Source organism: Polypterus senegalus, chromosome 9 (genome assembly GCF_016835505.1).
Source record: "Polypterus senegalus isolate Bchr_013 chromosome 9, ASM1683550v1, whole genome shotgun sequence".
Lineage (NCBI taxonomy): Eukaryota > Metazoa > Chordata > Cladistia > Polypteriformes > Polypteridae > Polypterus > Polypterus senegalus.
The window spans coordinates 174,873,854-175,126,315 of NC_053162.1; the positions used below are offsets into that span (position 1 = coordinate 174,873,854).

Sequence of the window (252,462 nt, forward strand, 5' to 3'; positions counted from 1 at the left end):
AATTTCAGTTTTCTCTTTATTTAACTTGAGAAAATTACTATTCATCCATTCTGAGATACTAGTCAGACATTGTGTTAGTGAATCAATAGAATCAGGGTCATCAGGTGCTATTGATAAGTACAGCTGTGTGTCATCAGCATAGCTGTGGTAGCTCACGTTGTGCCCTGAGATAATCTGACCTAACGGAAGCATGTAGATTGAGAATAACAGCGGACCCAGGATAGAGCCTTGTGGAACACCATATTGGATATCATGTGTCTTCGAGTTGTAATTCCCACAACTAACAAAATATTTTCTCCCTGTCAGGTAGGATTCAAACCAATTTAAGACACTGCCAGAGAGGCCCACCCATTGACTAAGGCGATTTCTAAGAATGTTGTGATCAATGGTGTCAAATGCAGCACTCAGATCTAAGAGGATGAGAACAGATAAATGGCCTCTGTCTGCATTTACCCGCAAGTCATTTACTACTTTAACGAGTGCAGTTTCTGTGCTGTGATTTGTTCTAAAACCTGACTGAAATTTATCAAGAATAGCATGTTTATTTAGGTGGTCATTTAACTGCATAATGACTGCCTTCTCTAGAACTTTACTTAAGAAGGGCAAGTTAGAGATGGGTCTAAAATTTTCAAGAGCTGAGGGTCAAGATTATGTTTCTTAAGTAGGGGTTTAACTACAGCAGTCTTAAGACAGTCTGGGAAGACCCCAGTATCTAGTGACGAATTTACTATGTCAAGAACATTATCAATTAGCACGCCTGATACTTCTTTGAAAAACCTTGTTGGTATCGGGTCAAGGACGCAGGTGGAGGGTTTTAATTGAGATATTATTTTTGTAAATCAGGTAAATCTATCCTAGTGAAAGAGTTTAATTTGTTTATAACAGGGTGTTGGGGTTTAGGGGGATCCTTAGTGTTGGAGGGATATACTATGTTATTTCTAATATCATTAATTTTTTGATTGAAGAATACAGCGACAGCCTCACAGGTTTCACTGGAAGCACTTAGGAGGCATTCCTTTGAGCTACCTGGGTTTAGTAGGTGATCAATTGTTGAAAATAAGACTCTAGGATTACTAGCATTGTTATTTATAATATTAGAGAAATAGCAGCGTCTCTCAAGACGGACAGTGTTATTGTATTCTGTTATTTTGACTTTTAATATTTCGTGGTGGATAGTAAGTTTACTCTTCCTCCATTGACGCTCAGCTCTGAAGAACTGAAGAAGGGGCCTTAGCTGCCTCGAGAACTTGCATATTGTAATCTGTTCAGTTAGCCAATAAACTGTGTTGTTTTGGTTGACTTCTCATTACAGGCACAGTAATATTGCACATACTTCTTCGCTCTCTTTGCGTGGGATTTGTAGCCTAGACTTTAGGTAAGGGCTAACCAATGTGGCTGTGGCACTGCAGACCGAGATAACTGCCGTATTTCCAAAAGACCAAGTTATTGGTTTCACCAATTGCTTTTACAGTATGTACAGTGGATTCAGAAAGTCTAAAGACCCCTTCACTTTCTTCACACCTTATTGCATTGCAGATTTTATTTGAAATGGAAACGTTTGCCATGTTTGCCCATTAGCATACACTCAACCCATCATGACAAACTGAAAACAAATTGTTCAGAAAGTTTTGAAATTTTTATTAAAAATCAAAAACTGAAATCTCATTCCTAGAAATATGTAGACCCTTGCCTGTGACCCTCCTGTATCCTGTTTGCTTTAATTCTCCTTGAGATGTGTCCAGAACTTGACTGGAGTCCACCTATGTATAGAAGGTCCAACATTTCACGCTGCATGTCAGTCCAAAAACCAAACCGTGACGTTGAAGGAACTTTCTATAGAACTCCATGATCAAATTGTGGTGAGAACGCCGATCAGGGAAAGGAGACACAACCACTTGTAAAGCCTTGAGTGTTCTGTGGCGCACAGTGGCCACAATCATCATGAAATAGAAGATGTTTGGAGCCACTAAGACACTTCCTAGAGTAGGCTGTCTGACCAAACTGAGTCACAGGACAAGGAGTGCCTTGTTCAGGGAAGTGACCATTGACAGTCTCAGCGGCACTTCCATCAATCAGGTATTTATGGTAGAGGGATCAAACTGAAAACACTCCTGAGTAAACTGCATATGAAAGCGCTTAAAGCCCTCTGAGAGCATGAGGAGAACGATTCAGCGGGCAGATGAGAAAGAAATTGAACTCTTAAGGAAAAACTCCAAGCAGTATGTCATGTGAAGATCAGGAGCTGCTCGTCACCTGCCTAATGCCATCTCAGTGGTGGCAGCCATGGTAGGTGTTTCTCAGCGACAAGGGGAGGATGGATGCAGCCAAACCCAGAAAGGTCCTTGATGAAAGCCTGCTCCAGAGTGCAGGTCACCTCCGACTGGGATGACCCAAAGCATGCAGACCAAACACCAATGGAGTTGCTTCATGACAAGTCTCAACTGTTCTTGAGTTACACAGGTGGAACCCACACTTAAAGCCCCATTAAATGTCAGTTTACAGGCGTTTCCAGTACAATCTAACAGAGCCTGAGAGGAGCTGCCACAAAGAATGAGAAAAACTGCCAAAATTCAGGTGTGCAAAGCTTATACAGACGTCCCAATAGACTCAAGGTTGAAATTGCTGCCAAAGCAGCTACCATAAAAAAACTGAATTAAGGGTCTGAATGCTTCTAGAAATGACAGATTTCAGTTTTTGATTTTTAATAAACTTACAAACCTTTCTGAACACGTTTCCACTGTTGGGTGTAGACTGATGGGTAAAAATGTTAATTTAATTCCATTTAAAATTAAATCTACAAGAAAGTGTGCCGAAAGTGAAGGTGTCTGAATTCTTTCTGAATCCGCTCTATATTGGTGTTTTTGTGTGTATTGTATTATTAGTGCTATTAGCAGCATAAACTGTAGTGTCATACTTTGAAAGATGTTTTTGAATCTGAGTGCATCAGAAAGCCACTGAGCTCTGGTGTACTTTGCTGACATTCCTTTAAGTGTCACAACTGTCCTGAGCGATTAAAAGTGCTTAAACATTTAACCTTGAAACGATGATCCCTATTAAAGGCGCAATATAAAAGGCTGATTGAAGTATTGTTCACCATCTAAGACAACATTTATAGGATCATATGTGTTTAGTTGTTTCCACTTTCATCAATAGCTGAACCCCATGAAGATGACAAAGCAAGTCGATGTTGAAAGCTTGTTCTGATTTCCCTCTGAAGTAGCCAAGCCTTGAGTGCATGAAGATGGCTGTACACACTTGGGTGAGTAGTTGACTCCCCGCTTCACTCCCGGTACACCTCTTGACAGCCGCGTGTTTGGCTTGGTAGCCGAGGTAACCAGGACGCTTTGCCCCTCTACCTTTAAACTTCGTCAGTTGCCACCAGCAACCAGAGCCCAGTGTATCCCAAGTCGCCAACGCGCCGAACCAACCAGCGAACAGCGGAAGTCTGACACCAATTTGAATGCTCCAATGAGGAGTGGGCAGGCAGCGTGCCGGAAGTGAGCGCCGCTATCGCAGCGGAGTCGAGCGTTCAGGAGAAGCGATCGCAAAGCGCTGCAGCTGCGTTCGTATTTCGCAGGTTTGGTACTATTTTTCTTATTTATATATCGGTGCATGCAGTTACTTTTAAAGTTAGTCTCTTTTAAGCGAGGAAGAAATCATTTGTAACGACGTTCTTCGCTGTGACCGTGGAATGAAAAACAAACGGCTGCAATGGCGAGGCGTCGTCTTGTGCTGGAGGTGGAGCAGGAGCAGGAGCAGCAGGGATTACTGGAGCTCTTTAATGCTGGGTTTTCTGCAGCCTTGGGGACCGTCTAGACGCGCTCACTGGAGAGCTCATTGGGGGTCAAGTTTTTGCTTTTAAACCATAAATGACAGTCGAGTGAACGCGTCTCCTTCATTCCCTTAGGAATGAAATGTTTAATCCTGACCGTGGAGTGCCGCAACCTGCAGTGTTAGTTTGTTTTGTTTAAACGCATTTTATGACATTAATGGAACGTGCCGTTTGACGTTTGTCTCAGTGTGACAACTTTGCAGTGCTCGGACGTTTCTCCTAATGTATGGTTTTTTTTTTTTTATTTGAAAACTTTTTTGACACTGCCCTTTTTGTTTCTGAAATAATTGATTAATGAGGAATGCACACAGGAAAAATGGCAGCTATATTCATCTTGTTCGTTGCCTGTTGCTTCAGGGGGAATCAATATAAAAATATAATTAGCGAGCAAGTCAATTTAAAAGTAAAGCATCAATAGACTCCGGTGAACTAAACCCTATAGTAGCTATAAGGCACTTTGTGGGCTTCAGAAAGAAGAACCTCCGATTGTCTCTTGCAGTGCACTGAGGTAACAATGTCGTCCAAATAGAACATATTGAAGACAAAAATCGCCAGGCGCGTGTACGTTTGCTCAATGTATGTTTCAATAGGTATTGATTTCTCTATATTAAGTACAGTGCTGGCAGAGGAGAAGAACAAAAATGTGTGACAGTTTGTATAGACTCAACTAAAGCAACTGTTCAACCAACCATCCATCCATTGTCCTAACCCTCTCGTCCAGGGCAGAGTTGTTGGGTAGCTGGGCCAATCCCAGCATTCACAGGGCAACATGAGCCAATTTAGCATCTCCAGGCCAACTAACCTGCCATGTCATTGGACTGTGGGAGGAAAACGGGAAACACCTGGGATAACGTGAATACTGGTCTCCATACTGCTAGCACTTTGCCAGGCTGTCTTTAAATCTTAATATTAAATAAAATTAGTGTAGTGGTAGAAAACATACTGCAAAATGTAAATGGTGGCCCACTTGTGTTTTGTAGAAAAATGCTATTTTGTCTTCATACATTTTATTTCATAATGCATTGCACTGGAACACCTTTATTTTTTGTCAATTTTTTTGGGATACCCTTGAAAACGGGATAAGATGCAGGGCAAGGATCGCCCCAGGGCCTTTCTGGATGTACACACTTAGGTATGCACCTAATTCTGTAGCTTCTGCTAACATCCTTCTTCATCAACATGGAGATAGATACTCTTGTAGTTGGTGTTCAAGAGGATTGTGTCCTCTTTTTGACTTTTGAGTACATAGCTTAACAATTTTTGAGTCCAGTTACACCTCTGATGACGTCGTCAGCTGCCTTGTGTGTCTGCATCTTTTCGTTCATACAGCAGAAATACAGATGCTGCTGATGCTGCTCTCTTTTGTACCTTCATGGTGTCTTAAGGCCATTAAGAAGGTGACAACTCAATTCACCATACATTCCAGTGTATTTGGTGCGGCCATGGAGAACAGAAGTTTTGATTTGGACTGTTTTAAGTTACTTGCATGAGTTTACATCTTTTTTTATATTCATGTTTGCCTGTGTAGTCAGAACTTTTAGAAGTTAAAAAATTAAAATCGGGAGTAGTCTTCTTTAGACTTTCTTGTATACTCGGATATGGGGCTGGATATTTGAAGAAAACAAAGCAAGTATTTTTTATATTATGTACAAAAAAGAACCATCAACAACAAATCAAATTAATAATATATTGAACAATTATTATACAAGTTGAGTAAATCGCACTCTGTAGCTGCATAAAAGGTAAAGTACTAATATCGGTTAGTGGAAATAGCTGAAAAGTTGATAGAAATCAGCGTTTTGTACCTAATACTTGTATGCAAAATTTGTTTGACCTAAATGAAAGCGTGCTCAACTTATCATGTTTATATATATATATACACACACACACACACACACACACACACACAGACAGAATTCCAAAAATGTTATTTTTGGACTCTGGGATGTCCTAAAACATCGAGATTCATCAAAATCTCTTTTTGTTTTTACATTTTATTAATTTTATTGTAATCAATTTTTACAAAAAATAGGATTGAAAACAAGTCGACCCCTACCCCTGAGAGAGAAAGAGAGAGCATGGCCACGGGGTAAAACTTAAGGCTTGTAAACGTACCTAAATTGATGAGATTAATAGGCCAATAGAGATGAATGGAGAAGAAAAAGAAATGCAGAGATAATTGCTTCCTCTGTGCTTGAAGAGCTTATTCTAAAATATTATTGATTAGATCCTGCCAGGTTTTGAAAAAATTCTGTACAGATCCTCTAATTGAGTATTTGATTTTTTTCCAATTTCAAATAGTATAAAACATCGGTTTCCCACTGACTTAAAAGAGGAGAGTTAGGATTCTTCCACTTTAACAAAATTAGTCTGCGTGCCAAAAGTGTAGTGAATGCGATCACAGTTTGTTTGTCCTTCTCCACTTTAAACCCATCTGGGAGAACACCAAACACAGCTGTTAATGGGTTAGGAGGGTAGTTTCATCAAAGTCTCGGTGGAATTTTTGGAGGATTCCAATACTTTCTCTATTCTTTGTATACAAGAATGTAAAACAGAAACTTGGTCTGCCAAGGTAGTTTGGTTAGTTAATCCCTAAGTTCTTCCAGTGTCTCATCCGGCCTGGTTTCCCTCTTAAAAGCACTTCCCCTTCTTTTCCACCTACGTCCTCATGTACGTGATTTACTATTTAACAAAGTATTCTACAGAATTAACTTGACTGATGACTTGGAGAGTTTTATAGACCTGGATTAGAGTAGCAGTCTGAGTTGAAGACGCTTTTCAGTGCTGGGGCGCACCTTGGTTGCTGTCTTTTGCACAGCTTCAAGTGCTGCCATGTCTGTCTTGTAGTGTGGCGACCATATAGTATACAGTGTAGTCTGAGCGTAGAAACCCCTTGATTTATATTCGGCAGTTTCTGCCATCTACCCTAACTTTTTATTTGCCATTTTCATTTATTCCAGTTTGTAAAAGGTAGTAGATTTATTCTTTTGAAGTTGTAGGGATGGATGTAAATGCATGAAAAATAAACGGCTGCAATGGCGAGGCGTCGCCAGCTTTGCTACGTGTCCGGTTTACATGCTGGGAGCAGGTGGACACAACTTGCAGACTGAGGTACAATCCATGTGGCATTTGCATGTCTTCATTGGTTTGTCAAGAGAGTCCATTGGGTTATTTGTCACAATTGAGAAGTGCCGAATATGCATCATAGTGGGTGGACATGGACATGTGTGCTGCATTTGCTTGGCTTTGTTTTCCTGACTTTGTTTTTTACATTTTCTGTTTGAGCTTCCAGCTCTTTGTGTGCCTTTTCTAGACAAGGTGGTTTATTACTGTAAATGTTTAGATGTTAAAGGTTTCTGGGTAGTTTTGTTTGTGTAATTTAATCACCCTACTGCTGTTTTAAAATTCCTGGCCCTTTTAAAAAAAAAAAAAAAAAAACATGGTGAGATTTCATGAAGTGGTTTTGCCTCATTAAAAAAAGGAAACAAAACTGCACCGCATCCAACAGCTTTGAATAAGTGGAACTCCATGATGATAAAATGTGGAAATGCTACTGAAGACAGAAGTGCGGCCTTTAGCAGATTGAACGGATGCAGAATATACAGTAATGTAGTATTTAGGTTGTATTTATGTTCTTGGCCTCCACATCGGTGATGTTTTATTAGCCCACAGCCATACCAGCTGCACATCAAAAGAGGTCAGTCACCTGAAGCTGAGTATGTACAGGCCTGGCCAGTACTTGGATGAGAGACCATATATAATCTGTGTGTGTGTAATATACAGTATACTTTTCTACTATAAAAGCACTGTTTTCCTTTACCAGCAAATCTTTACTATCATTCAACAGATCTTGCATTCAGATATTTTAAATGTTTTTTTTTGCTAAGGGCTATGAGGTCTCCATGTGATGTGTACCATGTGTTGCTCCATAAACGCTAGTTTTACGTTACCCCTTCCTTGACGGTATGTTGTCTCCAAACAGGCCTCTAAACAGTGAGATTTTCACAGTAAGGAAACGCCCCGATTAGCATTTCAGGCACACAGCAACAACAGACTGCGTTTGAGTTTCAATTTGCATGATCTCCCAGTTTTTGGATGAATTAGGGATGGATTACTTCTTGTCTGAAGTAAGCCATTCTGCTAACTGAAGTTATACATCACAGCATAAATGTTGCTGCACTGTCATTGTGTCACTGATGAGAAATTGCTCTCTTATCTCTTCTTATTCGCCCTCACATATAGAAGGCGAGACCCTGAGTAATTCCTCACTGGAATAAATTGTGAACTTTTTCATGATGACCCTGGGAAGGGCTGTAAGGCTAAGGGAGATCCAGACTCTGTGTAATGAATATCCTCTCAGCTGCAGTTCTGAAGTAATAAGCCCGCTTGTTCAGCTGAGTTCTAACTGCTGTGGCCTTCCAAGGCCAAATATCCCCAATCTTCATTAAGCCAGAGTGCTTATTGTTAAAATTTGGGTTCATTTTTTTTTTCAATAGGACATTTACAACTAGGTTGATTCAAACTGGAACAGTCCAATTGAATCCTTTTTGAACTGGTTGATATGAGTGGTGGAAACAACACTGATGGTATTTTCTCCTCTGCCTTGCTTTGAGGTTTGCCAGTTTTCTGTTATTTATTTTTTGTAATGTCTCTTTTTTTTAAGTTTGAATGCTCCTGATCCTGAATAAGAGTGATGAAGACGCGTTGTGTATCTCCGCCTCTTCACGTCCACGTAGATGAGCAGACGCCTGTGCATGTCCATGTCAAGAAGAGCCAGAGATCCAAGACTGCTCAGGTCAGTGAGGATGGCCAGCCTGAGGTTATAGAGTGTCAAAGATTGTTTAGCGAGACTGTTGAAATACAGGAGTGGGCAAAAGTAGATTTACAGTTGTGAGAACACAAAACACGGAGTTTACTCTTGTAATATTTATTTATTAATTATTGTATTATTTATTTGTATAGTACTTGTCTTTTTCTTATTGTTATTAGCAAATAGACTACAAGAATGTGTAAATGAAGGCCGGCAACTTCAGCACTTAGAAGATTGTGCACTGTGCCATTATGACATTCTTTTGAGTTAATATTGTAAATAAAGCTATTGAGGTGATAAAGCTGTTGTAATAACCATAACCTGCATGTCTTTTTCCATACATACAACTGTAAACCTCCTTTTGCCCAACCCTGCATTGTGCAGTTTTTGTTAAATGGGAACAGTTATGTTTTTCTATCTTCTAATAGCAAAAAGTTCTTGCATTTGGAAGTCTGAAAAAATCAGAACATAAAACAAAGAAGCTGTTTACATATACGCAGAAAAGAGCAGATCGTTGATGTCATTCAGTTGTTGAATTTTGTCCTGTCGTACTGTTCATGCAGGGGGTCCAACTCCAGTCTTGGAGGGCTGTAGTGGCTGCTGGTTTCTCTTCCTGTTCATTAGGGACCAATTTCTGCTGTTAAACTACTACTTTTCCCTTTGTTTTAATTGCTATGTTTTTAAAAAGTCCATCCTTTAAGTTGATTTTTTTTTCCTTAAATGGCAGCCAAATAAAAATGAGATGTGAAGTGAGACAAGAGATGACCAGCAAATTTCAACCATTTTCTCAATTAGAAAATATTCTTATTGTTAATTAAACCCATCATCTACATTCATGTCTTGTTGGTGCTCTCATTCTGCCACAGCAGACATTTCCAAAACATTTGATTTTCCTTTTTTCTAAGAGAACCATCAAAATGTTTTATGGACATGAGCATCTTCATCTTTCTTTGTTTTCAGATGTTGTATAATGGACACAGTTTAGCTGGTCATGTGTTGGCTCACTTTATGTCTCATTATTGTTTGACTGCTAATTAGAGAAGAAAGAAACACATGGTCTCCATCTTGAATAGCAAGCCCACTACAAATAAGGCAAAAGAATTTAATTAGCAAACAGAAACTGGTCACTAATTAAGACATTGGTTAGAATGAAAGCATGCAGCCACTGCAGACCTCTGGGATTGGAGTTGGACACCCCTGGTTTATAGCGATGATGGATGTGCTCTCATTTTCTGTCTTTACTGAATTTAATATTTGAAGTGAATCATATGCTCTTTATATCCAAGTTATCTTAAAATCGCTAATTTTATCTTCCTTTATTAATACCTGTGAATGTTTCACCTGTAATCTGAAGTTATTTGTTTTCAAAGTATGTGTTTCAATATAATATGCACCTTTTGGATGTATCTTTGGTCTAAGGCAAACTTAAGCAGTATTCGTGAAAATGATAGTTGCCTAAAAAAGTTGCTTTCCCTGAGTAGTACCCTTTTTTTTTTGTTTCAGAAAATACAGGAGGCAAAGTTAAAAGGAGAGAGAGGAAATCTGCGAGCAACTGCTCAAGTGAAAACAAGAGTGCCATGGATCCCACCCGGAAAGGCATCGGTCAGAGAAACTGGCTACAAGTGGGAGGTGAGTCTCAAGTAAATGTAATAGTTCACTTCTTTTTAGATTATACATTTTGTATTGGGTTTGATGCCAGACTAACTATGACCTCTTCCTAAATCAGTGTTTCTCAACCACTGGGTCACGAGTTGCTATCGTTTATAAGTGGAAGTGGGCCGTGGCGTGTTGCCTTTCCAACAATTGGACTTAATTCACCAAGGGGAAACTGCAGTGAAGATCCCCCTTGGTTTTGATCCACCTGTCTTTGTGTTGGAGTCACCAAGGGGGAAACCAAGCTCTGACGATCACGATCAAATTACCAAGGGGGATGTGCTCCACCCCATATTCCCCTGGTAGGTTACAAAGTCAGTTGCATAGGAAGAAGTAAGTCATAACACCAAAAAAGTTGAGCAACGTTTTCTAAAATGATCCAGAATCCACTTCCTGTATCCAGTAAAAGTAGGGACATCTTAAGAAAGAAAACACATCAGGGTTAGACATTGACTTCAGTCTTTGGACCTGTGATAGATTGGATGTAGTTGTGATACCACCTGTCACAAACGTTGCCTGCAGGTAAATTCTAATATGTGTTGTGTAATCAAAATTTATAGTTTTTAAACCTCCCACAGGGCCCTACACATCGTTTAGAGATCACTCCCAATGAAGCAGACCGAACAGCATCCATCCTTCACATGGCTGACCTGTCCACAGATGAAGAAGAGGGCCTCCATGGACGAATTAACCAGTATGAAAAGAAGATAGACAGCCTTCTGAGTGAAGTGGGAACCCTCAAAAACGAGGTACTTTACATTTTGAGCACTGTGTAAAAAAAAAAAAAAAAAAAAAAAAAAAAAAATGTATAAATTACTAAATAGGAGAAATATTGCACATATTAAAATTTTGCACCATACGCCTAATTTGTTGTTCAAATTATTAACATCAATTGTGGCCTTAATAAAATGAGGAAAAATACCCTTTATTTAAGACATATTTTAGTAACATAGTCCATTACTGGGATTGGAGCAGCAGGCTCCACTGGTCATTTCTTAAATTCCCCCAAATGTCAGTAATATAATTCAGGTTCAGTATATTCAGTTCACATTCACTGAAGTTTGTTGTTCTCGGAGATATGGCCATATTGGTTAGGGCATAGGTATTTTTGTTTCCATACATGGTTACTGGTGGAAGGCAATAGGGAGTGGATAAAAATGTTTGGGTTGATTGGTATATGTATGGTTTTATATCTATATTGTGTGTGTGTGTGTGTGTGTGTGTGCGTGCATGTGCCATTTTTGCTAATTTAGTGTAAACAAAATTGTAGTATGGAATTTAGGCATGGTTTTACACACGAGGACCCTGGACTGTAAATCATAAGGTGGTGGTTGTTTTAGCTCTGCCTTGACTAAGTATGTGACACTGAGCAAGTCACATAAGTAGATAGATACTTTTATTAATCCCCAAGGGGAAATTCACATGTAGAAAGCAAACTTGGTATAAATTTTAAACATTTGTGCCATTGCTGTGAAGAGTAATTTTTTCTGTTAGTAAAATGTAATTATCACATCATCACAACCTAATGTTTTCATACACATTTTTCTCCTAGGTTGAACTACGGAAAAAAGAGCACCTTCTTGAGAGGCGAGTAGAAGAGTTAACTGCCTCAAAGAGGGTGATTGAGGAGCAGGAAGAGGAGCTTGCTGAAGTGACCAAGGAACTTGCTGTAACGGAGCGAGAGAATAGCTTATTGAGGCAGAGCATTGAAAAAATGAAGGAAGAAACTGACCATTCAAGGTAAAGGGTCTGCCTTTTCTGTGTTATAGGACTTCTGTTGGTAAAAGTGGTCTAAGTGAAAAACACCCATTTCGTAAACCCAATGGGTTGATTGCACTCGAGTTTCACCTTGGCTTTCTTTACAGTTTAAGACCTACACTTTTAAGGGCTGTAACTGTCTGTCTGTTTTTCTAGCAATTTTTTCCTCACCATTATGATAGCAATATACAGTGCAATACAATGCAAATAAAGCTTTAGAGGGTGTCGCAGCATAGTTTATTCCAACACTGCTTTTGTACAGACAGAGAGTTTGTATGAAACCAGCAAATCTTCAGGAACCTATAAGAACTGTTTGCATCAACTTTTAAGGCTTAATGAACTTCGATTTCTCCTGTTTCCCATTTGTACAGCTCAGTTCCAGCACAGCACAAAACACAAAGCAAACTTCTCTCTTTTCCTCCACTCCTCCTGGCAAGCTTCATCTTCTCCCATCTGACTCTGGCTCCCAGAGTAGTGGCTGCTGGCTCCTTCTGTAAGGCACTTGGAAGTGCGCCAGGTGCTTGTTGGTCTATTTCTGGCAGCACTTCCGAGTGTGGCGGAAGTGCTGCAATCAAGGGCTCAGCAGCAGCTGTGGTACCCACATAACCCCAGAGGGCTGCATCCAACTACTGCTCCCATGGAGCCCTGTGGGAAACTGAGGCACCGCTGCGACCCATGGGAGATGCCACATTACATTCATTACATCTTGCCTGAAGAAGGGGCCTGAGTTGCCTCAAAAGCTTGCATATTATAATCTTTTTAGTTAGCCAATAAATTGTGTCATTTTGACTGACTTCTCACTACATTCAATGGCTAATGCAGTAAAACACCATGGTTATGTATGTGTAAAATAGTTTGAGAGAAGAGGCTGAATATTAAGTGAAGAAATCTTTAACCAAGGTGCTTGTAAACAATTCCTTATTTATGTTTTTTTTTTAAGAAATCTCAGTATCCTGGTTTCCATGTTTTTATGGTAATTTAATAAGCTGTCATCTTTCTTAAACGCTTATTGGAATTTGCATGGTAATATTAGTACTTTAAAAAGTCACCAGGTCCGAATGTGCTTTGCTTATTTACAGAGTAGAGAAAGAGCACCTCTTGTTTGAGAAGGACACCCTGCTTAAGAAGCTTGTAGAAGCAGAGATGGATGGAGCAGCAGCAGCCAGACAAGTTTCTGCCCTTCGAGAGACAATTGGCAAATTGAGAAATGTGAGCAAGAATAATGAGGGGTACATTGCGGCTGGTTTCCGATAATCTTGTGACGATCTTGTATAGTATTGTATATCATACACAACCTGCAGTGACACTATTGAGATTTTATTAGTGTGTACATATTTTTATGTAAACATGACAGTCCATAAAGAAGCCATAGTAAGAATAGAGTTTGGCTATGTAGATGGAAAGCTTGTGACTGTTGATGAATGATCTATAATACAATTTAAGATATTTAAATACAAATCCAGATATCTCCAGAATAGGTTCCTGTCTATTTTGAGATATCTAAATTGCATCTCAAAATAATTTCCTGCTTATTTCAAGATATCTCAAATACATTTCAAGAGATCTTAAAATAGATGGGAAGTCCCACTGGAAACTATAGGAAATTTTAGAGGAAGTGACTTTGAGAAATATGTATTTCAGATATCTTGAAACAGACATGCAGTTATTTTGGGATATCTGACATGTTTTTGAGATATCTTGAAATACATCTGCAATATCTCAAAATATTTGCAGATATCTCAAGATATGTACCTTTAAATTTGAATTACTATAACACAAGTTTCAGATATCTTAAAGGGTAAACTGCAATTTTAAGAAATCTGAAACTGATTTTGAGGTAACTCTAAATGTTAAATCAGCCTGCCTTACCGTGTTTGTTCAGGATAGGATATACATTTATTTACTAGTAAACATGTACTATTTTTACTGTAGTGCATCCATTTACTTGCTTTATACTGCTTATCTGTGGCCTCCCTGAAACCTGCAGATTTGTTTGCTCATAAAAGACAAACATTTAAACAAGGCACACTCACTTGCCCTGATAGCACTTTAAATGAAGGTAGTAGCTATAAAATGTAAAGAGGATCCCTGTCTTCTTCTTCTCAACTGTGACTGGACACTGCGTTTTTAGTATTTACTGTTTAATTTTCAGCGTCACATCAGTATTTGATGTTTATTTATAATGTGTAGGATGCACATTGAAATACTATTTTTAAGCAAAGTTTATTTTATGTTTACATAAAGTAAAAGCAAAGATATTTTAAGTGAATTAAGCAGATAGGCCTGGCGAGCTTTGTTGAGCCGAATAGCCTGTTCTCGTCTAGATTGTTCTAATGCACCAAATGTCTTTAGATTGCCAGGTATATATACATTTATTTTTTTAACCTGACTTTGAATAGAAATATGGAAAACTGTTTCTCTTTTTTGGGGCGCAGGAGAAGCGAATTTCTGGATCTGATGTGAATCTACTGTCTAGACAGAAAGATTTGCTGTTACAGAAGCTGGATACTTTTGAAACAACAAATCGAACTCTGAGAAACCTGCTGAGGGAGCAGCACAGTCTGGAGGTAGGTGATGCTGTTAAATACAAGGCATTAAATATCAGGATTTAGTACATGGATAATAGAAAATGGTAATCAAGCTTAAACATGGAGCCTGTTAGAAACATTTTGTTGCATGGCTGTGGAATTTTAGCCACATTCCTTGTGGGCTAAGTGAAAAACAATAAGTGCTTGTTTGTTGAAAAGTCCTGCAGAGTTACATTTGCTCCATTATACCATAGGAGCATGAAATAATATTTATGAAAATATAATATCTACTGTTTGTGACAGCCTGTTTTAAGTTGTTTCTTGTCTTGATTTACAGACTGATGCAATGAGGTTGACTGAGCAGAAGGAAGTCCTTTTGCAGAAGTTGACTGAGTCAGAAGCCGAGAATGCGGTGAGTGAAGTACATAGCCCTCATTTAAACAAAGCGATAACTCCTCAGTACAATAGAACAAGTATGGCAGGCAGTGTGGTGTAGTGGTTAAGGCTGTGGGCTTAGGACTTCAGACTCTGAGGTTGTTGCCAGCAGCAGGATTTGAACGCACATGTGACCATGAGCAAGTCATTTCACCTGCCTGTGAAACTGTAAAAACAAAAGTAATGGAACCAATCGTATCTTAGATCTTGTAAGATGCTTTGGAAAAAGGTGTCAGCCAAATAAGTAAATAACTAAAATGAGGATTCCACCTGCCATAATCTTGCAATAGGAAGTGTAGGAATTAACAAGTTACTGAAACAGTATAGTGCGGCAAAAACTGACAAAACCTATGAGGCCCACAGTTAGTACTGTTTGAAATTAATTGTCTTGTTTCCTATAATGTCAAAGTAACATACAATTTTTGACTTGTGTTGTCAGAACCAGTCCTTTATCAGACAATAAAACTATGCCAAAGCATTTGGCCCCATCTGCTTTTCACACTGCTGTCTCACTTTTTAAGTCATTTGAGTGCTTGTTTCTTTTTCTGTTCTAACTTTCTAGCGACTATTGGGAAAATTACAAGAGCGAGAAATGGAGGTTGGACAGCTTCTCCTACAAGTTGAGACTGAAAAGGTGAATTTTAAAAGAGGGTTTATTTATTTATATTCATGTATGTATGTATGTATGTACCATAGTGGATGTTAAAAAAAAATGTGAAATTTGTTTTAGCACAGAGTTGTAATATTTTTTAGTTTTAGTTTTGACACTCATTTTTTTTCTTTTTACAATCTCTTCTAACCTTTGTAGCTATGTGGATGAATAACATTGCAGGTGTCTTAAGTATTAATTTGCTTGTCTTTATATATCCATATGTTTAATTTGATATCTGTCTTTAGACGCAGCTTTGTATTTTGGTATGAACAGTTCATATTTTCCTCTTCACGTTTGCTCCTTTCTCCTCAATAACTAATAAAGCTGTACTTGTATTGTTAATCTAGTGAAGACACCAACATCAAATAAATAAGTCCTAGTGTTTCTGTTGATATTGTAATCCAGATACTGTATATTTTGCATCATTTGTCAGATATAGAAAAATGTAACCAGTATGGAATGGCTCTGTGTCATTCAAAGGTTTCAGTTACAGCATTGCATGCCTCTTTTCTATAGGACAATGCAAGAACAACAGCTGAGCTTTCCAAAGCCCTTGAGACCACAAGAGCTCACTTGCAGGGACAGCTACGTAGTAAGGAAGCTGAAGGAAACCGTCTGACTGTCCAGATCAGGGTAACTCTTCTTTCTGTGTTTAGCTATCGGAACCTTTGGTTAATAAAAATTTCCATGATGGTGTCATCTGATTGAAGCACCAGCTCAGCTAATTAGTCACATTTAAACGGTGACCTATAGAAGAATTTGACAATAACTGGGGGTTTGGGAATACCCCATGTTGGTACAGAGTGAGAAATCTTTACTTCACACCAGGAACCCATTGCTTATTCATTTACTACTCTTTAACTCTTTAAGGGCTAAAGTCGACTTTTGTCAAAATTTAGGAGTAGAGGACGGTAATCAGCTGTAAACTGCAAAAAACTGACCCTTACGTTTTAATTCGACTCTCTTTGCTAGAAGGAAAGTGGCATAGCTTTGTTGATTTAACCTTGATTCCCTATGCATGCATGAGTAGCGAAGAGCAAACAATCTCTAAAATAGCACCGACATTTGGCAAGACACCAACGCGAATGTGCAAAGCAAAATAATCCATATTCCATATTCCGTTTTACGTAATTTCGTTGAATAGGACTCTGACTTGTCGGAATCCGAGTTTGATGCAAGTGATCTGGAGATGGATATCAAAAACAAAAATGAGGTGCCAGCATCATCTGATCAGTCCCCAGCTGATCATAGTGCTGAACATTTTTGTGAAGCTGATGCGCCTACACAAATGTTTGCCTGGTAGAACCACCTCTTATGATGTCAAGAAGTACAAATCATATTGCATCACATTGCAACCACCGCCACCCACCTGCTGTGCTAAGACAGGCAAGCAGCGGGCCCACTGTGCATTCCTGCTGACAGTTGAGGTGCCCCCACACAGCCAATGCCGCCAAAGAGATGCTGAACATGCACCAACAGAAGCCACAGCACATAGCAACAGACATTTTATGTTGACGCCTGCTTGAAACCATTGCTTTGTGTGCTTGTGATTTTTCTCTGGAAAAAAAATGTTAAGAAATTGGTGAATGTATAAATTGATATAAAAGAGCATCAAGCAATTCTAGCACCCATTGTTTATTTTCTATGTTACATTATTTGTTATTGCATAGAACCTAGAGCGGACCATGGCCCAGCAACAAGGGGAGATGGATCATCTCTTGGAACAACTGAAGGAATTGAAAAGACAATGTGATACAGATAAAGAAGCACTGAAGAGGGCTACACGGGCACAGAAGCAGCGGGCTGAGCGTTGTGAAGACACAGTCGAACAGCTTAACACGCAGCTCATTGACAAGGTGATATTTTAGGTGGTAACCGCTACCAGTTTGAAAAATTCGAGGATTGAATCAGATTTCTAGTTTTGATTAAATGCAGACATAAGTTAGCATCTTTATTTATGTAAAAGAGAAAATGTAACATGACAAGTGATGTGTTAATCCAGCTGGATTTGGAAAAGCCATCTGGAGACCAGGCTAGCCAGGAGTTTACTCAATTTTGTGTTGAGAGAGGCCAGTTTAGAAAGGCAGGCCAGCATTGGGTCTTGATGGAAGAAGTTGGTGAGCCCACATTCTTGGGCAGCCAGGAATGGTTTGGCCAATTTCCTGATTAGCGCTCTGGGGTATGTAATTAGCACCTACATCTGCTTAAATGGAGCCTAAGCAGGATAGATAGGCAGCTGAGGGAGAGTAAGTCAGTGCAACGGAGAGGAGGCATTTCAGTCTGAGACCCCGTGAGAGACTGAATAATGGTGCTCAGAGGGTTGTCCCAGCTGAGCAGTCTATAAGTGGAGGGGAGGTTGGTAAAGCCTCCCAGGGATTCTATTGACACAAAGGGAGCATAAGAGAAGAGAGCGGACTGGGTCTATGCATCCTGGCAGGTGACAGCAACTCAGTTATCTGAAAAAGACCAGTTGGTGTGAGCTGGGGAGAGAGGGGAAGAGAGGAGCGTTGGACTGGTATGAGATTGTAACCCTATGCCCAGATGGTTTTACATTTTTACATGACCACTGGTTTTTAAGGAACATTTTTATTTGTTGAAGACTGCAGTTTATTTTTGATACACTGCTAATAACAGCACTATTGCACTATGCAGTGTACTCTTGCTGTGTAGGGGTCCTGATTGCCCAGCTTATCTTGGTCATGACTGCCGACAGTCCTGGGTTCAAAGACTTGATGGCAGCTGCACCCAACTTGGAACGTTGCAAATCTCCTTAACATATGAATTAGCTTTTCATATTTTATTTTTGCAGAAGAATTGTTTTAATTGCTTACATACATCATCTTTTATTCATATGCAGGAGTCGCAACTGGCAGACGCCTTAGCAGCAGCTGAGACCTGGAGGAGTCGGCACAGCCAGACAGTGAAGGAGAATAACCAGTTGGAGATGGAGATCACAGTCTTGAACAAGTCAGAGCAGAATTTATTCTGGTGATTTGTTGAGAGAGGCACATATTTTGTGTGGATGTCTTGTGGCCCTGCCTCATTATGGTCACAGATCAGGATCAATGTGAAAGTCCAAAAATATTCAACTTAAAATAATTTGTGCAGTTTTCAACACATCATATTTACAAACTTTCAATACTTGCCAAAACAGCTACAATATTGTGATTTCATTATTTTTTCATACTTTATTAAATCCATTTAAACTGCGCATATATATATATATATATATATATATATATAAATGCATGTATATATATATATATATATATATATATATATATATATATATATATATATATATATATATATATATATATATATATAAATGCATGTATAAATGTAGTATTTTTTTATATATATATATATATTACTACAACTCTTTTCAGTCATGCATAAAAATATTCAGAACTAACTTCCACATTTGAAATGGTCCCAATCAAAATATTTTCAACAGCAAAGCTAAATAGTTGAATTAGGGAGCACTTGCTTAAGTAAATTTACATGTATGCATTGCACTCCAGTACTATCTGAAAATGAACATAAGCACCAATGATTTTCAAAGGCACGTCATAATAGGGTGTTGTACTTGCTAAAGGGACAAACCGGAGTACGTAATGGGTATGGCAACAGATACCTGATTTTTGTTGCTTTCTTATGCAGAAAAAGGTATGTTGCCTCTTGATAAACCATAATGTAAGCATTTAAAGTACTTTTTTTTTTTTTCTGGTTCCCCTAGTAAATCCTCTCTTACTGTTGTCTGCTGCCCCATCAATATCATAACTGCATGAAATTACCTAATATTCACAGGATGGATGCAGAAACTCAATTTGGCAATGTAACTAATTTGAGCTTAAAATGAAATTGACCAACTGTTCTGATTTTAAGGAGCCACTTTTTACAAGTCCTGCTTGTAAAGTTCAAATCCCAACCTTAGAACTGTTTTTCTAGTGTCAACATGACCCTGTACCTTTCTGAGTGGATTTTTTCCGGTCACAGTATTATTTGAATTCTAAATTGGCCCGAATTGAATGATTGCAAGTCTGTGTTTTTAAGTGTGCACTGCAGTGGGCTGGCACATCATCCCGTGATGGTTCCCAACTTGTGCTTTGTGTAGTTGGAATAGAAAGTGGCTTCAAATAACCCCATTTTGAATAAATAAGTTAGGGTTAGGAACATGGATGGATGGATTTTATGTCAGTTTACAAAGAATAGGTTTGGGATTTTTGCATATCTACGTTACATTTTACCGTACATTACAATTGCAGCTCTTTCTTGGTTCTTTCTAGCCGGGTTGCCGATTTGACAGATCAGCTACACAATTTAGAGGACAAGGGGCGAGCAGAGAGGGAAGGTTTGCTGGATAGGCTGCACCGACTGACCTCCGAGAGCACCTCCTGCAAGTTGGAAAATGAACGGCTCAAGGTAACTTTTTTTAATTCAAATAGATTAACCTTGTAACTAGTGAATGGAACAGAAATTTCTTTGTGCACTTCATAGTGGTGAGATGCTAATTATGACAGATGGTTGTGGTTCTACATATGTAAAAATAAAGGTTATCCAAAACATAGCTAATTAAAACAAAATAACTGAACATGAAATATTTTGTTCTGTGATGCCAGGCTGACACTCGCCATCCTCTATTCACATGTACATTTAACTATGAATATGATTGTGTTTGATGCTACAGCCCCATTGGTGCCGTCCATCTACAGATGCCCTACTAAAGTTAACTTGTGTTTTAGCTGTCAATTCCTTAAAGAAGGAAATTGATGAGAATGAAAACCTGCCACCACAGGGTGTCTCCATACTGAACTTATGGAGCACTGGTGTATGTGTTAAAATGATATTGTATGTTGTGCTAATTAAGTCCTCTTGATGTAGGAAGAGATGTCATTTTCACAACGGCTGTGTTAATACACATTAAGTAAATTACACCGAGAGATAATGTTTTGAAATGAATGTGTCTGTTTATTTTTAGGTTTATTCTTGACTAGTCAAAGTATAAATAAATGGGGGAAAAGCTTTCTGTTGGAAATTTAACATGGATAAACACAACCCACGATGAGACATACACTTAGACAAAAGCAGCAAGACAATTAAATTTAATTTAAAATTAATACATATCCTGTGGACTTTAAGACTGCACCTTGGCCAGGAGAAAAACTCTGTTGTGCTAATCACAATGCCTTCTTATAGCTCTAGCGTACTCCTGTTGCCTGTAGTCCTGGCACTGGTTTTTGGGTTGCCCCAACTATTCTGACCCCTCTCTTTAATATGGCGCACTGTATATCCTGTATATGAAGTTGGACCAGTGGCAAAGCACATGCAAATTGTGAAAATTGATTCACCCATATTTGCATGACTTGCGAACAGACATCTGAACAGCTTATTTATTTTGATTGAAATTTGCTATTTATTATCAAATTGCTCAGCTGAAATTAAAACTATAAAAATAACAAAACATTTCTATTCAAATTTTGTGTATTTTAGTAACTATAAAAGATGGAAAAAGTCATTTTCTTGTGTATATACAGTCCAGTCATATCTTTGTTTTGTAGATTTTGCATAGTTTCTTATTTTAGATGTGTTAATTTGAATTGACCTAATCTGAGTGGAATGTGAGTTGTGCCAATGCTGGCTACTATGGAGGCCCTGACCTGGATTAAGAGAGTTCAGTAATGTAACCAGTCTCAAGTTCTGTACAATCGACTTGAAACTTTACCATGACAGTTCACTAATCTTTATGCATTTTTGATTCATAGTTGTGAGGTTTGCGGTTTGTTACAGGCTAAAACTGTTTTTATAGTCACACACATGCTGTTGAGTCCTCAGTTTTACTAAACACAGTCATGTTTTCTAAGACTTCCCCGCCTTCATTTCCAGATATTTTTATTTATTATTTTTGTAGGCCAGTATATCTGCAAATGAGGAGAAAATAAATATTTCCCAGACGGAGGTTCAGCAACTGAAGGCTTCAATCAAACAATATGAGAATCTGGTAGATAACTACAAATCACAGGTTTGTTACCATAAAAATAAAAACAAATGGAGGGAAAATATTTTCAAGTAATCATTTTTGGCTTATAATAGCCACGTTACTCCAAACTAAAACACTTGCAAGAACTATTTTACATTTGGTCAAGAAAGTTGTTGGAAGAATTGCTCTAATGAAGCAGCATTTTCAGGAATGTTGCTTTTCTGAGATTGTCCTAGTGTACCTCAGTTGGCCATTGGTTTTGATTTTTAAAGGTCTTGTTCCTCATAGATACTGAAGACTCGCACGGAGGCAGATGAGTACTGCCTGAAATTGGAAATGGCTGAACGAGAAAGTCAAAAGTTGCATGAGGAAGTGAACAAGGAAGTTGAGCTGGTCCGGAGGCAACTTCAAGGCCGTTTGACTGACCTCGAGCCCCTTCCAGAGCTCCTCAAGGCCACTGAGCTCAAGCTACAGGACTGTCAGGAGCAGGTGCAGAGTTACGAAAAGAAGACAGTTGAACAATCCACTATCCTCACCGAACTGCGGGTCAAGGTGAGGGCTTCCCGAGGCAAACTGGTCAGCAGACATGTGCCCAGCCTAGCACACAAGTGTTTTAAGTGGCTGATGCAGTGGAGATTTGAGTCAGGCAGCTGGTAGTGTTAGAACAGGGTGATGACATTCTTTGCCACAGGTATATCCAGAATCTTTACCAATGTGATATTTTTCTGATTGACTGGGTTAAGTAAGACATTGGACAAAAATAGCCATTCTTTTACACCACCTTTAACTTGGTTCTTCATACAAAATGAACTTAGCTATTGAACCTGTGATGTTTAGGGGGGTTCAAGAACCATTTATATCTGCCAGGCTGCATTTCAGCACCTGGCAGATGGAGAGCCTATTACCTTTTCTGTTAGTCCAATGCAACCTTTATTTTACCAATTGTTAGCTTTTGTCTTTTAGACAGTTTTATACATGACATGTAAGGTAGAGTACAGTTTATTTATAACAGCAAGATGACAGGAACCATGTGCATATACAGGATAAGTCAATATGTTGTGACCAACTTTAGCACTTTATTACAGATTAACAACAGTTGTGAAGGGGGCCTGAGTTGCCTCGAGAGCTTGCTTACTGTAATCTTATTAGTCAGTCAATAAAAGGTGCCATTTTTCTTGACTTCTCACTACATTCATAATGGCTAACATGATACAACACACTAGTACTTAAGTAGTTGTATTAAATACTGGGGGGAGTACACAGAGGATTACAAAAAGTAATCTGATTTGTTCTTTCTTTTACCTTGCACCCCCAACGGACCCCAAGTTTTAGCTGAATATCATATTAATTCTGGAAAGGTTCAGTATCAGAATTCATTTATTGCAGCTGGCCTTAGCTATTCTCTTTCTGCAGGTAGAACAGCAGGGCAGCCAAGTAGAGAGTGTTCGAGAGAAGAATGTCACACTTGTGGAGGAGAACAAACTTCTGCATCAAAAAATAGATATTCTGGAGAGGTAAGTGGTACAGCTGTACTTCTAGTGCAGTCCCAACATCATAGACGTTTTGCTGCAGGGCCACTAACTTCATCATTCTGGTAAGGTAAGATGGCTCAGTCATTAAATAATAAAGAGCCATCTGTTTGAGCCCTTGTATAACCTTACAACCATCAAATGCCTCTGTGCCAAATATATTTATGTTTGCAGTTTTTTAAGGTACTATTGAGGAGATTATTTTGTCTAATTTTTAGGCAAGCATCTTAACGATATGAAAAGCAAGCATGTTGATTTCAATGCAAAATACAAGGCAGAGGAATGGAAGACGGTATAGGTTAACATTGGTGTTCATAAAGAACATTCGTATTTTGTCAGTGTGGGGTGTAATGGCTATAATTGTCCAACCGAGAATCGTACTTTTATTTTTACAAAAAAGCTTTAGGTATATATCATTTTAACAATGCATACAATTTTATTAGGAGCATAGTCAGGGGTTGGCTTTGAACCCGCAGACCTAAAGCCTCTTTTTTTTTTTTTTCTTCTTTTTTTCTTCCACTAATTTCCTCTGATTTAACATTTTTAGTAACGTTTATTGTGCCATATGTTTTGTTGAGGGATGAGTGGAACTCGCCAAGTTAGTCACTAGGCTGGTCTACTCTTCCACACAAAAAGACGCACATGCACCGACCCTATTCACACAGGTACATGAGTGATGCCTTCAATGCCTATCGCTCCTCAGCATTCTGTCCAGGGACTCGATATCTTCTGTGTGAATGACATACTGGTGTCCACGGATATAGCACAGACCTAAATGCTACTTTGGTTCCGAAGGATATCCTAGACACATGAAGGCTGATACACCCATTGGTTATACAGTAATCCTTCCTCGATCGCGGGGGTTGCGTTCCAGAACCCCCCGCGATAGGTGAAAATCCGCGAAGTAGAAACCATATGTTTGTATGGTTATTTTTATATAGATAGATATTTTAAGCCCTTAGAAACTCTCCCACACTGTTTAAACTGTGCTCCATGACAAGACAGAGATGATAGTTCTTTATCACAATTAAAAGAATGCAAACATATCTTCCTCTTCAAAGGAGTGCCGTCAGGAGCAGAGAATGTGAGAGAGAGAAAAGCAAACAATCAACAATCAATACGAGCTGTTAGAGCTTTGAAGTGTGCTAAGCACCACACGGGAAGCATATCGTATGTCATTGAGGAGTTTTATTTAATACGTAATCCGTGTTCTGATTGGGTAGCTTCTCAGCCATCCGCCAATAGCGTCACTTGTATGAAATCAACTGGGCAAACAAACTGAGGAAGCATGTACCATAAATTAAAAGACCCATTGTCCGCAGAAATCCGCGAACCAGCGAAAAATCCGTGATATATATATATTTAGATATGCTTACATTTAAAATCCGCAATGGAGTGACCCCGCGAAAGTTGAAGCGCGATATAGCGAGGGATCACTGTAAGCCATTTATCAGTCAACCATGTTTTATTTCTACCACACTGTTCTTCACGTTAGCAGGTCAGCCTGCCAACCCTCTAATAAAAGAAAGTAGCAGTCTTCCCTACACCAGGTGTCCTGTATTTACCTTATTACTTGAGCCGCTCTAGATATAATTGCAAAGTATGGAAATTTAAAAGCACTGTGCTACTTAATAAAATAATACCAGCTGAAGGGAAAACAATACAAAATATGAATAGCAAAGTCTGGATGTATATAGACTTAGAAAGCTTATTGATATTGAGTAACAATGTCAAAAAAGGGTGTTGTCCTGGGCGGCTCTTAGATTTAATATTCGGGCTGATGCATGAGTTGCAATCTCTTTAAATCCTGACGAAATGGTGTTTCTTTCTTTGATGTATTGTGTGTCTCTGACATCGCTCTCAGACAGGACGTTATTTATATCTGAAATTCATATGATGTTCTGAACCTTGTGATATTGCACATTGGATTATTGGCTAGCTAGCCTGGTGATTTAAATTGCCCTGCTTAAAATTTTCTATCCTTGTACTTTTATTTGTGTGATCTTGTGCTGTATCCAGTTCTTTTATTATTAATTTACAAGTTCTTTGATTAGCTTAAACAAAGAGTACAATATGAACAAAGAATGTACTTATGTAGTTTAATTAACAAGAACGAAAGAATACACAAATGTATTTGGGATTTAAATTGCCTTTTAAAGGCCCCTTAAAGTTAATTAAGGTCCGTTTGAACAAGAATTTGCTACAACAGCAGATTGCAGCTTTTTGTTATAGATTTAATATAGTATCTGTAGTTCAAAAATTGATTTTACCTTTACAGCACACCGTGCCTTTTTAGCCCTTAATTTTGTTCCTCAGTATAAAACGTTAACACACTTGTGTTTTACTGTTCAATTGTTTTGTTTTTGTTTTGTTTTTTTCTCCATAGTCCTCCCCTGCTCTTTGTGTGAGTAGTAGTGTTTTCCTTTTAGTGTGCATATATCGTGTTTTTTCTCAAATGCATCATAGATTTAGATTATAAATTAAATCAAAAGCAGTGTGTGAAAACCCTGCAGTCAGCTGGATTCAGCTTTCTTTATAATGTTGGAAAAAATATGCTCTGTCTCCATTCAGTATAGGAAAAGTATACTCCGATAATGGATGGATGGACAGACATGCATATTCAGTACTTACATGTTTCAGTCATTGTTAATCTTAATATTTAGAGTATTAAATCCCAGCTCTCGCTATATTATTGGTAACTACAAGAGCGTATATGCTGCTTCATTTACATTTAGTTATTTGGCTGAAGCCTTTATCCAAGGCAACTTACAACATTTATGATACAATTGGTTACATTTCCTTTTTTGATTTTCCCAATTGGAGCACAGGCAGGTCAGGTGACTTGCTCATGGTCACACTGTGTCAGTAGCGGGATTTGAACCCACAGCCTTAGGGTGGTTTGAGCAGTTTGTCAGTATTGATTTCCACTGTTATACCTGACAGGCATGGAATGAAAAAGAATGGCACATTATAGCAGAAAGCTGTCTACCAGTTTTCACAATTACACAGGCACTCTCTATCACACAGTGCCTTTCACATCTATTTATTTATCTATCTATTATATAGTCAGTCAGTTAGTCAGTCATTATCTAACCAGCTATAACCTAAAACAGGGTGACCGGGGGTCTGCTGGAGCCAATCCCAGCCAGCACAGGGTGCAAGGCAGGAACAAATCCTGGGCAGGGTGCCAGCCCGCCGCAGGGCACACACACCCACACACACTAGGGACAATTTAGAATCGCCAGTGCACCTAACCTACATGTTTTTGGACTGTGCAGACACGGGGAGAACATGCAAACTCCACGCAGGGAGAACCCAGGAAGCGAACCCACGCCTTCTTACTGTGAGGCAGCATTGCTACCACTGCGCCACCGTGCTGCTTCTATTATATAGTCCCATTCACTTTTCATCCATCCACACACCCACACCCATCTTCATACTTGCCCTTTTGAATGTTGACATCTCCAGCCTTTTTTCATACAATTAACAAAGGAAATTCGGCATTGTGTGTTTTTTCTTCAGTGGATTCTCCATGATTGACAGGAGCCTGCTCAGCGCCCGTCACTCTGCCACAGATATCAAACTGTCCAGCTCCGTGCCTACAATAGAGCCTGCCTTCCTCACCAGTTTGTCCAGGCATGAGATGTCCCTCTTCTTTATGCTACCTCCCCAGCACACCACCACGTAGAAGAGGGCGCTTGCCACAACTGTCTGATAGAACTCGGTCAGATGTTGGACACCAGCCTTTTAAGGAAGTATTGTCAGCTCAGTCCTCTCTTGCACAGAGCATCAGTATTGGCAGTCCAGTCCAGTTTATCATAAAGCTGCACTCCCAGGTATTTATAGATCTGCACCCACTGAACACCGTCACCTCTGATGATCACGGGGTCCATGAGGGGCCTGGTCGTCCTAAAATCCTAAGCTCCTTGGTTTTGCTGGTGTTCAGTTTTAGGTGGTTTGAGTCGCACCATTTAACAAAGTTCTTGATTAGGTTTCTGTACTCCTCCTCCTGCCCACTCCTGATGCAGCCCACGATAGCAGTGTCGTCACCGAACTTTTGCACGTGGCAGGACTCCAAGTTGTATTGGAAGTCCGATGTATATAGGCTGAACAGGACCAGAGAAAGCACAGTCCCCTGCAGTGCTCCTGTGTTGCTGACCACAATGTCAGACCTGAAGTCCCTGAGACACACATACTGAGGTCTGTCTGTACGATAGTCCACGATTCCATGCCACCAGGTATGAATCTACTCCCATCTCTGTCAGCTTGTCCCTAAGGAGCAGAGGTTGGATGGTATTGAAAGCAGAAGTCCAGAAACATAATTCTTACAGCACCACTGCCTCTGTCCAAGTGGGAGAGGGATCGGTGTAACATATAGATGATGGCATCCTCCTCTCCCACCTTCTCCTGGTATGCGAACTGCAAAGGTTCGAGGGCGTGGTGGACCTGTGGCCTCAGGTGGTGAAGCAGCAGCCGCTCCATGGTCTTCATCACATGTGACATCAGGGCGCGACAGGCCTGAAGTCATTCGGCTCACCAGGATGTAATACCTTTGGGACTGGGGTGATGCAAGATGTTTTCCAAAGCCTCGGGACTCTCCCCTGTTCCAGGCTCAGATTGAAGATGCGCTGTAGAGGACTCCCCGGTTCTTGCACACAGGTCTTCAATAGTCGTGGCAGTACTCCATCTGGACCCACTGCTTTGCTGGCACAGAGTCTCCTCAGCTCTCTGATTACCTGGGCTGTTGTAATTGTGGGTGGAGGGAAACTGTCTCCTATGCTGGTATCAGCAGAGGGATGGGTGGAGGATGCAGTACTCTGAGGTGAGAGTGGGTTAGGGTGGTCAAACCTGTTAAAGTTGTTCATCAGGTTTGCTTTCTCCATATCTCTCTCGATGGAGGCACCCCGCTTTGAGCTGCAGCCAGTGATGATCTTCATCCCATCCCACACTTCCTTCATGCTTTTATTCTGCAATTTTTGCACCAGTTTTCACCTGTACTACTCCTTCACTGCCCTGAACTGGGCTCAGAGTTCCTTCTGCACGCTCTTGAGCTCATGCTGATCACCGCATTTAAAAGCTTTTTTCTTCTGGTTCAAAAGGCCCTTGATGTCACTTGTAATCCATGGCTTGTGGTTAGCATAGCAGCGTACTGTTCTTACTCGAACTACAATGTCCATACAGAAGTTGATGTAGTCAGTAGTGCAATCAACAACCTCCTCAATGTTCTCACTATGTGGCCCCTGCAGGATATTCTAGTCTGTAGTTTCAAAGCAGTCTCTCAGATCCTGCTCTGCCTCAGGGGACCACTTCCTGAATAAGCATTTGGTTGTAGGTAGCTCCCTCACTCTTGGTTTGTAGTGAGGCTGAAGCAGACACAGGTTATGATCTGCTTTCCCAAGCGCAGGCAGCAAGGTGGCGCTGTATGCATCCTTCACGTTTGCATACAGTAGGTCAATAATCCTATTGCCCCGGGTGTTACAATCCACATACTGGGAGAAGGCATGAATAATATAAGTGAATGGAGAGGAAATCTTTAACTGAAAAGTTTGATGTGAGTGGAGGATGGATGGAAGGCAACGCGGCAGATGGACTTTGAGACTAACGCACTGACTGACTCAAACAGAAACATTATTTAGGAGAGCAGGTAGGCAATATCATCCAGAATTCCATCCATCCATTATCCAAACCGCTATATCCTAACTACAGGGTCACGGGGGGTCTGCTGGAGCCAATCCCAGCCAACACAGGGCGCAAGGCAGGAAACAAACCCCGGGCAGGGCGCCAGCCCACCGCAGTCATCCAGAATTCAACTGGTGTAAATGGTATCCCATTACCAAAAGGAATTGTGTAATTCTGTAATTGGAATTTATTTTCAGTTACTGAGGAGTGAAAGTATGGAAAAAGGCAACAGTGCATCTCTGAAGAACAGCTAACTAACTCTGAGCTTGAAGGAGCCAAAGGCAGTAATGTTGTATTCACATGCTCTTTGACTATTCGGAGCACTGAGCTGTGATTTTTCAACTTTTCACATCGCTGCATTCATGTGGTTTTCGGGTTGGACTTTTCAGAAAACGCAATGTCACAGGTGATTTGTTACTTGGGCTGCAAAAATAAAAAGTTTGTAGTGCGTTCACGTAGAATTTCCAATTTGGATTTCCCGTCTGTCCAAGAGAGCACGTGAATGCAGAGTAAGACTGCTGCTCATTTCTCTCTGTGAGTAGCTGATTTTCAGTAGGTTGTCATCTCCCTGGCAGAGAATGTTTGTTTACAGTCATTCTTTTTTGCCATGTATTGCTTTGTATGTATGGTATAACCTTGTGTTACTTGTGTGGTACTTTTCTGAATTTGTTTATTTGTTGTGTTTGCTTGATGTTGGAGTGCATTTTGCTATCTTGGCTCTAAAGCTGGGCCTGCCATTGACCTTTATTCTGGATGTCCCTTTATAATGAATTGTAGCCATTTATGGGAAGGTTATGTGAATTTGCACAGTGCCTGACTGAAGGAGTGTTACACCTTAACTAACAAATACCTCCACCCAAGGAAAAGGTATATCCACTTAAAGGCAAGGCCCGGTTAGCATGATACATTGGCCAGTGGGGTTATGAGTGAACTGTTCAATAACTTAAAGCTCTCGGGTTCTCAGACTCGGTCCCGGAGACCCACTGTGGCTTCAGGTTTTTGTTTCAACCAGATTCATAATCAGTAACAGCTGATAACGCTGATCTCATTTAATTAGCTAATATTTTCTGTTCTCTTATTCTACATTCAGAAAAGCACAGCAACATGATTTTTACATTTTTTTACATTTATAAGACATTTAGAAATATTTCTATTTTGCGATAATTTTGAATGCTTAACTCTCTTTTGTGATTTCATTATATTTTGCCCTTTCTCAGTGCAGTTTGCCCCCTTCGTTGTATCTTAATAATGACAATTAAAAACGAACAGCGCAGACACCCAGGCACACAATATCATGAAAGGCTACAAGTACTTTAGCATCAGATCCACAAATTAGTAAATAAAGGATTAATTAAACAATTAGAACACCTTGAAAAGTAGAATGAAAATCAAGATGAAAAAAGTTAAAAAGAAAAGAAATACATTATTCCCATATAACTACTTAGTATATTTCAATATTTTTTTAACCAAACATAGTTTTTCTTTGTTGTTTCCAAAACAGGGAATCTGGGAAATAACAGTTCACTTAATTAGCCCAGGAATCCAATTAAAAACAAAAGCTGGTTGGAACAAAAACCTGCAGCCACAGGGGTCCTCAGGACCGAGTTTGAGAACCACTGACTTCACCCCTGCCTAGACATTCTTTCTACCCTCACACGTGTAAAATTAATACAGTATTTAGATTTTGTCTTGCAGAAACATTAATGAAGCTCATCACTGGACTTCAAATTACCTGCTAACCCCCATCAGTCGGCTGTAAACTTGTTGCATACAATAAAAATGTAACAGGTGAATTTTCATGAATGGTCTTGTCCTGTCTTGTGCTCAGTCACTGTTACTATTTTTTTCTTGCAGGAAGCTCGATGATGCAAATGAGCAAAATAGAGAGCTGGTTCAGGTGATAGCAAAGAGAGAGGAAACCATTCATAACAACCAGCTGCGATTAGAAGAGAAGTCCCGGGAGTGCAGCCTTCTAACGCGGCAAACGGATAATGCCATTGAAGATGCCCGGCGTCAGGTACATGTTCATTCTAACAGGGACCAGAAGATAAATGCTGTTGACACAGACAGGTCCTGAGCAGCTTCTTCATATTACACCCTCAGTTATGTACAGATGACTCCTAATGTCTAGACTGAAATTCTTTATAAATTGATTGATTGATTCTGTGATTTAAATGTGAGGTTATTTTCTTTGTAGCTGTTCACTTCCTAACACAACATCCATCCATCCATTTTCCAACCCGCTGAATCCAAACACAGGGTCACGGGGGTCTGCTGGAGCCAATCCCAGCCAACAGAGGGCACAAGGCAGGAACCAATCCAGGGCAGGGTGCCAACCCACTGCAAGACACACACAAACACACCCACACACAAAGGCCAATTTAGAATCACCAGTCCACCAAACCTGCATGTCTTTGGACTGTGGAAGAAACAGGAGCGCCAGGAGGAAACCCACACAGACACTGGGAGAACATGCAAACTAAACTCCACGCAGGGAGGACCCGGGAAGCGAACCTGGGTCTCCTAACTGCGAGGCAGCAGCGCTATCACTGCGCCACCATTCCGCCCCTAACACAACATCTTGGAATAAATTTTAAATTAGTTAAAACATCCTAAATTTCAATTATTCAGGATGAATCTTTGTGCTTTACTTAAACTGCTCATTAATTTGAGAAAATGTAAAAAACCCAGTTAAACATTCCATAATTCCTTACTGCTTCCTAGCACTTTTTACCTTTTGTCATGTCCTTCGGGTCAATTTTTTAATCAGCATTAACTTTCCTGGATTATCTGATGAATTTTCAATAGTTTGTTCATAACTCACATAAACCTCCTAACTGCCATCTGTTTAGCCTGGAATTGTTTTTAATAAACTGCCCCAACTTGACAAAAAGCAACACAATTTGAAAACAGCCATGTCTATGAGGTCAGTTTTGACCCCCCACATTTCTAGATTTTTATGAGATTATGTAAAAGCTACAGTGCAGGCCCCTCTTCAGAGCAAGTGAATTTATGTCAATTTCACCTTGGGGATTAATAAAGTATCCTTTTACTTTTACATCAATGTTTCTGTCTATCTGCGTGTTGTTGAGTGTGTTCACATCTGTCAATTTCCTCTTTGTGTAGATCTACATAGATTTTACTCTCCAAATAAAATCTTTTAAATACTGTAATTGTTTAATTTGAGCAAATAATAAAATTGTATACCTGAGCTCATATCTCCATTTTATAACCTACTTATCCTGTTGAATGTCACAGGGGATTTTGCTGCCTTTCCCAGTAGCATTGGGTGCAAGGTAGGAATCAACAGTAGATATGGTGCCAGTCTAAACGATTTTAAATTTGACTTTGTCAATATATAAAGGGGAAAAGAACAGTTTTTAAAAACAAATAATGTCAGTCTGTGATAGCTGTTGTGAAGTGTTTGTTCTCTTACTCTTTCCTTAGATGGATCAAACAAGAGAGCGAGCTTTATCAAAGGAACATTCAACACAAGCCAAGATTCTGGACCTAGAAGCCCAGCTGAGCCGCACCAAAACAGAGATCAATCAACTGCGACGATCCAAAGAAGATGTAAGAGGATCTATGTGGCTGTTTTAGTTTTTTTAGACACCATGTGTTCGATGTATACAATCTCTATTTCCTCAGCCGTCTTCCGTCAATGTATTTATGCATTTATGTATTTTTTCTCATATTTGTCACTTCCCTCTTCTCTACACTCACCTTGTAGGCCGAGCGTCGCTTCCAAAGCAAATTGCAAGATCTGAGAGATCGTCTGGAGCAGACGGACAGCACCAACCGTAGTCTACAGAACTATGTGCACTTCCTCAAGGCGTCCTACGCGAATGTTTTTGGAGATTGTCCCCTCACTAGCTCTACACTGCGTCCTCCTTCCCCCATCTGAGTAATATGCCATGCAAGTCTTCCTCCCCCCTCGTTTTTTTCTCTCCTAAGAACTCCCGGTCTTGGTGCAGTGACTCTTATTCACAAGCGGTTGACATTTTGTTTCTGTTCATTTATCCGGTTTACTCCAACCGAACTTGCCTGTCTTCTGTCATCATAACCCCCAGATCTCTAAATTTTAGAGTTGAATGGCTGCTGGGATGCCAAATGGCTTTTTCTGTTGGTTGTCTTGCTGTCACTACTTTTGTGATGAAATTGGGTCGGTCTGACTCGACAAATATTTAAATTCCTTGGTATCTGCTAATCAGTGACACCAATATTTTTTTTTTTTTAACACTTCACTCAAGTCATCCTGGGAATTTATCATGTTCCTTCTGTCTAATCTTTTCTCTTCTATACCTTATTGATTTTGTAAAGGTTTGTAAAATGTAATCAGGTTAATGTGGTGTTCATAGAGTGCTCTTCCCAAGATGGAGGCGAGAAAGTGCTGTGTTGTTCATGTAAGGCCGATTCCTACCGTTGTGTTAATTGTCCTCCCAATTAATTTTGAGCATGCAGTTTCATGATTCCTTGCTGAAACGGTTTCTGTGTCCTGTCCCATAAATCATAGTGCAATCGGAAAAGGCAGTCAGCTCATTGTGCTGGCTTCTTGAGTATTTTATGGTATTGTGTTTTATAAGCATTTGAAATATATATATTTATATACATATTTTTTATAAGTATAATGGTTTGTATTGTATATAAATTATTTGTGAGGGAAATATAATGCTTTTCACAAGTTACAGGCTAATAAAGTCTACCCTTTCAAAAGCTGCCCTCTCTGACACTAGCCGTTAATCTGATGGGGTGGATTTTGTTTGCCTCGCTTCTCACCATTACTAGTTGCTAATTTTTAGCACTCTAATAACAAGTATTTAATTTCATTCAATTCATTTTATTTTTGTATAGTGCTTTTCACTTTTGCAGGAATAGAGAGCTGTAACAAGATCACAGCTAGATATAGATACAAACTTTATAGATGAGGGGCTCTGCTGCCTTGTAGTAAGGAGACCAGGGTTCACGTATCGGGTTCTCCGTGTCCGTGTGGGTTTCCTGTGGGTGCTCCAAGGCAGCAGACCAGGGTTCACGTATCGGGTTCTCCGTGTCCGTGTGGGTTTCCTGTGGGTGCTCCAGATTCTTCGCACAATCTAAAGACCTGCAGGTTGGATAAACTGGCAACACTAAATGTGTTTGTGTTTGCCCGGCAATAGACTGGCGTCCTGTTCGGGGTTTGTTCCTGCTTTTGCCCCTCTGTGCTACCTGGGGTAGGTCCTGGCACACACGACCCTGGTCTGCATTGCGGGTTACAAAATGACATGACTGATGACTAATTACAGTTAAAGAATCACCTCCATTGAAAATATTCATGTTTTATTTACTTGATGCATTTCATGACATCCAAGTGAAAGATAACAGCAACAGTGCAGAAAAATAATCACTGAGAATGATGAAGAATCACCTCCTTCTAAACCCAGTCCGGTGTTGACTACTCATCTTCTCATTGCACACCAAGCTAATTGGCTTCCACCAGTGGTCAGCTGTAATCATTCTGAGTCATTCTGCTATTCCGGGAGCATCCCAGTACTTGGAAGTGCAACTCAAAGCAAACCATCAACTATGGTGGCCAAGCACCGTCAAAAGTTCTCCAGGATAAAGTTGTAGAGAGGCACAAGTGAGGAGATGGATACAAAGAAAATCTCAAAGGCTTTATCAATCGCTAGGGACACACAGTAAAGTCCACAATCAAGAAGTGGAAAGTGTTTGGTACTACTAGGACCCTCTCCAGATCAGGCCGTCCCTTCAAACTGGATGGAAGAGCAGGGAGGAAACTGGTCAGGGAGGCTACTAAGAGGCCAATGGCAACTTTGAAGGAGTTACAGGAATAAAAGAGTGGTCACTGTGTGTGTGTGACAACAATGTTGCTTGTATTGGAGGGCTGCATAAAAAACCCACTGCTTAAGAAAGGTCACATTAAGTCTCACTTGAGCTTTGCCAAAATGCACCTTGATGATCCTGAGGCCAAATGGAAAATGTTATGTTTAGATGAGACCAAAATCAAACTGTTTGGCCCCAGGCCCGACATCGCCCAACTCTGGCTAGGACTAAAGCCAGTATCACCAGTACACAACTGGGGATGTCAGACTCAATGACTGCGATTGCAGATCTCATAGCCTAAAGATGTCCAAACGTTTAAATGACAAGAAATGGCTGGGGATGTCAAATTACCCAAATGTGTGATGACCTTGTAGCAGCAACCACAAGTGTCCCCATTTTTGTGATAGCCAATAATGTGCTGCCTCATGGAGCAGGTGCTGCACAAAGGGTTTATGGGTATGGAGGGTTCAGCTGCAATCTCCCACCTCTTTTTTCCATTCTCTCTCTCTCATGATAAATAAACCACGAGACATCAGTAAGATGAACTTCTCTTCTGCTTGTGTGTTCCTTGTTCCTCATCGTTGCGCTCTGTGCCCTCTACTTCCAGATGAGCATTCATGGCCTGTCAGCTGCCACACACACAGTGGTGCCCCCACAGCACTAAAGACCCGGTCAAACCTGTTTAAGGGGCGAATTGCTGGCCATGTCCGACTAGATGACGGGGGGGCCGCCAACTTGCTAAGATTTTGTAAATGAAGGCTTTGAAAAATCCCTGGAAACGTCTGATGGGACATGGCTTTTACTTTTAATGTCAGACTGACTCAAGGATTTTGAGGTGACGGACATACCATCTGGTTGAGAATACCTGTTTGAGGTAAAAGAAAAAAAAATTGGGCTCAATCAGATGCCTCCCTGATGGTACCGTGTGTTGGACAAAATTGGGCCCCTATGTCTCAAAAGTGAGGGGGCCATCAATTGTTATCAAATCATCACCAGCTCCCAATGTGGAAATGAAGCCCCTTCTGCAGAGAATCTCCACTGTTGCCTGCAGACATTCGTCCACATGCCGCTGTCGGGCCCTTCTCCGGACAAACCGTCCTTTAGCTGGTGCACAAATTGCAGATGTTGACTCCTGAGCCCGGAGCACCTGCACCCCGGTGCTTGTGTTTTCTGGCTACACTGTTTGGCTTTACTGCCACCTCAGTAAGTGAATGGCTTTTTTGGCACAACTGTTTCCCCAAAGACCACTTCTGATAAGACTTCTTCGTACAGTAGACGAGGGTAGCAGGGTCCCAGTTTTGTTCCGCCAGTTCTGGACCGATAGCGGGTGCTGGTGTGTTGAAACACCAGAAACACCCAGCTCAAAGATGGCACTCGGCGACCTCAGGATGTGCAGGCCAAATCGAGCTTGACTGTGTGATATACACATGGCCTCGATTCAAATGAAATGAGTGCCCAGCGATTGAGCTGTCTTTACTTTTATTTACAGTTCTTATCGAGAGTTCACCCCTTTCTGACTCCCAGCTTCCCGTCACTTTCATCCTGCCACTAATTAGTTCCACCAATACTTCCCAGCCTTAAAGCCTAATGGGCGCTGCACCCTATCTCACCCATCATGGCCACTTGACAGGCCCTCTCTCCACCTTGAACCCGTCCAATTCCTGCCACCATTATCTTTGGTCGCCAGCTCAGGGGGCACTGGGCAGTGGGGGTTCTGCCCGTCGGCCTCTCTTTACATACCTGACCTTCACTCATGAAATATTTTTGATTTCCAGCTTACTAAGAAAAAAGAAAAAAAAACAATCTTTTTTGAGATTTAACCCTTTCTATACCAACATGCACTAAGCTATAATGCCTTTTTTCATATATGCTCATGATTCCCTTTGAGTATCATCAACTTTAAGAATATACTTTTCTATACCGGGCAGTAAGCTTAATGTATTTCTTGTTTGCTGCACTTGGTTTCTACTGCTGTGTTTCATGCCCTCATTCTTACATTTATTTTATTCAAAGTGACTTACAAATGAGGTCAACATAATCAGGTAACTTCAGTCTAGGGACTGTTTTTGAACAAGAATAGAGCCCACTTTATTGTGCTTCTGCAGAAGAGTTTAGATAAAGAGCGGAGAGGTGGCTCTCAGGCTAAGAAGTAGTGCTGGTATCTGGAAGGTGGCTGGTTCAAATCCCGTTACTGCCAAAAGAGATCCTACTCTGCTAGGACCTTAACCTGTAATTGCTCCAAGGATGCTGTACAATGGCTGACCACAAGGGCTATACGAAAACTAACAAAGAAATGATATAAAGAGAAATAACCAAAAAAGAAGCACACTGGGAAACAGTTGTCTGCTTGAGATAGACTTTGAGGGTGAGGATGAGGAGGAAAACAACCTCGATTCTGTTTGCTGTACTCCCTGTTGCCATGGTGTGAGATTTGCAGGTTCAATTCGAGCAGACTTTAGGGCCCTTAACCTGAAAACTGCTGCCGGGGGGCTGTAAAATGGCCGACCCTACACTCTGACCCCTAAAAGGTCATGCAAATAAAACAATGTCCCCTTGGGAATTAATCAATTACATCAAAAAAATAAAATGCATTGCAGTCATCATTCCAAAAGATGGCGTATCACAAACATTAACACTGCTTTGAAAAATTCCATACTAAGTGGAATATTAAATAGTGACACATGCAATGCATTTGTTATTCCAACAGATGGTGTATCACAAATTCAGTGTATTTTATTTGTACAAATGTTTCTGTTGGAATGACACACAATGCATTTTATTACTACATGCATTGTTCTGCCCGTGTCTGTGTGGGTTTCCTCCCACAGTCCAAAGACATGCAGGTTAGGTGAACTGGCAATTCTAAATTGTCCATAGTGTGTGCTCGGTGTGTGTGTGTGTGTGTGCGCCCTGCCCGGGGATTGTTTCCTGCCTTGCGCCCTTTGTTGACTGGGATTGGCTCCAGCAGACCCCCGTGACCCTGTAGTTAGGATATAGCGGGTTGGACAATGGATGGATACTACATGCATTACAAAATACATTCCAATAGATGGTGTACTGTAATCGTTCACACAAACATTTCAACCCATCTGAGACAGGTAGCACAGCTAGTGTATTGATTTTAATTTGAATGCCAAAATTACAATAAGACATACATTGTATCCTGCCTCCATATAGTGAACTCTGTCTCCATCTGGGCCTTACAGACTCAGAGCTATGCTACAATTGCCTACCAGTGTATTTTTACAAGTGAAGGGCCTGCTCAGGGTCACGCCATGTGTCAGAGGTGTCAACTGAACCCTCATGACAGAATGTCATCCCAAGACAGAAATTCACAAAGCCCAAAGCCTTCCGATTCCAAATCACACCTTATTATTATTGTGCTCTGTCCGCAGAGAAAGATGTTACTCCTGGGCACGGAGACTTCTTTGTACAAAACTTGACATTGATAAGATATTTAAACACTCCTGCTTATGCCAATGATAACACCTTAATGGTATTTTGCCATTTTTATCCCCATCTTGCTCATCCATGCCCACTGTATACCTTACACTCCTTATGCCTTTTGGCAGCTTGCCTCCTTTGTGTTCCGTCCCTTTAAATCATGATGCCCCCTTATTGCTAATCCTCCACTCAGTCCTATGGGATAATATTTCAGGATGGTAACTCTAGCGCTACCAGTTTCTAAGGGCTTTACTATATCTGTGGCTAAATCCAGTAGGTTCCCTTTTTAAAAATACAGCAGGTGTTCAAGAGAGTAAAATTAAGTGCTCAAAAGGTACATCAAAAGTATTCTATAAAATTATACATATAAGTATAAAAATACACGCAAGTCCATATAATCATGTAATTAGGTTTCACCTATCTCCAGTGTCATTTTCCAGTCTGAATCATTACTTCCAGTGCTCATCTTAAACGTATATAGTCAAATAGATGCTTAGCTTATTCTTCCATACCGTCTGCCTTGTTGTTTCAAATCTCGGACATGAATCGTTTGGCCAAACTCGCTGCTGACAGTTGCTGACGATGCTGCTGCTTATCCCAACATGAGGCTAAGGAGAAGATAATAAATTTCAGTAATGAAAAACCTGAAATAAAAAAACAAAACACTTACAGCAAAAGCAAAAGAAAAGCAATTATGTATTCTTTCAAAGGGTCTAGTTAAGATTTTTTTATTCAGACTATCCGTTATTTTCCCCATTCAAACATTTTTAATCATAACTTATGTCATGTAAAGGCCAGCATACAGTGAGGCACGAAGGAGCCCGAGGAGGCGGCCAGTCCATCACTATTTGTCCACTTTCCTATATAAACATTAATATAATTTATGATATGCGAAACTAGACGTAACGTAACGTTACATACATTCATACATCCATTATTACACTTAATCGAATTCAGGGCGCCGGAGCCTATTCTGGTAAATTCGAAGCCAAGGGCAGGGGCCACTGGGGGATAAGTTTACAGAGGGACAATTTGGCATCGCCAGCTATTCAAACCCGCACATTTTAAAATACGATTAATAACAACCGCATCCCATTTAAAGATGCCCATTACTCCACTGCCTCCGGTCCCAAGTGCCGCTTCAGAATGTTTAAACAAGGAATGGGAGGGACTTTATAATCTGTGGGTTTTGATTGGCGCGACGCCCCAGGCATAGCATACAGTGATTGGATGGAACTGTTGTGACCTGTGACCGCGGAAATTCATCACTTCGAGACTTTCGCCCCTCATTTGCCGGTGGTTGTTGCTGTTCCTGTCTCGTTAGTTTTTTTTTATTTTATTTCGAAGCTTTAGGAAGTTCTGCACGATCATGCCTTATGATAATCGCTGCATGGAGACGCTAGACGCTCTCCGTAACTCCAGTAAAGGGAAGCTGACTTACAATCCGGAGGGTCCTTGGTTTATCGAGGTAAGGCGGGGCTGCCGGTTTTAGGGCTTGCGATTGTGCGTGAGGACACTTAGCTACAGTCGGCATACTGTACGTACAGGTCTCCAGGCAGCTTTGAACGGGACCACATTTGTAAATAGATGGGTAAATGCCTGGCTGGTACTGCAAAGAATCTTTCAAAGTCTGCCGGCTGACATGATAAAGGAATCAGAACTCCATGTTACGGCTGCGGTCCTGTACGTGAAAAACATTAGCAAAAGAGTCAGAGAGTACAGAAGGCTCTTTTTAAAATGACTGTTAGTTTAAGAAATGCGTCAATGCAAATATACAGACCCACACTGAGCAGTTAATTGGGTGGAGAGAAAATGAAACCAAAATGCGGGAGTGTGTTCACGTCAAGTCCCTGAGTGGCTCAGCCAAATCCCAGACTTAATGAAATCCATGACCGGAAAATGGCAGTTTAAGGGCGCTTTCGATCCATTCCAACAGAACTTGTGAGGATCTGCCGGGACGAAGGGGGTAAACTGCCAAAATCCAGGTGCGCAAAGTTCGTAGAGACTTACCAAGAAGACTCGTGGTTGGAACTGCTGGCAACGGGGGCTTCTACTAAGTACTGAATGAAGGTTCTGCATACTCGTGGGAATGAGGGACTTCAGTTTCTGAGTCTGAATACTTTGCAAATATTTCCCAAAACATGTTTTCAATTTGTCATTATGGAATACTAAGTGTAGGTAGAGGGGGAGGGGCGGGGGAAGCAATTTTATCCATTTAAAATAAAATCTACAACACAGCGAGGTGTGCAGAAAGTGAATGAATTGACAGTGCATCCGGAAAGTATTCACAATGCATCACTTTTTCCACATTTTGTTATGTTACAGCCTTATTCCAAAATGGATTAAATTCATTTTTTTCCTCAGAATTCTACACACAACACCCCATAATGACAACGTGAAAAACGTTTACTTGAGGTTTTTGCAAATTTATTAAAAATAAAAAAACTGAGAAATCCCATGTACATAAGTATTCACAGCCTTTGTTCAATACTTTGTCAGTGCACCTTTGGCAGCAATTACAGCCTCAAGCCTTTTTGAATATGATGCCACAAGCTTGGCACACCTATCCTTGGCCAGTTTCACCCATTCCTCTTTGCAGCACCTCTCAAGCTCCATCAGTTTGGATGGGAAGCGTCGGTGCACAGCCATTTTAAGATCTCTCCAGAGAAGTTCAATCGGATTCAAGTCTGGCTCTGCTCTGGCTGGGCCACTCAAGGACATTCACAGAGTTGTCCTGAAGCCACTTCTTTGATATCTTGGCTGTGTGCTTAGGGTCGTTGTCCTGCTGAAAGATGAACCGTCGCCTCAGTCTGAGGTCAAGAGCTCTGGAGCAGGTTTTCATCCAGGATGTCTCTGTACATTGCTGCAGTCATCTTTCCCTTTATCCTGACTAGTCTCCCAGTTCCTGCCGCTGAAAAACATCCCCACAGCATGATGCTGCCACCACAATGCTTCACTGTAGAGATGGTATTGGCCTGGTGATGAGCGGTGCTTGGTTTCCTTCAAACATGACACCTGGCATTCACACCAAAGAGTTCAATCTGTCTCATCAGACCAGAGAATTTTGTTTCTCATGGTCTGAGAGTCCTTCAGGTGCCTTTTGGCAAACTCCAGGCGGGCTGCCATGTGCCTTTTACTAAGGAGTGGCTTCCGTCTGGCCACTCTACCATACAGGCCTGATTGGTGGATTGCTGCAGAGATGGTTGTCCTTCTGGAAGGTTCTCCTCTCTCCACAGAGGACCTCTGGAGCTCTGACAGAGTGACCATCGGGTTCTTAGTCTCCATCCCTGACTAAGGCCCTTCTCCCCTGATCGCTCCGTTTAGATGGCCGGCCAGCTCTAGGAAGAGTCCTGGTGGTTTCGAACTTCTTCCACTTACGGATGATGGAGGCCACTGTGCTCATTGGGACCTTCAAAGCAGCAGAAAGTTTTCTGTAACCTTCCCCAGATTTGTGCCTCGAGACAATCCTGCCTCGGAGGTCTACAGACAATTCCTTTGACTTCATGCTTGGTTTGTGCTCTGACATGAACTGTCAACTGTGGGACCTTCTATAGACAGGTGTGTGCCTTTCCAAATCACGTCCAATCAACTGAATTTACCACAGGTGGACTCCAGTTAAACTGCAGAAACATCTCAAGGATGATCAGGGAAAACGGGATGCACCTGACCTCAATTTTGAGTTTCATGGCAAAGGCTGTGAATACTTCTATACATGTGCTTTCTCAATTTTTTAGTAAACTTTTTTCACGTTGTCATTATGGGGTGTTGTGTGTAGAATTCTGAGGAAAAAAAAAGAATTTAATCCATTTTGGAATAAGGCTGTAACATAACAAAATGTGGAAAAATTGATGCGCTGTGAATACTTTCTGGATGCACTGTATCTACCTGCCTCCCTCCCTGTCTGTCTGTCTCACAGAGCCATTCCTATCTTTCTTTCTGCCTGTCTTTTATACAGTGGCCTTCTTGTCTGTCTATTATACTAGCCATGTGCACCCAACTACGTTGCGCATGTTAAAGTTGTCTGTGAAAGGCTCCCTGTTTAAACGTGGCTGCCAGTGAACTGGGCCCTTCGTCGCACAGCATTATGATTTTTTATAAGGGAAACAAAATTACAAAAGAAAACCCTTGGACATTGATTCAATAGGAATGGCCTACTCAGAATCACTGTCCGAATCGTAATTATGTGGTGGTGGAGGAGCATTTCTGCTTCTGTCCGTTCACAGTCCGTCTCGTTTTCACGATGCTGTCGTTTCCTCTCACGATGTCTTCTCAACCTTTCTCCAATCTCGCAGGTTGCTTTGTGGCAATCCAAAGAGTAAGGCAATATACACGGAGCAATGGTTATAAAAGGGGGACACATAGGTAACCAGGCTCTTTAAAGCATAAATAGGGATCACGTCACTGACATGTGAGCAAGCCACGGTACAACTGTGAGACGTGCAGCACTCGCCGGCTACAACGTAACAATAATAATTTCCGGAACGTGCTGTCACGTTGTCATTCATTTTACCCCACTGTCTTTCTTTCACTCATATGTTACGTAGGCACGTACCTTTTATCTTCGGCAATCTCATTCTCTAACCAGGCCTCAGGAGCTAACCAGCGTAACACTGTCCACCACCCCTTTCGTTATTCCGGCACATTGTTGACATCCGTGAGTAGCAACAACGTACTAAACTGGAAGGTGGTCTACGCATGCGTGGAATTCGCGGACAAAGATCAAGATCTAAATGAAGATCTCTTTAGTTAATTTAAAGCACAACAATTTGTTTAGTTTGAATGTCTGTGTTTTGAGGTGTGACTGGCGTACTACAGTCTTCAGTAGTATAAGCCTGGAGGAGATTCTTAATGCAATGCCTATGTTTTAGCTGTCTCTCTACTGCCATCTAGTGCTTCTTCTTCTAATTCATTCGCGGACAAACAAAGATCAAGATCCAAATGAAGATTATATATAGAGATAGTGCCTTTCATATCTATCTATTTATCTATCTATCATACAGTGCGTTCGCTGTCTATCCGTATCTCTATCTTTCTATCTCTTTATCTAAGTGCATCTTATTTATGTACCTTATACTGTATACCACCTTTTTTATCTATTTATTTATTCCTCCTTCCATCCAATTAAGCAATGAGAAATACAAACGTGCCTGTTTTGAACCTCACAAATAAAACAGACGCTTCCCTTCCTGAAGTGTTGTGTTTTAAGAAATTAAACAGAATGGGGGGAGTGGGGGGACAAAAGAAGGGTTGACACTGTGGCTGATTCACCACGGCTATTAATCATTCAAGCAGCGGCAGCTCCAGCAGGCAGCATGTTATTGGCTGTCAGTTAAAGAGGCGAGCACGGCTGTGCTGGAGGATCAGTACCCAGTTGGTGTGACATGAGGTGTGATTTTTGAGATATGTAAACTGAGACGGTGCAGCAACAAGATTAGCAACTGCGGTCAACACAATTGAGTGAAATTTGTGTAATGTGATAATCGGCTTAAGGGGAATGACAGTGTGAGATTGACTGAGGTGGTATCAAAGGCCTAAGCATGATATTTAGCCGCATGTCGTTGGCACGCATGAGAAGAAACGGCAAAATGTGTGTTATAGCTGAACCACAATCAAACAATACAAAGTATGATTTTTTTTTTTTTTTTTTTTTTTGTTATAACGCATATGGAGTTGCTCCAAGAAGATGGTAGAAAGCGAACAACTGAGTGTATTGCATTTGAGAGAGTAAAAGTAATTAGTAACTTGCAGTTTCCCATTTTTAGACCTTCATTGAAATCCATTTGATGATGAGGCAGGTCTAATTTATTATTAGTATGAGTATAATGCCAAGGCGGCAACATGATTTGAGGCAATTGTAAAAGAACTTGGAACAAATCACCTTTGAATCAGCATAACCACCACTGCCCTGCTGATCTGCAACAATCCATGAGACAACAAGACTACTGACCCCCGAGCTAAAACACCCATGCACCATTAAACCAACACGCCCAACGCCCAGAGTAGATGCTTTCTGCAGTACTTGGGCACAGCAGATAATTATTCGTACTCCACAAAAATCACTCCACCCAAGGCCCATCTCGAGGTGAGGCTTTCAATTGACAATGTGAACTTTTAAGATCTCACACAGCTCCAGCAACAACATTATGTGCCACCTGAATTGATACGGGGAGATTCGAAGAGGTGTGTTTTGTCTTGGCCTGTGTCAATCTTGCCACTTGTGAGACACACACACACACACACACGGAGCAACATCAGTAAGCGGGTAACGTTTTGTTTTGTGTCCTCTCCCACCATAACCTCCCATCTATGGGGGAGGAGCGAAAGCTTTAGATTCATCAAAAATTTCAGTCTTGACATTTTAGGGTCCCCGATACCAAAAAAATCAATATCTCGATGATGGGTGAGTCCGTGTGTGTGTCACAGTTTCTCGGTGACGGTTTAGAGCTCAAACTACTAGACGGAAAAATACCAAACTCGAAACTTAAGCCTGTTATGGGATGACGATGTGCTGATTAGTTTTTGAGCCAAATCGTGCAAGAGAAAGAGGCGCTCGAGAGGAACCCTCAAAAACCATTATTCTGCAATTCATTCTGAATTCGTCTCGTCAATTGTTGTCATAGTGATCTATTTTATGATCAGAAAGATCCTCATCAGAACGGTAAAGAATTGCTGAATTGTTTTAGAATAGTTTGGGTAACTTGGTTCCTCGGACACAAAGCCTACTGACGTTAACGTCCATATTTTTTTTTTTCTCATGTGTAGGACATTCATGATAACTCTGACTTCATCCTTGGCCTTTCTCCTCAACCTGACTGGGTTTACGAGCGCCTTAATCATGAAAAAGACGCCTCATTCCGTGTGATCCATGGTCTCTCGGGCAGTCCTTGTGTTTCTCCTTCACCTTCCCCATCACCAGGTCAGGAGGTTAAGAAAGAAGAACAGCAGCTGGAGGAGGAAGAGGAGGAGGAGGAGGAGTCGAAGATGGAAGTGCAGGTGAGGAATAAAGTTGAAAAAAGTCTCTGTACAATTATATGGGTTGATGTTTTTTCTCTCTTTTTCTCTAATTAAAAGCATAATTAATTGAATGTTAGGTGAGCAGTGTAGCCTCGCAGATGGGTCACTGGGTATTCCTCAACCTGTGGGCTGGTTGACTTTGCCTCACACTGTGATGGAATGGTGAGAAGATCACCTAACATGTTGGTGCTGTAGAAGAAACCCCCCGAGGAAGACAGGAATAGTTCAATCAATTAGTTTTTTATTCACTCACAGATGTGTACAGTCAACACCCAAAATTCTCGGGGGTTACGTTCCTAGAGCACCCGCAAATTTTGAAAAACCACAAATTTTGGATGTGGTCAGAAAATGCCTATTTTTATAGTTTAAACCCCAACTATGTCCCCAAAACACTTTTAATTTCATTTCAAACTCGGGTTAATACATTACCCTAAAAAAAAAAAATGTAAAGGTAAACCCGTATACTGTACAGTACTGTACTGCTACATCTCCTGCAGTGCTAGAATTTAAAATACAGATGTTACCCCAATATGCACTGGAATTCATGCAAGCGTGTCTTCTTTGGTATGCGCTGTCGTTTTCTTTGGTATAAGAAGGGTAATAAACGTAACAATTTAATAAAAATACAGTAAAATGTATGGGTACTCGCCAGTAATGAATGATATTGATTGAAGATGATAATGAATTAGCTGTGCAGTACGATGAAGGTATGTAATGAAGATAATGACTGCACAGCAAAGCAGAGGATTTACAGCTCCTCAGGTGGCGCCTCTTTTTCAGGAGGAGTCATATCTTCTGACGGGTCTTCTTCTGGTGGGGTTTCATGCTGGTGTTTTTTGATCGGTTTGAGGGACATTGTGATGGGAAGTTGCTGTCGCTGTTTCTTCATGATGAGGAGGAGGGTTTTATATGTCTGAATGGTTTTAGACTCAATCGCTCTGCTCAAGATGCACTGTAATAAGGGAAGACCTGCTCCCTAGCTAAATTAAACTATGCGATTGCTGCGCCGCGGCTGTCAAACTGTGGAACAGCGTTGGAAAAAAGATGGACTGATTGTTTCAAAACAGATTTTTAGGACTTCTCTATTCAACTTCCAGGTTGTAGTTAAGAAAGCTAAACATGATTTCTTCGCTGATTTAGTACCTAAGAATCCTAGGGTCTTATTTAATTCAATTAATGCAGCCACTCGCCCTCATTCTGTGACGGGATTAAATAGTACTGTTCTTTCATGTGAGCAGTTTCTTTCATTCTTTGTCAATAAAATTGATACAATTCGCTGTGGTATTGTTCCAACTGGCTATGAACTTCCTACTGTTAATCATTGCATTGTCTTAGAATTTTTTGATCTTGTCTCACTTTCACAGTTAAAAAGTACCATTGACACCCTTAAACCAGCTCTCAGTCCTCTTGATATTGTACCATCACGCCTCTCAGTGGAAGCCTTTGATGTTTTGGGTCTACCTTTACTAGCCGGTTCTATTAGTGAGGGGGTTGTGCCCTCATTTTTTAAACCTACTGCGGTGCGTCCCTGTCTAAAAGGCAGAATTAGATCCTGGAGTTTTAGCCAGTTTTTGCCTGATTTCCCAACTGCCATTTCTGGGTAAAATATTAGAAAGAATTATTTATAATCAATTGGTTGATCACCTTAACTCCAATAATTTATTAGAGATCTACCAGTCTGGCTTTAGGCGTTATCATGGTGTTGAGATGGCCCTCCTGACAGTTTTCAGTGACATCTCTATTAATCCTGACTCAGGCGGCACTGCAGTCCTTGTCCTCCTTGACCTGTCCGCTACCTTTGACACTATTGACCACGAGATGTTGCTGTTGTGGCTCAAACATCTTGTTGGGCTTAAAGGGGCTGCTCTTTACTGGCTCAGGTCCTATCTAACTGGTAGACACTTTTCAGTGACTTTAAATTCCTCTTTTTCGTCCAATGCTCCTCTTAAATGTGGTGTTCCTCAGGGATCCATTTTGGGTCCTATGTTATTCTCTATATACCTTCACCCTATTGGAGCTATTTTTAGGAAATTTAACATTTCTTTTCACTGCTATGCTGATGATACTCATGTTTATATTCCTGTCTGCAACTCTGCAATGAATCAACTGCACAAATGTCTTTCTGAACTAAGATCCTGGATGGCTAATAAGTTTCTTGATCTGAATCAAAATAAAACGAAGGTGCTTATAGTGGGTTGATTAGCTAAAGCCCAAATTGGTCTTGGACTTCTCCGCTCTGTCTCTGTCTTTTGCAAACCTCAAGTCCGCAATCTTGGTGTTATCTTTGACAGTAACCTCTCTTTTGAGAAACAGGTTAATTCTGTAGTCAAGAGTTGCTTTTTCCAGCTTCATCTTTTAGGTAAGATCAAGCCTTTTTTTTCTTCTAGGGATCTTAAGAAAGCTACTCCTGCTTTTATGTTTTCTCTCCTTGATTACTGCAACACGCTGTATTCTGGGATTAGCAAATCCCTGATACGCAGGATACATTTGGTCCAGAATGCTGCCATTCGCTTTCTGGTTGGGGCAAGAAAGTCTGATTCTGATTCTCCAATATTAGCTTCTTTACACGGGCTGTCTGTCAGTTTTCAAATTGATTTAAAAATCATATTGCTAGTTTTTAAATCTTTACATGGGCTCGCTCCTGCCTATTTATCTGAATTGTGTGCTTTACACTTGCCATCTAGAGTGCTTAGATCAGCTTCTGGTCAGTTGTCTCTTGTTGTCCCTCGTACCAAGTGTAAAACTAAGGGGGGCAGACGGGGCATTTACAGCTCCTGCTCCTCATTTATGGAACTCTTTACCTCATTACATAAAAGAGTCGTCTTCAATTCAAAACAAGATTCAAGACTCATTTCTATTTACTTGCTTTCCGTGACCTTCAGTAATACTGACTGTTTCCCCATTGTGATTATGTAATCTGACTTCTATTTATTATTTATTTTATTTCTGTTCATTTATTTTATTTCTATTTATGTTATGTTAATTGTATGTTTTTACTTCTTTATTTATAAAGCACTTTGGCCACAGCATTCTTATACTTTAAGAAGATCAAAACGAAAAACACGAGAACACTCAGCAAAATACTCAAGATAGCTACACACGGTAAACTATTATGATGCGGGAATGCTGGGCTGCATCTGTCGGAGATGCGTCACAGTGCAGAAGCCAATCAGCAGCAAGGATAAATGAGTAATGCTCTTGGATTGGCTATTTTCAAACCTCCCGCCTCAGAGTACAGGGGTACAGTATTTCACCATCCAAAGCTGCGTTTTCCTCTACGGTTGCTTTGTGTTCTCTTTACAGTATTAAATGATTTATATAGTATTATATTTTATATGGAAATTTAGCTGAAATTACGCTATTTATATTGCAAAATTAGTAAATTATATTGTTCTTAATAATTTAATGTTAAAACGCATAAAACATTATATATTGCCACGAAAAAAGCCATAAAAAATTGCAGAGGATATTTTTGCAGTTTCCGCAAACAATTATTAGTTAGGTTCTAAGGAAAAATCCGCGAACAACTGAGGCCGCAAACTCTGAACCACGACTTTGCGGGGGTCGACTGTACTTGGATTCTACGTTGCAAGGCAGAACAGCAAAGTTTCCTTTTTCAGTCAGCTTTTTTATATTTCCTTCCTCCCCCTTCCCCTTACTTAATCATAAAGCATAAAACCGTTTACTTAAGCATTTTATTTTATTACGTTAATGGGCCATCTTTTCTTACTTTTTTTTTTTTTTTTAACTTGTCAGATAGACCCTAAAGAAGGAATGTCAAATAGACACGTTCCTAAAGAAACTGGAAATTGCTCTTGGTCAGCTAACTGCACCCTGTCTTATGACTGATGCCTGTATGAAGAACCTGCCGTTAGGGAAAAACAGCTTTGTCAGCTTTTAACCCTGAGTGACAGGGTGCAGTATCGTTGTATTTCCCTCTACTTACCCTTTACCTGTTTTCTTCAAGGTTAAGTTAACTTGTCAAGTTCGTTATCGGGTTGGTCTACTGTGGCACTTTAAGATTAACAGACACATACATAGCTATACGCATACACACAGAAACTCAACAGTGCCCTATAAATGACACACACACAGTCTTAGCACTTCAAGATACTTATTATCGGCACGAACAACATACAATGTTTTAAAGATATCTCAGACCTAAATATTGCTTTTGGTCTCCAAGAATACATTTAAACATACAAAGGCTCAGTACTCTTGACTATAGGCCATTTATCAGGTAAGAATGCCTTACTTTATGTCCTGCTCCCTACTATTGAGTGGAGCTTACACCCTCAGCCTTAATAGACCTTGCAGCACAGAGTGTATGGCAAACCTCTGGCTGTACCAGGTGCTCAAAGAAATCTACCTTATTACTTCAATCACTCTAGACATTAAGGTAAAGCATAGAAGGTTAAAAGCAGCATGGTATTTATTACAGGAATAATAATAAAACAAGTGGAACAAAGAATAATAGAAAATAGGACTGACAGTAAAGTCTGGATATATATAGTCTTTAGAAAAGGCTTACAAAAAGTTAAAGATGACGAGGATGAATGTTGCAGGCAGCTTGTTATCTAGCACTCGTAGTTATTCATTAGATGCTTTTCTGACGATCAGATGGAAATGGCTGCATGTTGACGTTGCTCTGTTCTCTTCGTCACTTCTTCTTCCTCCCTCCTGTATTGCTCTTCAGACGAGACATAATTATTCTAAAATTCTACCAGGGGGTTTTGCAAGATGTGATTGTTAGATATTCTGATTGGCTGGCTGTCAATATGATGAATGAATTCACTGCCAGTTTTCCCCAACAATAAAACTTTTTTGATGTTCTCTGTGGTATCAGCAAGTCTTCCTTTCCCAGGCTGTAAAATAATTAGATGTCCATCCTTTCTCAGGTTATCAAGTAATTGATAGCCTGAGCCACAAGCATGTCTTCCTTTCTTTGTTGGAACAGCTGTTTTAAAATTAAGGTAGAACTGGGAAGCCATGGTTTCTTTGTCCTGAATGTAGTTCATCTGTTGTCTTGTCTTGAACAAAATATTATGGAAATATAAACCAAAATGATTTTGTACCCCACTACACAGGGACAACACATTTAGTTACACCAGCAGTGCGTTTTTATACCTAGTACAGCTATGTGTGTGTGGAAGGCCTACAAACAGGGTGGCCAGAAAGTACAGAATGAGATGTTGCTTCGGTGACATTTGATGCTCAGGCTGCTTAACCTGAAACCCAACCACTTGTGCCTGCCATGTGAAAAAAGAATTTAATAAGACAGTAGGGGGCTGGGCGACGGTTAAGAAGCCTACAGATGACATTCTGTGATTCCAGGTCAGAAGAAGAGGGACTGGGATACCCTTTTAGCTGTTGAGGTGACGAGGGGACCATTCTGGGCACCTTAAGGCAACTGTTCAGATTTCATGACCACTGAAGTTGCTGTGGGCAGACTCCAGTCTGGGGTGTCTGTTGCTAAAGTAGCAATGTACTTGCTGTTCCTGGCGCTGGATATGATGGTAAGATGAGCCTGACGTTTAAAGGAATTCTTCACCCAAAAATGATTTTTTTTAATCTGTTAGTTAACCTATGTTGTTTTTGTAGTGATGGATCAAGAACTCTGTTATGTTCCCCCTGGCATTAAACATGGTCTCAGCCGTCATTAAAACCAATATAGGAGAAGTCACAGATACATTTTTTGGGGTAGTGTATTTATTTCAATGCGGTACTGGGGTCTCCTCTGGCCTCATCTATAATTACATCCAGTATCAAGAGCAGCACTGCTTTAGCAACAGGGACACCAGACTGGGTTGGCCTTGTTTGTCGTTTTTCCTTTAAAACCACCTCAGGCCCACAGACTGGTTGAGCTTTGAGTCACTTGGTGGGTTAAGCAGAAGAAAAAGAGGCAAATATTAAAGCGAGAGATGAGAGGGGAGACTTGGGAGTACCTTGGAACTTTTGTGTGTTGATGAATCGTCTCACCAGACAGACTGGGATGAGTATCTGATTAGCTCAGTCCTATGAGGCTCTCTAATTTATTGTAGTCTATTCTGTTTATTTGGTACACTTGTGTTCACATACCCTTTATTCCTGCTTAGCTGATACTATTTTTCTTTTATTGTTTTCTTTTTTATATATTATATATATATATATATATATATATATATATATATATATATATATATATATATATATATATATATATATATATATATATATATATATATCTATATCTCTGAGTAGTCTTGGCATTATTCTTATTAGGATGCAGTCATTACAAGAGCATCCATCTCTGTTGTCCATGTTTAAAGCACTTCTATCCTTCTCTTGTGTACTGCTGTTTATTGATGTCCGATTAATCAAATAAATAACACATTTGCACAATCTGATCTGACTCTCTGTGATTTAGATGGATTAAATAAGCTGGGTCCTCCTTAAATAACACTTTATTTTTGTATTCTATGGAAGACAGCAGATGAGGAGAAGCCACAGGATGACCCCAGCGCACAAACTACCCTGTTGTCTCCACATGATACACAAGTTCAGGGCTGTATCTGCCTTTTTGAAGAGATTCACAGGGGAAAAGCAAAGGTAAGGAGAGAAAGCTTCTAGTTTGTCAAAGGTGTTTTAGTGTGAGTGTGTATACTGGAAAAGGGGCTTCGGCAGAGACTGTAAATACTTCATTATATTTAACAGGACCCTCTCGATAGGAGACACTCTGACTCAATATTCTCTGTGCCGCTTCAGAGGTAGTGACTCCTAGAGCAGCAGTGTAGTCTGGGGGATGATGGGTAACATACCTACAGTTGTCTTTGTTCTTAGGTGGCACTAATATGTGTCTCTGCTCCTGTAATATGGCTAACCTACCTATTACATTTATTCAGGCATATGGCCTTCCCAAACCTGGTGCTACCACCCTAACAGCACAACACTGACTACAACGGAGTAGCAGAACATTTTCAGCAGATTGTTAAACAAATTAATGGACCAGAGTCTCCTCTGAAAGAAGACCCTGCAATGGTCCTTTTTTGTGCAACAGGCACGGCCACTCCAGTCTACTGCTGAGGAAGAATCATGTTCAGTACCTGAAGAGCCCGGAGAAGTTGTCTACAGCGTTGCAGTTTTTATTTATATGTTCCATAAGTCCATATTTTTCATAAGGTGTATGTGTATTATTAAACTTTTATTAGGCTTACTTTATAACAGTGGTGCAAAATGAACATAAAAAGACAAGTAAATCGTTAATCCCAATTATTTGTCAGACTAAAAATGTACACCTTGCCACAATATCTCTGTAAATTTTGTTTAATGATTAAATCCTTCAATCCTGGGATGCGCCCATTCCAGCTAGCATTGGGCACGAGGCAGAAACAATCCGTGGATGGGGTATCAGCTCATCGCAAGGTGAATACAAGCACACATACACACACTGGTGTCACTTTAGCATCACCAGATCCCCAAGCCTTCATGTCTGTGGAAGGAAACTGGAGTCCACTGTGGAAACCCACCAGGAAAACATGCAAACTCCAGGCAGGGAACACCAGGGACGTGACTCCGTACTGTGAGGCAGCAGCGATACCGTGCCGCCCCAACTTGTATAATCATTAATACTATTCATTATTTAAATTAAGTTAATTAATTTAAATAACTTAAGACTTAGCTTACATGCTTTAATGCATTTCATCATGAAAGTGATATCAAGTATACATTTTCTCAAATACGCTGCTGTACATTCTAATGCTGTTTTGAAGGTGCAAAAAAAAGACGGCACAGAAGACGTGTATGTGAGACTTTTAAAACGTATCGTGTCATTACGTTGGGGAATATGCGACGCTTGAATATAAAAGCACCACAAATGCATTTGTATGTCGGCATTTTGCTTCACCGTGTTGAGTCATTCATCAAACATCGAAGCGGGCACATCGATCCTGGAGGCTTTCTGTCACATGTAGATAGTAAACGGAGACTCTGATGTTACATGCCGACTTTATCACACTGCGCCCCCCACGCGACTTTTTGGTGTTACTGCAACTCGCGCACGCATCGCGTTAATTTCTGAGGACCTGCTCAGAGGATGCGTCAAATGAATTCTGGGAAGGCGTGGCAGCCATTATGAGCGTGAAGTATAAACGGGCCCTGAGGCTTTTCTGGCTAAAGCCACCTGAATGTATAATAGCCAGATGAGGCCTTGTCTCCTTAATGTAGGCCCTTGGAGAAAACCGAGGCCTTTCCATAAACAAAGATACACAAGTGGAAAAAATCCTTAGTTTAACAAAAAGATTACAAGGAAGGAGAGGAAACTGTCAAAAACGTTTGGTTCCCAAGCAAACAGTTTCTGAAAATGAGAGAGATTTATTTGCAAAACATTCATAACTGGAAAAAGGAACAAAAGCTATGTCCAAAGGCAACCTACGATAAACAGTGCCAGTCGCAATTCTTAAGTCTTTAGTCAAGAAAGAGAACCACAATAATAAAAACAGAAAATCCAGTTTTTACAGAGATGTTTGCAATAAGAGCAGTAAAGACAAGTTGAAGCACTCCTCTCCCTGCTGGCCTTATATAGGTGGGGGTGGTGCTTCAGATGATAACTTACTGGTGGCCCCGCCTCCTGTGGTACCACCCATAAGAGACACAGGGTTGGTGTTCAAATACATTAATACAAATATAATAGAATTTACTGAAACAGTTATAGAACAAGACATAACATATAAAAAGATCTAAAACATAATTTGAGTCCAGGGGGTTCACAGACAAGGTCAGTGTTTTCTTGGGAAATGCCACGTTCAACCTGTGTGTGTATGCACTTCTACAGGAGCAGCTGATGCAGCGGCAGGAGACTCAGGCGCTGGTAATGGAGGACATTGCCAACCAAGAACTGGAACAAATGAAACGCTTTGATGAACTGAAGGCACTGAAGCAGCGTCAGGAGCTGCAGAGGCTTCGAGATCTGGAAGAGCAGAGGTAAGACCATAGACGTGTCGTGTTAGTATCCAAAGGGAAAAATCAGTTGTTCTCCTCTTATTAGATATTTAAAGTATAAAGCTCTTATGAATGCCAGGCAAAGAAGTGTGTCCATTATTGTTATACTGAGGCCAAAAAGGATGACGAACTAAAGGTGGGAAAAGGAAAATGGGTCGGGGAAACAGTAAAAAGCAATACAAGACTGGTGTGACAATAACAGACCACAGACATCAAAAAGGTTTGGGGCAGCCACCTATATATTATGCCTTGGCTGCAAGTGGGTACTTTTGGTTGAGTTGTTCTCAAGTTGGAGTCCAAAACAGAACTGATTTAAGAGTGCAAATATGGCAGATTTAAAGGCCACTTCAAAGGTGCTGGTAACTAGAAGTGATGTCCTCAAAGGCGCCAGGACCTAGCAGATGGCCTGCAGAGGATTGAGAGAGAAAGTCGGAACAGCTCGCCACCCCCTGGTCTGGCATGGTACTACTACTCTTATTCAGGCCCTTTTGCTACCTCCCAATTGCATGTGTGTGACACTGGTCATCAAAGACCAAAACACAAGTTGAAATTAATTAAATAAGAGCCCTCCAGTAAACGTTTGTCTGTCTTATTTTTTCATTGTGTTTTTTAGTATTTATTCAGTACTCGGATAATAATTCTTCATGCCACCATTTTAGATAGGGTGACGCAATGACTTTAGATCACATGCCTAGCGCTGCTCCATCACTATAAACAATATGGTCACAACCATCGGAAAGCATCACAGAATGGTGGTAGCCAGGATGATAGCTAATCCAAGATGGCACCACTGCGATGTCGCTGTCATAAAGCTTGGGTAGGATCCAAAATAAAGACTCGCAGCCAAAGCTCTAGTGATCTGTGGATGAACAAAGAATCAAATGTGTGCCCTTGAGAGAGGGAGACCCAATCATATTATTGTAATTGTTTGATGTGTGCTGCTCTTAGGGTCGCAAGTGTCCGAGCCTGTAGGCCGATGACCCGCATCACCAGCCTGTGTGATGTTACATGAGAGGCTCTCTGCCACTTGATGGGCCTTTTTCATAAATTGGCATAGAAGCATTTTATCTTGTGAGAATGTAAGGGTTGTCATTTTTTTAACTTGAGGTTTGTCTTCTGCATTCTGTTTGGATTGACCAGAATTTATTCATTTTTGAACAGTAAGTCAGTTCATTAAATCTTTGACTACTTGCAGTTCTTTACGGTGCATGCCACAGTATGGCAACTGTCTTAACAATATTGTTGTTTGTGTGAATTTCAGCTCCCAGGAAGCTTTGGGGCGTCAAGAGAAGATCCGAGAAAAGATGAGAGAAGAATATCGTACTAGAGCAAAGGTACAGTACTAAGGGAGTAACTATGGAAATCTTTATTTGGTCTTTTCAGGCTTTTTCTGAAAAGACTCACGGTTAAGATTTCCCGTCAGTTGTGCCACTTTCAGTAGTTATTCAAGGATGTACAACTGTATGGATGAATCCCACTGTATTGTGTTTTATTCAGTGATAACAATGCAATATACACTAGAATGCACCTGTAACAATTTTGAAGCTACTATATACTAGTCTGTTTAGTTGCCACTGTCATTCCTTACTTGAGTCACAGTTGGCACTTTCCCACTGCAGGCACACTTTTCAGGAACCGAGGACATTTTAGGAACTCTGAAACTTTTCTTGCATTCCCACTGCAGGAACTTGGGACATTTCATTTGTAGTGCCCTTAAAAAAAAAGATCCTACCCCATGGTATTTACTTTTCATTTAACTAGAAATTATCACATGGGAAAGGCTCGAGCAATGAATTGTACTGATATGTTGACCACAAACCCTGGCACCATCTTACAAATCTGCTAGTAGTTTGGACTTACTGGTGAAGATGATGCGCCACACTTAACGCCACATACCCCCCTCTCCCGGCCATACACTGTGACGCAGTAATCTCCCTATGTGAGCCCCCAGTCACACCACACAGTCACTGCAGCACTCTTCATAGCTCACCCCCGTGGTGCGTCGTGCTTATGCATCGATGCAATAAGTGCAGGGGTGTGTAGGTCCCCCGTGAACTCCTGAAGGCGCCTCACTTCACACTGCATCACTCTTCTTTGCATGTTACATATTCTGTAAAAGGTTTACATGGTGCAGGGCCTAAATAGTACAGAAACTTACTGGGACCTGAAACAAAGTTCCTGCCATGGAAATGTGCCTGATAGGGTAGTATTGCTGTTTCTTTGTTTTAATGTTGTGAAATATTAAGTATCAGGATTCAGCTATGCTAAATATTGCAGAATTTACACAACTGGGTGAGCCCTTTTGTCTTTACCAAGGCTGTCAGCCAAGTATTTAGATAGAATATTTCATATTGTATTTTTTGAATACGTGCAAACTTGTATTCCATAATTGTATGAACTACATCAGGAAATATTGCCATAAGGTACTTGTAGATTATGGAGGAATATTTCGGACAAAATTAAATAAATAAATAAATGCGTAAATAAATAAAAGTACTGTGAAATGTGAGCATAAATAAATAAATGTATCATGAAATGAAGCCTTAATAAATAAATGTATCATGAAATGAGAGCATAAATAAATAAATGTGCCACGAAATATGTTTTTCGTTGCTTATTTATTTATTTCATTTTGTCCGTAACATTCCTGCAAACCGTCATGAAATACGGCGTGAAATAAAACTGTCACTTTCACTCGTCAAAGTTGAGAGGGTGGGCTCTAACACGCCCTCTAGTTACTGATTGGTGAATCGATAGCACAAGAATTAATTAGAAAAATGCTTACTACTGCCGATGAAATGGATTCTGCCGAAGATATTGCGTATTTCAGAGAGAGAATTGGGATTTATCGGAAGAAATTACAATGTTGGCGGCCCTTTTAGACTCCAATATAGATGAAACTATTTTTGAGATTATCGAAGAACAAGTGGAACGGACTCGACGACACTCCAGTTCAAGTGACGCAGTTCCCTGCTCTGGACGTCCATCCTTTGACATTCCAGCTGAGTCAATAGAACACCTTCTGTTATGCGGTTTAAAAGTACGACAGATTGCAGATCTATATGGTGTATCGGAGAAGACGATCACAAGGCGAATGAGCCAGTTTGATATACGGTGAGCTGCAACGGCTGTATTAATTTTGGTAGCATACTTTGACATGGAATACCCAAGCAGCTCCAACTAATATTTTGAACTGAACAACTTTACCACTGATCAGAGCTGTACAGTTGTTTGAAAAAGTAGCTGCGAATATGCACCTGACTTTATACTCGTAAAACAAGGGTCAAATACTCGGTTCAAAATATTAGTTGGCGCTGCTTTGGGCATTCCATGTCAAAGTACCTAAACTAATACAGCCGTTGCAGCTTACCGTATATCAAACTGCCTCATTCGCCTTGTGATCGTCTTCTCCGATACACCATATAGATCTGTAATCTGTCATACTTTTAAACCGCATAACAGAAGGTGTTCTATTGACTCAGCTGGAATGTCAAAGGATGGACGTCCAGAGCAGGGAACTGCGTCACTTGAACTGGAGTGTAGTAGAGTCCGTTCCACTTGTTCTTCGATAATTTCAAAAATAGTTTCATCTATATCGGAGTCTAAAAGGGCCGCTCAACATTGTAATTTCTTCCGATAAATCTTCAATTCTCTCTCTGAAGTACGTAATATCTTCGGCAGAATCCATTTCATCGGCAGTAGTAAGCATTTTTCTAATTAATTCTTGTGCTATCGATTCACCAATCAGTAACTAGAGGGCGTGTTAGAGCCCACCCTCTCAACTTTGACAAGTGAAAGTGACAGTTTTATTTCACGCCGTATTTCATGACGGTTTGCAGGAATGTTACGGACAAAATGAAATAAATAAATAAGCAACGAAAAACATATTTCGTGACACATTTATTTATTTATGCTCTCATTTCATGATACATTCATTTATTTATGCTCACATTTCACAGTACTTTTATTTACGCATTTATTTATTTAATGTGCTGTTTTCACAGTAAGTTATTAGATTTTGATGCACAAGCAAAGCATGTAATGATAATTAACTTTGGGGGGAAAAAATTAACATCCTGTGATGTTTTGCATTCACATTTTTTACATTTTGTTTTCTTTTGCTTACTGAGCCTATTTGCAGTTTAGGTCATAATGAAGAGAGCATTTGGCACAGGTAACTCCTCCAAAGTGTAGTATGCACAGTACACCATTTAAGGCCACAGATAGCACATACCATAATCTTAACAGGTTTTTAAGGTCCTTACTGTTGCCCGTCTTGTATGCATGTGCTGATCAGTATGCAACACGTAGGCACTGTCAGGCGCCATGATCAGTGAGTATTACTCGTTACCTTCAAAACTCCTGTCTTCTTTACCTGAACAATTTTGGAACAAATTTATCATAACCTAGCAGAGTAGTAAATTATATACAGTGGAACCCTGATTATCTGAGGTAATGTGGACCGATTCTACATCGGATAACTAAAACACTCGGATAAGATGCATGGTCTCAGACATTTCGGGTGAAAAACTAAGAACCTAGGAGTTTGCCAATTTACAGTATATGGTACAGTATCACTTGTAAGCCTCTTGTAATACCTTAGTGAATTTAATGTTCCTCGTTTCTTTGCCACAATGTTCCTCAATTACCTCAACATCAAAATGTTAGCAGGTGTTGTGTCTTCCTGCTGTTCAATAAATACAAGTGCTGTTTTGATGGTTTTAAGGACAGCCTGTAAGAGAAATTTTGTGTGGCTATTCTGTGCAGTCCTCGTCAACGTATAAACACAAAATTCCTGCATGAACGAAACAGTAGAGCACGTGTATACGGTCAACTCTGGGGACACACTGACAGTAGCCGAGGGGTGCGTTTGTGCAGGTGTGAGCGAGTCGCACCCCCCCATTCCCATAGTCACCAGCTCCTCAACTGCTCACTTAGTTTAGTCAAGAATAAAAGTGTAGTATTTACTCGCTCAGTACAATACTCGGAGCAAAGCTTGTAGCTACTGTATAAGAAAAGTATTGTTTGACACTTACAGCGTTGACTCGGATGGTGCTGAACCTCAGATAATCGGGGTGTGGATAATCACAACCAGCTGTATAACTGGGAGGCTTTGCCCCCTGCTTGCCAACCCCAATTCCAGTGCTACGTGCTCGCCACTTTGCTTTTCCGCCAATAACGTATGTGGATTCAGATATACAATTTAAACAGACTGCAATTTTCATGGGAATTGTTACATATGCATAATAGAACTAACTATTTTACATTAGAGACAGTAATTAACCATATTAAAAAATAGTAAAATGTAATAATTTGAAAGTAAATTTTGTTACATGCTGCATTATACAATTTTGTTCTACTTGGTTTTAAAATTAACACGCAAATATTTCTTAAACTTTCACTTTTACTGTAAAACTTCAGTAAAAACTAATTTTTTAATTAAATTTTCATCAATATCACATTGAATTTTGATTCCGTGTTTGGACTTTCATCGTGACAACGCAACGTATAACTAGCCATGAGAGAGTTTCATTTCTTTCTCTGTAATAAATAAACTGACTTTTTCTAATGTTTGTCTCTATGATTTGTTAATTGTCTTTGCAAAAGCTATTCTAACAGGAGACGATTAACGTTTTAATACGAATAGCATATCAAGATCTCCTTTGGTGTCTAATGTTATCCGGGGAAAATGTACTACATTACCTTTCTTGGATACATCCTTCTTTCAACAGTAATTCATGCGGTGGAAGACCGGACGGTGTTAATGGTTGTAGATATTCTAAGTGATACTGTAGGTTGATGTTTTCGTCTTCCGCACTATCAATACCAACTGTTTCAGCACAGTCTATTGATACACATTTAACCAATTTGCTGTGTAACCAATCGACAATTTTCACATTAATTCATTTGACTTCATCGTTTCTCGGTGATAAGATTGCCTGTGTACTCATTTCATCTGTTGATAAACCTTCGGGATGAAATTCTTCAATAAGATTTGGACATAATACGTCTTCTTTAATTGGGAACTTAAAAGTGAGGAAAACGTAAAAATGTATAAGAGCTGAGAGAGCAGGAACTGTATCTGTCGAAAGCTTTCACATGAATGAGAGGTGAGTGGGTCGTGTGCGTGTTTGAATATTGAGAGGAGGACGGGACATGAAACAATCTCATGTCAAAAGTCTCGTTTCGCAGGACTTGAAAAAATCTTCAAAACACTCTTGTCTCATCACAGGATTTTTTTATATAATAGAGAGGTTATACAGTGATCCCTCGCTATATCGCGCTTCGACTTTCGCGGCTTCACTCTATCGCGGATTTTAAATGTAAGCCTATTTAAATATATATCACGGATTTTTCGCTGGTTTGCGGATTTTTACGGACAATGGGTCTTTTAATTTATGGTACATGCTTCCTCAGTTTGTTTGCCCAGTTGATTTCATACAAGGGACGCTATTGGCGGATGGCTGAGAAGCTACCCAATCAGAGCACGTATTACGTATTAAATAAAACTCCTCAATGATATACAAGATGCTTCCCGCGTGGTGCTTCACACACTTCAAAGCTCTAACAGCCCATATTGATTTTTGATTGTTTGCTTTTCTCTGTCTCTCTCACTCTCTCTGACATTCTCTGCTCCTGACGGAGGGGGTGTGAGCAGAGGGGCTGTTTGCACAGTGGCTGTTTGCTTAGAAGATACGGACGTGCCTCTAAAAAATGCTGAAAGACTACCTTCACATTGATGCCTTCATTGCGGCCGCTTTAGCGCGGTGCTTCGCATATATAAAAGACCAACAGCCCTATTGATTTTTGATTGTTTACTTTTCTCTCTCTCTCTCTCTCTGACATTCTCTGCTCCTGACGCGCACTCCTTTGAAGAGGAAGATATGTTTGCATTCTTTTAATTGTGAGAAAGAACTGTCATCTCTGTCTTATCATGGAGCACAGTTTAAACTTTTGACTAAAGGGTGTTATTTCATGTCTAGAGGGCTCTAATAATGTTAAAAAACGTATTTAGAAAATATTAGATTTATAAATAAAGAATCCTACTTCGTGGAAATTCATTTATCTGTCTGGAGCAGATTAACCGCGATAAACAAGGGTTTACTGTAGAACTGTGTGGAGAATATTTATAAACAGTGTGGGAGTTTCTAAGGGCTTAAAATATATAAAGTAACCATACAAACATATGGTTTCTACTTTGCGGATTTTCATCTATCGCGGGGAGGTTCTGGAACACAACCCCCGTGATCGAGGAGGGATTACTGTACTCTAACACAAAACAACCAATCATAAATTTAAGGTGTTAGTAGTATTAATAAATTTCAACCAACCTTTTTGCAGTAAAAAGACTACTGCAAATAGATAACTAGATTGAAGTGTTAACAATATTGTATTTAATTTCATGTAATATTTAATGTATATTTTGGAGTTTTTTTTATGTCTGATTAGTCAATATCATGCCCATTCATCCTCAAGCCCACTTAAGTGAGTAGATGGCCATTGAGAGCTAGGAATCTACAGTATCTTTGCAGCTTTCAGCAAAAGGCGTGATCCCACCCCGGCTAAGGTGCAAGTGCATCATGGGGCATGCTTTGTCATACTGAGTCATCAGTTAAATACTTGCTTTTGATGGATCTATTTGTTTGAAGCCTGTGAGGGTCCCATTGTGCTGATTAGTTCGGCAAAGAAAAAAAAAAAAAAAAGATCTTGAATTACCTGTGCCAAGATGGAATGACTTTTGACATTTTTCTGAAGGGTTGATAGAATAAGTTAAATGTTTGTTGCTATATAATTTGATTTATTTTTTCATTGTAACTGCAAAAGAGATCATTTTTGGGTTTTTTGTCCACCCAATTTTTTTTTTCCAGATGCGGGAAGCTCGGGAAGCAGAGGTCCAGCGACAGAGGGAAGCAGAACTCCTGCGTCAACGGCAAATGGAGGGGCGAGAGCGCCTGCGAAGGTTGAACTCAATCCAGGAGGAGGTGTTGCAGTTACAGCTGCTTATCGACCCTGCAGTTTCTCAAACTGGCAGTGACCTGCCGGAGTACAGGATTCGTGGCAACCAGTTATGTGGCTTAATTTCTGAGGTCATACAGGCAAGCTCACAGGTAACATCGACTCTCCTGTTTTGCTCTGTTGTCTTGTCATGGCACTTCACTCATAAGTACACAAGCGCAAACAGATACGCACAATAAACACAAATTTTAGCATTCTTAAATCATCTATGGCTTATAGGGGGCGCCTCTGGTGGTGCAATTGTGTCTGTGGTTTTGGGGCTCAAAGTCCCAGTTTAACTAAAGTGTTTATAATTTAAACAACACCTTCATGCAGGCTTCTTAGGTTCAATGCAGCACAACTCTTTTTCTTTATTTTTCTTTTTCTACACCCCGTCTCTCATCCACACCTGAATTCAACTCTTCCTGAGTTGATTGGTGGGCTCCCTTTTAACTCCAGACCCTGTCTGTCTGTATGTCTTTTCACGAGAGAACTACCTAACGCAGCGATTCCCAAACTGTGGTACGCAGAGCCTTTTCAGGTGGTGCGCATCGCGGTCCCTGAAATTGAATTTATCTGTGCAAAACCCTTTATGACAAGCCTGTTGTGAGCAAAAACCAATGAAACTCTTTAAATACAATAATACGTGGATTCCCAAATTTAGTGTGGTGTGAAATTTCGTCATCTGAATAAATAAAACCTATTATTCGAATCAGTATTTAGTTCATTTAACACTGCTATAATTCAGTTTCGTGGAAGTCAACTTCTACGTCTTCACTGTTTGAGCTTTTGGTCACTAGATGAAAGCACAACGCCGACAATATTTAGTCTTCGGTAACTCTGCCTCACAGAAACCGCTCGCGTTTGTTGTTATACGCGCACTGCCGCTGTATCGCATCGTAGTCACTAGATCTAAGCACAAAGCCGATACCATTTCATCTTCGGTAACTGCGTCACCTACAGGCTGAAGGCAGGATTTAGTTTCGGGGCAGAATTTATCAATTTATGTACATGCACAAATTTTTTCATTAATTTTATGCATAATTTCTTCCAATTCTTTAACTTTTATTCAGATTTCGGGGCGGTTTAGACCTGAACTCCCCCCCCCCCTTACAGCTCTCCCTCCCTTTCAACAAGGTGCGGGTGGTACGCAACACAACTCACTTAACCTCAGGTGGTACTTGACGTCCAAAAATTTGGGAACCCCTGAATTAACGGATTTAGAGCAAGTTTTTTTCAATAATTTGCTTGAACATTCTGATTGATTTTGCGACTCCTCTCATTGTGCTTAGTATCATAGTTCGCTTGCATTAACAATTTATTTTCACGATTCCGAGAGACAGGCTGGGGACCAAGGGGAGGGTGGCGGGGTCCTACTCATTCACACACCAGCATCCGTTCAAGTCGCTCTACCTCTCGCCACATGTTGGAGCGTACCTTGCCTCCACTGTGTTACCTGTTTGTTCAGCAGACATTATCATCTAGAGATTGTTAAAAGAGTAACGTTTAATGTTTTTGAGAGAGAGTGCTATGTGCTGATTGCCAGAGATGTCATGGCCACGTGCTTTTCTTCCCACGTGGGGGTTGCTCTCCCATCAGAACTGAACACGATCAGATACAATGGCAGCATTTAACGATGGAGCGTATCTACCTTCCACTTGGCTAAAATTACATTAAAAAAAAATTTTATTATATTATTACATTTCATTATTTAGTCTCTACTTGATGGCAGAGTCTGTCAAAAACCACTTGAAACATGGAGTGCTGGTTACTAACAGGCTTGGTTGGGAGATCCACATTAACATCCTGATGCTAAATCACTGTTTTTCTTCAGACACAGTTTCCAACCCCTGAAGACGTGTCTAACAGTGAAAGGGCTCTACAGGACATGAGGGGAATGATTTCCTCCATGCAGCAAGAAGTTAGTCAAGCTTTACAGTTGAAGAAGAGGAAAGAAGAGGAGGAACTAGCAAGACAACAGCAGACTGTGCAGCAGAAAGCAAAGGAGCCTGTGCAGCCGACTCCAGCTCCCAGCTCTGGACAGAAAGTGAAAGTGAAAAAAGAAGGTGAGGAGCAACTAGTGGAGTAAAGTGGGAGTCGGGGATGTAATGTTGAGAGAACGTAAAGTGTGGTTGGAGGGGAAAATGAATGGGGAGTGTGGTGGGTAGCAGGTGAGAGATCACACAATTAAAAATGGAGCAAAATAGTGGGCTGAGCGTGGCGGTGGCTGCTGCTCTCACTAGAGAGATGACCTGAAGTCTGCAAAGCATTTCATACATCCTGTCACATGAGACGATTTCTCAAGATGAAAAAGCAGTCCTGTTCTTATCTTTGTGTTCTCAGGGCTGCAGACGAAAGCCGAGCCCACCACTCTAGAGAGGTACCGGCAGCTGCAAGACCTGTGCACTCAGTGTGCCCAGTCGTTTGAGGATCTGAACAGCAGCAGAGACTCTCAGGTAACTTTGTGGAAACGGCAAGCAGGATGCTTCAAAGGCCCTTTGTACAATCAGCCAGAAGCTCTGTACGACATTTCAGATTTTGTGCACAGTTTTTGGGTTTTATGTACTTGTAGAACATCAAGGTAGAAATAATACTAAAAAAAATCTACTCAAGTAGATGTATTATCTCTATATATAATCTTCATTTGGATCTTGATCTTTGTTTGTCCGCGAATGAATTAGAAGAAGAAGCACTAGATGGCAGTAGAGAGACAGCTAAAACAGGCATTGCATTAAGAATCTCCTCCAGGCTTATACTACTGAAGACTGTAGTACGCCAGTCACGCCTCAAAACACAGACATTCAAACTAAACAAATTGTTGTGCTTTGAATTAACTAAAGAGATCTTCATTTAGATCTTGATCTTTGTTTGTCCACGAATTCCACGCATGTGTAGACCGCCTTCCAGTTTAGTACGTTGTTGTTACTCGCGGATGTCAACAATGTGCTGGAATAACGAAAGGGGTGGTGGACAGTGTTACGCTGGTTAGCTCCTGAGGCCTGGTTAGAGAATGAGACTGCCGAAGATAAAAGGTACATGCCTACGTAACATATGAATGAAAGAAAGACAGTGGGTAAAATGAATGACAACATAACAACACGTTCCGGAAATTATTATTGTTACGTTGTAGCCGGCGAGTGCTGCGCGTCTCACAGTTGTACCGTGGCTTGCTCACATGTCAGTGAAGTGATCCCTATTTATGCTTTAAAGAGCCTGGTTACCTATGTGTCCCCCTTTTATAACCATTGCTCCGTGTATATTGCCTTACTCTTTGGATTGCCACAAAGCAACCTCCGAGATTGGAGAAAGGTTGAGAAGACATCGTGAGAGGAAACGATAGCATTGTGAAAATGAGATGGACTGTGAACGGACAGAAGCAGAAATGCTCCTCCACCACCACATAATTAATATTCGGACAGTGATTACAAGTAGGTTGTTCCTATAGAATCAATGTCCAAGGGTTTTCTTTTGTAATTTTGTTTCCCTTATAAAAAAATCATAATGCTGTGCGACGAAGGGCCCAGTTCACGACTGGCAGCCACGTTTAAACAGGGAGCCTTTCACAGACAACTTTAACACGCGCAACGTAGTTGGGCGCACATGGCTAGTTATAAAGACAAATGTTTCCTTAAGTAAAGGTTTCTTATATTGAAAGTACTGAAGTAAAGTTAAAGTAAGCTCAGAAAGCAATTATTCAAGTAAATGTACCTTTCACGGTTATCTATCAAGTTATTTGTTATAGTGCCTTTCACGTCTGTCTATCTAGCTATCTATTACATAGTGCCTTTCACGTTGTGATGTGAAGAGACAAGAGACATGGCAAGGTTTGAGGCAGCCACCCATATAATTCTGTATCCTGGCTGCAAAAAGTAAATGTTTTAAGATTGAGTCAAGTTTACAAGACAGTCCAAAACAGAACTGAATTCCAGGGAAAAGGAGTTAGGCTTAAGTGATGTCGTCCTCTGGCCCGGGCCCGAAAGTGGGGTGTCCTGAGTCGAGGCGGTGGCTCCTGGTGGGATTTCCCGGGAAAGGTTTGCAGGGAACTTAGATAGATAGATACTTTATTAATCCCAAGGGGAAATTCACTTAAAAAAAGCGTTAGTGCACCCCGCCACCCCCTGGGCAGATGTATTACCATTCATATTCAAGCCCTTCAGCTGCCTCCTATTCACACGTGTGTGACAACATCTATATATCAAGTTATTTGTTATAGTGCATTTCACATCTGTCTAGCTATCTATTGTATAGTTCCTTTCACATCTTTCTATTTAGCTATTATATAGCACCTTTCATGTCTGTCTGTCTGTCTGTCTATCTATCTATCTATCTATCTATCTACCTATCTATCTAGTAAACAGTACTTTATATGAGAAGTAAATTTCAATAAGCTTAGCCTTTACATGCCTATGAAATACAAAAAATATTTTAAGAAACTCTAAACAAATCTCACAGCAGCCTTATTGGTTTCAGCTTCTAATTCTTCTTGTATACATCTAGCAAAATGGTCATCTCATCAGTTGTAAAGCACTTGTACTCCCCTCCAATGGAAAGCAATTTAAAGGGCACAGGCCATGCATTTTAACTGATAGCAGTACACAGCAGTAAATAAAATATGAATTTGAGAAGACTGTTGTATTCTTTATTTAGATTTTGTTGTTGTGTTTTTCTTTAAGTTTTCATGTGCATAAATGTACAAAAATGCAGTAGAAAACCTCACATACAAAACTACACCTGTCAATTCTTCTATTACATAACTAGCATTGACTGATTAAATGTTTAAATTCCAAACATAGAAGAGATATGTCATCACTTTATTTTGTGACTTTCTATTGGATTTCAGCCTACGGCAACATCTTCATTTACAAAAAAACAACTGAGTACCTGTGTGTGTTTTTTTAAGTGATGTTTCTTAATCTTTTGCAGACTAAGAAACTGAAAATGGAATTGCAGAAAGCAGCATCTATACCAGTCAGTCAGATCTCTTCCATCTCAGGTATGTACACTTAATAATTGCAGTTTGAATGGACTTTACCTCCCCTCTCATGTAACTGTCAGTCAGGAAGTCATTACGCAACCCTCTACATCCTAACACAGGGCCACAGGGGGTCATCTGCAGCCAATCCCAGCCAACACAGGGCGCATGGCAGGAACAAACCCCGGGCAGGGTGCCACACCACCGCAGGGCACACGTACACACACACCAAGCACACACTAGGTACAATTTTACCTGCATGTCTTTGGACTGTGGGAGGAAACCCACGCGGACACGGGGAGAACATGCAGACTCCACACAGGGAGGACCTGGGAAGCGAAGCCAGGTCTCATTACTGAGAGGCAGCAGGGCTACCACTACGCCACCATGTCGCTTATGTAATTGTGTTATACAATATTTATATAAAGAGCAAAAAGCCCTGGTGTTCCAAATCCAATACAGTGTACAAGGTCATTCCCATGGTAATACTTACGGTATGTCTCAAGAAAATTGGACTTCTTACTAGCAGTATAGAGAGCTTCTGTTTCTGAGGTCCAAACCCCCTCATTTCCTTGTGGCTGCGTTTCATGCAGTTGTATGTCGGGGTGAACACGCATTGGTTGTCCACTCACACGTACACATAAACCCGCCCCCTATGACTTAAAACCTGATTCCATCAGGTTGAGGAAAGTCATTCATTGGTTGGACTGAGTCGCTGGGATGTGAAACTACACGAGTGGAGCTCAGGGGAGTCACAGTGGCTGTACTTGACTCACTAAGATTATGCAAATGAAGATTGCGACTGAAAATCCCTGTAAATGTTTGTAATGTGACGTGGCCTTAACATTGTGTTATCCGATCTAACTGGTGGAGATGCCTTTCATTATGGGGCACTTTGGCACCAATTGTAAGTTACTATGATACACAACTGTAAATTTAAAAAAATTAAAAGAATTAACTGGTTCTAAAAGCAATGTGATTGCAGCCTAAAAACTGAAATAATTATAATACCATATCATGCCAATTTCTAAGCCAGCTGTATCCTGAGCAGGGGCGCTGTAGTCTACCTAAGCAAGCATAGGATACAAGGCAAGAAAAATCTCAGGAAACACACACTAGCGCCAGTTTAGCAACACCACTTTATCTAACCTGCATGGCTTTGGACTGTGGGAGGACAGCAGTGTAGACACAGGGAAGACCTGAAGCATGAATCTTGTCCTCCTTATTGAGTGGCTGCAACGTAACCACTGTCCTGTCCAAAATTAAAATACTAATCATAGAAATTTATATCACTCTGTTATGATAAAAAAAAAATCTTGGGATGTGACTTTTTGAAGAGACATTTGGGAAGGAAGTCCCACGAGACGGAGACTTTTAACATGAGATTTTTTTCAAGTCACGCCCTACTTACAATCTTTTAAAGCAAGTCCCGCGAGACGGTGACTTTCGGAATTAGATTTTTTCAAGTCACGTCATTCTTAACCATTTTCAAACAAGACCACGGTCATCTAACTTCTCAGTCGTGTGAAAGCTTTTGTCAGACACAGTTCCTGCGCTCTCAGCTCTTATAAAGTTTATCAGGTCAATAACTTTATACGTTCTAGATGACACGTCAGCAACAAAGCGAAGAAGAAAGAGCAGCATGTCGAAAAGAGGCCCAAAAGTGTTGGAGAGAAAAGAATGTAAAAAAGAACAATAATAATCTAAGTGCAAATTCTGAAAATGAGGAAAGTAATAATCAGCCCAGACCAAGTGGACATTGAAAACTGTGCAGGTTCAATCGGGGTCAGAAATAAAAGACAAAGTAGAACTTCATTTTAACAGGCGACAAGAAAGGTAATGTATATATTCCGCGAATAATATTAGGCACAAAAGGAGATCTTGATATGGCATTCGTATTGAAACGTTTACAGTTTCCCGTTAGAATAGCTTTTGCTATGACAATTAACAAATCACAGGGACAAACATTCGAAAAAGTCGGTTTATTTATTAGAGAAAGAAACAAAATTCACTCACGGGCAGTTATACGTTGTGTTGTCACGATATAAGTCCAAGCACGGAATCAAAACTCAAAGCGATCTTGAAGAAAAGTTAATTCCAAATATTGTTTTTACTGAAGTTTTAAAGTAAAAGTGAAAATAATGAATTTGTCACAATTCTCATGAAAATAACAACCTCTTTAAATTGTATATCCAGTCAACAAAACGTGGGGACTGGCGAGTGAAGTGAGCAGAGGGCAGAGCCCCCTAGTTTAACAAAAAAAAAAAGCTAAAATACTCCGAAAACAGGAGCTGGAACTGGACATAAATTCTCTTTTCTGCAGGTTCAAAGCTAAGAGAGGTCTTCGACAAGATCAGCATGCTGCTGTCAGGGCGACTGGTACAGTCTGGTGGAAAGTCCATTTCTGTCACTCAGCACCCACAAGGACTGGACTTTGTGTGTTTCAAGCTGGCAGAGAAATTTGTGGTAAGTCTACTTGAGAATAACAACCACAACATTTATTTATATAGCACATTGTCGTACAAACAATGTAGTTCAAAGTGCTTTACATGATGAAGAAGGAGAAAAAAGACAAAATAAATAATTAAAAATGTAATTATTTAATAAACAAATGGCCATTATTTTACATAGCACCTTTCTATTTTAAACAGCATCCCAAAAAACCCTGCAGTTATAGTTACAGAGTACAACTGTTTCCACATTCTTGTTTGCATTCGGAGGACTGGCAGGTTAAGTTACTTGCTCAGGGTCACAAAGGGGGGGGATATGTAGCAATAAAAATAATAATAAATTCATAGAATGCAACTTAAAGTTCTGTGCAAGAATTGCAACACAGTTAAATTTAAATATACAATATAGATTTATAAAGATACCAGTAACGGCGCACTGCACGATAACGTGCAGTGAATCCACTTGACTTGAGCATTCCTAGTCTTTATCCTCTTTCTCTGTACGTTTATCATTCGTTTGCTCAGAGGTTGATGCGCTTGCTGCTTCCTGAGCAGCTCTTCTTTTTCTCCACCCTAGTGACCCGCTTCTTCTCTTCTTCCGTCGGCATCTTTTTGCTTTAAAACTGATTAAGTCAGTGTTTGTGTTGCAATTGCTTAGTATGTTTTCCTTAATTTTTCACTTCAGCTGGCACTTAAATCATTTTTGAGGCAGAATGAAGACACAAGATATGAAAAGGTAGGGGAAATGATTGCGAAGGTGGTAGGGAATAAGAACTGCGCCCGTACACATGTGCCGCATAGCCACCCTCCTGCCTGTTGCAGAGAGTTGATTCTACAATAAAATAAAAAAGTAATAATTCCAAAACTCTTCGCTTTTAATATATATAAATAAAATATAATAAATATATATAATGACCATTTACATTGGTAGATTCTCACTGAAGGCATCAAAACTATGAATGAACACATGTGGAGTTATGTACTTAATAAAAAAAAGGTGAAATAACTGAAAACATGTTTTATATTCTAGTTTCTTCAAAATAGCCACCCTTTGCTCTGATTACTGCTTTGCACACTCTTGGCATTCTCTCGATGAGCTTCAACAGGTAGTCACCTGAAATGGTTTTCCAACAGTCTTGAAGGAGTTCCCAGAGGTGTTTAGCACTTGTTGGCCCCTTTGCCTTCACTCTGCGGTCCAGCTCACCCCAAACCATCTCAAATGGGTTCAGGTCCGGTAACTGTGGAGGCCAGGTCATCTGCCGCAGCACTCCATCACTCTCCTTCTTGGTCAAATAGCCCTTACACAGCCTGGAGGTGTGTTTGGGGTCATTGTCCTGTTGAAAAATAAATGATCATTCAACTAACCTGACTTCTGCACAACACAACTGCTGGTCCCAACCCCATTGATAAAGCAAGAAATTCCACTAAACAACCCTGATAAGGCACATCTGTGAAGTGAAAACCATTTCAGGTGACTACCTGTTGAAGCTCATCGAGAGAATGCCAAGAGTGTGCAAAGCAGTAATCAGAGTAAAGGGTGGCTATTTTGAAGAAACTAGAATATAAAACGTGTTTTCAGTTATTTCACCTTTTTTTATTCAGTACATAACTCCACATGTGTTCATTCATAGTTTTGATGCCTTCAGTGAGAATCTACCAATGGTCATGAAAATAAAGAAAACACATTGAATGAAGCGGTGTGTCCAAACTTTTGGCCTGTACTGTATATTAAAAAAATATAAAGCTGTAGTGCAAAGTTTCAGCGTAGTATATGTGTACCAAATTTCAGGCTACAGGTTATTTGATTTTTGACCTTGACCTTTGACCTTGGAGGTCATTCATCACCCCAAAATCGGATAGAAGAAGTCATGTAGTATATGTGTTAGCAATTTCAGGTCAACAGGTCAAACGGTTTGCAAGCTACAGTTGTTATAAAGTCCTGGACAGACAAACAGACAGCCACGGTAGTTTATTATATAAGAAGATAAAAGAAAATTTGGTAAAATGTTCTACTGAAACTTTTATTATTATTAATAATAATAATAATTCTATTACATTGATTTTTTGCATATCCATCCATCCAATTCAGGGTCGTGGGGAGACGGATCTTATCAGATTAAAATCCATCACAAGTCAGGAAAGAGTCCTGGACTGTGTGCAAGTTCAATCCGGGGTCTAATCATGGAGCCACTTTACATGGTGATATTTATTATTGTTATTATTTCTTAAAGTTTCTTTTTTCTTAAGTATGCAGAGTAATTTTACAGTTAATAAAACCATTACCTGCTTATCCTATGACAGCTGATGAAATGGAGTCATTAGCTTATTTAAACAGAGCCAGATGTGAATAGAGGAGAAGAAAGCAGAGCCTAGGAAATGAGATCCGACAGAAAAACCCTTGACTGCCTACAGCTGTTCGTATTTTAATAAATACTTGCTGGCTTGGGTCAGATGACTACCCAGCTCTTCCTAAGCGTTCTGTAAGGCACTTCTCCATTGGTTATTGGTCTTTGGCATGCTGGAGAGACACAAAAGATGCTGATTCCACATGTTGACTGCCACTGTGGAAATACATTAATTTGTTCCTGACGGCAATGTAAAATTAGGGCGTTATTTTAATATTCAGTCAATTTCAAATATTGAAATATCCCACAGAAACTGCCAAAACATTGATCCTATGGGAGAAATGGGGGTTTGGGTCCAGTGAACGCTGTTCACCTTACACTTTTGCTATCCTTTGCCATAAGCACGTAATTTTGTGCACCAGAAATCAACAAAGCTCATCATTACACGTTTGCACTTGGGACCATTTGGCAAGACACTTTGATTAGCACAGCCATTCACTGCCATTGTTGAAATGTAATGCGTTTATCTTTAAAACGGTGTAAAACACTGAGAACATGTTGAATATTATCAAAACATGGAGACTTGTTAACACCACAGAAACCGTGAAAACAAGACTGCAGCTTTCCTTGGTGAAGCTTGTGCCACGGCTGCACAATAAGCCCCTCAGAATTTTTCTAATGCGCATGGTCCTAAATACGTGCGAGTACACCACAGGCATGGCAAAATGGGTCATACTTTTACAGAAGCAAATATAAACAAATCCGCAGATCCGGATTTACAGTACTGATGAAATGTATTTTGTTATTCAGCAGAACTCACAATAAATCAAGTATTTTCTCTTAAAGAAAGCTATTTGCATTACCACATGGTGCAAGGAGCAGAATATTCTTTGTGCACGGCAGTTGCATGATAATAGAGACTTTCAATCAAATTCACTAACTTGGCTTAGTCCAGTGCTTCTCAATTATTTTCTGTCATGCCCCCCCTAGGAAGAAGAAAACATCTCGACATCGCGCGACTATAAATAGTATCATTTGTCTATAAAATTGTTATAAGTACACTTCTGCATAACACTGTATCCTTATTAACGTATAAGAGAATAAAAAAAGAAAGAAATATGGACCAATTTACAACAAAGAATAGCTTTATTAAATGTAACAGAAAAGATTTAAAGTGCATTCTAAATTAAAAAAAAAATTTTAAAGAAAAATAAAAAAGCATGTTTCCCGAGGTCAAAGGGGGGCGCGCCCCACTATTTGAGAAAAACTGGCTTAGTCTAACAAATTAGATCTTGTAGAGTTCATTCCAGTTGAATGCCACGTTTTCCATTTGAACTTCATGGTGGTGAGATGCTAATCTTTGAAATTTCAGGTTTTTGTAGTGCTACATATGCAAAATATTTACTGTAATCTGATAAGAAAAAGCTGACCGAAAGTCAAATACTTTGTTCTGTGATGCCTTCCTTTTTCATTTTATATCAGACTAGCAAAATATGCGCGCTTCACAGCGGAGAAGTACTGTATTAAAGAAGTAATGAAAAAGAAAAGGAAACATTTTAACAATAACGTAACATGATTGACAATGTAATTGTTTTGTCATTGTCATGAGTGTTGTTGGCATATATATATATATATATATATATATATATATATATATATATGTCTACATATATAGACACACACATATACATATATATATCTCTATCTATATGTATCTCTCTCTCTCTCTCTCTATCTATCTATCTATCTATCTATCTATCTATATATATATATATATATATATATATATATATATATATATATATATATATCTATATATATATATATATATCCACACACACACACACACACACACAGTGGTGTGAAAAACTATTTGCCCCTTCCTGATTTCTTATTCTTTTGCATGTTTGTCACACAAAATGTTTCTGATCATCAAACACATTTAACCATTAGTCAAATATAACACAAGTAAACACAAAATTCAGTTTTTAAATGATGGTTTTTATTATTTACAGAGAAAAAAAAATCCAAACCTACATGACCCTGTGTGAAAAAGTAATTGCCCCCTGAACCTAATAACTGGTTGGGCCACCCTTAGCAGCAATAACTGCAATCAAGCGTTTGCGATAACTTGCAATGAGTCTTTACACAGCTCTGGAGGAATTTTGGCCCACTCATCTTTGCAGAATTGTTGTAATTCAGCTTTATTTGAGGGTTTTCTAGCATGAACCGCCTTTTAAGGTCATGCCATAGCATCTCAATTGGATTCAGGTCAGGACTTTGACTAGGCCACTCCAAAGTCTTCATTTTGTTTTTCTTCAGCCATTCAGAGGTGGATTTGCTGGTGTGTTTTGGGTCATTGTCCTGTTGCAGCTCCCAAGATCGCTTCAGCTTGAGTTGATGAACAGATGGCTGGACATTCTCCTTCAGGATTTTTTGGTAGACAGTAGAATTCATGGTTCCATCTATCACAGCAAGCCTTCCAGGTCCTGAAGCAGCAAAGCAACCCCAGACCACCACACTACCACCACCATATTTTACTGTTGGTATGATGTTATTTTTCTGAAATGCTGTGTTCCTTTTACGCCAGATGTAACGGGACCATTTGCTTTCCAAAAAGTTCAACTTTTGTCTCATCAGTCCACAAGGTATTTTCCCAAAAGTCTTGGCAATCATTGAGATGTTTCTTAGCAAAGTTGAGACGAGCCGTAATGTTCTTTTTGCTTAACAGTGGTTTGCGTCTTGGAAATCTGCCATGCAGGCCGTTTGTGCCCAGTCTCTTTCTTATGGTGGAGTCGTGAACCCTGACCTTAATTGAGGCAAGTGAGGCCTGCAGTTCTTTAGACGTTGTCCTGGGGTCTTTTGTGACCTCTCGGATGAGTCGTCTCTGCGCTCTTGGGGTAATTTTGGTCGGCCGGCCACTCCTGGGAAGGTTCACCACTGTTCCATGTTTTTGCCATTTGTGGATAATGGCTCTCACTGTGGTTCGCTGGAGTCCCAAAGCTTTAGAAATGGCTTTTTAACCTTTACCAGACTGATAGATCTCAATTACTTCTGTTCTCATTTGTTCCTGAATTTCTTTGGATCTTGGCATGATGTCTAGCTTTTGAGGTGCTTTTGGTCTACTTTTCTGTGTCAGGCAGCTCCTATTTAAGTGACTTCTTGATTGAAACAGGTGTGGCAGTAATCAGGTCTGGGGGTACATATACATATACTTTGGGGTGCGAGCAGCTGTTGCTGGGGGTGCCAGAATCCATCGAGGAAGAAAAATTAAAAACATTATTTGTACAAAATGTTAATTTATCTATCCATTCCTAAATAATTAAATGGGCAGGCTATTTTGTATCAGTGCAATACGCTGCTTGTTAAAACGGATGACTCCTGCTCTTACGTGCACTTAGTGCTGCATGGGTATTATGAACTATCGTACCTGTTCAAGTTCTATTTAAATTTTAAATATAAGTAATTTTTATTTAGTCGACAGAAATATGTTTAGTAGGAATGTAAGTTAAATTTAGTCATCATTGCATGAATTTTTCTTCACCATAGAAATTTAAAGACTAAATTCAACTTCCATTCCTACCAAAGATATTTCTGGCGACTAAATAGAACCTATTTATATCCAAATTCGAGCTATTGAGCTGTCGCCTGCCTGCCTGAATAAGTCACCTCCTCGCTCTTACTTTTTTACCATTCATTTAATCATGGCTAGTGGCGTAAAAATTATAAAATGGAAGGAGGATTACACTGAGTATGGCTTTACCAAAACAATTATTGATGGCGAATAAAGTATTCATCTATACTAATAAAAGGCAAAGCCCTCACTCACTCACTCACTCATCACTAATTCTCCAACTTCCCGTGTAGGTAGAAGGCTGAAATTTGGCAGGCTCATTCCTTACAGCTTACTTACAAAAGTTGGGCAGGTTTCATTTCAAAATTCTACGCCTAATGGTCATAACTGGAAGGTATTTTCTCCATTAACTGTAATGGAGTTGAGCTGGAATGGGGGGCGGAGTTTCGTGTGACATCATCACGCCTCCCACGTAATCACATGAACTGACTGTCAACGCAGTGCGTAGAAAACCAGGAAGACCTCCAAAAAGCGCTTAAGAAAACATGCATTATATAATTGAGAAGGCAGCGAAACAATAAGAAAGCGAAAGTGACATATACTACCATATTCATGAGTGCTGCTACCTCGAAAGAAAGCAAGGTGTAAACCTAAACTTTAAATTAAGTTCATAGACAGGCTACCACTGGCGTTTCACATGCCCACAGGTAATGCGGGATACAAGTTTAATGAGAGGACGAGGATATAAACGAGTTTTGATCACTTTGTAACTAAGTTAAAATTGTAGGTGAAGGGGTGTGCTTATGCAAATTCCGAGACTGTGTTTGTGGGGATTGACAGTTAAAGGCGGGTGGGGAGTCACGTCATCATCTCCCTCCCATTCATCTCATTTCGCTCTGAGCTGAGCATGCTAACGCCGTCTTCGAAGCAACTTCACACTGCCACCAAATACTCACAGAAAAATCCACAAGTTAATACACACGCTGTCTCTAGAGTTTCTCCACACTGAATCCTCCAGGCACTACTTACAAAAGGTTACATTGACAATCGTGTTACGTTATTTTTAAAATCTTTCCTTTTCTTAGCACAAGCACAGCTGAGAAGCTTGATGCATGTGCTCCATAACGTTAAAAATAATGCATTTAATCACACTTTGCATTACAAGCAAAGGGAGCTTTTGTCAATGCATGATTTCCTGGTACACCGATTACATTGATCAGCGCATCCCGATTCATTTTACCCTCGCACCACCTTAGTTTGAGAAGAAGTATGAAAAATATGAGGTTAACATAGAAAAACAGATCACCAATTCAAGCTTTATGAATAATCGATTAAGCCATCAATAATTGTTTTGGTAAAGCCATCCTCCTTCCATTTTATAATTTTTCCGCCATAGCCATGATTAAATGAACGGTAAATAAAGTAAGAGCAAAGCGAGGGTGACTTATTTAGGCAGGCATATATATGACAGCAACACTCATGACAATGTCAATCATGTTACGCTATTATTAAAATGTTTCCTTTTCTTTTTCATTACTTCTTTAACACACTACTTCTCCGCTGCGAGGCGCGGTATTTTGCTATATATATAATATATGAATGACCTCCAAAAGCGCTGAGACTTTTGATATCATGAGCGTGTCTGCAAAACTGGGGTCTCCTGCCCAGCAAAAGTCGAGCAGCCAGCGCGTGCATAGCTGTGCCGGCCTTTGAGACGCTGACTGCGCTTCTGCCTTAAGTCAAAGTGAGCACTTTTAATTTTTTCATCCTCCCCTGCGCTATAGCCCAGACAAGTGCAAACACGGGACCCCTTTTCTACACCACGGCAAAATAATATTAAGGCGATTCACACTTTCTTTTGCACGATATCCGATTATGAGGTCCTCAGCTCGGATTATGAAGACACGCACAGAGTGGAGGACTGACAGTGCCATCACAGCCGATTAATGGCGGGGACGTCTCACCAGTCTACACAAGACCCACCGCGACTGTCCCCAAAAGGCGATCATAACGTCAGCGAACACATCTCTATATACTATATAAAAGAAAAAGGCAACTTTCCTTTCTTTACACCTTTTTCCTTTTATCCCAAACCAAAGCCTTTCTCTCTTAACACTGCAGAGGACACAAAACTAATTTTCTTTAAATGCCGGTAAGGCACATTACCAGAGGCACAAATTTGAACGTTCACATAGAAAATGTAATTTCTATACCACAGCCGTCGTGTAGCGCCTTTCAAAAGGGATCTACTACCGAGAGATGATCCATATACATTTTAGCTGCTGTTAGTTACTTACCTGTTGTGTTACACAGTCTTTAAAATGTAGTTTACCCGCAACCACTCCAGTAGTGCTCAATGTACCTGTACTTCTTAAAACGTTAATGTTTTACTGTTTAATAACTTATAGACTATATTTTATTATTTTTCCCTTGCACTCAGTGACCAAAGCTATACACACATATAGACACATATACATATACTACATTTATATATATATATATATATATATATATATATATATATACACACACACATATATATAATACATTACATGTGTACACACACACATATATATATATATGTGTGTATATGCATATGTATGTATATAGATATGTAGATATGAAGATATGTATGTGTGTAAATATATATATATATATGTGTGTGTGTGTGTGTGTGTGTGTGTGTGTGTGTGTGTGTATATATATATATATATATGACAGCAGCAATCAAGCTGTGAGAAAACAGTAAAAGGAGGCGTGTCAGGCGTCGTGGTACATTTTCTGATGCAGCTAGACGAAAAAAACTTTGTGACGCTGCTGCCAAATACATAAAACAATTACTTTGACAATCATGTTACATTATTTTCAAAATGTTTCCTTTTCTTTTCATAACTTCTTTAACACATGACATCGCTGAAGCTGGTATATATATATATATATATATATATATCACAGCGATACTCATAACAGTGACAAAACAATTACATTGACAATCATGTTACATTATTTTCAAAATGTTTCCTTTTCTTTCTCTTCCTTTAACACACTACTTCTCGCTGCCAAGCGGGTATATATATATATATATAGATATAGATATAGATATAGATATAGATATAGAGATATATATATATATAGATATAGATATAGAGATATATATATATATATATATATATATATAGATATATAGATATAGATATATAGATATATATAGATATATAGATATGAGAACAACACTCATATCAATGACAAAACAATTACATTAACAATTATGTTACGTTATTTTAAAAAATTTTCCTTTTCTTTTTCGTACCTTCTTTAACACACTACTTCTCCGCTGCGAAGCGCGAGTATTCTGCTAGTTATTCGTAAAGCTTCAATTGATGATCTGTTTTTCTGCGTTAACCTCATATTTTTTCATACTTCTTCTCAAACCAAGGTGGTGGGAGGGTAAAATGAATCGGGATGCGCTGATCAATGTAATCGGTGTACCAGGAAATCATGCATTGACAGAAGTTTCCCTTTGCTTGTAATGCAAAGTGTGATTAAATGCATTATTTTTTAACACGTTATGGAGCACATGCATCGAACCTTCTCAGCTGTGCTTGTGCTAAGAAAAGGAAACATTTTAAAAATAACGTAACACGATTGTCAATGTAACCTTTTGTAAGTAGTGCCTGGAGGATTCAGAGTGTGGAGAAACTCTAGAGACAGCGTGTGTATTAACTTGTGGATTTTTCTGTGAGTATTTGGTGGCAGTGTGACAAAGTTGGTTCTGCAAGACCGCGTTAGCTGCGGAGCTCAGCTCAGAGCGAAATGAGGTGAATGGGAGGGGAGATGATGATGTGACTCCTCCATCCGCGAACTGTCAATCCCCCCCACAAACACAGTCTCTTATATATTTTGCATAAGCACAGACCTGCACCAGCAATTTTAACTTAGTTACAAAGTGATCAAAACTCTCATTTATACACTGCGTCCTCGCGTTAAACTTGTATCCTGCATTACCCGTGGGCATGACAAACGCCAGCGGCAGCCTGTCTATGAACTTAATTTAAACTTTAGGTTTACACCGTGCTTTGTTTCTGAAGTAGCTGCAGTCATGAATATGCTTGTATGCGTCACTGTGCATGACAAATGGCAGTGGGAGCGTGTCTATAAACTTAATTTAAACTTACTGTTTACACTGTGCTTTGTTTACGCAGTAGCTGCATTTATGAATATGCTTGTATGTGTCACTCGCTCGCTTCTTATTGTTTCGCTGCCTTCTCAATTGTATAATGCATGTTTTCTTCAGCGCTTTTTGGAGCTCTTCCTTGTTTTCTACATACTGCGGTCACAGTCCGTTCACGTGATTACGTGGGAGGCGTGATGATGTCACACGCAGCTCTGCCCCCCCCTTGGCCATCGAGCTAACGTCCATTACAGTATATGGAGAAAAATAGGTTTCAGTTATGACCATTGCGCGTAGAATTTCGAAATGAAACCTGCCCGGCTTTTGTAAGTAAACTGTAAGGAATGAGCCTGCCAAATTTCAGCCATCTACTTATACAGGAAGTTGGAGAATTAGTGATGAGTGAGTGAGTGAGTCAGTGAGGGCTTTGCCTTTTATTAGTATAGATGCCCACTCTCCTCCTTATACTGTACATGTGTATTCGCTTCAAATACGCCCATTTTTGAGCGTTCCAGCCCCAAGGACAGTTTGCAAAATAACTTATAGGTTGCACCCATCTACAGATCTTCTACGAGTTAACTTGTGTATGGTAGTCTATTTATTAAAGGATATTGAAGTAGAGTTTGACTGGAAATGTCGACCATTATAGACTTTCATTTTTGACAGGTGCCAGTGCACTCCTTTGTTCCACTCCGGTTCTCTCCTGCCTGCCTGTTACTTGGAGCTGCTTTTCCAAACTCTTTCTTGTATATGAGTCATGCAAGTGCTCGTAAAGTCGATGAGCCACAGATGCTAGGTTCAGTACACGGTGTAATCTGAACTACACTCAAATTGTCACTACTTAATTGCTTTCATCCATTTTATTAACTAGGGTGCTCTGCCCCCTGCTTGCTTCGCTTGCCAACCCCCGGGCAGGCACTAAGTGCTAGCCACTTCATGGATCTGCGGCTCGTGTATGGGGAAGCGGATGTACAATTTAAACAGATTATTTTCATGGGAATTGTTACATATGCATAATAGACCTAACTATTTTACATTACAACGTGTAATTAATCATAGTAAAATATAGTAAAATGTAATAAATTGAAAGAAAATTATGTTTCATGTTGCGTTAGAGGTATTCGTTGCATTATACGTTTTCGTTCTGTTTGGCTTTGAAATTAAAACGTAAATACTTTTTAAACTTACACTCTTACTATACAACTTCAGTAAAAACAATATTTGGAATTAACTTTTTGTCAATATCGCATTGAATTTTGATTCCATGTTTGGAGTTACACCGTGACAACGCAACATATAGCTGCCCATGAGTGAATATAGTTTCTTTCTCTCTAATAACTTTTTTGAATGTGTCTCTGTGATTTAATTGTCATAGCTAAAGCTATTCTAATGGAAAACTGTAAACATTTTAATACGAATGGCATATCAAGATCTCCTTTGGTGTCTGTTATCCCCTGAAGATGTACTACATTACCTTTCTTGTCGCCTGTTAAAGTTTTACATGTCAGAATTGTTTGACCAATTTTGAATACAACTAATCTTGCCCTATTACATAGCCCATCACTCAGACAGAAATTACGCAATAACATTACGATACGTCCTTCTTTCAACAGTAATTTGGCCGGTGGAAGACCGTATGGTGTTAACGATTGTAGATGTTCTTCAGGATGTTGTAAGTTGATGTTTTCATCTTCCGTACCATCACCACCAACTGTTTCAGCATAATTTATAGATACGCATTTAAGCAATTTTCTGTGTAACCGAGCGACAATTTTCTCGTTAATTCGTTTGACTTCATTGTTTCTTGGTGTTAGGTTTTTCCCGTGTACTAATTTCTTCTGTTGATAACCCTTCGTGATTGAAATTCTTCAATAAGATTTGGACATAATACGTTTTCTTTTATCGGGAACTTAAAGTGAGGAAAATATAACAAATATATAAGAGCTAAGAGAACAGGAATTGTGTCTGACAAAACCATTCACACGAATGAGAGGTGAGAGGACCGTGGGGTTAGTTGAAAATGGTTGAGAGGAGGACAGGATTTGATAAAATCTCTTGGCAAAAGTCCCATCTCAAGATTTTCTTTTAAAATAGAGAGATATACCTTTTTTTCATTTGAGGGTATCCTATCAGTGATGTCGTCAAGACAGGAAACGACCGTGGACTTAATAGTATATTGAAACATACACCCATACTTGCTCAAGGTGAACAAGTTTAGAAATTTCATTTAATGTGACACACACATCTTTGGGACATGGGAAGGAACCTAGAGCACCAAGATGAAATGCACACAGACATAGAGGGAACTGCACACATATGGTTACGTGGCTAGGCTTCAAATTTGGGCTCCAGAAACTCATTATGCAGTACTTTTTGTTAACACTAGAATTACCAGAGCCTACGAAAAAACTCGTAATTCCGTCCCACCTTAAACTGCTTCTTAAATCCCTTCACACCTCTCCGCCAGCGTCCTTTGTTCTCTAAATGTGCTGATAAAGAGAAGCTAGGAGCAGCCGGCTATTCCATCCCCCACCAATTTAGAACGTGCACGAACTTCTCTCAGCTCATGCCTTGATTGAGTATCTGGGAGTGAAGTGGAGTTTTAGAGTGAAATAATAGATCGTTGTTTGGAACACACGCATTTCATGTCTGTTCCGTTTCTACAGTAATCTGTGTCAACACATTGTTAAAACAGAAACTTTTTATATTCTAGTAGTAGATGACAAAATGTAGGCATAAACTATATAATGTATGAAGCCTGAAGTCCAAATAGCAAAGAAACATTTTCACAAGAATAACACAATTGCACTCTTATTCAAACATATAACTGCAGAAGAGAAAGCCGCCTTAACATGCGACATTGACACCAGTTTACTATAACTGACTCCGTGGTTCAATAGATACAGCCCCGCTTGGAATCAAGGGTCACGGGTTCGATCCTGCCCCTCCCTTTTGAGAAGTAAACTGTTCTTAGTCTTACTGTTTTAGAATAAAACATACATTTGATTTCAGTCTGTAACAGCCGGTGCAATTTATGATCTTTGTAAAGGTTAGCTTTTTTTTTTATTCACTTTTCACTCTCTCAGTCGCGTTCAGAATCAATCCATACAACCCCATCTGACACGGCTGTTTTCACTAAAGACGCTATAGCTCTGCAGTGTACCACGATGCATACTAACACCCCCGGTTCTGACACACAAACGCTGGCGAAGCTGCCTTCTTCGTATCTCACCGTCACTTGCTTTTCTTTTTATTCAGTTTTATTGAGTGTTCCTGCCAGTCCCGCATGTTGCTGTATGCTTTTTCTTTTGCACCCAGGACATGCAGAAGAAAGAATGGTAAAGACCAACCGGGCTATATGCAATCATCAGACACTCCCCATCTGCCCGTGTCGTTCAAACACAGGAACATATATTGGTGTAAAAGTATAACAAAAGTGCACTTTTATTCAAGTGCACTTTTTCCATCGCCTTTTCCTGTAAGAAGCAGTGTACACACTTCTCTCTATGCTGTGGTTTCTATTACACACCTGAAAGAAAGACAATATATGTGAAAATATAATCGCACTAATGCAATATTATTTGAAAGCGAACAGCGTCAGATCGGTGTGAATTTATGCAGGAACTGGAAATTCTCTGATGCGGGACCTGCCCCCAGGGAAGAAAGTACAGTGTCAGGTGCTCATTCAGTGTAATAGAAACCATAGCACAGAGAGGTGTGTACACGGCAACAAGTACGTGTCGTAAATGTAGGAAGGACGGTCCTTGGGTGTGTGGAACTGTTAATATTTGAATGTGATGATTTTATATAGCACGGAATGAAAATCTTCACTTCTTAGCATTGCACCATGCAAGATGTCGTATCAATCGCCTACTGTATCTTGCTTTCTTTTTCTTCGGTTATACAGGTAGTTTTGAATAAAAGTGCACTTGTTTTGTTTTGAAATGAAGTGTCTGCGTGCACTTTTCGTGGCATTACACGTGTATTTTTGAGCATGCCCGTTTGAGCAGTATAAAAGTATTGAAAAGTATAACAAAACAACGGGCAGATGGAGAGTGTCTGATGATTGCATATAGCGCCGAACTTACTGCTCTTTACTATTCTCTCCTCTGCGTGCCCTGGAGTACAAAGAAACAGAATACAGGCGCTATAGCTCTGCGTTGTACCACGATGCATACTAACGCCCCACCGGTTCTGACACACAGACGCTGGCGAAGCTGTCTTCTTCGTATCTCACCGTCACTTGATTTTCTTTTTATTCAGTTTTATTGAGTGTTCCTGCCAGTCCCCGCATGTTGCTGTATGCTGGATATGTTCATATGTATTGTCTCTTTCTTTCAGGTGTGTAATAGAAACCACAGCATAGAGAGAAGTGTGTACACTGCTTCTTACAGGAAAAGGCGATGGAAAAAGTGCACTTGAATAAAAGTGCACTTTTGTTATACTTTTACACCAATATATGTTCCTGTGTTTGAACGACACGGGCAGATGGGGAGTGTCTGATGATTGCATATAGCGCCGAAGTTGGTCTTTACCATTCTTTCTTCTGCATGTCCTGGGGGTCGTTAGTATGCATCGTGGTACACTGCAGAGCTATAGCGCGTCTTTAGTGAAAACAGCCGTGTCAGATGGGGTTGTATGGATTGATTCTGAACGCGACTGAGAGAGTGAAAAGTGAATAAAAAAAAGCTAACCTTTACAAAGATCATAAATTGCACCGGCTATTACAGACTGAAATCAAATGTATGTTTTTCTTCTAAAACAGCAAGACTAAGAACAGTTTACTTCTCAAAAGGGAGGCGCAGGATCGAATCCGTGACCCTTGATTCTAAGCGGGGCTGTACCTATTGAACCACGGAGTCAGTTATAGTAAACTGGTGTCAATGTCGCATGTTAAGGCGGCTTTTTCATTCTGCAGTTATATGTTTGAATAAAAGTGCAATTGTGTTATTCTTGTGAAAATGTTTCTTTGCTATTTGGACTTCAGGCTTCATAGATTATATAGTTTATGCCTACATTTTGTCATCTACTACTAGAATATAAAAAAGTTTCTGTTTTAACAATGTGTTGACACAGATTACTGTAGAAACGGAACAGACATGAAATGCGTGTGTTCCAAACAACGATCTATTATTTCACTCTAAAACTCCACTTCACTCCCAGATACTCAATCAAGGCATGAGCTGAGAGAAGTTCGTGCACGTTCTAAATTGGTGGGGGGATGGAATAGCCGGCTGCTCCTAGCTTCTCTTTATCAGCACATTTAGAGAACAAAGGACGCTGGCGGAGAGGTGTGAAGGGATTTAAGAAGCAGTTTAAGGTGGGACGAATTACGAGTTTTTCAGTAGGCTCTGGTAATTCTAGTGTTAATTCTCTTGCTCAACAGAAACAAGGCGAAGAAGAGGTGGCATCGCATCATGAGGCAGCTTTCCCCATTGCCATCGTGGCCTCTGGAATTTCTGAGCTGTATCCCAAAGTGGGCGACCTCATACTTGCACATTTGCACAAGAAGTGCCCATATGCAGTTCCCTTTTATCCCCCAATGAAGGATGGCATGTCTTTCGAGGATTACCAGAGGTAAATACTTGGTTGGTGTGTGCTGTATGTATTTGTTAGTTTATTAGTTTTATAATTGCTTAATTATTCTGTATTAGTGATCACTAATGAAGATTTCTGCCTCCCTTTGTCCAAAGAACTGTAGTGTTTCTTGACTGCATTGGCCACTTTCTGCAGTCACTTTTGCCAGCCTCAGGAACAGAAGTAGGGATATTGCACTACAATGCATTTGACTGGCCAAGCAGAATAGGGAGCTTTGCTAGCCAGGTTAACACTTATTTGGATCTTGATGTGCAAGTCACATTTCACTCAAGCTTGCAATTGCAAAACATCCAAAGGGCCCCTATGTTGAGGACCTCCCAAACTACAAAATAAAAATTACTCAAGTCATGGATGCTGTAGTGACGTGAAGTGTACTGTGGCATATCTTACTAAGGGCACCAGATTGATGGATGGTTGCACTGATACTGGACTACATCTGCACTGTGTTAGTTTCGTCAGCTGACTCTGGCATCTCAAAGATAAGGTTTGTCTTTCTGCAGGGTTTTGGGTTACCGCGTGGAAGGCTCTACGGCGGAATCTCAGGACAGCTTCATGAAGAGGATGTCTGGAATGATCCGGCTGTATGCTGCTATGATACAACTGCGATGGCCCTACGGCAACAAGCAAGCGGTATGGAATGAACTTAACTTCAGTAGTCTTAACAAAATCTTTTTTGTGCATTGGGAGTAATTTGTGACAGATGGGTACCAGTAAGAGTGAAAGGGAAGGTCTACAGGATGGTAGCGAGACCAGCCATGTTATATGGGCTGGAGGCGGTGGCACAGGAGACAGAGCTGGTGGTGGCTGAGTTAAAGATGCTAAGATTTGCATTGGGTGTGACAAGGATGGACCGGATTAGAAATGAGGACATTAAAGGGTCTGCTCAGGTGGGACGGTTTGGAGACAAAGTCAGAGAGGTGAGATTGTGTTGGTTTGCAGAGGAGAGATGCTGAGTTATATTGGAAAAAGGGTGCTAAGGATAGAGCTGCCAGGTAAGATGAAAAGAGGAAGAGAAGGTTTATGGATGTGGTGAGAGAGGACATGCAGGTGATGGGGGTAACAGAGCAAGATGGCGAGGACAGGAAGATATGGAAGAAGATGATTTGCTTTGGAATAAGAGCAGCCGAAAGAAGAAGTTGGCTTCAGAATTCTCTGAGCCTCTCCCTTGTTTATGCAGTTCAGAACACCAAGTTTGCCTTATTTTAAGGAGCCGGTCATTGCTCTTCCCTGTTCTTTTTTTTTTTTTACCTTGTAGATTTGTGTGGTGTGTTTGCTGTTAGTAGACGTCATGTGACTTATACTCCTAGCTGAGCACTTATTGATTGTCAACTCTCACACACATGGGAGCTGACACTATGTTTTGTGACAAAGTAAAACCTGTTTAACTTAAGTCGTGACTACTTGCAGCTCTCTATGACTGGGTTGCTGGGAGTTTCATACTTCATGGCCGACAGTCCCCGGCACATGCCACAACTGTCCAGGTCATGTAGTGTGATGGGTGCTTAAGTAATGCAGAAAGTTGTGTGTTTTTTATGTCAGATCCCAAAAAAGTGAAGCCAGTCAATTTCATATGCAGGAAACTGTAAAGTGCTGTTCTCTCTGCCACATCTTCTTTCTGTAGCCATGCTCTTTTGGACTGAACTTGGGCTGGTGTTGGCTCGCACAAATCCTGGACATGGAGCCCCTGGCGGATGTTACTGCCACGCTGCTGTTTGATTTCTTGGAGGTAATTGCATACATTCCTGCATTACTAGGGGTTGGTTTATATGGGGTGTTACATTAGCTGACCTAAAATTGAAAGTTTTCTCTCAAGTATGCTCACCAGATTCTGAAACCTTTCAGATGTTTCTAGTTTCAGATGATTGTTGAAATATGAAGGGTGAATTAGAATTCTTCCTGCTGACTAAGATAAGTTGACATGAGAGCAATACAGTGCAGGATATCACAATCTGTGTTGTGCAGCCTAATGAAAATTCCATGAGGTGTTCCTCAGAATAATGCTATTAAATAACTGGAGGTAATTGCAAGATTACAAATACAAGCGGCTGAAATGAGTTTCATCTGCATGGTGTCTGGGCTTTCCCTTAAAGATAGGGTGAGAAGCTCGGTCATCCGGGAGGAACTCGGAGTAGAGCCACTGCTCCTCCGCATCGAGAGGAGTCAGATGAGGTGGCTCCGGCATCTGATCAGGATGCCTCCTGGCCGCCTCCCTGGTGAGGTGTTCCGGGCATGTCTAACCGGGAGGAGGCCCTAGGGAAAACCCAGAACACACTGGAGGGACTATGTCTCTTGGCTGGCCTGGGAACAACTTGGGATTGATGGAAGTGGCCGGGGAGAGATAAGTCTGAGCATCTGTGCTCAGGCTGCAGCCCCCGCGACTCGATCTTAGATAAGCGGAAGAGGATGGATGGTTGGTTGAATAATTAAAAATTCAGCTCTGTCTGACAGGCAGGTAAATATATGAGTTTGTGCACATTTTACTGAAAAACAAAAAGATAGATGATCCGGTTGTGAGTCAGACAACTTAGATACGAGGCAAGACACAAATATAACTGGACTGGGCTTGGGGCTTTCCTGGAGAACCGTCTGGAGGTCGGCCAAACGTGAATAATAGAACTATATCCACTCCTACACGCCCCATCAAACCCCCGACTGGCTGGGTTTCCTGTGAATAGCCCAGTCAGTATTTGCACAACAATCACTACACGAGTTGCCACGATAATGTCGGGTGAAAAAAATCGAATACCGAATCAACATCAAATTTCTCGCGAATTTGCTCTTTTTCCGTAAAGCAGTTTTTCACTGACAAAAACATTCCTGTCCTCGATCATCATCCCTATTCACCCGATTTAGCCCCTGTGATTTTTTTACTTGTTCCCGAAAATCAAGAGAGACCTGAAGGGAACACATTTTTCTTCAATGGATGAAGTGAAGACAGAAACGGCAAACCTGTTAAAGAGCCTCAAGCAAGAAAACTTTCAGCACTGTTTCAATCAATAGAAGATGCGTATGGAGCGGCGGTCTAGGGGGAGTATATAGAAGGTGATAATGTTTAGAATGCTGCAATTCAGCAATAAATATATATATATAACTTATTTATTTTATTTATTTATTTTTTTACCAATCTGGTTATTTTTGTGTCTCACCTCGTATATGAATGGAAGGGAGAGGTGGTGATTTGGAGTGTTTTCTTTGGGGGTTTTTTGCAGCATAAACTGCATGGCAATATTTGCACCCTTAAGCAGACATAGAAGACTGTATTTCAAATGGTCCAAATCCTCCTCTCTTCTTTTTCAAGCTATAAAAATCATGGCAGAGTCAGCCTTAGGGGAGACGGCTGCCATCACTTGAGCTCCCGATGCTCACCCCTGACATTTGCTTGTCTCCCTGCAGGTCTGTGGCAATGCTCTCGTGAATCAGTATCAAGGGCAATTCTGGAAGTTAATCCTACTTATTAAAGAAGAGTATTTTAAAAGGTAAGTGGAAGCTGCTCTTCTGCACACTTGCATCTTGGTCTGCCATTCTTTGTATTCCTATAACCAAACAAGTTGTAATGGGGAACTAATGTATCACACGTAAAAGGCATACTAGATAAATAGACAGATACTTTATTAATCCCAAGGGGAAATTCACATACTCCAGCAGCAGCATACTAATTAAAAACAATATTAAATTAAAGAGTGATAAAAATACAGGTATATCAGACAATAACTTTGTATAATGTTAACGTTTATCCCCCCTGAGTTGAATTGAAGAGTCGCATAGTGTGAGGTCTCCTCAGTCTGTCAGTGGAGCAGGACGGTGACAGCAGTCTGTCTCTGAAGCTGTTCCTCTGTCTGGAGATGATCCTGTTCAGTGGATGCAGTGGATTCTCCATTATGGACAGGAGCCTGCTCAGCGCCCGTCGCTCTGCCACGGATATCAAACTATCTAGCTCCGTGCCTACAATAGAGCCTGCCTTCCTCACCAGTTTGTCCAGGCGTGAGGCGTCCTTCTTCTTTATGCTGCCTCCCCAGCACACCACCGCGTAGAAGAGGGCGCTCGCCACAACCGTCTGATAGCACATCTGCAGCATCTTATTGCAGATGTTGAAGGACGCCAGCCTTCTAAGGAAGTATAGTCGGCTCTGTCCTTTCTTGCACAGAGCATCAGTATTGGCAGTCCAGTCCAATTTATCATCCAGCTGCACTCCCAGGTATTTATAAGTCTGTACCCTCTGCACAGTCACCCCTGATGATCATGGGGTCCATGAGGGGCCTTGGTCTCCTAAAATACACCACCAGCTCCTTGGTTTTGCTGGTGTTCAGTTGTAAGTGGTTTGGGTCGCACCATTTAACAGAGTCCTTCAAACAGGTTTGATTTTTTCTCTTTGGTCGGACGGGCGGGCTGTTTACATGTGAGAGCTGAGAACCAATGAGTGTTCAGCTGGAAGCACAATGCATAGGAATAAGGAACGTGGGTTTTGAGCCTTACAAATAGAAGAGCAGCTTGTCTGGTTGATGTCTCGTGTTTTATGTACTAAACCAAAATGGAAAAAAGAACTAAAAATGGGCAGAGACTGCAGCTGAATTCACCACAGCAATTAAGCCTTCACACAGTGCCAGCTTCGGCAGGTAGCATGGGGGCTATAGAGAAGAGAAAGTCAGCTGTTTGAGCTGTTTGGTGTCTCATACTTTACATACCATAACAGAATGAGGATAAAAAAGAAATAAAGGGCAAAGATTGCTTAAACCAGTGCAGCTGTTAAAATTTTGAACATCGCCAGCTCTGTCAGGAGGCACGCTACAACAACAACAACAACAACATTTATTTATATAGCACATTTTCATACAAACAGTAGCTCAAAGTGCTTTACATATTAAAGAATAGAAAAATGAAAGACACAATTATAAAACAAAATAAATCAACATTAACATCGAATAAGAGTAAGGTTCAATGGCCAGGGGGGACAGAAAAAACAAAAAAAACTCCAGACGGCTGAAGAAAAAAATAAAATCTGTAGGGATTCCAGACCATGAGACCGCCCAGTCCCCTCTGGGCATTCTACCTAATATAAATGAAACAGTCCTCTTTGGATTTATGATTCTCACGGAAGGGCTTGACGATGATGATGGTCACGTAGACTTCTGCCTATTTATTGGCTGTCAGAAAGAGGGGGCAAGCACGACTGTGCTGGAAGATTGGTGCTCATTTGGCAAACGTGACATGGGCTGTGATTTTTATGTTGTGTAATTGGAAATGGTACAGCAATGAGATCAGTGACTGCGATCAGCAAATGTGATGTGCCCCACGGCAAAAACTTGCATAATGTGACATCGGCTTTACACAGGAAATTTTAAAATAGTTTGCTTCTCTTTAATCACTTCATTGCACCACATGCCACATTAATGACATAAAATTATGTAAGAGCTCATCCCGGGGTTTAGCAAGCAGCAAACGAAGTCAGGTGTTAAGCCAGCAAGAAGTACCTGTGCACATCACTGATAGTCCTGCTTTCTATTTTGAGTGCATCCAGGAGGGAAGATGTGCCATTTTTACTGAAACTGTGTATTTTGATTGTGGTGCTGCATCTTTCACGCTAACCTACACACAATGCACAATGGGAGGTCGGAAAATCGAGAGTCCACCTTATGAGAAGGATTTAGGAGTCATAGTGGACTCTAAGCTATCAACTTCCCAACAGTGTTCAGAAGCCATTAAGAAGGCTAACAGAATGTCAGGTTATATAGCACCTTGATGTGTGGAGTACAAGTCACAGGAGGTTCTGCTCAACCTTTATAACACACTGGTGAGGCCTCATCTTGAGTCCTGTGTGCAGTTTTGGTCTCCAGGCTACAAAAAGGACGTAGCAGCACTAGAAAAGGTCCAGAGAAGAGCGACGAGGCTGATTCCAGGGCTACAGGGGATGAATTATGAGGAAAGATTAAAAGAGCTGAGCCTTTACAGTTTAAGCAAAAGAAGATTAAGAGGTGACATGATTGAAGTGTTTAAAATTATGAAGGAATTAGTCCAGCAGATCGAGAAATGAGTTCATCAAGAACACTGGGACACAGTTGGAAACTTGTTAGGGGTAAATTTTGCACAAAGATTAGGAAGTTTTTCTTTACACAAAGAACGATAGACACTTGGAATAAGTGACCAAGTAGTGTGGTAGACAGTAAGACGTTAGGGACTTTCAAAACTCAACTTGACGTTTTCTTGGAGGAAACAAGTGGATAGGACTGGCGAGCTTTGTTGGGCTGAATGGCCTGTTCTCGTCTGGAGTGTTCTAATGTTCTAACCTGTGAGGGATTTGTGGAATAATACTGCAAGTGCTTCTGTGAAACACAATTTAGCAACTTGTGGATGTTGTGCTATGTTGCACATTACACATCATTCTGCATAAACTATACCTTTACGTAGTATAGCCACTGTCTACACATGGGCACTGTTGCCTCACAGTATGGGGACCAGGCCTTGCGTCCGAGGTCTCCCTTGCATGAAGTTTGCATGCTGTCCCCGTGTCTGTTTGGGTTTCCTCCCATTGTCTAAAGCCATGCAGTGTTAGGTGAATTGGTGACTTGGCCCTAATGTGTGCGGGTGTTCACCCTGGGATAGACTAACGCCCTGTCCAGGGTTACTTCCTGCCTTGCCCCTTTCACTAGTTGAGTTAGGCTCCAGCCAAAAACCCCAAACCTCCATTGTAACCCAATGATTGACAGTGATCTACTGTACTTTATTTTATCGACATTCAATTTTGTGTGCATAAACAATCATAATTATGACTTGTTATATTAGAGCATCAATATACATAAAAAGCACAGCCTCCTGTCCCACTTTTTACATCAACCTTATTTTATTTTTTTTAAACACGCTTATTGAGCTCAGTTTATGGAGTACTGCTGCCAATCAGAGTATCATTAGGCTTATGATGTGAACCAAACTTGGACAGGATTCTAGTCTGTCACAGGGCATACACACCTACAAACTCACTCATACTGGAGAAACCAGTTAACGTTGGAGACTCCTCTTTGGGGTGTTGAAAGAAAACTGAATTACCTGGAAGAAAACACACACAAACCACATATGACTATGCCCTTGGCACCGTAAAATAACTACCGTATATGCTCCAATAGAGGCCTCCGGCGTTTATTTGCAAAACCAGCCTCAGCTTCCGCCGCTTAATAGAGACCGGCTGCTATTTGAGACCGGCCATTATTAACAAAATCCTTCAGAACGCAATATTTTTTCCGCGCATGTCGGTACAGGTAGGTACACAAAAATATCGGCTAATATTACAAAAAGCTACTTTATTTGAATTTCACATGCTGCATAAGACTGTTAAGGATAAATAGCAATGTCTTTCTGTACCTTTCGCTGCTATTCGTCGTCTGAATTCGCAATGATGGCTTCGTTGTTGTCCAGTTCACTATTGTCTTCCTCTTCTTCCAGGTTTGTCACAACGCTTTGAATTCTTGCAGCTGACAATTTCTCTCTTCCTTCAAAACACGGCTGATTTTCTTTGAGGCAATGAATTAATGAATCCTCACTGCCGTCAGTAGAATTGGTGATGCCACAATTTTTGAAAGATTCCCGCATCATTTCATTTGAGATTTCATCCCATGCAGACATGATCCATGTCACCATCAGACGTTGCCTCGTGGTCAACCCGGCACGAAAATGAAACAGTTTTAGAAACCGGTATATCCATATTCCTTATACTATATATGCAATGTGCTGACATGCACATGTATTACACACGTCTATAAAGATACAGACGCTTACAATGTACGCTAGTAGGCAAATATCAAAGACGCGGCTGCTGTTAGAGACCGGATACTATTTGGCCGCGTCCCCTTTAGAGACCGGCGACAATAAGAGACTCGGCGTTTATTGGAGCATATATGGTATTCATATAATTTACCTTACGCTTTCATACAAAGCAACATACGGTACACGTCACAGGTTAATGTCACTATGCTTAATTTATCTTCTGTAGTGTTAGACTAATGGCTTAAGGATCTTTCAAGGAGTCACGCTGGGAATCGGTGCTGGAGATGGAACTGACAACCTTGTGCTTTCCAGTCCGGTACCTTCACTTGGGTGTCACATTTTCAGTTTTGCATTTCACTTTTCAGGATTGAAGCTGTAACTAGCACGGGACAGATGGGCTCCTTAATGAGACTCAAACAGTTTCTGGAGGTAAGTATCCTGTTGTTTAATTATGACAAAATCGTAAACTGCTAAATGTTATAGAAAAAGCAAGTTGGCAGTGCAGGCGTTTTTATAAACACATTGGTAATGCAGTGGACCTACTAAAACATACACCTTTTATAATAACATCACTTCCTTAGTTGTCACATACCTGATAAAATGGTAATTATTTTACAGTATGTTGACGTCAGTCCACGCTTTTAATGTATGATTTGTAGATATCAGCTACTGCTGAACTCTGCTCTGTACTTGTAATATTTCTATTGCATTATTATATTATATTGAGGATCACTTGTGTTTTTGTTCTGTGTATTGGATTGTATTGACCCCCTTTCTTTGGACACCCACTGCATGCCTAACCTGCCTGGACAGGGGTCTCTCTGGCTTTCCCAAGGTTTCTTCCATTTTTTCCCTACTAGGGTTTTTTTATTTTGGGGAGTTTCTTCTTGTCTTTTTAGAGAGTCAAGGCTGGCAAGAGGCAGAGCCTGTTAAAGCCCATTGTAGCATTTCTTGTGATTTTGGGTTATATAAAAATAAATAGTATTGTATAAATTGTAGATATGTGTTTCTATACTGTGTGTATGTGTGTTTTTGAATATGTATGTATAAAATATACATCCATCCATTTTCTAACCCGCTGAATCCGAATAGGGTCACGGGGGTCTGCTGGAGCCAATCCCAGCCAACACAGGGCACAAGGCAGGAACCAATCCTGGGCAGGGTGCCATCCCACCGCAGGACGGACACACACAAACACACCCACACACCAAGCACACAATAGGGACAATTCAGAATCGCCAATCCACCTAACCTGTATGTCTTTGGATTGTGGAGGAAACCGGAGCCGGAGGAAACCCACGCAGACACGGGAGAACATGCAGACTCCACGCAGGGAGGACCCGGGAAGCGAACCCGGGTCCCCTAACTGCGAGGCAGCAGCGCTACCACTGCGCCACCGTGCCACCCTAAAATATACATATACACACTTATTTATCAGTATATACAGTGCCCCCCATAAAGTTTGGGACAAAGACCCATTTTTTTCCTTGATTTTCCCCTTTACTCCACAGTTTAAAATTACAAATCAAACAGTTCAGACATGAATAAAGTGCACATTGCAGACAATTCAAGTGAGATTTGCATACATGGTAGTCAACACTTTTTCTACTTGGTCCCCCATTTCAGGGCACCATAATGTTTGGGACAGTCAGTTTCAGTTGTTGGTGATTCCACAGGTGGGTTTCATGGCTTCATAAGATAACTTTGCTGGCTTCTACCCTTTGGAGTCTGTAGTTGGCCATTTTTCAACATGAGGTGTGCCAGTCAAAGAAGCCATTATGAGTCTGAACAACAAGAATCAAACCATTCAAGACATCAGTAACACCTTAGGATGAGTAAAGTCAACTGTCTGGAATATCATGAAGAAGGAAGAACATACTGGTGGGCTCAGTAATCACAAAGGGACTGGTAGGCTAAGGACAACCTGCATTGTTGATGACAGAAGAGTCCTCACTATGATAAAGAAAAAGCCACAAACGCCTGTGCGACAGATCAGAAACAGACTTCAGGAGGCCAATGTGGACTCATCAGAGACGGCTATCTGCAGACGACTTCATGAGGAGAAACACAGAGGCCACACTACAAGATGCGCACCACAAGTTAGCCACAAAACAGGATGTCCAGATTACAGTTTGTGAAAATGGACTTAAAAAGAGCCAGCAGAATTCTAGAAAAGGGTCTTGTGGACAGACAAGAGAAAGATGAACCTGATCAGAGTGATGGCGAGAGCAAAGTGTGGAGACGAAAAGGAACTGCCTGAGATCAAAATTGTTAAAAACATGGCGGTGCTGGGGGGTGTTATGTCTTGGGCTTGTATGGCTGCCACAGGTCCTGGCACACTTCTCTTCATGATAGTGGAACTGCTGACAGCAGCAGCACAATGAAGTCTGAGGTGTGTAGAAACATCTGATCTGTTCGAGTTTCAGTAAAGGCCTCCAAACTCACTGATGGCGCTTCATCCTACAACAAGATAATGAGCCAAACCTGCTGCTGATGCAACACAGGAGTTTATCAAAGATAAAAAAAATAGAAAATTCTTGAATGTCCAAGCGAGTCACTCAGTTTAAATCCAACTGAGCGGGCCTTCCCTGTGCTGAAGAGGAGAACAAGTCCCCAAAACAAGCAGGAGCTGAAGATGGCTGCATTAGAGGCTTGGCAGAGCATCACCGGAGAAGACCCTCAGCACCTGGTGATGTCTGTGAATTGGTGACTTCAATCAGCCATTGCATGTGTGGGACTAAATATGGCAACAGTTTTAAGAGACCTGCCATTGCTGTGTGCAAAAACATATGGGGTTTTGTGTAGAAAAAGTGTGGTGTCTGCATGGCCCCTTAAGCGAAAGACTGCAATGTGCACTTTAATCACATGTCTGAATGGTTTGATTTATTATTGTAAACTGAGGAGCAGAGGGGGGAAATCAAAGAAAAATGCGTCTCTGTCCCAAACATCATGGAGAGCTCTGTAATAAAGGAAAACTCCACAGCATTGGCCTCCGCTGAGTTTTGTTACGTTGTAATAATCTTTGTCTCTATTCTGCATGGACAAATAAGGTTAAGATATTTCTTGGCATTCACTATAAAGTACGTGGTGTAAGTAAGGTAGGCTACAGAAAAATATTGTTTTTTGGGTGGTGTAGGGGTTTTGGGAAATCCATATAATAGCTGCTTGTACAGTACATGCATGTGTCGTAAAGTTGCTTGTTAATCACTACGAGTCATCATTTGTTGGGAAACATACTCCAGAGGAACGTTTGTTTTTCCTTGTTATTTGAAACTCTGTAATGAAAACGAGCAAAATTTTCAATTCTTATCAGGCAGAGTAAGATTTCCATTTCACAAACGTTAGGGCAGCAGTGAAAGTCTTTCTGAATTTCAAGGAGGAAACTTGGACGTTTATTCATTTTTAGGACCGCAGTCTAAGCTAACTCTAGCCGCTCGATTTAAATGAAGAATTCAATTAGCATTTCACTAAGAAGTTGATTTGGGGGTTTGGGAATGCAGCCCTCACAGTGATCTTTATGTTTTATTCAAATTTCAGAAATGCATCGGTCGCCGGGAGATTCCTGTGCCAAAAGGACTGATGAGTTCATCATTCTGGAGGTCCTGAGAGGGACGCTGGAGATTGTTGTTGTCGGGATGTCTGTTTTCATAACTTTTTTGGAAAAATACACCAGTAATTCAAGATGGTCACATGAATTGCTGCCAAAGTCTGACATCTTATTTGGAGTTGAAAATGGCCTGAGAACTTGCTGCAGCTGTGCAGCTTATGTGATGAAGAGGAGGTTCATTTTATCAGGATTATTTAATTGTCCAGCCTCATCAGCTCTGGATTCACGTAAGCAGGGATTTTTAATTAACGGGTTGTGTCTAATCAAGAATTAATAAGACTGAGTTTACTGTCCCTCCATTTTATTCATTTTGCTTTTAAGATGTTGCATGAACAATAAATTTACGGACCCCTATTTTATTTATTTATTTTTTTTTGAGACGTGTCCTGAACAAAGCATTTAGCATGACAGGCCACGCAGCCTTTAATGTGAGACTGTGTGTTCTTAAAATTGAGGGCAGTATGATTTGTTTGTTTCAAACGTTTAATTTTTTGCCGGATGGAGGAGGATGCTGAGCTGCAAGACGCAGTTAGATGAGCGTGGCCGGACAGCTTTCTTTTTATTTTCTTGAACTCTCTCCAAGTTCTTTAATGGCTTCTTATTCAGCAGATTTAGTGCACTGCCACTACAAGGAACTGCAGCTTTTATCCTCGACGCAGTAACCATTAGGAGGCACAGAGAAGATAAGGAGACGTCACCCCAGTGCCACAAGTGCTGGCAGGGTGACCGGAAGCATGCAACATGGAATGCTTTTTAAATGAATTTCCAAAGTCTTTAGTGTTGTGAGAAGGAGCTTTTTCAAAGCTTGGCTCTCAAAAGTCACAGCAGGACTTTGGCATATCCAGCATTGGCATAGTCGGCGGAAGGTGAATTCAGTGGCTCTGCACAAATACGACACTCCATCTCAATGGAAGAGGAATTACTGCTCAGGAATTAAGGAGACACTCACTTTTGTCCCTTTTATTTGTCTTTTTTTTTTTTTTTTTTTTTAATGCTGATGCTTGTGTTTCTCCAGATCTGTCATAATACATCAATTACTACATGCATACAATCGTACAGTCACTGAACAGTTTAACGTGTAAATATTTGTAAGTATGCAAGATAAAATCCTATAATATGTACTTTGCTTACAAGGGAAACATTCAAGAGCGTGCTCTTAGTAGTAGAGTGCATGTGGCTCACTATGGAAGGAATTACGTGAAATTCTTCATCATGATTATCTGTTACTCCATTATTATACTTTTAATAAAAAGGGCTGGAGGGAAATGAGGGGAAAAAAATTCAGACAATCATCGCCTCGTTTAGCACATCTTCAAACGTAACGTAACCTAATTCAGGTTTACAAGAGCCGGAGCCTATCCTGGCAGAAGCCGCTCACACCGACCCACTTTAAAGAATCGCTAATTAACCCGATGCCTGTATTTGGGAATAGAGGAGGAAAATGCATGCGGACTCGTGCAGAACATTTAAATGGTGAATGGTGTAGGATCCTGGAGGTGTGAGGTGGCAGCAGCAGCACTGTTTTGTCATGTTGGGGCCCAAGGGTCACTCTAGTCTGCCCTTTACAGTATATTCTTTATTATGTAGTCTTAAAAAAGTCTCTAAATCCTTGCTACTGCACTAATATGTTACAGTACCTTTTATATCTATGAACTCGGGCAACAAGACAAGAGTACCAGAACAGGTAGGAGAAAAAAAAATTGTAAGGCATTTATTTATATAGTAAATTCTCTCTATATATAATTCTATAGCTATTCTATACATCTAAGACAGGTTGAAATCAAAGTTAACAACATAGACCTCAACATATTCAGTGTTCATGTTTGCAGTGCACCATCTGTTGAAATGTATTTTGTAATGCATTATATTTGTATTTCAACAGATGGTGCATTACACACAATTGTTATAATGAAATGCATTACTACTAAATGTTTGTGATGCACCATCTGTTGGAATGACAAACTACAATGCATAGGTCTCTGCTATTTTGTATAGGATTCATTACAGCAGTGTTAATGTTTGTGACACGCCATCTGTTGGAATGACAAATTCAGCATTAACAACTGCAGTGCACCACCTGTTGGAATGTATTTTCTAATGCATGTAGTAATAAAAATGCATTGCATCTGCTGTTTTAACTGTTGGTGCATCACAGACATTTCTTGCAATAAAATGCATTACTACGAATGTTGGAATGATAAAATGCAATGCATATGTCTCTGCTATGTGCTATTTGGTATAGGATTTGTTAAAGCAATGTTAATGTTTGTGATGCACCATCTGTTGGAATGACACATTCAGCATTAACAGCTGCAGTACACCATCTATTGTTATGTATTTTCTAATGCATGTAGTAATAAAAATGCATTGCATCTGTTGTTATAACAGATAGTACATCACAAACATTTGTTGTAATAAAATGCATTACTATGAATGTTTGTAATGCACCGTCTGTTGGAGTGACAAACTACAATGCATATGTCTCTGCTATGTGCTATTTGATATAGGATTTGTTAAGGCAGTGTTAATGTTTGTGACACGCCATCTGTTGGAATGATAAATGCAGTGTTTTTTTGTTTGTTTTTTTTACTACAAATATTTGTCATGGACTGACAGAGATTATATCAATCGGACAGACGCACACATACACAGACAACTTACTCTTTTATTAAGGTGAATTATAGTTAATATGCCCAAAATAATAAACAAGAAAAAAACAAGTGTGACAAAAATACCACTAAAACCAAAGTAGCAGGTCACCTTGCGTACATATGTCTACTACCAGGTGGCTCTGTAGAATGAAAACCTGCAGCCCTCCAGGACCAGAGGAGTTTGACATCCCTGCTGTATGTGATATGAACCTTTTGATTGAAAAGCTTTATAAACTGTATTACTACGGGATATTTTTATTGCGCTCTTCATTGGTTCCTTAGTCAGCTGTATTATTTTTTTTGGCTGGTGGCAAGTTCTTAATTATCACCGGACCATATGAGCCGTCCACACCAAGTGTACTGCCAGTAATGCAGAATTCTGTCAACAAGTGTGGTGCCAGTAAGTGTAGTAAACACACTGAGAGGCTAATCACTTTGTCACTTGATTTTTTTTTTTATATTGAGTGGGCTGGCAGTGGCTCATTTCTGTAGAACATACAACATTTTACGAATGAGAGGAGTCAGTTCAGTCTCTCAAGTTCAGTTAGGTAGAAAGTGGCTAAGTTCTCATCTAGCTATCTTAAAGAGCTGTCAGGGTCCTGGTTTAACTTCGGGGTGTACTTGATTGGCACAACAAAGGAACCATCTCTGTCATCATATTTACACTAGCTTTGCCCGCGTAGCAGTGAAACAGGACAGTGAGGAGGGCCCTATATATATTCTGAATCTGAGTATAGCATCAAGTCAGTAAAACTTCTGGACTATTGATCTGGTCAGTTAAGTAGCAGAGGGGAAGTTAATCAGTTTCAGCTGCTGATGTGCACTAGAGGGTCAACAATGAGACAACCCCCAAAACAGGAATGGTTTAACTGGTGGAGGCCACTGACATTTTTTCCACCTCATCTGTTTTTTCACTAGGTTTGCATTTGGCTACGGACAGTGTCACAACTGGTAGCATGAGGCCATACCTGGACCCTACAGAGGTGGCACAGGTAGTCCAACTTCTCCAGAATGGCACATCAATACGTGCCATTGCCAGAAGGTTTGCTGCATCTCCCAGCACAGTCTCAAGAGTATGAAGGAAATTCTAGGAGAGCTGGACAGGGCCATAGAAGGTCCTTAATCCATCAGCAGAACTGACCGGTATCTGCTCCTTTGGGCAAGAAGGAACAGGATGAGCACTGCCAGAGCCTACAAAATGACCTCCAGCAGGCAGGCCACTGGTGTAAATGTGTCTGACCAAACAATCAGAAACAGACTTCCTGAGGGCCGATATCCTCTAGTGGGCCCTGTGCTCACTGCCTGCCTGGCACCATGCAGCTCAATTGGCATTTGCCATAGAATACCAGAATTGGCAGGTACACCACTTGTGCCCTGTGCTGTTCACATATGAGAGCAGGTGTGTGTGTGTGTATATAGAGAGATTGAGCAATCTCTGATTACTGTTCAAACCCTGTGTTTCCATGTCTGTGGGTGTGTGAGGGGTGAAAGTCAGGCCAAGACTGGGTGCGTTCCTGGGGCCGCCCCCACTGAAAAAAAAAAAAAATCACAGTGAATCTTAGCGGAATTGCACCTGCTACAACCTGCAGCCACAGTAGCACTCCAGCAGTAGAGTGGAAGACCCCTGACAAATTATACAATGGCCATGAAAATATAAATGTGGCGTGATGTTTGTTATATCACCTACCACCTGTACCCAACGGCTCCGCCCGCACAGTAATGAAACAGGACAAACTTTAAAAATCAATAATTACATTTTTAAAAATGTAATAATTTGTATTGAGAAGAATTTATATTGATAGCTTTTGTATCTGAGGGCCTTTTGATATATAATATTTTTGGTTTTGGTATCAGGGGCAAGAATGTAGCTATGATCTCTGCCAAAAAAAAGTTAGCAAGGTATCTCTGGCCAAGTGGAAGGAAGGTGAGCTCCAAAGTCAAACGTTGGCACCATATCTGACCGTGTTCAGCTCTGACGGGAGGGCATATCCCCCCCGTGGGCAGAAGAGCACATGGCCGTGATATCTCTGCCAATGAGCAGGTACCTCTAAAACACATGTAGCTCTGATCTCGCTCTCAAACACATCAAACGTTATTCTTTAACAATGTATTGATGATAATATCTACTGAACAAACAGGCATTGCTAGCTAAGTGGAGGCAAAACGTGGCGAGAGGTAGAGCGACTCGAACGGAGGCTGGCACGTGAGTGAAGAGGGTCCCGCCTCCCCCTCCCTTCGGCTAGCAGCCTGTCTCTCTCGGATTTGCGTGAATAAATCGCTGCTGCAACCGAACTACGATACTTAGTGTGATGAGAGAAGTCACAAAATCAACCAGAATGTTCAAGAAAATTACAGAAAAAAAAAACTTAATCTAAATCCATTAAGTAGTTCTCTCATTCGCTAGCTAAGTGGAGGTAAGATATACGCCCGAGGCTGTCGAGTGAGTGAGGAGGGCCCCTCCCCTCAGTCGGATTCGCACAAATAAATCGGTTCCGCAAGCGAACTATGATACTTAGTGCGATGAGAGAAGTGGCAAACTCAACCGAAATGTTCAAGCAAATTATATAAAAAAAAAACAGATCTAAATCCGTTAAGTAGTTCTCTTGTGAAAAGCGGACAGACATACAGACGTTGGATATTATATATATATATATATATATATATATATATATATATATATAATAAACTGCTCAAAAAAATTAAAGGAACACTTTGAAAACACATCAGATCTCAATGGGAAAAAGAAATCCTCCTGGATATCTATACTGATATAGACTGGGTAATGTGTTAGGAACGAAAGGATGCCACATCGTTTGATGGAAATGAAAATGATCAACCTACAGAGCCCTGAATTCAAAGATGCCCCAAAAATCAGAGTGAAAAAATGATGTGGCAGGCTAGTCCATTTTGCCAAAATTTAATTGCAGCAACTCCAAATTGTACGCAGCACTTTGTATGGCCCCTGTGTTCTTGTATACATGCCTGACAACATCGGTGCATGCTTCTAATGAGATGACAGATGGTGTTGTGGGGATCTCCTCCCAGATCTGGACCAGGGCATCACTGAGCTCCGGGACAATCTGAGGTGCAACCTGGTGGCATTGGATGGACCAAAACATAATGTCCCAGAGGTGTTCCATTGGATTTAGGTCAAGAAAGTGTGGTGGCCAGTCAATGGTATCAATTTCTTCATCCTCCAGGAACTGCCTGCATACTCTCACCACATGAGGCCAGGAATTGTCGTGCACCAGGAGCCACTGTACCAGCATAGGGTCTGACAGTGGGTCCAAGGATTTCATCCTGATACCTTATGGCAGCCAAGGTGCCTTTTTCAAGCCTGTAGCGGTCTGTGTGACCCTCCATGGATATGCCTCCCCAGACAATCATTAACCCACCACCAAACTGCTCATGCTGAATGATGTTACAGGCAGCATAATGTTCTCCATGGCTTCTCCAGACCCTTTCACTTCTGTCACGTGCTCAGGGTGAACCTGCTCTCATCTGTAAAAAGCACAGGGCACCAGTGGTGCATCTGCCAATTCTGGTATTCTATGGCGAATGCCAATCGAGCTGCATGCTGCTGGGCAGTGAGCTCAGGGCCCATTAGAGGACATGGGGCCCTTGGGTCACCCTCATGAAGTCTTTCTGGTTGTTTGGTCAGAGACATTCACACCAGTGGCCTGCTGGAGGTCATTTTGTAGGGCTCTGGCAGTGCTCATCCTGTTCCTCCTTGCCCAAAGGAGCAGATACTGGTCCTGCTGATGGGTTATGGACCTTCTATGGCCCTCTCCAGCTCTCCTAGAGTAACTGCTTGTCTCCTAGAATTTCCTCCATGCCCTTGAGACTGTGCAGGGAGACACAGCAAACCTTCTGGCAATGACACGTATTGATGTGCCATCCTGGAGAAGTTGGACTACCTGTGCAACCTCTGTAGGGTCCAGGTATCGCCTCATGCTACCTGTAGTGACACTGACTGTAGCCAAATGCAAAACTAGTGAAGAAACAGTCAGAAAAGATGAGGAGGGAAAAATGTCAGTGGCCTCCACCTGTTAAACCATTCCTGTTTTGGGGGTCATCTCATTGTTGCCCCTCTAGTGCATCTGTTGTTAATTTCATTAACACCACAGCAGCTGAAACTGATTAACAACCCCCTCTGCTACTTAACTGACCAGATTAATATCCCAGAAGTTTCATTGACTTTATGCTATACTCTGATTAAAAAGTGTTCCTTTAATTCTTTTGAGCAGTATATATAGATAGAGAGTGAGACCTATTGATGTTTAAATAAAGATCAAATTTTATATATTCAGAAACACAATATAAATCAATGCAAATATCTAATCAGCCAATCACGTGGTACCAGCACAAATGCATAGAATCTGGCAAATCAAAGACCATTATAGAGCATGTGATCTTGGTGATTTTGATCGTGGCATTATGGTTGGTACCAACAACAACAACATTTATTTATATAGCACATATTCATACAAAAAATGTAGCTCAAAGTGCTTTACAAAATGAATAGAAAAATAGAAGACACAAAAAATAAACATAAGTCAACATTAATTAACATAGAATAAGTAAGGTCCGATGGCCAGGGTGGACAGAAAAAACAAAAAAAATAAAATCAGTAGGGATTCCAGACCAAGAGACCACCCAGTCCCCTCTGGGCAATCTACCTAACATAAGTGAAACAGTCCTCTTTGTATTTAGTGTTCTCATGGAAGGACCTGATGATGATGGTCACGTAGACTTCTTGCTTTCAGTCCATCAATGTTGGAGCATCATGATGGTTTGAGTAGGTGGTGGTGACGCAGGCCGCCACCACAAAGAAACCGGAAAAAGAAACAGAAGAGAGAGTTGGGGTCAGTACGGATTTTAGAGCCACCATGAATAGTTATTGTGATGAATTGAACATACAGAGTATCAGGATTAAGTTAAAGTGAAGTTATGAGAAGGCCATGTTAAAGTAATGTGTTTTCAGCAGTGTTTTAAAGTGCTCTACTGTATCAGCCTGGCGAATTCCTATTGGCAGGCTATTCCAGATTTTAGGTGCATAACAGCAGAAGGCCACCCGCCTCACCACTTCTTTTAAGTTTAGCTTTTGGAATTATAAGGAGACACTCATTTGAAGACCTAAGGTTACGATTTGGAATATAACCAGATGGACTGGTTTGAGGATCTCTGCAACTGCTAGGCAGAGTTACAGTTGTGGTTGAAATTTAACATCTTATTAAAGAAAGAAGCATCCTCTTAACAGGACAGTTCCGTAATCAGGCAGGAGAAAAGCTGTTCATGGCATCTTTTTAATTTTATTTTTGAGACGTGTCATGAACAAAGCATTTAGCATGACCGGCCGCGCAGCCTTTATCTTAAAATTGAGGGCAGTATGATTTGTTTGTTTCAAACGTTTAATTTTTTGCCGGATGGAGGAGGATTCATGCTGAGCTGCGAGACGCAGTTAGATGAGCGCGGCTGGACAGCTTTCTTTTTATTTTTGTGAACTCACTCCAAGTACTTTAATGGCTTCCTATTCAGCAGATTTAGTGCACTGAAGTGAAGGGAGCGTTCATCAAAAACAGTCTGTTACAGCCTGGACAGAATGGTCAGAGAAAACAAAGAATCAACGTTCATTTTATAAACTACTGAATTTACATACAGTGTCAATCAATGCATATGTTTTACTCTGGTTGGTTCATTGGTTTACACCCAAATGATTTCTATAAAATAAAAGTATGTTATTTTATATTCTGGTGGTTCTTATACCTTTGAGTTGCGCCACCACCCTATAACAACTGTCCATTCTCGTTTATAGGACATCTGCTTAGTCATCCTTCAGTACATTTTGTATATTACATCAGCCTTTCTTCTAGTACATTCTTTATTTACTTGTCCACCATAGCATTTTTCCTAAACCAATTCTTCTATTTCTATGTACATTTTGTTGTTCACTTCACCTTTATCTGGTTTCCTGGTGTGCCTGAACAGGTTTCTGACATTTATTATTGCTCTTTCTTTAAGATGATTGCTATGTTACCCTAAAATTATTCTTCCACGCAGTTCGGTGCCAACAGCACGAGTCCATGTACCCAACCTGCTTTGTATCAACAGTCCAGGCTGGTGGCAGTAGTGCTATAATGGTGTGAGGAGTGTTTACTTGGCCCACTTTGGGCCGGTTAATACCAATTAACCACCAACTGAGTGCCACGGCCTATTTTATTATTGTTGCTGACCGTGTGCATCCCATCACGGCCACAATTCACCAATCATCTAGTGGCTACTTCCAGTATGACAGTGCACCATTGTGACGAAGCAAACTGGTTTCATGACCTTGACATTGAGTTCAGTGTTCTCCAGTTACATTGCTAGACACCAACCTGACAGGAGACCACTGGGAGGTGGTATGACAGGGGGGATTCACAGCAGCAATGTGCAGCTGACAGATCTGCGGATATTGCATGATGCAGTCAAATCAAGGTGGGCCAAAATCTCAAAGGAACGTTTCCAAGATCTTGCGGCATCCATGCCATGAAGACTTGAAACTGTTTTAAGAAGAGAGAAGGGAGGGTCTACCCAGTATTAATATAGTGGTCTTAAAAATTTGCCAAATGAGAATATGCTAAAAAGGGAAAAAAAATGAATGGGGTAAACTTACTACATGTATTGTAAAAGAAAACCCAGGTAAGGGAAAAAGGTTTGGGGCACCAGCTGGTGATTCTGGTATATTTGTTGGCTAAACTGCAAAAGATCTGAAAACATGCAAAAGAGTAAGACGTGTTCTTAGACCAGGGGTGGACCTACCATCGGGTACACACCCAGGAGCCTGTAACGGTCTTTTCATAAATGACTCCCCCCACACGCACATATACTTGTGCAAACGATCTAGTAGTCACACATCAAAATGATCAATGGAGACCCCACCCCGCTAATTAAAACAATTTCATATCCATGAGTCGAAATGACTAAGGGGGACCACCAGAGGGGGAAGGTTGGATGGGGAGAATGATCAAGTCAAACGATGAAATCAAAAGTGAGAACTATTGTGCTGCATTATTAAAGTATGATCAACTAAGAGCTAAGTATCCCCGAGGGACTGTGGGGGTCTTGATTCAGCCTCATCTCAGACACAAGGCCATATATTGACTTACCCCATGTTGCAACGTTGGGCTTTATAAGGCTTCTGGACCAGATAGGGTGGGCTTAAGAGGAGGAAACCAAAATGATGTCATGGGCTGCAGGTGAAGGAGAACAAGCTGGAAACAACAGCGCCCCCTCTCGACTGGGGGTGCAATTACAGTCCATACACAAGGCCTCCGAGTGTCCCACATTCACACCTAAGTTTATCATTGTATTTCCAAACACCCTGTCTAAAATATAAAGCTTAATGTGTGTGCATATATGTGTTTGTGCTTTATACAGTCTCGCACTCTTGGTCCAGTCTCAACAAAATTTTACATACATTTCCCACTTTGTTAGGAAAATACACTAGACTACTTTAGAGCCTAAACATTTTGTCCCTACCTTTTTTTTTTTTGGCAGTATAAAAGGACATTTCCTTTTCCCTGATTTTTAGCACCTTTTTTGTCTCTAGGAGGTGCACTTTAAGAAACGCCATTTATACACACGTGGACAAAATTGTAGGTACCCTTCAGTCAATGAAAGAAAAACTCACAATGGTCACAGAAATAACTTTAATCTGACAAAAGTAATAATAAATAAAAATTCTATGAAATTTAACCAATGAAAGTCAGATATTGATTTTTCAACCATGCTTCAACAGAATTATTTAAAAAAATAAACTCATGAAACAGGCCTGGACAAAAATGATGGTACCCCTAACTTAATATTTTGTTGCACAACCTTTTGAGGCAATCACTGCAATCAAACGATTCCTGTAACTGTCAATGAGACTTCTGCACTTCTCAGCAGGTATTTGGCCCACTCCTCATGAGCAAACTGCTCCAGTTGTCTCAGGTTTGAAGGGTGTCTTTTCCAGACGGCAGGTTTCAGCTCCTTCCAAAGATGCTCAATAGGATTGAGGTCAGGGCTCATAGAAGACCACTTTAGAATAGTCCAATGTTTTCCTCTTAGCCATTCTTGGGTGTTTTTAGCTGTGTGTTTTGGGTCATTGTCCTGTTGCAAGACCCATGACCTGCGACTGAGACCAAGCTTTCTGACACTGGCCAGCACATTTCTCTCTAGAATCCCTTGATAGTCTTGAGATTTCATTGTACCCTGCACAGATTCAAGACACCCTGTGCCAGATGCAGCAAAGCAGCCCCAGAACATAACAGAGCCTCCTCCATGTTTCACAGAAGGGACAGTGTTCTTTTCTTGATAAGCTTCATTTTTCTGTCTGTGAACATAGAGCTGATGTGCCTTGGCAAAAAGTTCAATTTTTGTCTCATCTGTCCATAGGACATTCTCCCAGAATCTTTGTGGCTTGTCCACATGTAGTTTGGCAAATTCCAGTCTGGCTTTTTTATGATTTGTTTTCAACAATGGTGTCCTCCTTGGTCGTCTCCCATGAAGTCCACTTTGGCTCAAACAACGACGGATGGTGCGATCTGACACTGATGTTCCTTGAGCTTGAAGTTCACCTTGGATCTCTTTAGAAGTTTTTCTGGGCTCTTTTTTACCATTCGTATTATCCGTCTCTTTGATTTGTCATCAATTTTCCTCCTGCGGCCACGTCCAGGGAGGTTGGCTACAGTCCCATGGATCTTAAATTTCTGAATAATATGTGCAACTGTAGTCACAGGAACATCAAGCTGCTTCGAGATGGTCTTATAGCCTTTACCTTTGACATGCTTGTCTATAATTTTCTTTCTAATCTCCTGAGACAACTCTTTCCTTCGCTTCCTCTGGTCCATGTTGAGTGTGGTACACACCATGTCACCAAACAACATAGTGACTACCTGGAGCCCTATATATACTGTAGGTCCACTGACTGATTACAAGATTGTAGACACCTGTGATGCTAATTAGTGGACACACCTTGGATTAACATGTCCCTTTGGTCACATTATTTTCAGTCTTTTCTAGGGGTACCATCATTTTTGTCCAGGCCTGTTTCATGAGTTTATTTTTTTAAATAATTCTGTTGAAGCATGGCTGAAAATCAATGTCTGACTTTCATTGGTTAAATTTCATAGAATTTTTATTTATTATTACTTTTGTCAGATTAAAGTTATTTCTGTGACCATTTTGAGTTTTTCTTTCATTGACTGAAGGGTACCAACAATTTTGTCCACATGTGTAGATATTAGATAGCTCTGCCTTAAAATTACTTTCCTGAACAATGCCAGATGCTGCTGCTAGTACATTATATGGAGTTGTGCAACTTTACATACTACAAAAATTAACACCCACCCATTAATTTTCTGAAGTTGTCCATTTATTTAAGGACTGCCGTGTTTGAGTCAAACCACCTGTACTTCAGAACAGGTCATCCACCTGAAGCTAAGCGTGTCTGGGCCCACCTGGCACTTGGATGGAAGACTATCTAGTAGTGCTGGGAGGTATACTGGTTCATACCGAAAACTGTTCTTATTTTTTTTATGATATGGATTTTTTCCTTTACCACAAAACCAGTTTAAATAGCCTAAACAATGTTCGGAACGTGGCGCAGTGGGAAACTGTTTAAGGAGGGACCTTTTTCACTGCTACGCCGCTAAACATGCATGCAATGGAGTACATGTGTTAGTGGAGGTATTGAGTGGTGAAAATGGACAGAGGACATTCTGAAACTGAAGCTGCAGCAAATGATAAAATTGAACACAATGACACAGAAGAAGTTTTGCCGAAAAAAGGAGCCATGTCTGTTGTCTGGAGATACTTTGGTTTTAAAAGGTCAGATGTGGACCAAACAACTATTTACCACAAATTGTGTTGGGCTATAGTTGTCGCCGGATGCGGCGACACGAGCAATTTGCTGCACCACCTTAGCCGCACACATGCTTTGGAGTACAATGAATGTATGGAACTAAGATTGGCACCCTCCACGTCCTCAGGTAAAACTGAAAAAGCTGGAGGACACTCAAGTCACACGTCGCTTGTAGACACGTTTGCTAGAAGTACTGCCTACGACAAAAAGAGCAAGTGGTGGATCGAGACAACCAACGCCATTACAATCCATACAGCTAACGTGTCGGTGGACAGAGATTGTTAACATTAACAGAAAGTGCAGTTGGTTTGCAAAAAATATTTACTCCTTTTCTAAGACGTGTTCAGTGCAATACAACTTTTGACGAGTACCTCTGGATATTTTGATAAGTCTAAATGCCTCTTAGGATGGTTGAAAATAATTGTCAAAATTATAGTTTAAGTTGTTTGCAAAATGTGTCCAATAAAAAGGATCTATATTTTGACTGCACCTGCCAAGAAATGTGATTCCTTCTCTTCATTAGTGCCATCCCCTTGAAAACGATCACTTTATGGGGCCATGCAAGCCTGTATTAATACTTGTGTGCACATTAAGATGTTTTTTGTACAATGTACAATTCTCATGACAGTGGAACAGGTTATTCTTATGGCGCTTTTCCACTGCATAGTACGGCACGACACGGTTCAGTTCAGCTCACTTTTGGGGGGTTTTCCACTGGGAACAGTACCTGGTACCTGGTCCTTTTTTTAGTACCACCTCAGCCGAGGTTCCAAGCGCGCCGAACCGTTACCAAAACGTGACGTGTAAACTCTGCTGGTCACTGACTGGCCAGAGAAAATCGTCATTACTGCGTCACTGAACTTGCAACACGAGACACAACAGACCCGCTAGATTTTTAGCGAAGGTTCGGACGCACCATTTTGTTTTAACCAAAAATGGCTGTTTCGTGGTCTATTGAGGAAGTACAGACGTTCCTCTCGTTGGTAGCCGAGGAGCGGATCCAGCGAGAGCTGGATGGGGCGACGCGGAATGAAAAAGTTTTCCGTCGATATGCTCCATTGTTGTGTGTTTGTTTGTGGCGCGTTTACGATGACGTCAGGGCAGTAGAGGCGGCGCAACTATAACGACACGTGAATAATCCCGCCCACTCTAAAGCGGTACTAAACTGCAGTCGAAACGCAAACCAAGCCGAACTGAGCCGAACCAAGGTGAGCTGTACTGAACCGTGCTGTGCCGTACCATGCAGTGGAAAAGCGCCATTAGCCAGTCTGCTACTGTAGTAATTGCAGTGGAAAATGTGGTTAACATCCACTCATGCATGGGAAACAAAAAAAACGTTAAAACCGGTATAATTTTGAAAAATACCGTGATGTAGAATTTTGGTCATACCGACCAGAACTACTATCTAGGAAAAGCTTGGGTTGCTGCTGGAACAAGTGTTAGTGGGGCTAGCAGGGGGCGTTTACTCTGTGGTCTGTGTGTGCATCCCTGACGTCCCAGTACAACGATTGGGACACCATGGTAGAAAAAAAATGGTACCATCTTTCAGATGAGACATCAAACTTAAGTCTTGAGTCTGTGTGGTCATAAAAGATTCCTGGGCATCTTTCGAACAGAGTAGGGTGCACCCTGATGTCCTGGCTGAACTGTCCACCGTGACCTTGTCCTTTCTGGCCCCTCTAAATATCCCCTGTCCCTTACTGGCTAACTGTCTCCCTCAATCATTCAAAACGTAATAGCTAATGTGTGGTGAGCATACTGATGCAAAAACGGCTGCTGTCACATCATCCTGATGGATGCTGCACATCGATGGTGGTTGAAGTGGCGCCCCACTGTCTTTATAAAGCATGTTGAGTTGGTTAGAAGGGTGCTATATAAATGTAATTATTATTATCTTCATCACATGAGTAGAAGGTAGGCACAAGCCTTATACCGAGGGTAGACACAGCCACACTCATTCCCACTGAATGCACAATGTGGTAGGCTGTAGGCCTTTAGGGACTTCCAAAACTACACTTGATGTTACTTTGGAAGAATTAGCTGGATATAACGGGCGAGCTTTGTTGGGCTGAACGGCCTGTACTCGTCTAAACTATTGTAATGTTCAAACCTGAGAACGCAGAGACCACACAGGTACGGCGACTGGGCCAGATACTGGTGTCATCGTGCAGGGGGTCTGAACCCCGTTACTGGTGTCATCGTGTCTCATCCCGAGTCCCATCCTACTTCATTCACTTCAGTTCGGTTAGAGTAGCCATGGGTTTACTCACCATTCTCTGCACACACATGGACACAAACACGAACAGAAAACAACTGAGCAATTGTAAAAATGAATGGAGGAGAAAATGAATACACCGCTAATAGATGGCACTCATATCACTCCGCCATGGAAGAAGTCCCGGATCCTGCGTGAACGTGCGTGCGTGCCTCTCGACCCCGCGCGCTTCTTGTGCTGGAACGACGGCGCCTGCAGCAGCTGCGTGTGACGTCATTGGGCGGGCGGGGTCGCGTTTATTCGGGCGGAGACGAGTTGCAGCGTACGCGCGAGCAAGAGCAGGCAGGCGAATCTACACCATAGACAATTTGTGTGAAAAGGTAAGGTTAATGGAATTGGACGACGAGAAGAAATTATCGTGTGCGTTATTTGCAGGGTTGATTTTAACCTTAATGTTTTGGATATATTTTTTTTTAGCTGCAGAGCAAATGTCCCATGTTTTCTATCGCTATCGGAGTGGCGTTAGCCCTAGCGCTGCTGATTTCTGTCTCCTTGAGATAAGCCTATGAAAGCGGTGGGGGGCGGGGGGAGTAAATAGTCGTTATTAAATGAGCATATTTTGCTCTATTTTATATATTTTGATGCCGGTGTTTATGTGTAGTGAGTAATCCGTTTTGTATTCTTTTGCTTCATTAGTGTTTCTGAGCAACCCGTTCATATAAAGGACACTGCACTGACAGGCTTGTGCCTGATCTGAATTACGGCTGCCGTTGCGACGGATTGGCACTGTTCTGCGTGCGCCGTTATGGCTTTCTGGTGAAATAACAATGCAGTAACCTCTGTATCACTGCGACCCTTTTAAGACGGTTGCAATTTACATTTTCTTCGCTTGTTTCATTGTGATACAATCGCCTCCTTTGCACAAGGCAGACATGTTGTTTTTTGAAGCCGGCGGAGGACGGACCCGCCCAGCTTCTGCCTCTGCTTACTGCTGCTGGAATGTCTGTCATTGAAATGCCGATCATTCGTAACATTTCTGCGTTGGTGATCGGTGGCGACTTGAAAACGAGTGTAGTTTGTGTGTTCTGCCCTCGTCCAGTACATATATGTCGGCACGTTTGTCCGAAATGGTAGCCTTGGCGATTCATATAGCTGCTGTGCTGACCACCCAGTAAAGACGGGGGTTGGGTACTCACCTTTGTCCATCCAGCTCTGTATTGATAGGGAGTGCCGTTTAACTACAGTAAAGTCCAGTAAACACTTTAGGGGGGGTGGCCAGGCTTGTTCGGCCAGTTCTGTATTCATAAGGACTGCCCTTCAAGGACTACAGTACGGCTGGGACTCAAAACTCGATCCTAGGAGTCTGCTGCTCTAATTTGAAATCTCTATTGGAAAAGTCTGGTCAAAAAATAGCAACCCCATGGGAATAGATACGGGGGCAGAAGACGAAGAAAAACAGTACTAAAGGGATGTGATAGAACTTCACTCCTTCAATGCCTTTACTGAAAGTTACAGTATGAATTTGGGGTTTCTTAGCAGTTGCAGACATTTTAATTTTTACATTAAAAGCTCGGTTTTGGTCAGATCATGAGTTTACTGCAAGACAAGGTGTAGCTGTCATTCATACTTGGTGACTGCTAATCATATTTTTTTTTCTATGTAGAATTATGTCAGCCACAAGATAAGATAAAAAGGAATCCATTTAAGTGAAGTGTTCTTACAAGTAGAATGTTAGATTCCGTTCATAGGATAGGTTCAGTAAAAATGTCCTGCCACTGTGGCCGTTTAGAACTGAGCTTGCCAAAATGTCTAGTCATTGCTAGAATAACAAAAAACTGTCATTGCAAGTAGACACGCTTAAAGGAGGTGACATCAGAAACAGAGTTCCATTGAAATCATCAGAAGTACAGTTTCATTGAAAGGTTTGATCACCTCTGGTCAGATGAACTATTATGTTGCCATTTGAAGTCAAAATAAATAAATACAAGTTTGTCAGCAAACACTCTAAAACAATGACATTTTATGAAAATGTTAATGTGCAGATCATGACAGTCACCTGGAAAAGTGGTTTTGGGAGGTGAGATGTTAATAGTATGGTTATTTTTGATGAGCTGAAAAAAATGTGTGCAAGAGTAATTTAGTAAATTTCTTTCTTCAAATGTCAACAAAATGTATAATTTAGCCAAGGGTGTCCAGACCTCTTCATGGAATTGTGAGGATGAAATCTTGAAAGCAGAGAGTGCAGCTGAAATGAGAGAGACCTCTAGTACATTGGCACGTGTTTCATGGGTAACAGAAGATACTTCATGTTGGACATAGACAACTTGAATGTGAAAAAGTAGGCTAAATGAATGATGACAGTAAATTGGCCTGTTGTGTGTGATGCCCCTCTAGGGCTGTTTAAATGGACAGCTTGGTGAATGACAGACAGACACACAGTCTAGAAAACTAAAGTTTGACTTTGCAGGTGACCTAAATTGAAACCGTTTCCTTTCAAAGTGAGTACAGGACTGACTTTTCTTGTTTTACAAAGTGTTGTTTTTGTTTTGGTATCTTATTACTGTTACAGACGTAAATGATGCATACACAAAAGTATAATAGTGCCTGTTTGACTGAATCTAATATGCTTTCTGTGTGTAGTTTGCTTACTCATCCTTATTTGTCTTCTGTTTCCTCCCCTGTTCCAAATGCCAGTTGATGAGTTGACCCACCATTCCTAAAATGCCATGATATGAATACCCATGTGGCTGTTAGAATGTGCCAGCCTGGGTTAATATCCCATTAATTAGTTTTTTACTTGTACCTTTTGCTGTTCAGAGTCTGTGAATTTGGAGGGTCAAATGGAAAATTGCAGTGTAAAATTATCACACATGATCTGTGGTAGTAGTACTTTCAGTTGTCTCATCTTTTCCATCATCGTGTCAGAGTGACCTAATAAACGTATAACATTTAAACTCATAATGAATATTCCTAATATAACCATCTGTCAGTCTCTGTTTTATGTAGCACCATTAACACCACCTACTGTCAGTAGAAGGAACATCAACGACAGTGGTCAGTATGATCTACTATGTGTTAGCCTATTGTATCCATGGAGTGCCCAACAGTTTGGGGGTTTTAGGTTCTGAAGAAATGGAAGAAAAACTGTCTTTGCTTCTTGCATCTGTTTCAAGGGTGATTAGATAGATAGATACTTTATTAATCCCAAGGGGAAATTCACAAGTAGTAAAAAGTGTCCAGGGAACGAGTTCACATAAGAGAAAATGGTAGGAGTGATCAGTGAAATATAGAAAAATAGAGAAAAAGGTAGAAAGATAAAGTCATACACGGAGCTGCTGGAAAGGCTGCGACACGTGGCGCCACCTGAGTCATAAAGAGGGTTAATGATTGTAAAGATTATAATGGTACGGGAGAAGATGCAGCCAGTCATTAATACTGAACTGCATTTCAGCCCTGTATGGGTTTGTTGAAATTGACTAGACAAGAGAGGATATGACATGAACAAGTATTCACTGACACATCATAAGCAATCCCCTGCCATCATCATCATCATCATCATCATCATGGTCACTGGACTCGCATAAGGTATAGATAGTTTAAAATTTCTGTAGGGGCTCCATATACTAAATATAAGTGGTGAGGAGAAAGGACATGTCACAGGTAATGTTAATGTACTAAAGAATTACTCCATAGCCACCATAGATTTATGTGGATAGACCTGATGTCCCATGGTCCATATGAAATATAAGTATATGAAACATGCTATAGTATTTTGTCTTTTGAAAGCATGCATTGCTCTAGAATCTCTACAAGTGGGTTTAAATGGTGTCCTATATTGTGATTAAAGGAAAGCAGTTTTAACTTTCCATTCACATGAAGCTGCTTCTAATAATGTGCTGTCCTTGACGGGCCCGGTGGTATGCATCTGCATTGGGGTACGGTTATGTTTCTTGATGAGGAGAAAAGCTGCCGGCAGCATTTTACCCTGCATGCTCTAGAATTAGACAATGGGCACGATGCCAGCTTATGAATTCAAACCATGGCAACATCTCACTAAGTGTGGTCTGCCTTGATCTGATGTGGCATTCTGGTGATTTGAATGTCAAAGGACAAAAGTTGTAAGCTACACATACATTATAGTTAAAATATCTGTTGCTTTCACTGAAAGTATGGGCACCTGGTGTCAGCAGCTGGGTCCTAATATGCGTCATGAGAAGTGCATTAGCTGGCCTTACCACCCAGGGGAAGTTGCCTAAAGAGGAGTATCTGTACTACTATTGAAGCCAGAGCTCTGTGTCTTGCTGTGGGGCTCCTAAGACACCACATGGCTACACCCTTTGGCATTAGTACAGTCGCCTTATCACAGCCCAACCCCCTTCAACATATGTCGTCGGCTGCAACTGGTGTGGAATGAGGCAGTCCATACATAACCGGCATTCCCGGGAAGCTGCAAACAATGCAGTAAAACTGCAGCTGCCCCTCAGTAGGTGTGGTCTAGGAAATCTATTGGCAGACAAATGCAGAAAGAGACGCATGCTGCAGCCACAGCTATGGGAACAACGGGAAATGCAAATTTCCCAAAAGGAAATTGCAAATGTTTGCCAATCGGAGTAGTAGCTCCCTTTGGGACAATTCCGTTCTCGAGTTAGCCAAGTTGTGACGAAATAATAATAATTCATTACGTTTATATAGCGCTTTTCTCAGTACTCAAAGCGCTATCCACACAGGGAGGAACCGGGAAGCAAACCCATAATCTTCCACAGTCTCCTTACTGCAAAGCAGCAGCATTACCACTGCGCCACCTGTGAGAATAAATACTAACCTCTCACCTTGTTTAATGATTAAAACAAAATGAAACCCAGTTTGTTGGGCCATTTTATACTAACCTCTCACCTTATTTAATAATTAAAAAGTAAAGCCTAGCTTTTCAGGGTGTTTTTGTGGTTGTATTGTGATGTCTACCTAGTGTGTTTAGCTTGCCTTTTGTTTTCATGAAAAGAAAAAAAAAATAGAAGGTAATCTTTAGTTGCTCGTTGTGTGGATCGAGCCGGATGTCAACAGTGACATCACATTTTCCCTAAAATGCCAACCAGAAACTCATAAATGCAACTAAGAGGTTAGGGGAGAAATTTTAAGTGGTATCTCTGAAAATTCCTACAGCCCCCTGCCACTGAGCCCTCGCATACAATGAATTCTCTTCTCATCCAAAGTTATCAGTGAATGACAATTACATGATGTCAGTGGAAGTGATAGCTTATCTGAACCTCTGGAGGGTGTCTTGGAAATTTCCATACAGTAAGGTAGTGAAAAGTGACGCCTTTTATTGGCTAACTAAACAGATTACAATATGCAAGCTTTCGTGGCAACTGGGACCCCTTCTTCAGGCAAGATCATCTTGCTTGACTTTTCACTACATTCATAATGGCTAACACGGTACAACACCCTAGTACTACATACAGTAAGGTAAAATGGCTAAGCAGACCTTCCCGTTACTTATTTTTACAGAGTGTGTGTTCAGTCTGCATCTGGTGTTGACAGACACAACCTGTACATAGAAAGCTGCAACCGACAAATAATGGATATAAACTGGATTTTTGTATCTCATGTACAAGTCAAGTTATGTACACAGGCTTCTCACCCCTACTGTTGGGGGGTGATGGTTTGAGTGGGAAAGACACATAGAATAGACCGGAAGACCTCACAGAGCTGTTATTTCCTTGGAAGCTCATGAAGTAAAGTGAAATCTGTAGCATACTGGATCCTTGCAGACCTTGTCTCCCTGAGGAAAGGAAAAGGATTCTGTAACAGGAAACCCAATGTGAAAAACGCCCTGAGCTGAAATGGGTTAGCTATTTGCCATTGTGTGGTTGAGTTTGGGAGTTAGTTATAATTTTAATGTACAGCACCTGCATAGTATTGCACAGCCAAGGTGTCACCTTTGGTAGATCTTTAACTTAAATCTGTAAAGTTGCTGAACATCTGGAGACTGTTGTAGAGTTGGTTGTTCAGTTTAAATTCCATTGGTTTCCTCACACAAGTCAAATAAACCACTTTGGTGAGGCCGGCAGGGAATATGTGCCTTCTAATGGGAAATTTCACATGAGTGCCCTTTTGTGTGGTAGATGCCAGCGGGATAATTAAGACATACCTTAATTACCCAAATTAGACAAATTCAGACCTTTCACTTCTATACATATAAAGGAGAGTTGGGGTCCGAGAGACTGTGTTTGTGGAGGGATGGAGAGTTAAGGCGGGTGCGGGAGTCATGTGATCATCTCCCCTCCCATTCGCGTCATTTCATTCACTTCATTTCGCTCCAAGCTGACGCAGTCTTGCCATTCTTTTTACTTAGTGTTTAGTCCTCTCTCCTTTACTGATTTATATAAAGGAGAGTTGCGATCCGAGAGACTGTGTTTGTGTGTTTATGAAGGGATTAAGAGTTAAGGCGGGTGGGGGAGTCACGTGATCATCTCCCCTCCCATTCACCACATTTCTTTCACTTCATTTCGCTCCGAGCTGGCGCGGTCTTGCCATTCTTTTTCCTTAGTGTTTAGTCCTCTCTCCTTTACTGATTTACTGTTTACTAGACGCAGTACTTACTGAATAGTATTTTTTCCTTTAGTGTTTCTTAGTGTTTAGGACAAACCAAAATGTTGTATATAAAGAAGCTCTATAAGTTGCATGTAGATACATAATTATTCCAACTACAGCGACTGCAGCGAAGCGCACGTGGTCTGCTAGTCTTTTTATAAAATAAAATATTTCTAGATAAGTCAAAAATTCTATGTTTTGGTTACATTGTTGTTGGAGTAATGCAGTGCATACTTACTATTTTTGGCTGGTTTTTATTTCAGAAAAAAACAGAAATAAACTTTAATTGCCTTTGAGCAGTGGCCCACATTTCTCAATAAACTAAAACCAGAAATTCACCTGCACTGAACAGAGCAGAAATGTGGGTGGCACAAAGTTCATGTTGCATGTGAATGTAGCAAAAGACACGGCAGGTGATCAGTCATATGAAAAAATGTAGCTCAAAGTGCTTTACAAAATGAAGAATAGAAAAATAGAAGACACAATAAAAAATAAACATAAGTCAACATTAATTAACATAGAATAAGTAAGGTCCGATGGCCAGGGTGGACAGGAAAAAAAACCTCCAAAAGCTGGAGAAAAAAAAATTAAAATCTGTAGGGATTCCAGACCACGAGACCGCCCAGTCCCCTCTGGGCAAAGTTATGACAGCAACTCCACTCTTTGGTGGACTGACATCCCATTTGGGATCTGGTGACCTTGTAATGGTAAATTGGGATTAAGAATTGGGTGATTAATTTTATTTTTTAGCAGCCTTTGTCATTTAGGTTGTTGTTTTTACATAAATATATCTTTAGGTGGTTGGATGAATGAGAGTGAAGAAAATATTTGACAATTATTGTCTCTCATTTTCATTCAGGGGGTTAATGTGAGTGATTTGTTTGGACCACCAAAATTGTTTTCAAGTCTCGGCTGTTTTAAAGTGTTAAAGGCAGCGACACATTAAGACATAGAAAGCACATAAGTGATGGACCGAGATTACACAGCTTGCTACTACAGTTGCATAGTTCAATTTATGAAGCAAAATTAACCCCACAATAAGTGTGATACCTCTTACACAATATGAAAAAGGGATTAGCATGCAATAACTTGTGGTTTGCCTTACTCCTAAAATTAATATCTGTGTGAATTAAGCCCTAGTTTGTTTTGTTTTATTTAAGGTTAATTACATTCTTCACAGCATTAAAAGTTATGATAAAAACCTAACAGAGAGACGAGTAGCTAACGCAAAACTTGGAGAAATGTATTGGCTTGTGTAAGTGAGGTTTTAATATTGTTAATTTATAATACTTAATGATTAAAGTAGACAATTAGTGTGCTTGCAGAAAGTAATGGCATTTGATCTTTTTTTGTACTTTTTGGTTGACACCATTGTGAAAAAATGCAGTGACCTAATGTAAAGTGTAAAAATGCTGGTGGGGCTTGCGATTTGTGCTGATCTCTGTACTCGCTTTGTGCAGATGGCTGTCTCAGCAGCATGACTGTCCAACAGTCTGATTAATTATTTACAAACTGCATTCCTGGTATCTCTTTACTCTTGATAGTGAGGCTTGAACTGAATGAGAAAACCTAGATAAATATTTTAACCCTTTCATTTAGAGATTGTATTACAGCTTTTTATCTTACCTGTCGGAGGTGTCTCTTGAGTTATTTTTCCAATAGGGGGGCATTTAAAGATCACTCGAATAGTAGAACACTGCCACTGCTCTTTCAATTTGTGTTGCTCATTATGTGGGGTTAATACGCTGGTTTGTCTGGACAGCTTGAATGCATGCCAATATTGTTTTCAGTTTCAAAACATTTTGAAAATGAGTGGGGTTCTACAATGACTTAATGTAGCAGTTCACCTAAATATTCTTACTTCTGTGTTCCATAGCTGGTCCAGTCACCTTTTTGCAATGCAGTCTGCTTTTCGTAAGCCCAAACTAAAGGTATTGGGTTTGTGTGTGGGTTTTTTTTTTAATATAATATTGGCATGTGAACTTTTATTTGAGTTTACATTTTATACTCGAGTGGACTTTTCTAATGCAGGGTTGTCAAACTCTTTTCCTTAAAGGGCTATATAGCATTGTGTATCCTGAACAAACCATCCGCTGATTCACAATAATCTGTTTGTTTAACCATCCCTCAAGCAAGGCCATGGAGTCAGTCAGAAACAATTTTGGTTTACTGGAGTCTGAGTTGGGAAAACATGATCTGACTAAATGTAAATTGTAATGCAGCACATTCAAATTTCATATATAAAACTATTTTTGTGATAGAAATGTAGCTTTTTTTCTATTTTTTGTAAGTTAGGTTTAATGTTGCTCATTGTTTGTAAGGCACAACAACATTACTACAGCCTTTAAACCCAAAGTTTAATGGGTCTGAGTGCTAAAAAGTAGCCTGATCATTCACACCGGCAGTTATAAAATGCCTATTATCTTGTATAGTATATTGCCCGCTTTCAGTCGACAAAGTAAATCTCTTAGTCTAATTACAAATTGGAGAGTTAGAGTTGGTGGTACTAGATTTTGAAGAGTCAGAGTTAGAGTTGAAAGATCTACATACCAACTACGCAGCCCTGCTCGCGAGTACATTTAGTCCCAGACGTATTGGCGCTGTTGCCTTCCCCACAAAGATTGCATTGATTCTCTTTTACATTCACTAGGCATAGCTAGCGTCTTTAGCAATTCGAAAGTAGGTGACTGCGAGTGAACTTATCTGTGAGTGTGTTTGAGTACACCTACACTTTAAGGTATCCTACAATAGACTGGCATCTCATTTAAATCAATCAATCAATCAATCAACATTTATTTATATAGCACATATTCATACAAAAAAAATGTAGCTCAAAGTGCTTTACAAAATGAATAGAAAAATAGAAGACACAATAAAAAAATAAACATAAGTCAACATTAATTAACATAGAATAAGAGTAAGGTCCGATGGCCAGGGTGGACAGAAAAAACAAAAAAAAAACTCCAAAGACTGGAGAAAAAAATAAAATCTGTAGGGGTTCCAGACCAAGAGACCGCCCAGTCCCCTCTGGGCAATCTACCTAACATAAATCAAACAGTCCTCTTTGTATTTAGGGTTTTCATGGAAGGATCTGATGATGATTAAATGTGATTCTTAGATAGATACTTTATTAATCCCAAGGGGAAATTCACAAATTCTTGTCCATTGTTGCTGGGTAGAGCCGAGCTCACTTTGACCATATGCTCAAGTCTGTAGGGAAAAAAAAAATCTATTTTAAGTTGATTTGCAAAAAATGTCATATCCTCATGTAGTCAGTAAAGTAGGTATAAATATGAGCAGCACTTAGCTCAGCACATGTACATTTTTTGGAATGTATATTGGGGGGCTGTGTCCCCTAGAGGGTTTGCAGAGATAACCTTGTCTGGTGTTTGATAATTTATCTTTTTGCCATTTTGATTTTTTCCCCCTATATATTCTTATTAAGCAATTAACAATATGCTAGTGAAACCTAATTATTTTTTCAAGTTGGTTTAATTATTTTATTAAATGATGTGCCTAGGACATAAAGCCCTGGAGAGGATGTGAGTTTGCCAATCCCTGCTTTGCCTTTTAAACTCTAAATGTGTCTAATTTTTCTGGTTGCATGAGTTGGGGTGTGACTTGGCTGCCAGCAACACTGCGCTAATGTTGCAGAGGTTCTGCGTCTGCCTTTGAAGCAGGATGCTTTATTCGTTTCGGATGGATGCTATGTAAGACACTTTTTTCTGGAATCCCTTGAATACTTCATCTTCAAATGAATGCATCTGTGGACGAACATTTAAAAGCCCTCATTTTTAAATGTAAGAATTCCTTTTAAATGTTTAAAATCAAATAAAGCTTGCAGGTAGGTAGTCATTCATAAATTATAACTGCCTAATTATGGCTGTTTATTTTGCTTTTTAAATTTTTTGCTTTGTGTTTTTGCTTACTTACGTTCATCCTGATTTTATTCCTCTTAACACAACTTTGGAACCAGGATGTAGTTTCCAGAAAATTCTGACTGTAGTGGCTTTAGTGTTTTAACTTGCATGATGGTAGACATGAATGATGGGAGAGAAGGCTTCTGTTTAGAGAGCATTTTATTTTTTATTCCCTGTATCTCTTCTATGTATATGGGAGTGCCTCTGTGTATTGATGTAGTTTATCATGCAATGTTTTAGTTATTTTCTTATACAAATTATTGGTGGAAATTTCTATATTTAACTGTAATGTCAGATGAACTTTAAACTTTCCTGGTCTGAAGTTCAAATCCTTAATATCTCAATGTTAATTCTGTTAAATTTATGTTCATTTCCCATTGAGCCTGTGTCTTGTGTGTCTGTTTGCATGCATCTGATTTTTTTTTAAGTTATTTTACAAATGGGTACTTTTATAGAGGACACAGATGGTGATGTAGACATTGTAATGCAGTATTAAATTTGCTTACAACATTTTGACTAGCCCTGTATATTCAAATACATAAGAGTCTACACAGTGTGGTTTTAATGTTTTTTAATATTTCTGATCTGTGGCTTTCTTTATATTAAATGAGTATCTAATTGCAATTTGTGCATGTACACTTCTGATTGTTTTTATGATTTTAAAAATGGGTAGTATTTGTTAGCGGCAAGGATATGAAATTGCCAAAAAAGCCACCATGAAACACTGTTTGAGAAGAAATAGTATCTAATATAGCTAGCATTAATGATTTCTGTGTACTCAATTATCTTAATTTATAGTTGTATTTGAATTAGTCTTTGGTTCCCCAATCTTTGAAGTAAAAATTATGCACCTGTATGTGTATATTTTCATTTTTATATTGTTTTAGGCTTTCCATTTGCATTTGGTTTTTCATGATATAAAGTTTCTCATTTGAAACATGATGATGATTTTGTGATAGACATACGGGTCTCTATAGAGAAATGTATATCCAGTAGTGTATTTAAGCACCTTTCCATCATGCCATAGGTAAGAGTTTCCTTTGAGGTTTTGCAGCAAATTGCTCTACAGTTTTAACAGGTTGTTCTGCAAATGTGGGAACAGTTTAGAACCAAGTGTTGCATGCACAGATCCTCCTATTTATGTTTAAAGGGTTCTTGTTATTCATATGTGATGCCTGCACCCTTCTTTTCTATATATGGTTAAGCAACACCGATGAGCATAAGTGTTTAGAAACAGAAGAACAAATTTAGAGTCAGATAATAGGTTGTCTTCTAATGAGAGATTAGTTTGTTCACCAGTGCTGAACAACTGTTGTAACAATAGATTTGGGGTGGAGTAGCTTTCAACAGGAACAGGAATTGCAGTCTCGTGAATTCTGCACTAAAGCTGTTCTTCATGTGCTCTTGGACAGACCGTAAGTTTGAGTTTCCACGTCGGAAATTTCATGCGAGTGCCCTATGAACTCAGAGGTATGAGTCAGGACAATTCACAGAACACAAAGCTACCTGAATCCTCCAAGCTGTGGATATAACATTGACCTTTCATCTTACTTAATTGTAGAAGATAAAAAATGTAATCTGGTTAGCCGGAAATGCAATTTTTGTGGTTCCTTTTCATTGGGAGTGAAGTGATGCACATTTATTCTTTAGTTTGCTAATGTTAAAAATCCTGTGAATGTACTTAACTGGGAAGGTGAAACATGTAACTTGGAGGTCTGAATACTCCAGTAGTACATGAGTTTGTGCATTGGAGTGAAACTTGCATAACTAGTTGTCTTTCAGCCAATTGAAGATGAATTAATTCTTTGTTTTTGGTCTTACAAGTAACCAAAAACTGATGACATGAGTAACCATGTGAAATGGTAGTCCATTCATGTCAGTGGCAGGGTTATTCTAGAGTGGTTAAGTTGGACCTTGCTGGTTCTGTGCTTTTGGAAACATTCTGTCATCGCTTGACTTCATATTATTGACATTTTAAAAAATTTAATATTAACTTGATTTGAGTATGCCAGGTTGAATATTTAATGTTATATAAACAAAAAAGGAGTTAATTGAGCATATAGCAAGCTTGACTACAGGTATATCAATGTGGAAATTCTGCATTAATACAGCTAACCTGTCTTTACTGTGTTATATCTGCCTGTTATGATGCAAATAGTTATAATGTTTTTAGGTTAAGTGCACATTTTAACCTAGTTTATGTAAAAATTTATTATTTTCATGAGAGAAATATATTACCATTCTCAAACCTGTTTAATTCAGTTCAAAGTCCTAGGGTGCTGAAACTTATTGTGGCAGCACTGGGTGAAAGGTAGGAGACAGTCAAGGAGTGGCACCAGTATTATAAGGCCTGTATATACGCACACACGTTCACTCACTCATATAATATGGAACCATCAGTCATCTTAACCTGAATGTTTTGATGATGTGGGAGGAAACCTGGAGTGTCAAAGGAAGCTGTGTAGTCTCCAGTTAGACATCAGCTTGGCTGTCAGATTCAACTCCAAATATTGGATACCTGAGGTGGCAGTGGTGTCTATTATGACATCTTGCTGCTTCTTAAATCTCGATTTTAAATATTTTTGACCTTTGCCAGTTAGTGTAGTTTAAGGAAGCATTCAAATGAAAAATGTATGCTAACTCTTAACTTTTTTTGCTTTTTTGTTAATTGTTTTGGGTGGAGATGTGTTGTAATACAGCAATAAATAAGGAGTTATTTGAGTGAATAAAAAATAATACATTCAAATTACAGCTTAGCTGACAGAGGTGCAGTAGGCTGTTCAGTATAAATATTGCTTTTGCCATCATATTGGGGTAGCATACCAAAAATATTCTAGATATTAGATCATTTATTTTATTGACCTATACCAATATGATGTCCTATGATTTTGGGGTGAAAAGTGATTGTTTTCATTTACTTATAGTATGTATTAAAGGTAATGCTGTTTTCACCTCTGGTTCCTGCATTGTTATCATCTTTTAGACAGTAAGAAGAGCTTTGTTCCTCTTACTAAATTTTCAACTCTCCAATATATAGTAATTGCGTTCTTACAACTTTTTTGGGCAGTCTTAACGAGTTACTGTAATTTGTTTCATGTATTGGCAGAAGTAAATAGCACTATCTATGTGATCCTGTTCTTTCTATCAGTACTCTTCAGAAATGATGCCTAGAAATACTTTAACATCTTTGCAATGTGTAAAATGCTTCTGGAGCTGACATGTGAAGAAGTATAAAAGCCAACTTGGCATGTGGAACATTTATTAAAGTTGATGTTTATCAGTCAGTTCGAACATTTACTAGGCTAAAGTTGAATAAATGTAGTCTACATTAAATTATTTAGCTGCCCTTCTCTGATTACTTTTGGGTTCATTACCAGTCCCCTTTCCTTTCTCACAGTTTTTGTAAACATTATGTTGTCACCAGTGTTTTGCCTAAAAAAAAAAACACATGAGAGATGCTGTTTATCTCACAGGGTGGGATTTTACTCTGTATCAGAGACTTGGGCTCCCACCAGCGTTATCGCTAATGACCAGACTGTAAGAACTGTCACTGTCTCTGTGGCCGAGTTCATGAATCTGGTAGTTCTCTGTTTCAAAAGTTTTGTTTTTTTATTTGCTACAGTCTAGTGAAGGAGCACCAAATTTCATTGTTGCAGGGCAGGAATCAAAGATGGAGGAAACCATAGTGAAGAATGTTGACAGTGTGTGTGATCGATTAATTTGGTTAGTTGAATCCATTTCTCATGATTTGTTAAATATGACCGTGTATTTTGGTGACTCCAGAAATGAAGCATTGCTACAGTCAGAATACCAAGAATCATCTCTAGCTTGTGAATTTGGACCGGGAGAAATTTAAAAAGTATTTCATAACTGAGGATGAAACTTGGATTCATCATTATAACCCGGAGTCCATGCAACAATTAAAACAGTGGAAGCAGTCCATATGGGTTGCATGCCTTAAAAGATATACATAATCAATAATTATTATTACATTGATTTGGTGAGGAAAACTTGTTGGCCATCCCTTTTCACACCAATGCATCCATTCTCACTGCGTGTGTGGATTCAAAGAAAAGACCTTCAGTCTTGGCCCAGTGTGCCTGCCATGGCCTATTTCTCAGTCCGAACCTGACTCTTTCGAAATCTGTAAAGCTTACCTCTGTTGTAAGCACTCTGCCAGTGATGAAGACTCGAACTCGGCTGCAGAAGAGTGAGTGGCTGCCCAAGCAAGACAAAGCATTTTATTGCAGGGCTGAAGAAATGTGTTAAGAACTTTAAAACAAGTGTTTTAGTGATTATACACTGCATAAATATTTAACACTACAGCCTATCATTAGAAATTATCATGCAGTTATGTTTCTGGTGAATCTGACAATTACTGGTAGCACATTGAATGAAGACCTGACAAGTGTGTTTACAATAGTTATCAAGGTTTGAAAATAATGAAAAATTATCATGAATGCATTCTACCAGCTTTGAATTTTTTATAGCTACGTTTTTTCTTAACACAATCATGAGCATCAACCTACATTGTAAGACGGTAGTTTGAAATGAAACACAGAATGCCTTTTTAAAGTTGTAACGAAATGTGAGTTACAAATAGGAGCTGACTACGTGTTTGTGTGTGTCTTTGTTTTATAATAAATGTCTAAGGGAAGACTAGGATATGACAAAGACCCATTTATCTTCTCTGTCAGCTGTGGTGTGCCCCATGTTTGCCTAGACATAATTTGAGGAATATTTGAGTGCTACAGGGTGTGGGAACTTGTTCAGTTGAACATCTGTAAGATACCATGCAGAAGGATATTTGAGCAGTGTATAGAGTGCCACCAGAAAGTAATTTGCATGGGCCAGTGCCCTTATGTTACATTTACAATGCCTTTCTGAGTCCATGCCAGAACTGATACAAGCGATTGATTGGGTAAATGGGGACTTTCTTACTATTTGGTAGGTTCAGTGTCACTTGGGGGTTTGTGTCTCTTACGATTCTCTTACATCTGCTATTTTTGAAAATTCCGGTAGATTTGGCTAAAAAATATTGTGTCTGCTATTGAAGTGTTGTAAAAACAGCATTGTGACACATGCAGGAAGCATACATTACAATGCATTTTTAAAATGAAATGGATGAAAGAGTAACCCCCCAACCTAGTCCTCTGAGGAAAGGTCAATCAGTGGTAAAGGGGAGAATAAGGAAAGTGCCAGGTCAGGCATGAGAGAAAGAAGCAACTCTTTTGTTCTTGCCTGGGCAGCTGAGCAAATGGGGAAAGGCCCGTGGAGTTGGGAGAGCTCTATGTCACTCACTGAATTTACATGCACATAAGGTGAGTAACCCAGTTAAGGCATTAAAAACCTCCATTTACATGTGCGTATCCACTTATTGAGCTCTCCTTTGGCAAAACACTCCAATGTCAAAACAAAAAAGATTAAACATCATCATATCATCGACTGCTGTGAACCTCTAGACAAGCATGGAGCCAATGTCTCTCAAGCACTATCGGAAACATTATTTTTAAAAGTTACTTCATTACATTACTCATTATTTACCAAAAAAGTAACTAAATATGTTTTATATAGTGACTTATAATCTTCTTATATAATACGCTACCGTGGCTGTTCGTTTGTCTGTCCAGGATTTTAAATCACCTGTAGCTCGCAAACGTTTCACCTATTGACTTGAAATTTGGTACACATATACTACGTGACATGCACTATCCGCTTTCGGAGTGATGATTTGTATTACTTTTTTTTTTTTTTTTTTTTTAAATTTTATTTTATTTTATTGTAGAATCAACTCTCGGCAGCGTGCAGCCATGCGGTGCATGCGTATTGGCGCAGTTCTCATTCCCTACCACCTTTGCTAATCATTCTTAAGGCAGATTGAAGACTTAAGTGCTAAATTAAGTGAAAAATTAAAGAAAACATACTAAGTAATTACAATACAAAAACTAACTTAATCAGTTTTAATGCGAAGATGAAAGAAGAGAAACAGCGGGCTGTAGAAAAGAAGAGCTGCTCAGGAAGCAGCAAGCGCATCAACCTCTGAGCAAACGAATGCCAAACAGAGACAGAGGAGGAAAACTAGGAATGCTCAACTAAAGTGTATTCACTGCACGTAGTTTACCAGTACGCCATTACTGGTAAAATATAATGCGTTACAAACAGTGCTTTACTTTTGCATTACTTTTTCTTCTTTTGTTTATAAAAAAAAAAAAAAAGAAAAGAAACACTACACATTTGACTGGCCAGCATTTGTTAATAAATCCTAAACCCATATATGAGTCTGACCAGAAAAACATCCAAACATAATAATTTTCTTGTGTTTTATAAACATGTAATCCTTCATGCAGTGTGCAATAAGTAACATCAGTCCCCTTTTAACATCCTTAACTTGAGTCACCAAAGATTTGCAATATGAACACTGGCCACTGTGTCACCCAATCACACTGTTTCAACATATCTATAGCAAATAGCTGGACTAAAACTAAGACAATAGTGATAATATTAATATTATAATAATATTTTTCTGTAACTGAATTGCATATCCTAGAAAGGAGCTGCATACCTGTGTACTACTTGTCATACACCAAGTGCTGCTGGGGATAATAATGCAGATATTTTTATTTCAATAAAGTAGATTACTCATTACTTTAAAAACTATTAAACAAACTACGTAACACACGTTACTTAAACATTTTAACCCCCAACCCTGCTGCAGAGATTGTGCTCCTGAGCTTTGCAGCTCAGTTCATCAACATAAATTTAACAATTTCAAAAAATACTGATACTGACAAATTATTTGGAAGTTTACCTTTGTGGACACTTCCACCATGTTCTACCCATAGCTTGGGAAAGTGTGTGCACGTGTGTAGACTATAAAATTCTGAAATGTAGCGTGGTTAAGGGTTTACATGGTCACATAACCGAGTTGCTTGTGGAGAAATCTATGTCTGTTAACCAGGTTTTTCTAAACTGAATAATAGTTCAGGTTGCATTTTTGAAACCATTTTTCTGCAAATAAAAGTGCATGTAAACACATTGACTGACTATCGGTTACTAACCCCCAGACCAGAAGCACAGGAGAGGGTCAACCTCTAATGTTGAAACTTGATCCTTGGAGACCTGTTAATTCTCAAAGCAGAGAGTTCAGGAAGAAGAAGAAGAAGACTTCTACAAATCATAAGCAAAGGCATCAAGCGATTTCTTTTGCAAAGTTAGTACCAAATTGGCAGCAATGCTGAGAAGAGCTTCCACTGTAAAGAAGTGAGAGGGAAAGCAAAAAGGTCCAGGAAGCTACTAAAAGCCAATTGTTTGTTGCTGCATGTGGTGTATCATAGGATAGGTTAAAAAGATTAAGCTCAGTTTCACACACACAGCCTCGGAGTGCAGCAACAGGGTAAGTGCAGAATGAACATACAGTGCTTTTCGTAGCTATGAGTGCGAGCTGCATTGGCACCTGGTGCCTGTACATGTGTGGACTTGAGTTATGTTGGCATGGATGGGGTTCACTGCTCCACTCTGCTGAAGAAGTCATAGCCAGCAGATTATTAAGGGTGCATATCTGTGTTGAAATCATTTGCAACAAAATCAATTCTCGGATATATAATCAGTGATGAAACACAAAAAATCAATATTGAAAGAATAATTCTATTTATAAAATATGTATTCTTGATTAGCATTTTTTTTTAATTCCTAAACTGGTTACTGCCTAGTTTGCTTTTCAAGGTCTCGCTGAAGATCTTAAATACTTTAAGTTGATGTGAATGCTTCAGAAAAAGGATTGGTATATGAGGAAAACCGGCACTTTTGCTAAAAAAAAATTTTCTGGATAGTCACCTAGTAACAGTTTTGAACAAAAGGCGTGCAATCAAAGTTTAGGTGGGGTTGTGTTGACCTTGTTTAATTTCTTATTGTGGTTTATGTTCTAGAAAATGGACACTAGTGGAGTGAAAGTGCTGGAGACTGCAGATGATATTCAGGAGAGGCGACAGCAGGTCCTTGACCGTTATAAGCGGTTCAAGCAGCTGTCCACCTTGAGGCGGCAGAAGTTGGAGGACTCCTATCGCTTTCAGTTCTTCCGCCGTGATGCTGATGAACTGGAGAAATGGATTCAAGAAAAGTTGCAGATTGCTTCTGATGAAAACTACAAGGATCCCACAAATTTGCAGGTGAACACATATAGTTCTCTCTTCTTAGTAGAGAAGTCTTTAACACCTGATTTATGTGAGTTTTCCTAATCTATATATGTATGTTCCAGCATAGCTTCCGAATGGCTGGAGCAATTTTCATGAAACTTGGTACACGTTTCTCATTGGTCGACTAAAAATACTGTAGGGTGAAATCCACCCTAACCCACCCCATTTTGGGTGGGGTGAAGGGTGATCTTGCGGTCTTGTATGCATGTTTTCATCTAGTTGACACTCGGAACGACCACCAGAGGGCAAACTGGAGGTGACCAGAGTTGGCCGGTTCCGAGCGTCAACTGGATAACACACATACAAGACTGTAAGAAAAGCACATTAGTGAGTCGTCTTTGTTTTTATAATTTATTTTTAAAGTTGTTTATTTTTAATTATATTTTTCTCAATTTAAAAAAAAAAAAAAAAACCAACTTTATTTTCCTCCCAGGCAACGCCGGGTATTTCAGCTATGTTAGTTAGTAGTTAATAAAATGTTCACTGTAAGCTACAGTAGATTACCCTGTAATTTCTGGTGAAAGTCCTCAGCCATATTTTAAAAAGGTGTAGCGTTACAGAATATTTTTTGTTGTATGTTTCTCATCCCAGGCCATATGTAATTAATTTAAGAGTTCCCATTTGATTGTTATGAATAACTAATATAAACATGAGCTAGCTGGAGAAATGTTTTTGGAATATTTATGACACAATGTAATGGGTGGTGCTGGTTAGCTAATACTTACGTACATTTTGGCACATATTTAATCTCCAGGGGAAACTACAAAAACACCAAGCATTTGAAGCTGAAGTGCAAGCCAATTCTAGTGCTATCATCAAGCTGGATGAAACTGGGAACCTAATGATTTCTGAGAACCACTTTGCTTCTGAAATCATTCGAGTAAGTACAATATGATGGTTGACAAATTTCTTCCAGAGTGGGATGAAGTGTTCCTGAAATATCACTAGTTTTAAAAAAAAAGAACATCATCAGTCTGACACATTAATCATTACTTGGGTGGCCATAAACTATTCGCATACTCTTACTGGTCATGTTGCACAATAAGATTACCTTTGCTTTTGCAGACCAAAGTCAGTATGTGATATGCAAATATAGTATTCATAGAAGAATATTTCTAAACACTTTCCCCATATCCCACTTTCAAAAATTTCAATCCTTTCCTTAGATATATGGTTCTCACAATGCCATGCTTCTTATATCTCACCATAATTTTGGCTAATTTGGTAAGGTTGCTAACTAATAATTTAACAATGAATAATGTGTTTGAACAGGTCACACCTTTCATACTGTCTAGCAACATATTCTAGACTTGCAACATGGCAGTAAAAAATGCTGTTACTGTAGTATAGAGACAAATGGTAGAATTGAAATTTAATACCCCGTTTTTCACAGAAATAAAATAAATTTGTGGCTCCTTTTAATTGTCAGTTCACAATCGGCTCTCAGAATGTTTGAGATGCTCAAATGTTGGTGTGTGTTTTGAAGTGGACAGCACTAAAATGCACTTTTCTCCACTTTGCACCACTCTTCGTAACAGTGTGTTTGGTATTGCTCATTGAAGTTTTCTGGTTATTCTCACTCATTCTGGTTCTTGATAGTGTAATGCATTTTTAAAAATGTTCAGGTTCCACATTGCCCCTTAAATTTAGGAGAAGCAGAGTATCACAGTATCTTTTTTTTAGTTTGTGTAATACAATAAGTCATGTTATGCAGCATGTTACCTTATAAAAAAAGGTACAGTATTTATTTAGCAGAATAAAGTTGTATATTATTTTATTTTATAAATGGGATTTTGAGAAGCTTTATATTTTATGTGGTGGATTTATGAACAAGATGTTTAGTTAATAAACATAAAAAATATATACTGTGCTACCTGTCCTCAATACAAAATGTTTGCTTTATCTTATCATTTGTATATATTGAAAAATTCAGGGCTGACTTTCATTTTTAAAATCTTCACTTTCGTCTGGTCTAGTCTTTTACGCCATACCGGACAGCACAACGACCCATAGTAAAATCCATCAATATTAATAATTACTTGCAAGTAGGTACCTGTTTGTTGTGGAAAGTGTATTCCTGTGCTTCTTTCTTTCATACTTTTTGATAACTTTTTAATGAAAGGTCTGAGAAGATCAAAACATCGCTATCCATGCATGAAAAGGGGATCATTTAATTAAATATAAATCTTTTTATTGCAGATGAATGCTTCTTTCTTATTCTTTGCATTTCTTGGGTCCTGTCCCATGTGTGTGTTTTGTATTTGATACTGGTTGTTGAATTTTTCTTTACATTACTCTTTGTTTTTGAGAAAAATAATTCCTATTCTACAAATGTAAGCTAGATGAAATAGTTTACTGTTATCTTCTCAGACTGATGTTCAGAATTTTTCACTTGTTTTAAATGAGAGAGAAAACCAATAGAAAATGTTATGGACAGAAGAACATGCTCACTTTTAAATATTTACAGATCATATAGGAAGGTTCACTCTTTGAAACATGATTATGAATAAGTGTTTCTAATTGAATGATTTTATATGAGTTTGGTGTGGTTGTCTTTGAACATGGATTGACGGGATTGCTACAGCTATCTGCCTGGGTTGGTTTATGTTTTTACTTTGCAGCTTTCTTATCAGAAAAGTTAGTTCCATGGACTAAGTTAACATTATTTTCTTATAGCATCCTGTGTATTACAGTTATTAGAGATTAGTTTATCCTATACAGTGCTTAAGAGTCTGATATCTTTTTGTTTGTTTGTGCATCAGATCAAATAGGTTTCTGTGAGTTATATTGAGAAAGGTACAGTTTTTTTAAAGATGTTTTTTTGCTGTCTAGACTCGCCTAGAAGAGCTTCACCGCCTCTGGGAACTATTGCTTCAGAAAACTAAAGAGAAGGGTGAGCGACTGCTGCAGGCACAGAAGTTAGTGCAGTACCTGCGAGAATGTGAAGACACCATGGACTGGATCACTGACAAGGTGCTTTTAAATGGGTTGTTTTTGAAATTTCAGTCAAGTTGCACATCTTGCTGTCCACAAGTAGTTCTGTCATGCCTAGAACACATGATATTGCAATATATTTGGTATCCATTATCAGTCATTTTAGCTTAAGCATGGTATAGTATCTTAAATCTTTCAAGACATTAAAACAGTGAAAAGTGGGTTTGCACTACTGAATGTTATTAAAGATCGATAATAATCTCTTGCTCAGTATTTCACCATCTTTAAACAGGGCTATAAAACATGGATTTGGTAAAAAGACATCCAGTGTAGTGTCAAGATCAAGGCATTGAACTTAAAACTAAAAGGTTATTTGTTCACTTCCCTCTTCCACCTTTCTTCCATCAGTATCCATCATTGTTCCTGTTCTCTGTAGGATACTGAAATTCTTGTAATAATTTTAAATATATTCTAGTTATAAAAGTTATGCATTGTAATACTCTCCTTGATGTGCTTGGGTGCCTCAGTTTTTGGAGGGTGTGGCCTGGCTACATAGACTTACTTTAACTGCACTTTGGGATAGATGTATGTGTATTGCCTGAGAGACTTCAGATTACCAATATGTGCCACTCGGTAAACAAAATTATGTTTTTAAACCTCGCAGTACTATTCTAAGCATTACACCATGTGGCAGGTTACATAACAATTGTACACAGGTGATTTATTTATTTAGTTATGTATGCATGTATTTATCCATCACTAATAGATTTTTTTTTTTTTCTTCAACCTTTCATAGGAAGCAATTGTAACTTCTGAGGAGTTGGGACAAGACTTGGAGCATGTGGAAGTGCTGCAGAAAAAATTTGAGGAGTTTCAGACTGACTTGGCAGCTCATGAGGAACGCGTCAATGAAGTGAACCAGCTTGCTGGAAAGCTATCTCAAGTGAGTTACTAGTCTTTTTGTATGTTAATGTCAACTATGGGATGCCCATAGCCGTAAAGTATTCAATACAAGCAGTAGTAATACTATATTTATTCAGTATATACATTTTACACAAAAACATTATTCTGTGTTTATTATAAAGGAACAATTTAGGGTTTCAGAGGTCATGCTTGCTGTATGATACATTCAGATATATTTGGTTGAAGGATTCTGTCATTACTTTGATAGGTGAATTGTTTTGTGCACTTTGTAAATGATTTCTGTTCATGTTCAGGAATTGTGCTAAGAATTGTTTCCTTTCAGGTGCAAATCTTTAAGGTTTATATTTCTGTCTTATTTTGTACTCTACAGGAGAACCACCCAGAGCTAGAGCTTATTGTCCGTAAGCAGGATGAGGTTAATGCAGCCTGGCAGCGACTTAAAGGCCTTGCCCAGCAGAGGCAAGGAAAGCTGTTTGGAGCTGCTGAAGTGCAGCGCTTCAATAGGTATGAACTGGTACTTTAGCTGGTGTTTTTTCCTTGACTGATGCCGGAGATACAATGTTGATTTCTTTTTTTCTAATGCTCTTCTTTAGGGATGTGGATGAAACTATTAGCTGGATCAAGGAGAAGGAACAACTGATGGCTTCAGATGATTTCGGAAGAGATTTGGCAAGCGTACAGGCTCTGCTTCGAAAGCATGAAGGCCTTGAAAGGGACCTGGCTGCACTAGGAGATAAGGTCTTCATTTATGCTGCAAATATATTTTTTATAAACATTTTGGCATCTATTTTAAATGTGTGGTTTTATATTCTGCCTTAGTTTTATTTTTTAATATATTATTGTGCATGCTATTGTTAGACTTTTTACTTTGTTAACATGGCTGCTGTACTGTGTTCACTGAAATATTTGGCTTTGTTTGCTGTTGAATTACAGCTTTCTTTTGCAACATTTATATTGCACTCAACTGGTACAGCATAGCTGTTAAGAGCCTGGAGTACATTGTATGTGGCACAAAAAAGTTAAAAAAATATTGTAAAAAATTTTGAAAAAGTAGAGACATTCATGTGAGGTTAATTGGCACTGCTAAAATGGCACAGTGCGAGTGCCAGGATTGGTAGTCTTACTTGTGTTAAAGGTAAACAGCCCTGAGACACTTGTTTGGATTAAGTCGTTTTGATAATAATATGTAAAATTGTTAAGACATTAGAATATTGCATTAAGCAGACAGGTTCCTTTGCACCCCACACATCTGCTGCATGGGATATCCTTACAATTCATTTTAAAGTAATTTTGTTTATACTTAGTGTAACACTGTAGAATAAAAATCACATCAGTTAAATACATTCAGAATAATCGTATGTCAGCTCATGTGAGTTTATGGACTGAATGGAGTCTAGGTTATGTGCAGTACCACACATCCTCCATACCCAAACTGCCTCCACTACAAATCTTTTGTTTTTCACCTACAAAGAGAAACTGTTTCTCTTAAAGCATTGACCTGTTTTAATATGCTCATATTTTACTCCAAATGAAGCGAAGTTAATAAAAACTCCTGAATTATCTATTAAGAAGATATCAGAATATTAGCCTTTGTAAAATCTGCTCATTAGTTCTGACCAATGCACTTGATCTATTAACTGAAATAGAATAAGAACAGATATTTATTGTGAAAAAAGTGTTAGATGTGCAATCCCTTACCCTTTTGAGGCTCATTCTAAAGCACAGAAATTGCTCAATGGATTTTTAGAAATTTTACATTTGCAAAAACTAATGAAATGTTGATTTTTTTTTTTTATCTGTTAGCATCTCTTCTACCTGCACTTCTGTTTTCTTCATTGTAGAGTGCAGACTTTAGTGGTTTAGTCGCTCTTGTCTAGTGCTCTGATTTTACTCTTATTTTAGTCTTTCTAGATCATGAATTCAAAACTGTAACATGGATCTTTCTGTCTGCTTTGTCTGCCGTATACATTGCTCCATTGTTGTTACAGGTTAACAACCTTGGCACCGAAGCAGACCGGCTTCAGCAGACCCATCCTCAAAATGCATCCCAGATCCATCTGAAACGGGATGAACTGATTACAAACTGGGAGCAAATCCGTAGTCTTGCTGCAGAGAGGCATACTCACCTCAATGATTCCTACAGGTAAGTTGTTTTTGCATATATGTTAAGTTGATTTTTAGCATTTTTTTAAGACGACCTAAAAATAAACATGTTATTAAGACTATCTGTTACTATAAAAAGACAGGTTAACCTATTTAATTCATGTGTATTCCTTTCTTTAGATTTAGTTTAAGTCATTTGAAAAGTGTAAGAATTATGCCATTTAGCCCAGTAGAGTTTGTTTTTGCCTATTTGCTTAACATTTATGAAATATAAGAGCCTGGATTTGAAGGTCTCCATGAAACCACTTTCAACTAAACTATCTGAAAACTTGTTTCATATACCTGTAGTCTTGTGCAAGGATGTTTATCCTTGCATCAGTAGAAAATCTATTTTGTTGAAGAGTAACTTGTAGTGTACTTGCTGGCATTTACACCCTTAACTCTGTAACTGGTGTGATGTTGTTGAAGTCTACAAAACACAGTCATAGAATTCAGTCTTTTTTCATAGCTCATACCCCACAGTCCTGGAGTAATCCATCCATCAGTTGTCTCCTGAATGGACCCATCCTGAATGTCTGCTGACTTGCTTATAAATAGATGGTTAGATGTTGGTTTTGTATGTTGCCTTTTGTAATTATTTCTATTAAATTATGTACATTAACTAACTGACCAATGGTTACCTTATTTAGCCTGATCACCTGTTTTTACAATGTTTTTTACAAGATAGAATGAATACAATTAATAAATACAGCATGCAATTACTTATTTTTCTCAAAGACCTCCTTTAAAGTATGTCTCATGGTTAGATTGTATCCTTATATAACAAAGCTCCATAGACTTGTAAGTTAAGTCTGGTTTGAACTGATTTAATATGCTGTTTATTTTGTTTTAGGCTGCAGCGTTTTCTGGCTGACTTCCGTGACCTCACCAGCTGGGTTACTGAAATGAAGGCACTGATTAATGCTGATGAACTTGCAAATGATGTAGCTGGAGCAGAGGCTTTATTGGATAGACATCAGGAGCATAAGGCAAAGAACAATCTAAGATCCCATTTTGTTGGCTACTTCTCCTATAAAAGTTTCATTGTAGTTTCTTGTAGTAGAAACCTGTTATAAATTGCTGTAGGAGGAATTATATTTCTTAGCTTGATCAAAGCAACATTTTAAAATAGTCAGTTCTTCATTAACTTGTCATTTTTAATTAAACACTTTCCTGTGTTTTTAGTTTATTCATTTGTTTGCTTGTTTGTCTATCCCCAGGGTGAGATTGATGCCCATGAGGATAGTTTCAAATCTACAGATGAAGCTGGCCATGCTTTGCTTTCCACATCACACTATGCATCTGAGGAGGTCCGAGAGAAGGTGATTAGTTTTATTTTCTTTATCTGTTTTCATGCAGTTGAACCTTTCAATAGGTGGAATTTAACAAGAAATCAATATGTAACAGGATGCAGTTTACCTACAACACAAATGGTTTTACAACACAAAAGTGAAATTTGCATAACTAATCTGCTGCCCAAATGAGAATTTTGCATCCGTTAATTAAAGAGCTGGTTTTCAATCACATTAGTACACTTTATCTTTACCGCATTTCCAATTTAAAATATTTAATGCCAGGGTAAGTCAAAGTTTATATCTACATTTCTTTCCATGTTTCTAACTAAGTATTCAAACTGGCAGTTTTTGTAGGAAATATTGATCCTATTGTTATTATGTGTTTCACAGAAATTACATTTTCCAGAAGCTGTTTGTTCATTAAATTACATTCCCTCACCCCCACCAAGAAGTGTAATTCATTATTTTGGGAGTAAGCTTCACTGTCTTTAATCAATAGGTATACCTGGTTTCATGTTTGGTGTATGATTGTTTTTTTTTTTTTTTGGTTTTTTTTTCTCTTTTCTAGCTAAATATATTAACAGAGGAAAAGGATACTCTCCTGGAGTTGTGGGAGCTCCGTAGGCAACAATATGAGCAGTGCATGGACCTACAGCTTTTCTACCGAGACACTGAGCAGGTGGACAACTGGATGAGCAAACAAGAGGTGCTGTTCGCTTTAATTTTACTTTACAGAAATGATACATAAACTTCAGGAATATATTGTACTAACTGTTTATGTATTTCAGGCATTTCTCTTAAATGAAGACTTGGGAGATTCATTGGACAGTGTGGAGGCTCTGCTTAAGAAGCATGAAGATTTTGAGAAATCACTCAGTGCCCAGGAAGAAAAAATTACTGTAAGATACTTCTGTTTAAGATTTAATGGTGTGAATTCTGTTGTTTGATGTTCTAGTTCACATGGTGCTTACATTGGTAGAGTTCTTTTTTTCAAAAATATTGTATACCTTATAAGGCATGAATTTTGTATCTTCAGCTGCTTTCCCCACCAAAACCTCCTTGGCCATTTTGGTACTCTGATATACAGTACCTGTAAACGACAAAAACAAAAAAGCCCTTTTTTATGTCCCAGTGAAACCTGAAACAAGTGGCAATTGTGTAACACAGCCACAAAGGTAATACAAACATTCCCCGTGACTTGCGCAGATTTTATTTACAGAAATTTGAAAAAGTATTTGGACTTCAATTTTTTTTTTCCCATTACTTCGGGTCTCAGATTTGGAGCTTGAAATAAAGTAGTCTTCCCTTAACTAATATATAAATAATGGTTTGTGCACCATGTTAGATCTAAGGCAATACAGTACAGTAACAAAAGAAATTTGTCAGTCCAATAAAGTTTGTTTTAAAAAAGTTTAATGAAACATCAAAGCAAAACAGTTCACACAAAAATAGAAAAAAAGGTTTTTGCACACACAGGATAAAAGACATAAAAAAGGAAGAAATGTTTCTTTTACAAACTTAACTTTTTCTTATTGAACTTCAGTTCAGTTATCTATACTTAAAGTTTGTGTTATTTCTTTATGGCAAACTTTTATATGCTTACTTCTATACATACCGCACATTCAATATGGTCAATGCGATATGTTACATGAAATGATTGAAAACTGTTTGCTCTCCATGCCTTACCAACTGCAAAGCAGATCATAAACTGGGACTAATCTGTAGTCAGATAGATGAGAAATAATTAGAATATTCCATTTCAGTTTAGCTTTTGGGGGATATAATAAAATCTCCCATAGACTAAAGATGAATATATATATAAACATTTTAACATAACTAAGAAAATACTTCTATCAATTTAAAATACTTATATGAGACTTTGAAAATAAAGTTAAAGCAAAAGAGTAACATTTAGCATGCCAGAGATTGTTTTTAGAAGCCAATGTTTGCTAGGTCAGTGCATAAATGTTTGAGTATTTTGTCGGTGCTTACAGTCTGTATACATAAGGTCTTCTAAGCAGTAGTAAAATTTCATGATGATGTTACTGAGATGGACATTACTAAGGCTCACCATTTTTCCCAAATCACATTTAAGCTACAAGTAAGCTGCTTATCATCTGTGTTTGTCAAAGATTTTTGTGGACAAAGTATAATAGGCTGATTTCTTTTACCTTTAGGCTTTGGATGAATTTGCTACAAAACTGATTCAGAATAACCACTATGCCAAGGAAGATGTTGCTACCCGCAGGGATGCTGTAAGTGTATTTTTACCATTTAAAGCTAAATGTTTAAGAAAAGAGAAGTGTTTATATTTTAATAGTGAAAGTTAAAGTGTGCAGATGAATAGCAACTAGGTGTTTTTATACCGTAGGGTGTGCAAGAACATGAGGACAACCATTAAGAAAGTATATTTGGGATGCTAAAAGGCAGTTAGAGATAAATATTGGATTAAAGCTGAAAGATGATGGAAAGAGATTCTTTATTTATTTATTTTTTTAGTAAATTACAGCCAAGGTAAAGAGTATCAAGCGTAAAGATGATCTATAATTTGAATAAATAGAGTAAAATGTCAAATGCTCTGTATTGTGTACCTTGTGGCAAAATTAGCCAAAATGGCAAAAGCAAAAAGAAGTTGAATGTTTTCAGTATAAGCAGGTGGAGATTAAGAAGTGACATGCTTAAGTTTTTAAAAGTATGAAAGTAATTAGTACAGTAGGTCCAGGTGTTACTTTTAAAATAAGTTCAACAGGGACACAGCGGAAACTTAAGAATAAGTTTCACATGAACATTAGAATGTTTTTCTTAAAACAGAGAACCACAAACACATTAAATAAATTACTAATTTAGTGTGGTAGAGAGTAGGACTTTATAGTCATTTAAAACTCAATTTGGTGTGGTTTTGGAGAAATTAGGTGAATAGGATTGGCAAGCTATGTTGGGCTGAATGGCCAGTTTTCCTCAAATTTTCTGAATGACTTCATTTTATGTAAATTATAAAAAACCTAGGTGTGTTTAAATCTATGGAAGATTAATTATATTATATATATATATATTTTTTTTTTAACATTATCTGTCTTTTATGCACAATTAGCTTCTTAGTCGACGCAATGCTCTACATGAACGTGCCCAGTATCGTCGCACTGCCCTAGAAGACTCCTTTCACCTGCAGCAGTTTTTCCGGGATTCGGATGAACTGAAGAGCTGGATAAATGAAAAGATGAAAACTGCAACCGATGAGGCTTACAAGGTAATACACATTCTGATTCTTTGTACTTTTTAAAATTACAATGTATATAACAGTAAGCTCCACTTTCTGTCTTCATTTTTTGACCTAGAAGTCTGATGACTGACTGTGCTTTTTTTTTGTAGGACCCTTCCAATTTACAAGGAAAAGTACAAAAACATCAAGCTTTTGAAGCCGAGTTATCAGCAAATCAAAGTAGGATTGATGCTTTGCAGAAGGCTGGACAGGAGCTTATTAATGCTAACCATTATGCATCTGATGAGGTTTCTGGACGAATGGATGAAGTCAGCTCTATGTGGAAAAGGTTGCTTGAAGCCACAGAGCTCAAAGGTAAGGGTCATTTAAGACTGTTGTGCAATTGCGCAATAAATCTAAAAACCTAATATTTTTCCCCAGTGACACATTTTTGGATTACCATTAAAGGGTATGTAAGGTTTTATCACTTGTCGGTTTTCAAGAGACATCAGTAAGTTTAATGCACATTTCCCTCCTCAAAAGTATCCTATGTATAAACATCAAAAACCAATTTATAGTATATCTTTATATAAAGGTGCAGTAGTCCTTGTAAATCAAATTAAGGCTCAAGCTATCTCAGATTTTAAGTACAATTCTAAAAACGATAATATTTCAGACCTAACTTGAACCTGTTGAATTTAATTGGACTCTATCTTCTTACTTCTTATCTTGTAGACTAGTAAAAGTCTCTTACTTATCCTTTCAATCAGTTTTCAATAATGAAGTTGAAATGACACACTGGGTTTTTCTTAAAGTTGATGATTACAAAACACGGGAAGTATTATTTTAGTTCAGTACAAAGAGTCTGTACATAAATTGGTATTTTTTAGGGCATCCTAAAAATGTATACTTGGGTATAATGTTAATAATGTCAATAATTTAAACATTCAAGCAACTGACATTGACATTACAATGAGCCTATTAACTTCCTCTTTAAAGAAAGGCATCTATTATTCTTTTTTTTTTTTTTTTTCTCAAAATAATTAGGATGTTTTATCTCTCTGTCTGACAGGCATTAAACTTCGTGAAGCTAATCAACAGCAGCAATTTAACCGCAATGTTGAAGATATTGAACTTTGGTTGTATGAGGTCGAGGGTCATTTGTCTTCAGATGATTATGGCAAAGATTTAACCAGTGTTCAGAATCTACAAAAGAAACACGCTCTGCTAGAAGCTGATGTTGCTGCCCACCAAGTAAGCGCCTGAAAATGTTCATGCAAAAATGTCCAAATCCGCCGAAGTTAATTAACTGTTTCTTCAAGCACTCATTTTTGCCAAATATTTAACACAAGCATCCGGATAATTTCCATAATATTTCTTTTCTGCCGCCTTTGGATGTTTGTATACAAGCTGGTTTTTGTTCTTTTTGACATAGAAGTTATTTAAAACTGAAATGAAATAAACACAAGATTGTGCATCCTCGTAATTTTATGCTGTATTGTATGATTTTTCAGTTGTATCATTTCTTTAAACTCACTTTTATTAACTATAATGCAAGTTCAATAGACACAAAAACATAACATTGTTAAACCCATTTAATCCCTTTTGAGGTCACAGGATACTGTCCCTACTGCACTAAGCACAAGGCAGGGCATCATCTCCTCATTCTTCCTCATGCTATATGGCTTTAAAATTGCAAACTATTTTTACTTCCATGTGTTTGGGAGGAAAACCATAGTGCCCCAAGAAAAGCCCTCACAAACTTTTGCAGACTACTCACGTGCAGCAAACCGATCAGATGCAGGGTTTAAGCCCTTTATAAGGGCAAAATGTATGAATTGCATCTGTGTTTGTCACCATATTATTAAACTTTTTTAGTGAAGTTCCTAATAATGTAAGTTTTTTTCTGTTTAATTTGCTGGATGTTAAATTGACATGTTTCATTCTGTTTTGAGGATCGTATTGATGGCATTACCATTCAAGCCCGTCAGTTCCAGGAGGCTGGCCACTTTGATGCTGATAACATCAAAAAGAAGCAGGAGGCCCTGGTGGCGCGCTATGAGGCTCTGAAAGATCCTATGGTAGCACGTAAGCAAAAACTGTCTGATTCGCTCCGCCTACAGCAGTTGTTCAGAGATGTTGAAGATGAAGAGACTTGGATAAGAGAGAAAGAGCCAATTGCTGCTTCAACCAACAGAGGTTAGTCTTACAATATTTATTCTTCTCTGGGTAATGCTTTTACTTTTAACCTTAGCTTTGCAAGATCTATCCTTTATTTGGAATGTTTGTAAGGATGTTGGAGTGTTTTTTTTTTTTTTAATGTTGCTTTCTTGGGAATAGTAGGGGGGCTTGTGCCATTTTATCAAAATCACCCCAAGCAAATTGCTATTAGCTTCTTCATTTACTAACATCTACATATTTTCTGTCACACACTTTTTAATTGAAAACAAACTGGATTATTTTTTATAGGAAAAGACCTTATTGGAGTTCAGAACTTACTTAAGAAACACCAGGCTTTGCAAGCTGAAATTGCTGGCCATGAGCCACGAATTAAAGCAGTAACACAAAAGGGACAAGCCATGGTTGAAGAAGGCAAGTGTTTTTAAGCAGATTGTCAAGTTTTGAAATTAATTTTGCAAACACACCTAACAGTTTATTCTTTTACAGATGACAGCCAAATATTACCTAAATCTCCTTAATATAGTAGATGCTTTTTCACTGAAGTAGTAATAGCCTGGATTTCTTTTTGCTAGGGCACTTTGCTGGAGATGATGTAAAAGCAAAGCTTGGTGAACTCAACGGTCGCTGGGAAACACTGAAAGGGAAAGCCTCCCAGAGAAGACAAGATCTTGAGGATTCTTTGCAGGCCCAACAATATTTTGCTGATGCCAATGAAGCAGAATCTTGGATGAGAGAGAAGGAGCCCATTGTTGGAAGTACTGACTATGGCAAGGATGAGGACTCTGCTGAAGTAAGTAAAGGCTCAGGGAGAAATACTTAGCTCAGTAGAAAATCTATAGTACCATTCAGAGCTGTAGACAACGTGGGTTTTAAGAAACTGATGCACACTTTACATGCATGATATGATCTTCCAAGTTGCAAATATTTTTCTGATATGGCCATTCCGAATATGTATAGCGACTAACGACAGAGGATTCCAAAACAATTAAAGAACAGCAAATTTTTTTGCAACGACAAATGACGAGGGCTAGTAATTTTTTTAAAGACTGTTCATGTTTGAAATTGTCAGAATTTGAAAATTGCCCTTGTTTACATTTTATTATTTCTAGAATTATTTTTGTATGTGATCTATTCACAATTGAATTCAGCTTTGTTTGATATTTAAAATAAAGTGTAACTTAGCTCTTAATGAGTTTGTCCGGATATTCTCTTAAGTGTATGCCACATTGAAAAGAGAGATCGCAATTCAGATCGTGGGTCGTGCTTTTGTGCTAAAAGGATTGTGATATAATTTTTTTGGAAAGATCATCCACCCCTACGGTATACAATGTTTTGTTTAGGGGTTGTCATTCTGCTTGTATTCAGATGAAAGAAGCAAGACATTTATTATGAAACTGGAAGTCTGTGAGTGTGCTTAGTGCATCCCGTAAATATTATGATTTATGTTTTATAGAGCTATGTTTCAAAAATGCAATTGTTTGAGTGTGAGCATTTTGACTTGCTTATTGTTCTGCTTGGTTCTTTTAAATTGCTGCTAGTTTGGTATGTGTTTGCACAATACATTCATGTAAGCAGGTGACTTGGATCATTTTTCATTTGTTCATCTATCTATGGCACTAAATGGTACCAGTCTTTTTAGAGAGCCGTAAAGAATGATCTTTATTAATTTGTGTAGATATTAAAAATGTTAATTTTTCAGTTTTTAATAACTTTTTTGTTTTTGTTCAGGCATTACTGAAAAAGCATGAGGCACTCATGTCTGACCTCAGCGCCTATGGAAGCAGCATTCAGGCTCTGAAAGAACAAGCGCAGGCTTGCAGGGTAAGCAATTTGTGTCCTGTGCAAATAACGATTTTTCATTTTACCCCCCATTTTACAAGTTTCTAATAATGCGGTCTTTTAAACAGCAACAAGTGGCGCCCACAGATGACGAGACTGGGAAAGAGCTTGTACTTGCTTTATATGATTACCAGGAGAAGAGTCCACGTGAAGTTACTATGAAAAAGGGAGACATTCTCACTTTACTAAATAGCACAAATAAGGTGCGTTACTCAGCTGCATGGGCATTTTCTCAAGAGACTGCTTTGAAAAATGGTGTGTGCTTGTTTTATAACATTTGAGCTGAAAGGTGAGGATATATTTTTTTATTTTCCTCATTTCTTCTGCAGGACTGGTGGAAGGTAGAAGTGAATGACAGACAAGGTTTTGTCCCTGCTGCTTATGTGAAGAAACTGGACCCTACCCAATCCACATCTCGGGAAAATCTGTTAGATGAGCAAGGCAGCATCTCTCTGCGTCAGGAACAGATTGACAACCAGTAAGAGCCTACTTCTTTAAGAAAGAAACCTACGTTTGCAGCATTGCGTTTGATCCATCCTTCATTTTAGTATAACCTCTGAATAAAAAAAAAAGTTCACAATTTGTAATGTATCTAATTATTTGTTTATTGTTGCAGTAATCATAGTTTTGTATTTGCTAATTCAAGTGTTGCCTGCAGAATGAAATTTGTGATCTCTCAAATGCTTTCTTTGGAATTTCAGTGCAATTCTTATTCCTTCTGTGTGACTAAACTAACTGACTTCCATCTCTTAACCTGCAGCTCAGATGCGAGGCGATTCTTGCCACTAACGCTTGTTTTCTAACCACTAACTGTTGCATGCCTTTTGCTGTGCTTTCCTTTCTGTCTATACAGGAGTATCGTTACTAAAGAAGCCAGCAGTGTTTCTCTGCGCATGAAACAGGTGGAGGAACTGTGAGTAGGACCACCTCGTTTCTCACACTGCACCACGTTGTCTTTGACAGAGGCATCTTTACTCATTCTTGTTCTGCTTTCCTGTGTTGTCATTCAGACCTCTCTCCTGCTCCCATTAGTACCTGGATAGAAGCTTTTTTTCCTCCAGCATCATTTGTTCGTAATTTGTTTTGTCATTAGGACCTGTCTTCTGCTTCTATTTAGACTTGGATAGAAGCTTTTTTTCAAGCATCATTTGGTCATCATTTGTGTGATAGTGTGTTAAGATTGTTTGCTTGCAGTGTCTAATATTTGTGCTTCCTGATGTGGTATTTTCTTAAATTTATGGTCACAAGTTAACACAAATATTAGTTTTCACAAAAAAACATAAACCTTCTCATATATTTTTTTGTTTGTGAATATACCAGTCTATTAAACATAAATATTTTTGTTCTGATATTTCCATTGCATTAATATTAGGTGAATTTCATAAATAAATAAGTGGCAACTTTAAATTTAAGGCGTAGTGTGTGTATGTATATATAGGAAATATCTAGAAAAGATAGCTATGTGACTGACTAAATCTGTCCTCGTGCCGTGTGTTGGATTGGGGCTTCATCTTGGACTGGTGTCTGCCTTGCGCTTGTTACTTATTGTATAGACTCCATCTCCCTGTTACTCTGTAATGGAAAATTCTGAGTTGAAAAATATTTTTGATGAATGGATGTTGTTAGTATTTGCCATCTGCCCTCCCATGAATTTATTAATCCTCTTTTGTGCATATAAACATGCACAAGTTTGTATATTGTTGTGTTCTGTAGTGATTTTATTTTGACTTTTGTTAGAAGTTCCCTATTTTAGTTAGTTTTAGAGGATGAGACAATAGGTTTTTGCGCAATTCAAGTGTCAGTAACTAAAAATTTTGTATTAACTCTACTTTTAATGGCAGAGTTAATTGCAAATGGCCTTAGTCCATTTTCATATTGTGGTTGAGCGCATTGTCATGCTCATTGTGAATATGCTGCCACATACTTGGAGATTTAGTTAAATACTTCCACTTATTAATTGCCTCTGATTTATTATTTCATACTCATTCTCAATTTGTCAGTTTCAAGGGTCTTTATTAAGAGCATATTCCAGAGTTTTCCAATTATAATCCAATTTTGCACAAACCTTAATTAAAAGTCAAAGTGTAAATTGTGTTTTCTAGCTGTTCCATTTTCTAACCTATTTAAATAATTTCAGGACCAAGAGTCTGTCATGCTCATATCAAGCACAAGAAGGGATTTGTTCAAAATTCTCAATGGTTGTCACGTTTGCATAGAATGCATTGTTTCATTTCACTGATGTTCACTGAATTCCATGCATGCATCAGTTCATTATTTGAAACTGTCTTCGTCCAAACATTGTCTGTCTGTGTGTTCCCATTCTACTGAAATCCACCAGTAGCCAATAATTCTAAATTATTGCCATCAGTAAATAAGTGATATGTGACGCAACTGTGGACAAAAGTAAACAATGTTAAATGGTCCACTAGTTGCAAATGTGGCATTTTACTTAAGGATGGTCATCTGCACACCCCTAATTAATAGTCAAATAAAGGTTTTGGTTTCCTCTCAATCCATTTTCTAAACCACTTTGTCCATATTTCAAACCGTATTTCTGTATACATTCAAATTGAGTTTTCAAATGTTTCCTAAATAACTGAAAATAAAAACTAAAGATATTGGAGTCTGTGATATATAACTAAATATGGAGTCTGCAAAAATGTCTTCAAATAAGCAAGATATGAAAGCCAACAAAAGTTTCCGTTAAATTTCTGTTTTAGTGTTGTGTAAATACAAATTTCTAAATTACGTGTCATATGTTTTAGATGTATTTGTCACCAGGTGGGTGGTAAACTCGTACTTCTTATCTGTAGATGTGTATCAGCTATAAGTGAAGAGAAGCCAGCCTTGATATTGTTAATCACTGTGCCATTTGTTGCTTATTTACTCCACATTCCCAAGCAAAAACACACTCCACCTTAATTCCCATGTTAGAAAAATGCTACAAAGCCTTCAGCACTCGCTTGTTTAATGACATGCAAGTTGTTTGAAAGTCACAAGGAGTTGTCTGATTTACTAACACTCATTAGGCTGCTTTTGCTTAGTGTAAGATGTAAACACAGTAAAGAGAGACCAGCATCCTTTTAGGATGTGTGAGGAAAAAAGCACTGAAAGATAATCGATTCCTGAAGTCCTCCGCTCTGTGAAAGGTATAACAAACCAAATCCAAGCAGTAGATGTTTGTACATACGTTTTATTGCTTAATGGGAAAAAAAAAATTAGGAAAATCTTGACACTTTTGCAGACAATTGACAATCAATAACAAAGACTTGATTAGAGCACCGTTCATTTTTAATAAAATTATTTTAGTATTAGTAGTGATAAATAGTTTTTCGTTAACTAGAATTCTAGAGTGAATTAATCAATATCTTAATCGAAATTAATTGCAGAAAGTAAAAGTCGGTTTACCTTGAAAATATGCTATCTTCTAAGAAAATGCCACACTTGATACTGCATCACATACTAAAATTGAGTCAGAAATTTCAATCCATGTTGCCTTGACCTACTGAGACTAATCAAATGCTGGCCTTCCTGTTCAGGTATGGATCTCTGATAGAGCTGGGTGAAAAACGCAAGAATATGCTTGAAAAAAGTTGCAAGAAATTCATGTTGTTCCGTGAGGCCAATGAGCTCCAGCAGTGGATCAATGAGAAAGAAGGAGCACTCACCAACGAGGAGGTTGGCTCGGACTTGGAACAAGTTGAAGTATTGCAGAAGAAGTTTGACGACTTCCAGAAGGTATGTTGATCTTTATTGCAAGATTATGAAATTGCCCAATTCTGCACTAATTTTTGTATTTGTCAAATTAAAAAAGTGTTGAGCACTGCCTGGAAAAAGCATCATTGTGTGTGATAGAGCTTTTGAGGAAAAATTGATTCCTGAGACTTTCCCTTTTATTTTTGTATTAATTACATTTTCTTAACTCCTTTTAGTTTTATTGTATACTTCCTAACTGTGGGTTTATTTTTGTTTCACAAAAGGATTTGAAAGCCAATGAATCACGCCTCCGTGACATTAATAAAGTGGCTTCAGAACTGGAGACTGAGGGTCTGATGGCGGAGGAGGTACCACTTGTGGCTCAAACTCAGGTACAGTATTATGATTAATATAGGCCACAATATTAAGGTAGAATATAACTTCAGTAAAATGTAAAATAGAATAACATTGATTACTCTCTCAAAATTAGTTGGTCTCTTTTTTTTTTTTTTTTTTTAAAAGGTCAACACAATTGGCATATTATTTTCACCAGGAAAAATAATATACCCTGTACAGGGTTAATACCCTACAATATGACATTCTCATTTGTGCTTGTGCACCTGAATGAGGTGAAAAAAATGAAACTGCAAATGTAAGAATTCAAGGGCACTGGAACAGTGCCACCTTAAGCACATAACATACTTCAGTTCTGTGTGCTGCCACTAAAATTAAGTTCTGCTTCAGAGAGTATTAAGTTAGAATCAGTGGGTTTACAGTTTACAAAGCCTAGTAATAATGTCTGATGGACAGGGGTTATATTCTTTGTAGCATGGTATTTAATTTTAAATCTGCTTCTGTGGGATTTCTTTGAGGATTCATGCTTCTTAACCTGAGTCAATTAATGAACATAACATTATTGCTGATTTTGCTCTTGAACTAGGACAGAAATAGGGTTATGTTTTTTAGTATCAAGAGTGTAGCGGGGTCTTAAACTTGAAGACCCAGGATGCCATGTTCACTGCTTTAATAGCTTCTTATAGTTGAAGTGCCTGAATTATTTACAAGGTTTGTTTTTTTTTTATATTGATTTTAACCTGGAAACTGATTTTTTTTTTTTCTGTCAATGGCAAATTATATTTTTTATCCACAAATTGCAGTATATTTTCATACAGCTAGTAATTTACTATTCACAATGTATGTTTCATTCCATAGAGTTTACAACTAATCTTCCAACACCGCATAGGTATCAAATGTATCTGCTACTTTTTTATTAATAAATATATCAAGTAACTATAGTTTAAAAGTTATTAATTATGCAATTGTTATTCTTTAGCAAGAAGTTATGGGTGCTGCCCCTGGAGGCCCAAGGGTAAGAATGTTATGTATTGTGTATATTCCTTTGTCTTCTTAAAGTACAGTTTGAACTTTATTTAAATTAAATAAGCACTACATAACCCTTTTTTTGTTGTTAAAAATATCTTACAGGATGAGACAGATTCCAAAACTGCATCTCCATGGAAGGTAAAATTCTTTTTGATCATATCCTGTAGTCTGCCTAGGCTGTAATAACCTAAAGTATTTACATTATTTGGGCTTATTCATTCTGGTAATAATATCCAATGAAAACCGTGAAAATTCTGAAAAAATGGTCATCTGTTCACTCTTACTTTGCCGGTTCTTTGTCTTATTTTAGAGTTGATGTTTACTATTATTAATCATTAGTGTAATTGTTTATCCTTTTTGGTTTCATTTTTAGTTACATATTGAATACATCAAAACAGAACCTGCAGGGATATTAAATTTGAATTGTTTTAAATCTGATTTCTCCATAATTTTGTCTTGAAACAGTTCATTTTTTTATTTGCTTGTAAAAGGATGCTTAATTGTACACAAACATTTTGTTATTCTTTTGTAATAGTGGGTAATACATGAACAAAAAAAAAAAAAAAGTATACAGATTTAATTATATATAATCTGTATGTGCTGGGGCGGTATGGTGGCACAGTGGTAGCCCTGCTGCCTCTCTGTAAGGAGACCAGTGTGCGCATCCTGGGTCCTTCTTGTGTGGAATTTGCATGTTCTCTCCATGTCTGTGTGGTTTCCTCCCACAGTCTAAAGACATGCAAGTTAGATTGATTGGCGATACTAAGTTGACCCTAGTGTGTCGTTTGGGTGTATGTGTTTTCCCTGTGATGGACCCGGCGCCATGTGCAGGATTTGTTCCTGTCTTGTGCCCAGTGCTAGCTGGGATCCGCTCCAGCACCTTTCATGGCCCCGTTCAAGACAAAGCAATTTAGAAAATGACTGACTGACATTCTGGGTTGTTATTTATTTATTTTGGTAATGGAAGTTACACATTCACAATGGAATTAGTTTGTCTTTATTTTATGTTATTTTAAAAATTCAGTCAGGAAGATTAATGTTTTATTATTTTTGATTATTCCCTACCTTTTCTCCCCTCCCATATTTATTTATCATTTACCTCAACAGTCCGTGCGATTGGCAGTACAAACAGTGGCTAACTTTAATAGCATTAAGGTAAGCTTAGTGCATGTGCTTGTTTGTCTTATTATTAAAGATTACCAGTTATCAGCATTACTTCTTATTTTAACTGGTTTATGTATTACTGGCTTAAAAGTCTTTTTAGTTATTTCAGTTATCTTTTGCATGTATAAAATGTGTGTTAGTAGAATTTCTAAATATTGTGACCATCACTGTTTTGTATGGGCTGATGGCATAATCAAAAAAAAATTTACAGCCCATTTTTAATGTGAAGTTTTGAGACTTAAGAATAAATACCGGTACTAGTTAAATTGGGTCTTCCTTGTATATAATCAGATCTTGCAAATCTTCTAATTTCTGGATTTATCCCAAAGACGATTATTTAACTTTCCATATCTTCAGATGTTTGAAAGACTGTTCTTTTGTAATCTGCATGTTACTATTATAGTTGATTAATTGGAATTAATTATGCAGTTAAATAAGAATGGAATAGTCATTATGATGTTTACATCCTTTCAGGAGCTCAATGAACGCTGGAAGTCCTTGCAGCAGCTTGCAGAAGAGAGGAGTAATCTGTTGGGCAGTGCTCATGAAGTGCAGAGATTCCACAGGTAAAACTGCTGAAGAGTAGTATTGCCCTTTTTCATCATTCGGGAAAAATGTAACTTTGCTTTCCCAATTGTTTAGAGATGCTGATGAAACCAAAGAGTGGATAGAGGAGAAGAACCAGGCTTTAAATACAGATAACTATGGTCATGACTTGGCAAGTGTTCAGGCCCTGCAACGAAAACATGAAGGTTTTGAGAGGGACCTAGCTGCATTGGGAGATAAGGTGAGGAAATCTTTCAGGGAATGTGAACAGTGGTGCAGTATTCCGAAAAGCTTTTTAAGGAGCGTTCAGATACTAAATCTGTGAAGACCACTACCTAAAAAGACTAATAATATCATCATTGTTACATTTTGTATGTTACCAGACTCTTAAGTTTACGGTAACAATTTTTTCATGCGTGTTTTTTTTTTTTCTCTCATTCTTTCTTTTCTCTTCTTAAAGGTAAATTCTCTAGGAGAAACCGCTGATCGTTTAATCCAGTCCCATCCTGAGGCAGTGGATGATATCCAGGAAAAATGCACAGAACTAAATCAGGCTTGGAACAGTCTAGTAGGGCGAGCCAACCAGCGCAAGGAGAAGCTGGGAGATTCTCATGACCTGCAACGCTTCCTTAGTGACTTCAGGTATCCAAACATTTATTAACTAAATTCTATGTATTTCAAGAAGAATTAATATTGTATAACATTCACTCGTTGCTTGTGATTTTTGGGAGTGGAAATCTTTCATTTTGAACATTTAGTTAATTAAAAAGATTCAGATTGTGCTTTTTGTTTTGAGGTGGTCTCTGGTACATTTTTGTTCATTAACATAAAGAGCATATTTCTTTTTCTACATGTAAATAATTATATGATAAAATGATGTGATAATCCAGTTGTTGAATTTTTGCTGCTTTATTTCTTACTAGGGATCTAATGTCCTGGATTAACGGAATTCGTGGCCTTGTCTCGTCAGAAGAGATGGCAAAGGATGTTACTGGTGCTGAAGCTCTATTAGAAAGACACCAGGTAATGGAATTTTCCTGTCAATAATTACATAAATGTGCTGGTTTTGAAAATATTTACCTCTGCCCCATGTATTTTGTTGTGCATGCATGGGAAGGAAACATTTTTATGTTGTCTTTGTTGTACTTAAAGAAGTCAGCTTAGTTTAATGATATAGTTGTATCCTTGAACTGCCGAGTACACTATTGTGTTATTTCCTGATGTATTAGGAACATCGTACAGAGATAGATGCCAGAGCAGGAACTTTCCAAGCCTTCGAGCAGTTTGGGCAGCAGCTGTTAGCTCGAGGACATTATGCAAGCCCAGAGATCAAGGAGAAACTAGAGCTTTTGGACCAAGAGCGGGCAGACCTGGAGAAAGCCTGGGTACAGCGCCGAATGATGCTGGATCAGTGTCTCGAATTACAGGTATGGAGAATACTGCATTGATTGTAACAGTGTGTTATCTGAAATTATTTCAAGCACCTTAAGACTTTAAGTTGGAGATGAAGAGTAACATACTTTTGTTGGATTTATTGTGTAACTTTTAATTTAGTCAAGTGTCAAAAGTGCTAATATTGAAATTGCATAAAAACAAAGCATTCAGAAGTTCATAGATTATCTATTTTCTGACTTTCTAAAATGCAAAATTCTGATTTTCTTCCACTTTTTCAGCTTTTCAACCGAGACTGTGAGCAGGCTGAAAACTGGATGGCTGCTCGTGAAGCATTCCTTGCTAGTGATGATAAGGGAGACTCGCTTGACAGTGTGGAAGCTCTGATTAAGAAGCATGAAGACTTTGACAAAGCTATTAATGTGCAGGTATGCATCAACCTGGTATTAATTCTAATGAGGTCCACAACAATGCTGTTTTACTAAACCATGCTGTACTTACTTGTACAGGAAGAAAAAATTGCATCCTTGCAGGCATTTGCAGATCAACTAATTACTGCAGATCATTATGCTAAAGATGATATCTCCAGTCGTCGCAATGAAGTTCTAGATAGGTGAGAAGCCAGTATGATGTTACTTTGCTTTTAGCTTTTATTTCTGAGTGTGAAATAGGTGATGTCTGAAATAAAAAAATGTTTTATCAATGACTGTTGGAAATGTAGTTTCTAAAGATTCTTTCAAGTTGATAAAATCAGATACTCAATGTCTGAACTGTTCACTCATTTGTAATCCTTATTTCATTGTAAAAAAATGCCTTCAGTTGTCTGTCTTTCGCATAGTGCTGCTTCTAGAGTTAAGCTGGTGTTTTTGACATTTATGCATAGTGAATTTTAATGAAATTCCTGGTGGCTCTACTTGCATGAATTTCTTCAAGAATTTATGCATTGTAAGGTTTCTATACAGTTGCTTAGGTTCAATAGAGTTTGCAGTGAATGTCATATTTACCCTGTAATATTATGTAAGATATAATCAAGTATGTTCTTTATTTTATTCTGTGCTGCTTGACTGACTAAGGCTTGTTTTAGATGTGTGTGTAGTGCATCATGTAACATCATTCCATTCTTTGAATGTAAGGTGGCGTCGACTAAAGGCTCAAATGATTGAAAAGAGGTCCAAGCTGGGAGAGTCTCAGACCCTCCAACAGTTTAGTAGAGATGTAGATGAGATTGAAGCTTGGATCAGTGAGAAACTTCAAACTGCCACTGATGAGTCGTATAAAGATCCAACAAATATTCAAGTAAGTGCACAGTTCCAAATCCTGCTTCTATCTTTGCAAAAATGTGTGTAATTTACAGACCTGTCTTTACAGTTTACTTTTGTATTAATGTCTTTTGTGTCAGAAAGCATAAGCATCCATTTAAATTGGTCAATATGCACTCTAGATCAAGTCCTAGCAAGGAGGCGTAAATATATATATATAGAAAGATTCTTTCACACAAATGGTATTACTCAGGGTTAATTTTATTGTTGAAACAATTCAAAATGTTATTTTACATCAGATCTGAAAGCTTAAAACAGGAAAATTGAGTTTTGTCTTTTTTTCAGGGGAAAATATAAAGATGTTGAATTATTAGGCAACTAAATTGCAAATAATATTGACCACTTTATCCCCCTTCTTTTCAATACCTGCCATGAGCCTACCATCCATAGAGTCTGTCAGTTTCTTGATCTGTTCACAATGAGCTATTGCTAAAGCAGCAACCACAGCCTCCCAAATGCCATTCAAAGAAGTGTATTGTCTTCTGTGACTGTAAATATCACATTTGAAAAGAGGCACACTACTTCTCAATATGATTTGCGTTAGCTGAGGAATAGGGCTAGGCTATTATTTGGTCATTTGCTGGCTATCTAAGCATTGGAGTACCTGCATGCTTATGATGGAGCATTGTTCATAAAGGGCATGGCCTTTTTGAATGCTGCAGATTTCTGCCTGTACCACTACTTCAAGAAAGTGTCTTCCAGAAACTGGCAGGTTTGGGAGACGATTTTCAGTCCATTTTCAACCCTAAAATGTCCAAATAGCTCACCCTTAATGATAGCAGCTCATAGCAGTACCTGTTCCCCATCTTGCTGGCTCCTGACTTGTACTGGTGCCATGTGTTCACGTGTTATCCAGCCATGAGGCCACCTGTCTTGTCCATTAATAGTCATTCTTATTTTATCAGTCCATAATACCTTTGAAAAATAAGTCTTCAGGTATTTCTTGGCCCAGTCTTCACACTTTAACATGTGAAGCTTATTCAGCCTTCTTTACCTCAGCCATATTTCTAAGCATGTGGCACTCTGTACTTCTGAACACACCAGGGTAAGTTGTAGTTCTGGGATATGGTGGCATTAGACATTAATGAGTTCTCAGTAGTTTAATGTTTAGAAGAATTAGTCTTTTGCGGTTAATTTACATCATTTCTTCTACACACCTTTTTTTGCAACCCTGATGATTATTTGCAACAAAACATTTGATCATCCTGTGGTCATGCCACAGTAGTGTAGCAGTTTCCAGAATGCTTTACCTGTCTGAAAGTATTTTTACAATATTTCACTTTTCAGTATCAGTTAAATCTCTTTTGTAGCCCATTTTACTTGAGGTATTGAAGGTGCCTAATAATTATGCACACCTTAACTTAAGATGTTAATCACTTTAAGCCACACACTCAATTAACAATTCTATATCCCCTGGAAATGAGTTCATCCAGAAAGCATTCAGGTTTATAAGCATTGAAAAAAATATCAAAATAGACAGACTTGCCTAATAATTGTCCACACAGTAAAGTGCTGTCATTGAGCTAAATGACTTTATTGGTGCCTTGTAGTAAACTTATCTAAAGTAAAGCACACACAAACTATATTGATCCACCCGAGTTTCTAATATATGAAAAAGAAAGAATACTAAAAATTGCTCATTTATCATAACTTGTTCCTTTAGGAAATGTATTTAGATTCCCAAAATAACAGAACATAAAGTTGCTATGGAAATTTGAGACCAGTGGTGATTTTGTTTATTTAAAATTTTTGCATACTTCATCCCTTCATTATCTTGTACCATATTTACTTATCCAAAAGTACTTAATACATTCTTTTCTGTATCTGTTTTTAGCTTTCCAAACTGCTGGTAAGTTATTAGTGTATACTAACTCAAGGGATTTACATATTGTCTTTGTCTGTCACAGTTGTGCCTACAGCGATGTTAGAATTATTTTGTTTGTTTCCTTAGTAAATTAGGCCCTCTATTCTGTTACCAGTTGCTTGCTTTCCATGTACATTTGAAACTTTTTTTTTTCCTAACACAATGCATTTTTAAATAACTTCTCGTTTTTTTAAGTTGCAATTGCAATTAAAGCTGCTGGGTTGTAGCTTTCATTTATTTGTTTTGTTTGTAATAGTTGCCAGTTTTTGTTGCTATCAGCAGTATTTTTCAGCAAAGTCTTTCCACACTCTGCAATCCTCTCCTATGTATTATGCATCTGCACACATGTCCTGTTGAGCAGAATGCCAAACATTGTTTGTACTCGGTCACATTATCTGCTTATTTTTCATTGCTACCACACTGTATACCACCCCTTTTTCCCTTGGTATGAGTTTCCCATGTGTCAAATGTTGTGGATTCAGAAATGCTTTGAAGTAGGGGTTTGGGTTTTTTTTTTGTTTTTTGTTTTTTTTACACAAAGATATAAAGAGATAGTTGTTATAATAGTTCTCAAAAGGCTTTGCCAGCCAGATTGTCCAATATCTGTTATTTACAGTTAAACAGTTAATAACAAGCAATATTCAGCAGGTCATTATTATCAAGCACATTCACCTTTTTCATCTTAGTTGGTAGCTTTTCAAGAACTGCTTAAGACTAAAAGTCACACAGTTGAGAATTAAAATGAAATTCTAAGTTAGTGTAGTGTGCAGACATTTTAGGAAGCATTCTGACACTAAATGTGTTTGAAACGGTCTAATCTTATTTGGCAATTTTTAAGATATTGTACTTCGAGCAGGTAAATCAGAAGCTGAATTAGTATCCTTCAGTTTTAACTGAAAGTCATTGGACTCGGGTTTTAATCACTCAGGCTACTGAGAATAAAGAATAATTTTAGCTACATATTTTAATATTTTGGCCAGTTATTCCAATATTTTTGATTTGTTTAAAGATTTTCTTTCTTGTAACTGCCAGTTGGACATTGCTTTGGGCAGGTGTTGCACAAATGTTTTATTACATGTGAAATTTGGTTCCATAAGAGTGTCATTGCCATTACACAGAGTTACAGTTGTCTTATTCAGAATTTTTCAGAGAATGACATTATGGTTTTAGCTATTGCAGCACTTTATTTTTTTTAATAATATTTTCAAGAGCATTAACTACTGCAATAGCATCATTTATATCATTAGATAATGTGTATTTGGTGACCTTCTCTTGAAAAACACTTGAGAGATTACATGACAAACCATTGCAGATCTTTCACGGTGCTCAGTGTCTGGCATTTTGCAAATTTTTTTAATGTTTTCCCCTTATTTCACACAGTTGAGTAGTGCACCATTACTTTAAATATTACTTGAAAGAGTCACTAATCGTTTTAAATTCTATTTTATTTGAAGACTAAGATAAGTAGTAACCCAGTTCCTAGTTGTTATGTAAGAAAAAATTCACAAAAACAAATTTATATCTAAAGTCTAAATGTTTGTCATTAATTTTTCAGTATCTTAAGATGCTACATACATATATGTTTCTATATTTATTTTTCCTCTTCTCTCCCCCAGCTTTTTCAATAAATAATAATAGTCAATGTTTTGGTGTTTTGTTTCTTAAACATATTCCTCTTAAGTATTTTTTTAATAAAATGAGATTGCAGTTTTATTTAATATTATGATATATATTACATATGAAAAAGTCTGGGAACCCCTTTCAGCCTGCATAATAATTTACTCTACTTTCAACAAAAAAAAAGATAATAGTGGTATGTCTTTCATTTCCTAGCAACATCTGAGTACTGGGGTGTTCTCCAAAGAAAGGTTTTCAGTGAAGCAGTATTTAGTTGTGTAGTATATATATACTCAGCAAAAAAAGAAACGTCCTCTGACTTTCAACTGTTTTTACTTTCAGTAAACTTAATGTGTAAATATTTGTATGAACACTAAAAGAGTCAACACCATAAGACATAAACTAAAAATGTTTCACAATGTGTCCCTGAATGAAGGGAGGCTCAAAATCAAAAGTACCAGTCAGTCTCTGGTGTGGCCACCAGCTGCTTGAAGTACTGCAGTGCATCTCCTCCTCATGGACTGGACCAGATTTGTCAGTTCTTGCTGTGAGATGTTACCCAACTCTTCCACCAAGGCACCTGCAAGTTCCTGGACATTTCTGGGGGGAATGGCCCTAGCCCTCACCCTGCGATCCAACAGGTCCCAGACATGCTCAATGGGATTGAGATCCGGGCTCTTCCACTGCGAGGATGATCAGCTGTCCTTCCTGTCTCCCTGTAGCGCTGTCTTAGGCGTCTCACAGTGCGGACATGGCAATTTATTGCCCTAGCCACATCAGCAGTCCTCATGCCTCCCTGCAGCATGCCTAATGCACGTTCACGCAGATGAGCAGGGACCCTGGGCATCTTTCACAGTCGGTAGACAAGTCTCTTTAGTGTCCTGCGTTTTTAGAACTGTGACCTTAAATGCCTACTTTCTGTAAGCTGTTAAGGTCTTAACGACCATTTCACAGGTGCATGTTAATTAATTGATTAGGGTTAATTGAACATGCATGGAAAACATTGTTTAAACCCTTTACAATGAAGATCTGTCAAGTTATTTGGATTTTTAAAACATTATTGTTGAAATAGACAGTCCTGGAAAAGGGACGTTTCTTTTTTTGCTGAGTATATACTGTATACACACACACGCGCAATTTAATAAATAGGAGAGACTGGCCTAATTATCATAAAATATTTGTGCCAAACACATTGGGAACACTTGAAATGTGTCTGACTTGAAGCTGTAAGTCTAAGTCCGTAGTTTGTCATGTGCTTCAGAAGAAAGAGCTGATAGTTTGTCCAGTGAAGAATTTAGAACCTTCAGGCCACTATAAATACACAAACCATAGAACAGTCTGTTGGGTTTCAGTTACCATATGAAATATGTGCACTTTTTTGCTTTGTGGTGTGCTTTTAAATTGCAAGTGTGGAATGGCTTAATATGCTTCTGCAGTTTGTATTTTTTTGTAGTGCTTATTTTAAACTATGCCATTTTGTCAGGCATTTTATCAATTGTATGTTTAGAAGGGTTTTTTAAATCATATGTTATAAAATATAGTATTTAGAAATAAGGGAAATCAACAGATTAAAGCATATGCTTATGGATACATGGTTTTGATATTTGTAGAGCTTCATTTTTATCAGAGGTATACAAATCAAATGTGGCAGTTAAAGTAAATAAATTAGTTTAAGGTTAGCAACATCAGAGTTAAGACAGTTTATGTTGACAGAGACAATTGCTACAGTGGGGTATGTAAACAGGATTTGGAGCAAGAATAAATAAGAGAAAGAACTTGCAGGTAATACCATTTTTGTTTTGTGTTAATAAATAATATTGCTGCTATTCTAATAGAAAAAGGTGAGGTGAAGTTCAGTAGTAGTCCAGTCCTAAGTAGTGGTTCATAGGTTTATTATACAGTGTTATCTAGCTTTCAGAAATTACTTTTGAAAGACAGTGCTACGTTTTAGTGTCTCTAAATATATGTATTTTTATTTTTTCCCCCATACAGAGCAAACATCAAAAGCATCAAGCATTTGAAGCTGAACTTCATGCAAACGCAGACCGAATCCGAGGCGTTATTGACACTGGCAATGCATTAATACAACGTGGTGCCTGCGCAGGGAGTGAGGATGCAGTGAAGGTACGAGAAAATTTACACAACGGTTTTATTCAGTAAATATGCATCATTTAGACTTGGCTTGCTGATTTAAACTATAGAAAAGGATAAGATTCCTTCTACTTATATTAGATACTAAGATGTAAATTTTTATTAAAGATAATTTAAAATAGTAAAATAACCTTAGTAATTTCTCTTCATTGCTTCAGGTTTAAAAACAGGTTACAGTTTACAGTCTCTTATTTAACTTATCCTTTGCATGAATAAGCAAGAAGTAAATCTTTTTATATAGTAGTAATTGACTTTTGCTAATTTGTGTGGAGATACCTAAAGCCACAGTAATTCATGTCAAGAAATATTTCTTTTTCTCATGATGTGACTTTCTTGCATATTCTTCAGATTCGTTTGGACTCTCTGAATGATCAGTGGCAAATACTGGTCCAGAAATCGGCAGAAAAAAGTCAGAAGCTAAAAGAAGCCAACAAGCAGCAGAATTTCAACACAGGGATCAAGGACTTTGACTTCTGGCTTTCTGAGGTGCTTTACTGCAAGAAAGTACTTTTTATATGTCTTTAACTCCTGCTTTGCAAGTAGCCTAAAATACTGTACATATATTTTCTTTAGGTTGAGGCTCTTCTTGCTTCTGAAGATTATGGAAAAGACTTGGCTTCTGTTAACAATCTTCTCAAAAAGCATCAGCTTTTAGAGGCTGACATTTCAGCTCATGAGGTATTTGGTCAATTGAAAGTATAGACTTTAAATAATCTTTAACTTGTGCAGTGACAGAGGAGAACTAACCCTTACAATCCTCTCACATTTGGGAACCCACTGTAATAAATTATAATTTAATTGAAAATGTAATTGACTATTGTTGAAATATATTCCATTTAAAACATTTTAGGTTTTTCTAAATGGCTGTTTTTTAGTTGCTGTCATTTGGAAAAAAAAAAAATTGTAAAGTTGGTCCTGTCTTGACTGTTCTCATAATGGTTTTATTTGCAGGATCGTCTGAAAGATCTGAATGGTCAGGCTGACAGTCTGATGGCCAGCAATGCCTTTGACACATCTCAGGTGAAAGACAAACGCGATGCAGTCAATGGCCGCTTCACCAAAATCAAAAGCATGGCTGCAGGCCGACGTGCAAAGCTGAATGAATCCCACCGTCTCCACCAATTCTTCAGAGATTTGGATGATGAAGAGTCTTGGATTAAGTAAGTTTTCACCATTTTCTGAAAATGAGGAGAGTACTATTAACATTTTTCTGTTTCTGTTGTAATCTTTAGAGCTGCATCTTTATATTAAATCAGAAATCACACAGATTTAAAAAAAATATAAACCATTGTTTTGACACAATATATACGGTATATAGTTTGATAATGCAATGAAAAATATTTTAAGATTAGTTTAAAATTATATAGCTTTAAATATTTTATTAATGGTCAAGACAATGCTGCTCTTCTGCAACCTCAATAGAGAGAAGAAGCTCTTGGTGAGTTCCGAAGATTATGGAAGAGATCTAACTGGTGTTCAGAACCTCCGTAAGAAGCACAAACGACTTGAAGCAGAATTGGCAGCTCATGAACCAGCTATTCAGGTAAAGGGTGTTAGTTATACTGTATGTTAGCATTTAATCAGCTATATATATAATATATCTAGGAAGAGCAGGTCTGTGATACGGTTTGCATATTTGCAGCTGGAGATCCACAAAGGGAGAAAATGAATCATATCATAAAGTAGTTTTTTTAATTCCTGAGCTTTCAGCCCCTGCCAGGAACATTCATCAGAGGATAATGCTTAGACTTACAAGAATCAAAGGCAATATATAGAAAAAATTACATTATTGGTTGTAAAGTTTTATTTATTATGAACATGGTCTTCTTAAGTTTGTATTTGCTGGGTTTAGAGGTCTGGCTGAATCTTGGCTATCAAATGAGAATACCATCAACAGACACTTGGACATAAATCCAGCATATGCAAACTTAAGAAGAACATGTTCTTATAAATGTATATAATTATTATGATTATAAATATAATAATATTATATTTATATTACATTTCTAATAATAAATTATAAATTTATATATAAATTGACTCCGCCTTTCTAATCATTAACCATCCTTGAGTGAGCTCTAAAGGAGACTTCACCAGAACAAGTTGGTGTTATTGCAGAAAAGCCAAAAATACCCTTGTAATATTGGATTTGGTCCCTGTGACCTTGATTTAGATTTTGAGAATGTTTCACTAACCTAGCGATGCCAATGTATGTGCACTGATGCATAGTCTTGTCTGCATACTTAAGGATATGATGGATATATTCTTTAGAAGTTGTTTTTTTCATACACAACAGGATGCATACAGTTCCTTATACATATTTGTTGGTTAACCCAGGAGTTGCCTGGAGTTCCCAAAGTCACACATATCAACATAACCCAGCAGTTTTCTTGGGTCAAAAGTTTTTACAAAAGAAACTGGTTTCAAGTATAAAGAGGATTCTGCAAAATGGGTAAATATCTGCCATCGCAGGGTTTTTTTTCCAGACCTTTGAGTTTGGTTGGATTAGGGCAACCAACAGTGGGCACTGGCAGCATTTTTTATTCATGCATATTTTGTGCCTTCTTCAAGAATCCTCATTTTGAGATATAAAACCATGAATGTACATCTTGCCCAACTGTTGCATCACTGCTGCTGCTCATATCATTTGTGGAAAATAGTAGTTATGATGGCGGGACTGCACAATTTGTCTAATGGTACAAATCTGTGCGGTTTACTGGCCATCCAAAGTGCCACTCTTGGAAGATGACTATATTTCAATGAGGTGGTTGAAGCCTGATGTTTAAACTTCTTATGATAGATTTACATTCATAAACTTACTTCTTATGATAGATTTACATTCATAAACTTCAGTACACCTACTTGAGTGTGTTGTGGCATTTGCATGATTTGAATTGGCTATTTCATACATTTATTTATTAAACTACAAAAATCCCAAAATTATTGGCAAATTGCTGCATTAACATTTTTTTTTTCAGTAAGTATGTTTTCAATGAGGCTATTCACATGAAATTCTCACCAGATATTGGTATTAACTGAAGAAATTCACAAATATAAAGAATTCACAACATTATAAGCCATAAATAAAGGTATGTGTAGTAATGCTGACATTTTAAATACTTATCCCCCTCCCCACTGTAAGTAGAAACATTATACATACATAAACACACATGCACCAACATCCAAGCATACATAACTTCTACAAACTCTTTGTACAACTCTACAAACTTGCTGTATTCTGCATCAGCTGCAGACGAGACAGTGTCGCACGGGATAGCCCAACATACTGGGCATTGCAATAATCCAGATGAGATGTGACAAAAGCGGGAATGAGTTTTTGTAGGTCATTAAACGACAAAAACTGCTTGACTTTGTTAATCATCCTAAGATAGAAAAAGCTATTTTTTTTTTACCACAGCATTGATCAGTTTGTCAAATTTAAAGATTTTTAGTACACGGCTTTAAGTACCGGACAGATGCACCCAAAGTGTAAACCCACAGTAAACTTAGTACTAAAACCTTTACTTGTATTTTTTTCCCCCCATACGCAAGTTATTTGAATTGACGGAGCACACCTGTGTGTTGTATGTCACTTTTTATAAAAACAATAAAATGTTTGTAATATCAAATTATTTTTGAACTGAAGCCAAACTTCCAGCTCTTGCTTAAGAAGTACACGTTTCTTTAGAAAACCACTTACTATATAATGCCAGTCTCTCTTTTTGCAGACTGTTCTAGACACTGGGAGAAAGCTGTCAGATGACAACACTATTGGGCAGGAGGAAATCCAGCAGCGGCTAGCACAGTTTGTGGAACACTGGAAGGAGCTGAAGGATCTTGCGGCTGCACGGTAACATTTCTCAGTGGATTTTTTTTCTTTCTGAGCATAGAGGAAACATAGTGCACTGTGAGAAGGCCTATTAGCTTCACTTCACTATAATTATGATATTAATGTTAACCTCGAATATACTGTAATTTGCAAAACTGACGTTGTGTATTTTACATAAGAGTAATTTGTCTTTAAATCTTAGTCTGAGATTAAAAGAGCAGAATGGCGTTATGAGCTTTTCCTATTTGCTGTATTCTCCACCCTTACCACAGATACATACATACATATTATTCAATTGACAGCTGTTAACTGGTCCTGAATGAGTGAATGTGGCAGTTCAATGTAGTATTGTACACAGTCCTGTTGTAATACGTTTCTTTTCCCTGCTACTCCATTCTGTGTACAGAAAATGCATGAAATCGGGATGACACAGAGTTATAGTACTTGAACTTCTTTTGGGGACTTAAAGCCTTTTTAAAACTTTTGCACTATAAGTGACATGAGATGTTGACTATTTTCTATACATGCAACATCTAATAATCAAAATGTATTTGATTTAAAACCTAGCTTTTGTCATTCGGATTATTGATGGTAAACATGTATATTGGAAAGCAACCCAATTCTTAGTAAATGCTACAATATTCCAAATTACTTTAAAAGAGTAAAATGAAATTTTACATCAGTCCTGAAATGTACTGAGTAGATTTAAGAATGTTGAGTACTGTATGATAAATACACACAAAGTGCATTTACAGAAACCAGGTGTCTGTCTTAACTGGGTTATGTGTGTGCATAAAAGTATCTCATAGACTGTAAAAAAAAAATAAAATAAAATAAAAATGTCACTCACACACTTAGGAGTGGTTATTCATTTATTGGTCCATGATAAATGCACAAAGCCTGGAAAAATGTTTTTAGAAAACTAAATTATGAAGCAAATCATTAAATTCCTTAGCAGCCAATTTGAAAACAATGTTATGTATTCATTAAAACAGTGGAGAAAGGGACATTACTATTTTTTCATCTCTTTTTGCCTTCTATTGCAGTGGTCAGAGGTTAGAGGAGTCCCTGGAATACCAGCAGTTTGTGGCAAATGTGGAAGAGGAGGAAGCCTGGATCAACGAGAAACTCAACCTTGTTGGTAGTGAAGATTATGGAGATACTCTGGCAGCAGTGCAGGTAATGCATGAAGGAGGTCTCCTAAATCAGAAGCCACCGCTAGTTAATCTTCCCATTGTGAACGCTGGCCCCGGCACAGACAGACGGACAACATTTTTGCACCCAACACACTTTTATTTACACTATTTACAAGTTCGATAGTCACGTGCACTCACACAAACCCCAGTGCCTTCAGCACCGATTCCCCCAAGTCCAGGTCACACAGTCCTGTGCCTCCTTTCTCCTGGCCGCCTCCAGTCCTTCCTCAAGCTCAGTCCTTCTGCCTCCCGACTTCCACCACCGACTGGAGGGAGGCGGCCCCTTAAATAACGCTCCCGGATGAGCCCCAGGTGTTCCCGGCATTCCCTCCTTAGCCACGCCCCAGCGTGGCGGAAGTGTCGGCTGTCTTCCTAGCAGCTCTCCGGGCGCCACATAAAGTCTTCCCCCCGGAATAATTAGGCACTGGGGTGCCGCCTGGCGGTAGCCACGGGTCCCTACAGGACTGGGCTTCCAAGCCCTGTACCCGAGGCCCCCTGCATAACCAGGAAGGACGCCCCCACTCGGTCTGGAGGAGGCACTCGCCCTCCTCTGGTCCTCCAAGGCGTCCCGGCCGGGCCCCAGCCGAGGACCATACGGGATAAACCGGCATCGGGGCGCAGCCTGGCGGTGACCACGGGCCCCAACAGGGCTGGGCTTCCAAGCCCTCCACCCGTGGTCCCCAACAGAACCAGGACGGACGCCCCCTCGCGGTCTGGAGGAGGCACAAGCCCTCCTCTCGTCCTCCTGGGCGTCCCGGCCGGGACCACACCATACAAGTTTTTCCTGATAAAAATGTATTTTATTTAACAAGTAAACTGTAACTACAGTACTTCACATATACAGTGCATCCGGAAAGTATTCACAGCGCATCACTTTTTCCACATTTTTTTATGTTACAGCCTTATTCCAAAATGGATTAAATTCATTTTTTTCCTCAGAATTCTACACACAACACCCCATAATGACAACGTGAAAAAAGTTTACTTGAGGTTTTTTGCAAATTTATTAAAAAAAAAAAAACTGAGAAATCCCATGTACATAAGTATTCACAGCCTTTGCTCAACACTTTGTCGATGCACCTTTGGCAGCAATTACAGCCTCAAGTCTTTTTGAATATGATGATACTCTCTACCTATGTACACCTGAGTCATGCTACTTCTCTTCCAGACTACTTGGAGATAAGTTGTATAGTAAGGTGTTAAAAAAATATTAACAAGCAAATATTTTGTCTAGTCAATTTTATCTTTATCATACTTCATCATAAACTGTTATTGTCCTGCTTGCACGATTTTGTGGTGAAAGTATATTGACTGATTTATCATAGGATTAAATTATCAAAGGGAAGGATATTGGCAAGGGTTTGCTTTGTGCATATTATATAAAAAAGATGATCTGGGACATCAACAGATCTGAATAAACTATGTTCAGTGGTATTTCAGTTAGTTCTGGGTAAATGTTGTTCTGTTTCTTTTTTCCTGTTTTAATATCAGGGGCTACTGAAGAAGCATGAGGCATTTGAAACGGATTTCACAGTTCACCGGGAAAGAGTAAATGATGTATGTTCAAATGGAGAAGAATTGATAAAGAAGGTATTCATTCAGATTTTTTTTTTTTGTACTATATATAGCACATTGTGCGAAGAATGCCTTAGCAATCTCCTGTACATATCCTCATTATCCTGTACGTAATAGCAACAGTCATCCACTTTAGTTTATTCCTTAATTCAGATCTCTCCTATTTGTTAAATGTCTATCTTGTAGAATAATCACCATGTAGAAAACATCAGTGCAAAGATGAAGGGTCTGAGAGGGAAGGTGTCAGAACTGGAGAAAGCAGCTTCCCAGAGAAAAGCTAAATTGGATGAGAATTCTGCATTCCTGCAGTTTAACTGGAAAGCGGATGTCGTGGAATCGTGGATTGGTATGTTTCTCAATAGATTTGCTTGTGGAGTGTCTATTTCTAGTAAGATTTAATGTTTATGAGACACAGAAAATTTCATTTTACATAATATTGTGTGTGTGAGTGTGTTTCAGGCATCCATGAACATTGGAGTAGAGAAGGATGTAGTCAGACGCATTATTTCATAAATAAATCGCTGAATGAAACTTGCCAAGTTATTAGTATTGTAAATTATTTCAAGAGATTTACATTAATAATATTCTTAGTTTGATTTTTTTTTAATGCACCAGCTACAGCATAGTTGTGGTGGGGTAGAGCATTTAGTCTGCAGTATTTTGTATGTTAAAAATCACACATTTATCTAGATAAAGTCATGTGCTGAACAATTCTCTTTTGATGACCATAATCCTGTCATGTTCAGCTTGAAAATATAGAAAAGTAAGAGAGGCAAGTGTAGGAATAAAAATATATTTTAAATGTTGTTGTCAGGTGAGAAAGAGAATAGTTTGAAGACAGATGACTATGGTCGGGATCTCTCCTCTGTTCAAACTCTACTTACAAAACAGGTAAGAGTTACAAACTTGGCTTAATATACAGTATACTGTGGGACCTTCTGTATTTTTGCTTTTATTACTGATGTCCTTTTCAGTAATGCTGTACGACTGATAGGTATGATTTTCTTCTACTGTAGTAGAGATTCTAACAGTCCAGTATAGAAGGGTACAGTTGATGATGGATGTGTGATTGAAACACCCTGTGAACAGCTTTCTGAAAGCACTGTGAAGTTTTATCCTACCCAGTTCCTAATGTGGTGTGGAGGTTTGATGTGACTCCCTCAATCAGTATGTATTCACACATACAGGCCGGGCACATGACAGCACATACATCCAGACAGAAACCGTAATCCAAGGTGGTCAAGTTGTAAAAAATGTAAATGTACAAAATGTGTATGAGGTGTATTCACAAACGGACAGATTATGCCAGTACCCTCAGTGTCCTTTTGGTTCTTTTTTAAAGGATTTGCCTGCTCCGTCATCTTCCAAGCAGCACTTGTGCATCCCTAAGCTGTCTAATAGTGTCATGCTGCTGGGGCCACTGGGAGAGATGTAGGAAATTTTAAGTAGATAGATACTTTAATAATCCCAAGGGGAAATTCACATAATCCAGCAGGAGCATACTAATTAAAAACAATATTAAAGAGTAATGAAAATGCAGGTATAACAGACAGTAACGTTGTATAATGTTAACGTTTACCTCCCAACGGGGTGGAATTTATGAGTCGCATAGTGTGGGGTATCCTTAGTCTGTCAGTAGAGCAGGATGGTGACAGCACTCTGTCGCTGAAGCTGTTCCTCTGTCTGGAGATGATCCTGTTCAGTGGATGCAGTGGATTCTCCATGATTGACAGGAGTCTGCTCAGCGCCCGTCGCTCTGCCAGAAATGTCAAACTGTCCAGCTCTAAGTCTACAATAGAGCCTGCCTTCCTCACCAGTTTGTCCAGGTATGAGGCTTCCTTCTTCTTTATGCTGCCTCCCCAGCACACCACCACGTAGAAGAGGGCGCTCACCACAACCGTCTGGTAGAACATCTGCAGCATCTTATTGTAGATGTTGAAGGACGCCAACGTTATAAGGAAGTATAGTCGGCTCTGACCTTTCTTACACAGAGCATCAGTATTGGCAGTCCAGTCCAATTTATCATCCAGCTGCACTCCCAGGTATCCACTCCCAGTGCTGCTACAAGCTTATAAACAGTGTAATTTTTGTTTTTATTTAGAAAAACACTGCAAATTTGTAAGTTTATATTAAAACCAACACTTTTCTGAAAACATTAGCCGTATAAGCCTGTACATAACATACAAGTAATTAAAAATCTACAAGTTGTAACTGTTTAAAAAAAAAAAAAAAAAGATTAATTATTGTATGACAGACATGGAAGGCTTGAGGACATTGTTGAAGAAGCAGGAGATATCAACTGCGCAAAAGCATTAGGGTGATTTTGATGGAAGCGTGTCCACAACTTACTTCCATTTACTGATTTTACAATAATGCCAGCAAATGGCTTCTTAAGTTGTTTGGCTTGAAATTAAAATGAATACAAACTGGAGAAGTTATATTTCATTTGATATCCATTTTCAGTATTGCTGCTTCTTAGGATTCCTGCCTAGGGTCATTATTTGGGCAGCATTTATCTTTCAAGCCCCGCAACAAAATAGACATATCCTTGCCTCAACCCAAAGGCAGTTGTCCCAAAACTACTGTTGCTAAGAGCAAAACTTGTGCGATTGCTCCCAATGATGTGGCATCGCTCAGAAGAGAGAGACCATCCAATGAAATTGCTCTATGGAGATTCACAAAGCATAGTGTTGTAGTATCCGTTAAGTGTATATTCTTATACCCCTGCTCATCATTGACATTAACGTTTTAATCCTTGGTGGTTGATTTATATTTTGCCAATGTAAAGTACTGTGGTTCATTTTTAAAATATTAATATTGATCCCCAACTTTAACAACTACTTTACTGTCAGATAGTGGACAAATAAGGGAAGTGTTACCACAGTGAGCCAGTTATCTGTCTACTGGCTCAGGGCCTACTCAAAACTGGGGCCTTTTCTGTAAAGAAAAAAAAAAGTGTGTAGTGTGTTGTCCACAGGGGGGTGTTGTATTTATTACGGTTTTAAATGAGCTTGCTTCCAATTTTGTGGCATTTGCTTTTCTCTTCTTGCAGGAAACATTTGACGCTGGACTTCAGGCCTTCCAGCAGGAGGGAATTACCAACATCACTGCCCTCAAAGACCAACTGGTGGCTTCTAAGCATGTCCAGTCAAAAGCCATTGAGACACGTCATGCGGCTCTGATGAAGCGCTGGAACCAACTTCTGTCAAACTCTGCTGCCCGAAAGAAGAAACTTCTGGAGGCTCAGGAACATTTCAGAAAGGTGTGTAGGATTATGATATTTCATACAGTTTAATATTCATTCTTTGCTTATAGAGCACTGAATCTCTAACAGATGTGAAAGGAAACAAATATGAGAATGCAAACAGTTTCAGTACTTATAAATGAACCAATGTGTTTATATGTTGTGTCAACAAAAAAAAAAAGAAATAAGCTGTTTTGGAAAAGGTGGAATGAAAGCATCGTTGAAGATGAGCAATCCAATCATATATTGAAAATGCCTGCGGCTGTTTTAAGATACAACGAGACTTTTAATATAACAGATGTGGTGGTGATTTTTAGATGTCAGACATGTCAGACATAACTGTTTGACATCAAATGTTGCCTTGTGTTTATTTATTTATTATCAAAAACATATTTGTGGTCTGATTTATATTTAAAAAGACATTTGTAAATCCCAGAGTTAATTTTACATTAGATATTTATAATTAAAGTATACTACAAAAAAGTGTATGGAATGCACTTTTATTAACAATTGCGAGAATGAATTTTATTTTACTTTTTTTACTTATATTAAAAGTTGATTTTTCAATATTTTAAAATGTCCATTTTGATCATCAATTTCTTCGTCACAGCAAGTAAATACAATTCTGTTTAATGACACAATTTATGTAAACATTGCTGTCCCACCAACATTCGTACCCTTTATCTTTGAATTAACCAGGTTTGGAAATAGATGGATGAATGAGTTTTGTATATTAAATTAATGAGGTTTTAGTAATTCTGGAAACGTGTCTATTCATCTTAAGTGGTTTTAACAAAACTTTTTCCCAATCATGTAAAGGTGGAAGACTTGTTCTTGACATTTGCAAAGAAGGCGTCAGCATTTAACAGCTGGTTTGAAAATGCAGAGGAAGATCTGACTGACCCTGTACGCTGCAACTCTCTGGAGGAGATCCGTGCCCTGCGTGATGCTCACGAAGCTTTCCGCTCCTCCCTCAGCTCTGCTCAGGCTGACTTTAGTCAGTTAGCAGAGCTCGACCGACAAATTAAAAGCTATCGTATGGTTTCAAACCCATACACTTGGTTCACTATGGAAGCTCTGGAAGAGACTTGGCGAAACCTACAGAAAATAATTAAGGTGAGTAGGCTTGCCTTTGTCGTCAGATATGTGGAATAAAAAATGGAATAAACTGCCACAACATGTTAGAGATGCCCCAACAGTAGAAGCTTTCAAATCAAAATTCTAATTGTTCTTATTTTTCTATGCATTTGACTGATTATGTATTGTGCTGCTCTATTAATGAACTGAAATGCTGCTGAGTCACCATTTTATGTACTTCATTTTATGTACAGGTAGTCCCCAGGTTATGAACATCCGACCTACGACTTATGAACGGGGCCACAGCTGCGACGCATGGGCTTCAGTAACTGCCACGCCATCATCTTCAGCCTGGGGACGTTGCAAGTGGTGGCTGGAGGGGGGCGATTTCGCTGCCCGCATAGTGTAGTGTTCCTTGGGCTGCTCCCGGTGGCAAGCGGTTTCACTGCCCGCCCACAACACACAGCTGCCCCGTTAGTTCTCGGTGAGCGGCTGGAAATGCTGCAAGCGGTGGCTGGAGGGGGGTGATTTCGCTGCTTGCGCAGTGTAGTTTCCTAGGGCGGCTCCTGGCAGCAAGCGGTTTCACTGCCCGCCAGCCACACACGGCTGCCCCATTCATTCTCGGTGGGCAGCTGGTAATGCTGCAAGCGGTGACCCTGTTGTGAGTGAACGGGGTGTCGGGGGTAGCATTGTAGCATGCATTGGATAGCTGCCTATTGAATGGGGGTGATTCACTACCCGTCTTTGGCCGCACCGTGTTTGTTCTCGTGGGTGGACACTGCAGGCAGCATACTGTAGTAGAGGTGACTGTGAGGTGGGCTGGTGATGAATTGCCCCTCGATGCCCCCATTCATTCTCAGTAGCACTGTTACGTACAGAGCAGGTAGTTGTCTCTTGTCAGTACATCAGACATGTTGACGACAGGGTGCCTTCCTGCTGTGATAGCGCGTACAGTGCTTTTGTCTTCACCCTTCAACAATGTCTCTGAAACACAAATCTGATGCAAGTGCTGGTGATACAGTAAAGAAAAGAAAAACTATCACCATTGAAAATAAAGTAGAAATAAAAAGGTCAGAGAGAAGTGAAACTCCATCATTCATTGGCAGAGCACTTGGTTACAGTCGTCAACAATAGCGTTTATTAAAATAATATACCTGTTCCAGCTTACATACAAATTCAACTTAAGTACAAACCTACAGTCCCCATGTCATACGTAACCCAGGGACTGCCTGTATTGTTTTAACTTTGTGTTATTTTACTGTCACTCTAGCTATTATTTGGTTGTATTTTATCGTTTTCATGTAAAGCACTTTGAAATGTCTAATGGTGCGAAATGTGCTATATAAATAAACTTGGTTTGCTTTGTTTCTGCTGAAGCAGTTGCTAAACACACGACAACAGCAGCCACCGACTCTTTAAGAACACACGAGTTGTTCTGGTCCTGCCATATTGTTTCTTTTGAGGTGTGTGTTGGCCTCTTGTTCCGAGTTATTCTGATACTCCAAACTAATCAGAACCTGAGCAGAAAATTAAAGTGGCTGGTGCCAGAATCCATAAGGGTTGAAACACAAACCACAGTTTTATATACTGTTGCAAATGAACAAGTGTGAATTTATATATTCATATATATTCATGATTCAAAAGTGAAAAATTGTCCATATCTGAATTTTCCCCACTATTTTGTACTGCTCAGGAGCGTGAATTGGAATTGCAGAAAGAGCAGAGGCGCCAGGAGGAGAACGATAAGCTGAGACAGGAGTTTGCTCAGCATGCCAATGCCTTCCACCAGTGGTTACAGGAGACCAGGTGAGAGCTGTCCACCTTTATACAGATAATGAATTGTATGGATTAGTCTTTTTGATAGTCTCTTGAGGGGGAAAAAATAATCTTATGACCAGGTAGATGTTGTATATTAATGATGGGAGACTTGGTTGACTTTGTGTTAGAGAGAGTCAGGCACCTTGTATGGTGTGATAGATAGTCAGGCCTGAGTTTAAAGAGTTGACCTGTCTCTCGACTTTAAGTAATAAAGCTGGTGGCATGCTGTAATTCAGGCATGTGCAACCTACTGCCCGCAGGCAGAATCCGGCGCGTGTACTGATTTTATACGGCCTGCGACAACTTTTCCAAATATCATTGAATCTGGCCCGTTAACCCTCTTGATGATGCCTGTTTGTTCTTGTGGTATTGTTGGATTATTTTTGATAGTATGATGCGGCCAGTGCTTTCTGAAGTACTTTTAAAGTGTGCAAGAGCTCGTAGTCACTTAGTCGTTGACTCTGCTGCATCTCTCTGCTCTGCTGTCGTGCGTAGCATAACGCAGTTTTTCATGGTTTTTGCTAGTGCTGTACCTATCTGCATGTTGTTTTGAGTTTCACGCTATATCGGCCTGCATTTCAATACTTTCAAATACTTGTGAATTTTTTATCAAACCCTAATTAAGATGGCTTCAACAAACAAGAGAAAAGTGGACGCTGAGAGTCGTACATTTCAAGAGAAAAGGACTGACGATTATTTTTTTATAATGCAGAAAGAAAAACCTCTTTGTTTGATATGCTTGGAAACTATTTCAGTTTTAAAGGAATACAATTTAAAAAGACGCTACAATACAAAACACGCTAATTACAACAGTTACAAAGGTAAACTAAGAACAGATAAGATACAAAATTTGAAAAAATGTGTATCGGCACAACAGATGTTATTCCGCAGACATACTGATGTAGCTGACAATATTGTTCGTGCAAGTTTTATTGTTAGCGAAAAGCACTCAAAACCATATCCTGAAGGCGAGTTTGTCAAGGAATGCCTTACTGCAGTCACGAAAGTTCTGTGTCCAGAGAAAAGCCATGAAATTGAAAAGATAAGTCTTTCTCGTTGGACATTAACCTGACGAATCGACGAAATGGCCAGTGACATAAAATTAAGCATTAAAAATATTGCATCAAAATTTGAAGCATTTTCCATTGCTCTTGATGAGAGTACAGACTCCAACGATACCGCTCAATTGGCTATACTTATTCGCTAGCTTCAATTGTACGGAAGAATTGCTTGCTCTCCAACCAATGAATACAACAAGGGGTGAAGACAGTAAAAACTGTTTTTACTGTATTTGATTTAAAGTGGGAAAAATTATGCGGAATATCCACCGATGATTGGACCAAACATCGGAGTTGTTGCCCAAATAAAAACTAAATTATCAAGTAACAAAATCAGTACCGAAGATTTGTCGGTTTTTGCATTATACACCAACAAAACGTGTGTGCAAAATCAGTTACATTTGCACATGTGATGGGCACAATAACTGCATGTATAAACTTCATTAAATCCAGGGCGCTAAATCACCGCCAATTTCAAGAATTTCTGGCTGACGTTCTTTCGAACCATAAAGATCTTACATTTTATTGTGAAGTGCGTTGGCTTAGCAAGGAAAAAATGTTGAAATGTTTTTATGATTTGAGAAATGAGGTATCTCTTTTCGTGGATATGAAAGGAAAACCTATTCCTGAGCTAGAAAACAAACCCTGGCTGTGTGATCTTGCATTTCTTGTCGACCTAACAACACATTTCAATGAACTTAATGCTAAATTACAAATGATTCATGAGCTTTATGGACACATAAAATCATTTCAAAATAAGCTTCGACTCTGGGAAAGCCAATTAAAGGAAGGCAATACTTATCATTTTCCCACACTTGCGAACGGACCACAAAGATTTTGATTGTGAATCGTTTGCAAATGAATTAAATTCATTGAGTGGAGAATTCAACACTAGGTTCTGTGATTTTAAAAATCAAGAAGCAAACTTGCAAATTTTCTCTTGTCCATTTGATGTTGATGTCGAAGTAGCTCCACTTTCATTGCAAATGGAATTAATTGAACTACAAGAGAACCTTGTCCTGAAATCAAAATTCAATGATATTGAATTACTTGACTTTTATAAAAACTATTTCCCACGTGACAAGTTTTCAAAGCTGACAGCTTTTGCTCAGAAAAGAATGACTCTATTTGGCAGCAGCTATAAATGCGAGCAACTTTTTTCAAGGATGAACTTCGTAAAATCCAAAACCAGGACGCAAATTACTGATGAGCACCTAGAAAACACGTTGCGAGTTTCCATGTCCGCAATATCTCCTAATATTGATAAGCTTGTGTCCACCATGCAATCTCAATCGTCGCATTAATAAAGAGTTTTTATTAAATCATATATTAATAAATATTTGTTGTTGTTTTTTTTTGGCCTTCTTGCATTTTCGATTTTCAGAAATACATATATATCCTGAAGTACTCCGGCCCGCGTAATCTTTCTACTTTCTAATCCGGCCCATAGTCCTGTCAAGGTTGCACATGCCTGCTGTAATTCATTCTCGCCGCTGTGCATATCTGAATACACGTCCTCCATGTTGCTACCACTGTTTGCATGATATCGGTGTGTGTGTGGAGTTTGTCGTTCATCCAGATAGCTTAGGCAGCGTAATACTTCAGTCTCCCACTGTCAGCAAGCCAAGCAATTGTCAAAATGGAGCTCCTTGTCATTTGAATGCTTCTCTTATCTTCTGCTTTCTCAATTGTAAAACTGTGTACTGTGTATTTATTTCAGTATTATGTTTGTCATGTGCTTTGTTTGTTTTGAAATAATGTTGTTAATTTTCTCTTTTTCTTCTCTGCTTTCCTGCCGCCTGATGCTTGGATCACTTTTGTTAACAGGACATATCTTCTGGATGGGTTAATATCAATTTTCTTTATCAACTTATTTTAGAAGTGTTCAGAGTTTTTATGTGTTTCTTTCTATCCATTCTGATCATCAGGGTTTTCTGTTGGTATTCATGGCCTTTCTTTCCCCTTCTCTGACTAGCATAGCCTATCGTCGGGTCATCCGTGTCTATCAATATGAAGTTGGTGATGATTTGTCTGGAAGGTTTTTTCCTTTTGTTTTCTCTTCTGGTTTTAAATGTAAACCCCACCCAGGGGTCTCCCCACCTCAGTCACTTTAGTGTAAATCTCTAATGGATTCTGAGTTTCTTTTACTAACCTTCACTCAAGTTCAATCCTTGATTTATCTTGCTTTGTATTGTTTACCACAAGTTAAGGCTGATTTAAAATAAGCAAATATCGATTGATAAAATAGGTGGGCTGTTAATCATTTAAAAATACCAAACCTGGGGGTAAAAGCTGTCACGTGTTTTGAATATTTTATCATCTATACTTGTAGTTCATAACCTTTTACATGCTTTGCTGTACAAATCGTCAGAAAACACTTCAGTTAAATTTAAAATGTACAGCACACACATATTACACCACAGATACTGGCAAATCTTGCTTATATTTTTGATTGGATTTTTTATTTTATATACTCTATTAATAATCCCCAAGGAGGAAATTGTCTTTTTGCATGACCTTTTGGAGTTCAGAGTGCAGGGTCAGCCATTGTACAGCACCCCTGCAGTAATTTTCAGGTTAAGGGTCTCGCTCACGGCCCCAGTGGAGCAGGACCCCTTCTGGCAGTAACAGGATTTGAACCGACAAGACAACCTTCCAGATGTCAACTCCAAGCCACCACTAACATGCCAACTTTTATACAGTCTTTTATGTTTCAACTTCTTAGTGTATGATGACATTTAATGTCTTTTTCTTTCACAAGCTAAGAAGTTAGAACTTTCGGTAAAAAATAAATGTCAGAGACCAAGTCCGGGGCGGATCGATGATGAAACTAACAAAGCTTAAGCGTCCGGGCCTCTAATCCTGGATGGGTCTCAAAAGCGACTTTAGTGCACGATGCTTAAAGATTTGGGGTGTCTACTGCATGAGAAGGAGTTTTAAAAAAAATATTAATAATACAGAGAAATTCAAAACAAAATAATAGTTTTGAAAAACTTTGAAAAGTTTATTAAAGAATCATGTAGGCTAGCTGTAAACAAAAAAAAAATTCAAATTAAGGATGTTTCATTCTAAATATATTTAATATAAATAATTTAAAACACTTAACCTTTATAACAGAAAATAAGCTTTATTACAATTATTGCTAACACTTTAGTTTAGGTACTGCAAAAGTGCATCTATTGCTCACTTACAATTCTAGGGGTCTTCACAACACTTCTAAACATCACTAAGGTTTTTCTTCATCTCCACAATGTGACCTGCTAAGAAAACTTCACTTTGAGTGGTCACACTTGGCTTAACCAAGACACGTTTCTCTTAATGCTCCGTATTTTGTACAAGTCTGGTGAATCGTTCATATTAACAAGTAATTTTCCCATCATGTCAATTTGCCACACTGCACAGACATGAATAACCAATCTACTGATGTTTTGTAAGTATTATGAAGTCCAAAAGAGGCCTTTGTTAAGGTCTTGTTATATAAGAATAAATGAGTAATAGATGCATTTTTACAGTACCTAAACTAAAGTGTTACCCAATTATTTATTTTAGGCTAATAAAAAAAAAAGCCCTTTTTTTGCTTGGGGTCATTGTAAAGGTGAACATTCCTTTACTCATTTCTCATAGGTGTCTAAAATAAACTCTTTACTCTGTTTTATTTCATCATTCTATGATGCGTTGTCCGTGTATATAACATTTCCCTAATTTTCATCTCTCCATAACTTGAAAACCATAAGGCATTGGAGACTTTTATCCACACCAGTGACTTTGAGATGTGAGATGATCCAATGCAGCAATTTTGTTTATTTATTTTTAATCTGAGATATTTTTAAAAAGTTTTTGGTGATCTGCCGTGAAACAACCTCACTGAAGAAGACAGCAGTGGTTACCAAGACCTCGTCGTTGGCTACAAATCGGCAGTCATAACAGTTCAACCTTCAGGGCCTAAAAAGTGCAAATCTGCCAGTGGGCAGAATAACTAATTGCTAACATCGAAATACTGATAATGGTAATAATAGGTCATCCCTAATTGTGCTCCATATTTCTGAACAGGCGATTGTGTGAATTATAGCTGGCACACCCTAAACTCATTATTTGAGGTTCATCTAGCATTCTTTTGATTATGAATGTAGTTTCGCTTTGGTTAATTGACATTTTTGCCTGCGGGCTAAGTGCTTTAGCAACTATTCCTTCTTTTAGCCTGAAATCATAAGGGGTGGTGGGGACAACTTCCCAACTTAAATTCATTTGGAATTGCAGAAAGACATTTCCCTCATTGTTAATAATAATTTTAGGCAACCAAATTACAGCCACTTTTCAACTCGAGAGATGAGCTAATGGTACGGAGACCGTCTGTAAAGAGAGTGCCTGATGGTAGCACAAGGCTACATTGAAAAAAGAAAAAAACATCAACAGCTGTCTCACACGCACTCTGATTTGTAGTTTTACAAGTACATACATTTCTTTTACAGATGCAAAATATACTCAAGTTCAAGGCCTCCCAATTGCAGAAAGCTTTATTGTTTTTTTGGCTTAAATGTACTGTAGCATCCATTACACTTTCTCACGTTAGATCAATGAAATATTAATGCCCATTACCACAGTAGCTGTTAGGGGAGAGTGAGGAATTACAAAGCTGTTGATGTAGAGTTAGTTACAACCTAATTGGAGCATACGGTATCAAGGATGGAATTCAGTAAGGCCCATTAATCTACACGTGTCCGTGATGGTGTCACGTGACCACACAATCACATACTAAGGAGTATGTCGGGTGAGCCCTCTTATAATACATGCTTGTTATTCAGGCATCGGAGAACAGCGACATGTTGCCTGCTGGTCAGATGTGCCCTCCAAGTACACACTGACTCTGCTACTACAACTACTGCGACTCATTTTACTGGAGATGTCCCCAGATCTCTAGATTCAGCCTTGTTTCAGCTTTTCATAATCCCAGGCACTCTTTCTTCAGAGTCTGCAGAACGGATGCTACCAATATAATTTACTAATTTTTTTTTTTTTTTTTTACAAAAATCCAAACCAGTACTAAAAAAAAGCGCAAAACCGTCACCCCCTATTAAGATTCAGTACATGTGACAGTTTCTACCTCCTGTGTCACTTAGGCCTATCCAAGCATGGTTGTGGCTACTGTTGGCATAACTGGGCTTTGTTGGCTGAGAGTGAGTAGGCACTGGTAGGCTGAGCCAAGTGCAGTCGACGCCATTGTATTTTTGACTTCATGAATACACATGTCGACATTTTCTTTCAACGTTCTATTAAAGTTTCTGTCGCGTCACGTTCATAAAAATGGGCACCACATCTAAGAGCTATCTATTAAAGGAGTAACAGGCTATCTTTACATTCTGCACTTTAATCCAAACCGCCCACTTTCCGCTACTGAACGTCAATCCAGACCCGAATGCTTTGCCTTCAGATGATTCTTGGGATGACTTGGTAGCGGAACGTCTTGGTGAATGCACTTGGCTCCCACCCTTTAGCAGCTTGGAGATGTGTGTTTGAGTTAACCTCTTTCAGGTCACAACTCAAAGTTACCATCTGGTTGCATTACACCCACCATGTGCTTACACGGGGGGCTACTGCATGATCTGTGCATCTCTAAGCCGGTTACTGGAGAGCACTATGAATGAGCAGTACAGAGGGTCCAGTCTGACCACCAGTTGGAAACTTTGAGCATCTTGCTTGTTGTGTTTCTCCTCTCTTACGCTCTGTTTGTGTTCAGGTCCTGTATGGTGGAAGAATCTGGAACACTGGAGTCCCAGCTTGAAGCCACTAAGGTAATAAAAAAAACAAATTGCTGATTCCATGGCGTTTTCTTTTGAGTTTCCTTGCTTCGCAGAGGAGGTCTGGACCAACGGTTTTCTAACCATAAAATCCAGCTACTGCACTGAATACTCTGCTGGTCCTGCTTTGCACCCCGAATCTTGGAACAACTGAAATTTTGAGTCTTATTGTGACAATGCAGGTCCATTCCAGACTCTCTCTTCACATTTGGGAGCCTCTTGAACCCAACACCGTCAATAGTTATGACCGAACTGAGCTGACTGATGGGGACAATTCTCACATGGAGCAAGGGGATGGTGGAAAAGTGCAAAGGTGTTTTTATTCAAAGAATCAAAACAAACCAAAAATGGTGTCCACAATGCAGTACTTCTAAACATCCATAAATAAATAATCCATAAAAACCAAGTGAAGAGTGGAGAATAAAAACACAATAAATCCAATAAAAGCAGAGGTTGAAATGCAGTCACTGGCTCCTCCCGATCTCACCACCTCCTCCATCTCTCTGGTTCACTCATCACTTGCGCAGCCAGCGGAGACACAGCAGCCACAAACTTATCCCCAAACTCCCATCCGAGGTCGCCATTCCTCCTGTCATTCTTCACGCACCCGCAGTCGTACCTTGGATCCCTAGGGAGGTCATCGTCCATGCTCACCCCACTCCACATTATTATTCAGTGGGGCGAACCAACCCTGCGCTTCTTCGCAGGGCCCCAGTTCATGCTGCCTTTCTCTTCCAAGTGGCCAGATCCTCCTCACCAAGAGTGCCCTTCAGCCATCTTGACCTCAGTTCCATTTCTATTACTTGCGCTTCTTGTCGTGTATGTGGGGATGTGGCACAGGTGTGGTGATTAGCTGGCCCTGGCATCAGTTATGGACATGGACGATTCCTCACCTGTACACTTAACTGAGGAAACTCCCATTCCGAATCGTGCCCAGGAACCGCTCCAGCCACACTACCACACCCCCTCCTTACAGCCGTGAGTGTGACGATTATTTATTTAAAAGGCAATGAGCTGCAGACCTCAACTTACCACACCTTTGGATCAAGGAAACTGTTCCAGATGTCCTGGTGGCCCTATTTTTTTTTTTTTTTTTTTGCCTAAGAATTCCTGAGCTTAACAGATCAGTTGGCATTGTTATTCTTGATGCTTTTATGTGTACACTGAAGAAGAACGAGTACCATTTTTGTGTGCAAAACAAGATATCAGCTTTCTGCTTGTGCACTGAAGGACATCAAACCATCATTTACACTTGGCTATGTGGCTCCTTAGTCACAACTGAAAAAGCAACAGGTGACGTTTTGCTGAGGTGGGGTACTTCGGATACTTGAGATGATAACAATGCTTTTAAACGAGTGGTTTGGTGACCTCCAGATTTGTGCCAGTTTCTTTTCTTTTTTTTCTTTACCCGAGATGTGTTTTGCCATTTCAGCGTAAACATCAAGAAATTCGTGCTATGCGTAGTCAACTGAAAAAGATCGAGGATTTGGGGGCAGCCATGGAAGAAGCGCTTATTCTAGACAACAAATACACAGAACACAGTACCGTAGGACTGGCACAGCAATGGGACCAGCTGGATCAGTTGGGCATGAGAATGCAACACAACCTCGAACAGCAGATTCAAGCAAGGTGAGTGCTGATTGCATGAACAGTGGATTACAGTTTAGTCCTCTCACTCCCGTGTCCTCCGTAACACTCATTAAAAGTCTGATACGCTGCTGCTAAGAGCTGAAAGGCATAAGTGTCAGACACAAATTCTTCAATAGGCTGCCACCTTTGTTGGTTCAGGTCCCCAGTTTCATCATTGGACTAACAGAAAATCGGAAGAGCCGAAGTTGTGTAATAGTGCGGCTTGCTAGCAGATTTTCTATTTTTTTTTCTCTTCCTTTTTAGTCATTCTGGTGTGTGTGTGTAATTATTTATCTATTTTATACATTTTTTTAAAGAACTTCTGTAAAAAGATAGTTGTCCCAATGAGGACAAATTAAAGTTCTGAAGTTCTTTTTCCTTATGCATTCCTCCCTTTGCACTTACTGTCTGCTTTATTATTATATATTTTTTCTGTTTTTCAGAAATACAACGGGTGTAACAGAAGAAGCCCTCAAAGAGTTCAGTATGATGTTCAAGTGAGTATAACCTGACCTCATTTGTCATTTTCTCAAGACACTTCCTGGGTCACCTAAACTGAACTGTCACCCTCTGTCTCTTGTAGACACTTCGACAAAGACAAGTCTGGTCGTCTCAACCACCAGGAATTCAAATCGTGTCTGCGCTCCCTGGGTTATGACTTGCCCATGGTGGAGGAAGGCGAGCCAGATCCAGAGTTCGAGGCCATCCTTGACACTGTAGATCCTAACAGGTAAACCCCATCGTCACCGTGTGAAGCACTTTGACATTTCACCTCCTCAATTAGACCCGAGGCACCACACGTGTTGTGTGCTATTTGTAGGAGGGAGGCTTAGTAGTAAACAAAATTCATTTCATAAACTTAAATCAAACATCTTGGTAGTTTCATTTCACATTAAAAAAAAAAAAAATGGAAAGTTCCAGACAATGTTGCTTTGAAAATAGTTTAATAAAAGAAATACTCTTAAGATGTTCAAAAACGACACTTGCCCATCACTGTCTGTGTAGATGTGGCATTTTTACACACAAGAATATGGTCAAAAACAGCTGATATCGTTGATAACATGACAACTCCCATCAGACACAGCGGTAACTTAATTAGAAACACATGTTAAGATTTAAAAACCACAGAAATAAAGACACCCAAGAACTGCATTCAACTGCTATACATTGGCATTTCATTCACAGTGAAGTGGAACAAAAGGCAATCATGAATTCAGAAACACCATCCATATTTAACACTTGATCAGTTAAAACTCAAACATAAATTCTTATTTTCATATCCATGATTTTTTTTGGCCTGTACAACCTCGGAGTTGTTAAACTTGGCTGCTTTCTTGTGTGTTCTCATACTGAAGACAATTTAAAGTGTTAATGTTATGCTGTTGCTTTTACTTCAGATCGTGCGCTCAGTTGTGCTGTCAAAAATTAATAAGGCGCTTGAATCGACGTGTTACGTTACCAAAATTTGAATGCCTTTTTTTCTTTTATTAAACATGAAGGCATGTCACATTTGAGAGAGGAGTGTTTCTTTCCCTCTCATCCCTACTCCTCACATCCCACCCTTTAACACCACCATCAGAAGCTGTCGCCTTCGCTTAAAGGTATTTTGTTTTGTTTTTGATGGATAAAAACCAAAATATTTTGTAAGTGATGGTATAATTTCCACTGATCTTGCTTTTTATTGAAAAATAATAAAACCTACTGAAATTTTCAGATGAATAACCTTTGTTTTAGAATTCACCTTTCTGTAGCGAGCTGCATTGCCATGATAAAGGAATATAAATGAAAGCTAGTCAAAGCCGGACCAGTGACGAGTAATTACACGGTCATTACCTTCTCAGACCAGCATGTTTCTGGGGCTGCTCTGGCAACTTCCACCATTAGCTCTGGTGCCGTGGTCTGTAGTGTGCTGTCCAGGTGCAGGTCCATCCAGAGCTTTAAATAAAGGGAAAACTTGACCAATGTCTACTGGTCAGGTTTTAGAATGTGCCAATTTTGCACAGAATTAAGTCGAACTCCATATGTGCAAAGCATACAATTATTCAACTCGAAATTATCTATCGAGCACATCTCTGTCGTTTAAAATTGGCTAAAATGTTTCCAGGGCAAGATCCAACCTGCGACCGCTGCAATCGAGTTCCAGCCTCACTGGGCCACATGTTCTGAGTGGGCACCAAATTAACATCATTCTGGGCCAAACTCTTGAAATGCCTATCAGACGGCCTTGGTGTCCCAATCACTCCTTATACATTAACAGGTGTTTGGTGGACTCCCTGGGGGCTTAAAGAAACTGACAAAACAAACTGTAATGGCCATTACTACACTATTGGCATGTAGGCTTATCTTTCAACTGGAAGAATCCTAACGCTCCCCTTTATAAGTCAGTGGGTAACTGATGTCATATCCTATTTGAAACTGGAAAAAATCAAATTCACACTTAAAGGATCTGTGCAAAACTTTTTCAAAACCTGGCAGGAACTAATCAATAACATTTTAGAATAAGCATTTACAGTAAATTGAGGAAGTGGATTCTCTCCCCCTTTTTATTCTATTATATAGTGCCTTTCACATATCTATCTATCTTATAGTGCCTTTCACCTATATATCTATCTATCATATACAGTGGTGCTTGAAAGTTTGTGAACCCTTTAGAATTTTCTATATTTCTGCATAAATATGACCTAAAACATCATCAGATTTTCACTCAAGTCCTGAAAGTAGATAAAAAGAAACCAGTTAAACAAATGAGACAAAAATATTATACTTGGTCATTTATTTATTGAGGAAAATGATCGAATATTACATTTTTGTGAGTGACAAAAGTATGTGAACCTCATGGATGATCAGTTAGTTTGAAGGTGAAATTCGAGTCGGGTGTTTTCAATCAATGGGATGCCAATCGGGTGTAAGTGGGCACCCTGTGTTATTTCAAGAACAGGATCTATCACAGTCTGCCCTTCACAACACATGTTCGTGGAAGTGTATCATATCATGAACAAAGGAGATTTCTGAGGACCTCACAAAAAGAGTTGTTGATGCTCATCAGGCTGGAAAAGGTTACAAGACCATCTCTAAAGAGTTTGGACTCCACCAATCCACAGTCAAGACAGATTGTGTACAAATGGAGGACATTCAAGACCATTGTTACCCTCCCCAGGAGTGGTCAACCAACAAAGATCACTCCAAGAGCAAGGCACACGTGTAATAGTCAGCGAGGTCACAAAGGACTGCAGGGTAACTTCTAAGCAACTGAAGGCCTCTCTCACATTGGCTAATGTTCATGTTCATGAGTCCACCATCAGGAGAACACTGAACAGCAATGGTGTGTATGGCAGGGTTACAAGGAGAAAGCCACTGCTCTCCAAAAAAAAAACATTGCCGCTCGTCTGCAGTTTGCTAAAGATCACGTGGACAAACCAGAAGGCTGTTGGAACAATGTTTTGTGGACAGATGAGACCAAAATAGAACTTTTTAGTTTAAATGAAAATGGTTATGTTTGGAGAAGGGAAAACACTGCATTCCAGCATAAGAACCTTATCCCATCTGTGAAACATGGTGGTGGTGGTGGTATCATGGTTTGGGCCATAATGGCTAGCCTTCATTGATGGAACAATGAATTCTGAATTATATCGGAGAATTCTAAAGGAAAATGTCAGGACATCTGTCCATGAACTGAATCTCAAGAGAAGGTGGGTCACGCAGCAAGACAACGACCCTAAGCACACAAGTTGTTCTACCAAAGAATGGTTAAAGAAGAATAAAGTGAATGTTTTGGAATGGCCAAGTCAAAGTCCTGACCTTAATCCAATCGAAATGTTGTGGAAGGACCTGAAGTGAGCAGTTCATGTGAGGAAACCCACCAACATCCCAGAGTTGAAGCTGTTCTGTACGGAGGAATGGGCTCAAACTCCTCCAAGCCAGTGTGCAGGAATGATCAGAAGTTACCGGAAATGTTTAATTGCAGTTATTGGGGGGGTCACAGCAGATACTGAAAGCAAAGGGTCACATACTTTTGCCACTCACAAATATGTAATATTCAAATATTTTCCTCAATAAATAAATGACCAAGTATAATATTTTTTGCCTCATTTCTTTAACTGGTTTCTCTTTACTTTTAGGACTTGAGTGAAAATCTGATGATTTTTAGGTCGTATTTATGCAGAAATATAGAAAATTCTAAAGGGTTCACAAACTTTCAAGCACAACTGTAGTGCCTTTCACTCTATCTATTATATAGTGCCTTTCACCTATCTCTCTATCTCTCTCTCTCTCTCTCTCTCTCTCTTTATTTTTCCTACTATTAACGTTTTACTCTGCTGACCCAGCTTTCTTACTCGTGAGTAGCGGTTGATTTCTTTTCTAACCTAGTTTTGTAAAACTTGACTTGCTTCTATGGAATGTTATTTGATTTTAATAAATTCAGTAAAATTTTTAAAAAGACAAGAAAAAACCAGAATGTGCCGATTTTAATTGAGCACAAGGGAGCGGACACACAGGTTTTGAGCCGCATTTCCTATAATATGTCAGTAAAGTCTGAGATGGACCACAGCTTCTCCTTCATCGTATTTCAGTGCTTTAAATTAAAGCCACAGAGGTGTTTTGTGACACGTGTGAGGGGCTCGACTGCTATGTGCTGCCATTTCTGATGCCTTCACACTGCAGACTCTGTTTTTCCATTTCCTTTATAAACTCTTATTTCATTTAAAGTTTTTGTTAAACTGAAACGTTACAAAAGTAAAGGACCAGTGCAGTGGTGGGATTGTTCATCTGCTGCGTTGTTCCCACAGGGATGGCCACGTGTCGCTTCAGGAGTACATGGCATTTATGATCAGTAGGGAGACAGAAAACGTCAAGTCCAGCGAAGAAATTGAAAGTGCTTTCCGGGCCCTCAGTGCAGAGAGCAAGCCGTATGTCACCAAAGAGGAACTTTATCAGGTATGGCGGGAGAGATGTGGGGTATGCATTACGGGCGCACCAATAAATCCCTGTTTAGTGCTTTAAGATTTCATTTTCTTATTAAACAAAGCTTGGATTCATTTTTTGTTTTTCTCTTTCTTTTCAGAACCTAACAAAGGAACAAGCAGACTACTGCATCTCGCACATGAAGCCCTACATTGACACGAAGGGCCGAGAGCTGCCTTCCGCTTTCGACTTCGTCGAGTTTACGCGCTCGCTGTTTGTGAACTGATCCTAACCCGCCCTGCCCGCCAGTGACAACTTGGCTTGCGTTTACCGACAAGCAGGAACTGCATGACTCAAAATGTTTCGCTCCATGCTTCTCTGCAAGTACTGTCCAAGTGTCTGCATTTTATCGTGCTGTTAGCTTTTAAATGCTCTGCTTGATTTTAACGTAGAGAACACGACACGTAACTTCTGTACTGTTTTGTGCTTAATTAAACGCTTCAGGTTCTAACTGGCAACGTTACACACTCTGACTTCATGAGGTTGTTTTTTTTAAACTCTCATTTTGTGTACCTGACAGCAGGCAGTAATTGTCACAATTTCAACAAATTCAGGACGGTGCTCTTTATTGCAAGTTGGGGGGATTTGCTTCATGTTTACAGGCACGTTCAGTCTGTGGATTTTTTCCTCGGTTCCTTCTACTCTGGTACCTCATTTGCCAGATACTCCAGATGTGACGTCTCCTTTGGCCTCTGCTCCGTCAACTCGGAACTCAAGTGCCAGATTTTGACTGTGCCATCGGCCCCACCAGCCGCCAGCAGCTCCATCTGCTTTGGGTTAAACTCCATACAGTAGACTGGTCTGCCGCTGCTGTTCTGTTCAATCGTTGCTGTGGGTGTTAGAGACCCTCGGCTCAGGTCAAAAATCTGCACCAGTCCTGTGATGGAGAGAAAAACAATTAAAAAAAAAAAAACTGAAATCCCAACAGACCGGAGGTAAACAACGTCATCCATCACATCTAATGATGGAGCCCTCTGACCTTCAGACGATACGATTACAGTTTCGATGTGTCAGGAAGCAGTACGATGTGATCGTGTTTCCCAGGGATTTCTGTGCAGTGTGATGTGATATTATACCACATAAAGGGGATGGGAACTCCGTTACGGTCCTGGAGGTCCGCAGTGGCTGCAGGTTTTCGTAATTTGAAGGCAGGCCTAACAGATAAACTTGCTGTTTTAATGCTATGGCTTTTATATCCTTATATAGAATTTGATACTCTCCGTATGTGTGGTGTTCACGTCAGTACCTCGACTCAATACAAGTTAGAACCACGCAATGGGACTCTGCCTCTGTAGTTAGAACATCACGTGGCAAACGCGGACGCAGTATTGCATGATTGGCTAAGAATGTTCGAATGCTTCAGTGACGCCGCTGGACGGCCGAGTGTAGTAAGTCGGTGTTGGTTCGAGCAGATATCAGTAAGTTCGGTTGGTTTTTGGAACGTTGGTTTGGTGGAGCGTACTTTCCAGGACTAACATCGTCGACTGACTTAAACCCTTCGACAGCTCCGGAACCGTAAGTAATTTAGAACGTATCGCCATTTGCTTGGTACGTCGAAATCTACCTTTGCGCAGTTCGGTTTTGGCATCCGTCCTTCTGACATCAATTGGCAAACTGAGTAATGGCGGCTGGGTATTAACAATGGTCACTGTGTAAATTTTAGCCGATCTCAGATCTAAACTGACCACTCCAACATAATTATTACTCCGACTCTGATTAGAGTCATAAAATATGGTTGGTTTTGAAAATTTGTGTGCCGAAGAGCAGAGTTCACATCTTGCAGCCCCGTTTAAACAGGGAGCTCTTCATTACATCGGCCGTAAAGGTCTATTTTAAGCACAAATCAGTGCCAAGATAACAAAATCATTTTAAGCACTTAAAAAAAACAAATAATTCTTTGCAGAGAAAGCATAGAATTTGTAGCCCGATTCGATCGGCTCCCAGTCGCTAGTGTATTTATTTGTTTTCGGAGTACTTTATCTAAATGTTTTGCGGTCCTCCTCTGTCATTTTATGAACAGATACTCCATGACGCATGTGCACAGGTTTAAATGGAGGCACTGTAGCCAGAGAGCTCTGATTAGTAACTGATGGCTGGTGAACAAAACAGGCGACAAAACCAAAATAGGCAAACAAGTTAACTAAACTGAAATCCTGAACGTGTCACTCTAGTGCCGGTGTACCCCCAGCTTCAGTCCTGGGGGGCTGCAGTGGCTCCAGTTTTCATTTTGACCATTTTCTTATTTAGTGACCAATCTTTCTCTTTGCTTCTAATTTACTTCACTTAATTAATTGATTGGCTATTTAAGACTCGGGAGGGATCAACATTGGTGGTCCTGGTGGGGTGCAGCGGCTGCAGGTTTTTCTTCAAACTTCATGAGAAGTCATTTATTGTCAGTGCAGCCCTTATTGCTCAAGTGACATTTTTTCGGTTTCATTTTCCTTAAGGTTTTTGAACCCTTAATTCTTTTAATCTTAAATGACCGCATGCACAGTCCTTGAATGGCCCCTAATTAGCAGTAGGATGCAAATGACCAAGGAACCAGCAGTCCGCCATCTAGACCTGTGTGATTTCATGCTGCACTCTCACTCGTTTAATGGAATATCTGGAAGGAAACTGAAGTAGAAAAAAACGTGCAGGACTGAGAACTCCTCGTCTGTTTTAGGCTTTAAATTATTAGGGTGATATCATTAGAAAGGGAGAAAAAAACTACAATACAAGAATGACCTGACATTAAAGAGTTCAAACTGCAACAAGTCACGAGGCAAGGATTGGTTTCTGATTAAGCAAATGGTTTGGAACAAAGCCTGCAGCCACTGCGACCCCCCCTAAGCCCCAGGACCACCACTCTTGACTTAGGAGGAGGAGGTTGGGAGTGTGGGCTGATCGCTCGTAACTAAACACTGGACCAGGTAAATACTGTCTGCGTTTAAGTTCTCCCACGGATAAGTCGGGCCTTGATTTTACCGTATAACTTACGGTATTTTATAATGTCGGTCATTTAAATCGAATGCGGAAAACTCCCGCTATTAGTCCAGGAGATTACGATATGCTAACACCCACCTGAGAGCGTCACCACGGGGCACACTGCCTTTTCTTTTCTATGGATTGTGCCTACGTGAGCACACGGTGATACCCACACTACTCCGAAGTGACATTTGCACCGATTTCTGTTTTTCGTATCTCACACCCTCATACACCTTTATGGTAAGAGCATCCCTTATCTACAATGGAGCGTTCGATCAGAAGAGAATATGAAGCTGGTTTTAAATTAAATGTCGTTGAAGTGGCAAAAGAAATTGGTAACCGCGCTGCTGCAACAAAAATCGTGTCTGAGAAACTGATGTGAGATTGGAGGAGGCAAGAAGATGTAAAAAAACAAATGTAAGGGTCGCAGTTTTGAACAGGCGTACAAGTTAGGGTCTGATTTTAGGGTCGATTTTTCAGATTTCAAGACCCGACTTATACGTGAGTACACACGGTATTCAAAATTTGCTTAAAGCAAAAAACCTGCAGCCAGTGCAGACCTCCAGGACCGTACGTGAGATACCCCTGCAGTGTAATCTAGCTTAGCATAACGTAACGCGACAACGAGACGACACTCCTGCTCTTTAACTGGTCGGCTTCACTCGATATTTAAACAAACCATTATTGGCTGTAACAGCACATGCCAGACTTTAAACTAGGGGTCCTCAATCACGGTCCTGGAGGGCCGCAGTGGCTGCCGGTTTCTGCTCCAACCCAAATGCTCAATAAGAAGCCCTTATTGCTCAAGTGACACTTCTGCTTCACTTTAGTTGTCTCGCTCGTTAAGATTTTATTGCTCATTTTACTCTTAAACAGGCGTAGTCTTGCTTTTTAACGGCTCCTAATTGGCAACAACATGCAAATGAGAAAAGAGAGCAGCATTTCTCCATTTACACCCGTGTGTGTTTAGCGAGCACTATTGGGTTTAATTAAAGACGTGGAGGGAAAGTGAAGGACTGAGAATTACTCGTCTGTTTCAGACTTCAGATCATTTGGATGATGATAGCCTTAGAAAGGGGAAGAAAATCCAAGAGATGAGAGTGACCTGACATAGCAGAGTTAAAGCACGAGCGAGCCATGAAATTAAATAATTGGCAGGAACTGCTTTCTAATGAAGCCACCGGGTTAGAACAAAAACCCCCAGCCACTGCGGCCCTCCAGGACTGTGACTGAGGACCCCTGGTTTAAATAAACAATTCAAGGATTTTTAAATAAGTGACCAAACCTCTTCATGGCGGGAGTCAACAACAGTGGACACCTAGAAAAATCACCTGGAATATATTCTATTAGTTTAATCCACTAGAGGGCAGCAAAGACCATGAGATAAAGATGAAACGCCATTCATTATCATTGGTGCAGGGCATTAATGACCCTTCCAAAGGTCAAGTATGGGTGGCGATGGATGCTCCTATACGGAGGGAAAAACCTGATGGGCGTCTGCAAGAACCTGCACCTTGGGAGAAGAACACAAGACCACGAGCCCAAGGAGGACGTCAACGTCACATGGGAACAATGGCGTCAACGTCCTGGAGTGGCGGCGTTTATCAGAGTAGGAAGATGTCCCTAATGGGCTCGGAATTCTCAAGCTGATGGAGCTTTGGCCCTAATGCTTTCTGTCAGCCGGGGTCAGGAGAGCATGTGAGGCGTCTCAACTCGCTGGGAGCCACCAGAAGATGGCGTTCAAGCAGAGAAGGACACACCCATCCTGAAAAAAAGAGGAATGTGCTGGTGACAGGGTGGCACGGTGGCGCAGTGGGTAGCGCTGCTGCCTCGCAGTTAGGAGACCTGGATTCGCTTCCTGGGTCCTCCCTGCGTAGAGTTTGCATGTTCTCCCTGTGTCAGTCCAAAGACATGCAGGTTAGGTGCATTGGCGATCCTGAATTGTCCCTGGTGCGTGTGTGCCCTGCAGTGGGCTGGCACCCTGCCCAGGATTTGTTCCTGCCTTGCACCCTATGTTGGCTCAGACTGGTGTTAGGATATAGCGGGTTGGACTGACTGTTCTGGAAACGCTGGACAACGATGAACTTGTAAACAGAGCCATCTTAGCAGCATTATAGGCCGTACCTACACGACCACTCAGCCACGCACAGCATACATAGATTAGCAAGGGACCCCCGGGTAAGTGGCCAGCGTGCCCATGCGTTATGACGGAGATGGAATGACGCTCATGATGGATGAATGTTCTAACTACACGTACTGTAGATGCCATGAACTGACGGCCACATGCGGCTTTGCATGAGCGACGACGAGGTTTGTCGCTCCCAAGCATCACTCGAGTTCTGCACCCCACTTTGAAAGCCCCCATGACGTGTGAGGCAATACGCAGGTTTAGATGTTTTCCCCGCCACATCCCGTGACGCGATACTAAAACAAGCTCCAGCCATGTGAAGTGCAAGTGACGCCACGGTGTCAACACTCGGGTGGTCTCGGGTGCAGACGGCACACGTTACTCTGAAGACGGGTGCGGCTGGCTGGATGATGATTGACGGTGAAATGTCACACAGGTACGCTGAGCCCCTCAAACATTCACAGTACATTTTATAAGCACAAGAAGGCAGATGAAGAGTCCCAGGGGGGAGTCAGAGAGCGAGGGTACAGGGGTCTTGAAGACAATCAGGTACCCTTGAAGAATGAACACGACTGCAGAAACCGCACCAACACGGCTTGAGCAGGCGTGTGCCACTGTGGGCCATTCATGGTTAAATAAACCCACCCGCCACCTGTGTGTGTGACGTGTGACGCGTTTGCTCTGTGACAGCACCAACCTGATAAAGTGGTCTGTTGGACATTTTGGTTTTTCCATAAGAGTGTGCGGTAATTGAACCCTAGGCAGGCAGGCAGACCCGATGGCACCTGTCCAGGTCAGCGTTAATAACAAGTGGGGCACATGCCGCGCTACTCACCTTGTCCTGTGCCAACAGCAAAGACGAGGGGCCGCGTTGGTGACCAGCGCACGCTGAACAGGTACGAGTCGGAGACATGCAGAGACAGGAGCGGGGGTCCTTGCAGCAGAGAGCGCAGGTGGGCATGGCCGTCCGTCCCGGCACTCAGAAAGAGATTCCTGCGAGTACAAAGGGGGGGCTCAGTCAGCCTTCATATAGCGCCTGGCAGGGAAGCAGCTTTGATGTAGCGCCTTGACGGCCTGAGCCTGCACACCGGTGGGCAGTTGAAACTGGAACTCTGGAGTGTGTGGATACCCAAGGCCGGGGGTCTCGCCTCCCTTTACTCACATGTACCCCAATGTCCGTTACTGAGTCTCTCTTCTATTTTCTCATATCTCACAATTTTAAGGTGCCACAGGGTCACAGCCCACCCCAGCAGCATCAGCTGCAAAGCAGGTGGCACCCCTGGCAGGAGGTGCCAGCCCTTTGCAGTGCCTACTCATAAAGTACCAGTTTAGACTGTTTGAGGGAACAGGGAGAACACACATGGGAACCCCACTGTGGTAAAAACTGGAGCCTGGCTTGGTTGGCTTGGCGTGGCTGTTGCCCCCTGCCTTCTAGGCTGCCCTGGTGCCATGTGGCCCAGTGTTATCTACTCATCGATTCTGTGACACCACCGACAAAAAAAAACAACACCCAGCTTACTTCATTACTGGGCCACAGAGAGCACCAGGGAGAGGACCAGCTTGATGTTGGCAAATCCAAAGACCTGAACTACCCTTATGAGCGTGTTGGTGGGCTTTAGGGTGAAGAGGGGCAGCTTGAACCCGGTTTCTAGATCTAAGAGGCTACAGCACTAACCACTGTGCCGCTCTGCTATCCCTCCACCAATCGCCATGCGAGATGGAAGGTCACTTGACTACATTCCACTTTGCTTTCTGGTTCAGTTTTTGTGCCCATGAACCCAGCTTGAAGTCAGTTTGCCAACCACCCTGATATGGCACCTTTCATGGTCTCTTTATCTACTTAGTCCACTGCTGCCACCACACAATCAACGCTGCCATGCAAACACTGACCTGTGAAATGGTGAGCAGTCCAGGGCATGGATGGGACCCGAGTGCGTGGAGAAGGAGAACTGGGCTGGGGCCCTCAACATCATGTCGGCATCGCTACCAGCTAGCATTGCCGGGGTGTGGGCAGAGAAGGAGCACTTGAGCACCAGGCCTCCCTCAGCGCCAACCAGAAACACATCAGAGTCCCAGAAGGAGAGCGCCAGAGCCGTCACGCCAACCGGAGTATCACCTCGTCCCTGTTGGCACAAATGAAGAGAGGCCTGGTTACAGGTGGCACATGTCACACACTGGCACTGCCAGGTTGTCTAGATGCCCTAAGGCTCACTCCACACGTCGTCATCACCCCAGGACATTTGAAGGCCTGCCCTGGCACCTTCCACGGTCTCCTACTGCCATGGATCTGACCCCTGCCCACCAAACACACTCAAGCCTGGCATCTTTAGCGACTACCAGAAAGACCAAACAATCCCACAAGCACATTGCTGTGAAAAAGTATTTGCCTCTTGTTACTTTCCTCTTTTACTACAATTAGTTGTTTCCGATCTCCAGACAGATTTTGTTTAATCCAAAAGATAAACCGAGTAAACATAATACACACGTTTTAAATATCACACCCACATGAAAAAGTAAATGCCCCCTTTGCCACACAACCAACCAATAATAATAACTCTTTATAACAGCGTTTTTACTTAGTGGATGGGGTGCAACTTCAACCACCACTAATGTGCAGCACCCACCTGGATGAAGGGACGGCGGCCATTTTTGTGCCAGTAGACTCACCAGACATTAGTGATTAGGTGGTGAAGTGGTGAGAAAGAGAGACAATTAGACACAGGGGATGATTAAGGGGCCAGAATGACAAGCCATGGTGGGCAATATAGCCTGGACATCGGGATACCCCCTACTCTCTGTCGAAGAAGGCCCAGGGGTCTTTGATGACCACAGAGAGTCAGGACCTCAGTTTTACATCTCATGTGAAGGACGGCGCCATTTTACAGCACACAGTGTCCCCGTCACTGCACTGGGGTATTGGGGTCCACACAAACAGTACAGTGTGAGAGCCCCCTGCTGGCCTCACCAACACCTCCATCAGCAACCCAAGCTTCTCCTAGATGGTCTGCCATCCAAGTACTGGCCGGGCCTGAAACGTGCAGGACGACCTCTTCTCAAGTGCATGTGGCGTGGCTGCAGGATGCAATGTAAATGACCAGACACACCTGCGCTTGATGGCTGCCAGCCCTTCTGAGCCTAAACATCACATTGCTGGGAAGGTCCTACCGAAGTGAAGGTGCAACACCCCAGAAGAAAATGAAAGTGTGTGTGTGTGTTGGGACTCCAGTGAGTCTGTGCCTGTCTGGAGCTCGGCTCATCTTCCACAATATATCTATATCTATATATCTATATTATATATGCACACTATATTTTGCTTCTATGGCCCCCGGGCCCACGCTACGCACAAGCCACTATGCTGTTCTGCCACTCGCCTATGGGGATGCAGATGTACAATTTAAACAGTGTGGTCCCCGGCCGGGGTCCCAGGAGGACCAGAGGAGGGCTTGTGCCTCCTCCAGACCGCGAGGGGGCGTCCGTCCTGGTTATGTTGGGGGCCTCGGGTACAGGGCTTGGAAGCCCAGCCCTGTAGGGACCCCGTGACCACAGCCAGGCGGCGCCCAGGTGCCTGAGGAACCCTGGAGCCCAGCAATTCCGCCACACCAGGAAGTGCTGGGGAGAAGAAGACAGGAGACACCCGGATGGCTTCCGGGTGCACAGCCGGCACTTCCACCACACAGGGGTGTGTCCAAGAGGGAGTGCCAGGAAGCAGCTGGAGCCCATCCGGGTTCCCATATAAGGGGCCACCTCCCTTCAGTCGATAGTGGATGTCGGGTGGAAGAGGACAGAGCTGGAGAGAGGACGGGAGGCGGTCAAGAGAGAGGCACAGTGACTGAGAGTGTGGCCTGGACTTTGGGGAATTGGTGCAGGGGGCACAGGGGTCTGTAAGCACGAATTGTATATAATAATTGTAAATAAATAGTGTGTGGTGGAACTTACGATGTCCATCTGCCTGTGTCCGGGTCCAAGTTCACAACAGATTCTTACTTTCATAGGAATTGTTACATATGCATAATAGAACTAACTAGTTTACATTACAGCGAGTAATTAACCAGAGTAAAACATAATAAAAGAAAATTATGTTTCATGTTGCGTTCGAGGTATTTGTTGTGTTATACGATTTTGTTCGTTTGGCTTTGAAATTAACACGCAAATACTTTTTAAACTTACACTTTTACTGTAAAACTTCAGTAAAAACAAATGTTTGAATTAACTTTTCGTCATCGCATTGAATTTTGATTCTTGATCGTGACAACGCAACGTATAATAACCGTCTATGAGAGAGTTTCGTTTTTTCCTCTCTATTAAATAAAACGACTTTTTCGATTGTTTGTCCCTGTGATTTATTAATTGTCTTTGCAAAAGCTATTCTAATGGGAAACGATTAACATTTTAATACTAATGGCATATCGAGATCTCTTTTGGTGTCTCACGTTATCCCCTGAAGATGTACTTCATTACCTTCGGCCTTCTTTCTACACTAATTCGGCCGGTGGAACACCAGACGGTGTTAACGGTTGTAGATATTCTTTGTGAAATTGTAAGTTGATGTCTTCATCTTCCTCACCACCACCACTGTTTCAGTCCATTGATACGCATTTAACCAATCGACAATTTTGGCGTTCATTCGTTTGACTTCATCGTTTCTCGGTGCTAGGACTGGCCGTGTACTCATTTTTTTCTGTTGATAACCCTTCAGGATGAAATTCTTCAATAAGATTTGGAACTTAAAGTGAGGAAAACAAAAGTTTATGAGAGTTGAGAGAGCAAAAACATTCACACGAATGAGAGGTGAGAGGACTGCGGGCGAGGGTGAATATGGTGGAGAGGAGGGCGGCACTTGAAATAATCTCTTGGCCAAAGCCTCGTCTTGGGACTCTTTTTATGTAACAGAGACATGCTCAGTATATTTAGCTTTTATGGTATTTTCTGTGACGTGTTTACAGGGCGAGTCTAAATGATGTTAACACTAATGGATTATTTTGATCTCGACCACATCTTTCCAGGTCACCCTGTGATTTCTGCTTATGGGGTGCGGTGAAGGAGCGCGTGTGTGTATAGCAGGAAAGCTCATGATATCAACGACCTGAAGTACAGAATATGGACGCTGGTATCATCTATGCCCTCAGAAATGTGTGTCCGGGCTTTAAATGGCCCGTTAGTTTGTGTGTGTTGAACATGATGGCGAACAGGCCGAGACATTCCTGTAAATCATCTCACACATGGCGTATGTTTTGTGAATAAATTGTTTCCGCCATTCAAATGTTAACATAATTTGGAGTCGCCCTGTAATTTTTTACTGTATGATTATGAATGAATATTCTGTACTTACAGCAGACCACAGACGGGTATAAAGTCCACTGACATGCACTGCTGTGTGGTTGGTTCAGTCCCGGACATTTTATAAAGGTACAAAATTGTTCTGTTTTCTAATGCGATGTTTGCGACAAATAATGTAAGTTACTTTAGAGACGATACTTTCATCCATTCATCCATCGTCCAACCCGTTATATCCTAACTACAGGGTCACGGGGGTCTGCTGGAGCCAATCCCAGCCAACACAGGGTGCAAGGCAGGAACAAACCCCGGGCAGGGCGTAGGGCACACACACACACCAAGCACAATTTAGGATCGCCAACGCACCTGACCTGCACGTCTTTGGATTGTGGGAGGAAACCCACGCAGACACGTGGAGAACATGCAAACTCCAGGCAGGGAGGACCCGGGGAGCGACCCCGATACTTTGATGACGATTCAGATTACATTTTAGGTGATGCTGTGTGTTGTTAGTGTTGTGTGGGCTGCAGTGGACTTCCAGAAGGACGTGAAGGGCTGTTGTTTTGGTGCTGCAGTGCATTTTGGCGGAGGGCTTAACTGTCTGGTCAGGCTGTGAGTTGGCATTGCAGACCGAATGAAGAGTTCTGAGAAATCGACTTCAGTATTGCAGAATCTGTCTTAGCAATTGAAACAAACCGTAATGTGGCTACAGCGCCCTGATCTGTTCTGTAGGTCACTCTCGGTGAGCACAACCTAACTTGGGTCTTTTGGGCTTTTTCAATGTACTGGGAGATTCGCTTGAAAAAGAGGCCCGGAATATTCTGTTGTAACTCCTGTTAGGATGGATAGATAGATACGTTATTAATCCCAAGGGGAAATTTCCAAAATAAATACACCTTGACGTCTGTGTAATCGATTGCATTACAGGCGATGCTGGGCGTGGTTTCCATTTTCTACCAGACGCAGTTCGACACAGCGCTCCGTGTTCCTGAACGTGTTGCGGAAGCGTCTCTTTGGAGGGATAGCAGCAACTTCACGTCGGGTGTTTTCCTTCAAATCTTCAGTGTGACGTTTCTTCCGACAGGCTTTTCCTTCGAGCAGACCCCAAAGGAAGAAGTCTGGTGGTGTCAGATCCGGTGGCTGTGGTGGCCAAAGCTCCTGTTGCCAAAGGAGGACTCCATTTCTGCCATGCTCCTTGCTGATGTGTGACACGTTGCTCCATCATGCTGGAAGTCACCTTCTGTTAACTCGCGATCATCCAGTGGATTCTGACATCGCTTAAACAAACTGGTGACCCAATAGGTTCGCACCATGAAGACGCGCTGCTCAGTACTGCACACCACCATCCCAATGAGAAGTCGAGTGACTGAGTGAAGGGTATGGGCGGTATGGGTGGTACAGGTGGTATGGGGGGTATGCACCCTGAAGTTGCAAACGGAGGTTAAACGTCGTCACGGCTCTCCGGTGCCTACCTCATCGCTCAGTCGCAGGGCCATCCCGGCTTGTTCGAAGCCTCGTATACTGAGGAGCACGTTGTACGTTGTTTCGTCCTGGCGACAGTTATTACCGAATATTCGGGGCCTCTTTCGAGCGAATCTCTCTGTATAAAATAATAACAATTCCATTTTGACTTTCCAGGTCTTTATGGAGATGACAGTGGCGGGTACAGGACCTCAATGGTGGCCATGGCTGCTTTCTTGTCTTCACCTTTAAACATACTTCTGCTGACAGTGCTGGCCTGTTGCTTCAGGGGTCTACTTGACCTTACGGTGGCAGAATCCGGACGTGGAGAGTTGCACCTTAGGCCTATCCTGGGCTAGCAGCCTAAAGCCTACAGAGGTGAAAGACAGTGAGGATGGGCGGACAGACAGAAAGACACCAGACATATTGGCAAGGGAGGTGGCATGAAGAGCAGAGGACAGATCGGTCACTTAGCTGGCCATTATTTTTTGGTGTGTAGGTAAGCATGAAGGTACAAAAAGAGGCAGCAAGCCAATCCCTACCTAAGCCAGGATCAGTGAACTGCGACGGGCAAAATGTGGCACCCACTTCAATGACTCAAAATATCCCAAACAGTGGCACTTGGTAAGTCAATGAAATGGGCAGAGCTGGGGTGTGCCAATGCAGTGTGATGGCCAGTCTCTTTTCGATTGCAGCACAATGACCAGAACGTTGGAATGGACATCAATGTATTAAGCTTGGGGGGCAATTACTTTTTCACACAGGTGGTATAGTAAATGTCAACTTTTGTCCTCCAATAGATCAAATGATTGTTTAAAAATGGTGCATTTGGTGGAGCTCAGAAACAATTCTGTGCCATGAAGAGGAAATCGGAATGGGGGGCAAATATTTTTTCACAGCATTGTATTTCTGAAGATGCCACTCACCTTGCCCACCGTTGTGCTTCGTGGAATCTGCTGAGCGATCAGGGCGTAGCCGCTGTGCACTCCCAGACGTCCATTGGCCTCCACCTGCCACACCAAGATCTTGCCATCGGCACTGGCACTCAGCACCCTGAAGGCGTCCCCCCTTTTGGTCCCTGGCAGCCAACGCACCTGTAGAGACAAATGGAAGGTTGGTATTCTGCCCTTCTTCAGGTACCCCTTCAGATTACAACCACAGCAGTGCCACCAATGTTAAATAAACCAGCAGCAGACTTTTAAAGTCACTACTGCACCAGGACACGGGTGCCACCTGGGGATTTACGAAGTGCCCAGAGTAAGCACAGCAGTGCCCATCCTGAGCTCCGTGTGCGGTCTCATTGTAAAGAGAGAATACGCGGCGAACTTGTCACATCGGCCTCCCTTTTTAACGTTGTTTCCATGGACACTCTGACTGCTCTCATCCACTGCACCTTTTCTAAGAAAGTCAGTCAATTCCCCTCAAATAAATAAAATTATTTCAAATCAGTCAGCAGAGGATTTTCATTTTAAACGACGGGGACGGGGACTCGCACACACTAGGAGATTTCTTCAGCGATTTTCAGTCTTCATTTACATAATCGTAGCTCCGGTCATCCAGTCTGACGTAACCCAGCGACTCGCTGCTCTGACACGTCTGATTTTTGTCTTTTGTTGCTCATCTGGAATTCCAAACGTACGTAACGCAGCGACAAGGAATAATGGCCGTGGGTGTTTGGACCTCACAAATAGAAGAGAACTGTAAAGGGTTAAATCACTTTGGGCTGCCTTCATGTTTCGTGCCGACTCTTGCCTGGCACAATATGGGTACACCCATCAGACCCACTGGCACATTTGGCACACTTGCATATCTAAGAATTGGGTGTGTTTGTTGTCTCAAAGTGGTGTAAATGAAGGTCACCTGACATGACGTGACCCATTTTATACCCGTGCAGGATCTAAATGTGGAATTTTTCTTTCTTTTCTTTTAAACTTTTATTGAATTTATTTCAAGCAAGCAAGTTACACGTACCACCATGAACCTGCCCAGGCTGTTAACCCTTTGTGTAGCACCAGCTCTGTCAGGCAGCACACTATTGGCAGACGTAGGACTGGGGTGGAGATTCAGTCCACAGTTGGTCTATCAGACATGACCACCAGTTTTCAGTCGTTTAAACTGCTAAGGTCTGGCAACAAGATCAGCAACTGCAGCTGGCAAATCTGACCATTGGCTTTAGGGGAGCGCAGGGCCTTCAGGCGTCTCTAGAAACACCTTGAACAGTAGGACGTGATTACGGGTGTAAAATGATACTCATGTACTCCAAGCGACTACAGGCCAGTAAGCTTAACATGCATCACAGGAAAAGTAATGGAAGGAATTCTTAAGGATAAGATTGAGCAGCACATGGCAAGGACAGGAGTTATTAGGAGCAGTCAGCGTGAGCTCAGAAGAGGGAGGTCGTGTTTTACTAACAGGCTGGAATTCTAAGAGGAGGCAACAAAAGGATACGAGCAAGTGGAGCAGATGAGATTATTTATCTGGACTTTCAGAAAGCATCTGATGAGGTGCCACATGAGAGGTTGGGCATCAAGTTAAAAGAAGTGGCAGTTCAGGGTGATGTTTTTAGATGGGTGCAGAATTGGCTCAGACACAGGAAGCAGAGGGTGATGGTGTGAGGAACCTCATCAGAACTGAGTGGTGACCAGCAGGGGTCAGTGCTAGGGCCACTGCTATTTTTAATATACAGTATATAAATGATTTAGATAGGAATATAAGGAACAAGTTGGTTAAGTTTGCAGATGATACCAAGATAGGTGGATTAGCAGATAATTTGGAATCCGTTATATCATCACAGAAGGACTTGGATAGCAGACAGGCTTGGGCAGATTTGTGGACGATGAAATTTAATGTCAGTAAACGTAAAGAATTACACACAGGAAGTCAAAATGTGAGGTTTGAATACACAATGGGTGGTCGGAAAATCGAGAGTCCACCTTATGAGAAGGATTTAGGAGTCATAGTGGACTCTAAGCTGTCGACTACCAGACGGTGTTGAGAAGCCATTAAGAAGGCTAACAGACTGTCAGGTTATATAGCGCCTTGATGTGTGGAGTACAAGTCACAGGAGGTTCTGCTCAACCTTTATAACACACTGGTGAGGCCTCATCTGGAGTACTGGGGGCAGTTTGGGTCTCCAGGGTACAAAAAGGACATAACAGTGCTAGAAAAGGTCCAGAGAAGAGCGACGAGGCTGATTCAGGGCTACAGAGGATGAGTGATGAGGAAAGATTAAAAGAGCTGAGCCTTTACAGTTTAAGCAAAAGAAGATTAAGAGGTGACATGACTGAAGTGTTTAAAATTATGAAGGGCATTAGTCCAGTGGATCGAGACGGTGACTTTAAAATGAGTTCATCAAGAACACGGGGACACAGCTGGAGACTTGTTAAGGGTAAATTTCACACAAACATTAGGAAGTTTGTCTTTACACAAAGAACGATAGACACTTGGAATAAGCGACCAAGTAGTGTGGTAGACAGTAAGACGTTAGGGACTTTCAAAACTCGACTTGATGTTTTCTTGGAGGAAACAAGTGGATAGGACATGGCGAGCTTTGTTGGGCTGAATGGCCTGTTCTCGTCTGGAGTGTTCGAATGTCTTCCATGCATCGAGCCACTTTTTAAAAATCGAGGCTCACCATTTGGCCTACAAATTCCCGTCTCAAGTGTAATTCCAAATTATGATCAAATGTATTGGTGACACTTTAGTTTAGGTACTGTGACAATGCATGTACAGTGATCCCCCGCTGTATCGTGATTCAGCTATCGCGCCCCCGCTATATCGTGGAAAAATTCAATAAGTACATCCTACCTGTAGTGTACTTTGCAGCCAATTCATAAAAAAGCATACGGTTTTCAGCAGTCACTACGGTAGGCAAAGAGTTTCACGTTACAGTACGCAGATGATTTCTTACAAGGCCCGTTATTGGCTGAAAGAGGATACACAACTAATCAGAGTTGGATTTTCATTCTCTTTGGCTCTGATTGGCTGCTGCTAACGTGGTGTAATCTCGCAAGAACAGCGCGCTTGGGTCCCCAACGCATCTCAGTTCTCTTGCTTGTGGTCCGATTGTTGTGAGCAAACATTTTGTGAACTTTTCGTTTTGTTTTAAGCCCTAAGATGGCTCCCCAGCGTCCTGCATCTTCTAAGAAGGGAAGGAAAGCGTTACGCGGACGTCACTCCCCATTACGGCTTAAATGAACCGACGGTACGCTACATTATTATTGTAGCCGCGGAAGTATAAAGCGAGATCAAGCACGAGTAAAACGCATGCCGAAAGAAATCTCTCGGTCCAAAAGTTCATTTTTAACAACTAGGGGTCTTTGCCCCCTGCTTGCTTCGCTCGCCAAACCCCATTTTTGGTTTTCCGGATACACACTTTTAAGATTTTTTTTTTCTTTGAATTGTTGCTATTTGATTAGTTTTACTTTTATTTCAGTAACCTCTGTAAAAACAATATTTAGAAGAGATCTTTCGAGGCCCAACGTGCTGAAACATTTTAATGAAGTCAGCGAGACGTGTTTAATGACTTTGTACCGTAATTCAGGATCCGTTTCTCTGTTTGGAATTTCAGCACAGACAAAACGATCTTCATCATCAGCAGTTCATTATTTTTTTTTTTGCAAAGTAACCAATTAATGCATGTGAGGTAAACTCCGTTTTTGAAATTCTCTGACTTAAACTTCAAAGCCTTACAATATTTACATACTTCTGACATATCACCTGTGTCCATATATTCGATCTCTATTCGCCTTTTCGTTATTTCTCCGAGTAATAATTTCTCTTTCTTCGCACTAATGTGATCTTTACTTTCTTTGTTTTGAAACTGTTGTTGTTTGCTGCTTTCATAATCTCTAACCTGCTCTGCATGTGTTTAGCGTCAATGTCCGCCTTTTTTTTCCCCAATTCCACTTGTTCCAGGCTGATAATTACTTTCCTTATTTTCTGAATTTGCACCTCGATTATTCTCTTTCTTTTTTGTCTCTCCAACACTTTTGAGTCTCTTTTCTTTGCACTGTTCTTTCTTCCTCACTTAGTCATCTGCGTTTCATTTATAACGTATTGTCCTTATATATATATATATATATATATATATATATATATATATATATATAATACATGCTTATATTAAGTTAAAAAGTGTGCTTAAAAGTAAAAAATAAGTCTCTCATAGATCACTCGTAAAACAAAAGGTGGGCGCTTTTGCTAAGATTTTATTGATTGATGAAAAGCGCTCACCTTTTGTTTTACGAGTGATCTATGAGAGACTTATTTTTTACTTTTAAGCACACTTTTTAACTTAATATACTGTAAGCATGGTTTTTAAAAAGTATTTTTTATATATATATATATATATTATTTTCAACTTTTTAGTCTTGGGCTTGTTTCAGTATAACTTTGTAATCAATATTTGAACACGGGTGGCACGGTCGCACAGTGGGTAGCGCTGCTGTCTCGCAGTAAGGAGACTGGGTTTGCTTCCCAGGTCCTCCCTGCGTGGATTTCCTCCCACAGTCCAAAGACATGCAGGTTAGGTGTATTGGCGATCCTAAATTGTCCTTAGTGTGTGCTTGGTGTGGTGTGTCTGTGTGCCCTGCGGTGGGCTGGCGCCCTGCCCAGCGCCCTGTGTTGGCTGGGATTGGCTCCAGCAGACCCCCGTGCCCCTGTGTTGGGATATAGCGGGTTGGATAATGGATGGATATTTTAACACTTTCCTTAATATTTCTATCTGTTACTGGCACCATCTATTGGTGAAAGCTTGAACTATTCTTCATATGAAAATTTCATTTCTTAATTAACATGGATTAATTGATCAATTAAGTGAAATTGATGATTACTGATTCATGTATTGTCATCGGAAGTGAGTAAGTGTGCAAAATTTCAAGTAATTTGGGCAACAGGAAGTGGGTTAAATATCGATTACAAGATTTGTACCAGACAACAAACAGGTGAAGTTAAAATAAGCGTGGTAAAAATAATAATAATAAAATAATAAGTCAATTAAAATGAATTCAAAAGAACAGGGCACTCAATAAAAAGAGGGTTAGAATGAAAACCTGCAGCCACGGTGGTCCTCCAGGACCGGACTTGGTGACCCCTGTGCTCGTAGACACCAAGGATTACCAGCCACTCGACTACTTCAAGTTGTTTTTTTTCCCCAGAAAGAGCCTTTCAGCTTATGAATAATGACAAACGGGTATGTAATAACTACGTGATTTCATATACTGTACAGGCTCATGGAACATAAAACAGAGTGACATTTTGTCATAAAAATTTTTGAAAAAGTTTTTTGGAAAAAATATTCAGCCTTGGACCAAAACAGAAAAACATAAATATAAAACCCTAAAAGAGTTAAACTGGAACAGTCCAGTGACAAGGCTGGCAAAGAAAGTCAGCGAGTATGATATACCTTGTAACAGGAAGTTGTGTAATGTGACATCGGCTTGCAGACTTTACAAAGGACTATCTGCTCTAAACTGCATGAAGAAAACCGCAAACAATAAGCTGCTTTAGACTACTTGGATGGACAAAATGGCAAGAATTGTGGCGTTTGGTACTTTGGGACACACTGGCTGTTTACACTTTACTTGGGGTAAACCACTGCGAGATTAAGATTTTCAACGTGGGTAATGTTCTTGACATTTACTAAAAATGCTTGTTTGGCCTGAGACGTCAATTTAAACATTTTTTCATGCGTGTTCACGATGAAAGCACATGTATCAAAGATATACAGTGGAACCTCGGTTCACGAACGTCTCGGTACACGTATGAATCGGTTTACGACCAAAAAGTTTGCCAAACTTTTGCCTCCGGTCACAACCACACACTCGGTATACGAACAAGCCAGTTTCCCTTTCGGTTTGTACATTTTCAGTCTCTCCCTGTGCATTTCCTGTGCAGTGAGCAAGAGAGAGAGAGAGACACACACACACACAGGCTCGCGCGACAGACACACACATGCACAGAGGCGCCCGAGACAGAGGCAGGTGCGCACACACACACACACACACACACACACACACACAAACACACACACACACACACACACACACACACACACACACACACAGGCGCCCAGGCTCATGAAGAGACACACGCACACACGAAAGAGAGAGAGAGCGAGAGAGAGAGGGAAGGCTGGACGCATAAGGTAGAAAAGGCTTGTTTTATGTTTTCAGTTCTGTTTACAGCGATCGGTTCGTAGCGTGCATTGTTGCAATGTTACTTTTCTTGGTGGTTTATTAAATTACGGATTTTCAAATGTTCATTTTTTTCCCTGTGCTTAAAACTCATTAAAAAAAAGTGTTTTTAGCGAGCAATTCCTAGCACTATAGTGCAAACTCTTCCAGTGTTAGTTTTCTCTGTTGTTCAAGGTTTTCTCAGTGTTATTCAATGTTTTTACATTTAGTTTACTATTACGCTGTGCATTCTATGGTATAATTAACTATATTTGTGCTTAAAAACTAAAAAAAATATATATTTATATACAGTTCGTATGGTTTGGAACAGATTAATTGTATTTACATACAATCCTATGGGGGAAATTGCTTCGGTTTACGACCAGAGTTTTGGAACGAATTATGGTCGTGAACCGAGGTTCCACTGTATCAGCTCTTGCATGGGTTTTGGAGACCCTGGGAATTAAATGAGAAAAACAAAATGTGTCTGTTTACGCCTTGGTGTGCCTTGCATTGCTAAGCATTAGTCATATTAAATCTGCCACTTTTCACAGGCGTGTCCAACCCTGGGAATGAACTTAGCACTCTTTGGGGCAGGTAGCCTTTAAAAGGACTGTGGGTTATGTCACTCTCATATGTTTCCCTGGCTACTCTTCAACACCACGTCACACGCTCTCATCTGTCTTGCCCCATGTCCGCTAACTGACGCCGCCAGCTCCGTCTCACACCGTTCATCTCAATGGCAGTACAGTCTGACACACTTTTCCCAGTTCCCTGAGCCAATCTAAGCAGAATCCTTCCAGAGGTCCTGTTGTTTGCAATGTGCTCAGGCCAATGGACCTTAATAGTGGAGAAATGACCCCCCCAAAGTGTTTCCTAGTACATGCTTGCCTTTCAGCCCCACAAGCCAGGCTGCTCTGGTTAGATTTCTGCTTGACTATCCCTGCTGGTTCCACCTCTTCAAACAGACATCTGAGCTGCATTTCTCACTCTGGTCCGGCCCACCAACATTACAGTATAAAGAGAGTTTCACAAACCCTTTACCAGTTACAGAAATCACAGACACAAGTTCAACACGTGTCCACTTCTACACCCAATAAGCACACAGCATCAAATACCTATCAAACTATTAATTAAAATGGAGTTCTGTATTTTAACAAAGCCTTTTTATTATGGTGCTGGGAAGTGGCAGTGTGCCGCATGTTGCAAGTAAGAATTTCACATCATTACCACCACTGTGTTTCTTTCTCAGTGCTAGCCTCTTTCTGAAGATTTCTGCATCTAAAAGGAGTGAAATCTCGACTTCTCCATCTTGTACTACGTTAAACTGGCCGGGCTCAACTGGCATGACATGAATGATGGTGTGATTTAGTTTCAGATTTTACATCTCCCAATTATATAAAAAAAATCTTTTGATGCAACGAGACTTTTTGGAAAAGATTTTTTCAAGTCCTGCAAGACGAGAATATTGCCATGAGATTCTTTCAAGTCACACCCTCTTATCAACCATTTTCAAACAAGACCACGGTCCTCTCACCTCTCATTCGTGTGAATGCTTTTGACAGACACACTTCCCACACTCTCAGCTCTTATATATTTTACATTCTCCTCACTTTACGACTTATGGACTTGTTATGTCCAAATCTTATTGAAGAATTTCATCATGAAGGGTTAACAACAGAAAAAGTGAGTACACGGGCAATCCTAGCACTGAGAAACGATGAAGTCAAACAAATTTACGCCAAAAATGTCGCTCCGTAACACGGAAAAATGGTTAAATGCGTATCAATAGACTGAAACAGTTGGTGATGATGGTGCGGAAGATGAAAACAACAACTTACAACACGTAGAATATCTACAACCGTTAACGCTGTCCGGTCTTCCACCGGTCAAATTACTGTAGAAAGAAGGATGTATCCAAGAAAGGTAATGTAGTACATCTTCAGGGGATAACATTAGACACCAAAGGAGATCTTGATACGCCATTCGTATTAAAACGTTAACAGTTTCCCATTAGAATACTTTTTGCAAACAAAAAACATTTGAAAAAGTTGTTTTATTTAATAGAGAGAAGGAAACGAAATTCACTCACGGGCAGTTATATGTCGTGTTGATGAAAATGTAACACTTCAAATGAAAATTAAAATCTGTTTAAATTGCACATCCGCATTCCCATACGCGAGCGGCAGAACCGCAAAGAGGCTAGCATAAAGCGCTGGCCTGGGGTTTGGCAAGCGCAGCGAGCAGGGGAAAAAGCCCCCTAGTTTTGTATAATATTATGATAAAGTTTGTACTTAGAAAAACTTCTCTTGGAAGCTGCTCTGTCTACTACTTAGTAAGTCAGAGAGAAGAGATCATTACACGTGTGTCACTACCCAGTTTGGACCAGAAACCTAATTTGGACAATATATGCGCAGCAAAGGTACATAATGTCCGTTATCGTTTTACGATATTCTTTTACAATGTGTTTTTATGACTTTGACAAGTATTCTTTAATTATTTGGTCACTCTGTCAAATATTTTAAGAATATATTTCAGTGGGGTGGGGAAATGCTATGCAACAAATTTATTACTAAATTAATTAGGATTTTGTTGATTACTTTTATTGTAACTATCAATTTTTGAATTCAGTGATCCCTTGCTGTATCGCGCTTTGACTTTCGCGGTTTTGCTCTATCACGGATTTTATATGTAAGCATATGTAAATATATATTGCGGATTTTTCGCTGATTCGGATTTCTGCGGACAATGGGTCTTTTAATTTATGGTACATGCTTCCTCAGTTTGTTTGCCCAGTTGATTTCATACAAGGGACGCTATTGGCGGATGGCTTAGAAGCTACCTAATCAGAGCATGTATTACATATTAACTAAAACTCCTCAATGCTATAAGATATGCTTTCCTCGTGGTGCTCGATTGTTTGCTTGTCTCTGCGTCTATCTCACCCTCTCTGACATTCTCTGCGCCTGACGGAGGGGGTGTGAGCAGAGGGGCTGTTTGCACAGAAGCTGTTTGCTTAGAAGATACGGACGCTCCTGTAAAAAATGCGGAAAGGCTACCTTCGCATTGATCCCTTCATTGCCGCTGCTTTATCGCGGTGCTTGCATACTTAAAAGCGCAACAGCCCTATTGATTTTTCATTGTTTACTTTACTCTCTCTCTGACATTCTCCGCTCCTTACGCGCACTTTGAAGAGGAAGATATGTTTGCATTCTTTTAATTGTGAGAAAGAACTGTCATCTCTGTCTTGTCATGGAGCACAGTTTAAACGTTTGGCTAAAGGGTGTTATTTCATGTCTAGAGGGCTCTAATAATGTTAAAAAACGTATTTAGAAGGTCGTAAACAGGTTTTCTATGCTCTAACTGCGAAAATATTAGATTTATAAATAAAGAATCCTACTTCGTGGAAATTCATTTATCTGTCTGGAGCGGATTAACCGCGATAAACAAGGGTTTACTGTATAACTGTGCGGAGAATATTTATAAACAGTGTGGGAGCGTTTCTAAGGGCTTAAAATATATAAAAATAATCATACAAACATATGGTTTCTACTTCGCGGATTTTCACCTATCGCGGGGGGTTCTGGAACGCAACCCCCGCGATCGAGGAGGGATTACTGTACTATAATTTTATTACATTTTAAACATATATAATTCAAATGAGTCATACGTGATTATACGTTTTTTAAAGTGACCACTTTTTACTTCTCTGTTGTTTAGTGAAAAAGCGATATTTAAAAAGCACACGTACCATTAAAGACACAAGCTGAACAGTCAGCGTGCAAATTAAAAAATGTATGGTGTCAGTTGCGTTACTACATTCTCACCATCTGTCAAGACAGTGAAGGAATTAAATAGTCTCATTTAGTTAGGAAGACGCACAAACCAAACTACTTCTTATTGCCACAAAACAAGTTCCAAATGTTACCTCAGGTACAAAAAACAACTTGTATGAACAGAATTACATTATTAAAATAATTCATTTTACACTAACATAAAAACAATCTCATGCATGCATTGTCCAAATAGGGCAGTGATTAGAGTAGTGGAAATGACGTATTTTTTGCGTATGTGTTGTCCAAATCAGGTTTCCAGTCCAAATCGGGTAGTGACAGTGTGTTCGACTTGGATAACACCAGATCACAATCAGTAGAAACTAAAAACTGGGGACAACTGGAAGGACTGAAAACAAGTCTTGACCTACCTAAGGGCTACGGTGAACAGCATGGCTGGTAGACGTTTCAGGGACACAAGTCATTGGTCAAAGGGCATGAGGCCTGAATGTGACAGGAAAGTCGAGCCCAAACCTATGACACCCCAATGGCCCAAGGTGTACATCAAACTGGCATAAATTCAGAGCCGTACAGAGCTCAATGTCTCTGTGTCTTAACTTGATCTTTCCATCCAGAGACAACATCAGATCAAAGACTCTACTAAGATGAATATTGGATGTCTAGACTCCTAGCAAGACGAGCTGCTATCCATCCAGGTTGTACTGGTATTATTTTGTCACACTCATTTCATTGCTTCAGATTTGGGCACAATTAGGAAATGTTAATTTATAATGCAGGAATAGATGTGTAAATCTCTCCTGCTAGTTTTGGCTCATAACAGGAGTTTAGTGTAAATCAGAGGCACTTCCAGTGCTCAGAGGCAGTCTTTGCATGGCTGACTTAAGGAGCTCTTCATTTAGGTTGTGCTGCAAGGAGACCGTTTCTGAGCCAAACTGTGGCAGGCTATCAGCTGGCCACTGGCAGTTACCACAGCACAAATCTTTGAATTGGGATACTTTGTGGTGTGAGTCCAAGGAAAATCGATTGGCAACGAGGATGGGATTTGCTCTGTAGACGGTTGGTGTGTAGTGACAACAGTGCACAGAAAAGGTGGAGGCTGACAGAAAAAAAGATTAGCTGAGATCACTAGAAAGGGCTCTGCTAACAGTGCGGCCAACTAAAGGAGCTCTCCACTTAGATCACTTCTAAGCCAGCAACAGTTCACCACATCACAAGTCTTCGAACTAAGATGTTTAGTGGTGCGAGTCCACAGCAATTCAAGGGCTGTTGTAGGAATTTGGGACACTCTGTTCACGTCTGTATAATACAGAGCATGAAGAACAGAGTCACCCTTGGACCCTTCCAAGATCAAACATGACCTTTGCTCATCTGTCTTTTCTCATTATGCTTTCAATATCTAGCACAGCATCATAATTGGAGATAAATGATTTTTAATGTAGTGGTTTTTGTTCTTATTCAAAGCAATACCATTTTACTAGAGTTTTTTTCTGCACATTATTGACAAGATCTCACCCAGAAGTCCTAAATACTGACCACTTATTCTCAGCCCAGAATATTTACGCTGAATTACTGAGAATCCCTGTGCTGATGCTCACCTCTTCATTTGTGGTACTATGATGATGGCTTCTCAATCCCAGTACTGGGTCTTCTTCTGGCTGCTGGTTTTTGTTCCATCAGTTTCACAATCAGAATGTCATTTCCATTTAACTAACCTGAATGTTTAACTAGCTGCGTTTTTTTCTTTTTCACTAATCCTGTATTTAGAAAAGATCAGTAGTGGGAGATTTATAAGCAGCTTTGTATTTTTGCCATCACTATAAATGCTTAACTATTTTGTTGTTTTCCTATTTACCTTTTTCCTGGGTAATTTGTTTCCTTTAATTTTATCCAAATAACAATTAACAAGCAGCGCAGATGAGGGGGGCAAACACCACTGAAAGACTGCTGCTTCCTCACTGGCAGATCCTCTATTGTGCTTAATAACAGCTTATACATAAGGCTTAAAATAAGGGGAGAGCCTGTGCCCTATGGGACCCCTTGAAAGTCAGAAAATTTAAATTGTTGAAAACATGTTGTGGTGTTAAAGATCACCTGGTGCCAACTGCACGTTTATGAGAAAGAAGCCAGCAGGGAGCTCTGAATAGATTGGCTGGAAAGGCAGTGGTCTACAAGTGCATCACAGGCTGTGTAAGTAGCAGTTCGCTGGGCAGGGGCACCAGGCTGTGTAAGCAGCAGTTTGCTGGGCAGGGGCACCAGGCTGTGTAAGCAGCAATTCGCTGGGCAGGGGCACCAGGCTGTGTAAGCAGCAAGGCTGTGTAAGCAGCAATTGCTGGGCAGGGGCACCAGGCTGTGTAAGCAGCATTTCGCTGGGCAGGGGCACCAGGCTGTGTAAGCAACATTTCGCTGGGCAGGGGCACCAGGCTGTGTAAGCAGCAGTTCGCTGGGCAGGGGCACCAGGCTGTGTAAGCAGCAGTTTGCTGGGCAGGGGCACCAGGCTGTGTAAGCAGCAGTTCGCTGGGCGGGGGTTAGAATTTTGTACTCTCTCTTTAAGTATTCTGATGTTCCTTGTGTCATGTGGTTGGAACCCCAAGAGATGGGGCCACCCTAATGTCACTCCTGATGGGACCTCCCTTTGGCTATGTACCAAGCCTGAGAGAGAACCTCATCAGTAGATTACTGGCTGTTGTTTGGAGATAATTCTGTAAGTAACGTTTTCTTTCCATTCTCAAGTTTCACTGATTGATTGCTCTGTCCCTTGGATTCTGATGTTGGTTTGCAGGCTTGTATTTGGTTCCCTTGGGTTATCTCTTCACACATACACTTTTTGCCATTTATCCTTATTGTCTTATTTTGTGCTTCTCTTATTACTTTGTTATAATAAATTATTTATACAGAACGATTTTTATGTTGGACTTCTTGCCAGAGGCTTGACGGTTCCTTTTTCTTATACAGGATCTTGAACTTTTAAAGTACAATTTGAACTTCTACAGCTAGCCTCATATTTTTAGGACTGTGTAGGCCACAGCCTTTAGGTAGCAGTTTGACGCAAGCCTTATCTGGGCAGGCTGGTGAAGGTCCTGGCATGACTTGAGAAGCATTTTAGTGGCCTATATATCTCACAGAAAAATCAAAAACAAAGATTATAACAGCACTAGTAATGTCTCCTATAAAAAGCGATGGTCAAAAACTTAGCTATACTAAAGCTGGCGTGGGACTTTTTTTCAATGATAACGCAACCCAAACTAGAATATGACCATTTTTTTCTAAACCATTTGGTATTTTTATCATTGCTGAGGTGAACTGATCAATTAAAAAACTGATAGATGTTTAATTTTTAGGAATAACTGCTGCGTCATCAGAGTGATCAAACTTAATTAAGGCTTCTTTGAGTGACTGGCAGATTTCACACTAGGTCAGAGGTGGCACAAAGGTTTGCACCAGTGTCTTAGAGCCATCAAGACTTGTGTTCAACTTGTGGCTTGTTGGCCAGCACTAAGGAGATCTCTGCCACAGACTGCACACATGCACGTTGAACTGATTAGACCATTCCAATGAGTTATTGTGATAATGTGGTTGTGTGTTTGCCCCTCCAACTAGGGTCAGTTTTTCGCTCCATTTGCAGATCGCCTTGCATAATTCAGAAGATGGATAGACTATTCTGTGAAGTTTGTCCACCTACCTGGTACACAGGCTCCCTGTGGCTCAAGTCCAGCATTCCAGTTCGGGCAAGGACGGGGTCAGGTGATCGGCTGGTGTCCCACACAAGCACCTCTCCACTGTACAGACCTCCTGAAGGGATGACAAAAAAACAGAGACTAAGTCAGGAGGAGGTTTCCAGACTTTTATATACCTACAAGATTCTCAAAAGGCAAATCCTTCTCCACTGCCATCTTTGAAGCTAAAAGGGATACAGTCACAGTAAACAAAATCAAAAATACAAGTGAAAAATGCTGCATACCCGCAATGAGGGATGGCTGGGTTGGGTGGAACGCAAGGCATAGAACGGAACTGGGGACATCAATGACGAGGTCAGGTCGCTGTGAATTGAGTCCTCGCCTGTCCAGGTTCCAGGTACACACGTAGGCCTTCTCGGTGCTCCAGTCACCATCTTCTAGTCTGAAAGAAAGGTTTCATGCGCATGTCGCCACTTTTAAACCTTTAACTTGTACGCAGTAACCCTGGGAACGAGCCAATTACAGGGATGTTTGAATCCACCATTTCTAATAATCAAATGTGAATCTTGGCCATCACAAACGTCTGGTCTCCCAACAGCATCATGTCAGGTTCCCACCTCTGCCTCAGTTCATCAACATTCTTTGGTGGTCAAAACTTATCATGTTTAACAAACCAACCCCCCCTTTTTAAACTGTCACACCCAGGTAGCCATTTCTGTAATATACTGCTTGGAAAATTCATTAGCTCTCAACACTGAAGAGTCAAAGTGGGGGATCTCCTTCAAAATTTTACAATTAAGTGGAATGCTGCATTTTAATCCAAGGTAAAGGAATGCTCCACCCAAACGTTGGTTTTGTAATATGCTATTTAACCCATATAGTTTGTAGTAATGGCCAAGAAAAACTGTAATCACCCTCTTTTCAGCAGAATGGAGAGAAAACAGTTTATGGTACAAGCCAATGGTGACCAATCCTTTACAATGGCAAATGTCACTTGCATCACATAATCCACATGTCACCTGTCAAGTTGTATTCATAAAACCTGCAAAACACATGCTTTTTTGCTAAAATATTGTTAAACAGATACTTGCAGAATAATCGGTGCACATCATGACCAGGAAACTGAAGCCTCATGGGACTGACTTGTTGAACAGAAGACAGGACTCTTGGCCAACAAATGAGGGGGGGAGACAGGTCTGCAACTCAAAAAGGCAGACCCATAACCAACAGATTTCGGTTTAATGCGCACTGATCATTCCAGAATATTTATTCCACAAAAAAAGCATGTGATGTGCACATTTTGAGCATACGATTGGATAACGGAGATGTGGATTATGTGACGAGAGTAACATGAGATTTCTTTTCCTTGGATGTTTCTCACACTTGTTGTACAGCGTTGGCTTCTATTATATCATACATTTCCTATTCATTTGTTCTGCATGAAAACCAAAAATTGAAAGTTTTCTCAACCATTACTATAAACTACACAGGGAAAGTAAAATACAAAAAATAGAATTTTTCGGTGTTTAACATCCTTGGTGTTAACCCCCAAGTGTTACTCGGGTTTAGAATTTGATGAAATTGCAATTACACTCGAGTCAGATTCGGGGTGACGTTAATGATCTGCTTGTATCTCTCAGGACATACTGCTGCCATCTAGTGGATAAAATAACATCATGCTGCCAAAAAAACAAAAACCACAAAAGGTCATGAATATTTCTGTGTGTTTCCCCTCTAAGGTAACTTGTCAATATTCATTAGTAAGTCAAACAAACTGAACCTGAACCATTAGCTGAATCAAGCGATAGTGAAGAAAATGTGAACTGGCCATCAGACGTTGACACAGATTGTGTAACTGATGCATATGGCACTCTACGACTGAACTGCTGTGATATTCCTGGCAAATTCACTTGCCTAAAACTGCAACAGTGTGCAATAACTAGGTGGCAAAAAGGCAAAATAATTGGAATCAAGTCGACAGACAAATAAATGCACTAGCCCCCTAAGTACTGTTCACAATGCAGCATGTAGTTCACGTCAGAGGAGATGCTTAAGTCACTTAGCCTTGCGCTATGGTAGCCTGCAACAACACAATGGACATGCCTCTCATGCAGATCAGGCACTGACATTCTACCCTCTCAAGCACAAGTAACAGAAAAAAAATATAAGAACAGCGCATAAAGAAACACATTTCTACTGTCCCGATTGCAACATCATGCTGTGCGTTGGCGACTGTCTCAAAACATGTCACACAAAGGACATGTACTAAATCTGCATCCGTACAACAGTGGGCACTCAATATACCTTTTCAACTGTATTTATGTTGACATTTTGGTTCTTGCATCTTTCTGTAACAAAAAAAAACTTTTTTTCTTGTTGAAAAAAATTCAACACTTCTGACAAGCAAACCAACAGAGGGCCATCCATACCTGGAAAACTAAAGCACAGAGGCCTAGTGCAGAAAAGAAACGGTACATCGTGAAAAGGATTGTCAGTGGCTTACCAGCCCCAGACATCTAAGGGCTTCACAGGCCTGTTATCGATCAATGTCACGTTTCCCTGCCGTGAAGCCCCATGGAATTGTTTTTGTGCTGTGTAAGGCCACAAAGAGTTGTGAATCAACCGCAGGTATCACGAAAATGTAACAGTGAATAAAGCAAATCCATGGACAGTGAGGAATTACTGTAATTACGTTCTGTTATCACTATTACTTTTGGATATGACCCACCATTACAAAAACACCCAACAAACAAAAATATAACATCTGTCTCTCTGATTAAGTAAATAAAATTAAAAATATTCAATTATGCAAGTTAACTAAGTCCTCAAATGCAACTTAATGTCATGCTTTGACTATATTTCCTCCTAACTTGCTAATGAAATTCTCAAGTAACAATACCTGTGCACACTTTACACATAAAATATGAACTTGGCAATTTTATGACCATACTTACTTTAACTTCACCTGTTTGTTGTCTAATACAAATCTTGTAATCGATATTTAACCTACTTCCTATTGTCCAAATGACTTGAAATTTCACACGTACTTCCGATGACAATACATGAATCAATAATCAGTTTCACTAATTGATCAATTAATCCATGTTAATTAAGAAATAAAATTTTAATATGAAGAATAGTTCAAGCTTTCATCAATAGATGGCGCTAGTAACGGATAGAAATATTAAGGAAAGTGTTCAAATATCCATCCATCCATTATCCAACCCGTTATATCCTAACATAGGGTCATGGGGGTCTGCTGGAGCCAATCCCAGCCAACACAGGGCACTGGGCAGGGCGCCAGCCCACTGCAGGGCACACACACACACAGACACACACAAGGGACAATTTAGGATCACCAATGCACCTAACCTGCATGTCTTTGGACGGGGAGAACATGCAAACTCCACGCAGGGAGGACCCGGGAAGCAAACCCAGTCTCCTTACTGCAAGACAGCACCGCTACCCACTGTGCGACCGTGCCACCCGTGTTAAAATATTGATTACAAAATTATACTAAAACAAACCCAAAACTAAAAAGTTGAAAATAATATTATAATATATATGCGCTTTTCATCAATCAACATTCAAAAAACACTTCTTAAAATCTTAGCAAAAGCCCCCACCTTTTATTTCACAGGTGATCTATGAGAGACTTACTTTTTAGTAGACTTTTTAACTTAATATAGGCATGGTTTTTAAAAGTATTTTTATATATATATTATTCAAAGACAGAAATTCATCCCCTCTGGTAGCCTTGCCACTTAGACTATGTGATTTACACATCTGCAAGTCCAGCCCCAAAGAAATGTGCGTCACCTATTCTGTGCCCATTGCAGAATCTCTTACTGAATAGACAGGACTTAGGTTTTCTTAGAGGATGCTCTTTGTTGAATCCTCTTGTAACCAAAGCTCTAGCCTGCCACCCCCAGACCAGCCATGAACGTTGGAGGTCATGGAGTAAAAGTATGAGAGTTCCTACCGGCCATAAGCACTGGCAATGACAGAGCCAGTCGAGTTCCAGCACACGTAGGTGACTTGTAGTCCTCGCTCCTGAGCTTCAGGGTAGTGCAGGGAATGGAGGAAGGAGACCTGAGGATACAAATCAATATTATAAAAAAAAAAAAACTAACCCTGAATGGAAAACCCTTTTGCCCATGGGTGCTACAAATACAGTCACCATCCAGAAGTATTGGAACAGCAAGACCAGTAAATTTGGTTTTGTTGTGACATTTATGCATGAGAACAAAAGATGAAAATGAGAAGAAAGATCACAGAGATTCATCTATCACTCCCTGGTATTTACATCTCGATAAGTTAAACAACATAGAAAAGAGCACATTTTGCATCAAAATACCCAATTTTTCAAGTTAGCAAAATAACTGGAATGTTTTCAACTAAATTAACGTAAAAAATACTTAATATTTGGTTGCATATCCCTTGTTTGCAATAACTGCATCAGGCCTACAACCAATAGACTCCATCAGATTTCTTGTTTCTTCATCAGTTAGGCCTTTCCAGGCTTTTACCACAGCATCTTCTAGTTGCTATCTCTTTTGCGGGGTTTCTTCCTTTAGGAGGTGAAATGCATGTTCAGTTGGCTTAAGATCTGGTAATTGACTTGGCCAGTCCAAAACCTTTCATTTTTCTCTCCTGATGAAGTCCGTTGCTGGTGTGGCAGTGTGTTTTGGACCATTGTCTTGCTGCATAATAAAGTTCCTCCCAATTAGTTTGGATGCATTTCTCCATAAATCGGCAGACAATATGTTTACTTCTGAGTTCCATCATCAATAAAAATGATTCAGCCTGTTCCAGAATCAGCCATGCAAGCCCAAGCCATGACAGAACCTCCATCATGCTTCACAGGTGAGCTTGTATGCTTAGAATCATAAGCAGACCCCCTCTTTCTCCATACTTTGGCCTTTCCGTCACTTTAGTAGAGATTGATCTTGGTTTCATCAGTCCATAAAACTTTGTTCCAGAACTGCTGTGGCTTATCTCTGTACTTTTTTGCAAATTCCAATCTGGCTTTCTGATTTTTACTGCTGATGAGTGGTTTGCATTTTGCAGTACGGCCTTGATATCGTTCTCCGAATCTCCTTTGAATACTGGACTGTGATTATTTCCACTCCTGCCCTTTGGCCGCTTTTCATGATGTTACAGACTGTTGTTTTGGGGTTTTTACTTTCTCGTATACAAATTATTGGAATTTTCCAAAAATTCAGTTTTGAGATTTTGATGAATCTTGACGTTTTAGACATCCATGAGTCCTTGTATATGAAGCATAGGGAAAGTATTGGAATTGTCCAAAAATTGGATTTCAAGATTTTGATGAATCTCGACGTTTCAGACCTCCCCGAGTCTGAAAATACCATTTTTGGAATTATGTCAGTCTGTGTGTGTGTGTGTGTGTGTTTGTAAGCACGATAACTTGAGTATGTTTTCATTTAGGTCAACCAAATTTTGCAAACAAGTATTAGGTACAAAACGTACATTTCTATCAACTTTTCAGCTATTTCTGCTCACCGGAAGTGGTACTTTACCTGAAATGTTTCCCCAAAAATATGAAAAATTTTATCATTTCATATAATTTTATGGTAAAGCACCACATTCTAAGCATTTTTTGTCACTTTGCATTTTTTCAAAAAACAAATCTTTTTTTGAGATAATCGCAATTTTCCCTTTTGACGTATAAATGGTACATACATATGTGAGAACATTCTGCTGTACGTAAACGATATTTTGTGTACAAGTATTACATTACACGCATTACTAAAGTCTCTTGCAATGTTTAACCCACTTACGCTTACTGAAAGTGGTAATTTACCTGAATTGTTTGCCAAAATATAATTATCACGGCAAATTTTTTATTCATGCAGCTACAGAATCCAACTTTATTCAACAACAAATCAAATTAAATTAATAATACAGGGTGCAGCAGAAATAACTCCCACATTTCGAAAAAATCACTGTGGGGTCCCCAAAGCTGGTAGAGGGGTGCGGTCCGTTCCGTTAGGTACGGTACATAATAAAGTTTTCAGTTGTCACAATGCCGTGGTCAGGTGAGCATCGAGGCTTTGTAGTGGAGGCTTTTTCAAAAATGGAGAATCTGTAGCTGCAACGCAGAGGGTGTTTCGCACGCGGTTCGGTTTACGTGCTAATGAAAGTGTTCCAGACCGGAAAACGATTTTGCTGGGTTCAAAGAGTAAGGGCAACAGGAGGTTTTCAAACATCATCCTCGGTCCTTGGACCAACTAAAGGAGGCTATTCAAGAAGAAATTGAAGGAATTTCGCCCGACATGCTAGTGAGAGTGATGGAAAACTTCCAAGAACGGCTCCAAATGTGTATCAGCCGTCAAGGCCACCATTTGGACGATATAATTTGTAAAACTTGAAGTAAAAAAACTTTTTCATATCTACATTTGGGAAATAAAAAGTCTTTGGTGATACCTCGTAGCATTTTTTTTTTAATCCCCCCTTGAAATGTGGGAGTTATTTCTGCCGCACCCTGTATATTGATGGTTCTTTAATGTACATAATATAAAAATAAAATCATTGTCTTACAGTTTACTCCTCAAATATCCATCCCAATATCTGAGCATACGAGAAAGTCAGGGAGACCACTCACGATTTTTCTTTACTGCTCTCACCACCATCAGTTATTGTCGTTTTCCTTGGACGACTGGTTCAATGCCTGTTGCTTAGTACACCAGAGGTTTTCTTACTTTTCAGGGTGTTCCAAACTGTCATCCTGGCTATGCCTAACATTTTTGAAATACCTCTGATGGATTTTCCCCCTTTTGTCAGCATTAGAATGGCAAGCTTTTTCTCCCATAGATAGCTCTCTGGTCTTCATGTTGTTCTGCCCATCTTAACTACAAATGCAGTTTTCACAGGTGAAAGCCATCATTTAAACTGAGAGTAGATATTCAGGGCTACTTAATGATTAAAGTCAATCTTATAGTACACACCTATAGAATAAGAAGCACCTGTCATGCTCAAAAATGTTTGCTCACTTGCAAAACTGGGTGGTTTGATACAAAATGTGCTCTGTTCTACATTAATGGTTAAAATATTGAGATGTAAATACCAGAGAATAAAACCTGAACAGCTGATCTTTCTTTTCATATTCATCTTTTGATCTCTGTGCACAGCAAACACACATTAATTGGCCTTGCTGCTTCAACACCTTTGGAAGGGACTGAAAGTAACAAACAAAACACAATACAAGAGGGGATCAAAAATAAAAAAAATAAAAAAAAACACAACACACCGAGATACAAAAGAAAACATTGTGTGGCTGAAGCCTGTACCCCGATTGTGTGTTAAAACCTGTCCACTCTTATATCCGAATCTCACCCCTCGATTTACCCTTAGAGACTTGAAAACTCTCAACCTATCTAGTCATCCATCCATTATCCAACCCGCTATATCCTAACTATAGGGTCATGGGGATGTGCTGGGGCCAATCCCACCCAACACAGGGTGCAAGGCAGGAAAGAAACCCCGGCCAGGGCACCAGCCCACCGCAGGGCACACACACCACCATTTTCTTTTTTTCTTTTTGTTTAAATTTTATTAATTTTATTGTAATCATTCCACACAAATAGATCAATTTTTACAAAAAATAGGATTGAAAACAAATCAACCCCCTCCCTTGAGAAAGAGAGCATTGCCAATGGAATAAAACTTAAAGCTAATAAAAATAAATACATTGATGAGTTTAATAGGTGGATCAAGATAAATGGAGAAGAAAAAGAAATGGGAAGAGAATCTGCTTCCTCAGTGGTTTAAGAGCTTATTCTAAAATATTATTAATCAGATCCTGCCAGGTTTTGAAAAAAGTTCTGCACAGATCCTCTAACTGAGAATTTTATTTTTTCCAATTTCAAATAATATAAAACATCAGTTACCCACTGACTTAAAAGAGGAGAGTTAGGATTCTTCCAGTTTAGCAAAATAAGTCTGCGTGCCAGTAGTGTAGTGAAGGCAATCGCAGTTTGTTTGTGATTCTCCACTTTAAGCCCCTCTGTGAGCCCACCAAATACAGCTATTAGTGGATTAGGGGGGATTGTGACACCAAAGCTGTCTGAAAGGCACTTAAAATGTTTTGTCCAGAATGATGTTAATTTGGAGCAGGCCCAAAACATGTGACCCAGTGAGGCTGGACCTTGATTGCAGCATTCGCAGGTTGGATCTTGCCCCGCAAACATTTTGGACAATTTTCAGTGAGACAGATGTGCTCAATATGTAATTTTGAGTTGAATAATTGTATGCTTTGAGCATATGAATTATCTGCATTGCTGCTTTCCACTGCTTTTCTGATACAGTATGTTGAGTAAGAGATTCTTTTCCCATTGTCCTCTTGGATCTTTGAAATGGAGGGACTGTAAAATATTTTTATATATTGCAGAAATGCTGTCTGAGCCCTCGAAACTGAGCAATATTTTTTCCAGCATAGAGGAAGGTGGGAGATGGGGAAAATCGGGCAGGTTCTGTTTAACAAAGTTTCTAATTTGAATATAATGAAAAAAGTCATCCATTTTCTAAATGCAGTTATCCATAAGTGGGAGCAAAGCAGAAGCAAATTCTGGACAGGGCACCAGTCCATCTCAGTTCACACTCACTTACTTATGTCAACTGGCAGTCATCAAGCAAATTAACCTGCAAGCTTCAGAGAGTGAAAGGAAGTCAGGAACACCTGCACAAAAAAATCTACACCGACAAGGGGAGGACATGCAAAACTCACAAACACTACAACCAGCTGCAATTTGGACCCACTGTTCTGGAGCTAACCATCGTGGCACCCTCAGTGAATATAGACACACCAACATTCAAGATCTAAATAAGAGTAAACTGACAAGAATATGGAATTTACTGCAAATTATAGCTTTACTCATCCATAATTCACTTAAATTTCTTTAACAATTACAGGGTCACAGGGAGGTATTTTAGCTTCCACACCTGCAACAGCTAATTGTGGATGTGACACCAGGTCATCACGAGGTAGCCTCCCTCATATCAGGTCAACATACAGTGGAAGTCAGATGTTTTCGGACCCCTTCACTTTCCACACATTTTATTGTGTTGTTGGTATCTTTTTAAATCGATACATTTGCCACTCTTACCCATCAGTTTACACTCAATAAGCACAATGACTAATCACAAAGCGAAAATGTTTTCAGAAGGGTTTGCAAATTTACTAAAAATCAAAAACTGAAGTCTCCCATTCATAAGTATTCAGCCCCTTAATTCAGCACTTTGTAGAAGCCCCTTTGGCAGTAATTCCTGTTTTGTGTCTTCTTGGTAAGTATCTACAAGCACTGCATACCAGGATTTGGGCAGTTTGTCTAATTCTTCCTGGCAGATCCTCTTGAGCTCCATTAGATTGGATGGTAAGCACTTATAAACTGCCATCTTCAGGTCTCTCCACACGTGTTCCATGGGGTTTAAATCTGGGCTTTGGCCGGGCCACTCAAGGATAGTTAGAGACTTGTCCAGAGGCCACTCCAGTGTTGTCTTGGCTGTATGCTTCTGGTCATTGTCATGCTGAAAGGTGAGCTGTTACCCCAGTTTAAGGTGGCATGCACACTGGAGCAGGTTTTCTTCAAGGACTTCTCCGCATTTGGCTGCACTTATCCTTCCCTCAATTCTGTCCAGACTCTCTGTCCCTGCCACTGAGGAGCACCAGAGTAACATGATGCTACCACAACCATGTTTCACCATGGGAATGGTATTAGGCAGGTGATACAAAGTGACTGCTCTTTGCCAGTCATAAAGCTTGAAGTTCTGCCCAAAGAGCTCAGCTTTTGCCTCACCATGCCAGAGAATCTTAATCCTCATGCTCTCACAGTCCTTTAAACTGTCATACACCTTCTGTATAGCCACTCTTACAATAAACGCCTTGCCAGTCTGTTGTGGGGCACATTCACATAGGGTAAATTTAGAGTTGTCATTTACCACAGTACACGTGTTTTTGGGTTTTACCTGGGACCCCTGTTCAATCTCAAAGGGAAATTGGGAGAATGTGCCAGCTCTACATCAGGTGTGGGATTCAAACCTCACAGGTGTAGCTAAACAATCAACCCTTGCCCCATCTTGCCACCCTAAAATGTATGACCCTATAAATGACATTATAAAGCGTTTAAATCTCATTGTAGGCACAAGGTGATTGCCTCCATTATTCTGTCCACATATAAACTCTATGAGAATGACTGTTGTCCAAATGACCATTTACTGCCACTTAATAGTGCCAACAAGGTCAATCATTTATTGAACACAGGTAATTCAATCTTTCTATGGCCGGGGTAGAGCCTCTCCTGGCAGCATTAGGCAGAAGGGAGCAACTACCACTGGACAAGGAGCATCAGCCAATATAAATTTCTGGTGGCCTCAGCCTCCTGTTTTGACATATGGACATTTTACCCTATAACTTTCAATATGTGAATACAATGGAGTGGCACCTCTGTGGTACAGAGTTCCTAGTTTATAGAGGGTCTCAGGATGGGAATGGCTGCCTGTGAAAAAGAGCAAGGCTCTACAAGACTGGAAAGATAAAACTACAAATTGCCACTAACAATATGTGCTGCAATGCCAATGTAGAGAGCTAGAAGCCACCTGGGCTGTGGGTTATTGCAGGGTGCTGAGGCGGCCAGAAGGCCACTGGAAAATAAAGGGCAATACGGGAGGAAACAGTTTAGTCTCCTCCTCTACACTAAAGGGCACAAAGGCTCAAAAGAGAGCAAATCAAACTGTGATATCTCCTCAAATAGGGCAGGCTGTTAGTCTTTGACACTTTAAGACTAATTGTAAGCTATGGGATGTAGTGGAACAGAAGGTGCATACTAGGAGGAGCTCCAGCCTAGTGTACAAGTTGTAATATTTTATTTGGCGGATGCCCACTTTCACAATCAGAACAGGGTTTTAATAGAGACAAGAAAAGGGACTGACTGAGGATTTCACACTGAGTGGGGGGCGAGAGTTGAGTCTTGTGGTTAAAGTTTGAACAAAAGTGACACACCTGACCCAGGGAAATGGCCAGATTTGACCTCATGATGGGGAATAAAGACATACATGGAGAAAGGACGGGACATTGGTTGACAAAAACCATGTTGGCAATACAGGCAAGGACAGGATTGGAGATGTGGGAAAAGAAGGAAGACTTGACGCAAGTTATAAGGTGGTCAGTTGGGAAGCCTCCACACTTACTACAAGGACATGATTATTTTCTCTAATCACTAGGGGCTTTGCCCCCTGATCGTTTCGTTCGCCCCCCACAGCCCCCAAAAGGGGACGCACTACACATCAGCCACTTCACGTCGTGAAGGGGGGGGCGCTGAACGCACGCTAAGGAGATGCAGTCAGATCAGCTGCTGGCTTGCTGCTGCTACTTTGAGCTGCGTGGTCTGCTTGCTGCGCTGTGCGTCAATCATTTAAAAGCCTGTACAGCAGCTGTAATTTTGTCTCACTGCCTTGTCTCATGGGACGTTAAAGTGTTTCCGAGAAAATCACGTTTCGTCTCCTTCCAAGATTTTTTTTTAATAATAGAGAGATTTGTATTTTTGTGCATTACATATTTTTAATAAATGATTAATGATATTATTATTACTAATATAGTATTACTGTGTGGCCTGTTTGGCTTCTTAGGAATCAAGAACACTGCACGAGGGAACCCAAGTATTCATACTAGCTTAGACAACTTACTCTGTCTTGAGTGTCATCAAAGTACACTCAGGCATTTGAGCTAACTGGGTACTGCTATTTTGGCTTGGCCACACATCCTCTCTGGATTGTCTTTCTCATTGGAACCTATAAACCAATAAATAGTGTTACTAACAAGACGTTTCTGCAAATTGGAGGGTCAGTCAGTAGGATGTTGCCCTCCAAAGTAGAGCCCATGATCGTCGAGGTGAATGTGTTGAAGGAATCTGAAGTTGGGTCTGTCATTATTTATCATCCCCTCTACCTCCCCCAAAAAAAACAAAAAGTCTCACCGTCTGATTTTGCTCCACCCAGTTCACCTCAAACCCATCAAAAGCATGGCTCTTGGCATTCTGCTTTAACTCCTTAATCACCATGCCAGAGACTCGCTGCAAAAATTCTCGGAGACCTGGATATTCCACCTGGGCGTTCAGCTCTGGGTCAAAGCTGTCCACAAGGCATTCTGCTGGCTCTGTCTGGACACCTATGTCTGAAATGTGGCATGCTTGCACTCCAGCCTCGGTCAGCTTCAGTTCGAGTGTCTGGCTGCTTTTCTAAAAAAGACAGATAAATGCATAACTAGATCAATCAGGTGATAGGAATTTGATGAATTAATTAATTGTTTGTTTAATAACAAGATGGCACTGATTGTGCATGTATTTACCTTTCTACTCATAATTAGATGCCATGCAGTGAGGGCTCATGATGCCAAGTGCCTTCAGGAAAAAAAGGACAGGATGTGGAAAAGGGCAAAAGCAGAAAGAAGAAGTCCATCCATTATCCAACCTGCTATATCCTAACAACAGGGTCACGGAGGTCTGCTGGAGCCAATCCCACCCAAAACAGGGTGCAAGGCAGGAAGCAAACCCTGGGCAGGGCGCCAGCCCACCACAGGGCATGCAAACACACACACACTAAGCACACACCAGGGACAATTTAGGATCGCCAATGCACCTAACCTGCATGTCTTTGGACTGTGGGAGGAAACCCACGCAGACACAGGGAGAACATGCAAACTCCACACAGGGAGGACCCGGGAAGCGACTCCAGGCCTCCTTACTGCGAGGCAGCAGCGCTACCCACTGCGCCACCGTGCCGCCCAGAAGGAAGAAGTGGACAGTGTAAAAAAAAAAAAAATGTACTGACTTTCTTTAAAGACGGTGAAGTGGGGTGGTGGAGAGAGTCCAATAGAGGTTGAGGTGCCAGTCCAACCATAATTCAGACTTGGACTGGGCGATAAACTAGTTGATCTGCCATTCCACATAAAATTCTTCTTGCAGCTCACCATAGAATCCACTATGAATTCTTAATTGTGCCAGGAAGCGCTTGAGGATAACATAAGACTATCAAGATTTAAGTGGACTCTGCAATATGACACGATCATAAACCTAACAATACATCAACCACAGAATGGCTGAAAAAGTAGGAAATGGAGGGTTCTGTAGTTTCTGGGGTTCATCAGGGGTGTGTTCTGCTCCTACTCTGGATGTTGGGCAGAGTCATGGAGTCCAGCGGCTGTGGGGCATCTGTTGATGAAGAAAGATTCACGGATCCTGACTTTGCTGACGATGCTGTGATCTTCACGGAGTCAACGGAGGCTCTGATGGGGGCTCTCGAGAGACTAAGTGAGAAGTCTGAGTGTCTGGGCTTGCAAGGGTCCTGATAAAGACCAACATCCAGGCCTTTAATGATCTCTTGGGCACAGCCATCGGCAGTGTGTCTGTCTGTAGAGTGAGTGTCGACCTCGTTGAGAGGTTTACTTACCTCAGTGGTGACATTCATGTCTCTGGTGACTTCCTGTGAAGTCAGTAGACTGATTGGGAGAGCATGGGGGTCATGAGGTCACTGAAAAGGGGTGTGGCGCTCCTGATATCTCTGCAAAAAGATGAAGGTCCAAGTCTTTAGAGTCCTGGGGCCTAATGCACAACATCGTGCGTAGAATTCGCACTATAACATGACGTAAGCACAAAAGCCAAAATGTGCTTACGCACAGAAAAATCCAGATGCAGGAATCTGTGTGTACTCCAACTTTTGCGTTCTTCCGCTCCATAAATCCCGGTCAGCGTGAAAAGTAACACTCGTGCTCGCGCCTTCTGTCCCGCCCCCAACTCCTCCCAGAATTACGCTTCTTTGAATATGCAAATCAATATAAATAGCCCTTAAACACAGCCTTCTGTGAAAAGACAATGGGAAAAGCATGGGGGAAAATATAAGAATTTCAGAGAATACCAAGTGGAGGCAAAGGAAAAACATACTATTTGTTCAAATAAAACATGGTATAATCAACAAAAGGAAGTTGATCGAGTGACATAGCATGTCGGAGAAACTCGAAAGCTCAAGTTCACAAAGTCGCACAGTGCGTGAAATAAAAAAGAAGTCACATATCAAAGTCGGCTTGAAAAGGCGAGTTGTAGCCCATCGTCTGAGCTTATTAGGGTACAGACAAAAAAAAGGCACACAGTGGGAAAAAAGCACGAAATGTCAACTTTAATCTCGAAATTTCCACTTTAATCACGTAGTTTATTTTGTCATTAAAGTAGAACATCATAAACTTCATCTTAAATTCATTTAAATTTACTAGCATCTCAAATCCCATTTTAACTAAAGTAGCACGTTAAATGCTTTGTTTTGTATTTGATCTTAAATGTGCTCTGTGTGTGTGAATCACTACGTGCTTCCGGGCTTTCTCTTCCTCCAACAGGACACAGAATCCATTACATTCATGATATCATAGCTCTCTGAATAATTAAAATACTGAGATGTATACGTGATATCATTTTCATGATGATAGGAGTTAAAGCACGTCATTAAACAGGGGAACACGACGGCGCAGTGATTGTTCGTGTCTCACACAAGATGCTGCTGCGCCATGCGCGACCTTCGATGAAAAACTTTATTGTAGCAGTACTGTCTCTTTCAAACGTACTAACCTCCAATTCCTGTCCTTCCTTTTCTTTCTCCAAGTAACCAATCGCCACACAATCAGCTCTGTAAAAGGCGTTAAACCATCTGTAAGCTTACAACGACGATTCTTCAAAACTTTTAAGGAACATTGAAATATCTTCATAGTACGTGTTTAAATACTCTATCCATCTATCCTGCCAGTGTTGCGCCAGCCTCAGCAAATATACAGCGCAAAGCAGGAACAATACGTGAACTTGCTAGCATTGCAGTGTCCTCACATGCTTAATTATTAACAATACAGATTATTTAAATGAAGTTAAAGTTTTATCTGTATAATATAATCAACATATTTTGCTGCATTTCATCTTAAAAATGATATCGTCATCATATGTAAATACGCGCTTTATAAAGTGGATCAGGTTGTGCGATATTATAACTGTAGTGCAAGTTTACAGTGCGGTGATTGTACTTATAAGTCCTGACAGTTCTACAAGGAGCAACTGATGGACTGATTGACTGTTTCTGAACCGAAAGGTCCTACAGGAAAGGCTTTGAAACATTTTTTTCCGTGGCTGAGGCAGCGTGTGCTTGATGCTGTATACCGATATTATTCTCTTTCCGATCAGCTGCTGCTGTGATTCACACTCAGATACAGTCATATAAATACTCCGAGTGGTGAGGTGAGACGAATATGGAAAAAGATGATCCGCTGTGGCAACCCTAACGGGAGCAGCTGAAAGAAGAAAAAGAAGAAGGTGCAGTGAGAGTAACAACGCTAAAGCAGTTATGGTATCTGGAATACTATGGCTGTTCCCTGGACCGTTATATTGTTACAAGTTAATTACAATCAGATGCATTACACTAATAAACAATTTGCGGTTAGTTTCAGTGTATTTATAAAGCCGCGTCAGAAATGTGGTTCTAAGAAATAAAGGGTAACCACACAGGAACAGTAGCACTGCTTTGACGCTGGGTGCTGCCAGTCTGCAAAACCGAGCGGAGAACTTGCGTACGACAAGGTATGAGGTACCGTGGAAAAGTGCGTGGCTTTACGGCAAGTGTAGGTTTTATACATCGCGATTTGAACGTGGAAAAGATCTTATGCAGCATACGCACCGTTTATGCACGAGGCCCCTGGTGCCTCCTGTCTTACTATATAGTTGCGAGACACGGGTGCTATCCAGAGACCTGAGACAAAGACTGGACTCCTTTGGTACTGTGTCTCTCCGGAAAATACTTGGGTCCCGCTGGTTTGACTTTGTGTTGCTTATGGAGTCCCGAATGAGGCACATTACCTGCATTGTGAGGGAGCGTCTGTTACGGCACTACAACCATGTGGTGCGTTTCCCAGAGGGTGATCTGGCTCGTAAGATCCTCTTTGTTGGGGACCCGAGTGGCTGGACCAGGCCAAGGGGTCGCCCACGTAACACCTGGCTGAGAGTGGGACTAGACTGCAAAATGGGAACCTGAGTTGTTTCGTCATGTAGTGGGTGAGGCAACGCGCTGTACCAGTGCATGCTCCCCAACTAGTGGCCAGGCAAATGCTGGAACTGAGATACTGTGGGGGGATTTGAAAAAGGCTATGCATTTGCATTTACTTATTTGACTGATGCCTTTGCCAAAGGCGACTTACAACATTTATGATACCTTTGGTTACAAAGTTTTTGGTTTTCTGATTGGAGCACAGGCAGGTCAAATGTAGCAGGATTTGAACCCACAACCTCAGGGCCTGAAGTCCAAAGCCTTAACCCCCTACACCACACTGCCTGCCAGACACCCCTCAAACATCTCAAAACTGAATTCTCTCAGCTGTGTGGAGTGGGAAGAACTTTCTGCCAGTCGACAGCAAAGACTGCTAGCTACAGGAATGGCTCAGAGCCAAGGGTGGACTTGCTTTTTCCACAGATGGAAACAGTGTATCAATTCATTACTGCAAAGTCAAATTTTCATTGTATTTACCCCCCAATTTCATCAACTTTATCTAAAGATATGGTTTAAATTAAGATCAAAAATGATAATCCAACCTGTTTTTTTGACAGGGTGTACTTTTACATGTGACTGTGTATAAATACAGCATACATACACAGTGCACATGCACCAATTAACCACAACATTAAAACCATCTGCCTAATAATGTGTATGTCCCCTTCGCGATGACCTGTCGAGGCATGGGCTTCACAAGTCCTCTGAAGGTGTCCTGTGGTATCTGGCACCAAGACATTAGCAGCTGACCCTTTAAATCCTGTAAGTTGTGAGGAGCAGCCCCTATGGATCCGACTTGTTTTTCCAGCAAACACCTTGAACACTTTGACATGCCCCTCAAAACATTTGTGAATATTTTTTGCGGTGTGGCGGGGAGTATTCTCCTGCTGAAAAGGAGACCACTGCCATTTGGGAGTTCTGTTGCCATGAGGATGTGTAACATGGCCTGCAACAATCTTTAGGTAGGCAGCACAAGCCAAAGTAACATCCACTTGAATGCCAGGTACCCAAGGTTTCCCAGCAGAACATTACCCTGAGCATCACACTGCTGTCACCGGCTGGCCCTCCTCCTAGAGTGTATTCTGGTGCCATCTCTTCCCCCAGGTAAACGATGCACATGTGATCTAAAAGAAAATGGGATTCATCAAACCAGACCACCTTCTTCCATTGCTGCGTGGTCCAGTCCTGACGACCAAGTGCCCACTGTAGGCACTTTCAGCAGCAGACATGGGGTTAGCCTGGGTAATCTGAGCAGTCTGTGCCTTCATTTCACATGGCTTTATTTGCAAAAAACGTTCTTTTAAAGAGGGTGACTAGGTCAGCCCATGAACCACACTATGGGAACCACTAGCTCAGATCACACACACCTTGTCAGTGCTAAAAAGACCACATGACTGTGCCTGCCATTGCAAGAAAAAGTAAATGAATCCTTTGAAATTCCTTAGGTTTCTGCACTGTGAATGAGTAGTCCATGTGCTCGATAAAGACAGGAGTAGTACAAATACGTGTGTTTTTAGTCAGATTGTGTTTGTCAAGAATTGTGACTTAGATGAAGACCACATCTTATTAGTAATCAATGGAGTGCCAAAAGGTTCACTTTCCTTTCTATACAGTTTCAGCTACAGCCGTTTGCCTGGCTATATGGAGGAGATTTACGTTAACAACAAGGTAGACCTCCTAAAGTGGACACAGACTGTAGAGATTTATACACCCGCACATCAAAACATCGATTACATTTACAGCTCTCCATTGTCCAAACTCTGATGACGCCCATACACACTTTGCTTGGGCACAAAGCTCTTTTTGATTCGTCTGCCCACTTCATGTCTAAAGTCGCAGTTAAGTGTTGGCGGTCACTCTGCGCTCTACTTACCGACTCCAATCGTTGCCGCCTGGATTTCCTCCACTGGGACTCCACCTCCACAGTTTCCAGCGTTTCGTCTGAGAACATTATGGCAATAAATTAATATGAAGCGTATAATTAGGAGAGTCAAATAACCCCTTCGTTGTTTCCCACAAAGCCTTCAACGACGCCCAAAATAAAATAAAGCTGCCAGCGTCGCCCTCGCGCTTATCCCTGGTTGTTCGCCTTGGGCTCGGAGCCGAGAAAGCTCGGCCTGCTTATAAATCCTTTAACCCCTCACTAAATTCGGGATTTCGTGTACTACATTATTTCTCGATTCATAGATGGGCGGTATGTTCAAAAAATATAATTTTTGAAAATCAGAACCAGGTAACAGAAAACACCAACAACTTGGTTTTCCCGGTTCCTGCAGTATTTACGTACGTAACCGCCGAATAAACTGGCGGCAGTAACTTCCTCTCTGTGGCGTTTACCGTTGCTCCCAGCAACACAAAGGACCCGGATGTTTTTTTCTGCGACCTGCAGTGACGCACACGCCGAGATTACGTAACATGTTGACACCGTTAAAAGGAACAAAAAGAATTGAGAAAGTCAAGGTGAACCTAGTGTACAGTGTGCTGCGCCATAAAGAACGTGTGTCGCGTGATTCGATTTGGGGGTCTTTCTTGGGACGTGCTCGAATTTATCATATACGTAGATTATATTAAAAGGACACTTTGTTTCACAAAGACTTTTTTTTTTTTGTTTGGGGTTGTTTTTTTCGCAGCATGCTGCCCCTTGTCAGTTTCTGTGAAACAAAATGCACATATAACAGCGATCGGGATCCATTATTAAAAACCAGGTTCGTCTCCATTAAAAAAACCAAAAAAAAAAAAAACAGAGAGCACGTTGGGTGTGTACAATTTTTAGAGGATTATCGTTTGCAACAACATGGCCTCTTTCTTTATGAGGAAGCCAACTACTGAAACGGATGATGACGACCATCAGATGGCGGTACATGTCCTTATCAAGGACTACAGTAGATGCATTTAAATACAGTAACCCGCGTCCTTCCATTTTTCAAAGCGTTTCTTTGTTCTAGAAAAGGCTGCGAACAACCCCGATTAGAATCAACCAAATCAAATTCGAATCGCCATTCTTCCTTAACAATAGGACCCCTGGAAGAAATAAACGCGAACACGAAGTATAGCAGTAGAGGTTGAAAGGCTCTCATTCTCTAGAGGTGAGAAAGTCGGCACGGTGGTGCAGTGGTTAGTACAGGGTGTAAACAGACTTTTCACATTTGTGTGCGTGTGTGTTTGGGTTTACACTCGAATTACAAATACGGGTGTGTTCAAATCTAAACTGATTGTCTTTGGGTTATGTACGTGACAAATTTGGTTCTTATCTAGCTGTACGGCGTTTAATGAATGCATCGACGGAACTCCCTTCTGTAGCACCTGTTCTTTGCTGTTTCAGTAACTAGGACGAACAGCTGCAGGATAAGCATGAGCAGAAAGGACTATCAGTAGGAGACTGTGGGTCGCACGCGTGAAATCCGAAAATGTCGGAATTCCTGTGCCTTAGTGGGTAAGGCTTTGGATCTCAAACTCTGAGGTTCAGGGTTCAAAGCTTGCTTCTGACAGTGTGTGCCCACGAAAAAAAATCACCGGCCTGTGCTTCAACTGCAAAAACAAAAGACCCGTGACCAACCGTATCCCAGATGTTAAACTTGCTTTCCATAAAGGAATCACTTAATTTAACGTAATCGAAATTGGCCGTAAAGTAAACAAAAAAGCATACAGCCTGCATTTTAAAACTATTTTTAACATCACGTTTTTAAACTAGCGTCTGCACTGTGCATTTTTTAAAAGTATTAGGCAATTCATCAAGAATACAGGACTGTCAGTTTTATCATTTTGTAAATCACTTGGTAACTGACCACAGTTCAGCCATTTAGTAATGCAGATACAGTAGCATTGGTTTCCGTTCATGTCAACCTGTTTCTACTTTCTTTTCTGTGTGTTTAAATCTGTTGCTTTCTGTGAACTAATTCTGTTGTTGGTCACTTTGTAAAATCGATGTTCTTATTTGGATGTCAAATCAAATCGAACTTAATTTATAAAGCACATCAACAGCCAAAATTTAATCAAAGTTCTGTTTTTTAAAAAACAGAAAAGGAGGCAATACTGTGTATACATATCTCTCTCACCGGACAACAACTACAAATATAACCATTACATAAAAGGAACTCAAAATACACATACATGCACATTTGTAATCATAAATGTACTTCAGCTAACAAATGTCAACCTCTTGCAGGGTCAAATGCCAGCGAGAAGAGATGACCTTAATGACTTAAAAATGGCAAATATTAAAGTAGGTCTGCCCCAACAAGGCAAGCCATTCTAAAGAAAAAGTCTGACCCACCCCAACTAAGAGCACCTGGCTGATAGAACGCAGCATACAAGTGAAGTTCCGAGAGGCAAGACAGGGCTGTTACATTTGAAAACAAGTGACAGAATTTTAAAATCAATTCTGTAGCAGACCAGTTACCAAAGGAGCGAGGTATCTGTAAAATATAGTCATGCTTACGAAAGCCAGTCAGTAAGTGCAGGAGCATTCTGGACTAGTTGTAGGCATCGTAACAAGCTCTGAACACCTACCTACAAAGAACTGCAATAGTATAAACAAGATACAAAAAGATGGATGGCCTTTTCCAGATCCCTAAAAGAAAAGCCTTTGCCTTAGTTAAAAGTTTCAGCTGGGGGAAAAGCTGCATTTAACCACACCATTTCTGTTTGGTGAGCTGAAACTTTATGATTTATGCCAAAAGGTCCAAGAACTGGATGGATGTACTTTAATTTGTCCACTAGAGTACATGAGAACTTTACAAAAAGACGTCCCAAAAAAAGTGAGTATTTTTTCCTGCATTCAGTGTAAGGTACTATGCAACAAAAACTGAATTGAGTTACTGTGGCTATATACAAAACGTGTTGACGTGTGTTATTGTGAACTTAGAGCCTGATCGAGGAGCAACAAGAACACAGGACACTAATCACACCAAGTCAATGCAGAATTACCAGTCGGTCCAAACCAGACGTGGTGGATATCAGATGGACCAGGCCCTAGTGTTAATGGTGCTGCAAATCTATGAATGGAGGAGTTAAACGTTTGAGCTCCAAGAAACTACAAACAACAAAGCAGGATGCAGTACTGAGAGTTTACCACTTCTTCATATCACACACAAAAGCACCTTTATGGAGAGGTTGAAGTCTATTGAAACGTCTTTAGGAGGGGGGAAGAAAGCAGCACCACCCATGGAGAACTGGGGAAAGTCTTCAAAGTGAAAGGAGTAGCAATTGAACCAGTTGCTAGGAGTATGTGCAAATACCAAAACCCACATTAATGACTACACACAACACCATGGCCTCCTATAACTAAATCACTGTCAACTTATGAAGTAGATGGTATAAGCCAGCAGATGGGTAAAATAGGACCCAATGAAGAGCAGCTGAAATGAAAAGTTGCAAGTCAGAACTGGTAAAATACCCACCTTTTGAGAATATGAAGCAATTAACATATAAATAGCACAATGCTGTAGCTCAAAGCAGAAAGTGTGCACACATTTTCTTCATTTTCCCCATTTGTGCAAGACCAACGCAGCAAAGTAGGCCAACAGCAGAACACCATATTAAAACGACATGAAGGTGCTCTCTCGCTGATCCTGTCAGTTTTAAATCTCAGAAACGATGTCAAAACCTGAGAATTGAACTAGATTGTAATTCAAATTTGTTTGTAGATCCCCATTACCTAGTATTTTTATCAGCCCGATGTACTAATAGCACGCTATAATGTATGGCTGATGAAAGCTCAAACCAAAGAAGAAAAAAAAAATAAATTAAAAATGGTGAGGCACACGTGAAAGACCAGTAAAGGTCAACGTATCCAATTCATTTAAAACCATAAACAAGCCACCCTACAAAATACAACTAACCTGGGAATAAAGACATTAGCAGTTACAGGGGGTCCTCGGGTTACAACACTCACTCCCATAAAAACTTAAAAAATTAAGACGCGAGAAGGAATAAAAAGGAATTTTTTTTTACAGATTTTTTCTGTTGCTACAGTACAGTATATTTATGTCCTTTTCCTGAGGCTTAGTTGTGTTTTTATGTTATAGATTTTGCAAATATGTTAGGATAGGTAAGTGACTTAGGTTAGGGTGTGTTTCGACTTACACCAAAATGCAGGATACATCACTGTTGTAGGAACAGAACTGTCGTAACCGGAGGACCACCTGTATTTTAATCTGCCTTAAAAACAGGTCAATTTTGAAGTTTACAGATTTGAGAAAATATACTTTAACACCTTAAGAGGACACCTTTTGCCAAATTAAACAAGTACATTATAAAGCAACTTCACTGCAAGTAGGCCAGGGGTTCGATAGGAGATGGGTTGCAAATTGAACTTGAGGACTGAACACAAAGCAGAAGATGTCATCCCTGTTGATCCCGTCTGCTGGATGGGTTTTGAGGTGGTTGATGCACAATTATTTTCTTTCCAGACAGCTAAGGTTGTAAGACGCAGATAGGTCAAAAGATCATTTGGACTCCATTTTCTGGGATTGGCTCCAGCAGACCATCAGTGACCCTGTAGTTAGGATATAGTGGGTTGGAGGATGGATACTACTCAAATTCATGGCCATCACGGTCACATCAGCAGACAAGCATCTTAAACTATTTCTAAGATTTGTGCATCACAAAACAAGGATTGTGAACACATCTTGTCATCTGTCAAACCCTGGCCTTAACATACAGCCTATGCCAGATTCAGACTGTTGGTAGTTGCCTTTTCATAAACAAATTCAAAATAACTCCAGGTTTCGATGCGGCTATGTGAAGACAGCTGTACTTAAGGGACGAGTTCTAATGCAAATTAATGTCTAACTTAAGCAAGCCAAACTTCCAAGCTGCAGCCAAACAGATGCTGCATTTCTTTTGAACTGATCATGCATAATGTTGTAAATTTTTTTTTTTTTTTTTTAAATATACAAGAACAAGATAGACATGTAAAGTCAACTAGAAACAAAGATACCAGTCAAAATTGCACATGCACAAAGGGCAAGATGAACTGTTGTGACAGGGAGTAAAATATTGCCTCAAACAGACTTCATCCGAGACTACTCTATGAACATTTTAACATTTCTTACCACCAATCAAAATAGAGCTGACAGACGTTGACATAGGCAGAACCCATCTAACTATAAGCAACAAGTTGCTAGCACTTCACCAAATGCTTTAGAAAAGTAGTAATAGTATGCAAAGTATATACTACCCCACTGAAAAGGGCAGTTGTCCCTCTTAGCAACATGGGATCTACAGGCTATTAAAAAAATGCCCAAGGTAAAGGTGGTCTAACACAGAGAAACCTTTGACTGCTCGTCTCAAAATTACACACACAGGACAGAATTAACTTCCATCCAACCAAAACAAGCAGAAAGATGCAATTACTGTTCGTCTCTGAAGGCCAAATTCACAGTAACACACTGCTACAATACATTGTGTACACATTTAGTTTTATTGTAACAAAGCAACTTGTACACTTTTAACGTTTAAAACTGAGCAATTCTTTCCAGTGGAAAAAAAAAAAAAAAAGAAAAAGGAAAACGTAGACTTAATGTAAGATTCTACAGGATCTTTTAAAGACTCCATGAAGTAAGCAGGGCTCAAAAATTAAGAGGAGGTTTGCGTATTTTTTTTTTTTATTTCCTTTATTTAAAAATGTCATCACAAACCTCATGGATGCCTGTAAAACATTTTATGAATTGATCAATACACCCTCTAAAGTCAGTGATGTGTCAAAATTCCCATCTGAACCCACCCAAGCCAACCATCTACAATTAGCCCCCACCTACCCCCCAACAGACCCCAACATCTTATTATAAGGAGACAGGAACGAGCTGGTGGTACTTAACTGTCCATATAATCACATGGAAAAAAAAAAACAGCATCATCTCTAGGGGCCTAAACAATATTGAAAGAAAGGGGAAAGCTATAGATCTAGATAATCACTGCACAATGGCTTTTAGATTTTCAGCTCTCAACTGAAGAAAATATATTTATATATATATATATAAATGCTTTTTTTCAGCAAACAAAAGATGGCGTGCGAACTCTAGTATTTCCTTATTTCACTTTCAAAAGAAGTGGGAGCTGGAAATGGTAAATAGGACTTCAGTAAGAGACTGTCACTGTAGATTTCCCCAATGTCTTTCCTGAAAAACTTGTGTAGGGATGGTGTTGATAGATCTCAGGAGAACAAGCAGACTGAGCACAAAATAAAAAAAAAAAAAAAAATTAAAAAAAAAATGCAACTTGCTCCCAAGGGACTAGAGAAAAATTAAAACAGGGACAAGGTAAAAGGGACTTGGGATGGAATCTATCCCTCCTCAGGTTCAGTCATCTTCCCCATCATCCTCCTGCAAAACAGATGAGAGGGAATAAAAAGGCATGATCTCTCCAAGATGAATTAAACAGATCCACCATTCTTAGCATCAGCGATGTTTCACCGACCAGAAAGAATAAAGTGGACTTTAATTGAAAGTAAAAACACAAAAACTAGGAAACCCACTTCACTTTGGCCAGCACACTTACCTCTCCTTCCTCTCCATCATCATCTTCTTCATCTTCCTCACCATCATCTTCATCACCCTCCTCATCAATATCCTCCAAACCCTCCTCTTCTTCCTCTTCCTCATCCTCCTCTTCACCTTCTCCTTCTTCATCATCCATATCAGGGACCTTAAAGAATCAGTTACATTAGTTACATCAAGTAGGCCATTATCCGCCATAATCCAACAAGCACCAAAAAAAAAAAAAAGCAATAATGACAATATACACAAATGTAAAGAAAAATTCAGAAGTTAAAAATGAATATTGGTACCCAGCATCACAAGCACCAAAAAAAAAATAAAAAAAAAATTTACCAGGTAGTACTGTAATGGGTTGGGCCAGATGTCATCCTTGATCACCTCCCCAAGTTCATCTGCACCAGCATCCGAGTGGTCAGTAAACCAGGTAAAAAAACTCTCTGGTTCTTCATGTTGCCTCTTCCTACCAGCCTTATTTTGTGTCTGACTTGAGCGTTTTGTTAGATCCTTAAAAAAACAAACAAGGCAGTTTAGCAATGGATAACCTAACATTCAGCAGCATGGATGCAAAAGCCAGTGCCTTTTGGCAACCTGGAAATCACCAATACTGAAAGCATAACAAACATGGAATAGTCGAAGACTTAACCACTCCAATAAATCAAAGGCAAAAATACTTTGCCTGTTGCGTCTTTTGCCAATGTGCACAGCAAAACATGACAGACAAAGTACACAAAAAGAATGTGCTTTTTAGAATGCCATACCTTTCCTGTTTTCCATTTGATTTCTGTGGATTTTGAAGAAGGGTCGCCACTTTCATTCAAGTGAAACTCTTTTGAAAGGACTTTGTTTTCGAAGTATGGGTTTTCATCAAAGTACTGATATGACAAAACCAAAAAACATTTACTGTAAATATCCATCCATCATCTAACCCGCTACATCCTAAATTTTCAAAAAACATTAATAGAACTTGCGTAAAGTTACATCAAAATGTACTTACAAAATCTATTCTGTATCCTGACTTGATGTCTTCAAATTCTGTCACCTCAACTCTGGTCAGGTAATGAAGTGCTTCTTCATCTTCCTCTCCAAGCAAAGCGGACACTAAAAAAAAACAAAAAAAGAACCCACACAAATTAAACTTTAAGACCTCATGTAACCAAATAAAAAGCACAATCATTTCACATGCAAGTCTCACTCTAGAACAGACACTTATCATATTTAAAAAAAACACTTACCCTGTGGGTGGTTAACGAACGTCGTAACCCAGAAGTTTGGGATTTTGGCGATCAACTCTGATCTCTTCTGGAAAAATGGCTGACGTAGTTTGTTGTATTTCTGTTCTACCTTTAATATTTCCTCACTTGCCTGTTCATTCAATCTGGAAAAAAAAAAAACATGCATTAGTTATAATTCAACTGTCTTAATCCCAATCACACTTGATGTTCTCACACAGGAAAATGCAGTCCTTTACACAATTAACAGAATTACAGAAAAAAAATCAGTAGAAAATAAATGCACAATTTAAGCCACTGAAAATACAGAATCGCAAATTATGAAAAATAAGAGTATGTAAAGATCACCTGTCAATTTCATTCTGTACTTCATCAATATGTTCAATTGCTTCCTGTTGCTCTTTCTCTGTAAAATACACACAAATAGCAATTAGTTTACTTTTGCAAGTGTACAGATTGCCTGTTATCACTACTGGAAATTTAACAATTGAGGGAATGAAAATTTCAAAAGTATTTAGGAAGCATTTCAAAACACTTGTGGGTTTGAGGTTCTGACTGACATTGAGCTACTATTATTTATACAATTCTATCATTGCCATCCTATTACCAGTATATACTTCCCTATGATCAACTGTGGCACAATTAGTTCTTCACTATGTTTTTACAGTTTGTGTGACAATTAAGATCTCCAATTACCCGTTACAATTGTTTCATTATAAAAAAAACAAACCTAACTAAACCATACATTGGGAACTGTGTAGCAACAAGTGATTCAAGAAAAAAGTACAAAAGTGATCATCACAAGAACTCAGAGTAATGTTTACTTGTTTACCTTCAAGTTACTTTGGAGAAAAGTATGTGCTAAGCAAGCACACTAAAAGTAATCTATGAACACCAGTCTGGAACAGTTTATACCCTATAGGTCACGAGACACCTTTCGTGCACTTGAAAAGTAGTTTATTAAAAATTAGGAGTGAGCTGCAAATGTAGGAAATTGTGACTATTATAAATCAAAGCACAACAGGTACAGTTTTAAAAGGATTGAAACTTGTGGTAGTAAAAATGTATACTGTTGGGACTCATCTTGATGTCTAGTTATCAAAGATTAACTTTTTGGTGTTCATCTCTATTTTTAACCCACAAAAACACTAGGAAATTAGGGGACCTTATTTTGTGCAGAAAAATTAAATCTTTATAATAAAAAGGTAAAGCAGGCATCTTCAGAAAACAATGATTAGAAGGACTTCAAGTTTTTGTGAAAAGGAATAATTTGATATACACAAGTTGGGATCAATAACAAACATGATTGTCTAATTTTATGATATTCCGAGACTGTTGATCATTAAGGGGTTATATCTGACTCTTTACTCTGGGTCCTAACCCTCTAAAGCTACTGCAATAGGGTTACAAATTGACAAAAATTGCGAACATAAGCACGTGGATTAACAGACTATTGCCTTCAGAGTGGGTGATTATGAACAGGTATATTTACTATGAATGTCCTCTTCTATGAACCTCTATCAGTGGGTAAAAAATAACGTTTCAATTACAATCCAGAATGTTTAGCATTTAAACAGTTAAACAAAATGGCATGGTAAAACGTTTACACTTGTTATGAACCTCCCGATTGAGGGGACCTTCCGTTAATTTAGATTTATTTAAACACCATTCTGAATAATACAAACTACATATTAACCAATCACGTGTGCAAGGTTTTGGTGTATAATGCCAGGCTACACTAATCCATATGAATGCTTTACGGTAAAATCCAGTTGGAATAAGGAGGCACTAAAATTACCAAGAGTTTACCAGGCAGCGTGACAGAAAATCGGCGCGTGAACTGAACACCATTTAACATTTGTAAACATGGCGGGAGAATCGTACACAAGAACTGCTTCCTTGAGATTACCAGTACCGTAAGAATATGCCCAACTCTGATAAATTCACTTTTGGAATCTCATTGCCGTTAAGTATAATGTAACCAAGATTAACAACAAAAGAAGCGGGGGTACAAACAAGCGAGCACACGCGCTTTCCTGGACGGCACCACGCTCATCTTTTTGTCTTTGCACATTTTTCTTAATTCCCTGAATGTTTATGCTTACACGTTGACCCGTGCAAAAAGGGAGATCTCAGCGAGTTCGCATCTTTCCTAGCAGTGTGCGATGCTCTGGACAGCACAGGTTCAGTTTCCTGCAGCCAGGGCCGCGTGGTTTGAATGAAGAAGGCCTCGCCACTGCGCTTCCGATTTCGCCTCGCTATTGAGCAGCAAGTCCTACAGATACCAGGAAAATCCCAGTGAACGCACACTAGCTTGCACCAGGCCAATCATTTCAATGCACTGCGAAAGAACGAGGTCTGTTTTCATAGAATAATGAACACATATGTAACTGGTACATCATGGCGGAGCAGCAACAACAACAATGAGAGGCGCATAGGCCGTGCAGTTGATCCAGCTTCAAAGACATTTCCCAACGTGCGTCCCAGACAACTACGACGCCTCATGGATGGCCAGTATACAACACAAAACATTTTTGAGAAATCAGAAGGTCGCCAAAGAGTCAATTCAGTACCTGTTCCCAAAGTGCAACGTGCTTAGTACACAATGAAGCGGCACTTAGAAACATGGCCTCCGCTGCCGGTTTATCACCCACTTCCACTGCTACCCTGGCGTAAGAGAAGCGATGGAGCTTACAGCCGCGGGACTAACGCGCAAACTATCGAATGGTTTTCATTCGTATTTCTAGCAATAAGCCAATTTAAGAGCATCTGAAAAAACACACTACTTAAAAGACTCTAAACTGATGAAAAATGGCGGTGCTCTGGAGGCCGCCATTCCTTTACCTGAGGTCTCGTCCGCTCCGTCATGGTTTGAGTTCAGCTCCTTTTTACTCACTTTCGCCGCCGACGCCGACATGTTTTTCCTGGACCTTTCAAAGGAACAGATTCTGAAAAAGGCTTTTAATCAGTTCTATGCCTCGTCCGGAAAGAGAAAAGTTTGAAATTGATTTCTTTCTGGAGGGAAAATATCTACGAATAAAGCGTGTCTCGCGCTCCTCCACTGTATAAAAGCGAGAGAGACTCAACACACGCGCCACCAAGAGAGCTCGAGCTCACTCACGCGCTCCCTTCTTCTCGACGCACGCGCCCGGCCGAATGGAAATCGGAGAAACAAATCCCGCCTCTCTAAAAGGCTGGCCGCTGGTCACACCCATGCCGCTTTAGGAAGATCGCTTTGATTGATCAATCTCTGAAAAGAGGGCCGGGTTATCCAACCCAAAAGGGGCGGGGAAAGATACGAAGGAGAATAAGGAGGGAAAAAAACGAAATTCGGGACTCGCGCGCTCCGGCAGACTCGAGTTCTGCGCGGCGCGCTCACAGGCTCTGTGCGTGTGCTCGGATTGGCCTGCGTCCCAGGCATTATCACGTGGCTCTTTAATTTTTTTCCTCCTCCTCCTCCTCCTCTCTCGTTTTCTCCCTCCTGAAGCTTTAACAAAGAGAGGAAATTCCTGCCATGTTACCATCGAATCGTGCATTTTATGTTTGATGAAAAAATATGTAATAGTTAAATTTCTGGATCGCGAATGTAGGGTTTGTGTAAAGAATAAGATACCGAAGATCGTGTTTTGAAAATCAAATTTAAAAGGGCCAAATAATATTAGGGGACGCATTATTTTATTACTTATTATACGAAATCTGGAAATAAAATCACAAATGATCATAATAATCATCATAAAATATCTACCAATAAAGCCAATGTATGATTACCGAGTGAGAGTCAGATTTTATGTCATAAACACAATAGTAGATAAATTAGAAATTCTAAAATAGTGAAAGTTAGTAACAAAGGTAGAAGCGCTATAATTGGATGGTTGCGTCACAAAATACTAATGGGTTCTTCTTCTGTCGCCAAAGGGGATGACCAAAAACCTATTCACTACCTAAATTCTTTTTTTATAATCAGGAGCGTGAGGAGTGTAAGCTTTTCCTCTGGGTGTCAGGCGTGAAACGGACTCAACCCGGGACGGAACGGCATCCCATCACAAGGCAAACCCATGCACTGTATTACATAGCTAAGAGATTGATTAATTAGTCAATTATTACTCTAACTAACAGCCAGATAATCTTGACTGGGAACAGTAGTTTAATATGCCCCAGTGTTCTGGACTTGCGGCCCGACCATTGTATAGACTGTACGTATTTGTGTGCGCCTGGGCTTTCCTCTGGACGCTCTCTTTTAAACTCTCGTTCGTAAAATGTTAGTTTGAGCCTTAAAGGTATAACAAAACAAACTGGTGATGGAGTGTTTTCTGCAAAAGACTTGCGCCCCGTCTATCGGGCTTGCTTTTTCTTCTGCGCCCTATGCTGCCAGTAATGGGGTTGGACGCCTGCACCTCTGAACCGCGTTTATAACGGTCTTAGAAATGCACTGATGTAAATTATGTGACGATGGTTATGCTTACGATAACAAACCCTGATTATAATGAGGAAAACTGCGAAGTATAAAGTGGAAAGCAAGTGGATCGTCACCTGTGACAGCCCAAGGAAATCTGACTAATGTTAATTTCACACATTCATGTGGCGAGTTTGAGCTTAAAACTCGATGGTCCTTCCGATTCACAAAGATTGTTATTCTAATTAGATTTACTGTACGTCGACCTGCATGTCATTCTGCAATGCCCGTTATCTATCTATCTATCTATCTATCTATCTATCTATCTATCTATCTATCTATCTATCTATCTATCTCGTGTCAGTAAATACAGTAAGTTAAAAGCAGAATAAAATAGAATTTGCATATTATGGTCTTACTGATGACATTAACATTTTTAAATGGATATGGGATGGTAGGGAAGTGTTGTTAATGGGAAATTAATTATGGACTGGTGATGGGGGCTTACTTTCAGGAATTAGTTGTGTTTGATGGTAATTTTTGATTTTCTATTTTGCTTCTTTCTTTTCATTTCATGTATAATTGCTCTTACTTTTCTTTTGTTTAATAAAGGAATTTTATAAATACAAATGTCTAGTATATGGCGCCCTTTAAATCTATCTATCTATCTATCTGTCTGTCTGTCTGTCTGTCTGTCTGTCTGTCTATTTAAACTAATGCACTGCTTGTGAAGTATGCACGTTTTTTCCATGAAAATGTGAAGTTTCTCTGCTCAGGCTTCCTAAAAATCCATCTAGACTGTCCCTTCATCAATTGGGTTTACTGAATGTCCTGGATTGATAATGGAATAAGTGTATGGATAAAATACGTATCATGCATAGATTTTACATCGTGATAATAATCTATAAAGTTTATTTTGATAGTGGACATGAAGTGAATTCTTACGAAATAAAAATGATTGTTGTATATACTTTTAACCTAACATAGAAGGACTTGAATGCTTTAACACGAGGTTTCGAAGATAATCATTCTCATAATTTAAAGACCCATGATCACCTGGATTGAAGGCATTGGAACTGGTACAGCTGATGCGCGCGTGCTAAATGCTGAAACGATGTCCCTATACGGTCAGTTCCCATTTTGCTGATATTTTTGCCGGAATTGGCTCCGGCTCTCTGTAGTCCCAAGGGAGTTAGGAAGACTGATGGATTTTATTAAAAGATTTTTGATTTCTGAAGCATATGTTTGGAAATATACACATTACATTTATTACAAGATCATGATGATGATGACAATAACAGCAACAATTTGTTAATTGCAATATAATAATGATGGTTGAAATACATCTCGCATTTATTATAAAATCAAAATGATGATGGTTATAACAACAATAACAACGATATAGTAATAATGCTACTTTAATGCACACGTACAGCAAAAATTTAAATACATTGCGACGGCATGATAAAAAAGAATGCATTAAATACTTGGAGCAACTCGGTTTTATCTAAGTCAGTGTATTTTTCATAAACATTCCTGGGAACAGTCGCCTGTATTTAGTATATCCATCCGTTTTCTAAACCCATTTATCCAGATTAGAGTCCCTGTCCCAGCATGCATTAGGCAAAAGGCAGCAGCAAAGACAGAAAGGCAGATCGTCGCAAGTCGAAGACGCACATTACGGGCCTACAGCATCGCTAATTCACCCATGCGTCTCTTTGAGAGGAAACATGAGAACCCAGAGGAAACTCAAAGGAAACGTGGAGAACTTGAAAACTCCATGCTGGAAATACGTGGAACCTGAACCCAGGTCTCCTTCGTGCAGGGCACCAACGCTATACTGCTCCATCTATATTATGTTCAGTTTCTAATGAAGATGGTTACAAAGAGGATAAAGGGCAGTTATATGTTGGGGCAGGGACTAAAAGCGTTCCTTTCACAACGGTTTCATCCTTAATCTATACAGTACTTTAAAGTTCCTAATGTTTGGTGTGAAAACATAGCCATTGAATATAAAGGAATATGACTTTTAGAGTGGCCCATGTGGAACATCGCTACTTCTACACTTGACAGGTCTATTGACTCAACTCACAGCTCGCCCCCCCTCCATATTTCTCATAATATAAGTGACTGAAATCTTACAATTTCTGGTTCTTTACTGGGTTGTATGGTTCCTCATAGCTCCATTGCTTGATCAAGCACCATTTCATTCTGGGACGGGTTCTTTTTATATAAAGTTGGTTCTTTGTGCTTTGAAAAACTTCCTAATATGTAGAAAAAAAACCTTTAATGTATGGTGGGATGCAGGACCCTAACAGATTAAGAACACCTGCACTTTGCCTGTGTTAATGGATGTATGCATCAAGAGTCCTTTAAAATTCAAGAGTCATTGGTATTTCACAAATATGTCACCATCTGTTTGTGGTTACTCTCTGTATGGATCCTGTTACAGATCTAAATAAATAAAGGTTCTTTCCGATACATTCAAGTGGATGGATCTTTTGGGAACTAAGAATGGTTCCCCTGTGGCATTGCTCTGAAGAACTACTCTGGCATCTTTATCTTTAAGAGTATTCGCGGTTAACTTGCAACTCTAAACTGCCTTCCTAACCATGTATTGTGTGCATGAATGCGCCAAGTGATGGCTTGGCATTCTGTTCGGATACAAAATGACATTACATCTCTACAAGGCATGTTCATGGAAAAGGAAATCAACCAGAAATTGCCTGAAGTAAAGGATACATCTTACTTTGAGATGGTTCAAGAGAACCATTTGTTCTGAGATGGCAGTGACTCCTAATACACATCTTCACATTTTCCAAAGGCATTGTAAGCCACTAGTGGGCTTACTGTCACCCTAACCCCCTACACAGACAGGCAGGACACAACTTCAACTTACCACCCGTGTTTATTTACAATCAAAAGTTCACAAACCACCAACACCACACCGATATACAGTTCATTCCCTTAGCTGCCACCAGTCCATCCGCCTCCACTCTTCCTTAGGCTTTGCCGACTCCTTCCTCCTGACTCTGGCCCCCCAATAGAGTGTGGTGACTCCTCTTATTCAGGTCCCAGGAGTATTCCAGGTGGTTCATCAGTATTACCTGGAATCACTCACAGGTGCGCTGGAGGTCCTCTACAGGGCTCTGCAGCTCCCCCTGGCAGCCCCCACGGAACCCAACAGGGCTTCACCAAACTCCAGTTCCCAACATGCCCTGCAGGAATCTGTGGTGCCACAGCGGCCCAGGAGGGCTTCCCTGTAATGTCCCAGGGGAGGTATTGCCTCATCAATCCCCTCTCTCCTGGTCCTTCCACTTTGTTGGCGTGCTGGCCTTGTAGTGGCCGTGGGCGCCCATCACAGTGTTAATAAAGACAGACAGAAATAAAGTGCTGAAAATGCAATTGGATAAATCACAACCCAGAAGGGTTATTTACACAAGCTAAGTGAATTAATCTTGCAGTTGAACTGTCTTATTGCAAAGTGCCATTTGGGAAAAGGAGAATCCAGAGGTTGTCAGGTCCCCATTTGATAAGTAAAAGTCATTGATGATGGCACTTGGCAACGTGTTATCTTGTTAGCTATGTAAGTAAGAATTTACACACATGGACAAATAACTCAATGAAAATGCCATATACGCCTCTTGAAAAGTGATTAAATGAAAATCAGCCGTGCCCTGTGTACCTCATGCCTTTGAGATGTCATGGAGTAAAGCAAAGCAGGTGTGACAAGAGAACAACTATTGCTTATTCTACAAAGATCTTCTGAAATGCCCTGGACACATTAGTTGGTGCCCCTAAATAACTGGATTCGAGGGATTTTTTTCAAACTCACTGTTTTCTTGAGTTTGCATCACACATGTCTCCAGTTGTCCATCAGTCACAGCCTGTTTAAAATGGAGAAAAGCTGTCACTCTGCTGTTTGGTGTCATCGAGTGTCCCACACTGAACATGAACTAGAGAAAGCAAAGGAGAGAATTGTTTGAGGAGATCAGAAAGAAAATGACAGACAAGCATGTTAATGACAAAGGCAAGAATACCATCTCCAAGCAGCTTGATATTCCTGTGACTGTGGTTGGAAATATTGTTAAGAAGTTTAAGGTCCATGGGACTGTAGCCAACCTCCCTGAATGTAGCTGCAAAAGGAAAATCAACCCCAGAATAGGCAGGATAATAATGTGAATGTTAGACAAAAAGCCAAGTACATCTTTCAAAAAGATATAAGATATAAGATGAATTCCAAGGTCAAGGTCCATCAGTGTCTGATTGCACCATTCATTGCTTTCTGAGTGACAGTGGACTCAATGGAAGAAGACCCGGGAGGACTCCATATAAAACAGCCAGACTGGAATCTGCTAAAATTTATATCAACAAGGCACAAATCATCTGGGAAGAGGTCTTTGGGACAAATGAGAAACAACTGGAGCTTTTTGGCAAGTCACGTCAGTTCCATTTCCACAGAAAAAAAATGAAACCTCCAAAGAAAAGAACTCCATTGGTACTATGAAACATGGAGGAGGCTCGGTTATGTTTTGGTGCTGCTTTGCTGCCTCTGGCACAGGGTGCCTTGAAGCTTTGCAGGGAACAACAAAATCTCAAGATTATCAAGGCATTCTGGACTGAAACGTCCTGCTCAGTGTTAGAAAGCTCTGACATGGACCCTCCAACAGGATGAGGAGCCAAAACACACAGCTGAGTGCACGCAATAATAGCTAAGAACAAAACATTGGACTATTCTGAGGTGGACTTCAATATTGAACATCTGTTGAAAGAACTAAAACATCCAGTTTGGAGAAGGCCCTGTTCAAACATGACCCAGCTGGAGCACTTTGCTCAGGAAGAGTGGACCAAACTACCTGAGGACAGATACAGAAAGCTCACGGAGAGCTTGAGAAATTGCTTGTTTGTAGTGATTGCCTCTAAAAGTTGTTCAAAGAAATAATAAGTTAAGGGTCCTGTTATTTTTGTCTATGAAATTTTCAGTTGTGTTATTATTTGAAATATTCTGTTGAATCACAACTCTAAAGAAAAGTCTGATTTTTATCAAAAAATGGAATAAACACAGATGGGTGCCAATTACTTTTGTAAGTTTCAAGTTATTTCAGGGTCAATTGTGTGTTCTTCTTTTTTCGTGGAGGGGTGCCAAAGAGATTTATCCAGGTTTGTGCATGAGACAATAAACATGAAAGGGAGCATGAACTGAATCCAGCGGAATTCTTTCAAATAGCTAATGAGTCGCGATATTGAGGACACCTAGTGGTAATTAGGGGGAAATGCAGTTTAAACAGAAAATGGAAACTCTTTTCTTCCTCCAATACGTTATGAGATCCCAGGACAAACTTCCTAAGTTATGCAGTTAAAGTGGAGACAGTGAAGGCTTTTAAGAACACAACAGATTAAATATTTCACCGAAAAATTACTTGGCACCTAATCAAATACTGGGAAGACTCCTAATTTTTTTTCTTTTGATAATGTATTTATAGAATACTAATTAAATACAATGATACTATAACAATTATCCAAATAGAACAAGATTTATAAGCCTATGTATTGCATGAGGAACAAGATACTTCATCGGACTGAAGAGAACAGGCACATCACCGACTCGGGATACTTGGTGCTGTACTGTATTGGCCAAATGATGCCATTTGGCAATATTGGTTCCAGATGCTTCTTTAATCATAGCAGATGAGAGCTCTAATCAGGTAAGACTGAGAAAAGATGCCAGAGTTATAAAAACATAGTTATGCAAACAAAGTGATACACCTGGGTGGGCGATGCTCATTTCCTCTCCCAACTCCAATTCTCTAGGCCAAATGGAGGGCTCTCTTCCCTCTAGGAAGCACATCCAGGTCTGGCAGGACCCCAGCGGTCCTTGTGCCATCAGTATCTGACAACTACCCCTGGCAGCCCCCACAGAACCCAACAGAGCAAGGCCAATGGATCCCAACTCCCACGCTACCCTGTGGGCATCCATAATGGGGCTTTCCAGACAGGATGCTGTCTGCCAGTGTGTAGGGGGTTGTTCTGCATGCAGCAGGCAGTCACCCACTGTCCTAACCTATCAGGTGCTCAAGCCCAACCAGTGTGTCCCACTGTGGTTGCTGGGGCACCAACCCTACTGTAGCTGCTGCTGTACCATTTTTCCATGTCCACGTCCCCTAGTGATCTTCCTTTCCTATTGGTCTCCCAGCTGGGCAAGAGAATAGGATCTATCCTGGCAGGGATGCCGGTTGGTCCCTAATAAAGGTTAATAAAAGTAATTTATTTCATCTTACAATTAAAACTTATTTTTTTGTATAGCACTCTTCACTGAGTGCAGGCACAGACTGCTGTCAACAATTCTCAGTTGAAATACAAGTATAGATTATACTAATTATGAAATACACAACTGGTACACACATGAATACAGATTTGTTAAAATACACGAAAAACAAATTAGAAACTGATTGAGATTAAATGAAAACCAACAACATTTGTCCATTAATTAGCTGATAAACTGATATGGCCACTTGACAATGGAGGAGGTTAAAATAGTGAAAGAGAAAGTCAACAACAAAGTCACAGCCCTGGGGACCTCAGAAAACTGGCCACCTACCCACTCTGGGGTTTTCTATATTGGAATCTGTGCTGGCCATCTCATCTGATGAGAGAATCTTTCCATCTGATGATTCCAATGCCCCTTTACCTGAGATGACTTTTCCATGTGCCTCATAGCAGTGTGGCGGTAGAGCAGTGTCACCAAGTACCGCATCCTGATACAAAGTAGAGAAACAGAATAGATGAAGGTTAGTAATGGTTTAAAAATAATCTGATACTTATATTACAGAACAAATGACTAACAAACAGAAATGTAGTATGTACAGCTAATCAGCAGCTTTAGTCAGGGTATGCCAGACTAAAGTGGTGAGCCTTCAATCTGATTTACAATGTCAATGTCAATTTATTTATATAGCACATTTAAAACAACATAGGAATGCTGTAGCCAAAGTGCTTTACAATAATAGAATAAAAGAAAAACATACAAATAACATAAATAACATAAATAGAAATAAAATATATGAACATAAATAAAATAAATAATAAATAGAAGTGATGTTATATAATCACAATGAGGAAACCAGCAGTATTACTGAAGGTCACGGAATGCAAGTGAATAGAAATGAGTCTTTAATCTCGTTTTGAATTGTAGACGACTCCTTTATGTGACGAGGTAAAGAATTCCACAGGCGAGGAGCAGCAGCTGTAAAAGCCCTGTCTGCCCCCCTTAGTTTTACACTCGATACGAGGGACAACAAGAGACAACTGACCAGAAGCTGATCTAAGCACTCTAGATGGCTGGTGTAAAGCACACAATTCAGATAAATAGTCAGGAGCAAGCCCATGTAAAGGCTGAAAAACTAGCAACAAGATTTTAAAATCAAATTGAAAACTGACAGGCAGCCCGTGTAAAGAAGCTAATATTGGAGAAACAGAATCAGACTTTCTTGCCTACACCAGGAAGCGAGCGGCAGCATTCTGGACCAACTGTAACCTGCGTATCAGGGATTTGCTAATCCCAGAATACAGCAAGTTGCAGTAATCAAGGTGAGAAAAGATAAAAGCAGGAGTAGCTTTCTCAAGATCTCTAGCAGATAAAAAAGGCTCGATCTTACCTAATAGACGAAGCTGGAAAAAGCAACTCTTGACTACAGAATTAACCTGTTTCTCAAAAGAGAGGTTACTGTCAAAGATAAGACCAAGATTGTGGACTTGAGGTTTGCAAAATACAGAGAAAGAGCTGAAAAATCCAAGACCAATTTGGGCTTTAGCTGATGGACCCACTATAAGCACCTCCATTTTATTTTGATTTAGATCAAGAAACTTATTAGTCATCCAGGATCTTAGTTCAGAAAGACAGTTGTGCAGCTGATGTATTGCAGATTTGCAGGCAGGAATATAAACATGAGTATCATCAGCATAGCAGTGAAAAGAAATGTTAAATTTCCTAAAAATAGCTCCAATAGGGCGAAGGTATACAGAGAATAAAATAGGACCCAAAATGGATCCCACATTTAAGAGGAGAAGTAGACGAAAAAGAGGAATTTAAAGTCACTGAAAAGTGTCTACCAGTTAGATAGGACCTGAACTAGTTAAGAGCAGCCCCTTTAAGCCCAACAAGATGTTCAAGCCACAACAGCAATATCTTATGGTCAGTAGTGTCAAAGGCAGTGGACAGGTCAAGGAGGACAAGGACTGCAGCGCCACTTGAGTCAATATAAATGCCTCACAGGGTCAGGTAAAATTTCAGAACAAAATATTTCCCTGTGCCATTTTCTGCAAAATATACCAGAGATATGTTCAAAGGTGTGGATCTGCATACTAATACACAACCATATATACAAATTCTCATTCAGCCTTTATATATAAGGCATGTGGTAATGTCACCTCTGCGTGGCATCAAATCTCAATCCAGACTCTTTTCATGTGGAGCTCCCAGCTGGTGGAATAAGCTGCCCACCTCCAATCGAAATTCTGACATCTTAAATGTGTTTGAAGAGTCTCTCATTCAATTTTACATCATGATATTAATCTAATAAAGTTTATTCTGATAGTGGACACAAATAAATGCATTCTTATGAAATAAAAATGATTGTTGTATATACTTTTAACCTAACGTAGTGGGACTTGAATGCTTTAACACAAGGTTTCAGAGATATCATTCCCATAATTTAAAGATCAGTGATCTCTCGTTCGATAAATGTCTGTCTAACAGATACATAGTTTTATAATCTAGGAAGTGTAACAAGTTTGTCTTTTGTCTTGACGCTCTTCACTTCTCCTGTAATACTAAAGTGATGTTTGCTTAATTCTTTTGACTTCTTTTATAAGTCGCTTTTGGATAAAAGTGTCTGCAAAACCAATAAATATCAATGTAAATATAAATTATCTGACCAAACCAAGTGGGAAAGGAGATGAAGAGACCACCTATTTAAAGTGTGGTGTACTGGTTAAGGCTTTGGACTTCCACCTCTGTTGTTGTGGTTTCACATCCTACTACTGACACTGTGCAGCCCCGAGCAAATCATTTCATCTGCCTGTGCTTCAATTGGCAAAGCAAAAAAAAAAATTGCAACCTGTTGAATTCCAAATGTTATAAGTCACTTTGGATAAATACATCAGCCAAATAGGTAAATGTAAAGTTCTTTGCTTAGAAACGTTGGAGTGCAGGAATGCCATTTGGCAAAAGAGCCTAAATGCTTTGATTTCTTTTGCAACACTTTTAAAACATAAGAATAAAGAGGACCATACTTAGAAAAAGGAGACGTGAAAAGAAGAACAGAATGAGTGCATGGGGAAGCGAGAATGACTTTGATGGTGGTCCATAATGGAGGATTGATCCAATTCCAGATTGGTACAAGAGTATGAGCCCAGCAGTGTGGTTTTGTGTCTGGTGAGACACTTTCCAGTACTAATATTAGCCAAGAAAGTGAAAAATGAGGAATCAGATTTTGAAAAAATATTTAGGTGGAGAAAGGGGACGCTTAATTAGGGGACCTTATTAATTTTAAATATTACTATCAGGAAGTGAAAAGAGATGGGGAGATGGATTTGTTAATATTAACATTCCTAATTAGACAGTAATAGGTGAAGGTGAAACAACAATGTCGAGGAATTTAAATGTGTTTGTAAGTTTTTTGACATAAAGTGCAGGCAGTGGGGCATAGTAGATAAAACCTTGAGTTTGTGGGTTCAAATCCCACTACTGACATTGTGTGGCCATGAGCAAGTCACTTCACCTGTTTGGCCTCCAATTGAAAAGAAAGAGAGAGAGGGTGGGAGCATGAAGTGATACAGCACATTGCCGTAACCACAACATGACGAACCACCTTAGGACCCCAAATTAGGACCCAAGCGCAGCCATGCAATGAGTGACACCTCATCACCA

At 40.0% G+C, this 252,462-nt stretch overlaps 5 protein-coding genes across 18 annotated transcripts; 3 read left to right on the forward strand and 2 right to left on the reverse strand.

Moving 5' to 3' along the window:
• The first annotated feature begins 3,472 nt into the window (after nucleotides 1-3,472).
• LOC120536025 (outer dense fiber protein 2-like) lies at nucleotides 3,473-33,090 on the forward strand. Of its 4 annotated transcripts, none has more exons than XM_039764315.1 (19): nucleotides 3,473-3,577; nucleotides 8,496-8,627; nucleotides 10,146-10,271; nucleotides 10,856-11,044; nucleotides 11,848-12,035; nucleotides 13,133-13,262; nucleotides 14,489-14,620; nucleotides 14,919-14,993; nucleotides 15,579-15,650; nucleotides 16,185-16,301; nucleotides 17,339-17,524; nucleotides 18,526-18,656; nucleotides 19,958-20,093; nucleotides 21,580-21,690; nucleotides 21,937-22,200; nucleotides 23,062-23,162; nucleotides 30,711-30,873; nucleotides 32,304-32,429; nucleotides 32,587-33,090. In XM_039764315.1, the coding sequence occupies exons 2-19, from the start codon at nucleotides 8,526-8,528 to the stop codon at nucleotides 32,758-32,760; spliced, it is 2,523 nt and encodes an 840-aa protein (XP_039620249.1). In that variant the 5' UTR covers nucleotides 3,473-3,577; nucleotides 8,496-8,525; the 3' UTR covers nucleotides 32,761-33,090. The 4 variants fall into 4 exon arrangements, with proteins under 4 accessions (XP_039620249.1, XP_039620252.1, XP_039620251.1 ...); XM_039764318.1 differs by having other exon boundaries at nucleotides 18,526-18,635; XM_039764317.1 differs by having other exon boundaries at nucleotides 10,874-11,044.
• A 6,271-nt stretch (nucleotides 33,091-39,361) lies between these two features.
• On the forward strand, nucleotides 39,362-98,418 carry gle1 (GLE1 RNA export mediator). The gene is made up of 16 exons (XM_039764320.1): nucleotides 39,362-39,585; nucleotides 44,880-45,110; nucleotides 51,597-51,719; nucleotides 53,941-54,089; nucleotides 55,369-55,441; nucleotides 61,976-62,215; nucleotides 63,937-64,168; nucleotides 64,446-64,558; nucleotides 67,026-67,095; nucleotides 69,398-69,540; nucleotides 85,001-85,191; nucleotides 85,713-85,842; nucleotides 86,834-86,938; nucleotides 88,606-88,688; nucleotides 93,330-93,393; nucleotides 96,502-98,418. The coding sequence occupies exons 1-16, from the start codon at nucleotides 39,487-39,489 to the stop codon at nucleotides 96,568-96,570; spliced, it is 2,115 nt and encodes a 704-aa protein (XP_039620254.1). The 5' UTR covers nucleotides 39,362-39,486; the 3' UTR covers nucleotides 96,571-98,418.
• A 13,179-nt stretch (nucleotides 98,419-111,597) lies between these two features.
• Nucleotides 111,598-186,322, forward strand: sptan1 (spectrin alpha, non-erythrocytic 1). Of its 10 annotated transcripts, XM_039764321.1 has the most exons (59): nucleotides 111,649-111,703; nucleotides 119,791-119,845; nucleotides 129,760-129,999; nucleotides 130,781-130,906; nucleotides 132,859-132,999; nucleotides 133,757-133,903; nucleotides 134,255-134,388; nucleotides 134,478-134,622; nucleotides 135,873-136,027; nucleotides 136,880-137,015; nucleotides 137,247-137,348; nucleotides 137,890-138,027; nucleotides 138,110-138,220; nucleotides 139,499-139,576; nucleotides 140,413-140,568; nucleotides 140,691-140,895; nucleotides 141,593-141,774; nucleotides 142,476-142,719; nucleotides 142,990-143,112; nucleotides 143,274-143,491; nucleotides 144,430-144,522; nucleotides 144,609-144,743; nucleotides 144,870-145,018; nucleotides 145,394-145,453; nucleotides 148,080-148,278; nucleotides 148,521-148,628; nucleotides 149,570-149,605; nucleotides 149,722-149,757; nucleotides 150,727-150,774; nucleotides 151,258-151,349; nucleotides 151,426-151,570; nucleotides 151,790-151,971; nucleotides 152,253-152,352; nucleotides 152,559-152,756; nucleotides 153,003-153,149; nucleotides 153,231-153,334; nucleotides 153,855-154,017; nucleotides 155,875-155,889; nucleotides 159,514-159,645; nucleotides 160,021-160,158; nucleotides 160,246-160,350; nucleotides 160,624-160,832; nucleotides 161,095-161,215; nucleotides 163,401-163,522; nucleotides 164,548-164,680; nucleotides 166,189-166,287; nucleotides 166,459-166,618; nucleotides 167,087-167,163; nucleotides 169,325-169,534; nucleotides 170,336-170,632; nucleotides 172,287-172,399; nucleotides 175,297-175,314; nucleotides 175,445-175,507; nucleotides 179,204-179,258; nucleotides 180,697-180,893; nucleotides 181,337-181,390; nucleotides 181,477-181,623; nucleotides 185,681-185,828; nucleotides 185,956-186,322. In XM_039764321.1, exons 2-59 carry the CDS (start codon nucleotides 119,813-119,815, stop codon nucleotides 186,079-186,081), a joined length of 7,548 nt encoding a protein of 2,515 aa, XP_039620255.1. In that variant the 5' UTR covers nucleotides 111,649-111,703; nucleotides 119,791-119,812; the 3' UTR covers nucleotides 186,082-186,322. The 10 variants fall into 10 exon arrangements, with proteins under 10 accessions (XP_039620257.1, XP_039620256.1, XP_039620255.1 ...); XM_039764323.1 differs by lacking the exon at nucleotides 119,791-119,845 and having other exon boundaries at nucleotides 111,598-111,703; XM_039764322.1 differs by lacking the exon at nucleotides 155,875-155,889 and having other exon boundaries at nucleotides 111,648-111,703.
• Nucleotides 186,205-230,748, reverse strand: dync2i2 (dynein 2 intermediate chain 2). Of its 2 annotated transcripts, XM_039764332.1 has the most exons (10): nucleotides 230,288-230,373; nucleotides 224,693-224,744; nucleotides 224,322-224,582; nucleotides 216,311-216,420; nucleotides 212,613-212,770; nucleotides 212,334-212,443; nucleotides 198,612-198,779; nucleotides 192,841-193,073; nucleotides 191,786-191,943; nucleotides 186,205-186,732 (listed from the first exon to the last, which is right to left on the reverse strand). In XM_039764332.1, the coding sequence occupies exons 2-10, from the start codon at nucleotides 224,702-224,704 to the stop codon at nucleotides 186,494-186,496; spliced, it is 1,449 nt and encodes a 482-aa protein (XP_039620266.1). In that variant the 5' UTR covers nucleotides 224,705-224,744; nucleotides 230,288-230,373; the 3' UTR covers nucleotides 186,205-186,493. The 2 variants fall into 2 exon arrangements, with proteins under 2 accessions (XP_039620266.1, XP_039620265.1); XM_039764331.1 differs by lacking the exon at nucleotides 224,693-224,744 and having other exon boundaries at nucleotides 230,288-230,748.
• A 5,230-nt stretch (nucleotides 230,749-235,978) lies between these two features.
• seta (SET nuclear proto-oncogene a) lies at nucleotides 235,979-241,286 on the reverse strand. The gene is made up of 8 exons (XM_039764333.1): nucleotides 240,986-241,286; nucleotides 238,490-238,547; nucleotides 238,145-238,287; nucleotides 237,907-238,010; nucleotides 237,671-237,784; nucleotides 237,246-237,416; nucleotides 236,914-237,060; nucleotides 235,979-236,738 (listed from the first exon to the last, which is right to left on the reverse strand). The coding sequence occupies exons 1-8, from the start codon at nucleotides 241,056-241,058 to the stop codon at nucleotides 236,715-236,717; spliced, it is 834 nt and encodes a 277-aa protein (XP_039620267.1). The 5' UTR covers nucleotides 241,059-241,286; the 3' UTR covers nucleotides 235,979-236,714.
• Nucleotides 241,287-252,462: the final 11,176 nt, after the last annotated feature.

Bases quoted from the DNA above. Each gene is read 5' to 3' on its own strand.
- sptan1 (XM_039764321.1), top strand. From the start codon at position 119,813: ATGCAGTCTGCTTTTCGTAAGCCCAAACTAAAG. The intron at 138,028-138,109 runs GTGCTGTTCGCT...TATGTATTTCAG, and splicing joins ACTGGATGAGCAAACAAGAG to GCATTTCTCTTAAATGAAGA. The intron at 148,629-149,569 runs GTACAGTATTAT...GTTATTCTTTAG, and splicing joins CACTTGTGGCTCAAACTCAG to CAAGAAGTTATGGGTGCTGC.
- dync2i2 (XM_039764331.1), bottom strand. From the start codon at position 230,365: ATGTTCTCAGACGAAACGCTGGAAACTGTGGAGGTGGAGTCCCAGTGG. The intron at 193,074-198,611 runs GTGAGTGGCATC...TTGTGCCAACAG, and splicing joins GAAGCACAACGGTGGGCAAG to GGACGAGGTGATACTCCGGT. The intron at 186,733-191,785 runs GTGAGTAGCGCG...TCTCCATCACAG, and splicing joins TGCTGTTGGCACAGGACAAG to GACTGGTGCAGATTTTTGAC.
- gle1 (XM_039764320.1), top strand. From the start codon at position 39,487: ATGCCTTATGATAATCGCTGCATGGAGACGCTAGACGCTCTCCGTAAC. The intron at 51,720-53,940 runs GTAAGGAGAGAA...GCACTTCTACAG, and splicing joins TTCACAGGGGAAAAGCAAAG to GAGCAGCTGATGCAGCGGCA. The intron at 64,169-64,445 runs GTGAGGAGCAAC...TTGTGTTCTCAG, and splicing joins AGTGAAAGTGAAAAAAGAAG to GGCTGCAGACGAAAGCCGAG.
- seta (XM_039764333.1), bottom strand. From the start codon at position 241,058: ATGTCGGCGTCGGCGGCGAAAGTGAGTAAAAAGGAGCTGAACTCAAAC. The intron at 238,011-238,144 runs GTAAGTGTTTTT...GTTTTTTTTTAG, and splicing joins GTTCGTTAACCACCCACAGG to TGTCCGCTTTGCTTGGAGAG. The intron at 237,417-237,670 runs GTATGGCATTCT...TGTTTTTTTAAG, and splicing joins TCAAATGGAAAACAGGAAAG to GATCTAACAAAACGCTCAAG.
- LOC120536025 (XM_039764315.1), top strand. From the start codon at position 8,526: ATGAAGACGCGTTGTGTATCTCCGCCTCTTCACGTCCACGTAGATGAG. The intron at 14,994-15,578 runs GTGAGTGAAGTA...CTAACTTTCTAG, and splicing joins AGTCAGAAGCCGAGAATGCG to CGACTATTGGGAAAATTACA. The intron at 18,657-19,957 runs GTGATTTGTTGA...GGTTCTTTCTAG, and splicing joins TCAGAGCAGAATTTATTCTG to CCGGGTTGCCGATTTGACAG.